This window comes from Cyclopterus lumpus, chromosome 18, assembly GCF_009769545.1.
Source record: "Cyclopterus lumpus isolate fCycLum1 chromosome 18, fCycLum1.pri, whole genome shotgun sequence".
NCBI lineage: Eukaryota > Metazoa > Chordata > Actinopteri > Perciformes > Cyclopteridae > Cyclopterus > Cyclopterus lumpus.
Window position 1 is genome coordinate 7086035 of NC_046983.1, and position 288358 is coordinate 7374392.

General features: G+C 43.1%; 10 protein-coding genes, 1 long non-coding RNA gene and 4 other non-coding genes across 24 annotated transcripts; 9 read left to right on the forward strand and 6 right to left on the reverse strand.

Annotated features, from left to right (window-relative positions):
* Window positions 1-17034: 17034 nt before the first annotated feature.
* Window positions 17035-24239, reverse strand: syt4 (synaptotagmin IV). The gene is made up of 5 exons (XM_034557351.1): window positions 23994-24239; window positions 21440-22035; window positions 21001-21324; window positions 17870-17990; window positions 17035-17435 (listed from the first exon to the last, which is right to left on the reverse strand). The coding sequence occupies exons 1-5, from the start codon at window positions 24025-24027 to the stop codon at window positions 17116-17118; spliced, it is 1395 nt and encodes a 464-aa protein (XP_034413242.1). The 5' UTR covers window positions 24028-24239; the 3' UTR covers window positions 17035-17115.
* Window positions 24240-27702: 3463 nt separating this feature from the next.
* On the forward strand, window positions 27703-28440 carry LOC117747819. Its single transcript, XR_004611479.1, has 3 exons — window positions 27703-27783; window positions 27981-28034; window positions 28223-28440. It is a non-coding gene; the product is annotated as an uncharacterized LOC117747819 (long non-coding RNA).
* Window positions 28441-35719: 7279 nt separating this feature from the next.
* Window positions 35720-48773, reverse strand: si:dkey-183c6.8 (protein O-GlcNAcase). The gene is made up of 17 exons (XM_034557252.1): window positions 48731-48773; window positions 46504-46555; window positions 43959-44056; window positions 43547-43677; window positions 43303-43474; window positions 43086-43184; window positions 41657-41926; window positions 40913-40999; window positions 40251-40699; window positions 39972-40146; window positions 38932-38988; window positions 38464-38549; window positions 38203-38307; window positions 37732-37823; window positions 37397-37586; window positions 36169-36328; window positions 35720-35856 (listed from the first exon to the last, which is right to left on the reverse strand). The coding sequence occupies exons 1-17, from the start codon at window positions 48771-48773 to the stop codon at window positions 35720-35722; spliced, it is 2403 nt and encodes an 800-aa protein (XP_034413143.1).
* A 5335-nt stretch (window positions 48774-54108) lies between these two features.
* Window positions 54109-58328, forward strand: si:dkey-183c6.9 (E3 ubiquitin-protein ligase TRIM39). The gene is made up of 8 exons (XM_034557253.1): window positions 54109-54167; window positions 54684-55277; window positions 55372-55467; window positions 56520-56753; window positions 56913-57060; window positions 57189-57215; window positions 57640-57785; window positions 57897-58328. The coding sequence occupies exons 2-8, from the start codon at window positions 54708-54710 to the stop codon at window positions 58326-58328; spliced, it is 1653 nt and encodes a 550-aa protein (XP_034413144.1). The 5' UTR covers window positions 54109-54167; window positions 54684-54707.
* A 1308-nt stretch (window positions 58329-59636) lies between these two features.
* Window positions 59637-69265, forward strand: rpgrip1 (RPGR interacting protein 1; the record flags this gene model as incomplete). Its single annotated transcript, XM_034557769.1, has 30 exons — window positions 59637-59712; window positions 60029-60082; window positions 60707-60824; window positions 60996-61201; window positions 61302-61404; window positions 61567-61707; window positions 61945-62050; window positions 62207-62230; window positions 62324-62470; window positions 62559-62632; window positions 62915-63129; window positions 63328-63434; window positions 63559-63609; window positions 63702-63881; window positions 64007-64124; window positions 64304-64467; window positions 64551-64881; window positions 65111-65271; window positions 65864-66096; window positions 66340-66455; window positions 66637-66833; window positions 67137-67193; window positions 67307-67491; window positions 67669-67723; window positions 67807-67864; window positions 68147-68241; window positions 68365-68554; window positions 68643-68727; window positions 68848-68975; window positions 69090-69265. Coding segments are annotated over exons 1-30 (3951 nt in total), but the record flags the coding sequence as incomplete, so codon positions are not given.
* Window positions 69266-70004: 739 nt separating this feature from the next.
* LOC117748137 (PC-esterase domain-containing protein 1A-like) lies at window positions 70005-74240 on the forward strand. The gene is made up of 9 exons (XM_034557770.1): window positions 70005-70050; window positions 70552-70630; window positions 70799-70878; window positions 71517-71749; window positions 72320-72470; window positions 72955-73195; window positions 73439-73492; window positions 73764-73889; window positions 74005-74240. The coding sequence occupies exons 2-9, from the start codon at window positions 70558-70560 to the stop codon at window positions 74238-74240; spliced, it is 1194 nt and encodes a 397-aa protein (XP_034413661.1). The 5' UTR covers window positions 70005-70050; window positions 70552-70557.
* Window positions 74241-75033: 793 nt separating this feature from the next.
* LOC117747638 (dynactin subunit 1-like) lies at window positions 75034-87966 on the reverse strand. 6 transcript variants are annotated; one of them, XM_034557027.1, is made up of 31 exons: window positions 87829-87960; window positions 85888-85953; window positions 85572-85766; window positions 85307-85388; window positions 85177-85208; window positions 84733-84753; window positions 83186-83266; window positions 82593-82745; window positions 82321-82344; window positions 81623-81820; window positions 81301-81505; window positions 81130-81208; window positions 80819-80978; window positions 80515-80619; window positions 80099-80290; window positions 79864-79977; window positions 79620-79772; window positions 79277-79437; window positions 78975-79143; window positions 78651-78719; window positions 78293-78505; window positions 77834-77995; window positions 77359-77490; window positions 77137-77262; window positions 76899-77041; window positions 76644-76810; window positions 76232-76350; window positions 75947-76142; window positions 75775-75848; window positions 75595-75684; window positions 75034-75513 (listed from the first exon to the last, which is right to left on the reverse strand). In XM_034557027.1, the coding sequence occupies exons 2-31, from the start codon at window positions 85927-85929 to the stop codon at window positions 75376-75378; spliced, it is 3795 nt and encodes a 1264-aa protein (XP_034412918.1). In that variant the 5' UTR covers window positions 85930-85953; window positions 87829-87960; the 3' UTR covers window positions 75034-75375. The 6 variants fall into 6 exon arrangements, with proteins under 6 accessions (XP_034412918.1, XP_034412917.1, XP_034412921.1 ...); XM_034557026.1 differs by having other exon boundaries at window positions 76232-76353; XM_034557030.1 differs by lacking the exon at window positions 83186-83266 and having other exon boundaries at window positions 76232-76353.
* Window positions 87967-94047: 6081 nt separating this feature from the next.
* Window positions 94048-105404, forward strand: tdrd7b (tudor domain containing 7 b). The gene is given in 16 exon segments (XM_034557272.1): window positions 94048-96669; window positions 97293-97501; window positions 98121-98471; window positions 98651-98961; window positions 99045-99237; window positions 99357-99468; window positions 99598-99800; window positions 99924-100058; window positions 101701-101784; window positions 102013-102147; window positions 102290-102400; window positions 102559-102707; window positions 102828-103051; window positions 103135-103318; window positions 103431-103591; window positions 104387-105404. Coding segments are annotated over 16 exon segments (2853 nt in total). The 5' UTR covers window positions 94048-96599; the 3' UTR covers window positions 104608-105404.
* A 1113-nt stretch (window positions 105405-106517) lies between these two features.
* On the reverse strand, window positions 106518-108831 carry si:cabz01076231.1 (calcium-binding protein 2). The gene is made up of 7 exons (XM_034557362.1): window positions 108773-108831; window positions 108392-108518; window positions 107574-107604; window positions 107262-107405; window positions 107069-107178; window positions 106719-106866; window positions 106518-106546 (listed from the first exon to the last, which is right to left on the reverse strand). Exons 1-7 carry the CDS (start codon window positions 108829-108831, stop codon window positions 106518-106520), a joined length of 648 nt encoding a protein of 215 aa, XP_034413253.1.
* A 2545-nt stretch (window positions 108832-111376) lies between these two features.
* On the forward strand, window positions 111377-111567 carry LOC117748238. The gene has a single exon (XR_004611563.1). It is a non-coding gene; the product is annotated as a U2 spliceosomal RNA (small nuclear RNA).
* A 1396-nt stretch (window positions 111568-112963) lies between these two features.
* On the forward strand, window positions 112964-113154 carry LOC117748203. The gene has a single exon (XR_004611530.1). It is a non-coding gene; the product is annotated as a U2 spliceosomal RNA (small nuclear RNA).
* A 1396-nt stretch (window positions 113155-114550) lies between these two features.
* On the forward strand, window positions 114551-114741 carry LOC117748215. Its single transcript, XR_004611541.1, has one exon. It is a non-coding gene; the product is annotated as a U2 spliceosomal RNA (small nuclear RNA).
* Window positions 114742-116137: 1396 nt separating this feature from the next.
* Window positions 116138-116328, forward strand: LOC117748226. Its single transcript, XR_004611552.1, has one exon. It is a non-coding gene; the product is annotated as a U2 spliceosomal RNA (small nuclear RNA).
* Window positions 116329-117033: 705 nt separating this feature from the next.
* tmem88b (transmembrane protein 88 b) lies at window positions 117034-123090 on the reverse strand. The gene is made up of 3 exons (XM_034557697.1): window positions 122579-123090; window positions 119897-120301; window positions 117034-117685 (listed from the first exon to the last, which is right to left on the reverse strand). Exons 2-3 carry the CDS (start codon window positions 120293-120295, stop codon window positions 117401-117403), a joined length of 684 nt encoding a protein of 227 aa, XP_034413588.1. The 5' UTR covers window positions 120296-120301; window positions 122579-123090; the 3' UTR covers window positions 117034-117400.
* Window positions 123091-126927: 3837 nt separating this feature from the next.
* kdm6ba (lysine (K)-specific demethylase 6B, a) lies at window positions 126928-212097 on the reverse strand. Of its 5 annotated transcripts, XM_034557592.1 has the most exons (27): window positions 211416-212097; window positions 208753-208910; window positions 208439-208479; window positions 182399-182459; window positions 157077-157138; window positions 141484-141570; window positions 139598-139718; window positions 138962-139085; window positions 138674-138769; window positions 138218-138503; window positions 138023-138100; window positions 137679-137849; window positions 137358-137540; window positions 136531-137091; window positions 132711-136399; window positions 132361-132487; window positions 131964-132069; window positions 131289-131494; window positions 130961-131088; window positions 130808-130876; window positions 130514-130662; window positions 130269-130383; window positions 129735-129922; window positions 129512-129653; window positions 129113-129239; window positions 128685-128855; window positions 126928-128549 (listed from the first exon to the last, which is right to left on the reverse strand). In XM_034557592.1, exons 8-27 carry the CDS (start codon window positions 139078-139080, stop codon window positions 128535-128537), a joined length of 6726 nt encoding a protein of 2241 aa, XP_034413483.1. In that variant the 5' UTR covers window positions 139081-139085; window positions 139598-139718; window positions 141484-141570; window positions 157077-157138; window positions 182399-182459; window positions 208439-208479; window positions 208753-208910; window positions 211416-212097; the 3' UTR covers window positions 126928-128534. The 5 variants fall into 5 exon arrangements, with proteins under 5 accessions (XP_034413483.1, XP_034413485.1, XP_034413482.1 ...); XM_034557594.1 differs by lacking the exons at window positions 182399-182459; window positions 208439-208479; window positions 208753-208910; window positions 211416-212097 and adding an exon at window positions 174299-174425; XM_034557591.1 differs by lacking the exons at window positions 157077-157138; window positions 182399-182459; window positions 208439-208479; window positions 208753-208910; window positions 211416-212097 and adding an exon at window positions 150200-150662.
* Between the last annotated feature and the right edge of the window lie 76261 nt (window positions 212098-288358).

Here is a 288358-nt window from a genome sequence, read left to right on the forward strand (position 1 = left end):
ATCAATTAATAAATCAGCCTTCTACCACCTAAAAAACATATCAAGAATTAAAGGGCTTATGTCTCAGCAATATTTAGAAAAACTTGTCCATGCATTTATCTTTAGTAGACTTGACTACTGTAACAGTGTCCTTGCTGGCCTTCCAAAAAAATCTATCAGACAGCTTCAGCTAATTCAGAACGCTGCTGCTCGAGTCCTCACTAGGACCAAAAAAGTAGATCACATTACCCCAGTTCTGAGATCTTTACACTGGCTTCCAGTCACTCAAAGAATTGATTTCAAAATACTGACGTTGGTTTATAAAGCACTAAATGGTTTAGGGCCAAAATACATTACTGATATGCTGATAAGTTATGAACCGTCCAGAGCCCTTAGGTCGTCTGGGACAGGTCTACTTACAGTCCCTAGAATTAGGACTAAACAAGGAGAAGCAGCTTTTAGTTATTATGCACCAACAATCTGGAACAAACTCCCAGAGAACTTGAGGTATGCTACAACTCTCAGTTCTTTTAAATCGAGTCTGAAGACTTTTTTGTTTCCATTTTAACCTGCAATTTGCATTTTATTTGCTTCTTTTATTTTCTTAAATCGAGTTTTCATTTTTTGTTATTCCTAGAACTGCTACAATGCTTCAACTTCACACAACACATCAACTTCCCCACTCACAGCCGAGGTCACATCCTGGATTTGGTCTGCTCCACTGGTCTCACAATACTTCAGCTCTCCAGCCTCAACCTCAATATCTCCGACCACCTGGCTATCACCATGGACATTGGCATCCCTATCCCCATCCCAAGAACCAAGCGCAACATATCCTTCAGAAATCTCAAAACTATTTCCCCCACAACTCTTTCAGCCACTCTTGCCAGTACCATGTCGGCCTCCCCTTTCCCACTGTCTGATAATCCCTCCGATCTCGTAAATTACTACAATAACACACTCTCCTCCTGTCTTGATCAGCTGGCTCCTATTAAAACCCAAACGGTCTCATTCACTCACTCAGCTCCTTGGTATACTCCTGATCTCCACCACATAAAATCCCGTAAGTGCCAGCTTGAAAGACTCTGCAGGAAAACTGATTTAACAGTCCATCTCCAAGCACAGTCTGACTACCTTCAACAATACAATGACGCTCTCATCTCAGCCCGGACCACCTACTACTCACACCTCATACACGCTGGCTCCTCCAACCCAAAGGCTCTCTTCTCAACAATAAACAAGCTTCTCAAACCCAGGGACAACACCTCCAAATCCTTTACAGTCGACAAGTGCAACTCTTTCCTTTCATTTTTCAATACAAAAATTGATATAATTTACAGCAACCTGAAGACCTCACCCGCACTTTCCATTTCGCCACCCCCTCTCCCCATATTCACCCCTCAGCCCCTTTCTCAGTTCTCCCCTGTGTCCCCTTTGGAGCTCTCTTCATTCACAACAGGAATGAGAAGCTCCACCTGTATTCTGGATCCCATACCATCTACTCTCACCAAGGAATGTCTCCCAGCCATTGCTCCACTCATCATAGCAATAATCAACTCCTCCCTCAACTCCGGCTCAGTCCCCGACACACTTAAACTGGCTGCTGTCACCCCCATCCTCAAGAAACCTGGACTCGACCCTGAGACCATGAGCAATTTCCGGCCCATCTCAAATCTTCCCTTCCTGTCAAAAATACTGGAACGTGTCGTCGCTGCACAACTCAAAACCCACCTCATTTCAAACGATCTGTTCGAGCCATTTCAATCTGGTTTCCGCTCACAGCACAGCACCGAAACAGCACTTCTCAAAGTCACCAATGACCTCCTCCTCTCCTCAGACTCTGGCCACCTCAACATTCTCCTTCTCCTGGATCTCACTGCAGCCTTTGACACCATCAACCACAACATCCTTCTCTCCCGCCTCGAATCGTCCCTCAACATCACCGGAACTGCTCTCTCCTGGCTCAAATCATATCTAACAAACAGACAACAATTTATCAGCATCAACAACTGCACCTCCTCCACTGCTCCTCTGTCTCAGGGCGTCCCCCAGGGTTCGGTGCTTGGTCCTCTTCTGTTCATCCTCTACCTGCTCCCTCTTGGAAACATCATACGTCATCACGGTCTCCTCTTCCACTGCTACGCTGATGATGTCCAGCTCTACATCTCCACAAAAGCCATTACCACTGCTACTCACTCCACTCTGACCAACTGCCTCACTGACATTAAATCATGGATGCAAACCAACTTTCTCAAACTCAACTGTGATAAATCGGATATGATCATCATCGGCCCCAAATCTCTCACCAAAACCAGTCACAACTTCTGCCTCACCATTGACAACTCCACTCTGTCTCCCTCCCCTCACATCCGCAACCTCGGAGTCATGTTTGACAGCAACCTCTCATTTGAACATCACATCAAACAAATCACCAGAACCTCCTTCTTCCACCTAAAAAACATTGCCCGTCTCCGCTCATCACTTTCCTCATCTGCTGCTGAAACGGATCCAATACAAAATCCTTCTCCTCACTCACAAAGCCCTCCATAATCAGGCCCCCTCCTACCTCACCGACCTACTCCACCACCACACTCCATCCTGTCAGCTCCGGTCCTCTGATGCCAATCTCCTGTCCATCCCACATAGGACCAAGCACCGGACGTGGGGTGACAGAGCCTTCTCCATATCTGCCCCCTCCCTCTGGAACTCTCTCCGAGACTGCACTGATCTTTCCTCATTCAAATCCCAAATCAAAAACCCACCTGTTCAGAACTGCTTTTAATGTGTGATTGTTTGTTTTTGTTTTTGTTTTCTTATCAGGGTCCGAGCGAATTAAAGTCCCTATTTATTTGTTTTACCTGTATTTTAGCTATTCTTATTTATTTATTTTTAGCTTTTAGGATGTTTTAATTATGTGAAGTGTCTTTGAGTACTATGAAAAGCGCTATATAAATTAAATGCATTATTATTATTATTATTATTCGCTTCTTTTATTCGCTTTTAAATGTTTTATAATGTGTTTTATGTATTCTAATCTTGCCCCTGTAAAGCACTTTGAGTGGCCTTGTGTCTGAATTGTGCTATATAAATAAACTTGCCTTGCCTTGCCTTGCATTTCTACAGTCTAATCTCTCTTTAGGGCCACAGCGATACACTAGGGGAACGCGGGGCATGCTACATTGTTCCAAATATAGCAATCTACCAAATAGCATTAGCGTCACTGTCACACTGACACAGAAGTACCAGCTGCTGCTCAGAACTACACAAAACGGACACAACGTTATTTGGAAGTATTATCTTGTTAACCTCAGGCATAGGTTAAATAAAACCTCTGAAGAATCTGGATCAGTTCATAGAAACTCAGCAAAAGCCACTATTATAATTACTGAACCGGCTGAAAGAATCCAATCTTAACAGCAAATGAGGCGTGAGGCCCCGACGATAACGTCACAAACAAAGTGCTGCATTTACAGCCCATCTGGAGTTCAAGATGCAATTTTCACTGTTCATCGTGGTACTAGCATGAGTGTTTTCACAGAAGTCCACACTAAAAGGCTACTCATCTACAAACATTTGACCATTTTCCTTAATGAGTAAACAATGAGTTACTAAAAGTCCACCGAGGACAGTCGGGATGCCAGAGCGAAGCAAACATGACACACTGGGATATAAGGGAGGACAAAGGTTTACTGTGTTATCTAGAAGACAGACAGAGATATATAAAAAAAATGCAGTGACTAAAGAGTTTCTGGCTCAGCTCAACAATATAGGTGCATTTAATGTGTCGACAAATGTGTTAATTATTGAGTTGCACGGGTAAATGCTACTAGATATATACCGGTATATATATATTCTGCGAGTCTCGTGCACCGCGGACACCGTGTGTTAGATTTGGGTCACTTAGCGCGCTGTCCAGGTGTGTGCAATCAATTAAGGTAGGTTAGAAGCAACTTTGTCTTTTAAAACTCTGCTAGGGAACAAAAAATGCCGTAGCCCATAATGAGGTGTTCTTTAATTAGCTTACTGCAACTGTTTGTGCCGCCCTCGCACCTGCTCCCTACACCTGGCACCGGGCCAGTGAACGTGACCCAGGTATTATTTCCGGGGTGTCGGCTGAGAGCGGAGCACACCTGCAGCTTCATCTCTGCTGCAGCTGCTGATTGATCACCTTTATTTAAATGTAGATTATTTTGATTATTATGCATAACATCTCGACTTTTCTTTTTTAATTAAAACTAAATATACATATTTTTTCTGTCACAATGGGCTAGAAAATGAAATGTTGGACATTTTGTATTTGCTCTGTTTCTGTGTTTTTCCTAATTAATTTGCCACTTTAGCTTTTGTTTGTATAGAAGATAAACAGCCTTAAAGGTTACAAAAAGAAATGATAAGAAACATGGCAATACATAAAGCCCAAAGTTGACTCTCAGAGAAATAATCAACCACTCTGTTTGATTTTATCTAGTGCTAAAATCTGATTTCTGCAGCAAAGTTCACATCAACTTAAGGATACAATTCATTCCCCAAAGTTAAAGTAACAGCAGCCCAATTAAACCATACCTTCTAAAATAATTTCCCCTAAAGTGCTCTTTACTATAGAAGGATAATTGCTTCTTGCAGCATTGTGGTGCCAGTGCTTAAACAGTATTTAATCATAAATGTAGACTATAATGTAAATTAATGTTGACAACATTGTTTTGTTAAGGGGATTTACTTTGACATTCAAAGAAAAGGTCAGCTACCCTGGTGGTCCTTCCTTTACTTATTGTCAATCCCAGAGCGGGTTCAGTTTCCATCTCTTTAAATGTGTCCTTGAACATGAAACATGAAATCAAATCCCTGATATCCCCAGTGAAACTCATAAATGTGTAATGCTCTGTAGAATTGACCACATAGTTAAATTTGTTTGTGCATCGCTCCGTGATACATACAGACTTTAAAACCTTTATTTTAGTGTATCACTTCAATTCTTTAGCTTTCTCTTATTTTGTTTCGCTTTTGGCTCTATCCAAGTGTTAATCCTTAAAATAACTCAATAAAACATGTGCTACACTGTCTGTGATGAGAGGAACTGTTTATGATGAATTAAAACATATCGAGCCATTTTCTGGGGCTTTTTAAGGCTCAAACCCTAAATATGAAGCCCTTGATCTTAAAAAATATGTATTTTTGTATCAAGTTTATGTCAGCTGTTTGATCTCAGGCTGTGAAAACAGACGTTTTCGGTGAAAACTTGACAGGGAGTTTAGGATGCTTTCCCCCAAAAGGCCGCGTGTTGGATCAGCATGTTATCTTCCTTCCTCTGAGCTGCTGCAGAAAAATAAAGCTGAAAGGAAATAAATAAATAATCTGTTGCCCAGCTGGAGAAAAACGAACATCTCTCATTTGGGGTTTTGCTTTATGTTTTCCCATATTTGACAACCTGTTTATTCATTTCAAGCAGTTTGAATCCTGAGAGGCCAGATGTGTACAATGTTCTTGGCAAAAAAAAAAAAAAAATCCATTTGGGAAGCAAACAATTTGAACTGCCAGGGGACGATGACACACTTGACATTTGCACTCAAATAGTAATTAAGGTGATGCTGTCATGCAAAACTATTAAAATACCAGTAAAAAAGATTTTTTTTCCTCCTTCGTTGATCAGAGATTACTTTGATTAACTCAAGTTTATCAGTATCTATCCTTGTATCGACTTTCAGCTGTAAGATCATAAACAGAAGCAACATGCACTCAAAATCCATCTAATTTTCTTGTGACCTGGTTTCATACACTACTGCTCATCGAACAATATGATCTGCTCACTTTGCAGATGTATAAACCCACAGCCACATCATAGCATTGCTGGAGACACACATAATAATTTCTACAGATCACCACGAAGAGATGTTTTAATCTTGCAGCGGCCCAACCTTTTTGCTTCCCGAGAGAGCGGTGTGATGGAGATGAGGGACACCGCTGTGTCAAGCCGGTCGATAACCTTCCGTCTCTCCCTCCGGCGGCTGAGCAATTAAGCGCCAGCAGCTGACGAAGACAAGGCATCATTACGGAGGCTAAGTCTGAACGATCGACTCTGCCTGTGTTTGTGTGTGTGAGCGTGTCAGTGTTTGTCTGCTTGCAGTCAGTGTATCTCTTCCTATGTCAGTAAATGTGTAGGTTGGTTCCGCTGCCACTGACACCAAAAAATCAATAGCCCCTGCTCAGCCTCTCTAATTCCAGATCTTAGATACTCTCCCACCCTGCACTCCCTCTTGTTGCAATGCTGGATGCAATGCAATGTCAAGTTGGAAATTAATTGATAAGTGTAGCAACTAAAAGTGTCATATTTAATGCCATAAGACTGCATCAGGTTGAGAAAATTAGGATATCCAAAGATTAATACAATTGCATTTCAATATAGAAGGAAAATGCAGATTTCTCTGTCAGACAAACACCAGCACTGACTTTCCTCTAAGCCTCCGAACCTTCGGTCTCCGGGGTTCCTCGAACAGACTTACCCCCTCAAATCCAGGTTGCCTCCGCTGACTCTGGAGAACAAGCCGTGGAGGAGGATGGATTACTGGTGTCAGAGTGAGAGTTACCGCGACCTCGAAAGAACCATCAATTTGTGAGGATTTTGGTTTGGGGAGAAATTTGACGGTAAAGTCTAAATTGGCTGATGTTTTTAGCGGCACAGAGAATCGCTGTGAGTTCAACCTCTGCCTTTTTTTGAAAGTCTGAAAGTGCACCATCGTGTTGACTTTGAATTTCATGCCAACCAAATCGTGGCACAAACAGTCTCTTCAACATCAACTTCAATAGCATGCTTGAGGTGCTAGTCAACCGAGCCCGGGACCCTGCGAGCTCCAAAGAGCCTTTTTTTAAATAACAGAAGTGATCTGATCTGACCTCCTTAATGTCTGACCTCCCGGCAACCACTTTGATGGCTTTGCATTGTGCTGCATGTGAAACACAGGAAGTCTTTTAAGAATTAAGTTAAAGCCACACATATAAAGAGACTTTTTTTCCATGAGTCTGTTGCCCCGGTGCATGCTGGGAGGCTTCCCTGGGATGCGATAATAGAAACACAGAGAGAAATGACTCCAGACTAGAGAAGAAGGAACTTAATACACATGGCTAATGAGATCCCATGGTCCAATCATGTTATGATATTTAGTTTCGTCTTTAAAACTAAATACTGTACTATGCTGTGAGAGGTAATGGGTACCCTCCTTTAGGCTATGCAAGGATAAGCTCAGATAACACACACACAGGGGTAACATTACTCCTCTATATCTTTACATTGATAATAATAATAGTTGTTAATTCAGACATGAGGTTAATAACTACCCAATATCTTATGTTGGGAGCCTTTAATCTGTTTCACTGTTGGTGGGAAGATTAATACTGCTTATAGTTTTACTGCCATATAGTATAACAAACAGGATTTATGGATTTAAAATACACAATTACACACTAACTGAAGACACACACACACATATGCACTCAAAGTGAGTGATAGGGAGTGAGCAAAAGGTTAAGCAGGTAATTAAACTGAGCTTAGTCTTAAACATGGGCAGAATGTGATATGTGTTGAGCAGTGTGTGTAGGTGTGTGTGTGTAGGTGTGTGTGTGTGCACGAGTGTGTGTGTGTGTGCGCGTGAGTGTGCTTAAGTGGTTATGCACTCTGTATCCCTCTTAAGGTCAATTTTAACATCAGAAATTGTGTGTGTGTGTGCGTGTGTGTGTGTGTGTGTGTGTGTGACTGATGGCTCTCCATGGCAGGCCCCTACTGACCACAGGGAATGTGGTGAGAGGGGCAAGGAGAGCAGAGTGGTAACAAGAGCTGCATCTGTCAGATGATGCAGTGAGCAACAGGCGAGGATGCTCTGAGAATTGCACGGGAAGAGAGTGGTGGTGCGAGAGCGATAAATACAAGTAAAGAATCACAGGGAGGGAGACACTGAGAGAGATGGAAACGGAGGGAACATTGGGGAGAGAGAGAGAGAGAGAGAGAGAGAGAGAGGGGGGGAGTGTGGCAGAGATCAGAAGGAAGTGTCTTTCTCTCCCATCATCTGTCAGCCTTGGGCTGTAAAGCGTTTGTTAACAACACATGAAATTCGCACCAATCTCAAAGCGCTCACACAATCCTTCGCGTTCAGATCTGGTGTCTCCTGGTTCTCCATCTTCCCCCGCTTTCCTCCCCGCCGACCAATCAGCCACGCCTTTCATCCACCTCTGCAAGCAGCTGTGGAAATACGCGGCGACGAAGATGACGAGGGACCGTCGAACCGTAGATTCAATCTGAGAAACAAATTTGTCTTTTCATTTTGCTTACAGATTAGTCCTCTACGGTTTAACAATTCTGAAGAATTTAATGACAGATGCTGAGCACATTCACACATTCTGAATGCTAATAATGATAACACTTGTTCTATTTGAGGTACATTATGTTTCTCACGCAAGCTGTTTCTACAGTTCTGAAGAGGAGCCATAACTCCACTGCGTTGTGAAATCTAAGCATAAAGAGTTTTACAGCACCTTGCTTTAATCCAAGTTAATAATGTAGCTTGAGGTTAACAGTGATTCTGGAGCCTGCAGGAAAACCTTGAGCTGTGGAGTGCAATATGAAAAGTATTTGCATTGAAGGATGTACATTCTGTCGTTCTTAGTGGCAGAAAATATGTGGTCCTTAGTTAAATTAGATGTGGGCGGAGGAAAGTAAATAACTGCAAGACAAGCAGGACTTGTTAAGTTGAGCCGTTTCTAACGTCCCTTTCATTTGCCTCAAGTAAACCTGAATGTAAGCAGGTAACAGTCGTTAACAACTACCGACAGACACATTCTGTAACTACCTGGACTTACAGGTAAACCTGAATGTAAGCAGGTAACAATATTTAACAACTAGCCACATTCTGTAACTACCTTGACTTACAGGTAAACCTGAATGTAAGCAGGTAACAATATTTAACAACTAGCCACATTCTGTAACTACCTTTACAGGTTCACTCCGTGCATCATTTACTTTGAGCTAAACTCCTGTCTGTATTTGAGAGAGACTTACTTGGCAGAGTGAGAGAGTCAGCGCAGCAGCCTCCCCAAGGTCCTAATGCCCGGGATTATAAGGTTAAGTGTGATAGGCTATTGGATTGTAATTTGAAAACTTTTAAAGCCAATAATCGGCGGGTACAGGTCAGTGGTCGTGAGTCAGATTTAGTTGCATACTTATAGTCATACTTGTAGACACTTCTTATATTTCAAGTCCTTGTATTTTCTTTGATTGTCCAGGTTGACTAATCTGGATTTAATATTAAATATCAATCGATTGTGATAGAATTTCATATTTTCATGCTTGATATGCCTCAAGAGTTGCGACTCCATGCAGACACCAGGAGGGAAATGAAGTGGACCCAAGAGACTGTTCAGTGTCATGCTTGTCTTGTTTAATGTCTACTGCCCCCTCCCATTCATTTCCCCTCCAGATTAAAATCACACCATTCTTTTCTATTTGACACATAATTCTTTTAAACCTTGACAACACTATTTTATTGTAAAAACTAGGGACAGACGGTTGGCTCTGGGAACTGTCAGTGAAAACAAAAACTCGTACGTGCAGGCATGCCAGCCTCTTCCTTTCAAGCCCACCATCTCAAGCTGCATCCTTTCTTTTTCTCCTGCCTCCTCGCCAGGCCGACAGAGCGAGACCGCTCAGTTATCTGCCTCCGCAGTCCCTTCCCACCTGTTTCCCTGCTCCATCAATCTCTTACCTCCTAGCCGACATTCCTCCAGCTTCTCCTCCCTTTGTTCGCCTGCACTCTCTCTCTGTCTGTCATCCTTTCCAATGCCCTCCTTAGAACAACAGTGCTCTGTTGCCATGACGGCAAAGGTACTGTCAAAGCAAGAGATTGGCGAACCTGTTTCTAACCTTTTGTTTGTGTGCACACACACACGCTCGAGGCACCAGGTGGCTGTAGATTTTCATAGGCTCTGTGTCTTAAACCCAACAGGAACTTGTTGTCTATCTCGTTTGCCGCCTTTCTCAAGGATAGGCACCCGTGGCCTTCATGCCGTTGCTATGGAAACGCTATGAAGAGCTTGCTAAGGGGCAGAGGAGACAGCTGGGAGATGACACCCTCCTGTCACTCAAAACACACTTAATTATGCATAACTTTAGGCCTTAATAAAAAGAGGTGCAGCAGCGGCTGTGGCACACAGCTCATGGATGTAAATGAGGCACTTTAAAGCATGTCCCAAGTTGTAGCCCACGGTTACCTCACTGACTTATGCTTCCTGTTTAAAACAGGGGGCGGAATTATCTCTCACTGAAAGCCAGCATCGTCCCTCCCCAATTGGCTGGCGACTGCCAGATTCAACGTTTATTCAAATGAAGCAGCTTCATTCACATTGACAAAAATAAAATGTTGCAACATATATTAATGTGCAGTGACATTCTGTCGGTCACATGATCTCGTCTCGTATGCAACTGTAACTCCCCAAAAGCGATTGTTTGCCTTCATTAACCAATGCAGCGTTTTCCCCTCTAATGCCTTCAACCCCAAATTAATCTATTTCTCTGATCTATCACAACCTGACTAATAGGCAGCTTTCAGTCCCCATTAAAATGAGGTAATTAATGTGTGTGTGTATGTTTTATATGTGCTGTGCTGTGCTGTAAGCGTCAGGACTGTGGCAGATGGTATGGTTAATGTTATAGTTACTTTCAAAGTCGCATTGCTTGGAACATGCACTTTTTTTTGTTATAGTGAATGTGTAGAGGTATACATGCAGTATGTTCTGGAAGTTTCCATGTGTGTGTGTGTGTGTGTGTGTGTGTGTGTGTGTGTGTGTGTGTTGTGCCAAACGTAAAGGTCTCATTAAAACTTGTTTAATTGTCTGTCTGAGTGAAGGTCATTTCCATGATGACTCATCCCCTCAATTCCACTGTGAATTGGGGACAGATTTCTCCAGACAGACACACAGACAGGTTTTAAAGTGGCCACACTGGCAGATTAGAATGGCTCTCAAGCATAAAGCAAAAATAATAGTACGACAGTGCGTCAGAGTTAGTTGAATCTTACAGTGGAGGTAGCTGAGGACAGGGCGAAGCATCATTACTATCATTACATCATTACATTAAATATACAGGTGGCATATACGAGTGGCCGGCCTGACAGAAAAGAAGGCCCTGGGTTTGGATTTTAATTCTCCAAGTTCTGTGGTTTCCTCCCACAGTCCAAAACCACGACGGCCGTGTGATGGACGAACACTGCGTCATGGGTATACCCTCACAATGCACAAGCCTTGGGTGCAAAAAAACCCCAAAAGATATGTGTTAATACACAATCTGGGGTTGGACGGCAATCAAAGTAAAGACACAACACTGACAACAGGTTGTATACAGTGTTTCTCTTCTCTAGCGTTCCCCGACCCTTTTGTTTCTCCTCGGCTGTCATCACTGATAAGGCAGCCTTGAGGGCAAGTGTTAGGTGAAATTAAATATTAGATATTTGAAGAAGGAAAAACTGGGCATACACAGACAAACCATGGCCTTCATTACATCTTGCGTAACCAAGATGCCTTAAAGATTGGCACTTCACTATTTGAGGCGCACATGGAAACAGATTGTTTGTTAGAAAACCATAAGGAAATGTGGTAGCACATTAGGATGATTATTGATATAAAATAAGTATTCGATTAATACAATACCAGCAAAAACATAGATGTAATGATAATTGATGTAATTACGTTACAATGAACAGCACTCTTTCTATCCTTCTCCTTTAAGCTCAATTACCAGGTTTAGGTCTCAGTCATTCCGCCTCTTTACTCCCTTTTCTTTGCCGTCGTTTCATTATCTGCAAATGACCCTCTGCACGACTGCCTTCAAACCCGCACACATCAGCTGTTCCCCGTGCCCTACTAACTCTTTCCCTGCTCATCGTTCTTATTTCGCTTCCCTACGCCATGTCTCCCTCCATCCCTGTCAGGCTGTCCGACTCTTATCTCCTCTCCTCCTCCCTCCGGCCATCTATCTACCCCCTCCTCGACTCTTGCGGTCGCACTCTGAAAACATCATTCCATCACTTTCCAATGCAGATTGTTATTTTTGGAGGTGTGCTCGAGAGGAATTTTGCACATACTTTATGCGCACGCGTACATCAAACACACCGTGCACTTCAAGCTTCGGCTGTGGCTTGTAATTTATCTTACGCCACATTTCAGAGACCAGGAGCCATAAAATGAGGTGCGACAGAGTTATGGTCGACCTTATTTCACCTGACACTTAATCAGAATGCTGTGAGATAATGATGCAAACTGGTTTCGACTTTAAATTGCAATGCACAAAAATACCACACAACGCTTTTAGAGAACGCCATGGCGTCAGGGTAAATGAGTAAAGAGCATTATTTAGGTTCGTAAAATTAAAACACACATTTGATCATATAATAGCTACATTGACAAGAGACTGAAAGTCAAATGCCATGGTTCATGATGGTGTCATCTGAATCCATTAGCTAGCCAGTGAGGCACATGTGTAAGGTCTCACGTGCACTAACTAGCAACCCAGTTCAGATGTAATATGTTCTCTCTCTTTGAATTCCCCTGTGGCAAGTCTCTAATTCACCAATAAATCTAGCCGACTACATCTTTTTTGGTCATTAACAGTAATGACACTTTTTTTTTTAGCACTAAAACACGAGACTGCCGCGGCATAAATAGAGCAGGATGATTTAGAGTAAGAGGAACGTTGGTCATGAGAAGCATTAATAAGAACATAGATATCTTATTTGGTGTACTTGCTCTCCCAGAATTTTACTAATTAGGATACATCATATGCACACACACACACACACACACGCACACACACACACACACACACACACACACACACACACACACACACACACACACACACACACACACACACACACACACACACTCACAGCCTTATCTGTATTCAAGGCAGACACACACTCTGTACCCATCTCTCTCACTGGGACAGATCAAGATCTAGACAGGTTACCTATTGATGCACATGTATTAAGGTGCACATGTGTGGGAGAGTTTGTGCGCATGTGTGTCTACAATACTGAAGATTGTATGGAGAGGATCAAGGGTCTGGTGCATCAAAGAAGGCGCTCCTTGATTAGATCGTTAGGGACTACCTGCTGTACTGGGACAACTGTCATTGCACACACACACACACACACACACACACACACACGCACACACACACACGCACACACACACACACACACACACACACACACACACACACACACACACATACACTCACACACTCACAGCCTTGTCTGTATTCGCACACACTCTGTACCCGTCTCTCTCCCACTGACTTGACATGTGCTTGTTATACTGAACACTGCAGCTGCATCAGTTTCTTGAGTAGCTATGGAATAACATAAAACCTGAGAGACGTGTGAACTTGTCCGTCTGGCTGAGTGGTTCAGGGAGGCTGACGAGACGGTTGCCTTTGCATTGTCTGATTGTCTGCCTTTTAAATCAATGCAAGAGCAAAAAGCAAGGGAAAATGAAACCTTGCTTCACGGAATGGTCTCAAAACAGTCAATGTAATTTGCCATCAATAGAATACGATGAGGCCTCCTGAAAAAGCTCTCCGCAAAACTATTATTATTTTCATCTTTTGTTTGGGGGAGATGGTTTTTTGTTGTTGTTGTAAATATGTTTTATTGATTTTCACAGTTTTTATCCTACCGGGGAAGAGGATTCACACATGTCTGAGGGAAATTACAGATTGAAATGTAAAACCACACCCTGCCCAGCAAATGTAGGGTTACAGGCTATGGAACTTATACATTCAGGTAAGTTCAGGTACATTCAGGGGACGGAGATGTAGACAAAGTCAAATAATTGCATTAATCAATGAAAGTCAAATAATCGATTAATCGATAAAGCAATTTGGAAAATAAAAATAATAGAGTGAGAAGTTGCATGTGAAAAAGAAAATGAGTAATGGCTAAAGAAAAAAAGAAAAAATGTTGGTAGGTTTGGGAGGACACTGAGAGTATATTGAAGTGCGGAAAAAAATGTTCCTTGGTAGATCATATATTTGCGATAATTGGGAAAATGTAGCAAACGTGTCTTCTTTGTATAAATTATGGATTGATTTATCAAACCATTGACTAAATGCATTATCTCTACAGGAGGGAGTAAACATATGATTACATTTGATGGAGGAGCGGGTGGAGCCCAAAATGTCTCCTAAACTGAGCCCATATTCTTATTGTGTGATTTACTATCGTTTTTGTATTATTGCTAAGAAGAGGCAGGGCTGCACAGACCTCTGAGCCGAGGTGGTGCCGGCCGGAGGAGAATTCTACCCAGTCCGCCTTTCCTACAATTGGCCTGTCTTCAAACCAGTGATAGCTTCTGGATATTGCATGCCAATAGTAAAGGAGAAAATTGGGTAAAGCTAAGCATCCTGCGCGCTTTGGTCTTTGGAGTTGAGTCTTGCTGATCCAACTAGGTTTGGTCCCCCATAAGAAAGAAATTATATTTTTATCAAGATTTTTAAAGAAAGATGTTTTAATCAGGATAGAATATTTTGAAAGAGATATACAAATGTGGGTAATACTATCATTTTAAATAGGTTAACATGACCCACTGATGATAATGGTAACGAGGCCCAGTGAGTCATATCCTGTTTGCATTTATTCAAAAGGTTAAAATAGTTATTTTTAAAAGTACAATGGAAGGACCGCGTGACCTCAATCCCCAAGTACCTAATGCCATCCCGGAGCACCTTAATGGGGAAAAGGCTGGAGGGGAATGCTTCAGAGTTTAGAGGGAAAAGTTTTTTGCAAATGTATTTACTTATATCCTGATATTTTCCCAAACTGATTCAGGATATCTAGAATATAGGGAAGAGATAGAGATGGGTCGGAGACATACAGCAGCAAATCATCCGCGTACCCTTAAAGTCCTTAGAGTCGCAGTGCCACTGCTAGCGGCTCAATGTCTAGTGCGAAAGGAGAAAGAGGACACCCTTGTCTTGTTCCCCGTCCAAGGGGGAAGTAGTCAGATTGAGTATTGTTAGAGATTACAGCTGCTAGGGGAGAGGAATAATCTAATCTAATCCAGGCAGTGAAGTCCTCAGAGAAGCCACATTTTTGGAGGGCAATAAATAGATATTTCCACTCGACCCGGTCAAAGGCCTTCTCTGCATAAAGGGAAACCACTACCTCTGGGTACGTTAAAGGGGATGAATGGATAACATCCAGTTTGATCAGGCGAGACAATATCTGGGATCACACTCTCCAGGCGTTTATCTAGGACCTTAAACAGCACTTTAAAATCCACATTAAGTAGGGCGATAGGGTGATAAGATGAGCAGAATACCGGGTCTTTATCCTTCTTATCTAGTAGGGATATAGAGGCCTGTCTCAAAGTTATAAGAAGAATGCCTGAGGAGAGTGCTTCTTTAAACATTGCTTTAAGAGTTGAGATGGGTTTTTTAATCTTTTTTTTCCTTCTTATAGAGTTGGCCATAACTTATTCTTCACTTACATTTTGTTACATGATTCTCTGAGCATGAAAAAGGAAGACGGGCATAAAAGTATAATTTTTTTCGTCTGTTTGGGAGAAATCGTTTCCAAGGCAGCTAAAGGGAGATGAGGATGAGGGGGACGTTGCACACATCTATTTTAATTGCTGCAAAGATGACAGCAGGGATTTAAAAATAGAAAGCAGTCTCAGAGCGCTCTGTGCCAGCCTGGGAGTCCCAGGTCTGAACCACTGAGGGCAAAGTGACAGAACAGCTTCTCGAGAGGCTTCACCAACAAACATATGATGCAACTGAGTGTAAGACGAGCGAGAAGGGGAGAAGATAGTGGTTAGCATGCTGAACCAGGTGTCCTACTTCACCAAACCACTTAGCTGATATTACATTCTGACATGATGACTTCATCCTGGAGCACTTAGCCACTCAGCAGTTATTACATCATCAGACTTGGAAGGGGGCCCAATGATGTCATCCCCAGGGTGCTGAAAGTGGGGACACACAGACATCAATGGACAGACTATGAAATATATAAACAAAGAAAAAAGGTCTTATGAGTGATTTTCTGTGAAATGAAGCTGTTGGATTTGAAGATATTTAAAAGGGCTTAACCGTAATTAATTCCATTAAACTAAAAGAAGCTAAATGCTTCTGGTGCTAATAGTGTTCTTCTGAATACACACACACTTAAATTCACAGACCCGTGAAATAAAAACGTCAAACTCAGGGTTTCTTTTTTCTCAGAACTTGCCATTTTTTATAGTAAGGTACATACATTTACATTTCAGCTGTCTTTGTGCTCACAGTAAGGGGAGACAAAACACCTACAGTAAACATGTGGCTCACGCACACACACTCTTCCAGCACTCACACATCGCACACACGCACATAAATGCATCCACAGTTAACTGTCCCCAGTGCACTCCGTCTGTTCCAGTCTATTCTCAAACCACCTAATTTAGGCTTTCTTGTACTTAATAAGTAATCATATATGAAATACCACTTATACTTACAAAACATGTTCAACAACTCAACCATAAGAGTACAAAACAAGAACATAAATAAAAACAATATACATCTTTTATGAAGGAAACATTGTCGTTATAAAATAAACTTTAATAATCCACATTTCTTTACAGCATTGTCAGATGTGGTTCATTCTGGTTTTCATACGATGGTCTGGGTTAGTATTTATAATAGGAAGAGTGGAGGAAAGAGAAGAAGAGGCAGCAGAGAACGAAAAGAAGAAGAGTATTAGTGACATTTAAGACATTCTGCACTGCACACGGTGACAGTGACAATTGGTTGTTGCTATGGAGATGACGTTGCATGTTACCAGGTGATTTTCGGTGACAGTCTTTAAAATCATAAAGCTACAGGGTTCTCTTTGTCATGCCACGCCCTTGCCTGCTGAACCCCAATAACTTAAAAGATAAGTGATTGAATGATTGATTGAAGGATGAAATCACTTCAAATGACCCCCCCTCCCCCCCTCGCCTTCACTGAAAGTCCAATGGGTACTGGCAGCAGGACGTTAAACCTCGCCCATCCTCATTCCATCCCTCTCGTGGTTGGACCAGATCAGACATGGAGGCAGCATCCACTAACACCGCGGCGTTCTAATCCTCTGACAAGCCGTGCCACTTGGCAATCTGGCGACGCGGGTGGTCACAGATCTCCCTCCAGTGGTCGCCGGGCGTGCCCGCCACCGACGTTCCTAGCACCAGGCGGCCAAGGACGGTGTTGGGGCAGCGCGAGTTGCCCGTGTCTGAGTCCAGCAGCAGCAGCTCCACGCTGGTGTCTCTGAGGCCCTCGTTGGAGGGCAGGTCAAAGACAAAGAGCTCGTTGAAGACGGGGTTGGGGGAGCACTTCTTCACGTGGGTCTTCTTCTTGCACACGCGCTTCTTTCCTTGGTACATGTTCACCTTGACGTACGGATCTAGAGTCGGAGAATAACAAGAGCAGATGAGCAAAGTGAGGACAAAAGCAAAAAAACAACGCATGCTCAATATCCCTGCAGCGGTTGCACAGAGGCATATTGTTCCTAGGACAGATCAATACGGTAATCGACAGAGCGGAAATGATGGAGGTTGGTGATGGGGACAAAAGAGGCTGGCTGTGTAAACACTTTGAGTGTGTGCGCGTGTGTGCTTGTCACTAAAGTGCTCTCTATCACATCCTGATCAGATTACTTCAGTGCGGTGGCGGTGTCATTACGGCAACTATCGCAGCATCCAAAGTGGTCTGGGCTGCTTGGCAGGAAGAGGAATATGACTTCCGTCTCATCCGTTTATGGTTGTGCGACAGGAAGTTTATGCACACATGCACAGATTGCATTTGGAAAGGTTCAGTGAAAAAGTGTACTGCATGTACCTGTAGGTCCATTGTTTTCAGTCTTGGGAAGGTGGCGAGCTTTGAGGACGACCACGGTCAGAGTGTTGGTGGTGGACTGGTAACACAGGGAGAGCAGCAGCTCGCCTCGGCCCGAGGACTTCTGTGGAGAGACGGGGGAGATGTTGGGGTTAGACATATTGTGGTTAGCATGTTGTTGAGTGAAGCCAAAACCATTGCCTCATTATGCATTTACATTCCCATTTCACGATTAAACAATTTAAAATGAAAAAAAAGATGCACACATGTATTCAGTAACACCTAAAAGGGTGTAACTATTGTCAAAACTACGTATTAATAAACTCAGCAGATAATTAGCGACTATCGACAACATTGTGGTGAAACCTGCAGCTGCTTGTGCTGCCAAAGGTGTCAATGCTGACGATTAAATGGCTGCCAATTAAATAATCATCACCCGCTTGTGTGTCGTGCTCTCGTATCTTAACTAGCACAAACGGCTGAGGGAGAAGCTCCCTCTTATGCGCTAAATTTGTGATACACATACACGTCTATGTCCATTGCCTAAGAGAGTTGACGCCTCGGATGCTGCGATCACACCTAATGGGACGCGACGTGTCGGCAAATTGGTTGCCATGGCAATAAGAAGTAGCACACAGAGCAAGACAACCTCTACCCCTGACCTGATGTAAAGGTCTCTGAAACTACCGCAGATGTGTTTCTATATTGTTCCTCTTGGGTAGATCTATTATAGATAAGAGAACAAGCAACTACACACACACACACACACACACATACACACACAAAAATACTACTCTATTCTAATGTTTTTGTCATCCTCCGGGGTGAAAACAGGGCGATGGCCACGCTGCTGTATCGATTCTCTGCTGCGTGCTCTCACGCACACGCGCACACACCCACATACACACACACACACACACACACACACACACACACACACACTCACACACACACACACACACACACACACAGACACACACACACACACACACACACACACACACACACACACACACACAGAGCCACCACCCTGTACGCCAAAGGGCTGCTTCTAATCAGATAGAACACTGTACACGGCTCATACTGACAATTGCACATCATGCATATGGAGATATTAAATACTTGATGTTATATGGATGAGCAAATCTTCTTCATCTTAAATTCTTTGCACTCTGTAAAGTCCTGTTGTTAATTCTTTTTCCAATGCAGAACATCTATGTTCTCTTTAAATAAACACTTCGAATATGTGCAGCTAAACTACAGTTAAAGTTGCCGAGCCATTTTCTCTTTTTATCTGCCGACATGAAATGACACAACAGAGATCAGAAGAAGAATCCCACTGATTCTAAATCTCGTTTTCTAATAAGCGCACTAAAAAACATTCAGACACAGCAGACTCCACCCTGCAACAGAGGTTTATGAGATTTATCTCTCCTGGGACCCGATTGAGAAATGGAAAAAAAACAATTTGGTAAGTCTAGAGCAGAACATAGTTTAAGAAATAGTATTCTTTTGATGATGAAACCCAGATAGCTCCCATTCCTCATGGGAAGGACACACATATCCTCTCCCACCCGGTAGCCACAGTGCTTCCATTACGATATCAGTCCACAAATCTATAATTACATTGATATTATCTCCCATTCCACCTTCAAATGGACAAATGCTCATGTACAGCCAAACCATCTCGTACCAATCTGTAGAGTGCTGCTGTATACTAGACCACAGACCTTTGATAAGGACAGAGCTATCATCTTACAATCCCTTGTTTAAATTCACCAGTACACTTAATGCAATGCAGCCAAATCTTCCATTGAGTGGATTTCGGGAGCTGGTTTCCCCCTCCCCGTCTGCAGTGTCGGACACCGCTGAGCACAGCACACATACCGCATGACCCTGTCTGTCGTGAAGGCACCCCCACACCCCCGCACCCCGCACCCTGCCACATTAACTTATTAAACGGTAAGGCCGGAGCTAACTGCAACTATGTTTTTTCAACATGTATCTAATTTCTACTGACAATATGGGATACTCGTGAACATAGCCATGCACACTCCTCATTTCACTCACAATGCTTCCCCCAATGCCCCGGGTCGAACCAGGCTATGGTGAATCCTAGACTGTATCCACCATTGCCGGATGTGTACCGCCCTGGATCCTTACGGGAATGCGGTATATTGCCCCTGGACCGGGGGAGGGTGTCGGAGAGCCGGCAACCCGAATTACCTGACCCACTTGCATAAACGAACACTCCCTCCGGAAGTGTCCGGGCTGCCCACACCTCCAACACTCCTGCCCTGATGTTTGAGGGGACCCCTGTCGGTTAGGAAGAGTTGCTGAGGCCGGTGGATCGGGGAAGTGAGGGAGGTTTGTCGAACAAGGAGCTGGTATGGCCCGCGCCAGGAGCTGCGGAGGGGCAGGCATCGGCCGGGCTGAAGCCAGTGTGCGACCACTGTCCCCGTGACTGCTGGGATGGTTGTCCTCTGCAGGGTGATGGCGGTCCCCAGTACCGTAGGGTAGTGGCAGCTGACCCATGCTGATGTTCGGGCCTGATGGAACCTCAGCCGGTGGTCCACCATGACTACTTTACGCACATCCGCGTAACTATGCCTGGCTTTCGGGGGCAGCCCCAGGGCCGCTGTCTGTGCCTCCCCAGTTAGAAGAGGCAAAAGCCGGACCACCCACTCCGCTGCAGGCCAGCCGCATGCCCTTGCCATTGCCTCGAATGCCACTCTGCAGCTGAGGCCAACCACGCCACCACAATGACATTCCTCTAAAAGGAAAAACGGCCCACTGGAAATGAGCTTACGTACGTTTGTGGTCCCCACGGTTGCCAGGAACAGCCAGACTGGAGCAGAAGTTTATTGACCACCAGCCCATAGATCCATAATGGAGCGGTGTGGATATCTGGGACATGTTAAAATGTCCATGTGTTTCCCTTTTAAATTGACCGTCCCTGTATTGGACCAGTTTTGCGATTTGTTATATAATTTAAACATTGTATGCTGTAAAATCATTTTGTGTCATAAATTGAAACCCCTAAAATGCGCTGATGAAAACGGATAACAATTCTTTTTTAAACTGATGTAAATCATGAATTCAAGTGGTTCGAACAGGATTGTTCCAGATTTTACCTTGACATTCTTCTTGATGATCTCTCGGCTCATCAGGAGACGCCCCTCTGATAAGTCGATCCCAGACAAGGGTACAAGGGTCTCTCCGATGACCTCATCACGGGAGAACCTATCAAAGCTTAGCACCATGAAGTGAAGGGCCAACTCCGACACTCGGGCCAGCGGGATCCCGTAGAAGCTGAAGGTCTCGTCAAAGGCGGGGTCAAGAGTCTTCCTCAGTACTCTGGTCTTCACCCGGTGCTTTTTCTCTGGCAGAAGGGTCAGCTTGATGTAAGGGTCGGAGGTCAGTGACTGCTCATCAGTTGGAGTCAGGCCATGGGCTTCCTGGATCAAAGTAAAATCAATCAATCAGACAAGAATGAGTGAAACAATTTCTTTCAAAAAACTATTGTCAAAACACACAAAGACTTCAAACCACCAGCCTAAACACATACTGTACCTTGATATGGACGATAAATGCCTTTTTCTCTGGCTGGTATTCCAGGGAGAAGTGGAGGGTCCCTAGTCCGCCGTCCCTCTCCTCTACCTGGGGCTTGTCCACAGCCGGGGTGGGCGCCTGTCTGGAGAGGGTGCTGGATGGCGAAGGGAGATCACGGTGGCCCATCACCCCAGGTTGGGTGAACCCTGCATGGGGAGAGGGCAACTCCAGGTCTGGGGAGCTGCGCACCTTCTGGTTGTGGTGATGAAATGGTTTGGTGGTAAAGTTGCCATTCAGATCCCGTTTCTCCAGATCCAGATGCAGAGCCTGTCGAGAACCGTCGCTGGTCGGACTCATTGGCGCCGCGGTGTCGCAGTTTCCGTTAACATCAGTTTTACCAGCGTTGTTAGTTGCCGTGGTGGCATGTGCAGCAAACTTCTTCTTGCTGCTCAGGCTCTCCGGATAGATGTCGACCCCTTTGAGCATGTGCACAAACTTATAGGGAGGTGTCTTCTGGGATTTGGCGTTTTTACGCTGGCAACAGATCCACGCAAAGGCTGACGCTGTGAAGACAAGGCCGAAGACACTTACCACAGCGACACCTACTGGCAACGCGACTATGGAGGAGGGCAGAGAGAGCAGAGGGAGAAAATAACTTTCATTAAACATGTCTGACCACACACCTCGACAAACACTGTGGAACGAGCGCCAGTAAACCTTTAAACACCTCAAACAATTGTTCAATGTTTTTTCTTCTTCTTCTTCTTCTTCTTATTATCTGGTATTATCACAATCATTATACATGCTGGTCAATGACATGCACACCTATAATGTAAACAAGTTAGGAAATAGATATTTTGACGGATGACTAGAAACATCAGGATCCTTCTGGTTGATACAGAGAAACACAAGCTTATGTATCGTAGCAAAACAGATTATTGCAAATTATGTTATGTTTTGTGCAAAGCATCATGGTTCACCTCGATATCCCAACTGCAGCAATAGCATATTAGCCAAGACGTCTGTGATAGGCCCTGTGTTATATTCATTTATATTCCTCCTACATTTCCTTCAACAGTAGCGACACTTTAGGGACCTAATTCCTGTTAAATGGCATGTTTGTCTTATATAGCACCGCTACAACGTTACAATGGAGACCCATTACTGGGATGTTTGCCACTCAGTGCTACGGTTCTTTGTTTTGTGGTCTTGAACTGTGACTCGACAGCAATCATGCTGCCTTCTCATGCAGTCAGTTAATAGTTGAATTTCAATGGACGAAATGCGCACCATTTCCAGCTAAGAGGGCGTCCCAGTGGAAAAGCACTCATGTTACCACGCATACAAAGAGGGAGTGAGAGGGGTGAGGTTGGGGAGGGGGGATAATATCTCTTATGTAGGCCACTTGTCATGTGAATCATTTTCATATGGTTAGATATGTGGAGTTCACTTCTATCAAACCATCATTATTGTGTATCATCTCATTCAGCCTCGTTGCCATGGTGATTCTGATGCCGAAATATATATTTTCCTACTTATTTTCCTGTTTCTGACTGACGGGAATTTACAGTTAAACAGCAATGTATCACAATAGTTTCATTTCTTAGCTGCCATTTCTAATCATAAATGCCAATATGATATTGTCTAGGATATTATTCCAGAGGTTATTATGCTTATATATTCATTTCAAGAGCATATAGGCGTACATTTTTCTGTACAAGCTGTCGGCTTAGAACGGATCTAAAATGTATTACTAACCTAAAGGGACTCCCTCTAAATAAGGAAAGACAGTAAGCTTATTTCAATTTCAGATCACAGCACTTGTACATACTGTGTTCTCTCTTTTCTTTTCAATAATATTTCAGCCTAACTTCCTGGGTGGAGGGGTTTTCAATGGATGTGGCAAAGGGAGCTGGTAAAATCGAGAAGAATATAAAGGAAACAAAAAGGGGCTTTAGTAAAAAATACTGTACTCAAGTCCAATAATGATAATAATAATAATAAATTAACTGATCTAATATTCTATCTATAAAACATGTCACCTGCTCCCCATTGGTTGGTTTTCCTGATGATTTCCTGTTACACTTAAGCTAGCTGTAAAATGGAGTCTGGAGTTTTTTCCAAAACACAAGGGGGAGAGGGGGGGGGGGGGGGGGGGGGGGGGGGGGGGGGGGGGGGGGGGGGGGGGGGGGGGGGGGGGGGGGGGGGGGGGGCAATCCTATGTTGGACCTCCTTAGACACACCCCTGGACAACACACTGGACAAAGCCATTCACTTTAATTAACTTAGTATTTTTTCACAGAATGGGCTACTCTAACATACCTATACCTATATATTTTTTTAAACAACAAAATAGTGCGTGAATCAAAATTAAACACATTGTTTTTTCCACTCATTCGATCTCTGAAAAAGATTAAGATACTAAAACTAATAACGCTAGCTAATGCTTTTGAGAGAAGTGACGCGTAATGATTAGCTCTGTACTTTTGGAAGATAAACAAGCCCAAGTCTACTACCAACAACATCGCACATTAACAACTGTATCAGTTTAACGGATCAAACTGGTCACACTCACCGAGCTGAGCTCCTTCCTCCACCATTGGAGCCATAGTCGCTGTCCAAGGTGCTGAAAATGGTCCCTCTGCTTTCACACCGAGCTCTCTTCTCTTCGGAGGTGAACTCTCTCTCCTGATGACGAGGTGCAGTAAATCTCCACAAAGTCTCGGCTTTGATTACGTTTAATAATGAAAAGGGTTTTCCTTCGGCTTCAATAATTAAAAGGCAGCATTGTTTTCCCAGAGAAGGATGGAGGGATGCTCGCTGCTGCTGTTACTCTCTGATGCGTGAGTGTCTCAGAGGCGACAACACCCAGTTCCCCCCCCCCCCCCCCCCCCCCCCCCTCTCTCTCTTTCTCTCCTTGTTTGCTCCATCTCTCTCTCTCAGCCTCTGTTCACCAACTCCTCCCCCTCCCTACCGGTAACGCTGAGCTCATCAGTGCTGACGCAGTAGTGACGGAGGCTGGCTGTGAAATCAAGACCCCCAGAGTAGCAGCACAACAGGGCTGCCAACTCCCCTGATTGATTGATTGGAAACAAACGGTCTTAGTCTGTATATACGCTCTACTTCTATGTGTGTGTTTAGTTGCATATGTCTGTGGCCTTCTTAGATTTTTTTGTTAAGACTGGTGAATGGGTGTGTGTTATACTGTGGCCCTAACATTAAAGTTAGTTGTAATTTGGCTGTTTTTTATGCAGTGATGTTTTCCTGTAATATATATATTTCTAGTAATTATAATAACAACTTTACTATAACCAATTTGTTTACAAATCTACAGCGTATTAAATATATGTTGTTTCTAGTATCATTCACTATAAACCTTCCAAAAATACTGCAGATGAACAGTAACTAGTTAGACTCACAGTTCAATACAACCCTGGTTGTATTCAAACTCCCAAAGATGTTATAGTACGTCTACATCATGCAGATCACTGTGTCCTAAATTGCACTGCTGTGTATTATTAATATAATTTTACAATTAAGAATATATATTTCTTTATACAGTTATAACAACATATTGTATGATGAGTGTGTGTAATTTACTGCACAGTCGTTGAATACAACTAAAAGACAATGAGCGGAAGGAATAGAGGAAGGAAATGAAAAGTTTCGTATGGGTTACAACACATATTGTATAGTTTTTAAGTTGTGTGATCATCAGCAGACTGAGGACTTTGTATATCTTGCGCAGACGAAGATGGTGTTTTGGCTTATTTAAAATAAATTATGTTACCATGGCACTTTGTAATGTTTAATGTAGATTAAATGTGTCTAACTGTAATCAATAAGTGGAAGATTGTATCTGTGCAGGTAATATAAGGCCCACAATCAGTTGCACTGGCCCTGACACATAATAATACATAAATGAATAGTGGAAATGGGACAGCAAACATTGGTCTTCGACATTGCCGACGTGTTTAACATTTGATATAATCCTATACTGACCCCTGGTGTTCATAGTGAAGAATGCATTTTGATTTAAGCAATAGTATTGGAACGTAAAAGCATGGGCACTAAAACAAGCCCACTGGACACCAACAATTGGAACTAATCACGATTTAAAACCCATATAAAAAGAAACTTTCTACTTTTAGAATACTTTCTCAAATCATAATTTCTAAAATCTGGAACAGTCTTCCAGAAGATGTGAGACAGGCCTCAACTCTGACAATGTTTAAATCCAGGCTGAAAACGATTCTATTTGACAACTGAAAGTGTTTTATCTGCACTCTTTTAATATAATCAATTAATGATTATTTTTATGTTTTTATGGAATGATTTTATTTGCCTTTTTGCAATGTTATGTATCTGTTAAGCACTTTGAAATGCCCTGTGTACGAATTGTGCTTTATAAAAAAACTGGCCTTGCCTTGCCTTGTCAATATAAAATAAACATACAGTATGTCCTAACCAACAATGCATTCCATGTCTATCGAGGGCATGTCGCAGCCTGAGCATACAACAGATTATCTAATTGCTTATAGCCGTGAAATAATAAGCACATACCAATATGATGTCTCATGCCTTTTCACTTTAAGTTTCACTTCGTCAAGAGTGACGCTCACCTGGAAAGCGAGTTCAGTGAGTGTGTCAGTGGTGTAAGTCAGTTTGTGAACCCTGTGCATCGCAAACTATTCCACAATCTGCTGTTGGTTCAACTTCAGTACATAATATAACCAGTCCACTCAGCCTCTCTGGTCCCACTATAGTTAGTTACAGTTTATTTCTCCATCTCCGCTTGTCCAAGTTTTCAAACATGTTGAGCAGAATGAGGCCTCACACACCCCAGTCAAGGTAAAAGTTCCTTGTATTTAGACACAACGTGCACCTGTTGGCGACGCAATGTTCGATTTGGTTCTGTTCTGACCTCATCACGCATTTACGTGCGTGGCTATGCAGCTAGTTTAACACTCCCCAAAAGAAAGTGACCAAGACAGGAGCTGGCCTGATGATGTCTCATGAAAGTGGTGTGAAACTGAAACTGTACGAAAGATGTGGAAATTCCACATAAAGTCAATATTTTGTATTACTGTATATATCATTGGATTATCATATCAACATGAACATGAAATGAATGCATCAAAATAAACCAATGACCGAATATTACATTCTGCTGAAATAATCCACCAAGGAAGACCAAAACCAGTGTGCAATATTTTTCAAATCTGCCTAACTTAACATTAAATACATATCTAAAATGTTACTAATAAAAATAAAATATATTGCTGAACAAATATACATGCAGAGCATACCTTCTCATGGGCGTTAACAAAGTAAAGGAATGTGTAGCCTTTTAAATCCGTGATTAAGGTAGATTGCAATATTGTATATAACCAGTTTTTAATAATTCAGTACACAACTAACATCTTTGTGACAGAAATGAGAGTAATTATTATTTGTTACTTCCACACCTGCTGGTAATAAGGTTTTTCAGCGCAGGCGACATACACAGGATACAGTATGTGGCAAGCGAGACACGCAAACACACACACACACACACACACACACACACACACACACACACACACACACACACACACACACACACACACACACACACACACACACACACCTCAATGAATCGAGCGCTTGATTCGGTTTCGTTTGTCCGAGAGCTTTGGGGCGGTGTTACACAGATGTAATTCGTTTACAAGAAAGGGAGTTTATCATGAACTGAAAGTAAAGTTGGAGGATGGGCAGGGATACTTTAATACTGAAATGCTATGCTAGTGAAGAATTCATTATGAATGCTTGTTTTTGTAGTATGGCAGCAAGTTATATGCAGACATAAACGTTCATGCTTTCTATTAGGCTCTGTGCTTAAAACACACACACACACACACACACACACACACACACACACACACACACACACACACACACACAGAGAAACACGCACACACACACATTTTATGTTTGACTCACCCGCACCTTTTTCCAGATACGTTAAGGAAACGGCCTAGTAGAAGAGAAACTTAAAAACTGTGCCGTGGGGAGGTGACACCAGGAGTATATAAAGCGTAGAGTGGTGTGTCATCTCATCATGTTTTCAACCTGGACTGCAGCTCATCCTCCATTATCATCACAGGTAAGATCAGAAACTACAACTCACTTTAAGATGGTTTATACTATACAATTTTAAATGTTTTCAAGTCTTGACCCTATATTCTCAATAATGCACTTTTAGAACAGGCATGGCAGCAGCATCCTTGTCAGGGAGCAGAGGGGTGGCCGGTGGCCTGTTCTTCCTCTTCACTCTGCTGTGTTTGGTTTGCCTCGCAAGCTCATCGTTCGACAACGACAAACTGGTAAATATATTGTTGGTTAACCTCCCATTACTGTGGAAAAAAATTCAACATTTATTTGCAGAAGCAAACTTCCTGTTGAAATGTTCTTAATTCTTCTATCTGCAGTCATAAGTGCATATTTGCCAGAGCTGCTGTCATGCTTTGGCTATCATGTCCCCAAATGTAACTGCATGTTTATTCTCATGCTGGGTTTGCAGAAGAATTTCAAAGAAGTCCTTCAGAAAGTGGAACAACAGCTGGACCATATGAAGGTGGGTCAGTCACTTAGTTTACGTATCGATTGCTCACAAAGAGTTTGGAGTAATGTTTGTGAGAGGATGAGAGAACTGTAGCTCGTTCACAAGTGACTTCATGCACTGCAGGGGACACAACATCATATAACAACAGAGCAAACTGAGATGGTGCCACGTCATTAATTGGTTTTAATGTTCCCCATTAGGCCCGAAGGGCCATTGTTCCAGATTACATGACTAGATATACTAGTTTCACTGAACAAATGATGGCATTCGTGGACGAAATCTCAGAAGAATTTTCTGCCGACTCCATGCCACTGAAGGGAATTCTGGAGAACTCCAAGAGCATCATGGAGCGGACCAAGACTTTCATAGATGGGGAGAATGAGAAGTTGGATGCAAGTTTAGCTGACTTGGAACTGAATGTGGTTTGTCGTTCGACAACGACAAACTGGTAAATATATTGTTGGTTAACCTCCCATTACTGTGGAAAAAAATTCAACATTTATTTGCAGAAGCAAACTTCCTGTTGAAATGTTCTTAATTCTTCTATCTGCAGTCATAAGTGCATATTTGCCAGAGCTGCTGTCATGCTTTGGCTATCATGTCCCCAAATGTAACTGCATGTTTATTCTCATGCTGGGTTTGCAGAAGAATTTCAAAGAAGTCCTTCAGAAAGTGGAACAACAGCTGGACCATATGAAGGTGGGTCAGTCACTTAGTTTACGTATCGATTGCTCACAAAGAGTTTGGAGTAATGTTTGTGAGAGGATGAGAGAACTGTAGCTCGTTCACAAGTGACTTCATGCACTGCAGGGGACACAACATCATATAACAACAGAGCAAACTGAGATGGTGCCACGTCATTAATTGGTTTTAATGTTCCCCATTAGGCCCGAAGGGCCATTGTTCTAGATTACATGACTAGATATACTAGTTTCACTGAACAAATGATGGCATTCGTGGACGAAATCTCAGAAGAATTTTCTGCCGACTCCATGCCACTGAAGGGAATTCTGGAGAACTCCAAGAGCATCATGGAGCGGACCAAGACTTTCATAGATGGGGAGAATGAGAAGTTGGATGCAAGTTTAGCTGACTTGGAACTGAATGTGGTAAAAGTTAAGAAATTGCTCAAAGCCTTTGAGGAGCAACACACTGAATTGTGATGTCCATGTCAGTCAATGTCTCTACTGTATCTCTGATATTGCATCTCTTGTGTCTCTTGGTTTTTCTTTCTTATTGTGTTTCTTTGCACTGGACTTTAAAACATGAATTAATTTTAACTTGTTTATTATGCAATTTTTGAAGGAACAATGTTTGAATACAAAATTAAAGAACATAAACACATCTAAATGATTTACTTATACTTACTTAAGTCAAATATTAGGGTGGGTAACCAAAGTGATTTTTTTGGTTTTCTTAAATCTGTATTCCTGAGCAATACTTTCTGACAATAAATGGTGTAATTGAACTATCGCATCAATGTGAAATTAAGTGTACAACCCAAATAAATCTAGATTGTAGTAATCTGATGCCTTCTTTTCTTCCAACTCTAAAATATCCGGTTTCAGAGTTCTGATACAGGTTTCTTCTGTGTAGAATTGGTGCCAGAGCTGATGAGGCTGGTAATATCGCAGCAAAGAGATAAGGATGGTTCAAAGAAACTCGCAGATCTGTTCAGTCCTATATTGTCTCTATTCTGGCCTAACTGAGTCCCATCATCAAAGTCTTTCTCAGTTGTTAATCTGAATTAATCGGCTATAGTGTCACACATGTGTTCAAACACATGCCAACCTCATGCTGGCATGAGAGGAAAAGTCAGCAACGTTACTATAAGTATCTGCACAAACTCTGTTGGTAATCAAATTGTAGCTATCGAGATATTTCAGTCCAGGCTAAAGTGGTGGTCCGACCGAATCTGTACAGCAATGCATTTTATAAAATAATTATGACAAAATAGTCTTCATTTCATGTGTATTTTCATGTAGGGAAGAGACCACACAGCTGAGAAATAATAACCACATACCAATATGATGTCTCATGCCTTTTCAATTTCAGTTTCACTTTGTGCAGAGATGAACACCCTTACACTAATGCGTTGTCATGCTTGCTTGGCGACAGGGTTATGAGTGCGGATCACTACCACCAACACAGAACAGGTTACAGATGCAAATGAACAAAGTTAGATCCAAAACACCATACAAAACAGAAGCATAAGGTAAATATATATGAAGGAGTGGCCTAAGCAGTGCCCATCTCCTGTTCAACACCATGCAGAGCTCGGTAAAGAGGAGGTTCACGGCCACGGCAAGCAACACACTCCCAATTAACCAATAAACGCAAGTCTATACAAGCTAGTACAAGTACAACTGAATGGACAGCAGAAGAAAATGTCACCAAGGCAGCAACCCAGAGATGTTTCAACAATATCAACAATGGCTGCAGCCCACAAGCACACATATTGAAATACAGAAGAAACTACAGTTCTGACACACCAAGTGGCCTGCACACACAAATACGTTGCCAGGTCTTTGAGACGCTCACCTGCAAAGCGAGTTCAGTGAGTGTGTCAGTGGTGTAAGTCAGTTTGTGAACCCTGTGCATCGCAAACTATTCCACAATCTGCTGTTGGTTCAACTTCAGTACATAATATAACCAGTCCACTCAGCCTCTCTGGTCCCACTATAGTTAGTTACAGTTTATTTCTCCATCTCCGCTTGTCCAAGTTTTCAAACATGTTGAGCAGAATGAGGCCTCACACACCCCAGTCAAGGTAAAAGTTCCTTGTATTTAGACACAACGTGCACCTGTTGGCGACGCAATGTTCGATTTGGTTCTGTTCTGACCTCATCACGCATTTACGTGCGTGGCTATGCAGCTAGTTTAACACTCCCCAAAAGAAAGTGACCAAGACAGGAGCTGGCCTGATGATGTCTCATGAAAGTGGTGTGAAACTGAAACTGTACGAAAGATGTGGAAATTCCACATAAAGTCAATATTTTGTATTACTGTATATATCATTGGATTATCATATCAACATGAACATGAAATGAATGCATCAAAATAAACCAATGACCGAATATTACATTCTGCTGAAATAATCCACCAAGGAAGACCAAAACCAGTGTGCAATATTTTTCAAATCTGCCTAACTTAACATTAAATACATATCTAAAATGTTACTAATAAAAATAAAATATATTGCTGAACAAATATACATGCAGAGCATACCTTCTCATGGGCGTTAACAAAGTAAAGGAATGTGTAGCCTTTTAAATCCGTGATTAAGGTAGATTGCAATATTGTATATAACCAGTTTTTAATAATTCAGTACACAACTAACATCTTTGTGACAGAAATGAGAGTAATTATTATTTGTTACTTCCACACCTGCTGGTAATAAGGTTTTTCAGCGCAGGCGACATACACAGTATACAGTATGTGGCAAGCGAGACACGCAAACACACACACACACACACACACACACACACACACACACACACACACACACACACACACACACACACACACACACACACCTCAATGAATCGAGCGCTTGATTCGGTTTCGTTTGTCCGAGAGCTTTGGGGCGGTGTTACACAGATGTAACTCGTTTACAAGAAAGGGAGTTTATCATGAACTGAAAGTAAAGTTGGAGGATGGGCAGGGATACTTTAATACTGAAATGCTATGCTAGTGAAGAATTCATTATGAATGCTTGTTTTTGTAGTATGGCAGCAAGTTATATGCAGACATAAACGTTCATGCTTTCTATTTGGCTCTGTTCTTAAAACACACACACACACACACACACACACACACACACACACACACACACACACACACACACACAGAGAAACACGCACACACACACATTTTATGTTTGACTCACCCGCACCTTTTTCCAGATACGTTAAGGAAACGGCCTAGTAGAAGAGAAACTTAAAAACTGTGCCGTGGGGAGGTGACACCAGGAGTATATAAAGCGTAGAGTGGTGTGTCATCTCATCATGTTTTCAACCTGGACTGCAGCTCATCCTCCATTATCATCACAGGTAAGATCAGAAACTACAACTCACTTTAAGATGGTTTATACTATACAATTTTAAATGTTTTCAAGTCTTGACCCTATATTCTCAATAATGCACTTTTAGAACAGGCATGGCAGCAGCATCCTTGTCAGGGAGCAGAGGAGTGGCCGGTGGCCTGTTCTTCCTCTTCACTCTGCTGTGTTTGGTTTGCCTCGCAAGCTCATCGTTCGACAACGACAAACTGGTAAATATATTGTTGGTTAACCTCCCATTACTGTGGAAAAAAATTCAACATTTATTTGCAGAAGCAAACTTCCTGTTGAAATGTTCTTAATTCTTCTATCTGCAGTCATAAGTGCATATTTGCCAGAGCTGCTGTCATGCTTTGGCTATCATGTCCCCAAATGTAACTGCATGTTTATTCTCATGCTGGGTTTGCAGAAGAATTTCAAAGAAGTCCTTCAGAAAGTGGAACAACAGCTGGACCATATGAAGGTGGGTCAGTCACTTAGTTTACGTATCGATTGCTCACAAAGAGCTTGGAGTAATGTTTGTGAGAGGATGAGAGAACTGTAGCTCGTTCACAAGTGACTTCATGCACTGCAGGGGACACAACATCATATAACAACAGAGCAAACTGAGATGGTGCCACGTCATTAAGTGGTTTAATGTTCCCCATTAGGCCCAAAGGGCCACTTTTCGAGATTACATGACTATATATAGTAGTTTCACTGAACCAATGACGGCATTACTGGAGGAATTCTCAGAAGAATCATCTGCCGACTCCATGCCACTGAAGGGAATTCTGGAGAACTCCAAGAGCATCATGGAGCGGACCAAGACTTTCATAGATGGGGAGAATGAGAAGTTGGATGCAAGTTTAGCTGACTTGGAACTGAATGTGGTAAAAGTTAAGAAATTGCTCAAAGCCTTTGAGGAGCAACACACTGAATTGTGATGTCCATGTCAGTCAATGTCTCTACTGTATCTCTGATATTGCATCTCGTGTCTCTTGGTTTTTCTTTCTTATTGTGTTTCTTTGCACTGGCCTTTAAAACATGAATTCCTTTTAAGTTATTTATTATACTATAAGTAGAAACAATGTTTGAATACAAAATTAAATAACATAAGCACATCTAAATGATTTACTTCTACTTACTTAAGTCAAATATTAGGGTGTGTAACCAAAGTGATTTATTTTGTTTTCTTAAATCTTGGCATCATACCGCATCCCTACTGGTCAAGTCATGGCCCCTGAACACAACCTATGCTCCCGCAGCCAATGGGAAGCCGGGAACACTGCAGACCGGGAGAGCACTGATGTGTAACACGTAGCACCGTACTGTAGCAGTACTTTGAACTTCTCAGGATGAGCATTGGAAACATTTTTATTGGATACATTTTAAAATAAAGTAGATTCATTTTTGTATGTTTAGTAACAAAATAATGAAAATATAAGAGTGTAAAATGTTTAACCCAGCTGAATAAACAGCCATTTAAGGGGAAAGAAAAAGTATTTTAATAGGCATGAAATCAACAAGTCAGTTCAGTTATTATCAATAAAAAAAAAAACATATACCGAATACAACAGTAATTGTTTTTTAACCCCTTCATTACCCTGCATAGACGCACAGGGACTTGTTGTAAGACATGAATATGTATCTCAATGCAGGCGGACCGTGAGTGCACACAGATGACATGCGACGGAGTGGTCAGCTGCTTAGGCCAGGAAGTTAAAAGCAACTGTTTAAATCTTGAGACTTTATTAGTATTATTATCATACATTCTCTTAAATGAAAAAGTGAAGGTGTTCCATGGTTCATTTATAGATTTTGTCTTTTTCTCACAATGCCTCATGTTGCCTGTGCAGATTATTTGTATGCATATTTCCCATCAACATCCTTCATCTCACACACACACACACACACACACACACACACACACACACACACACACACACACACTCACAGACATTCACACACAAACCACACACCCCAGTCTCATGTTAACAAAAGAGAACAAATATTAAACAATTAAATATTAAAACGTATTATTTATTTTTTTCATACAGGTGAAGTAATATTCTTTCACAAACAATAATGTCCTCTAAAATGTTGCTTTACGTCATGCATTTCTATCTCAGTGCTTTCAGGATTTCTTTGTCTACATGATTTTTAGTTCTGGGACTAAATACTTGTTTTTTTATCACAAACTACCTCACAGACAAGGGTGATGAGGTTGGAATCGAGATGAAACATACGAAAGTGACTCTCAGTCTGTGATTGATCAAGCATAACAATAAAAAAAGAAGTAGAAATATAAATACGTGCACTAACAGTACTTGTTTCTTTTAAGCTGCATTACAAAAACCATGAACATTCGTAGTTCTACGTACTTTCAGTTAAAGATTTGATTGTGAGTGCTTTTGTGCTTCTTTTAGCATGACTGTGTGTGCGTGTGTGTGTGTGTGTGTGTGTGTGTTTGTGTCATCTTGTATGCTTGTGTTCATAATGGTTCAGAATAAAGGCAGAATGACACAGCTGTCTTAATTGGTAAGTTTGCACACACATACACACCATGTACCCACGCATACACTATGCATACTCACTGGTGATGATGGCAGTATTTAACTATGAAGTTAGGGAGAAGTATCTATTCAATCCAGTTGAACCCTGTGTAAACAGATAAGTGTGTGTACGTGTCTCTGTGTGTGTAATGTACCTAATGTATCTGCATGATGGTTTTCATGCACAATCTTGATGAATATTTCATTTTTTGTTTGTTTTTCGGAGGAATTTTAGCAAGCATGCACTCACATGTTCTTGTGTTCTTTTTATATCTATAATGACCGAGAAATATCCAGTAAGAAAATCTTCAATAATGTCGCTATGCTCGAGTATCCCATTGAAATAATAAACGTATGTTTGTGTTGATGTCAGTATACATGTAATCCTACTATGTGAACGTTGCATTTTTCACAATGTTTTGTTCTTCATGCATGTAAACAATCATCTAAACTAATCAAGTGTAAACAGTGACGTCGTGCCTGCGTCCAGCCTGCTGTTGGGATGAGTCAGTTGACAAGCTCAATACCACTCATGTTTTTATGGTAAATATGAAACAAAGTGTGGGTCGGGAAACTGAAACAATGAGCTGAAAGATGTTAAAATGCAGCGGAGAGGAAATGCAGAGTTGGATGATGACTCCCAGCGACCACTTTCCCTTATTTGAAGTGTGATGCATTGTCGTTATGAAATGCAAAAGTACTGATTAAAGCCACTTCAACAAAACATAGCTGCCGCGATCTACTGCTCTGCTCCCATCTCAATCTATTCTGTTGTCGACTTCCTTGTAATGTCACTAACTCCTGTAATCCGTAGCCAGGGGTTTGAATCTGATAAAGTAAATCCTTTATAAAGAAAGCTCAGGGTGCATACCCGTTACTGCTGCCACACAGATTCAGAGGAATCCAGTAATGTCCCTTTAAAAAAAAAAAAAAAGGCTTTCCCTCTTTACAGAGAAAATGCAGATCCTGTGTCTCTATGCTGTACTGGACATATTCTATTTTGAACATCTTTCAGTGTGTGCAAGTGCATCTGTGTATCTACTGTTTGGGTGCAAGTGTCTGGTGGTGTGTGTGTGTGTGTGTGTGTGTGTGTGTGTGCATTTTTAGAGCAGCCTCCCCAGCACCACTCCCTCTCTGCTCCTGGCTTCTCCTCTGAGGATCTCCAGGAAGCCCAGTTTGGTTAAGAACTCCAGCCTCTGACGGTCTGTGGGCTGCACCTCGCAGAACACACCCTGAGATCCTATAAGAAATGGTCATGAAACATGTTATGGTAAAATGAAAATCTTTCCTCCCAGCATAAAAAACTAAATGCACAAACAAATACTCTTGGACGAGAAGGTAAAGGCCGAGGTTGCTAAAAAAGAAATGCATCGCAGAGAATCTGTTAGTCTGAGGAAGGAACATTTTAACATTCAGGACTAACATCAGCACAATTTGCTTGCCCGCTGGGGTTTTTGCAATTATGCAAATATGTTTCTCAACATTTCATGATGATTACTGCACTTTCATTTTGTCAGAAGTAGTGGTCAATGGCTCCACACCCTGTCCTTACCGTTGGCCTTGAGTGCAGTGAGGAGGGCGGTGAGCAGGGTGCGGCTGACGCTGACGTCCACCAGCTCCGGGAGGGCGTCCAGTCGCAGCTGAGAGGGGAAGTGATATAGGAGAGAGTCCGGGTACTCTCCCTGGTCCTCCTCCATCAGCTTGATCAAGTCCTACGCAGAGGAAAGCAGAGACGCAAGGACATTCTCACAATATGTGACTGATGATGGGTAAAGTCCTGGAAGTTAACTTTGTCCTACTCGGTTTATATGATTGGGCATTTTTCTTGCCGGTGCTCGTTCGACGGAGGGTTGTGGAGAAGCGTTGCATATTCCATTGTTGCTGTAGTTTTCAACAGCTGCCACTAGATGCTACTAATGAGCAATACTTGACTGCACCTTAAAGGACGTTACTCAGCAACCTGACAACAACATGACATACATACAGTATAGTGCATAGTAATCATTGCACATTTATTTATAGCTAACCTTCAATGCCTTATATCATCTACAGTCTTTTATTTTCATTTTTGCAGACAGACTTCCATGATTCGTCTGATGTACTTCCCGTCTGAGATGCTCACAAAATATATATTAAGGCAGAGTCAGTGACACGAAGAAGAAAGCTGTAAGGAACAACAATCTCATGGCAATAAGTATTGACATGAAATGCTGCCGTTTTGTCCCCATGGCTGATAAAGCAGGAACAGATGCCATGCAAACACTTCTACCTACATACACCTGTGGCTGCAGTGTGAATGATGTCACTATGCACCATGACGCACAGAGGAGACAAATCGGTCCTCCACAGATGTCCGGGGCGGACAAGGCGGGTGGTGTTGCTCACCACCGGATCTGTTTGGCTCTTTGCTTGTCACGATGAGCAACAGTGACACTGTAACAAAGTGTTGTTACCTCCCATTTTCAACAAATATACTGTACTAATGTAAGTGCCCTACATTCACATAAATAGAGCCTAATCTGTGTGTGTGTGTGTGTGTGTACATGCGCAATTTTCTTTTTCTTTACTTGTGCGTGTGCCATTCCCTTCCCAGTCCGTCACAGGTATGTCTAAGCATTTGTGTGCATACTTTCACCTATATGATTATAACTGTGTGTGTGTGTGTGTGTGTGTGTGTGTGTGTGTGTGTTTCTGCCCGTTACACTCTTGTGCCCTTCAGCATGACAGAAGAGTTATTGTAAAAACATCATAAAAAAAGAGTTGTTTAATGAAATATTCACCTGTGTGTTAGGGTGTGTATTGCCCCCTTTCAGTGGGTATTTGTCCCTCATAGCAGGCATCCAGCAGGCCTGGCACCGCTTGGCGAACGAGCGAACATCCACGATGCCCAACACACAGCCACACACACCCAGCTCATCCTCCAGGATGAAACAGTACTCGGGGCACAACGCCAGGCATGGCCCAAAACATCTGTGGAAATAAAAATATATATATAAAAGATATGTGAGTATAGTATTAAAATACGATAATTAAAATACGATGAATATCTATTAAGGATGTGTTTTGCAATGCAGACGATTACTTTATTATCTCTTTCTTTCTCTCAAACACACACCTGTCTCCTACAACATCTGGGTGAGCAACACTGGACTCTTGGCCACCCTGAGTCCTCAGGTGGAGTTGGCGCACCATCCGATACAACTCCAACTACACACACACACACACACACACACACGCACATGCACACAATAACAACATAGGGCACAACATTTAAAAACATGTACAATTTTTTTACAAATGTTGTCGTTCTGTGAGATGACACAATAGTTTGTAAATCTGCCGGTGATTTCTCCATATCAGGATCCTACTGTGTCCCTCACTGAGTCAGAGTGTATGCCTGAAGAAAAAATGTCCTTCCTGGTTTGATTCCTTTTTTTCTGAAGTTGTCAATAGTGTGGTTTACACAGCAGCTAAGCTAATGTTTTGCAGTGATTGTAACTGTACAAACTAAATATTCCCTGACTTTCCCTATCTTGAACACAAATTATCCTGCCGTGAAGTGTGCAACATAAATGTGCGGGTATACCTTGTCCTTGGTGTGGTAGGGCCTGACGTTATAAAGACGAGAGGTAGGGAAGAGAGGAGGAGGATGAGTGAAGAGTTCATTGCTGCTGCCTATTGGGAGAAGCATCTACACACACACACACACACACACACACACGCACACGCACACACACACACAGACGTCATAATCATTTAAGAATAAAAACAAGCACAATAAAAAAAACAAGAGGATTGATTCATAAAACCTATGGAAAATGACATGTGATACAAACACACACCCTACCTGCACCTCCCCAGACACGCCCCCTTTGAACGCCCACGGTTCTGACTCCACTCCCAGCAGGTCTGCCCCTGTGGTCTTCCCACACACTACCACAAACCAGAGCCTTATGTCAGTCGGGTGACATCACGTGGTTAGGGCCAATAAGAAGCCAGTGCAGATGGTAAATTATTGCACAGGTTGAAATATTTATGCCAGTGTAAAAAGTTCACTGTTCTGCCATCATCTTTTTTTTCTTCTTTTTTAATGTTTCAAATAAATATTTGAAGCATAAGTGGTGGTTCATCCATCACTGCACTATTATCTGCTGAGCTTCACTAAGCTAGTACTGAGAAATAATGATATGACGTTGGATTAACAGTGGAAACTTTTTCAACTGAAGTATATTGTAGATAAGAATGATTTGTGCAGTAGTTAGTTATTTCAGGTATACACAGGGAGACAACCAGTTAAAGGTTCACGCCTACTTACAGTGAAAACAGTTCCTCCAGGTGCCCATGGTGGAGCTGTCACTCAACACTCGTCCATCTGAGTGAGAGGGCTTAGGTTATATCATTGTATGATAGTGTAACAAAGAATAGAAGAGCCTAGTATATCGTATACTATACATGGACTGTACTTGTATAGAGGTTTTCTAGATGACACATGTCATCATTCACCCATTCATACACTGATGAAGAGCTCTGTCATGCAATGTGGCACCCGCCCATCAGGACATTCATACACCGCAGGCACAGCTTGGGGTTAAGTGTCTTGCCTAAGTCATGTGGAGCTGGGGCTCGAACCACCGGTCCATCTGATTGAAGGACGGCCCTGCTCTAACACTTAGCCACAGTCACCCTATAGTACAGAAGGTTGTAGTTAACTAAGCTATGATATGCTACACTTTACACTTCTAAGGCAAAGTATTATAAGTGGTATAGCATAACATATCATTGGTATACAATACAATAATATGCTATTCTATATTGTAGTATAACATTTTATAGGCAAAATATGAATATGAATATAGCTCTACTATAGTATATACTGTATAGCAGAGCAAACTACTGGTATAGTATAATCCCATTGTATGGTATAATGGTTCTCAAACCTTTTTCACAATTATTATTGAATGTAATATAGTATAATTTGAGCAATTATGCATGATATGTGTTTTAAAATATTTGTTAAAGATCTAACCTACCCCTTGCAGTGCTTCAAAGTACCCCTTAGGGTACTAGTACCCCCATTTGAGAAACACTGGTATACTATACTATTCTATACTATTCTATACTATACTTCTATAAGTATTATTGGGTAGAACAGAATAGCATTTACTGTTATACTATACCACACTATACTATACTGCACTAAATGGTAGCAGAGTATTGTAGAGAACAGATAGCATCTAAGATCAGAGGTTGATTACTATAGTCAGCAATTGTATGACAATCATAGCCACACAGTATGTAGTCAAGCACATTGTATTAATCTGTATTCCCATAGTTTACTTATTCTCTCATACTCACCCAGCCAGCATATGAACGCTTTTGCCACCAGAGCCGTGTTCCTCAGGTCCCACACATAAGGGTAAAGGTCATAGAGCACAGCCCTGTTGGCCCCTCCCACCACGCTGCAGTGGAGCTGTGCTATGTCTTCACACAGTGACAGGACCCTGGAGGAGCGGCCACGCCACTCGTCGATCTGAGGACACACATACAAGGACAAAATCTCTCACATTTATGAATCGTGCACAACATCATTCAAATGTTCCCCTCCACTAAAATCCACACAAAACACAGGCCGACCTTCTGAGCCGCTGTCTTCTTGCCGTTAGCGCTGACCAGGTAGCAGTTTGCTTTGAGCCAGGCCAGGTCCTGCAGGAGTTTCTGGGCAGACGGGCCATGCTCATGGGGCAGATAATAAAGACCAACCAGCAGCCGCACCTGGGACTCGCTTAGCAGGCCCTTCCCACCACAGAGACCCCAACCCTGGGCCTTCGGTCCCCTGCCTCCCACAGAGGGTGCGCCAGGCCTGGATCCTTGAGTTTGGGGATTGGGTTGACTTGGCTGGTTTGACCTCTTCCTTTCCCCCTCTCGTCCCTCCGTCTCCCCCTTGACTGGTGACGACGGAGGTGAGCTGGAGTTCAGGGGGAAAACAGGAAGCTTGGCCACTGCAGGGCAGTCAGATCTGTCAGGTGTTTTGCAGCGAGTTGTTGGAGCCGAGGAACGCTGCTCTGGTCGCGTGCTCTGCCGTCCTGTAATGTAAAAAAAAAAAAAAAACGTTATGTTATGTTATTAATTACAAATGTTACTTTTTAACCAAAATACATTTTAATATGTGGCAACCATCACAATTTCAGTTTGTGGTCAACAGTGCTGAGATAATGCAGTTAAGCTATAAAATGGGTCATGACAGCGAATGAGCACATAAATTATTTGAGACACAGCACCAAATCATAGAGTTTTACCTGCTTGTAGTGGTTGATTGAGTTCCTCCATCCAATCATGTAATGCAGCAGACAGAGCTCTATCAGGACAGTATTCACACTCCTCATCTAGAGCATAAATAGCATTGTGTTATCATATATAAGGGTTATTAAATTACTCATATTCACACGGTGGAGAAAACCACTTTTGAATTCCTTTACACATACCTCTCCTTTATCTGAAAATACATAACCTATCTTGTGTTTGCTGGTCTGTACTTCCTGTTTTGAGATTATTTGAGTCAACTTTGGACAGCACTAGAAATCAAGTTCCTCTCACACAAAAAGACTGAATCTAGTAATTACTTCACAAACTACCCCCCCCCCCCCCCCCCCCAAGCTATGATCTCTTCACAATTCTGTAAATAGATCCACTTAATGCGAGAGTAGATTGATACAATTGGAGAATTCTGTATGACTAAAACTGCTTATTGAGTAACTTTGTCCAGGACAACAGATGCAGCTTTAACTCCCACAAGTTAATTTATTTGTTATGTAATATCAGAATAAATTGTGTTAGTTGCCAAGCAACACTGGCTCGTTACACAATTTTCCAGGAAGCAATGGGACTATATGTGCATGGCTCTGATCTGGCAGAGCCAATATTAGTTTATTAACTTTGGACATCTCCCGTTTCATCACTGCTACTTCCTCCTCCCTTCCAACTGCTCATTAATCTTTTTGCCTTTTTGCCCCATTGTTCCGTCCACCGATCCATCCTCTCACCTTTCCTCTCCTCTTTTCCAGCTCTGTACCAGCTGCCCAGCGAATGGAGAGGGATGTAGTTGGCTTCAAACTCGCAGTTGGGGTTGAGTAAGAGGCCTCTCAGGTGGCTCCTCAGCTGAGGCTCTCTGCCCTTAAAAGGCCCCAAGAAGAGACGTCTGGAGTCATAGTCATTAGCGTGCAGGTTGTCCCAGATGAGCGGGGGGCGCTGGAGGACAGACTCCACCTCAGCCAGGCAGTCGACAGACAGCTTCCTGGAGATGACCTTACTGCCTGTGGGCCGAGGGTGGAGGGAACAGGTTCAAAAAAGGGAAGGGAAGGGAAAAGTGGAAGCCTAAAACGTTAAGAAACACACATCCGAATCTGAGGGAGACAACAGGGGGACTTAAATGAACAAGCTGGCGCAGTGGGACAGAGAAACTGGGACTGGTTATACTGGGACCAGAGAGGCTGAGTGGACAAGTGGTATTATGTAATGAGAATGAACTGAGTCGAGCAGTTGAGCCAGATTGACGAGGTCTTTCTGAATCTCAGGACTAACAGAATGACGTTCAGACATGTGAGTAAGACAAACTCACTGAACTCTCTCCCCAAATGAGAACATCAACGGCTTTGTTGCCAAGCAACATGCTGTTGTGTGTGTGTGTGTGTGTGTGTGTAAAAGCTGTGATGTCTCTTGTTTGCTGTAATATGAGGGTTTGTGGCTGCAGCCGGTGTGTCTACATCTCATGTTGTTGCCTTGGTAATTTATTATACTTTTATACTGCTGTTGATTCTATAACAACTGTCAGGTTATTTGAATAATGTGGCTTGATCATGTTTGTTGCAGCCACCATTGTTTGTTGTTCATTTCTGTTTTGTCTTTTGTTTGAATGTGGTTGTATCGGCTATTTATTATTCATAATCAGCTGTATGCACACGCTGCCAAGTGCCTTCTATGGAAATGGGAGTGTTGGTTTGGACATTAGGGCTCATGTTGCTGGCGTTGTAGTGCTCTTTCTAGCTTCACCTAGCTAACAAAGAGTTAGAAAAGTCAAAACAAGCAACAACATCCCATCACAACAACGAGAAGAGAGTAGATGACAAGTGTGTACATGTGTGTGTGTTTCTACTATAATTCCATGTGGTGTGGGGGCGGATGTGCATCAAAATGGTTTTCTGTTTTTTTTTCGAGGAGGTTGTGTGTGGATTTGAGCCTGCACCTAATTGCATTTACATGTTCACATGTGCACTTTTATTAGCCAAGAGGTTGCAGGTCAACTAATGAGAACCAAAAAACTGACTCTGGTTTATGTCTGCAGGAATATAGCCACATTAATCAGATTAAATAATTCAGTTTAAGTTATTGATTTCTGACAATGACAATTGTTTAAATCATGTAATTCATCAACAATAGGTTTCCTATTCATGCTAACGTGTGCATGTGTCTCACCCGTCCATATCACTGTTATGTTGGGTAGCAGGTCCTCTCCAATAGTCTGCAGGTAGGGAGACTTTGATACACTGGGAGAACACAGAGAACCACAGTACTCTACAGGGAGAGAGAAACAGAAGTATATGTCATTATCAGTAAATATCTGCCCATGTCAAATTTTCAAGGTTCGGTACACCACAAACATTCTAACTCAACCCGACTCAGTGCTCTTTACCTGTAGGGCAGAATAGGAAGACGGGTGGTTCCCCCAAGAACCGGTAGATGTCATTGGTTACAGTGACCTGAGCATGGGCGAATGAAGAGAAGGCCTCGCTGTCAGCCTGACACATGGAGTGGTCGATGTCATCAAACAGAATGGCAAATGCCTGGCAACCCAGGTCTGACACCTGGAGGGAGACGAGAGGTTGTGTGTGAGCCAACAAACTGCTTGAATCATTATCACATGTTGTGTCACATACCTGTCTCAGCTTGCGTTTGAGTAGCGTCAGGTCACAGGAAGATGAGAAGACAATGTCCTGACCCGGAGAGAGGGCATAAACAAACCTCTGGCCTTTCGACTGGGCCTCCTTGATAAGAGTACGCAACTGACCTAAGAGCAGGAGGGGAGGAGAGGAAATATCTTACATTTGAGATTTAAAGGGAGACAGGATGAGACTCAGTAGCCAGGGTTTTCCAAAAATTCAGAAACTGGGATTACGGATGTCTGAGAATGCCAAACATCAATCAATCAATATTTGGGCGAGTGAATATTGACCCTAGGTTTGAGGACAGAATTTCCGAGGGCAGTTCTGGTACAGATCTAGGCTCTAGTCTGCAGTCAGCCGGCAACTTATTTAACTTAAAATGACTTGGATGCACACATGTTCTTACCCTCCTCTTCATGAGAGTAGACTTCTCTCCACAGCAGTCTGTGTTTCAGGTCATCCTTGGGGCCGTACAAGTAGGTGTTCAACCCCCAACTTTGCATCCTGGCACAGACAGACATGAACAGGGGAGGTACGAGGAGGGAACCTATTACTGAAATGTAAGTAATTTAATTGCTAAATCTCTGAATCTGACACCATTTTTGACAGTAGCTTAATTTAAGAACTATTGTGTATATATGCTTAGCTTGGTTATGTACTGTAAGAGCCCCAGAGAGAGTGAGGAGGAGCGGAGAGAGTGGCAACGACAGAAGGAGGGCAAAAAAACAACAACAGAAAAAACAAGAAGCAGCAAGAAAATAGATTCACTGTATCGATCGTGGGGCTCCAGGAAATGACCTCCTGAATTATAAATAGAGCATAGTACTAGAAGTGAAACAATAGCTGCATCACACACACACACACACACACATGACTATTGCTCTTTCTGGATATAGACACGCTCTCATCTACTTTGTCATTAGTGGGTGGACTGTGTTCTCTCTCTCTCTCTCTCTCTCTCTCTCTCCCTCTCTCTCTCTCTCCCTCTGCTTCTCTTCCTGGACAGATGGTCGCAAGTCGCCTCCACAAGGCTGCAACCTACCTCCTTCAAACACACACAATCATACCCCCACACACAGATACTGTACACACATTCACACTCGCAACCCTAATCTGACAAATTTACGCAACACTCGTTGTGCCTCAATTTTGCCTGCACCCCACACTTGATTCTAAAAAAGAAGATCTATAAATAAGCCTCTAGCCCACACACTCAGCTGAATGAGTTCCTCATGGTAATGCGTGTATCACCTGAGAATCAATAGACATTTAGGGCCCCATTATAGTGACTTGGTTCTAATTACTGATTGTATGTTTTTATAATATATATATATATATCCTCGATGGACTGGCGGCCTGTCCAGGGTGTCCCCTGCCTTCGCCCTATGTCAGCTGGGATAGGCTCCAGCGCCCCCGCGACCCTAATGAGGATTAAGCGGTATTGAAAATGGATGGATGGATGGATATATATATATTATACAATGTATCATAACAAGATCATTATTTGGTCTGTATCTTTAAGAGCATATGAAAGCAGAGGGAACAACTTATCCCTGGGGATGCAGTCGGCTGTCACTATTGACTGTTGAACTACAAAACTGTGTCACAGTTCCCAACAGGGATTTAAGCCGCTTCCCTCGTTTGTCATCAACAATTAATTGGGCTACTAACTACAAGGTGTAAACATGGGGTAATTTCAATGTGCATGGAAATGGAAAGCCACATCCTTCATGAGTGCATCCAGTTCATATTCAACACACTGTTGTCCCATTATAAATATGTCCATGTTTTAATCAAACTAAACTCTATCTGTCTGTCAGGATGGATGGATGAGCGGCTCTAGAGAAGGCTACAAGCAGCAATACCGGAGGCCAAGCCCATTCCATACAGGCAAGTTTTAAACAGGCACTTTACTGCTGTAGTTTTCATGAATCGGTCATGAAAACTGGCACTTTGACTGAGATATATATTTATTTTTTTCACTTGGGAAATTATCTTTTAGTATTCCCCTGTAGTTCACTGTCATTGAAATCACAGAGAGCTGATTCAAGCTGGAAGGGCTTGTGTCTCATTAGCTATTGAAACTGTGGCAGTCTCAATAAGAAGCTGCCTTGGTTTTGTTTAGTCAAGACTCAAAGAGACTTGGCTCATGACCCTGCTGACTTGATGTGCGTTACTATGATGCAGATTTTATCCGGTTTAAATGTTTTTTGTTCACATTTGTTATGCTGCCATGATGCTTTGCAGAAGAGATCCTGGTCTGGCACTTTACTGGTATCCCTCCACACAAAGAGTGAAGGTCTCCGCATGGAAAAAAAAAGATGCTGTCGCTAAATAAAGAACCTCGGGCACAGCAAAGTCTTCCCTCTGACTACAAGGACACATGCATTCTGTGATAGGATGATATAAATATGCCTTTTCACTACTCTTCATTTATCTGCCTTTACAAGGCAGAGTATGCCAGAGTTTTAGTGACCCATGGTCATCTAATCTTTTAGAGGATTTTCAACCCGAAGCTTAGCATTCTGGGGGAAAACGGGGATTATTCGTCCTATTAAATGAACAGACTTTAAGTTTCTGAACATAAAAAAGTCTGGAGCTACAGCTGAGGCTGGACTTCGAAGAAATGTACCTAGGAGTTGTAAACTGATGATGGCATATGCAAAATGAAGTGATCACCAACCCGTTTACAGATAATCCTAAAGGGAACATGAATGACTAAGAATGTGCCCTTTGCTGTGGAGTCATTCTACATCAGTGAGTTCTCTCAGGTCTGCCTGGCACTGATATCGAGGGGTGCGACTGGATTCAGCCCACGGGCTTTGCATCAGTAGCTCCTGAGCTCTCACGCCACTCATGGGAGAAACAACCACACAACCAGGTTCACAAGACATATGCACACACACTTGTTCGCAGACGGCAGCCAGGTTCGTTACAGTTTCCGGGCTTACCATTGGAAGAGAATCTTCCTCTGATCCATAGTCCAAGGCCGCCCATAGAAACCTGTGAAAAAACAAACAAACATACATATTGCTTTATCTTTGCTGCAAATGCAGATTTCCCCACGCATTTTTATATCCAAACAGACATATGCACCATGGCATTCCATAGCAGATATCGTATCTTTTTTTTTTTTTTAAAGCTCTGCAGCAATAAATCAAAAACAGCGACAGTTCTGAATGTATGGACACATAAAACGATGCAAGCTCTTCCAGTGCTCCCTTGGTCACATCCCTTCTGTGTTTGGCAGAGGCATAATTCATCTCCAGCTACACTCTCCATCACATTTTCTATATTTAGAAATGGGAGCATCGCCAGTGTCCCTCTGCCTCCTTTGTGCTTTTGAATAAGTCTGCAATGTGTGTGTGTGTGTGTGTGTGTGTGTGTGTATGTGTGCGTGTGCACATGTGCGTACAGTAAGTGGGCCATAGAGAGACGTAAATTTGATCCATCGACAATCCAGACTGCTTTCTCCTGCATGCACGTGGGGAGTGTGCCATGTGCATGTGAATGACATCTGTACCTGAGTGCATGTGTGCGAGTCCTGCAGAGTTCTCCAAAGCCAGAACCAGTTACTAACTCTGTTTGATGCCACCACATTGGACTGAGAACACAGTAATTAGTGTGTGTGTGTGTGTGTGTGTGTGTGTGTGTGTGTGCGTGTTAGAGCCGCATGATCTGTGATACTTTTAATATCATTGCAATATGAATTATACTCAATGAACACATCTCACAGGGCTGTGAAACCAGATTATCTGAGAATTATAGAGCATTATTTTTATTATTTGGATTATTAGAGTGCTGAAACAATTTTAAGAATTAATATTTGTTGAAGTTTGCATTGCATTTTACCTCCTTAAACAATCAGATTTGCTGCTTTTCTCTGTTTTATAACACTGTATTAATTGGATATTTGGGAATGTGCGAGTTTTGTATTGGCTGATAAAGTTATACATTTAAAGTTGCCACCTTTGTCTCTATTAACTTGAAATGTGCATTGTTCACAATTGTCTGACACTTCATAGACTAAATTATTTGAATAATTATCCCAAAAAAAGATATTTCAACTTCATTTTCAGCAGTCTATAAGATCTGTTGTCACCAGTGCCAACAGTTTTGACGAAGCACCTTCCTTATAATTTGTGATCACATGAAATCCCATAATCATCTCCAAAATTACTCAACCCAGTTTAGCGCGGTATCATGACTGTAACAAGTAACAACTGTTAGCATTAAATATATATATATATATATATATATATATATATATAATATATATATATAAATATATTAATTGTGCACTCTTTTGATGATTTTGAGATTCATAGGTGACGAAGAACAGAAATGGTTTAACCCCTATTCTTGCTATTCAGGATTCAATATTCTGGATTGTTGTTGTTGTCTTCCTTCAGATTTGTTTACAAAAACAATATTTATTTTTTATTTTATTTGTATATTTGCACCATCATTTCTTCCTATTTTGTGTGTGTGTGTGTGTGTGTGTGTGTGATTGTGAGGTGAGAGGGTAGTAAAGGGTAAGCTATGTCACCTTTACCACCTTCCTTCTTTTGCAGTGATCATTATCCGTTCCTTCATCTTCTTCTTCTCCATTGTCTGTAATTGTAAACTGCTTTGTCATTGTCATTAATGTTATTACTACCAACAATGCTACTGTTGTTTGAGTAAGGCTCTCAAATAGTCTCATGATCCTTATCTTCAGCACGACTATCATGTCACAGCATCTCCATCACCATCCCTACTGTCATGTCATCGCAACAATATCATCCCAGTCTCCAGCCACCATTATCATAATTACCATCTAAATTTCAATCTTCCTCTTTACCTTCACCGTTATTGTCAATGTCGTCACACCTTCCTCATTTCCACCAATCACCCATAGTATTTCATGTCCTTCGCCTGCAGCCTTGGAGGCAGACATTACTGACTCCTTTTCGCCGCCTGCTCAAAGCCTGGCTGATCTTCACCACCTCGTCTCATGAAGACCTTATTACATCCTATCCACATCAGTGTTCATACACACATTACCACTCCGTCGCCTGCAGACGGTGAGAAAACAATGCTGAAATGTAGGTCAAACGGTGGTCTATTCATAAATCGTGTCCCCTAGGTAAGAAAAAAAAACACATGATAATTAATTATGAAGTCGGTCGTTCTTACCTTCCACCACCCCACAAATAAACTGCTTCTTCTGCTCCTCCATCCTGTCCTCAGCCCCGCTGCCTCCCTCCGCTTCCAGTCGGGCCCTAACGAGCGAGGGAGGACAAGATGCTCTCCCCGTCTGTGAGCTTAAACACCGGGGATATTCTTCATGCTTCTCCTCGGTCTGCCTCCACCTCCTGCTTTCCCCTCTCCTTCCCTCTTGCAATGCTGGGGCTATCGTGCTGCGTTCATGTGCTCAGCGGAAGGACCTGTTTTCTATCACCAAGCGCACATGAAACCTAATAACAAAAGTGACAAAAGTGAACATTATAATAGAGATAAACATATTCTACTTTCTGCTGTGGTGATAGTTAGGTTTATTGTTAAATATTACGTTATGGTATATATATATATATATATATATATATATATATATATATATATATATATATATATATATATAAAGTATATTCACAATACAACTGCAGAAATAAACAATAAAATAGGGATAAAGATGTTTTCAAAATGTAATATGTAGGCTAAGAGCAGAGACCGTAAATCAAAATGCAAGAGACTAACTATGATACTTTCTGATAAGTGATACTAATACTTAATAATAGTAGGTTTTTGTGCTATAGAAATACAGAAATCCCTCAAAAATAAGGTAATAGACGTGTTTCATGGCATTTTGACACGTAAATTACCGGAATAGGGAGTTGTAGTTTTATATGTAGGCCAGCAGGGGCAGACTAACTCAATAAAACTCAAACAGATGCCACAGCCCTGACCCCTGACGTAGTTTAGCGTTAGTGGCCAACGTAATCTAGTCCAAGCCAGTTTACAACATTATCATCCTGTTGCTTTTGAAGTAACGTTTCTGGCTACATGACACATGTAAGTACACTATCCAATGACCGAGGTGAGCGTTAGGTTAGTTCTCCTCTTTGGTTGTATTGTTGTATTGTATTGTATGTTTGACTTTTCCTCCATTTAACCTAAGCTAAACGTCAACGCTTGCTTAATTGCTAACTTTGTCTCCCTCCAGTTTAGTGGAAGGAAACGGCCAGTGTATAACAATTATCAGCTAATTTAATTAAATGATTTGCTTAAATGCAACATAAGCAAGTTCATAGTTACACGTCTATTATTACATTTTGTGATACAGCATTTTGTAATTATGGTATAGTTGAGCTGATTTGGTTAATAGAAAAACGGCAGGATGAAGCGAAAACATGCATTACTTAAGGACAGGCACTATAATACGTTTTTACCAATCGCATAATAAAATAATGTTCTAAATATATATATATATATATATATATATATATATATATATTTATAATACTAGTTCAACATTTATCCAATATTGTCCCATTTCTATCTGTCATTTCAATGTTTCACTTCATAATTCAGATTTTTCCGGTAGCCATAAAGGCAGCATCTGCCTCTGCTTCCAGTCCGCACAGGCGCACTGTCCTACTGTAAGCAAGATGAGCAAGGTGTGTGTGTGTGTGTGTGTGTGTGTGTGTGTGTGTGTGTGTGTGCGTGTGTGTGTGTGTGTGTGTGTGTGTGTGTGTGTGTGCGTGTGTATAAATGTGTGTGTGTGTGTGTGCGTGTGCGCACAAGTGAGTGAGTAGCTTCATAATCACAACCATCGTCACAGCCTCATTTTTCATATCGGAATAATTTGGCAGATATTAAAATGTAGAGAATGTGTGGGTTGGGTGGCTTAATTGATCTTTATCTGTGCTCTGAATGCTTGAAAAATACACACTTCTACCTGCAAAAGACCTTTACTGTGTCAAAACTAGCAGAATTATAGGCACAACATTTTTTACAAACTGGTGTACACTTACAAAAGTTCTGATTTGTAATATGCGTTTGTAACAAATACATGTACAGCTGAATATGTGAATAATATATGGTATTATTTTGAATTAAGCACCCATTGCTGGAATTAAATCATAGCAGATCATTGTACTAGGAGATATGGAGAAAATCAAATATCACAATATCTTTCTCAATATTGATATGGCGACAATATTGTAAGTTACATAGTAATTATCAGCAGACAACAAAGACATGGACTACTATAAACACATAATACATGTTGGATACTGTATATTAATGTTAAATAATTACATTTTCCTTTGTACATTTTTCATTATCTAATATATGGATGATAGATATGGTCTGTGGTGTACTGTTCCTGAAACATGCCAGAACAACAATGATTCTCCCCTTGAAAAGCACATGCATGCTCAATCATTTTCCAAGCATGACTTGTGAAATGCAAAACGTCTTGACTGAAACCAGAGCAACTTGATGGCGACAATATTGTAAATTTAAAATATTTACACAATAACATTTGTGATAAATATTGATCAGTAATGTGGATATAATGACTAAGTGGGTAAAGTAAATAATAAAACAGATAGAACAGTCTGGTAAGTTCATAGAATTACATTCCTTTACTGTAATGCAGCCTTGAAAACCAGGACATATATTGCCAGTGCTGACACATAGAAACAGACAACCTACTGGGAATTTACAGTCATCAATTAAACTGCATGTCCTTGGACTGTGGGAGGAAGCCAGAGAACCTGTAGGGAACCCACGCTGACATGGGAAGAACTGCAAAACGCAAACTCCACACAGAAGGGCCGTGCAGCCCGGGATCGACCCAGGTCCCTGTTTCTGTGAGGTGACTGTGCTAGCCACTACTACTACACCACGTGCAGCCTGAATATGCACATATACATGTTTATTTTTTACTTTTTTACATGAATATGGACACTTTTATTGAGACATGGATGTATTTTGTTCATAATTTTCATTTTGTAATGTTCTACTTAAGGTTATGTGTCTTATCAATATCTATGTGTGTGTGTGTGTGTCTGTGAGTGTATCAGGACCTAAATCAGAAGCTTCTCGCCACTACAGCGAAGTTAACATACATGAAGCATGAGTAGACCGCCCTGGCCGCCATAGGCCAGTTGGCTCTCTGAGGAGAAATGCTTCAGAAGCCTTGCCAAAAACAAAAAAACATGGTGAGTACGGAACATTCATGGTCGAAAAAACACATCCAGACAACATCAGGTTGCAAGATAGTTTGTTGTCCTCACAGACCGTTCTTCAGGCAGGTGGTTAATGTGATGACGCTCTCCGTATTCTTAAGCAAGACAGTGAATCCCATCGAGCTGTTGGAGAATCATGTGGCTGACCTTGACCTCTGGTCTGACACATTATGGGAGTACACAATGTAAAGGAGAAACTGCAGACCCACACCTAACCACAAGAGGCAGTACAGCATCAGACACAACAGATATGTTGGAAGCATATATTTAACTGCATCTATTTAATTAAATTAGTGTGTAATGTTAGAGTGAAAGAATGTATAATATTATTGTTTCATGATTTTTATTTACTTGTCAAAGTAAAGGGTATTGTTATTGAAGATGTGTTTTAAATGATTGATGCCTTTAGCAGACCATGTGTGGAGATTTAGAGGTTTATTGTGGCTTAGAAAGTCAGGATTGTTCCATATGGGGGTGAAATTTGAAGGTGCAAACGGGATGTTTGTGATTTTGTGGAATTTCCACCAGGCTGCCAGAGTTTCTGCTATTGTTAGTGTTTTGGAGTCCAGAATAAAACATTTGAAATTGTCGTACAGCATACCACACCCTCTATTAGACCGTTGATTCAGAAAAGGAAAGAATCCAAAAAGAAATGTTTAAGGAAAAAATGGAATAAACCTCAAGAAGAGTAACAAGGAAGGTATTCCTCTCCCAGGATGGACAGGCATGCAATAGATGTGTGTACAGAAAAACCAACACAAGGATATTATAGTATGGACAAACAGGATGACAAAAATAAAGAGATTGTAAATATGGATTTGGGAGGACATCTACAGGGCAACTTCAGGTGGTGCCAGGCAACACGGTCGTAATGAAGAGTGTGGTGCAGTTACAAAGAAAGTCAATTAATAGATTTTACAATAAAAAATCTATTTCTTTCACAATTTATTTAAATAGTGGATTTTCTTACTGGAGTCTAATGCCTTGACAGTTCAGTTTCCCCGGGTAGTTGAACAATGATTCACTGAGACAGACTGACATTTTTCCATGCTTGCACACAGTCATGATACAGAACAACCCAGTTAATAAATTGGTGGGGATGCAGTGTCATTGGTGAGCGATCTGTTTAAGTTCTGTATAAAATGTGACACACACACGTAATGCTTGCTAATTCAAATACCAGTTGCACATTTTTCAGTCCTTGTGAGCATTTGAATGAACACCTAGGTGTGACATGTAAAGTGTTTCATTGTATTTTCAGGACATATATGATGAAACTAAAGTTTAGTTAATATATTATTGTTATTATGTTAATAATTGTTTTGAACTTGCTTATATTAATGGAAAACTATCCATGTTATCATCATGTGTTTTATTTACTTTTGTGTCAACAGATTATGTTGTTGGATTGAACATCAGATTAAAGTCATTAATTCAGCTGTCAGACTTGGACATGAAGCGTTTGTTGACAGAGGTGAGACTAATGGCTGTTTTATGACTATGAACTTAATTCAAATATTGTACAAATTATTTTGCTCTATAGTAACATTGTTGTTCTTTATTTTCTTTATTCTAGTTGTTAAAACAAAACGGATCGTCACCACAGTTTACCCTGAAGATTCAATCTGCGAAGCCGTGACGTGGACGAGATTAAAGGGAGGTGAATGGGTCTGCTATGCAGTCTATTATTTATTTTCACATTTCTAATTTATTTTCTTGTACATGAAAACATTGTGTTATTGTCAGATTCTAGGGCGATGTAGTTTGACCTGTTTGGAGAATATTCACCTTTCTACCACAAGCTCATTGGTGATATTGAGATGCAGGTGATTAATGTGATGACGCTCTCTATCAGTCCTCTGTACTCCTGTGTATAAATAGTTAATAAGTGTAGATGGCATGTTTGTCACAAAATTATATACTGGAATCTTACATGTCAATATAGTGATTTCCCCAAAACTACACTGAGTACACCTTTTTAATAAAGTTGATCTTGTTACTGTATTGTGAAAATGTGTGTGAATATTTGTTGTATGTTTCTGTGCATTTGAAACAAAGAGCCTTGGAATGGTGAAGTGATGATTGTGACTGAGCTTTATTCAAGTACTTCCTTGTTGTTGCTCAGTCCAATACAAAACAATTCAGATAAAATGTACTATACAATACAATACAAAGGAATTCTATACAAAGCCAGTAAGGCACCTGATCTAGGCATTACTCCTCCCACCCTGGAACAACATGGTGGTTGGTAGCCCTAGAGGAAAGAACGACCCAGAGGGAGTGGTAACAGCGAAACCCGGGAGGACTTTGGATCACGACCGCAGTGCCAGTGTTTGCCTTTGCTACCTCAGAGGTCACGTTTCACATTCAGCGACAAGGTAAGACCAGGACAATAAAGCAGATGGGCATATGTTAAAATGTTGAAGAATGTTTCAGTAATGGTCATGTAATTAAATGTAATATAAGAGGGACTCCTATTTGAAGCCATCAGGGTTCATCCCTTGTGGGGTGTGCAGTGAATTATGGGAGTGTGGAACTTTGAAAACACTCGCAGAGCATGTTAGTCTTTGGATTTTACCGGGTCTGTTCAATCAATGTTTCAAGCTAAACTTACAGAGTTAGAGAGAGGCTGAGTCATGTGACCATGCAGCTGGACTTTTGGCCAGTGCGTTGAGTTGTTAAAGTTAATGATAAAGAAGGAAAGCTGTTTATGTTATTAAAGTCCAGCTGTTTATGTTATTAAAGACCATAAGGACAAAAGCTCTGAAATATTCTGTGGACTGCCCTGTATGTTTTGTAGATGTCTTTATTTTCTGAAAGGATTGTAAATCTCACCAAAACACATTTCCTCCTTGACTCAGAATGTAAATAATTAATTTCTTATTCATAATCAGTGAACAGACCATCTCTCTGAGGGCATGGCCTCCCCCAGCGTTCTCCTGTCAGAGGTGCAGTTCAAGTGTTGCATCTGTCTGGAGGTTTTCTTTGAGCCCGTCTCCATCCCCTGCGGTCACAGCTTCTGCTTCACCTGTATCACATCACACTGGGACAACCGGCAGGCCGTCAGCTGTCCCAAATGTCACACGGCCTTCGAGGACCGCCCAGAGCTTTGTGAAAACTCCTTCGCCAAGGAAATGTCAGAGCAGATCCGAGCAAGAAGGCAGAACGGCGTGATGCCGATGGCAGGAACATTCATATTTTGTGATGTGTGTGTGGGGAAGCAAACGCTGGCCCTGAAGTCCTGCCTTGTATGTCTGACCTCATATTGTGAGAGTCACCTGGAGCCCCATCTGAGAGTTGCCACCTTGAAGATACACAAGCTGATTGAACCTGTGGCGATGATGGAGAACCGGATGTGCAAAAGGCACCAGCGGCTTCTGGAGTTGTTCTGCAGGAGCGACCAGAGGTGCGTGTGCGTGCTGTGCACCGAGACCGACCACCGCTGTCATGACACCGTCCCAGTGGAGCGAGAGAGTAAGGAGAAGAAGGTGAGGTCCTAAAGTCCTCGTCATCATCATTGCGCCATCATCCCATCAAATACATTGATTTATTTTTGGTTTGAATTCCCGTTCTAATGTTCAGGCTCGGATGAAAAGGATTGAGGCCGATGTTCAGCAGATGATCCAGGACAGACTGCAGAAGGTGGAAGAGATCAGACACTCGATGGAACTCAGCAAGGTGAGTCGACATTAGAACAGCTTCGGTGAATGTTTCCTGTTGGATAATTTGCAGAACAGTAAAAACAACCTAAACATATGTTAATGTATAATTGTTCTGCTTGTAAACTATGTATACAGTCATATTTATGTAATGTGTTTATGTAACTTTGTAACGCTGTTCATTCTGTACACATGACATCTATTGCATCTGTCCATCCGGGGAGAGGGATCCTCCTCTGTTGCTCTCCTGAAGGTTTCTTCCCTTTTTTCCCTGTGAAAGGTTATTTTTGGGGAGTTTTTCCTGATCCGATGTGAGGTCCTGGGACAGGGATGTCTTATGTGTACAGATTGTAAAGCCCTCTAAGGCAAATTTGTCATTTGTGATATTGGGCTATACAAAATAAACTGAATTGAATTGAATGATATACTAGTACTACTGCTATGTATTCTGCCAGTGCTTCTACTTAAAGGAGCTGTATTTCACATTCTGAACATCAATATAGCAGCAAACAGCTACCATCTACATAAAGATATAGTGTAGAAATGTCTACCTGAGCAGAGAAGGAAGTCACTCTACCTCTGTGCGCCATGTTATCCGAGCTTCTCCGTGCTTTGTCAACAACTTGAGGAAACCGAACAGGCAGTTGAATGTGAGCGTGCCCCACTAGCTCGCTCGTGGCCGGTTGTGAAGCTTTCTTGACCGACAGTGTCGTCTTGGAGTAGTATACCCGTCCTCCTCTTTCCTCTCAGGTAAACCCTGTTAGCTACTGTAGCACCGTTAGTCTGCCACTTTGCAACATGCAACGTTTCTTCCATATATCTGTGAAGTTTGTTTTCAATGTATGTGCGCTGGAGGTTTCAAGTGTCCTCAAGAAACTGTAAGTTGCATACTGGGCCATGGATGGCTTCCATACTAGTTGTGATGTAACACAAATCCTCCTTCTACATACACGTTATAAACTGAGCACAGAGAAGCTTTCCTCCTTCAGCAGATGAATGTAAAAACAGTTTGCTGGTGTCAAAGTTCAACTTTACCAGTCAACCTTTTTTTTCATAATTCAATGACTTCAGGACAGCGCTAAGAGGGACATAGTGGAAAGCCTGGAGGTCCTCTCCACTCTGTTTCGCTCCTTGGAGAGTCGTCAGGCGAAGCTGGTGGAGATGATCCAGAGGAAGCAGACAGCAGCAGAGCAGAGGGCGGAGAGGCTCATCACAGAGCTCAAGCTGGAAATCACTGAGCTGGAGACGAAGAGAAGTGAAATGGAGCAACTTTCTCACACTGAGGACCACCTCAACCTCCTGCAGGTGAGAATTTGTCTCACAGCAAGATATTTCATAGTCGTACAAACAGAGATTTTAAAGAGCGTTCAAAAATAATGTACAGACTGGAGTGGAGTTATGTTTTATCTTTATTCTCTTCTGGTCTGGCCTCTTTTCTGCTTTTCTTTCTCCCTTATTTGTCAGAGGTTTCCAGCTCTAAGTTGTCCTTCATCTGCCAAAGCCTGCGATGACATCATCGTCCATACAGACGCATGCTTGGGGATTGTAAGGAGCGAGGTTGCCAACATTGAACAGCAGCTCCAGTCAGCTTTGAAAAAGCTTTCCATTCAAGGTCAACTTCTAAAAATATATATATATTATAACATTATCACTACATTCTGTGAGAAAACAGCTACTTACATGTAATCAATAAATGAGCATTTGCTTCATGTTTTATCATGTGTTCTTATTAACTTACAGAGCATGAGAAGATGCAGCAGTATGCAGGTACAGTACGACAGTAAAACAATAATAATCTCACATCGTTCAGCATGATAGTGTTCTCTCTCTCTCTCTTTCTCTCTCTCTCTCTCTCTCTCTCTCTCTCTCTCTCATATACACCTTTTTTTCTGTTTCTCAACTAAATTAAAACACAATGTACATTGAATAAAACCATGAAATACTGTATCAATGAGAAGTTAACATTGGAGAATAGTGGACTAGAAATCTGACATATTAGCTACAATAACATCTGAAAAGGTTTAGGGCTATCATGACAATGCATGCCACAGGATACTTAAAGATACTGCTAACTGGCATGCAACTGGATATTTCTGGACGTCTCAACTGATGGAAACCACAAACAAAAAGAATGATTCAATCTTTGGAGAAAGGAGATAATGAATTTTAAATTCCTATGTCTGTCTATCAGTTGATGTTCATCTGGACCCCAAGACAGCCAACCCTTGGCTGGTTATATCAGAGGATTGGAGACAGATCTGGGATGCAGATGTTGAACAGAACCTAGTGGACATACCAGAGCGTTTTGACACGGCACCATGTGTCCTCGCCACAAGAGTAAATAAAGATGTGGTTTGAATGTGTTTGTCCTTTTAGGGATGTTATGTCTTTCTGCTTCACTCTCAGAGATGAACAGTGTCAGTGACCTGAGCCTCTCTTGCTACGCAGGGTTTCACCACAGGGAGGCACTACTGGGAGGTGGACGTGGGAGATAAAACAGCGTGGGACTTGGGTGTGGCTCAACAGTCAATCAACAGGAAGGGTGTGGTCACACTGAGTCCAGAGGATGGTTTTTGGACTATTTGCTTGAGGAAGGGCAGTGAGTACCGGGCATGTGGGGGACAGGCAGAGCTTCTGTTTCTCTCTCAGAGGCCCCAGGTTGTCGGGGTGTTTTTGGATTGCGAGGACGGCACGGTCTCCTTTTATGATGCAGATGCCAAGTCACACATCTATTCCTTTACACAGTGTCAGTTCACTGAAGCCATGTTTCCCTTTTTTAACCCAGATATGTGTGACAGCGGCAGCAACACATCACCACTTATCGTCCGCCCGCTCAGTGGAGTCAATGGAGGCAGGGATTTAGATGGCATCACAATATGATGTGAAATGTATTTTCTATGTCATGGTATTTTATTTTAAACAGTATGAAACTGTTCTCTGTGTTGATTAAAACAAAAATAAAACAACATGGATGATACATATACTGTTTCTGACTTGCCACCCTCCCCCAATAAACTGTGATGTATCTGTTCTATATGCTTTTCCTCTCCTCCTCCTTCTCCCCTTCACTTGTGCTCAGTACAGATCTTAGACCTGCCTCACTCCAGTAATATCCATCCTCAGTCATCACAGGCTAACCACAAAACTGACTTCAGACCACCTCTTAGATTGTACAGTTTGACAACTGCTAATCAGATTAGCACAGGGACAGGATTAGCCTCCAGGCAGATGGAGCACTGAGACAGCTTCAGGATTTAGTCTTTGGTGGAGGCATTATGCACACACGGAGTACTGCACACTCACAGGTATGTCGCTGAACTAAATGATTGCACATAATCAATTACCACTTATGAGTTCCTTCAATAATTTAGGAATTCTGAAACATCTGTGAAGAGAGAGCTAAGATAGGTGTCGGGGAAGGAGTAAGGGATGAAGAGGGATTAAAACTGCTATCATTCAAGCACAGGGCAGAGCCGAGAGCCTACATGTTGCACTTTACTCCATACTAAAACAAGAATGCCCTTCAAACCTCTTTGGATGACTGACAGACGAGGGTGAGTCAAATGTTGTTAATAGTTTTTCTGTCGGTTACTGTACGAAGGAATATCAAAATGTAAACCAATGTCCTAATAGTAGGTTTCCTGTCATTTCTCACTAATTGTGCAGCAATGTAGACCTTAAAATGGCCAACACATTTGAAATTGCCTATTTTGCTAATAACTTAGTTGAAAAGTAACAGGGAAGCTTGTGGATGACAGCTTTACTCGGGCTTGAGCAGAGTGTTTTTCTGCAACTGAGAACATATACAGACCTTAATGTCCTGCCTTTTGTCATTAACTGGGTTTAAGTGTATCTGTATTTGTGTAATACAACGCACTGACTCCAAGGATCCTTGGATCTGGTTAACCCTTACATTGCTTGAAATACTAGGACAGAGTGATTCTTTTTAAAGCCCTATAATTACACAAATGTAAGCGTGACAAGTTATAGTCGCAATATTGAATTTAGATTTCTCTTTTTTTTTGGAGTCCTAAGAACCTTTCATGTACCCGTTGTTAGTCCATATTCCTGTCCGTAGCTTCAGCTGGATGGAGGCCAGCGAACCAGCAGTGGAGATCAATATGACAAGTTTACTACTGTGACGTTTCAAAGGCCGGAGCTGAGTGGAGAGGTGTGAAGGCGCCAGTGATGGACGAGACAGCCGGGGACCTCCCAGTCAGAGATGTGGGACTGATGAGGTCGGGACTGATGCTAACTGTACCAGGTTTGTGTGTAGTCTTTTGGCAATAAGATAAAACTATATATGAATTTGCTCTGTTGTGTTATTACTTGCCTTATCTTCAAGCCATGACATATATTTCCTGTGGAAACTGGAAGGGTTTAAGATCATAATGTGACAGTGGGGTTATGGCAGGAGGCCGGCCCACCAGGCAGGAGGTATCGCGAAAGTTGGGGTATTTAGTTGTAAAAGTGAAGGTTATGGGGTTTAGGGAATTCATTGACTCAAAAGACCTTGGGAATTCTGCAATAGAAGTGCATTCGTTGTTTATTGTTTGATTAAATCTGTATGTTTTCTCCAGATACTCTACGGGATGTGAAGACATGGAAGAAGCATCATGCCATGAAGAAAAAAGGTAATATATATACTGTAGTGTCACGGGCTGTCGCTAGGACAGGCTAGCCTGGGGCGGTGCCAAGAGAGAGATGAACACAGGCACGTCCGAGGGTATTTAACAAAAGTCCAGGTTTATTTCCCATCCCACCAGCAAGGTAACATTCAAAAACAACAAAGTATCAAAAAAAAGGTCCAGTTAGATAACGCAAAACATCCCGGAGGAGAAAGTGGTTAATTAACCAAACAAAAACTCAATCCTGGTGAATCCAGGCTACGAGGTCCTCTCCCTTGTTGTCCTCTTCCAGGTGCTCGTGGGTTCACCTTCCGCTCTCCCTTCTCCTTCCCAGGTGCTCTCCCTTAAGTCTCCCAGCCCTGCCTCAATCAGGTGCCTTAAGCAGCTGCAGCTGGGTGAGCGGTGAGGCAGGCTGGGAGATGTAGTTTTTGCACTGGTGGCCACTCTGTAGCGCCCATCCACTACCTGTCCCCTTGTGATGCCACAATACATATATATATAAATGTGCCCTTTCAGTGCATCCAGCCCAGATGTTTAGCCTTTCAATCAAAAGCATTCAAAAGTACCTTTTCATAAACATAAAGAATTAGTGTTTTTATTTGTTTGGCTTTTTCGCTCTCTCTTCAGCAGAGCCTCAGCGCCTGTTTCGGTTTCCCAGGGAGCACCTGGAGGACCTGTGTCTCAGACTGCAAGAGGAAAACAGTGTGCTAAGACAACACACTCGTACACAAGAGATGAGGTTACGCAGGTAATAGAAATATTGACACTGACTGTACCTAACATAAGTCAATGTGCCGTCTCACAGTAGCTGTTACAACCGTCTCTTTTGTAGCCTTGGGATGGGATTTAAAGATATAATTTATATGATAAAGACAAGTCTCATAATATTGCTTGTTTTACCTCCTCTTCCTTGACTCAGGATGTCTACCAGACTGATGCGTCTCCGTCACCTCCGTCCTGGATCCAATGGTGTGAAGGAGAGGGACATGGAGGACACCATACAGGAGCTGGAAGCCTGTGTAGCTACACTGGAGAGCCAGAAAGGGTTGCTGCAGAACAAACTCAGCCTGGCCAAGCAGCACATTATGGACCTCGGGGGATGCACGCCATACAAGTTCAATAAAGGTGTGTGTATTTTTGCATGATTGTGAGCCAGGGTAACTACTGCTTCCTCTTCCATCTCTGACCTTCCACTCTTGCTTCTTCTTCTTCTCTTACTTGTCAGGTAAATATATGGAAGTGGAGGGCAGAGTCAGGAGAGCAGCCCAGACTGCCCCGCCCCGCTACGGCCCCACATTGGAAGACACCAGGGAAGAGATGGAGATATTGTACGTGTGTGATGTTCAGAACACTGAGCAGATGGTTCCTAACCTCTAATCATATCACACCCCACCCACTCTTCATTCTGCTAACTGACTCTTTCTCCACTGTCACACCCTTAATTCCAAACCCCATCATGACTCCATGCTGACCGCCCTCAAACCTCCCAGCAGGTCCAGTGTAACCGAGCAGGTGAGGGCTGCAGAGCTGGAGCTGACTGCGCAGGCGCTCAGAGACACACTGCGAGAGAAAGAGAAAGAGATAGAGGGAACTGTGAGAGACATCAGGAAGCAACAGGCTGACAGACACAGGTGGCTACAGAAAACATGCAAATACTAAGATAATGGCTTTTTTTGTTTTCCTACAGGATAAGCCGTTAAAGATAATGGATGGATGAATACATTTCAGTGTACTTTGCTAAAGTTAAAACATTTTAAATGATACCATTCTCATTCAGGCAAGGGGAGAAGTGTGATCTGTTTTCACTGCCGCTTGTACAACACCCATGTCAATTAAAATAATAAATCCTGTTGTTGTCTCCATGTCAGAATAACTATTAGAGAGAATGTGGATCTGATCCGTCTTCAAAAGCAACTTTCAGACAAGAGCACCGCTCTGAGAGTCACCCAGGAGAGGTTCAACAGCCTGCAGGAGGTTAGATGACCTTATTTTTTTGATAAATCATTCATTTCTTTTATGTATTTACAGTATCTTAAGAATTTGGGTTCAGTACTTTAATCATTTATCACATATATCTCATTGATCCTCAAAAGACAAATATGTAAATGTGCCTTTCTTCTTTCTTTCCAGGCATATGAGAATCAGCTCGAGGAGGTAAATGCCTCGTTACACAAACAGCTTTATGAATACCTGGAGTAGTCTGATACTTAACTCATATTCATTTTGAGTAACATGTTTTCACCCCAGCGTCAGAGGTCACTGAGTGAAAGCCAGGGAGCTCTGCTGGAGAAAGTGGAGGAGCTGACTGAACAGCTGAAGCAGGAGAGACAGAGAGCACTGGAACTGGAGGGACAACTTACCACTAGTACCCTGTCGCTACAGACCCTGGACAAGGTACCGCATCTGGCATGTATAAATCCAGACTAAGAAAGATTTGAGATTATGTAACGTGTTGTACGTTTTTTATATAATTCACTTTCAGCTACAGGACCGTCTATCAGACCTGGAGGGAGAGAGGGATCTAATAAAAGAAAACTATGACGCTCTATTAGAAAGGTGAGAGTTAAAGTCCCCTAGGCCCTAAATCTTTAAGATGTTAGGGTGCACATTAACCAGGAGGTTTTAGAGATCATAACTTGGCTTCTCTGGAAATTGAGATGCACGGTCAATGCAAGTTGCCTTGCAGAAGCAGCAGAACATGACTTTAGATTAGGTTTATGTCCATATGAAAACGTCTTTAATTATTCAAGGACTACTACACATGTACAGAAGTCCTAACATATTAGAATGACTTTTTGATTTTGTGTTTCACCTTATATTCACCCTTTTCCTCCCTAGTACTTTATCTTTGCAAAGCAATCCCGATGGCATGGTGGAACGACATAGAGATGTGAACCAAAGGAGGGAGGAACAGGGAGAACATACCAGCAGGATGGACATCCAGAGACTTGAAGAAATGCTGCAAGAAGAGAGGGGGGAGAGAGGCAGGCTGGAGAAGGAGAAACTGAGACAAGAGAAGGAAATGTTGGAGGAGAAGAGGGAGCGAGAAAGAGGTAGGAGTCTCAGCATGGTGGCACTGCATCGGCTCCGGTTTGACAACAAAGGAATGGAGTGAAATAAATACTTTATTTTATTCTATTTAAATTAGACCCCAACACCTGAAGCCTCAACTCTTCCCGTGCCAAAAGCAAACAGTATATTAATTTACAATCCCATTTATTGACTCATTCGTCCTGTGTTGTTTCATTAAGAGTCTTCTGTGACTACGATTGACAAGCAGGAGCATCTGGAACAGGAGGCTTTCCAGTACAGAAGGCAGATTTCTACTCTACAGGACAGACTGGACTCTGTCACAAAGGTCAGAGATGAAGGACTGAATAATATACTGCTGAACAGCTGTTTCACACATCAGTCTCCTATTTGTTTTCTGGGTGCTATCCTGTTTTTAGCACACTTTTCATCATCTCTCGTCTCTCTTCCAGGAGTTTGACATGAGTATTGAGGATCTCAGTGAAACTCTGATACAGATCAAGGTTTGCACACACTTTTTAAATAAAAAAAAAAAAATCTCTTCTCGAACTTAATTGCATTTATACCTTACTGCATTCTTTCCCCCCAACTACAGGCATTTAGGATGCAGCAAGAGAGCAGAGCAGGGCTGGATTTTCTCTGGGCCAATGGGAAGGTGGAGGATTCGCCCCGTGAGCTGATAAACATCCAGGCATTGCATGCTGAGACTGTGCTGGAATTACAGAAAACCAGAAACCTTCTACTGCTGGAGCACCATATCAGTAAAGACCTCCAGGTACACACACACATACACAATAAACACATTTGTCAAATACATGTACACTGTGCAACATTGTAATAAGAATGGTTTCTCCTCCCATTTTAACTGAACTGGTCTTTGATCAAACTCTTGTTCCCAAGGAAGAGTTGAACACAGTCAACCAGAAGATGGAAAGAGAGAGGCAGGAGAGCTGGAGGAAGATCTCAGAGAAAGACAAACTTTTATCAAAAAAAGCTATTCAGAGCAATGCTTTACAAGGTATGAGCAACACTCATTTCTATACTACAAGATGCAAGAGAACCCAATATAATTCCTAATATGTTATGTGCCGTCTATGACTAAATCATTGACATGCAGGAGGTGTTTGCGGTTTATTCAGAAAGAAATCTGGCTAGTAGCATCAGAATCTCAACACTATTTATTTTTCTACTCTAAAGCTCAGTTGAAAGAGTTAGCATACAGCCCAAGGAACTGCAAGCGGACCATACCAATGCAGTACACCTGGCCAGCTGGAGACCAGGAGGTGGTAGAGCCCATTGAGGAGGACATGTCTTTATCTCAGCTGAGGGCTGGGGAGTCACTGTTGGAGATCCACCTTAAGGTCTAACAAAAACTACCTGAATTCGTTTTTTCATTTCAAGTTTCCTATGGGGCTGAAATCTGTTTGTTTTTTTGCACCTTCAGGCCGCCACCTTCACCCCAGCAGGGCTTCGTACCATGGGCAGCATCCACCTTGAAGACATTGTGACCTTCTGCACCTATAGTCTTTTGGACTTTGAAGTGCACTCCACCCCTCTGGTGTCAGGCAACCAACCAGACTATGGCTTCACGTCATGCTACGCTCTCACAGCCCGAGATCTGGGGAGGCTGGGAGCTCAAGGATCAAGGGTCAGAGTAGAGCTCCACCAGGCGTTAGGAGGGGTCAGGTTTGTGACACATGGAAGTGGGCAGATGTCCCTCATGGGTGCTATGGAGCAGAAAGGGGAGCGCGTCTGTGGAAATGTCAATATCACAGGTGAGTGTTATATAAATCGAGGTATGATGCTAATTATTCTGCCTACAGTTTGTTAATATGAAGTCATTGCCAGTATGACATTTATATACCTTAATTGATACATTTCCTTTTACATATTATGTTATAATTGCTCCTATTTGTGACATAATGCACTGTGTGTGGTCATCTTCATTCTTTTGATTATTACTTTTCTAAAACATATCTGCCTGCCTATCTGTCTCCGTCCAAGGCTCTGAGGGTGCACTTGTTGGTGTTGTGGATTTCTGGGTGCGCCTGTTTTATCCTGCAGAGCCCATTGACACTATGGCAGAGATAGGAGCTGACAGGAGAACAGCGCCACAGAGGAGTCCTGTGCACATCACTCTTGGCTGGCAGGATGCTGGTCATGAGGTAAAATAGGGTGATATGTTGTCACGACCTTAAGTGCTGTGTAGCCACGGAGGTTGTTTTGTCTTTATTTTCTTTAGACTGTGATTTTCTGTTACACCCGTTCCAGGGGACATCTGAGCACAGTATCACCACGGGTCTCCCTTTCTCCCCACCTCCCAAATAAGGACCAATGCTGCCGTGATACAGTCCACAATATGTATTTAATGTTATGGCTCACCCTGAAGATTATTGATACCACGTCACAATAAATACATATTGTGGACTGTAACACCGCAGCCTTGGTCCTTATTTGGGAGTGGGGGAGAAGGGTTTGCTGCCCATTGTTATGCTGCAGGCGCTCGGTTTTCCCTGAGACCGGGCGTAACATAAATGTGGAGGGTGGAAAGAGGCAGACTAGAGACTTTTTTAGAGACAGTCACAGTTACTCTACCTCACAGTGAACGTGTAAAAAAAAATGTCTTCCTACCAAAGAATAGTTCTGTAGAAAGCGGTTCACAGAGAGATCTGTGGTTTAGCCAGTGTAACAGAGTTATGTTATTTTGAAATCAGCACAATTCATATATTATACTTTTTTTTTTAATACTGTTTGCAGGCGTTACATGACTATGGTGGGGGGATCCCCAATGAGTTGGTGGTTGTGTTGGAACGCTGCGTGGGTCTTAATGCTCGTTGGCCTGGACTTCTTCCTGATGCCTACTTGACATACAGGTTCTACGACCTGCCGCCTCACGTCTCTCAAACGGTCCAGTCCACCGCTGACCCGGTGTTCAGTGATACTACCAGCTACCCGCTAGCTGTAACAGCTGATGTGTTGCACTACCTGAGGTATAATCAAATATGTACTATTTTGGAAATATGTTAGAAATTCTGATAATATTGAAGGCATTCACGTGTTGTAAAGCTTTCTTACATTTTCAAGTTTTTTTTGTGTGCATGTCGTTTTTTTTAACTACTGGGATAAATGAACTTGAGGACAATCTTAATATTTAACTTTTGTTAAAGTTAGTGCTTTAGATAATCCCTATTTTTGCTAAGATATTGGAAATATTCAACTCTACTTTTGTCCAGGTCCAGCAGTTTGTGGGTGTATGTGTTTGATGACAGCGAAGACCAGATGCCGCCATCCTATCTGGCCAAGACTCCCATCCCACTGCGAGCCATGGCCACTGGCAGGGAGATCAGAGGTGAGAGAGAGAGAGAACAGTAAACAAATTACACTATAATTCTTCATCTCCAACTAGAGGAAACATTATTTTATATGAAAGTGGAAGCAAAGATCATATATTCACATGATTACATCACATATCAAAACCTAAACGACGAATTTAGGAGTGTTTTTCTCAGTTTTTCTCTCTGTCCAACCAGGTGACTACGTTCTAAGGGATCCAGCTGGTGGACCTCGGGGCATGGTCAGGGTCTTGATCAAATGGAAGTATCCCTTTCAACCATCGGCGGACACTGTGCTGGTTAGACAGGGAAGACAGGATATGGAAAGATCTGAGAAGGAGGAGAGGAGGAAAGAGGAGGCTAAAGCATCACAGAGGCCTATAGCCAAGCCCAGAGTGAAGGTGATCTTATTTATTCTAGTGAGTCAAAAGGTATGACAGTTATTGATAATGCTCTGGAGAACTGCACGAGTATTTCATGAACATTGGTTTGTAAATGATGAAAAGCAATGTCATCCATAACCCTCTTCCAAAGTAAATGTACCTCTAAGGAGCGTTTAATTTGAGAACATCGTGCAGCTTGACTTTTGGGAAAAGGAATCATCAAAAATGAATGTGTAAATGCTAAAATGGATCACATGACATAAATACAAATTCCTGTGACCCCTTAATGCCTGTTCTACTGTGGCTTTACCGCAGATTCAGCTACTTGAGCCGAGAGAAACCAGAGCAGTGCAGAAAGGGACTAAAGCTTTGGTAAGGTTTTAGGCGCCAACAAAAGTAGCACATTTACAGCTGAACTGTGTGTTTCCATCATCATTTAAGCACAGCAACTATTTTATTCACATGTGGATTCGTCTGTTCTACAGCCACGGCCTCCAGCTGTAAAACAGAAAAGTTCACAGAACATACTACCAGACCAATCCACCTCGGTGAGACCGCTGGCCACAGGCAGGAAGAGATCCACCAAGAGGTCACCTGACCTTTACCACGACACACCCCATCTCACGCCTGAGCCTAGACTGACCACACCCTCTCATTTGCCAACAAGAAAGTAAGTTTGCATTTCATTAACTTGTTATTGTAGAACTTGATGAGCTTGATGGAGTTCTTGGAGATTTAGGATTTGTATAGAAGGACAACAAAGAGAAACTTTGTAGAAACAACCATCACAAATGTTTTAACAGATTGTAATTGTTTGAAATGGTTCTGGTTTGAATCTTTTTTTAAGATCTTCACCCACCACACTGTCGAGTACAAGCTCTGCCAGCGATGTCAGGATTCAGGTAGGAGGAATGAAAAACACAGGTAGTTAGAATTGGAAGAGATTGGCTGGTAAATGGGCTCATATAACATTTATTTTACTCAGGACCTCCTCTCTGTGGATCATGTGTCAATGGATGAAGAGGAGGAGAGGAGTGAGAGTGGTAACTATTCACGTAACCTACATGTAGGCTTTCACACCGGCTTTGAGTTCCTTGCATTAATTTGAATCCTCACTATGCCATTGTTTAAATATTCAAAAGACGTTTATCTAAGAACCCTTTTGACCTCAAAACCTTTAAAAAATATAGATATTTACTTTACAAAATATACCAGGAACATATGAAGCTGTTGTATATTGACAGGGCTTTTGTTTTGAGGCCAGCCAGTCAAGTTGAGAATATAATGAATCCAGTTCTTTCTCTTTTATTCTTTTTATTAAACAGCTGCTGCAGGAGTCAGTGAAGTCCCAGAGTCTTCAGAATCAAGTTCCTCACAAAGCGACATTGTCGTCATTCCACCAAAACGGAAAATGAGGAAGGTGAGAGAAAATGTATGAATGAAAAAGAAAAGAGATTGTGCTGTTATTGTCATCTGTATATCTTTGGATCTACTATAAGGTCATATCATATGATATAAAGAGGCGATTTGTTCTATGTTTCAGGGCAACAAGCTGAGAGTTGAGATTCTGTCCCTGTCGTTTGAACCGTCCTCACGCGTGGCGCTGGACAAGTCAGTGCAGCGTGTTTATGTGGAATACCGGCTGCTGGGCGTCCCGATGGAGACAACAGAAACGCCCATGTCCCTCCGCAAACCCACAAAGGGAGAGGAGATTCACTACAACTTCACACGAGGTGAGTGTGGGCGAGCTTTGGGTGTAGTTGTTTCTGGAAAGTTTTAATTGTTTTATAACTTCCGAATCCTCTTGTTTGTCTCTCTCAGTGATATATGTGGATGGTTCACAGTCAGCTCCACTCAGACAGCATCTCTACACCATGTTGGAGGGCACTGACCCCAACCAGGGCAGGTAGTGTCATCAGTGTCTTAAAATATGAGCAAATACATCAGTTTATTTCCCTGCAATTTACGGATGTGTCCGGACCCAAACCACAAAAATGAGGTGTCAATGTCTGTGTGTCATGGCAAGGTTAAAGTTCACCGTAGTCAGTGAGCCGATGGACGACGACGAGGAGTGTGTGGATGTCGGACATGCTTTTCTGGACCTGCAGGAACTGCTGCTCACTGGAAATGATGTCAGCGACCAAGAAATTGATGGTAGGTGTTGTATATGTGTCATACTTTTGATACCTTTTGATGAAGACTTAAAGCAAATCGATTGTGAGGACAATGTGTGAGTCGGCTTGTCCCTGTGTCTCTGTTTTCCTCCAGTAGTTAGTGTGGATGAGGACAAGGAGGTGATAGGAAATCTGAAAGTGTCTCTGGAAGCAGCGAAGGCTCTGACTGGGATATACCAGGAGTTTCACCAGAGAAGCGAGACGAAGAAAGAAGATGACACAGATGAAGAGGAGGAGGAGGAGGAAAAAGAATTAAAGGAGAAAGAGGAAGAGAAGAAAAAAGATCAAATACTGATAGATTATGATGATGATAGTGACTTCTGAAAGCAATTAGTTTGAGACATTATGTTCTGTACTGTTTGTAGCCTCTTTTTCAACATGTTCCAAAGCAATTAAATAAAGAGACATTTTTGAAAGGCATATGATGCTGTTTCTTTCTTAAAGTTTCTTTATGGATTTTTAGAAATTTAATTCTCCAAGTTTTTCCGGTACATCTTTATCATGAACTTGATTGACAGTGTCTTCTTAGTAAACCTTTTCCTGGCTAGGCTACATTTGTTTCTCAACTAAACTCAAAGCAAAGCACTCTGAAAAAGGAGTTACATGATTGTGTGTATTGTTATTCAAAAAGTCATTTTCCGTAAGCCTATATCCTAATACTGAGGGTAACTCAATAGATTACATTAGATTAGTGTTAAACAGATGATGATCTTGTGGTGGAACTGTGCCTCTTCTTGCAAGAATAAATGATTTCACTTATATTAAAATGTAAAATATTACATGGGCTAAGTAGAATTTGTAACGTAAAAGGAAGATGTGTCAAATGTAAAGTTTTTTTTATCACTTTGCAATTCCATTATTACTAAACACAGGGAAAAGTCCTCAAACCGCATCTCAAACCACATGTCAATTTCTCTCGTTGTATCTTGTTAACCTCGCGTGACTAATCACAGTCACGCGAGGTTATAAAAGGAGATAAACTTCGCAAACGTTTATATTCCCGATAGTCCTTAAAGACGTTGTCAAATTGGAGAGGCAGAGTGGGGTAACGTTAAGTAAGTAATGTATCACGTGAGGATAAAAATTGAATTAACAACCACAACTTCGGGTTGTCAAACAACTTTAAAACTAGAGCCGGGGACCAGTCGATGAAGCTGTTGCGGTTAAAAACGTTAACGTTGGTTAAGTTAGTTGTAAAACGGCTAGGTTAGCTCACGTTAGCTAGCTGACTAGCTTCAACAATGCTAGCTAGTTAAGTAACGTTATGTGTATGCTCATACTTTAAAAAAGACTGAGGCTTCTTTATTAGTATGCTATCTTAACTCTTAGCTTAGCTACCACTAACTAAATAATTAACTTGCGTTAGCATCATTTACTGTCTTAGCCACCATTAACGTTTCTAACGTTAGCTAAACTAACGCAAATTGTGGCCAAGAAGTCCTGTAATGTTAACTTGACATTAGTAGCACCACCTACGTTATGCCTTCGTGTCTCATGAGTAAATTGACCTGTCACTCACCATGTCTTAATAAAAACAAGCGTTTTTTAATTAACAGGAGATTATGAATTGTGTGAGCCATCGGCAGGCCAGCCAGCTGCTGCACAACAAGTTTATTGTGGTGCTGGGGGACTCCAGTGAGTAGTTTTCAAAATTATATTTTAAAGTAACAAGTATGTTTTAAAGCAGCCCATTTAATAATAACAAAAATGTATCATGGCTCTTTAAATTGCTGGCATGTTAATGAACCATTTAGCTACATGTGTAACGTTGTATGTTTGATGCTGCCTGTATTTCATCCACAGTTCAGAGGGCTGTATATAAGGACATTGTTCTGCTATTGCAGAAGGAAAAGTTTCTGTCCACAAGTCAACTGAAGCGCAAGGCAAGTGTTCATATTAATAAATGGATGACACATCAACAGTTTTGTTTAAAGTGGCAATACTTAAGATTTCAGTCCTGGTTGACTTATAATTTCTATTTTAGTTAAAACAAAGGAATTGTGCTCAGAGTTTAGCAGTCTTCAAACCAAGTATGAAATCCTATAGTTTGTTGGTGTGTCAACAGTGGAGACAAAACTGGAAGACATTTTCCCCTGGGAATATTGCCACAGACCCAGTTTGTAATACTGCAAATATGTAAATATTGCAATACTTTTATCAGTGGGCTAAAGGCTCGATCACCATTGTGTTGCCTCCTTTGGCAATAGACGGCAACACCTGACAATTATTTAAATTAACATCTTTGAGATCGTCACTTTAATGTTATCATTATTACAAGCTGTGATCTTAGAAAGTACAATACGTGGAACATCGCTAGACTTGTGTAATGTTTTCCCGTTGGCCCTGTGACTCCCCCCTGCACAATTATGCCAGCACACTTGATATTGCGGTTCTCAATGGTTTTATTTGGCATCAACTCTCCACGCCTGCCTAGTCCGAGCGCTTGTGGTCTTCACCCAACTGTGTCTCCGACTCACCTTGAGTATCCCTAATTTGTTCCTGTTCTCATATGTGTTTTTAGGGAGAGGAGTGTTTTGAACAGGACTGCCTGGTGGAAGGTGGTTCTTTGAATAGACTGCATAATGGAACTGGGTACAGGGAGGTTCGCCAGTTCCAGTCCGCCCACCATTTAGTCCGCTTCTATTTTGTGACGCGGGTTTACTCTCCCTACATGCGGAGCATCTTGGAAGACTTCCGCAATGGCTTGAAACCTGATGTTATCATCTTCAACTCCTGTGTTTGGGATATTTCCAGGTGGGTAGGTGAAAGAGTAACTAGTAATAGTACTAGTAGAACTATTACTTTGGTGATCTGTTCTGTACACATCTGGTCATTCAGGTGTGGCTCTACTGTAATTTTAGATAAATTAGATGTGTGGAAATTGAATGAACAGGTCTTGAGTGTTAGCTGACTTTTTTTAATGTATGGAATATACTAGTATATATATATTTTTTTATTACACTCTTCCATCCTGGACTTTTATAATTATCTCATCACAAAATAGTTCACCCAGCTAACTCCTCCCGTCACATACAACCACATTAAACCTTTTTAGTTCATGGGTGGTGAAATAGCTGAGCAGATTTATGGGGTAGAGATGTGTGTTTGGATAAGCAACAACTATTTAGATTTCCAAAAGGGTGATCAGATTTGGTACATAATGATGCAACTGTGAGACAGCAGTGTCGAAGGACAAAACATTGGTCAGCTCAATTTGTAAAAGGTTTGCCTGACCTGTTCCCTGGTTTAAGGTGTCACTTAATCTCTTTTTGAGTTTGTGTATAGGGATTCTGTCCTCTTGTTTTTCTGTGTCGTGTTTTGTAGATACAACTCCAGTTGGCTCGAAAACTATAGGGAGAACCTATGCACGTTTTTTGCTGAGCTAAGGAAGATTGTGCCTCAGGAAACGCTGGCCATATGGAACCTCACCATGCCCTTAGGAGAGACTATCAAAGGCGGTTTCCTGGTGCCAGAGGTAAATCATTGCCAAACACCTGCTTCATAAGTGGACATTTGATCTTGTTGGGTCAAAGTCTACAAAAATATAGTATTTCACGTTGCACTTTACTGGTAATTAAGATTACCAGACACTTATTCAATCCACACCGAACCAGCTGTCCTGTCAATATGATGGGCGGACAAACTGAACTCAAGAAAATTACATTTTTATCTATTATATTTGTCTCCATTCATAGCAGGATCATACTGTATGCCAAGTCAAACCTGTCATTTTATAGTGAAACTGTTAGATGAAGTTAATGGGTTCACAACAGACAGACAGCAGGAGAATTTTATGTTTTGGACAGGTGCCTGTGGAGTTCAAACTAGTCACTATAGTGAGTTGAATTTTTAAAACTGAAAGGTTGTGTAGAGAACATAGTAATGTGTAAATATCTTATAAGCTTATTTATTGACTGCTTTTCCAGGCTTACGTTGTCCTCTTGTCGTCCTCACCTCAGATTGAGCACAAGGTTTCTCACCTGCGTTATGATGTGATTGAGGCCAACTTCTTCAGCGGTACTCTGGCTAATGCCTATGGAATGGATGTGTTGGACCTCCACTTCCAGTTCCGCTTTTCCCTGCAACATCGTACTTGGGACGGAGTCCACTGGAACGCACTTGCCCACCGCAAGATAACATCTCTGCTGTTGGAGCACTCTGCACAGGCCTGGGGTGTTACTATGCAACTGGCTGTTGTGGGTAAGGAGGAAAACTGCCCACACTACACTCTCTCACATTGCAATAGGCCTATTGCAATAATGGGATGGTAGTGTTTAAAAAAAAAAAAACTATGTTCTCCAGAACACTTAAAAAATTCACTCCATTAGAATTTGGTGTGACAGGTCATTGACTTTATGGCAACATGACTGTTTGGCAAAGACATACAAATGCAACCCTGTTAGTTTATTTAATTTAATTAGGTTGACATGTTTTTTCTTTTAGAGCATAGCCAGGATTCTTCTCAGCTTCTAGCCAATGAAAATTCCAAACCTGCAGGTAAGAAAGCTAGTGTGATTTAGATTATTTATATTTTGTTTGATTTAACAAAGAGCTAGCAAATATGGGTAAAATATATTACTGGGGATCTTAATTGACTGGACATTAGGACGCGTTTGGGTCTGTCGGTTACTGTAATTGCAAAACATGTCTGTCATCTTAAGGCTTCCACAATTTAATGTCAGGTACTTGTGCAGTAGAAGTCATTTTAAAAAAACAGGGTCATAGCAAAGTGTCCCCCTCTAACGCCACCCCGACCTCCTATTCACAGAGCGACGCCCATCAAGGAGAAATTTCAGCTCTGGAGAGGAGTTTTCAAATGATTTCCAGCCTTTTAGTTTCTTGAACAACCCGCAGCCACGTGCATATCAACTACCGCCACCCGGCCTAAAAAATGGCAAGTGTTTTTTAAGACCAATGCATCTGTGGGTCTTCTGATCTAGTTATTGGAAATTTCTTTGAGCTGCCATGTCTGCTCTAGACCCTATTAACATATCCTTTATGTTCCGCAGGGTTCAGCTATGGGCCGCCTGACAAGCACCATCAACAGAACGTGATGAGGAGGCGACATGTCAGACACCACTATGCTCCATACACCCATCCGAATCATGGCCAAAACAGCCACCATGGTCATCATGGTCATGACGGCCATCATGGCTATCATGGCCATCACGGCTATCATAGCCACCATGGCCACGACAGCCACCATGGCCACTACAGCCATAATGGCCACCACTACTACTACTGAGGCAGGTAGTTTTTACAAGATTCAGATATGGTTCAGTTCCACTAATTGATATTACTGCAGTTTCTTTCCTCAGTATTAATCCTCAAATGACATCATTCGCACAGATTTTATTTCAGTGAATGACATGCATATTGATAATTTCTTATATTGTAAATTGGTAGTCTTCTGGTTTAATTAAATTTGTTTGTAGTTCTGGAACCAAACATTTATTTTAAATATATTTCTAAGTGTTTTTAATTCAGCACTTCAAATGTGTCAGGTGCTGTGTCCTATTAAAGTTGATATGATTTCAAGAGTGCTGTTTGACTCTTAATCACTTATTAGTGCTAAAAGAATGATCGAATGATGCATCTACCAGTCCCACAGAGCAAGTATGGTATAAATATTAGATTTCCTTTATGCCCGGTGTGTTCACAATTTAAACATTGTTGCGGAAAGTGAATTATGCTATCTGAGAGGTGGTAGAGAAACTGCTTTGGCTGTTTGCACAAGCCTGTACCGACTCAATCTTGCTGCATTTGATTTATTGTAGAGCGTTGGAACTATTCCAAACTTATGGAGGGAATATTTATTCTATCGATAAAATGGGAGTGCATAAGTGATTAGCGATTACCTTGGCATGACTATTATAGAGCTATGCACAGACATCAACTCCCACTGTATACTTGTGAACTGGCAGTTGACCTTCATATTAGACTACAGATGACATGCAGGTATATTCCATTGGTTGACATTACATGGACTGCTCTGAAGTGAATTGCTTGCTTTTATTGTCTGAATTATTACAAATACAAAAGATGCAACAGGACAAACTTTTAATGGGTGCAAGTACAGTAAAGTGACGTTGCTATCTTTCTTCTATTCCCAAATACAAACGTTGTTAAAACACCTTCAAAATGTGACATTCTGGAGTTAAATTCAGTTCAAGTTCCCTCAAAACACCAGTTTTACATCAATATAAAGTCACTGCTGTGCCTCAATTTTATTAGTGCTATAGGTGTTACTTTGAAACTATTGGATATGATTTCCTGAGAATAGTGAAAAGCAAAAAGATAAATAAAGAATGCTGGAAATCTGGAATGAAAACAAAGCATTTCTTAATGTTCTGTCAATCATGGCTGGGCTAATGGCATGCTTAGGTCATGAGGAGGCGGTGCACTTTCTGCAGCTGCTGCTGTGATAGGATGAGGCGGTGGACTTGTTCCTGTCCACGGGTGCATGGAATGGCAACACGTCCTACAAACACAGTCCCGCCCTGCTTCTCTTCCTTGGCCTAGGAAACCACACATATGTACAATTTGTAATGTGCCATTTCTTGACTAGTTGGAACTGATTGTATGTACTGTGATTTTACCTTAACAAAACAGGACAATGGGAAGGTGGCAAAGTCAGAGGAAGCCTTTGCCCCAGACTGACTTGAGACAACATGTTCAGCTACTTCTCCCTGAAACCAAAATGTAATGTTTTGCTGTCAGCTTAATGACATGGTGAGGAGAATAGAACAAATAATAGAATATGATTCAGAAGTTGTCACCTTGAGTTTGTCCAGAGCATCACTGAGGTACTGCAGTCGAGCTGTCTGCTCCAGCAGCTGTGCACCGGCACTAACTGGAAGAAACACAGGAGGAAAGACCAAATGAACCAGGACACTTGGCTAAAAAACACACACACACAAAGAAGGTCTAATAACAGCCACAAGCACACACCTGCTGTCTTTCCTGTGATGTCCACCACTTTAACTTCTGAACTCAGCTTGAGCAGGGTAGCCAGCAATTGGTCAGTCCTGCGATAGATGCCTGTGTTTAGTCCATCTGGTGGCATGGAAGTGTCCTTTGAAGCTTTTGGTAGTTTGGGAGGGCAGAGTGGCGGCAGGGAGGCCAGCTGGGCTCTCATCTTCTCCGCCTGTAAGTAAGACACTCTTAAGTCAATACCAAAACTTTAGAGACAGCTGGCATAATACCACAATATTACTAACGCCAACCCCGGTGTACCTTGAGTCTGTTGTTTTCATTCTTGAGGTGTTTAATGCCCATTCTCTGGGCTTCAACCTGCTGCCTCAGGAGAGGGGAGTCCACCACCTGCACCGGTCCAGCCAGGGATGGAGGAAGACCTGCTGGAGAGAGAAATGCAATCATTACGTGAGGCCGTGCGCCTAACAGTCGTGTGTCTTTCCCAAAACGGAGACTATTTTTGTGACTCAAAGTCAGATTGGTGTCAGGTAGGAATACTGTATTTAGTAATAGTACACTAGTACAATTACACGAACGACAGGCAAAACATATTTTTATCAGCGGTAGTTGTAGCTCAGTTAAAATGTATTTTTGGCCATCACATTTTATCAAACCTAATATGGCATCAGTTCAATTTGCATTCAAAAAGCGACCATAAGCATAAAATATTCACCTCCTGCAGATGCCTGAACAATGGAGGCAATTCCAGAGGCAGGCGTGGCTCTCAGGCCTTCGATGGTCATCTTCGATTGGTTATTGATGCGTTGTTTTAGCTCCGCCTTCTCCGCCTCCAGCTGGTCGATATCAGCTTGCAGGGCATCCATTGTCTCTTCAAACTCCCTGGAGATGAGGAGAAAAGAAGGTGAGCGAGTGGGAAAATGTGTTGGAATGCATTCATTTCTTCTGTTTCCTTCTTTATCGCTCTTACTTTTCTTTCTTCTTTAGCAGGGCGAGGTTCTCGTCCAGTTTGGTCTGAATCTTCTCCACCCGCTCATCTGCGTCTTTGGTGGAGGTGTCCAGCTTCTTCTCCAGCAGGCTCAGACGGACGTTAGCCTCACTCAGCTCCTCCCCCTGGGAAGAGGTGAGGTACCTCAGTTATGCCTTTTCTGTTACCGATTCTTTCGACTTCAAACTGGCAAGGTTGAGTGATTTTTGTTGAGTGTCACCTTGATCTTCAGGGACTTCTTGACCTCCTTGATGACAGTCTCTCTATCTTCAAGTTTAACTCCCAGACCCTCAGCGTCGGTCATCTCGGCCCTGACAGTGGATGCTCTCATCTCCACTGGATGAGTCTGAGGACGTCAAGGATCAAATAGTGGTAAGTGGCAGAAATATGTTTAGTTTTCTTTAAATTATGTTATTAATCAATCAGAAAACGCCCGGCATACCTTGGCCTGTGGTTTGTCAGCATCGTACTCTCCTTCCTGCATGGCTGTGGCCATCTTGTTCATGGTAGTGATGATGGAGCTGCAGGACTGACGCAGACATTCTGGGCCGTTTAGGCCTTGAGAACCATACACCTTGTGAGAGAGTGAAGATTTAGATAAATACAATAACAGCTTCAACCAAAAATCAACTACCTATGTCTACTTGCCCAAAAACAACAATACAATACTTAAATTCAGCAAGAATCAGTAGAAATCGTTATTTAAAAATGTGTTTGTTTACTTTATTTCTACTGTAGTGCTGGAAGTGCAATCAATTCAGTATACTTCTGACAACCTTAATGTATTTAAATTCTCGATAGAATAATCCCCAACCACTAGATGAATTACAACAAATGCCAAGAGACAAAAACTGTTGACGAATGGACGACGAAGTGCCGAGAGGCTTTGGCAAACGGTACGATTATAGTTTAACTACCTGCTCCACAGCCTTGTAGGCAATATCCTCCAGTTTGAGAGCGTTGAGCCCCTCCTGTTCCGCCAGCGGAGCGATCATCTGAGCTCCAGCTGCAGCCACTTCCTGCAGCACAGCCACCACACGGGTCTGCTGGCGCCTGCACTCCGTCAGCGACTCAGACACCTCCCATAAGAGACACGATAGTCAAATATATATATTGTAGAGCCATCATTTTTGTGTGTGCATTAGTGGGTAAAAGGTATTTAGACAGTGTTTTAATAAATCATGTCACATTTTCCAAAATGGGGCCGTGCCAACCGCCATCTACTATAGGTAGCCATCTAAGGACAAGTACTTCTTACAACCCCACTCCAAACTATCTCTTTACTGGTACAGTGACGCAAAAAGGAATCTTCCAAGTTTCTTTAGTCTCATGCAGCCATTTACCTTTGTTTATTTATTTGTTTCTGTATCCCATACCTGTGGTCCAAAATTGAGAGCAGCGGGTACTCCAGCTACATCTGTTCCAGGCATGCGGCGGCGGATCTTCTTACAGAACTGTTTGATATCGGAGCAGGAAGTGTCCAGGTCTTTGAGAAGGACAGCGAGGACAGAGCTCTCCTGACCTGCTGCCATGAAGGCCCGCAGACGAGCTACCTCCACTCCCATGCAGTCCAGGACATTTTGGGTGAACTGGAGGAGAGAGGATGGGATTAGTTAAGTTAGGAAACCTTATCGGTATACTCTCATTTCTGTTATACTTTGCTCATCAAAGGGATAAAACTGTCAACATCTTTATAACTGAAGGAAACTACAATGCCGAAGAAGCTTTACGTACCTTAATGTGGTCAGCCAGCTGCACGGTGCAGTCTTCAGTGTGATCTGCCAGATGAACGCTGTACAATTGCTGGAAGACAAAATAAAGTAAGAAACTTTGTTTGAGAAAATATTATATTTAATAAAAATTACTATGTTTCAATGTCTATTTAATTGAGTAGACGGGTTGCACATAGTGGTTTAGCATATCTTTTTATTCGATCTATTTTTAAAATTGAAATATTTGCACAAATCATGATGTTAGGAAATCTTATTTTAGTTTAGAAGATTGATACAACCCCCGTTAAGATCTTAACTATATTAAAAATCAAACAATGTTGGTTACCTGATAGTACTTGATGGCCTTAGTCAGAGGTTCCACCTGAACAGTCTCATCTAGCTGATCTTTATGCAGCAGGTCGATGAAATAATCCAGAGAGCGCTCATGGAAGTTCATTTCAGAGTAGAGTGTACCCATGCGCTTAAAAACCTCCACGCTGCAGGTATTCAGAGCCCTAGAAGGAAAAGAACAGACAAAACCAATTTTGGAACCGAATTAGGTTTACAGTATCACACAGATGATTGCTATTCTGGAGAAATTATATTGCAAAAAAAGGGACACATTTGTGATGTAGCAGCCGTGCTTACTGTTCATATTTGTGCAGAGTGGCCTGCAGCAGGTTGAGGGAGTAGACCAGTCCTGACGCAAAACTGCGCTGTTCTCCTGGAGGTCCTCGTAGCCCCGTTCCCTGGGCCAAGTTCCCATTCAAGTCAAACTTCTCCTGGGCCTGTTTACTGATCAGCTCAGACTACCAGGCAAAGGACAAACCCACACAGAATTCATTATAAAAACAAACTAGGCACAGAATACAAAATAGCAGTAATAACAGGAATCAGGATTCTACAAAAAAAAAAATGCTTGTACACCCATTTTCCACTTCTCATACACATACACATACACACACACACACACACACACACAGCTCCATACTTTGCAGATGAGCCTGGGGATGAGCAGAAGGACCAGAATACAGTCGTGATCTCCACCATGGCGGAGGAAGGAGTCCGGCATGAAGGAAGTGAGGAGGGACACCTGTCTGTTAGACTGGGCCACTTCCATTTTCCTCAGCTCCATCTCAATGGCCTATACACACAGATCATAAGCACATGCTGTTTAATATCCAACACTGGTAAACTCATCATTCCCGGCACAATAACATATGAATGTCTCCTACCTTGGCATATGCCTTGGTCTCTGCAAACTTAATCTTGAAGTCAAATAGTTCAGCAGGCGGTTGCTGAACTTCAGCATTCACATTCTGCTGGCTGATCAGCTCTATGTTGGCCTCCTGAAGCACAGAGAATAAGCACATACAGTCAGTGTCAGCGCACCGACTTGTAGGCCTCATCCAGTGTGTACATCCTCGGGTTATTCCCTTGAGCGTGCGTGTTTCCCTCTTCTCCACCCACCTGTAGGCTGGCAGTGAGATCTCTGTATTTGTTGATGGTCTGCTGGTAATCTGCTACAGTCTCCTGGGCAGCCTCCACCCTTTTTTCAGCCTCTCTGACCTTTGCTGCACTCAGATCCACCTGCTCCCTCAGCTCCATTTCCGTCTCCCGGGCGTTCTCCTGGAGCTCATCGTTCATCTCGTTGATGGCCTCCTATTGTTTCAGGAAAGGGTCGTCAGTAACAAAATCCTATCGTTTTATCCTTCCTTTTTTGACACAAACACATTTTCTGGTTAACGATACCATTATGTTGGTACAAATGTACCATCAAATGAGAATTGTAATTGTAGATACTTAGTGAGAACATAGTTTGTATTTGTTTGGAAATAGAAACGTCAGTGATGTTAATACTGAAGAATGAATGCTGTTGTACAGACCAAATCAGTGACGGTTTCTCTCAGCTCTCGGACTTTCTCCTCCAGGTCGAGGTTCCTCTCCGTCAGGGTCTCCACCATCTCCTCTGACCCCAGAGCAGCATCCACCTGGTACAGTTACACAAGCATATTTGTACAAGGACATTCTGAGATGGCAAACAAGCAAAAACAGTCATAGTTACTTTTAAATGTACCTGAGCCTTCCATTCTGTTAATAACAGAATTTGACTTTGTTTCTTTCATATGTACTGTAACCTCCAGCCCTGTAATCATATTCGTCCTCTTTCTTGCAGCTCACTGACTTTACCTGCTCCTTGAGTTCATCGATAGTAGCCTCGGCCTGCTTGACCTCCTCCTGTAGTTTCTCCTTCTGAGTCCTCAGAGTCTCCAGCTCAGTGTTCTTCTTCTCCATCTGCTTCTGCAGCTTCACGTGCTCCTGCTTCTCTGACGTAGACAGGTCACGCATCCTGAGGAGGAAAAGGAAAAATTTAAACAAAAAACGTCGATGGCCAAAACTACCAAATACCAATTCCAGGTCTTCATGGATCTGTTTCAGGAAGTGCAAGTGCTTTATACTGTAATACAAAACAAAAACAGCTTTTTAGACATGTGACTGACCGAACCAACGCCTCCTTCAGTCTGCCATTCTGCTCCTCCAGCTGTTTGACATGGTAACTTGAGGCAGCTCCATCTGAGCCTGCAGGAGACAAAGAAGAAAAAGCAACAGTGAGGGAAAGCAATGCATAAAAAAAGATAAAGATAAAGGAGCTTTTGTGGTAGAGTACACACCTTTCTCTGAAATGTCATGTCTAAGGATCTCCAAGTCCATGGAGAGCTCCTCCACTTTCTCCTTCAGCGTTTCCCCCTCCAATTGCAGGGACTCTGCTCGCTCTTCAGCCATCTCTTTGTCAAGTGTGGCCATTTCTATGGCGTCTGCCGTGTCTGACATCTCCTCCATGTAACGGTCCTTGGACTCCTGTGCCTCACGGGCGTCCTAGGGGGGAGGGGGTACAAAATAGAGCTCTAGAAAGTAATATATGAAGACAGTGGAGCTGCAGGCTTGGATTATATCAATCACTTTATATCCTTTAAATGTGTGTTCGTTTTAAACCTTCTTGGCCTCTTTGAGTTGTTTCTGCAGCTCAGCCTGCTGCTCCTGTATTTTAGTCTTCCACTCCTGAAGCTGCTCCAGCTGGATCTTGTATTTCTCGAGCTCTTTCAGCTTGACTTTGTCCTCTGTCCGCTTCATCTTCAGTGTTTCCAGCTTCTCCTCCAGGTCCTTGACCTGAGCTCGCATTGATTCCTCATCCTGAGAAGGATGTATGGGCGGAGGAGAGAAGCAGAGAGGACAGTGTGAATGTGCTGCGTTCAGAGGATTTAAATTGGAGGATTACCTGGATTTCATGTACGCTACAAGATTTATCTTAAGGCAGTAAAGAAACATTAATCAAGTCCCACCACCAAAAAGTCCAGATGATGATAAATGTAGTCTTAGTTACCCCAAATGAATTTGTCAATTATTTTCTCCATCAATTGACTTTAACCTGTGTCAATGCGAGCTCAGGTCAAGGACCTAACCCGGCATCGAGCAGATTAATCCATGGTCTCCAAACACAATGGTGCATTTCATTTAGTGACTCAGATAGTTAGGCCATGCATAATCACCACATATTTCACTGTGACAACATTACGAAACAGAAGTCAAGTATTGAAAAGGTGTGCCCGAGGGTCATCATGTCCTCCGATGAGTTTGTTAGTAAACCCGTGCCAGGTGTCACCAGCATGCATGTAGCCATTAGAAAACTATACCTGCTTGAAAATGGCAGGTTCCACCTGGTCAAACAGTGACAACATGGATGAAGTGGATAAAAATACAGAATATGATGGCAAAATAGAACCAAAATGATGGAGATGTGACATACTGGCTAAAAGATCACACATCTTTTGCGCGTTTGATATTGTAATGAATTCCACATAAAAATATGAAATGTGAGATGTAACACCATGTGATTATACAACTTCAAGGGCATAGCATTATTTTAGGTCACTAAAATTGGCTGTTCTTGTTGTCAGTGACCCACCTTGCTTGGAGTAGCCGGGACCGGGGCTGCCATTGCTGCAGACGACCCGCTGGGCTGAGGTATAACAGGAGCCGCCAGTGCACCTTGGTGGGGGGTCAGGCCTGCTTCACTGACATCACCAGACAGAGAGGATGTCAGGCTCTCACGAGATGCCTGTAGACCAAGGCAGGTATGTGGAGGAGAGTTGCAAGAGGGATAAGACGTGGGAGGAAACAGAGGAAGAAGGGGGAGACAGCGTGGTGTTAGGTATTTGAATGTCAATAAATAAAACAAGTGCTTTTCCCCCACACAACTTAAAAAACAAAACAAAAAAAGTAGTATAGTGAACATCCGTGTTACATGCTGTGCATTCAGATTCATCTTATAGCATATGTGCTTAAATAACATCGTCCTGACTCATGCATCTTCCAAGACTAAACAGTTCACCTCCCAGTGTCCCTCGCTAAAGATGTTGTTCAAGTTCACACAGACACCACTTTGACTTCATTTATCTGCACCTGTGCACCGAAGGACAACAAATCACCAGCTTTCAGTGACTAAACTAATCACCATTCATACAAGTGACAGTTGTACCCTGATATGACAGATCGTACCATGAGGCTGGAGCGACCGGAGTGACGTCCCGAGAGGGAGGGGAGGGAGGTGGCAGGTGTGAGACGACTTGGAGTGTTCCACTGACACAGTGCATAGAGACTGTTAGGACTCTCAAAGAGTGATTTTTAAAACTCTATATGCACTATACAGAATGAAACCTTGTAGTACCTCTTAATTATACACATTATTTACAACAATCCTGTTTTTATACTGTATTATGAATTTGTACAAGTTCAGAGAAGTCCTACCAGCTTTCGAAAATAAGGTAAAAAGAACATTGTGTTCATCAAAAGATTTTCTTTTTGTTTTACATTCTGATCATAGTTTCAAGGGTTATGGAAAGCTCTAAATAATTGCAGTAAATGATTTCCAATGCAAAATAGCATAGATAAAAATTATTGTTCTAACATCTTCAACAGAAGTTACAGCACTAATTACATTCTGTTCAATGAAAAAGTTGTATCTTTTATGACTGCAACTTTGTCTTCAGGAACCTACAACCTAATACTCTAATTGTGTAGCCATGATGAGTCTACTATATAATATACATACACAACATAAATGTCTATTAGTTGACAATCCAAATTACCAAAGGACTATTAAAACTATTCAAAATGATCTTCCTTAGAGGAACAATGTGAGGGATTGCTTTCTGAAGGTTACATTATTCTAAATCTCAATATTACATGAATCAGACTAATGTGACCCTGTTTGTCTTCTTTACTACAGTTTAAGAACAAGAATGGACTTCTTATCATAAACACAAAAATGCATGGCGTTTTTGGAAAGATTTAAAACATTTGAAGCTGTGCCCTTGATCCAACTCGCAAAGCAGAAGCACCCACGGAAAGTTGAAACAAATAACCAAACATTTTGCAGAATCAAGTGCGGTTTTAAATCATTCTGTTTTCCTCCCCTGTCTGCTGTAGACAAGCTCACCTTGGCAGAGCGGCGGGTAGAGGACTGGAGAGGAGGAGGAGGAGGAGGAGGAGGAGGAGAGTTGCAGAAAGGGATGGACACATGCGTACACACACACGGATATTCGCACACACATCCAATGGTGAAGCAAGATAAAGAGATTAGCAGCACATAAGAATCATACCCACTGTTAGTCCACACCCACTGATCATAGCTTTGACAGCTGCATGCACCATTTAACACCATTTTAAAGAAGTTATTCTTGATAACTCAAGCCATAAAAGCAGAATATAACTCATGCAACTGTGTTAAGACAGTGGCGAAATATCCCTGGCCACAAGCAAAGACAAAGACACCATCATTATGGCATTACAACTGTAATTTCACCTCTACATGTGGAGATGCCTTCACCAGAATGAAAAGTAAAATGATCAAACAAACAGCTGGTATACAAAATAAAGTGCGGCCACAGAAAACCAAGGGCAAGTATAGTGAAAATGACATCTATCAACAACAAGTGATGCCTTAATATCCCGTGCAAGCGTCAATACAAAAGATGAGTTGTCATGTTAGTGTGATTACAAACAACCAAGGCAAAAGCAAATTTGTTGAATTTAAATATTTCTACCTTCTTAACGCTCACAGGTGTCTGCAAATGGTATTCAGAAAAACAAAAATAAGAAGTCAACCCAAGGGCTGAAGGGCAAAAAACTGAAATCCATTTACATTTTACAGAAAAGAAAAGGAGAGGAACATTTGTAGCGAATGTTGAAACAAAGCACCTCTAGAAAACACTGCAGAGGACAAGTCAGAGAGAGGTCGATCGTCATATCACCACTCTTTGAATTAGCAGCTTAACTGGTCTGAGTCATCTTATTCAACACATAACTCCTCAGGAAAGGGCAGCGCAACTTCAAGTGCAAGTAAACTTAAAAGAGTGCATATATGGACAAGCTACATTTCTTCCAAAGGAATCCAGTAATCGCTGAAGCCAAGTCATGGAAACACCCAAACATTTCTAAACTGACAAAGGACGAAAAAAAGCATTATGGTGCAAGTAATGGTTGCCTACCTGCTTGGATGTCCGGGGAGTCTCAGGAATGTCTGGAGGAAACAAATTAAGACTTATTTTCTACTGTTATTATTATTAACTTTCAGTTTCAAAAGTATGAATTTCAAACCCAGCTGTGGTTCACGCTCACCTTTCTGTCTGGGTATCTTTGTAGTGCCTGATTCAGGAGTATCTGGTGAGGTTGCGCCGGAGCCATCTTCCACCACCTGGAGCTGTGTGTGTGCGTGCGTGCATATGTGCGTGTGTGTGTGTGTGTGAGAGATCAGGACAACACGGGGATGAGAGCAGGAACAAACAAATGTTCATTTGTAATCATAAATTCTGAAAAATAAGAAAGGACCTATGAAACTACTGGCATCAATCCTTCCATCACACATTACATTTATGCCACTTACCTGGGACTGTCTGACAAATATCCCGTGATTTTCCTCACAGGTGAAGTAGCGTTTCCCCTGCACAGTGCCATCGTTCTTGCCCTTGGCGTCATCCAGTATGACGCCCACCCATTTTCCAGAGGCAAAGAGGGTGGCACCGATATAGGCAACAGTACCACGCTGACCCTTCCCAGTCACCTCCACTATAGAGCCAATCTAGGAGAGGAAGAGCAGAGACAAGATGACAGACTGTGAGTCATCATGCACTAGTTGATAGTCATTTGTTTATTTCCAGCCATTTCTTTCTTTCTTGCATCTGTATTGATAAGTGACCTACCTTTGGAGGTCTGGCAGACTCCACTGTTCCTGCGCTGCTCATTTTGCTGATCAGTGGGCTGGTCAGCTGGAGGATTTGGGAAATACGGATAGGCAGAAGTATGAGGAAATGTGAGATAGAGAAAGTATAGGAAGGTTGGTTACCAATGAGAATGAGTGGCTAGGTACGGGAAGGAGCGAGACGGTGAAGAATGACGGTGAGGTCATTACATACCAGAGAATGTGTTTAAATTTCTGAATTCTTCAGGTATGGTATCTTTTTATATCTTCATCTTGGTCAAATAGACAGTTTAGTAGGAATATGTAAATAATGTTTAATACTGTACATTAGACCTGCAAAAGACCCAAACAAACCGTATTGTTTTATGTGTAACAAGTATGCCCCCTAATTCTCCCTGTTCCAGCATCTATTAAAAGCAATCTTAGGAATAAAAAAGCACACTCATGCAACCAGTCATGTGGCATGGACCACAATACACTTCCTGATAAACAAGTCATATCCCGGCCTTGCTCACACAAAGATGCTCATTCAGAGAAGAGTGTAATCCTTTTGTGAAGCTGCAGGGACATGTGAATTCACGCTGCTTCAGTTTTAAACCACAGGGCAGAAATCTGGGTAGGAACCTTTTTTATAGCCTTATGACAGAAGCAGAGAGACAGTTGCAGTCATCAAAATTGAATGCTATTACAGATTATTGGAAGAAAAAAGCTTGCCTATGGGTTAAACACAAGGACAGAGACTTTGCCTTCTCTACAGGATATCTGGAGTTATCCAAAATATATTCTTACTCATTCTATCTGATGAGGATAGAGGACTTCGATAAGCAACAAAGTGAATTCTGCATCCACTGTATGGTAAGTGACACAAACAGTACCTCTTTATAGGTTTAGCCATTATAATGTATTAAGTGCCGTTTGTCAAACAAAATTAACAATGAAGTTCTAAATGAGATAATACTCAATACCGAGTGTCCATGTTACTCACCCGTGGGGTATAAGAATGTCGCCTGTTCAAAGCCATAATATCAAGTTAAGATGGTTTCACCTCCAATACAAAGTCTCAAGTGCTAATTTTTCTCTGCTTTCACATTCCTTCCTCTTTTAAAAAGGGAGAGGAGAAAACAATACATGACTGACTTCAGGGAGGGATCCTGGATGCTGCATCACAACACGTCACAGCTGATTTGAACTGAAAAAGGGAGGGTAATATCCAGCTGTTGTGTCTCCCCACAAACAAATAACAAAATCACATGGATGCTAGATTTATTGATACTTTACATGGAGTCACTTCAATAGTGACGAGATGATCAATTCCCCGGCCTGCATTTATGAAGCTATAATTATATAAAAACAATTGAGAAGTAATGAAGTGTAGAGACATTGCTGCTTCGTTCCCCCTTTTGTACATGTTATCACACATTATGCCGCGTTTAGCGTCACGTCATCTTTAACTTAGTAACATGTTAACAAGAGCTTGTTCAATTAATTCACCCGATTGGTTACCAGCTGACAAACAGTGGCTAACTCTAGCTAACATGTATTCGCTTAGAAACGTGGCTGTTATTTAGAGGAGCGGATGTTCTTTCAAACAATATATCAGCCAAGTATATTACACTTTAATACACAACGCAATACAAATAACACGACAGCGTTACGACAGGAGGAGAAGGGAGTCAACTTGCGATCGGTAGAAAAGTCCTGACAGACATTCAAGCTATTTTTCACATTGCTGCATTATTAGTTATATCTACGTACGAAATAACCCTCACGCTGACAGCCATAAACAACACGACGTAGACAGCATAATTTAGTTAAAGCCAGAGTAGCTTTATAGCTAACGTTCAAAGTGCCCAACTCAGCTAAGCAAGCTAAAAGTCAGAAAGACAAGGAACGTTAGCGTTACTGTTAACATAATATACCTGTATTTTCTTACTTAGCTTACCTGGCATAGACAGAAATTCCCGTCTTTAAATGCAGCACCTTTAGGTGTTCATGCAGACAAAAGAGGATCCTATGTTGTTGTTTTTTTGGCTAGCAAGCTAGGAAATCCAGTCGTCTTTTCCGTTTTTTGACAGGTCACTTCCGGTGGCCGGCGTGCCAAAGATAAGAAGCACAATTTAAATTAGCGCCCCTAGTGGCTGCTCCATTTTTTATTAATACACTTTATTTTACGCCCCGTAGACCCCACTGCACATCTTGGATTACTTTTTTTCTTTACAGTCTTTATGGGAGTGTATCATCTTCTTCCTCTCGAGGACCTACATTTGGGAATGTCGTTTCTTTTTTGATCATACTGCCATTTCTGAAAATGTGGAAATGTGTAATAACTATTATAATAAATATAACAAATTAAAAACAATATTTTGCCAACCCAAAACAACGAGTTGACCAATAAAAAATAGAAAAATAAGCGTCTGTTATTGTTCATTATAATATATATTATGAAGAATAACATATTATATACATATATTAATTAGTGGATTGACAAAAAAAAGCTAAAGCGCTTCATGCTTTCTTGTCCCAGCTTCCCAAATTGTTCTTCCTACGGCTGGTTGGGGTTGGACAGAAGACGAGTTCTCTTGTGCTGTGGCCCCTGGATGAATATATTCACGCGTAATTAGCCAGAAGCCCATCCACAGCCGACCAATCAGGTGGCGGAGGAGAGGCTGTGCCTGGACCGGCTCGCAGACACCCCTGTGTGACAGTGCCTCGGCTGCAGCTCAGCTCGTGGCGGTGACAGCACTGACGGCGACTGAAACAGGTCCTCATTTCACCACCGCGTCTGGGTAGAGCAAGGTAGAGTGTTTTATTTTGCGGATTTCTGACTCACATGGACTTCTATAACACTCGCTCTTGGTAAAGTTGTTGTTGGGTGTTTATTTGACCCCTTTTGCACTTTCGGCTAGGATGTCTCGAAAGTGTTCAAGCTAGCTAGGACACGCACCTTGCTTCCGGTAAGGACTTTCAAAGTAATCACTTCTTTGACTAATATGCGTGGTAAATAATGTCCAGTGAGTCTCTGAAGTTTTATTATGAAGACAACATGTCCAGGCTTCCGGTCTTTTAACAGTACCTTAGCTAACTTTACGAGCCGCTCTTCCGGAGGTGGCACTGAAGGATTTAAGTCGATGTTAGGCGCACTATCGTTGCCTGAGCGGACTGTATACTGTCTCTTGTACATTCCGTCGGTGTCATTCAATGTGCCAGGACTATTTTATTACAGTTTTGTTATGAAAACGAAATAAGACAAGGAAACTTCACCCAACTAGTTTGGTCCCAATGGAGGGTGTGGAGACGAAGTGGGACGAGTTACGTCACTCATAGTTTGTTCCGTCTGCTGCCTGCGGTGCAAAATGTATCAACAAGTGGCCGAAACAAATCTAATGCTGAAGCATTTCTCTTAAAATCAGTAGGGTAAATCAGACATGTATATTTCACTTTTCAACACAACTGTATTCACATTTCCTTCATAGTAGCACCTCGGCCCAGTGTGGAATAGCATAGAGCCTATATATTTCTGAATTCTTCAATTCAAGGCATAGACTTTCTAGAGGAAAGTGGATACAATTTCAGAACAAACAAGGACGTTAATAATGTAATGTTAATAATAGTAACGCTTTATAACAAATTACTGACATAGCAACTAATTTAGAGGGCCACTTTCAGTTAACCACTTATTATTAAAAACGATGTGTTGCAGTGGGCAGACCTCTTTGTGTGGCCTGTTTTATACCAAACATTTTTGAATATATATATATATATATATACTTTATTATTCCATGGAGATGGACTGTAGCAGGATGTGCACCACGAAGGGGAAATTATCATCTTGAACCTAAATGTCTCTAAAGGGATACAGTAGAAGTTGGTGTCTTTGAAAAACAAGATCATTTCAGAGTGAGTAAAATTACCAATAAATACCTGCTCATGTTAATGGTAATTAATAATTAGCTCCCCTATCCCTTGAGAAAAAATAGATACATGCTTGTTTTGGTCATATAATATGACTATACTGTTTTAGTTTTTTTTAAACTACCGCTGTGGCAATCATTAAAAACAAACTATGTCCATTAAAAAAAAAATTCATTTCTTTTCAGATGGCTGATGTGGAGCTGGTAAAGAAGATGCTGCGGGCCGTCCTCCAGGCCCACAAAGGCGGAGTGTCACTGTCCCGTCTGCAGTTAGAGTACAAAGAGCTGACCGGGGAGCAGATACCACACAAACAGATGGGACACAACCACCTGGATGCACTGCTAGCCAGCATGCCCTCTGTAGTGTGCACAGAGCGCAGCCGCTCTGGAGAGGTGTGTGTGTGAGGCCTGTGCAGGATGGATGGTTTGAGGGATAGATGTGTACACATATTAAGCCATAATTCAATCATATTATTCTTTATATATAATCATATGTTTTAATACCACTATGTATCTGGGGTCTGTTTACTCTTCACTCTCGCTGCAGATGGTGTGTTTTGCCTCAGGTGCCCATGACGCAGCCCACACAGCTAAGGTGGTGGCTCGTCAGCGCAGCTCCAAGAAGACAGGCCGGCCCCACCTGGTCAACACCCAGATGAGGGTCAAACCGGCTGCCCCACTCGTCCTCAATGGTAAGATTTTAGACCGCCATTTTGGGGAGTTAGCAAGCATAAACACAGCCACATTGCCATTTGTCTTACTGATTTGAACAACAATAATACATTCTCTATGTATATATTATTTTTTTTATTGTACATTTCCTTGCATGTAAAGCTTTTGGCAAATCACTCAGCTATTTTGGTTTCACTTAAAGTCCAGGTTAAATTAATGTATGCAGGGTTTGAAAAACATTATAATTTGCGTTTGTGCATTTGGGATTTCCCATTTCCTGTCTGGGAGACAGGAAGCAAATATCTGACATATTTTAGGGAGAACCGAATTGGTAAGGCAATGGGTTCACTATTACAGTGTTCAATGGGAAACTATAATCCAGTTGCACAAGATGCACAACATATCAAGACACATTTAACTCTATCCAACTACATACATTATAACTGAGTCACAAGGTGGCCTGCAATCAATTAGGCATTGGATTAAATGTCATTGCAGTCACTGCTAAAATGTAAGGAGGATACATGCAACATGCTTGAGAGTGTGTATTTTAAAACTAAATTGAAATGATTTTAAATGCCTAATCTATAAAAACGTGTCATTGTACTTGTGATTCTCAAAGAGAGTGTGCTCCCGTAGCTGTGTCTACGGTGTGTCTCCGGTGTATGAATGTGTGTGAATGTTAGTTACTTCTGATGGGCAGGTGGCACCTTGCATGGTAGCCCCTCCCATCAGTGTATGAATGGGTGTGAATGATGTCATGTAGTGTGAAAGCGGCTTTAGTACAGGTCCATATACCATTACCATCAATAGCATGCTGAAAAATACTCGAAATCTATGATTTTCATTTAAAATGTGAAAATAAATATGTACACGGATTAAACAGAATAATGCTAATTAACAGTCTGGAAGGTGTGTGACAGAGGTTAGCACTGTAGCACTTAAACTGCACTGCAGGACAACCGGTGTTGGGTGTATTGTGTGTGTCCAACAGTGGAATTCAACAATACATGTTTACAAAGGACTTAAATATCTAATGTGAATGTAAGACTACTTCAAAACCGGTTTGACTACATAGCAAAGGGCACTCTGGATTAACATCAGTCCTGATATACAGTACACGTGGTGTGATGCAAAAAGCCTCATGACTTCTTATTCCAAAGTCCTGTTATGATTGTGAATATAGAAAAACAAGTGTATCATCTTAACCAGTAATATTTCAGTAATAGTATTACATACATTGTAAGGTTAATATTTTACAAAGATTAGTTTTTCCAACATGCTAAATGCTGTTTGAAATCCTTTTTCAACTCCCAGGAATAATATCATAAGAGTGTATATATACGTATAGGATATATACTATATAAACTGTATATATGTTATAAGAATAAAAACAAACCTATTCTTTTTAATAATTGCCTCAAAATTAACCAAAGGGCCGTTTGAAATGTCCATTTGACAAGGGGAGCACTGGCTGCACATCTTTGCTGTATAGAATTCCTCCTGTTTGCATATTAAGGGATGACCAAGCAGTTTTGTTTATACTCTAAACTAGACACGTTTACGCAACAAAATAAAAGATTGATTCAGGCTCAGAAAGCGGTGGCCTAGAAATATATTTTTAGTTCCAGCCAGCCTTTTTAATTGAATATTATCAAACCTTTTCTAGACTCCTGTTGGGACTGGTGCTACAGAGCAGCAGTAGGAGAGACATAGGAAGTGTCCAGTGTTTGTATCAGTACTGTGACAATGCAACTTTAGCAAGTGCTTTCTGTGTTTGGGCCCGTTTTTTGCATGACTGACTGGCCTGTTTTAACTGTTGCTCTGTGGAGACCTGCAGTTCCTTAGGCGCTGAGAATATCACACTTACACACTCAAGCAGACACACAATGTGAAGGGCTGCACAGGTGTATCAGATTTATATGTGAACAAAGATGTCAGCTCACATGCATTTTACTGTAGATACACACACAATTGTGAACATTCATTCATCTTTTTCTGACATTATTTGCTATTAACACACTCATGAACCATACCTGCACACATGCAAAAAAAAACATGCAATCTCACAGACTCATTAAAATATGCACACACACACACACACACACACGCACACACAAACACACACATACAGAACCGTGTACACAATTCTTTTTTTAGTGCATACACCTCCGCTAGACCGTGATGCTGCAGAGAGCCAGAGGAGGAAGTGGGAGGTGGTAGTGCAGTCAGGTGTTGGAGAAGACGAGAGGAGGAGTGGCGACATGAGTGTCGGAGGAAAAGAAAAGAAGAGGGATGGTGAAATGAGAAGAAGGGAGGGGTTGGACAGATGATAGGGATGAGGGGAGTCAGAGAGAGTAGGAGAGGGAGAGAGTGGGGTTGCGTGTTCAGATTCGAGGCTAATGCAGCCGATGGCCGCTGAGACTGCAAGCAAAAAGCAGCTGATTCACAAATCAACCTCTTCATCTATCATTGTCTCCTCCTCCTCCTCATCAGGATATTGATATTCAGGCAGAGGCAGACCAGGGAATTGCTGGTGAGATGACGCAGCGTCTGCTCATGTGTGATTGTCCTTGCCCGTATTTGCATGTGGATTCAAGCTTGCGTCCGCCTGCATTTGTGAATGCTGAGTTTATGTTTGTGGAAGTGTTATTGATTCATTAATGGGCCGATTGATTGATTAACTGCTTGTAGCTCATTGAGAAAAGAATACGATTTAGACATTGAAATGGCCTGTTGATGGTTTTTGAAGACGAAGGCTGATGAAGCTGCTTGTTGTGTTTTTTCCCTGTATAGAGTTAATGATATTCAGCAAGAACAGAAAAGATCAGAAAGCAGAGGAAAGTTCTAGAGCTCTCTGAGGAAAAGAGATGATTTGAGATAAAATAAGAGACAGCATGCGGAATAACTGAAGGGGAAGAGGGAGTGTGGGAGTGGGAATGACTAAGGGTTATGCTCAACAGGGTATATTGGTGATGTCACTTGGCAGACATGTGATGTCATACCAATCACAATGCACTTGAATGATGTAACGTGTCAGTGATGAGGGAGTATGTTTTCTGACTGTTGCTCTTCTTACTGAACATACAGGGACCATAACTGATGACAGTTACTGGCTTTTGTAACAATGTAAGAATAATCCTGCCACTTGGTGTTACATTTTTCATTACACTACGTCTTAAAAGAAGTTTTTTTTCAACTTCTAATTTGCGCTGTGCCATCCAGACAGACACACTGCCCTGTTTCAGCATCAAGTTTAGCTGAGTCAGGGTGTGTGTGTGTGTGTGTGTGTGTGTGTGTGTGTGTGTGTGCTCTTTAAGTCCATAGTTTTACTTTTCTTTTCTCTTTCTTTGTGCAGCCAAACCTCAAACCTCTCTGAGGCAACCGAACCACCGCAGGGGAGGCGGAGGTAGAGGAGGTGGAGGAGGCGGCGCCGGCCGGGGGGGGGGACATGGAGACTTCAGACAGACGAGGGACATGAGGGATGGCCAGTCAGAGGGCAAGACTGGGGCGCATCCAAACAAGATGTATCAGAACACACCCAACAGGAAAGGGAACCCACCTGCCGAGAAGTAAGCAGTTGGACACAGTTGCTTCACTTCAGTTTTAATGAATTGAGATCATTTTATGTGATACATTTTATGGTTCTTGGACCAAAAAAAAAATCTTTTATATAAATGTAGATTTTGCATTCAAGATCTGATTTGTTGCAGGCCTTTGGTATGAAAACACTACTTTTGCTCACATTCCAATGATGACTTTTTTTGCACGATAGCAATCATACTGTATGTGGAAGTCCAACTGGGCTGCTTAGGAAATCCAAGTAGAGAAATACAAATGACCAACGTGCCAGAAACCTTCCTGTAGATTCTCTCGCTGCAATGCAACCTGCTTTCAAAATTCTTTAAACTGTCTTAGACAATAAAAAATATCTTTTGGGGGATTTAATTACTTATTTTTAACCAGTTTCTTACATTGTCTCGTCACTCTATCATCCAATCCAAACTACAGGTACAGGTCAATGAAAACCAATTGTACATGTCCCCTATTCTTTATTTCTTTATACATTATCTCTCTCTCTCTCTCTGTCTCTCACTCTCTCTCTCTCTCTCTCTCTCTCTCTGTCCCCCTCCTCTCCTCCCACATGTGTGGTCTGAACTGAATCAGAATAGGTTGCTGGTGAATGGGAGCCAAGTTTAACTCTGCTTGGTTTCCGAGTGCAAACAGCCTCCATGCTGCTGTTTATTCAGCACTGGATTGATGATGTGCTCACCAGATTTTTCTGGTTCTCTCTCTGTCTGTATCTTTCCTCCCCTCACTTTCTCCTTTTTTCTGTTTCTCTTTGCCTTCTCGTCTACGTGTTTGGCATGTTGTCATTGTTCCTCTTACTACCCATCATTCTTCCTTCTCTTTCTTACACCCTCTGTGAGTTCATTTGTTAATTACTCATTATGCTTTGACCCTCGTTTCCCCGTAATTGGCCCAAATCAGTTTCTCCTATTCTAAAACCAATACCTATTCCAGTAGATAATGGCTTCAGACTTCTACTGTCATTCACTGTGACCTGGATTGAGCTTAAAAACCTGATTCTATGTTATTGAAGAAGCCATCTGGCAGCATTGCGAGATATTATCTATCTGCATTGCTTAAACAATGAATCATGATTATTCCAGCTCATTGGCTGGCTCTCTCACTTCCATCCATCCACGGCCCTGTTCGTCTGTCCACTGTGAAAACAACTGACATCAGTCCTCTGTAAATTGGGGTCCAGTGTACCACTGGCCCTCAGCAGCACAATGGGGCGGCAGGGTGGGAAGCCTGGTGTGTTGGCGGGGGACCTGAGCCCTTTTTAATCCCTGTTCTATTCTCTGGTAGATTAACACTTCTAAACCGACACAGAGTGAATCAGCAGATCTCTCTGTATCCCTCTGGATCTTCCATTGGACAGTACGCTGTCAGGTCGGCGTTATCATCGTTTGTGTGTGAGTGTGTGTGTGTGTGTGCCTGCAGGTGTACTTTGGGATGCATGGCAGTACAAGTGGTAAATTCCGCAAACAAAATGAAAGAGCCAACATAGAATTACATTAATTTTCTTTACATTTTTAATCTAATAAAAAGTGCAGGAGACTATTCTTTACCTTGATGGTAGAGTTTTGTGTGAGCTCAGGCATTAACTGTCGCCACTTAGGGAGAGAAAGTATGAGTGAGGTTGTGTGACAGTCTGGTAGTTCTTTTATCTAGAAATTATACAGAAATGGAAGCAAAATCAAAATCAAAGTGAGGTCTTCAGTCAAACAGGTTCTAGAAAACAGTTTTGACTAGAAAGAAACGTCAACACAAGATGCAGTCAGTGGCTGTTTTGGGGGTTTCAATTGTATCACACTATCTCCCCGGTAGATATTAAAATGTCCATTATTTTTGAGCACTTTAAGGACTTCTGCTTATTGGCTGAAGACCAAAGGATAATTATCCTCGTTATACAAGGACATAAATTACCAAACAAATTTATTTTAGAATAACTTGACAGGCACTGCTTGTGCCAACTTGAATCTTATTGCATTAAAATGCATTACTCGCAAAGTTGCAATGTTTTTCTGGAATAATTGGGTAACTAATAGAGGAATTCAACCCCATTGGTACCATTGCACACCTCAACATGTATTCTATTGGACAAAGATTACATTATAAAAAACAATGTTGGTCTTTGGCTTCCTTCAGAAAGTGACAAAGTTCTTTTGTAAATTATATAGCAGTGTTTGTGTTTTGCCCAGAGAATCATCAGTGATGGTGGATCCTGTTATCTGTTACAAGTAGAGTGACGTGTGACCTTGGATAAAATCGTAGCCACATCTGTAACTTTTGTTTTCTGGTTAGAATTTGAGATGTTACCAGAGTCTGACCTGTCCAGAGTGCTTTTCCTAATAAGAGATCAAGGATCGGACATGCAGCAGAAGTGATTTTTTTCAACTATGCACAAAACAAATGTTTGTAAAATGCTACAGCTTTTTAACGTTCAAAAAAGAGAAATAAAATGTTGTTTTGAGTCTGTTCTGCACCATTTTCTTCTCTTGCAAAAAGAAAGTATTGCTCCTCCTTGCTCTGCTCTCTTGTGTCCAGATCAGACCAGAGGATGACCCTCTCGTCACGGTTTCAGAAGGAGGTGCATGCTCACCTTTCTAGAAACTCCCAACAGACCGGCCGTAAGTAGAACATGCTGTTTTTCATAAAGCTAAAAATACATTTGTGTAGCTTTTGGTCGTCTAAACAAGCAGAAATGTTTCCCAGACCTCGATAACTTCAAACAACTGAAATGCTGGCTAGATGCTCTAAGCATCACCAGAGGATAGTAAAGACTCAACTAAGTAGAGGACAGTTTTCTAGTGTCAGGCTGTGCTTTGTTGTACTGAAGATCAAATCATGTGTCCTACAGACCTACCATTATTCTGTGATGTGTAATGTGTCAGGTTGTATCTGAGGATCCTGTAGACATGAGGTGTCTTGTGTCATCTGTCAACCTCTTTTAAGATTGTGTTTGTTGGGATTAGGGTCGGTTTCTGTTTATAACTCGTCGTCTTATTTAGATCTTTTGAACCAAAAGAAAAGTTCCAGTCAATAAGAAAAAGAAAATCTAGAGGCAAAAAGAGGCATTTCTTACTCTTCTTTTTGATTCAAATCATCCATCTCTTTCAGGATTAAAGAGCTTCTGTTTTGGACAAAAGTTTGCCGTGCAACCCGCAAGTTTCAGGGTCCAGAAGATCAAAGCAGTAATTGCATCCATGTGTATGTGTAATCTCTCTTCTACGTTTTTTCTTCAACCTTCCAGCATCCTTTAATCTAAACGAGAGTCTCAACTCGGGGAAAGGAAAACCTTACAATCCTCTGCAGGTCCAGGGGCGCATCAGGGAGATTCTGGGGAAGTACAGTAACGGGTTCTGGGTCTCAAAGCTGCCTCAGATCTACAGGGAGCTGTATAAACAGGACATGCCCACTGAGGCCATCAAAGACTTGGAGACCTGGACACACATATGCACTGTATGTACACCTTGTGTTATGTTGTGTTTGTAATTTATAATAAGAAGCTTAGTTGTTATCAAATGATTATATTTAACAATTACTTTTGTGATGAGAGGATAATCCAGAGGGGCTGCATGACATCTTAATGCATGTTTTCTTCTGGCAAATACTTTTTTTTGTCTTTTGCTATTTACTTTGTAGACCTTATGGTATCACATGTGGTACATGTTAAGCAGCTGTTATCTATCAGTTTATCTTTTTACAGAAAACTCTGTACTAGAGATATGCACAGATAGTCCCTATGCACAAAATCCTGAAAACAGAAGCTCTGCATAGAACACAACATGCTTACATCATCTCAGTATATATCAGTACATTTTATTTATATAGCACAAGCATATATAAGTCATAAATCAGAGAACATGAGAAAGAGGAATTTCTGAACCACTCACAATTCTCTAAGTTCACCAAAACTCGTTGTATGGCAGAGGTACATTTAAGAGCTCAAAACAAAAGATTAGCAATCCTGATGAAATATTGGAAGCAACAATGTCATGAATGTCTAGTCATGTTTGGTCTGTATTACCTACAAAATGGTTTTACAATAAATGTAAGTCCTTTCCATTTATTCTCCTAGGTAGAGAAAACCTGCAGTAGCAACCCATCAGAGTTGCTACTCTACCCTGCCAAGGAACAGATCACCACCTCCTCCCCTCCACCCATCCTTAACCCTGTGCCAAATTCAAACACCCCGACAGACAAACCTGTGCAGTCCCCCACCCAGAAGAGAACCCCCAGCACCCACTTGACTCGCTCTGGTTCCTGCTCTCCCCAGACTACAACATCGTCCTCCTCATCCCCCAGTCCTCCATCCTCCCCTGCCACCCTCAGCCCCGACCTGAAGCTGAAGCTGGAGGAGCTGCTGGTGAAGTACTCCAACGGCCTATGGGCCCACGCATTGCCCAAGATCTTCCGGGACACGTACAAGGTCAGTAACATTTCTAAACACTACTATCTATTAAGGTCATTACCAAATTCAGGAGCTAGGTGCTCTTGTGTATTTTTATATATATACATATATATGTACAGTATATATATATATATATATATATATATATATATATATATATATATATATATATATATTAAATTTTATTTATTTGCAAGTTCAAACTGCCCGGACATGTCCTGGAGAACCTTCACCTCCTCTCCGACATCTGCACCATCGACTTCCCGATGCCTGACAACCCAAAGAGGGCCATCTTGTACAAGGGAAGTACCAGTTGTGATGGTGGAGGAGTAGAGGATGAGAACTGTAATAGGAGGAACTCCTCAGCCAGTGAAGAGGAGCTGAGGGTAAGGCAGGAGCTGGGGAGGAGGCTCAGTAACCATGCGGTGCCCTCTCTGCAAATACCCAAAGAGGAGTACCCCTCTGTGCTAGTGGTGGAGGCCACCAACACCAATGGAGTTATAATCAGGTAGGTAGGAGAACTGTATGTGTGATCATACTGTAAGACTCAACAGTTCAGACTCTCCCTGTTTATCTCCCCTCCTCCACCAGGTACATTGGTGAGGGTTACTCCCAGGCCCAGGAGTCCATGGAAGATGAAATGAGGGCGTTTTACGGTGTGGACCAAAGAAGTCCAACTCCTTTGTCATCTCCATCCTCTGGCCAACTTGTTGCTGTCAGGGCCGAAGAGGAGGAGGAGATTCTTAGGGCGCAAGTCTGTGAGGTCATGACTGACAAGGTCAAGGTGAGAATTCTAGAAAAATAACCAGGGATACTAGTCATTGAATACCAAGTGATGGATCCAAGACAAAAAAATGTTTAAAAAAAATATATATATATTTTTGAAATCTTTCACCCCTGTAGGTGCACTATGTGGATCATGGCTTCTCAGAAGTGATCAGCAAAATCAAAGTGTTTGAGCTGCATGAGAAGTTTTTCCAACTGCCTTTCCAGGCGACCAAATGTAAACTAGCAGGTGAGTCTAAATTTGAATTTTTTTTTTTTTTTTTTTTTGCAGATTCTTCCTGCCAAAATTCTCCATCATTTATTGGCCTATTGATGTAACTGTGTGTGTGTGTGTGTGTGTGTGTGTGTGTGTGTCCAGGTCTGGAACCATTCTGTCAGGAGCCTGCTGTGCTGAAGAAGTTTGAGGCAATGGCAAGTGGAAAGATCCTATTGGCAGAAATCCTAGAGAGAGGGCAGACCCCTATTGTCGTCCTGTATGATACGTCGCAGGACGATGATGTCAACATCAACGCTGCCTGTATGAAAGCCCTGCAGGACAAGACGCTTGCCAGCCCGCTACAGGTACAGGAGGGCAGACAGTGTGTTTGTGAGTTGTTTGGTAACGGTGTGTGTGTGTGTGTGTGTGTGTGTGTGTGTGTGTGTGTGTGTATGGCACACTAAACTCTTATCCCCGGCTCTCCTCAGGTGAACAGCGCTTATATGAACGTGACTGTCAGAAGCGTCTGCTCAGATGGGACCATCTACTGCCAGCTGCCCTCCAGAGGCCTTGCCAAGCTGAATGAGATACTGGAGAACATAGAGACATACTTCCACTCACAGGTTAACACCATGCTACGCTTTATGTCTCAGTGGCTTTTAAAACTTTTTTTCAGCTAGTATATATTAATTGTTGTACTTGGTCCCACAGACACAGTGGGGAAGTTTGAAAGATGGAAATATTTATTCTCCTTTTACTGCAAGACAAATGACAGTACACGATGTGTTTGATCTTTTCATGGGATATTTTGACAATAAGAACAATATAGGATAACACAAGCCTTATATTTTAACATCACTAAAACATTATATTCATTATGCTGCAATTAACATAAACAATTAGAACCATATCTATGAGGACCAGACTGTCATTGTTGTCATTTTTAGTTTATTTACCAATACACAGAATACAAGAACCTCCCTTGTGGAGGAACCGTTTGAAGTATGATGATTGGTTAGGAATTAATGTGATTAAGACATTGACCGTAACTGTCATGGTTCTTGTAGGAGGAGGGTTGACGGGTGACAACTCTCCTTCGAAATGTTTACGTAACAAACACTGCATGTATCTAATTAACATTAAGATCCATTCTGGGTCTGGAACTACAACTCTTATTCCAGTATTAAAGCAGCCCATTGAATTTGCTTCTCTGTGTTCCGTTCATCTTAGTGGTTTCTTGCTTGTCGGCCTTTTGTTTGTGTAGCTTTACATGCTACCCTTCTTAAGTTTAGTAGATCCTGCAGTTACATTAGACAGCTGTGTTGCACACTCCTGACTGGGAATGAGAAGAGAAAAATATAAACCTTCCATGTCGTGTCCTTATCTGTCTGTCAAGATAGAGATCTATATGTATTCATTACAGACAGTTTAGTTAGAAATAAATGAGGGGAGACAAGGACTCACACAGCCACTTAAAAGCCTTTTGTGAATGTATCCGTGGTGTGTTGCTTCTTTCAGGCGGAGTTGTTGACAGATTGAGATTAGTTTGATAATCTTGCCAAACCACTTAATCTGTTAGCAGCATAGTGGAGCCGATGCTTTTTCCATGTGTGCCACTGCTGTCCTTTAAAGCTCAGTAATGCTTCACGTCGAGGTAAATACAGTGTGGAGTCTGGTATTGTATCTTACCGATGCAAGAGACTGTCTAGTCTAGGGAGTGTGTTCGAATTCATCAAGCACGCAGGGGAGTAATACGTTTATATAAGGATGAAGTATGCCATGTACATGACATTTCATACCAGTGATTTCCACAACAAGTAACAAAGTGGTTTTGTTTTTCTACTCAGAAAATTCACAATTGAATATTCAGTTTGGTAATCCATAGTTGAGTTCAGCAAAATGTATATAGTTTATCTGTTAGGGTGACTCCCTCTGCTAGTGTTGCTAACGTTTGTATCAACTGTTGTTGAGTAAATGTAGGATTAAATTTAACCATTCACAATTAAAATTTTAATTTCTTTCAACATCAACAGCCACTCCCCATTTCAAGTACCACAGATCTAAAGTCCCAATCTTTGATGCCATTGCAGTATACATCTGCGGCAGACTGGGTGGACCTGTGAAATATTTGTGTGAGCTTTTACTGTATAATTGTGTATTGCAGTCATAAAGCAGCAGTTGCACACACTCGGTAAACTCACCACTGTCAGATAGAACAATAATCTGATGATAAGAGTTTCTTGATGAAACAAGTTTCTGTTCCAGGTAACATCAGAGTTCTTGGTATCTCGACCCTTCTGTGGGAAAGGGTGTCTGGCTCGCTACAAAGGCAAATGATCCCGTGTTGAGGTAAGATGGCACTGCAGCACGGACAGGAATTTCTCATCAAATCAAAATAGTATTAATGTTGACAAAAGGGATAAAGTCACAGTTGCAGAGGCAGGCATTACCCTGAGAGTCGAGATTACAAAGAACACCATCCAAATCACTGCATTCCTCCCCGCACATTTTGTTGGCATTTTTATAACTGAACTGTAAAAAATATGAACATTTCCCTGTCTTTGTTTCAATCTTTAGATCTCCAACCTGCATGGCAGCAGAGTGCTCGACATCTTGTTCATTGATGTTGGCGTCCAGGCTTCTGTAGAGGTGTTTGAGCTGAGAGAGATCCCACCGCCATTCCTACGTGACCTCATGGCCATCCCGCCACAGGTCAGCTATGTCTTCAAAGCACAGCTCGTCAAGAGCAAATCTTATGCTCAAAGGAGATGTTGTTGTTCTGCACTGTTGCTGTGAGCCCTCATGCAATCCTACAGATTTTCTGAGAAAATGACTTTTAGCAACCTGTGTTTAGGCTGTGAAGTGCTGTCTTGCTGACCTGGCTGTCAGCGTTGGATCCTGGACTCCAGATGCTGTCCAATGGCTTCGAGAGAAAGTGCTCAACACCACTGACTGTAGCATGAAGGTAATTTGCAGCCCATTCTTCCTTAACATTTAACATTTTCTTGGGTTTTTTTTACAGGAAGGCAATGATAATTATTTGTTTTAGAAATCACTCAAATTATACCTGCATTGGATTCGCCCCTCATGTATCTCCACTCTAATCTTGACACTCCTCCCAAGGTGGCCAAGGTAGATGAAACCAAGCGCTGCATCTACGTCCACCTCTTCACCGACAAGAACTTCCACGACCCGGCCCGCAGCCTCAACCATACGATGGCCCAGTCTGACCTGTTCAAACAGCAACCAGATGTTTTCCTGACGAGTCACAGGTTACAGCTGCTTTGAGATTCACCTGTATTATCCCCTTAATATATAGCTAATGTTGAGTTTACAGTTATGGATTATGGATTCACTTAATTTCTTGTTTGTTTGTTAATTTAATTTTACAGTTCTGCCAAGATCTTCACAAACACTTCATCCTCCAAAACTCCCAGGATGGGTGACTACACCAATGGGAATCCAACGTCAACCTCTTCCCCAGCCAAGCCTCATCTCAGGAGGGCTCTATCGGGACCAGGAAGAGGCAACACGACTACCACCAGCCCACCACAGACACCATCACCCCCCTCATCCTCTCTCCAACTGCCACCATTACTAGAGCTTCCGCCAGCAGGTAATACATATAGGGGAGATCTTCTCTGGCCTTAATGTAGCCTAGAAAATCACGTGTTTACGTGTAATTATTTTTCTACTCAGGAAACAACATAGACGTCTATGTATCAGTGGCGTGCCATCCAGGCCACTTTGTGCTTCAGCCCTGGAGAGATATGTACAAACTGGTGGTGTTGATGGGAGAGATGATTCTCTACTACAATAAAACTGAGGCGAAACCACTGAACATAGAGAAGAATCAGATATATGTTGCTAAAGTGGAGAACAGGTGAGTTACTCTTACTGATTTGTGGTGCCTTATGCCTATGTTTCTGTCCGTAGTGGATATTCAATAACAGGCCAAATGGAGGCTTATAGATCCACTTCTTCTCTTCTCTCAGCTGGCATCGTGTGTTAGTGAAGGGAGTTCTGACCAACGGGCTTGTGTCTGTGTACGAGCTGGACTATGGTAAACATGAGCTGGTCAGCTGCACACAGCTCAGACCTCTGATCAAAGAGTTCAGACAGCTGCCGTTCCAGGGAATCACGGCTCAGCTGGCTGGTGAGTGCCATTTATTTACTCGAGTATTTATATTTGTTGTTAATTCATCTTGTACTTTACAATATCAGATGCAGGTATTATACTTCTTACTCAACTATATTTACAGATTAGTATTTGACATATTAAAAATATGGTGCATTTGTATTTATGCATTATGAGTACATTTACCTTTAATACTTTAAGTACATTTTGCTGATAAAACTTCTGGACTATTATTTTTTTCGCAAGAATATGTTTTATTACATTGAAAAGAAATCAACATAATATACACACAATATTTGTGAGAATAACAAATGTCCTATAGCATCTAGGATAGAGGATCACAACATGCAATCATCATTTGAAGTTGGTTTTGTATTTAGCAAAGAAAGAAAGAACAATTAGCTTATAGATAAAATAAGTGGGGTTTAGAAAACTATACAGATCATTTGACTTACAGAGAGCAACAGAAAGACAACAAGTGAGGAAACAAGTCTTTAGTTTGATTGAACGTTATGGAGGTTTTTCAGGAAAGGTCCACACACCTTTTGTAACTTTTTGTTAGAGTTTAAAACTGAGTAGCAGATCTTATCACGGTTTAGACAGGACATAATGCTCCTCAGCCACTGAATGTGGGTGGGCAGGGCAGCCTCTCTCCATATTACTAAGAATACACGTCCGTCCAAAAGACGGGCGAACGACAGTTGTGCCCATAAGGACATACGGAGGGAATGGTTCTTGATGTAGCATTAAATCTTAACATTGTACCGTTAACATAAAAGTGAGCTCAACCTTCATACTTGTGTCCCCGGGCAGGACTGAAGCCGAGGCAGTGGTCAGAGGAAGCTTCTATCGTTTTCAGAAACCACGTTGAGAAGAAACCCCTTGTGGCCCAGCTGGAGGCCGTACAGGAAGCCACTAACCAGTGGGACAGGAAGATGACGGTCTTCCTGGTCGACACTTCACAGGAGGAAAGGGACATCTGGGTGCATGACATCATGGCTGAATTTGCTGATGAGCTGACCAACGAGCTGTAGGCAACAGGAGATTATTGACACATCTTACTAGCCGAGCAGTTGTCCTGCTGCTCAATGGAGACACCGGGAGTTGTGGATAGACATCATGGAAGAAGCTTATCCATCATTATCTATCAACCATGAAGGCGGACAGAAAGAAGAAAGGAAGGAAAGATAAAGGAAAAGCTACAAGTAGAAGGGAAAAGGTTTGATAGCATGTAGAGACAGGCATTAACAGAAACACGAGAGGCGTAGGTGTTGTAGCCACTTGCTTGTTGTGTTTTGGGCTGTGCATGGAGGGACGCCGTGATGTGATTTTGAGTGACTGCAGTGTGACCACTGGACAATACATCCATGCCTGATGTTGGTCCAATCTTGCCACAAATACTCTAAACATACCTTCAGCACACAGTAACAAACTGCTAAATTTCTCCATAATATCCTCACAAAGCTGTGGATGTGACACAACATGCATTCTTATTCCATTCGCCATGGGTTTAAATCCAGAGCAGCATCTTGCGCAACAGTACCCGAGAGTGCATCCAGTTCTAGTGTGTGTCATCCAGGGCGTTGCCTGGACACTCTTAACCCTGCCAATGTGACCACCATGCAAAGTGCACAACACGTTAGGATTAGATCTTCTCACATTCTAGAGATTTAAATACATTTGTTTACAAAATCTGCTTTTTGGATAGTTTTTGTGAATGTCATGAAGTTTCCAAAAGTTAGAGCTAACATTCCCCTGAGAGGAGAAGAAACAGACGGTAGGTAGTTTACACTTTTTGTATATGCTTAAATAAACCGTTTTTGTTTTTGCAGTTGGTCTCTTTTTAGAAGATGCACGCTGACACAAAGTCTCCTGTACTGACCAAGCAGGAGCAGAAACAGAAGTGGATAGGGTTTGTTGAGGAAGTATATTCTTGGTGTGAGATATGTTTGTAACCTGACATTAGTTGTTTTCTTGTGGTGGTACATCCTGGTAGAAGGGCCTATGCTTTGGTATTTTACATTGAATTGAAAGAGTACGTTGACACAGAGACACAGACCGTTCCTCAGACTTTTTGACTGCATTGCTTAAAAGCACAGTGACTTCTGACTCCTGCGATGGCTTGAACATCTCTTCTCCTCATTTGAAACTCTCCTTTATTATTCTGTGTCTTGTCTTACAATCAGACATTAATTTCTCGACACCACCTGCTGCATGTTGCAGATCTTTCTTAATCGTGCACATATACTTTGATGATAGAATAAGCAGCTTAAGTTTCCAGTAGTGTTAAGCTTTTAGAGTTCCAAAAGGAGTTAAGTTGTGCTTATGATTGGTTCCAGTGCTACCATCAAATGTGGGATTTTATTCTGAAATGTGTGTTTTTCTTCCGGCACGCCAACACGATGGTTTTTAAAAGTGCAAATGCTTCTCCAATTCTGAAGACAGAAGACCTGCATTGTTGATAACAATTGACAAATATACAAATTTATATTTAACTTATGTTCTCTAGAGGATGATAACTGCTTCATTCATTTCCATGTTGTTGCTTGACAATGACCTGAAGGTAATAAATGACTTGTTATTGGAATAAAGTCTGTTTAAAAGGTTAAAATGTCATCAGTCCATTGATTACTTCTTACATAACAAATTACAAGTCATTTTGTGTTTTTAAAACTCCCATCATTTTGATTTCTTTATTAAAATAGTAAAACATCTCAGTCTTATTTACATATTACATCACTGCAAAACTTTCATCTTTCTCTCAAAATACCAGCATTCGCAGCATTTTTCCCACACTATACAAATTCACCATTCATAAAATACAGTTAGGAACAAATTATGTTGTATAGATGTCTATACCTACTTTACAAAAATTGCTGAATTATCAATATAATATGGATCGTAGTTGTGTTAACTATGGTATGATTCAGAAGCGGTGGAGCAGCTAGCGAATGGAGAGCATCATCACAAACTCTGAAGAGGAGGAGGGAGAAAACAAAGTGGAGTCAGTGCTGAGTGTTTAGTGCATAGTACACACAAGCACACAATGTGATACACAAGTAGGACCAACAATGTGAAACACACACACACACACTTCTGGTCAACAAGTCAAACGTGTAAATGTGCCTGAACTTCTTAAAGTTACCTTCAAAGTCAATGCTTCCATCTGCGTTGATGTCCAGCTCCTTTATGATCTCCTCCAGCTCCCCTTTCTTCAGCTTCTCCCCCAGCATCGACTTGATGGCCTCCTTCATCTCATCCTGGTTGATCTTTCCATCTCTATCGAGGTCAAACTTTTGAAAAGTAAAAAGGGTTGAAGAGCGGGTTGACAACTGTAAGAAAAGCTGGTTTTCCTTTTGGATTTGTCATTTTTTTTAATACAACCTGAAGCTCCCTGTAGGTCTGTTATGTCATAAACTCATTATAGTAAACTAACCCTGTCCTTCCCTTTTCTGTAATTGAGCGTGTTTAATAGTTTAACTTCAGTTGACTGACCTGTGCAAAGGCCGACTGGAGCTCTTTGAGTCCCAGCATGTCAGCGGTCTCTCCCATCATCCTGGGTCCCATCAGTTCAGTAAAGTCCTCAAAATCCATTAACCCGCCCACTGTGGAGAGGAGGGATGCATATTTTAGAGCCATGCTGTGCTTGATCTCTATATATTCTTGAGCGGGTCTCTTATCGGCTCACTTCTCATCTTGATCTGTTGAACTATCTCCAGCAGCTCCATTTCTGTGGGCATGTATCCCATTGTCCTCATGCACTCAGCCACGTCCTTGTAGTTCAGGTATCCATCTTGATCGTAGTCAAACTCTTTGAAGGCCTCTTGCAACTCTGTCAGAAAGGTTAGGGGTCATGAGGAGATTGGAACAGTTCCAGAAGTGGTTTATCAGATCAAATAATGACTATGGCTTTCTTATTTTATTAATCAAGCTGGAACTATTAACATGTTAATAATTGCAACGTGTGTAATCTACACTGAGTTGTGGCAATGACACTCACCGTCCAACTCAGCCTGAGCGAGTTCTCTCTCCTGCAGAAACAGATGCAATAAAACACATGTCGAACTGTTAATCCATTTTGATTATTATTTTGCGAAAGAAAAATGTGAACTGTGCAAATGCGACCAAAGTGCCTTGGCCCCAACTTCTAATTAAATCCACGCGTTGCTTTCAATGTCAAGGATTTGGGGGTTCTTCATTAGCGTGTGTATTATGCATGTTAATGTCAGAAGTGAACGTCATAAAATGACAGGCATAGAGGACAGTTCCCAGGTATGACCAGGTATCAGTGTCCAATGGAAAAGGTCAATATTTTCAGGTTGATTTTGGCAGTGCTCGTCATTTGGATAACCCCGATGAGGTGCAGCAGTAAGCTTCAACTAATGAGCCACTAATGCTGCGGACACACCAGGCTTAGTAACAGCTGCTTGAGAAAGATCAGGGCCAACACTGTGACCACACTGCCTGACTTCGGCTTCACTTCTGACGTTATAATGTCTGACATGCAGTGCCTTTAACTGGAAATACCTGGAAATGAACAGTCACTGTATTGTATAGAGATGTTAATCATTTAAATTATTGATTTATAAGTACCCTCGAGCTCTTCAAACACACATTTTATTGGATAAATGTGTCTAAATGTTGCAGGAATGGCGGAAACTGGTGTTGAAAGTAAAAAGCTGCAACGTAAACTGTTTCAAGAGTAGAGGTCAAAGGTCACAGGGACACAGCAGCGGTCCACAACAGCCACGAAGAAGGTGGTCACCTCCGGTTCAACTATATAGGTCAAATCACAAAATGTGGGTGTGAGCTACTTACCGCCCCAAAGACACTGTTGAGCACAGAGTTGTAGACTTTGTTCATGTCATCGGGGGTTTTCCTGGACTTCTTTGATGATTTCTTGGGTGTTTCTGACACTGAACCTGATGGGGATCCACCTTTGGTACTACATGGACCAATCAAACAATACATAGCAAAAGGGCAAATGCTTACATGTCATTTGAGATTTGAAGACACTTTGATTACAACTCCACTCAATACGGATCAGCCGAGTTGGCATTGCTTCAGACCAGGAAGACACACCTAACATGTTTTGCGTTATATATTTGGTGTTAGGTCGACTAAGTATTACATTGGGGCTATGCGACGCTCACAAAGTGCACATGTGGTCTCCTGTGAGAACCGTAGCTCTAAGCGTACCTGTCTGTTGCTGAGTCGACAGACGTGCAAGAGGGCGTCCTCTCTCCTGGGCTCGGCATGCTGAGGATAAACAGTCATGGGCCTACAGTTATAGCGCGTACGTAGATGATCAACATTATGCATGCTTTTTGGGATGCAAAAGGAAAAACTTTCAAAGAAGGTCAAAATCATGTTTTCCAAAGGGAATTTATTTGGTTTCACAGCAAATCTTTGATCTCCAACATCTTCTAAGTAAACCCAGTTACTTCACTGCAATTTGCTTACCTTAATTCCCTCTCCTAAACGGTGAGAAAAGAAAACAACAAGAAGTCGAACGCCTCTTGCCCTCCTTGCGTGGTGCTCCACACAATCCTGTCCGGTCTGTTTTTCCTTCTACTCTTGACCTCCTTCAATCCCAGAGGCTTAACAATTACCTGGATAAACTTGCAGCCAACGATTAGAGAGCAAAACCTAGCAGCACTTTGACTGATGTATCCTTCGGGAGGTCAATTTCCTCTGTTTAAAACCCCAGATTTAAAAGTCTTTATTCTGAGGTCTCTAATTTCTGTAAAGTTTTCACCTTGGCCCTTTAGCCTTTTAGAATTTTCCAGTGTTTCTGGGCTACTGACATTATGAGTCAGATTGTGTTTAAATAAGCATTGTGGTGGCAGAACACATAAGGGAACAATGGTATACTGGAAATGTTAAATACATCCAGATATTATTGGGTCCAGTGGGGACTAACAAATCGTCTTATGGGTAGCTTTATTGTTGGACTGGGAAAAAGTTGTATTATTGTTTATTGGCTCATCACCTCCACCAGCTCACAATGCAGTCTGCTGTACGTAAAGGCAGATCGTTGACTTTTATCATTTAATTTTATTGTTGTATTTATTTATTTTCTCTTTTGTCACACAACGTTTGTTTAACAACCATAGTGTTTGTTTTATAGTATGTCTAGGCCATTTATTATACAGTTTTTTTTTAAAATACTAGATCCGGTTAATCCAGCAGAGCTGCGCATGTGTAAATGTGTAAAAAATGTGTAAAAAAAACTCAATGAGTAACTTGACCTCTCTATTAGTAAAGAATGACCTTGACATGGCTTCGAGACATTGTTTTGGAGTTTAGGGGACGAGATGTTGAGTCATCAAAGGCGCAGGTCCACCCTCGACTGTCTTCATCCCAGGTGATATGATAATAAACTGTAGTTTTACATGTCGGGGACATCACATTGGGCCCCTGTAGTTGAGAAGTGAAGCCAAAGCAAAGAGTGGAACTAACACATGCTTACTTGGTACAAATAAGACTTAAAGAATAAACAAAAAACACAGTAGTTTATTGAGCGCCAATGTTTCTATTCATTTGCAAAAGTGAAAACAAAAAGGTTTCCGGAAGTAACTTGCCCCTTGGCGTTCAAACAGTGCGGCAAAGCATGACGGGAAAGTGCAACAACACGTTAACGCCTTTTTAACAATGATGTCATACGACTGATGCACAGGTCTAGTGTCTTTTCATCATTGTGCTTAATCTGATACGATATCGATGCTTTACTTCCAGTACACAGAAAGCTGACTCTTATGTAGATGAAGGACGAGCATCTGTCGTAAACGAATAACACATACTTGCCTATAGGAGACCCCATGATCATGAAGGTGGTGCACACGAGGAGAGGAGAGGCCATTGCACCCAGACGGAGATGATCGCTCTTTGGCGATATACATGTTCAATACAAAGTTAAGGTGCATAACTTCTACCTCTGACACAGAGAACTGGTATCAAGTGATTGATGACAGTACTCGAAACAACAAATAATTATAATAACATGTTATATGAAAAGAGACATTTTTACCACTAATCTTCATGCAGTTCATGGAGATCCTCGGTGTTGAATTAAATGAATAAAAACCGAGGTGTGTTAAAATGGTACAGAGCGAGAAAAAGTACAAACATACAAACATACAATAACACAGAGTAGTGCGGCAATATAAACATATAAATGTATACAAATACAACAGCAGTTTTGGGGGGCCCTATTAATTAATGGGTATGATAGTCCAACAAAACACATTTAAATTATTTGAGAATAACGACGTATTAGTGAGCTGTTAAGATGCACATATTTGCATCTCATGTCTCATCTCAGACATCTCCGGGTGGTGTTCCCTCTGTTCTCCACTAGAGGGCACTGGAGCGCAGTTCTTTGTCCGTCCCGACAGGTAAACATCAAATATTACTTTGCTCCTCATATCGTATCAGAGCGGACTGATTATATAATCTGAAAGGTTCGGGTCGCATTTATGAGTCAGTGGACACTAGATGTGTTTAAACTAAGAAGTTACGCCTCTCTCTCTGTTAGTCAAGAAACTGTGCGTCTTAAGTTCCTATTGGACGAGACTGTGCCACGTGACCAGGGAGCGCTCTGTTGCTGCACACGAGACAACATTACTTTGTTAAAAAACGACCGATTTGTCTGCAGTTTTGTGAACTTTTGAGTCAGCTTGTGTGTTTTATTGTTTCTGTTTCGGTCCCGTGGAGTTTAGTTGTCACTGAAACAGATCTCAGACCCGTGAGTGACGGACACTGTGCAGAGAATGTCTTCCTGCGCTCTGCCCTCATACAGGCATCGCTTCTCGGCCTTTTGGCTAAGATCAAGTGTAGTATCTGTTCTTATCAGTTTAATATCTGATACGTCCCCTACCCGGGGACCATATATTAAATTGATTTTTGGAATAGGGAGATGGAATAGGGGCTTGCTCCGTCCACTCCACGCATCGACCTGGTATTGCAGTACCTCCAGGAACGGTGCACCCCTCTAAAATGTCAACAATTAAATACACTTATGATATTTAAGAGTATAACTCACTGTGTTGCCACATTCATCCATAGCTCTAGTTACATCAATGTTTGAAAGGGCGTTTATTATTATAATTATTTAGTTGTCTGCACTTCGTGTTGCTGAAGAAATAGGAAGTGGTTTTAATACTAGAAACTAAAGGGTGACTTTATTCTTTCATCTGAATCTCAAATGTTGATCATACAACTATTTTCTTTATTGCTGTATGTGTTATTTTCTGCTTATTTAAACCAGCTGTTTGGCTGTTACTTATTTTATGTAAAAATAGATCCAACTGGTGAGTTTTTCACATGAAAACACAGCATTGCATGCTGGGAAATGCGCCGTCTTTTCTCAAGTAAAGTGTTACAAAAAAGTGTTAGCCTACGTTTTAAACTGGTTATTCTGTATTGCATTCATGTACATTATCTCCCCCTTATATTCTCTGATTCTGGTCATTTCTATATATTCAGCACCATCAGTCAGCATAGTGACGTTATGCCTCTGAAACGGGACCCCGATACATAATATAGTTATTCTAAGTTAAAGACACTAGACTCAGATTTATTTCACATCTGTCAATTTCTCTTATCGATTTCTTTTCGGGAGCGTGAGTGTCATTTGTTCTTTGTACTTCTTCATAATGTATTCACGCTCTCAGCTGTGTGCACGTGTAAGTGAAAGCAATACCCAAATGAGAGCATGCATACCTGTCACATTTCACTTCTCATTCTCTGAGTTTCTGACAAACCTATTCAGATCAATCAATTCTGGAAGGAAGAATTACTCTTTAGCTGATTTTATATTTATGTTTCCCAGTGCAGACATATGCAACCTGTGAATGAAAGACATTACTTTATTTGAACATGGTCACAAGCCAAAATGTTTGGCTAAGAGACATCTCCGGGTGGTGTTCCCTCCGTTCTCCACTAGAGGGCAATGGAGCGCAGTTCTTTGTCCGTCCCGACAGGTAAACATCAAATATTACTTTGCTCCTCATATCGTATCAGAGCGGACTGATTATATAATCTGAAAGGTTCGGGTTGCATTTATGAGTCAGTGGACACTAGATGTGTTTAAACTAAGAAGTTACGCCTCTCTCTCTGTTAGTCAAGAAACTGTGCGTCTTAAGTTCCTATTGGACGAGACTGTGCCACGTGACCAGGGAGCGCTCTGTTGCTGCACACGAGACAACATTACTTTGTTAAAAAACGACCGATTTGTCTGCAGTTTTGTGAACTTTTGAGTCAGCTTGTGTGTTTTATTGTTTCTGTTTCGGTCCCGTGGAGTTTAGTTGTCACTGAAACAGATCTCAGACCCGTGAGTGACGGACACTGTGCAGAGAATGTCTTCCTGCGCTCTGCCCTCATACAGGCATCGCTTCTCGGCCTTTTGGCTAAGATCAAGTGTAGTATCTGTTCTTATCAGTTTAATATCTGATACGTCCCCTACCCGGGGACCATATATTAAATTGATTTTTGGAATAGGGAGATGGAATAGGGGCTTGCTCCGTCCACTCCACGCATCGACCTGGTATTGCAGTACCTCCAGGAACGGTGCACCCCTTTAAAATGTCAACAATTAAATACACTTATGATATTTAAGAGTATAACTCACTGTGTTGCAACATTCATCCATATCTCTAGTTACATCAATGTTTGAAAGGGCGTTTATTAATATTAATATTTAGTTGTCTGCGTTTCGTGTTGCTGAAGAAATAGGAAGTGGTTTTAATACTAGAAACTAAAGGGTGACTTTATTCTTTCATCTGAATCTCAAATGTTGATCATACAACTATTTTCTTTATTGCTGTATGTGTTATTTTCTGCTTATTTAAACCAGCTGTTTGGCTGTTACTTATTTTATGTAAAAATAGATCCAACTGGTGAGTTTTTCACATGAAAACACAGCATTGCATGCTGGGAAATGCGCCGTCTTTTCTCAAGTAAAGTGTTACAAAAAAGTGTTAGCCTACGTTTTAAACTGGTTATTCTGTATTGCATTCATGTACATTATCTCCCCCTTATATTCTCTGATTCTGGTCATTTCTATATATTCAGCACCATCAGTCAGCATAGTGACGTTATGCCTCTGAAACGGGACCCCGATACATAATATAGTTATTCTAAGTTAAAGACACTAGACTCAGATTTATTTCACATCTGTCAATTTCTCTTATCGATTTCTTTTCGGGAGCGTGAGTGTCATTTGTTCTTTGTACTTCTTCATAATGTATTCACGCTCTCAGCTGTGTGCACGTGTAAGTGAAAGCAATACCCAAATGAGAGCATGCATACCTGTCACATTTCACTTCTCATTCTCTGAGTTTCTGACAAACCTATTCAGATCAATCAATTCTGGAAGGAAGAATTACTCTTTAGCTGATTTTATATTTATGTTTCCCAGTGCAGACATATGCAACCTGTGAATGAAAGACATTACTTTATTTGAACATGGTCACAAGCCAAAATGTTTGGCTAAGAGACATCTCCGGGTGGTGTTCCCTCCGTTCTCCACTAGAGGGCAATGGAGCGCAGTTCTTTGTCCGTCCCGACAGGTAAACATCAAATATTACTTTGCTCCTCATATCGTATCAGAGCGGACTGATTATATAATCTGAAAGGTTCGGGTTGCATTTATGAGTCAGTGGACACTAGATGTGTTTAAACTAAGAAGTTACGCCTCTCTCTCTGTTAGTCAAGAAACTGTGCGTCTTAAGTTCCTATTGGACGAGACTGTGCCACGTGACCAGGGAGCGCTCTGTTGCTGCACACGAGACAACATTACTTTGTTAAAAAACGACCGATTTGTCTGCAGTTTTGTGAACTTTTGAGTCAGCTTGTGTGTTTTATTGTTTCTGTTTCGGTCCCGTGGAGTTTAGTTGTCACTGAAACAGATCTCAGACCCGTGAGTGACGGACACTGTGCAGAGAATGTCTTCCTGCGCTCTGCCCTCATACAGGCATCGCTTCTCGGCCTTTTGGCTAAGATCAAGTGTAGTATCTGTTCTTATCAGTTTAATATCTGATACGTCCCCTACCCGGGGACCATATATTAAATTGATTTTTGGAATAGGGAGATGGAATAGGGGCTTGCTCCGTCCACTCCACGCATCGACCTGGTATTGCAGTACCTCCAGGAACGGTGCACCCCTTTAAAATGTCAACAATTAAATACACTTATGATATTTAAGAGTATAACTCACTGTGTTGCAACATTCATCCATATCTCTAGTTACATCAATGTTTGAAAGGGCGTTTATTAATATTAATATTTAGTTGTCTGCGTTTCGTGTTGCTGAAGAAATAGGAAGTGGTTTTAATACTAGAAACTAAAGGGTGACTTTATTCTTTCATCTGAATCTCAAATGTTGATCATACAACTATTTTCTTTATTGCTGTATGTGTTATTTTCTGCTTATTTAAACCAGCTGTTTGGCTGTTACTTATTTTATGTAAAAATAGATCCAACTGGTGAGTTTTTCACATGAAAACACAGCATTGCATGCTGGGAAATGCGCCGTCTTTTCTCAAGTAAAGTGTTACAAAAAAGTGTTAGCCTACGTTTTAAACTGGTTATTCTGTATTGCATTCATGTACATTATCTCCCCCTTATATTCTCTGATTCTGGTCATTTCTATATATTCAGCACCATCAGTCAGCATAGTGACGTTATGCCTCTGAAACGGGACCCCGATACATAATATAGTTATTCTAAGTTAAAGACACTAGACTCAGATTTATTTCACATCTGTCAATTTCTCTTATCGATTTCTTTTCGGGAGCGTGAGTGTCATTTGTTCTTTGTACTTCTTCATAATGTATTCACGCTCTCAGCTGTGTGCACGTGTAAGTGAAAGCAATACCCAAATGAGAGCATGCATACCTGTCACATTTCACTTCTCATTCTCTGAGTTTCTGACAAACCTATTCAGATCAATCAATTCTGGAAGGAAGAATTACTCTTTAGCTGATTTTATATTTATGTTTCCCAGTGCAGACATATGCAACCTGTGAATGAAAGACATTACTTTATTTGAACATGGTCACAAGCCAAAATGTTTGGCTAAGAGACATCTCCGGGTGGTGTTCCCTCCGTTCTCCACTAGAGGGCAATGGAGCGCAGTTCTTTGTCCGTCCCGACAGGTAAACATCAAATATTACTTTGCTCCTCATATCGTATCAGAGCGGACTGATTATATAATCTGAAAGGTTCGGGTTGCATTTATGAGTCAGTGGACACTAGATGTGTTTAAACTAAGAAGTTACGCCTCTCTCTCTGTTAGTCAAGAAACTGTGCGTCTTAAGTTCCTATTGGACGAGACTGTGCCACGTGACCAGGGAGCGCTCTGTTGCTGCACACGAGACAACATTACTTTGTTAAAAAACGACCGATTTGTCTGCAGTTTTGTGAACTTTTGAGTCAGCTTGTGTGTTTTATTGTTTCTGTTTCGGTCCCGTGGAGTTTAGTTGTCACTGAAACAGATCTCAGACCCGTGAGTGACGGACACTGTGCAGAGAATGTCTTCCTGCGCTCTGCCCTCATACAGGCATCGCTTCTCGGCCTTTTGGCTAAGATCAAGTGTAGTATCTGTTCTTATCAGTTTAATATCTGATACGTCCCCTACCCGGGGACCATATATTAAATTGATTTTTGGAATAGGGAGATGGAATAGGGGCTTGCTCCGTCCACTCCACGCATCGACCTGGTATTGCAGTACCTCCAGGAACGGTGCACCCCTTAAAAATGTGAGAAGTAAAAATGCTTATGATTTTTAAGATCAGAAAACACTATTCCTGTGGAGCTATACATATGCTTTGGGGTGACAGAGCCCTGTATACACTTTGGTGTTGGCTGGTACTGAAGCAGTGTGTTTCCCCCTAGTAGTGGACTCATCCCATCCCAACAAATGCAAATACAGGACAGACACAACTCCAACTGAATCCAACAACTTTATTTCTAAAAATTAAATGGCACAACAAATTGCAACTACTTAACAGAAAACTACATAAACACGTTTTTCATATAGTGTCAAGTAACCTGTGTTCTAGTTTCACTTTGACTATTTCCTGGGTTTCATTCAGGGAAGTTAAGGCTGACTGGAGGTCAGATTAGATGCTTTTGTCCTCGTGACAACTCATTTCTTTTTAACCCCGGCAGTCAGACGTGGTTAAGTTCTTTTGATTGTTTTAATTCATTGCTGATTTACATAAATACTGTAATGTATTGATTTGAATTATCCAGCGTCTTAGTATCATGCTGTCAACTTATTTCTACAATTACACATTTGACCTGATGTGTGTGTGTGTGCTTGCATGCGTGCGTGAGTGTGTGTGTGTATGCGTGTGTGTGAGTGTGTGTGTCTGTGTGTGTCCTCTGCTCAAAGACATCATGCTGTAACTAGTTAAAAAAACGGCCAATGTGTCCAGTGGAATAATACCAACAAATACCATCGTAATTATTATTTATTTTGTATTTATTTGTAATTATACCAACAAATACTGACAAATACCTGAGTACATCATGTATCCCCCCCCCAGAACAATCAGAAATGTTGCTCTGAAGTTAAGACATGGGGTGTAGGCCTTTAGTCAGTGTTGGTAACAATAGCTCGTCTTCCCGGATGTTCCGCTAGTTGTTACAGTCATTGCCGTGTACAACTTCCTCCCTCTTCTGGCTGTTTTCCTGTTCCTTGCATCCATTGCCAATCATCACACACAACCCCCACCCGGTTCTCTTCTTCAGTTCCCTTCATATTCTTCATCTGATGGTCTTCCTCACCCCCTCCCCTCTCCCCTTCCTTCCATCTTCATTTCACACCCAGACCTTTCCCTTTCCACTACCGTCGGCTCCATCTCGGCCGCCACAGCAGCCAGTGCCCGTGCCACGGTGTCGGGTGGCTGGCAGGTTCTTGTACACGGCCCGGCTGTACGGGATGAAGCACAGGCCCAGCTGGAGGTGTCGGGCCAGGCGGCAGTACGCGGCCAGCGCCAGCACCAGCAGAGGGGTGACCAAGAGAAAGCCCACCACCAGCAGAGCCACGCAGCCTCCGTCGGTCAGCAGGTCCGAGCAGTAGGGGGTCGTCCCGTGAGGGCGGACCTGGGGGGACGAGAGGAGAAAGACGAATAGTTTGGAATGATGTGGCGGCAGACCGGATGCTGTAGAGGCCAGTTGGTTATTCAACCGCGGAGCAAGTGTGGCACACATGTGGCACATATTCACACCCACACGTTGAAGGCCTTGCTCAAGGGCATCTTCGATAATAGGATACGAAAGGTACCACCCTTTTCCAATCAAACTTGGTTCTGGGCATCCAACGGTCTCCCATACAGTCATAATCATGTTGATTGTTATCTGAATATTTTATGATCCTTCAGATTGAGGTCAAAGGTCATCTGCAGAGCAACCTGGCTTGCAGATTTACAAATTAGGTGAGAGTTTTGGCCCTGTTATTATGTTTTATTTAGTATTTTTAAGTTATCTTTGCACACATAGAGCACCAGGGATGTAAATGCTTTTGTGAAGTGCAGGGAAGAACAGATAAGGACGACAGATGAGGTGCTCTCGGTTAGGAGACGCCAGGACGTAGTCTGAGGTCTCTCACACTCTCACATGCGCTAAATTGCTTGGTCACCAAATTTTGACAATAAATAAATAAATAAAACTTTTTGGGAACTGATGTGTGTATAAACACAGTGTGGTGACGCATGTACACGTGTTGCTGAGCAGAACACTGGGGGAGTGGGAGAGGAGATAAAAGGGTCATTTCAGTGTGGGAGAGGAAAGGAGAGACAGCGGGCCTGAATCATCCTTATCACACCACGAAGGATGAAGTGAACACTCAAGTGCATGAGGAAAGTGCAGAAACTATTTTTTTTTTAAACTGCGGGAGCTCAGGGGGTATTTATTATGGTAAAGGTTGTATTCGTAAACATTGTTGGAGAAAATGGAGCATGCACTTTTAATATATAATAAAAAAGTATCTCACACTGTTGCTAAAAGCCTGAAAATGTTAATTTCCAGATCTTGCATAGGTTTCACAGAAACATCGTGACGCCATCCGGATGGATGTAGAGTTACAGCTGGTCAGAAAGAAATTCCAGCTGGAGATGGAATGCAAAACAAGGAGGGAGGGAGTGTGGCGAAGAGTAAGCAAATGAGCCCTCTAAGAATGTGCTTATTTTTGCTTGTGTGAAATATTGTCCTTGGTGTGACTGTTATAACCAGAATTCCCTCGAATAACTGGAAAATGTTCTCATTGTTGCCTGTTCCATTCGAAGAACCCTAAATACTTATCTCACCTGTCTTCATCTACGTTTTTATTCACAACCCCATTCTCCTTTTGATTCCTCCCCCTCTCTCCATCCTCCCTGGTCCTGGTTAATCCCCCTCTAAGCTGCTGTCACATGAGGCCTAATTATGAGGGAGCAGGGGAACAGAGAATTCTGCTCTCTCCGGTCATTAAAGGGGGTCGTCGGCCTGCAGAAATGCCATCAGTTTGCATTAAAAGTCTCTGAACCGCGGTGACATTTTGGGCTAGCACAGGTTAATGCTTACTGACTAATTGGTCAAGAAGCTTGTTTTGTTTGAGTTCCACGTCGTCTTTTATGTTTTTAGCTGTCCACATCACATTCTGCACATTGTTATAGTTCGCCTGATCCCAAAAGCCATTAAATCCTCAGATGGATACCAAACAGCCTTTTAAAGTTTTTGGTTTTTGATGCCTTGCTCCCTAGACTCCTGACCCCTCACCCCCTCCAGTTCTTACATCTCCTCTACATCTGAAAGAACCTCCGACTTATCAGATTATAAAACTTCTCATCGCTGGTGGAGCCAAGCCCCACCCCTAAGCCCCAGGCACAACTGTTTGGAACTTTTGGATCAAAGTTATGAGATTAGGACTTTTAGATGTTATGTAAAAAGATGGATATAGCTATTTCTTTATTCCTCTCTACTTTTGTTTAGATGGAACAAATGTGTGTAAACATCCATCCTCGCCGACATGCAAACACATTTTTGCAATGGGTTTTTTTGGATGTTGAGGTCAAATGAAGGCTTGGAAATATTTCCGAGGACAAATATTAGAACAAGTCTGATGAATTACGGTATTTATGCAAAGAAGTTTGCACCAAATGTCTAATTGAGGTTTAAAAATCTCCAATCAAGCGAACAAACGAGTTGCAAAATGCTCATGAGTAAGCTCTCAGTGGGACTTGCAGAAAACAAGCCTCACAAAAACCAAAACCCTGGACTGAACACAGCGCTCCCTCTCACCTCCCCACCATCTCCCCTGTCTCCCCCTTTTCTTACTGTAGAGTGGCACAGGAAGCCAAACACGACCATGACGATGGCCGGCGTCAGGATGGTCCCGAACACCAGCCCAGCGAGGCAGGCGTTGATCGTGGCGATAATCAGGTTCTGGGCCGTCACCAGCACGGAGCAGGCCCAGCAGTCCAGGGACCCCCGCAGCTCCAGGGGCGCTTCACTGCCCCCGCCGCCGCTCTCGGCTGCGGAGTAAGGAGGGGGTACGACGACGCGTGAAGGCGTCTCTCTGCCTCCGCCCACAGCGGCGGTGGAGGCCAGTGAGTTGGAGTGGTGGAAATGCTGGTGGTGGTTGCCGTGGTGATGGTGGTGATGCGGCGGCAGTTCCTCGGAAAGGTCCAAGGCCTGGTGGTGGGCCCCCTTCTCTAGAGTACCAGTCATACTCATGGTGAACTATGGGCAGAAAAATATACAAATTAAAGGTCAGACCCAATTAACTATTTAAGGTCTGGAGGCTGTTTGTGGGACACGCCTCTTATGAGACTGGATGGGTGCAGTAGTCGGATGCCATAGCTACACAATACCGAATCAAATGCTTATTTGCTCTGGGTTCACTAAGAGGTCAGAGGTTTTATCCGTCAGGAAGCAAGCCTTGTGTGATGCCGTCTGTGAGGTGATGATTATCAGAGCGCTGATTGTCCAAAAGGAAAAGGAGCCATAATTGCTCGATGTAGTTTATGTTGTATAGAGATGAAGGCCAACTGGCATCAAAGCTTCTGTTTATACACACTTTGAACAAAACCTACAGTTTAATGCGGAAACTGCCGATGCTGAAATTTAAAATATTAGAAATTTGTAAGAACAATATTAAAGATGATTAACTGTAAAAATGTCCTCATCAGTGCTGTATGTCTTCTTCACAATAAACACATTTAAGGGAGCCTTATTAAGAGAAGAAAAAAAATAGTTATGTCCCATACAGTATTTCTTGTCAGATTTTCTTTCTCTAAAATATTGATATCAGCCTCAAAGATATCGTCTTGCTATAGCGTGAAGACGAGTCTGTCAGAATCAACATTACTGTATTATCCTTGTATGTATACATTTAGCAATACAAGATGTTCCAAACATTTTAAAATACATTTGCTACTGAAGTGACTAGCTTTCATTAGATTATTAATTTATTAGACTTTTCATTTCTTCAAAGGAGAGAGGAGGTTTGAGACGCTGCTATTTTCCGCTAAAGAACCGATAGCAGAACCACTAACTCCGCATCTTATCAATACTTTTTTTTTTTACTCATTTTGTCACAGATTCGGTTTCGGGGGCATCCCGAGTTAAAATTCATTCTGTTTGATGACAGATTCAATGTGGTGCGCAGCTGTCTCTGGCGAAGGATATCCGCACTTGTCAAAGGTCAGGAGACGGGGGACAGTAACCAGCGCAGCTGACAAAAAAACCAGTCATGGAAAAATCCAAGTAGCAATGACAGGGTGAACCTGTCTGTCCTCTTCGCCAACGCAACAGACAGATGATGGCCGCTTTCACATTTGCAATATGAAGATATTTCGCTCTCAATGGGTCGTAAATGTATTTGTTTAGTTTAATTGCGGTTGGTTGTACATCTCGTAGTAGTTTAATCGCTCAAGATGGAGTATTACTGCTAAAGTACCACATCGGCATGTACACCACCGCTCTGATGTTCACGAATCTAGAAGGACCAACAGTGGACTGTATTGGTGGTGGCGTGTGATGGGTCATATTTAATAAAAGAATATTATTGCATTATTTGTTGCCGCTTTTGTGTACAATGAGACGGCTGCTTCATCCCGCCTTACAACAGCTGTTCAGTGTCTTCCACGCCAGCGTGAGATATAACATCACTTCTCTGAGCAGAGGCATTACACTCATGTTGGGGCATTTGTTAGATACATATGCACTTGAAGCGGAAACAGAACGGACGTGTGTAATTCAAAAATAACAAACAAATTGTGCTTTCGTTTCCCATTGGCTGAATATCAGAATTGACAGTGGAAGGCGATATTTACAACGCCGTCCTGGGTGCTTGAGCGCTGTTTATTTTCCACGCCAGGTTCCCATTGTTGCTCCAAGTATTGTTTTAAGGTGGAAGGTCGTATAGGAAGGACTAGCAGGAAAGTGTGTATGCGCTCATGCATGCGTGTGTGTGTGAGGTGACTCATTGTGCCCCTTACTGAAAATACATTTAGGCTCTCCACCCATTTTACTCACTGTTCTTAATATGGTTTGAGGAGCATTTCTTTTGAATTATGCGTCAGGCCATTGTTTGACCCAAGGAATTCTAAATCGGGGGAATATTGTCCAACGAACTCAACACGTCTGCCACATCGTGGCATGTAGTCACCCAATACACCTCCTTGATTGACTGAACACTCTTCATGCATGTGCATGCCATCACATAGAATAGATTAGCAGCTAGTACGTGCAGTGATGTCATGCTTAAATGCTGAAGGGAGGTTTTCTATTGTTCCATCATTCTATTATTCTATTGTTTGGAAGAAAGCCACTGCGATAATTAATTCCATGTCCCTGCGACCTCTTAGACTTGTTGCTTAATGTCCAACTGTAGTAAGTAAGATCTGTTTGGGTCCTTTCAGGTCAGAGGGCTCAGTTGAAGGAAGACGTCTTGGTGGAATGATAACGACGTGATTTTTGAATATGTCTGAGTGATGCAGCGACACTTGTACTCACATTGCGCTGTGGGGCCCGGTACGCCTCTCGCTGTTCGCTCTCCAGATTGTTGCCGCTTTCCTCACGTCTCCTCAAGACCACTTCCGTCCAGTCAGTCCTCGACCCACATTCACCAACCTTACGCTTCAACTAAGTCCTTTTTAATGGTCTCTTTTTTCCCTTCAACTCGCCACTGGCCTCTTGAAACAGGGTTACTTTCCCCCCCTCCCTGCCTACCTTCTGTCAGGTTGAAAGAGCGCGTGTCTTTAAAGGTTTCCTCTTAAATAAAGCCTTATCTATTTAGTGGTGGTATGTTGGTATGTCGGGTTCCTGCTGCTGCTTCTTCTCTCCACTATCCAGAGTTGTCAGTGGAACTGATTATGCCCCATGCAACATCAAATGCCTATGCCGTTGGGATGGAGCAGTAACGCAGAAATGCTCACGTTGGCTGTGGTCTTTGTTTTAAGTATGAACTTTTTTTCTGTCCGCCCTCCTCTTTGTACCTCCCCATCTGATCGAGTCCACAGCGCTGTCTCTCCTTCCCTCCCTCCTCTTGCACTCCCTGCATCCATCCCACTTTCTCTCCACCCACAAGGCTTATCAGACCCCTGCCTTTCCCCAACGACTCCTCTCAGCACATGCATTCCCCCTCACATATCCAGGACATGTTACCCCCCCCCCCCCCCCACAGCCTGTCTATGTTGCAGTGGGGGCTGGGTGCTGCTTATTGGGGGTCAGAGCGAGGCAGTTTGCCTGATAAGTTGAGATTTAAGAGAGCAGAAAATGAGGGGGAAGGGGAGCAGAGACAGACTTTTGTCAAGAGAAGTAGGGAAGAGGTACCATGGTGCTGGGCTCATTATTCAAGTTGTGTACTTTGTTATGCTCGGTTGTAAAAGAGTCCAACGGTGGAGACAATTACAACATGTCTAACTAAATTACATTTCTCCATCAGTTAAAATGGTTCTGTTTATATGTTTCATCACACTTTTACTGCTTTACCTGCTTTCGAATTATCTTCCATGATTTGGATTTTGTCTTCACTAAAGGAGCGTTTCGTTTTTAATATTCATATGGGGTTTATTTTTTTCTCTACGCTGCATTTTACTATTAACTGATGTGAGACTTGTATTTAATGAATATATTGGGGTATATTAGAGTGATCCAAGCCAGGCTTACTTATCCCATTTGGGTGCGTGCGTGTGTTCCTGAGCTTGAGGGCCTCACTTAATGACATATAAAGAGTAGAAACAGTATTTTAGGCCCGTTTCCTCATCTTGAAGGACATTGTCTTTGATCGCCACGTCCCCACGCTGTTCTAAAACATCCTGTTGCTAGGACTTGACCAAGCTAAACCTTTGAAGCATAAATAACAACATCCATGGAGCGTTAGTTAAAGGTATGTGTCGTTGAGATGAATTAGTTTATTAATGAACTAATAACTCAAATGGACTGAAGTTGTCAGAAACTTCTTATGTCGTGGTTTGGAAGCAGTCCAAGAAGCAACAAGGGCTTTTTGAGGTTCAGATGGTCATTTATTATAGCAGAGGTCAAACCTCGGGTATGACAGTAGTTGAGAAAAAGATATGAGATGTTGTGTCTGCACTGTTTACAACGTATGATTACAAATATACAATCAGGAGATGTTTTCAGATAAAAGCTCGGATTATATGGCATACAGAATTAGAAAAGGAGGAGGATGAAGTAAAAACTACAAAGATGTCGAGGAAGGCGGTAATCAGCAACGATAAAAGATCAGAGCGTAAGCTAAATAATTAGTGTCGTCTGATCCTGATATTCCTTTCTTCCCGCTGCTGTGAGATTGCAATGTTTGTTTACTTCCAGTCCGCCGGTCCTCCTCCTTTTTCCCTCCATGTGGGAACTATGAAGACATTTATGTTTATTCATGCTTCTGCAACAAAACATCTGTCTGAAAGAACAGGATTTGTATATCTGCAGGAACATGAGCATGGGGATTTTTTTATTACAGATGAAACAGTGAATACACAATCTTTCCTATCGAGTTCAACAAGAGCAGCATTGTTGCGGTGTTGATTGGACACCACCGTATTTCGTCTTTAGCGGAGGGGAGAGCATTCATCCTCTCATCACCACCTGACTGCAGAGCGGTGGACAAGAAGACGGACGGAGGTGGTTTTCCTGTGTGGTTTGAAGCAGGATTTCCTTCAGTCTGTCCAGTAATGCTCGGCCCCTCCTCCGGCCCCGTGGCCCCCAACTTGACCTGAGGACACCGTGACCTGCTAATGCTTTGTCACACCGTCTGGGAATTGTCAGGTTATACACATTTTCCATCCCCACCCCCCCCCACCCTCTTTTTTTTTTTTTTTTTTACGTACATCCAGACACACATTTGTGTTTCATAATGTAAAGAGGACATCTAGTTTCTGACTTTTCTGCACTTTATTAACAGATTCTGCAACACGACACATTCCCTCACACAATTCACAGTGCAGTATGGAAGAGAGAAGGACATTGTGTGTGTCGTGCTCGGCAACATAGTTTACGATACTAGTTTACATTATGGCTCTGCTCTCTGTGTATGATGTTTAAAGGTGTTGTTTGACTCGTTCAATAATTATCAGTGAGGAAACCGAAGCCCGAGCCTTCTTGTTACGGCTGCCTGCTATTTCCTGCTCTATCTGTGAAGTTGTTCCGCCCCTACAAGCTCCTTCCTTAGTTTACCCTGGATACTGATGTCTAAATGGAAACTTTTATGTGGACCTCAGCCTTCTATTTCTTCACACGCATCGCTAACAATAGCCAGCTTCAAGTTTGGGACGCAAATGACCAAGCTGTGACAAATGTTTGGCACAGCTTGGGGATATGACTTGTTATTGTAGGAGTGGAGTAAAGGGGCTGAAGGTGGGAAGATGAACACATTATTACTCCTTTTGGAATATATGGAGAAAACGCAGAAATTGACACTTTGAAGTTCATGTTTTAAGCCTTTTAATGTCAAGCTAAAAGTTGGAAGTTATTCAGACTTTTTAATGAAGCAGTCAGAACAGTGAATGACAACGAAAATATGATATGAGTTATAGGGGCGGACAATATGGCAATACAGTGAGACGAATAAGTTCATCAACTTTCAAAGATTTTGCCATACTTTATACCGTAGTAAGCTGTCCTTGTAATGTCTCCTGGTTTAAGAGTTATGTTTTATGCCAATATTACATTTTTGCAGAATTCTTGTGTCCGATGGGGTACTTTGATGGTATTGACTGAAATTTAGTGGTTTAGCCAAAACCAGATATTCCTATTTGGTTAGTTTATCCATAAACAATTTAAAGTATTTTCAGAAAAACCTTTCTATTTTCTTTTATTGTGATAGACAATTGCATATTAAGATAGAGAATTGTATGCATATTGCACCCCCCTATGTCCTAACCTCTATCAGATGAGTTTGTTTTGCTCTGGATTTATAGTGTGATGAAAGCAAAGTAGAATTCAGTCTAATTTTGATGCTGTGTGGTGCTTTTCGAGTGTGATCAAATTATCTGTAGATAACCCTATAATTTAATCTAAGAAATTTAAATACCTGTTTGTGGACCCTTTCCATACATTATAAGACATCATGCCACTTCAATTTCTGACCAGTTAGATCAGTGACACACATAAACTTAAGTTCACTATACATTTATTATAAAACGGTCCAACATAGTTTGCCATAACTCCTCACTATATCAGGGAAACATAACTCATAGACTGGTGGAACCAAGTACAATACGATGCTGTTTATTACAAGTATGGATACATTCTTTGTTATTGTATTTTATATGGCACAAAGGAAGAGATTTGAGGTCTAGTAGTTGACCAATATGAGCTTAAGGGGGTGATCTCATGTAGAAGCTCCTGCTTCACAAACTGGGCTTTCTCCAATCCGTTTATATTATTTATATTTATAGACTTCTTTCATGACATACTATACAATAACTTTTGTTATATTCTTTGTCATAATATATGACATTTCTTAATGACTTACTATAATATGACTTTTTATATTGTTTTTAATGGTACACCAGGCTGACTTTTTGTATTATGTGTTTTATGGCACACGATACTACGAAGCAATTTATGACATTTTTTTATGGCATACCTTACTATGACTGAAGAATGTCATAAGAGTCATATTGTAGTATGTCATAAAATAGTCTGTCAAATTGGTAAAAGTGTCAAAGGAAGTAATAAAGAAGCCTTAATATAAAAAACTAATCTTATATTGAAAAGTCATAGGTTACAGTCGAATAGTCAGAAAATGACCTAACGTCTATTCCTGACCACTTTTCCAATGGTGTATCAAATGTCACCAAGCAAATCTATTGAAAAAAAAAAATCAGATGTTTACCAGTCTCTTTTGGATTTATCAAAAAGTTTTTATTATTAATAATGTCACACAAATTCACAAGTGTTTAAGACGTCTGGCTCAGTTTGGTGTGTGTGTGTGTGTGTGTCTGCAAGTATGTCTGTGTGAATTCTCTAAACAGTGCAGTTATAAATAAAAGGACCACAAAGAGAAGAAAAAGGATAAGGTAATATTGCAACAGGAAAAATAGAATTCTCATTTTAAGAAGATGAAGAGAAAAAGAAGTTGTTCAAAGAGAACATTTAGCACCATCTATCCCATTATCATATTCAACAGATAATATCATAAAATCATTAAAATCTCGTCTAAAAGCCCCTACATAATAAAAAAAATGACCATTTCTCAAAATACTTTGGAAACAGTTTTTTTCCTTAATGAGCATACAAACACAGCATTCCATTAGTCATCTTCTCTACGTGAGCAGTGTGCCTATTGTCTACAGGAAATGTGGTGTTATATTCGAGATAAAGATATCATTTAATATATATCAGAAGGAAAAAGGCAGGAGTCATGAGAGGCAAGCACCATAGAAACAGCAGCCTCCACTCCCGTGGACACACAACCCCAAATTTCAGTTCTTACAGAGCAATCGTTTACTATAAAAAATAAAGAGGGAAAAAAAAATAATAAAAAATCGAAAACTTGTACAACCCTTTTAAAAAAAGGGAGACCATTGATATCCAATAAATAGAAGAAACATTTTAAATTAAATGTACAATGCAAAAAAAAATAATCCAGGAAATACTAAGTCTGCATATTGGAACAAAACAATCAGAGGTACAACACACAAACACCAGATGGCAATGATTTTTTTCTTTCTTTTTTAAAGAGATACTCCATACAGAGATGGAAGAAATGAACAAAAAGACCTGATGCGTGACAACTTATTATTCTCCAGAGGAAATTAAAAGTATAATTCATACAAACACAAGATTTACAACACATACAAGAATTTGAAAGACAAAATGAAATCCCCCCCAAAACAACCAAAGTCGTTAAAACCCGTATGTTTTGAAGCATTCCAAACATTTGTATTTTTTTTTTTTAAATTCTTAATGCTCTAGAAAAATGTTCATATCTCTATTATTAGTATTTTTCATGTTCTCTCTTTTCTAAATACAAGGCCAATGTGGTATATATCTAGGTTGATCTAGTTTAGAAAAAACAAACCAATAAATTATTTCTTAAAAAAGACAGCACCCCACAAAAATTGCAAACAGCATGTACAAATCTCAGTATTCAAGACGACAACAACAGGAACAAGTTCTCTGGTATTGACACAAACGCACCATTGAAACCATCATGTACCCACTGCAGTCTGTTCAATGGCAGCACCAACTGCCCCCTTGTGGGTGTCTGGTTAAAAGCACCATCTGAGAGTAAACTGGTATTGTATTGGCGGCTTTGTATTTCTTTTTGTAAACAGTAATGATGAGTAAACGTATTCAACTGGCTGTTCGGCAAGTGTTAGCAGTAGTAGCAAAAATGATTTTAAATAATGAAACGTTAAGTTGAGAACCAAAGTGAAACTGTGTCTTTTGTCCTGGCTTGCAGGAGTTTTGGTTATGGCTGAGGAGACGCAGGAGGGGAGCTCTGTCACCGGGAGGAGGCCTGGTGAGACACACACACACACAGTCATTCATAAACATTTTAATGGAAAGAAGCCTCAACATTCATGGAGATGACGGGGAAAAAAACAGGAAACCGGAACAAAAGCCGCCCGGAGCATGGAACAGAGGGACTCACCAGATTGAAGGAGTCGTATATGTTCATGAGCTCCTCTGTGCGGTACTGCTCCAGCACCACCACGTTCGTCAGGTTAGGGCTACGCTGACGTGCGCAGTCCTCACAGTGAACCACATACGTCTTCCTGCTGTTGCTCTCACTCGTCACAAACAACAAATTGAACACCTCCACCTGTAGAGGAGAGAATAGGTTAGGAAACAGTCGAGGTAATAACACTGATCCAGATTCCTCACTTTCACCAGACTCAAACCGTGTGCCATTATCGCTAGAAAATGACTTTAATATGTAAGCCGAGCGTTCGGTTATGTAGTGGAGTGTTGGTGAGTTGTTGATATACTGTTCGCTGTTTACGAGTCACCAATAAACTGGCAAGTGACTCTGATAAAGAGAGACAGCGTTTCATGTGTGAGTGACTAATGGATACTCACGTCACACTCATTGCAGTAATAGGCAGGCTCGTCCTTGACCCGACTCTGATAAGATAACTTCTTCCCGTCAGCCACCAGTTGGTCCCGCAGGATCTGGATGTGCTTCATGGACTGCAGCAGGCAGTGTCTGGCAGAAAGGAAAGGATACAAACAAATGTTATCACATTTTTATATACAGCTTTGTGTACGTATTATTTCAAAAGAAATCCAATACTACAAACTCAGCAATACATACTACTTTGATCAAGGTTATAAAGTTGATTGTGAAGTAGTGCTGTTGACTTACTTTCTTCTTCCACATCTCTAACATGTACAACACATTAAAACCTTTATGATTACTAATACTATTATTGGTGGAACTAATAAACTGGCAACTAAGTAGAGTTAACGTGTACTCACTTGACCATCTTGAAGGTGTCCGGGTCAGTGATCTTGACAGTGCGGGCCGCGTTCCAGGACACATGAATCATGGGGACAATGGACTTCACCTTCTTCACTTCGTTCCACTCAAACCTCTCAAGGGCCAGCTGGTACTGGTAGGCTGCGTGAAACAACGTTGAACTCTGTTTTACTAAATATTCCAACTATTGTTGGCGTGATCTGTATTTAGTGCCCTCCTTACCATTGAGAGGACCCACATTCCACGCGATGTTGTTGCACCAGCCAACGGCCTGAACCCAGTGAACGGTTCCAGCGTTGATCCACACCAAATCTCCAGGCCGCTGAATGAAGCGGTACACTGGGATGTTTGCTTTGTAGAGGTCCTCCAACACTGGCCACCAGGACCCCGTCAGGTAGTCCACTCCATGCCTGAGCACATAAGAGAAAAACACATGTAGGACTCTGGAGAAAGGTGTTGTGCAGTGATCGCCAAAACTTCCCAGCATGACATTCTAGGGGGTGAATTTTACACACCAGTCGAGGTCTATGAGCTTGTAGTAGGCTTGGCTAAACTGACTACTATCTGTGGATGCATCACCCATCATATACATCATTTATTTGCCCCCACAGTGTCTTTTTGGAAAGATTCTGGCCCTAAGCTAAGCATCTTAAATAAACATTTGCACTCCTACTATTTTATATTGGTGTAAACGATCAATATTTCTAAAAATAATAAAGTCAGCCTGCCCTCTCAGATTTGTCCTTGTCTACTCACTTTTCACAGAAGTCACTGATGGCGTGCCAGTAGTTCTCTTGGACAGAGAACCACTCACAGTCTCCAGGGCCAATATTGATGTTCACAGAGCAAAAGTTATTGTTCTCCTGGTGACCTGTTGATTGAGGGAAGAATATTCTCACATATAAATGGTATTTCATGGTCTTTACTTTAAATTGAAAAACTGAATTAATTGAAACTGGCGTTTCATATTAATGGTTTCTTCCACATGTTGAAGACATTACCTGGCGTTCGGCTCCCTGGAACTTTCATGTAGAGCTGGACGGTGTTCATGCCGAGGATGGTGTGTCCAACGTGGCTCAGCATGTTTCCACTGGATGCCACGCGCATAAATGCCGGCAGCTTCTGCAACTCCTGAAGCTGGGACTTCCACCTAAGCAAAGACGTCAACTTTTATCTTTAGTAACGTATGAAAAGTAGCATTATTATGCATGTGTAAACATATGTAGTCGTGGTGACCACCGTATTTTGCCACATAAATCACTATTGTCGAAGAGTGGTCTGTCGAAGTTGCTCACCTCTTGGGATCTGAGAGGTCAATGTTGGTGCCAAACTTAATTATCTTCCCCACTTGTTTCTGCTCACCACTGAGGAAAAGGAAAACATTATTATGTTTAAGTATTACTACAAATTGCAAAACACTATTAGTAAACTTTGCACAATATCCTTACCTGCTACTTTCTTTAGAGCAGTCCTTGCTTGGAGTATCAGAGTTGTTTGATGGCTTCTTCTCCTTCTCCTTCTCTTTCTCCTTCTCCTTCTCATCTTCATCCTCCTCGTCATCGCTGCCTTTCTCCTCCTGGAGACACAAATCCCAACATGTTTATAAGCTTTATCACAGCATATAATAAAGAAACATGGAAGTCCTCACATATAAAAACCATTAAACAACATGTTCAGTGTACATGGATGCAGAAATTATGGAAGCTCAAGTTGTTAGAGAAGGAGAAGAACTAACAATATCGCCAATTGTGTCAGGTATAGTAGAACATATTTTACCTGTAGACTCTCTTGGAAGCTGGAGGCCTGGTATTGGGCATACTTGGCAATGGTGGTGTGTGAGCGACTGCTCTCACAGGGCCACGTCTGGGCTGTCCCACTGGGGTCCCAGTTCTCATCAGCAGGCTGCTGTACCTGAGTCCTCACCTCTACCGCCTGCTCGGCATTAGCTTCCACAAGTGACTTTGTAGAAAACAGCCCCAGGTCTAAAAACAATGACACATTTACATTACAACAGATTAATGCGGATACATAGTATATTGTTTGCATCTAAAAGGGTCAACAACTATTTTAAGTAGCAAGATGCTTAAAGGCAACAGTGTTTTTAAAAACACATTATTGTTTACATATTTTCTGTCTGAATACACCTGTATTCCCACCCTGTCTCTTTAAGCCCCTCCTCCCCCGACAAAAACTCCAATCTGCTATGATTTGCAAAGGTAGTTCTCAAGTTGAGGCTGGAGATACTCGGATGGGCGCGTATATTCTAATGAGACTGCATATCAAATCTGAAGGGCTTGTTGAATCACATGTTTTTCTGATCTAGGCAGCCTACATAATGCCTGAATTGTCTTGTTTCTTTTATCAGTTGGTAGACACTACAGGTGTATCAGCAGAGCCTACCATGAGTTTTGCATGTCAATAAATGTAACGCATCAACAAGTGTCAACGTACTGAGTCGCAGAGATCCAGCCAGGCCTCTGATGACAGTAACAGGATTCTTGGGGTCTGTACAAAACTGCAGCAGCACAGGGGAGAAGGCATCCCTCTTACTCTCCAACTACAGAGAAGAAAAATGACATCAATACACTGAAAGTCAATGTGTCTTCATGCGCAACACATTACCACAAGAGGGCAGCACATGCATATCGTATCTAAAATAACTTTATGGTCCGTTATGTGTTATATATTTGTGTGCTGTCTGATTAAACAGTAATGGGCCTTCCCCTATTTCCTCAGTTGGTGCTTTTGGCTATTTGTTGTGTTTATTGTGTGTTATAAAGGATAGTTTTATTCCAAGTGAAAGACTAAGAAAGCGTGTATACAGTAGGTATGAAATATAGGGACGTACATAGATGCTGGGTGTAGGAGGGTTGAGTTTCTCTCTGGGAATGGCTTCATCTGAGGTCATGGTGGGCTTGACAGAGAAAGCTGGGAGCAAGTAAGATTCTCTGAACTTCTCTTTCACTCTGGCCCCCCTACAACAGGAAAAAAACAGAACATGTTGACAGATGCAAACACAAAATAAACAAAACCCGTGTGTCTGTTACTAGTCCTGTGCGCATGACATCTGATGGGTTGTTTTCCTTTGCCCAACACAAATACACTACTCTAACCTGTTCATGAATGAGTCCCTGATATATACCTACAATAGGCAGACTGAAGTACATTTAGAAGAGCCTTCCTCCACAGTGCACTTACTTGCAGGACCTGATGATTTCACTGGCAGTGTTCTTAATGGTGATGTCCTCCAGCGGGATTCTCTTCTCCTCCACCTCGGAGGCAATGAATGTCTCCCTGTCCCCGCTCTCCACTTTGATCAGGCGAATCTTCAGCTCTTTGGGGGGCCCATCCGACAGCGCTTTCAGTTTCAAGAAGTCCGTTGAACCCAGCGAAGAGCCAGATTCTGAGTCTTTTTTGTCCTCGGAAGATCTTTCCTCCGAACTTCTCGAGGTCCATTCGGCATGCTCCCCATCGCTGGTGGAGCTGGCTCCGGATGCGTCCTTACGTTTCGTTTTTTCTGCGTCATAATGACCCCGATTCTTCTCGGACCCCTCCTTGCTCTGAAGGTTGAGGTCACCAAGAATTCTGCGATCTTTCTTTTCCTTGTGGCTCTTGCCATCCTTGTGCCGCTCGTGACTGGAGCTGGAATGAGTGGAAGAAGACGACGACGACAACGACGACGACGACAACGACGACGACGACAACGACGACGACGACGATGATAAAGAGCAGAAGGTCATCTCCTCTCTTTTTTCTCTATGCTTCTTCTTTTCTTTCCTGTCTTCGTGCTTCCTGCTGCTGTGACCATGCTTCCTCTTATCTTTCTCTCTGTGTTCCTTTACTTTCTCATGTTTGTGTCTGTCTTTCACTTTGACATGGCCATCAGGTTTATCAAGGGAGTTCGTGCTAAGTGACTGTCGACTAAGCATGACCTCGCAGCTTTTGCCCAGTTCTGCCAGAGAAGACTCAGAGATAGTCGTCAACAGCGGCTCCTCTTTGACCACCTTCATGGGCTTTAGGGCAGAAATACTCACCGTTTTGATAGAGCTTATTCTGTCTTCTGTTGTCTCTACATCATCTCTCCAGTCATCAGTGTCCTCTATTTTCAGTTTATTGTCTTCTAGCAGAAGAGGAGGGGAGGATTTTAGGGATGGGAAAGCTGGACTCAATGGTGGATTGGTTGAATCTGATGTTGGAGAACTGCCTTGCTGCTGGCGGCAGATATCTGGGCCCAGTGACAGTGACGAGGAATATTTGACCCCAAGCAGAGCTGATGGAGGGGGTCTCCCAAAAGGACCACCGCGGTAGGCATACTTCTGGCTCTCTAGGACTGTTGCTAGGGACTTGAACATGCTGTTTACACCGGTTTGGTGGAGGTGGGGTCTTTGGGGTGGTGGAGAACAAGATGGTGTCTCAGAGTCATCGTCATCTTCCTCCTCATCAACCTCACTTTTAGTCTGCTCGGGGAGGCCATAAAGTTTGGCCAAGTCGCTGTGGCGGTAATTGGTGTTCCCCACTCCCATGTCCATTGGCCGTTTGGGGTTCAGAGGGACATTTGGAGAAGGTTTAAAGTAGTCCTCATCCTCCTCATTGAGAGATGATGTTCGGCTGCAAGGGGATGCCAGAGAGCCTTGGCGACTGAGCACGGGAGGACTAGCGTGCGGATTGGATCCAAAGTCTTCCTGGTTGGGCTGATGCTTCATTGCTGGAATGAGGTCTGGGGCACTCAGGTAGCTCTTGATAGGCTGGACACAAGGAGTAAAGTTGTCAAGGAGACCTGTGGACCCAGCCTTTTCACTGTTATACAGCTCCTCTTCTTTTTTGATAGATTCATCCAACATAGCCATAATGTTAGCCAGACCATCGGGGAGCAGTGTGGACAACTCGGAGGGCTCTTCCTCAAATTGGGCAGAATCAGCAGCACAGCTACTGGCCTTTTCCAAACCACTTCCTGTCATCTGCTGGTTTAGGATTCCCCTCATAGAGCTGGAGGTGGAGACTAAAGGTGGTGTTGGGCTTTCTCTGGGAAAAGCCTGATACAGTTTGGGGGGCTCTCTAAGTGCCAAGGAAGGAAGAGAGTGTTTGCTGCTGTCTCTCTCACTGGAGTCTTTGGATAGGTTGGGTGCGGCTTGCATTGCCGGGGGCTTGTTAGGGTATACCGACTGGTTCATCCCTGAGGTATTGTGTGTTGATGAGGGGCTGAATGTCGTTCTGCCATTGTTGCTCCACATCTCCCTCTGCCTCTGCTTTTCTCTGGCATACTCAGTCTGAGGTGTAAGAGGGGGCGGCCGCAGCCTTTCTACAGGAGTTATGGTGGTGGTGGTCTGGCCTGGTGGACAGGGGAGTACGCCACCACGGCTTAGCCAGGGGTAAGGGGGCGAAGCCTGGGAGCTGGGGGGTAATGGACCTGAAGAAGGTGCAGTAACAGAAGAGAGGCGAGGAGGTGTGGGTGTTGGGGAAGTGTTGCACGAGAGCAGTCTCTCCAGATTTTCCATAGCGGTCTGCTCTTTGCCTTTTGCACTGCATAGTTCCATCTCCCTCATCTGCTCCATTCTCTTTTTCTCCTGCTCTTTCCTCTCCAACTCTTGTTTTTTCTTCTTTTCTTCCTGCCACTCCAGTTCCCTCTTCTTTATCTCCTGCCTCTCTGCTTCTCTCTTCTTCCTCTCCTCCTCTTGCCTCTCCCACTCTCTCCTCTTCCTTTCCCGCTCCTTCTTCTCCCATTCTCTCTTTTTCCTCTCCTCTTCCTGCCTCTCCCATTCTCTCCTTTGCCTCTCCTCTTCCAGCCGCTCTGCTTCTCTCCTCCTCCTTTCTTCTTCTTGCCTCCTCTTTCTCTCCTGCTCCTGCCTCTCCCATTCTCTCCTCCTCCTCTCCTCCTCCTGTCTATCCAGGTCTCTTTTCTTCCTCTCCTCATCCTTCTTCTCCAGCTCCTTCCTTTTCCTCTCCTCGTCCCGCTTTTGTCTCATCTCCCATTCTTTTTTCCGCCTCTCCTCTTCTCTAATTTTTCTCTCCTGCTCCTCTTTGTCCCTTTTTCTCCTTTCCTCAGCTTGCATGTGACCCTCTAGCTCTGCATCAAGCTTGTCTAGAGCCTCTTCAATGGACTGAGGGACAGAGGTCGGAGCTGGTGGACGAATCTGAGGCTGAGCGTACGGCTGTGTCGAGGCAAATTCTGACTGACCCAGTCTGGAGGAGAGGGCTGGATTTGACAGCTGAGGTGCCGTATTGGCAGTGGAGCATGGAGCTGATTGGTATTTAATAGAAGAACCATGAAGAGGATTTGAAACTCTACTTGTAATCACACTGTCCCCTACCCTCTGGTGCCGTGAGGAGAACAAAGAAGAAGATGAGGAAAATGCAGGGGGTTGCTCCATTTCAGCCTGAGCATAGCATGACGTCTTCCCCTTCATAGGGCGGGACTTGGTGGGTTCCTGTTGTGGTCTGGGCAGGCCCTGTTGGTGAAGCTGGTTGGTAGAGGCAGTTTGGCCTCTCTGACATCCTGGCTGCAGCAAAGCATCCAGCTGAGAGGTGGGACTAGTGATACCACGGGTGGAGGTTTGGGGTACAGGCTCTCTTCCTCTCTGCCAACTGCTATTACTGCTGCCATTGTTCACAGAGCAAGCAGCAGGGGGTGATGTGATCACCCTGGACACACCAGCCATAGGTACACCACTAGATATCCTGCTGTTGCTATAGCCACTGATGGGGCAAGAGACCTGGGATATGGGAAGATTGGCAGTGATAACAGGTGTTCGAGTGGAGTTGGTTGGGGGCAGAGGAGGGCTGACATGATGGTGATGCTGGGGAGGAACAGGAACACGACTATCCACAATGTGATTGTGGCTCTGCTGGCGCTGAGGTAGCAGTCCTGGAGGCCTGTAGATGCCCGACTCCTGAAGAGACACACATTTTTCAATTAATACATGTATTAATATTCCCTCTAATTGTAAGCCTGTTTATTTCAGAGTAAAACACCTGCTGCCTCATATCAAATAACCATAGCTCATAACTGACTTATACTCACTGCAGAATGACTGCTGGGCCTGCTCTGATATCTCCAAGCTTCATGGGGCCCACTTTGCAAATGTTGAGGTACTGAGGTGCTGCTGGCAGGAGGAGGTGGAGGAAGAGGGGGACCCTTGTGCCCCAGCCCTGGATGAGGCTGGAAGTGGCTGTAAGGCACACTGCTGCTGTTGATGTTGTTGCTGGTTGCAGGGGGGTTTGCTGGTGACGATTGGGCATGTAGGTGTTGGTCTCCCCTGGTTGGGGTTGATGCCGTGTGAGAGGTAGCTTGGCTGCCACCTTGGATCCTAAAAGGAGGGCCTCTCTGGTTGTGAGGACCACGAGGCTCCATGGCCTGGCAGGGTGGAGCTAGCCCTAGTTTGGAGCTCGGGCTGGGGTAGGACGAGGGAGGGGACTGCTGGTTTACAGCCTGAGGTTGGAATGCATCTTTCTGGAGCTGAGGAGCACATCCCTGGTTGTAGGTTCCCGGGGAGGGGTTTAGTGGTGGGGAGAGGTTTGAAGGGGCGGAGGAGGCAGGAGAGGACTTTTGGCCATAGCTACCCATTCCTTGTTTGTTGGATTCCTGTTAAATAATACAGAACGAGCAAGAAAGCAACAGCGGAAGATTAGAGTAATATAAAAGAAACAGGATGTGATAAATTTCGGGCATGGTGCTATTCACAGCCCAGCAAACAATACTCTTTGTCAGGTTCAGACAGCCAATAGAATCCATACATCTTTATGATACCACTCTATCCAATAAAAGTTCTCCCATTGATTAACGCCAACAGGAACATATTGACCCCTGGCTTCAAGAGCCATATACGTAATGAAGGAATATTTTCTTACCGTTCGTAGCTGGAACTCCTGCGATTGTGGGTTCTTGCGGTCAGAAGTCTGTGGCTGCCAAGGAGTGCTGTTTTTATGAAGGGGGTTCCAGAAGGCAGCTTTTGGAGGGAGGTGGTGTACTGATGACTGGTGCTGAGATAGCAAAGACTGGCCAGGGAAACGCTGCAGACCAGGATGGGATACCTGCACAGGGCGTGGGACATTACAATATTTAACACTCAAAGGCTTGACAAACAAATTGTATAATCAAGGTTATAAATTCCCATACAGTGTGGCGGTTTTAGTATAGCGGAACACATTTAGTTTGTTCCATTCCAATACCTGATCCGAACTCTTAGTCCTCTTGCTGGGGCTCGGGCAGTCCTCCACAGCTGGGCGGGAGGATGGGTGCATGGATGGTGGAGGGGTGTGCTGGATAACTGAGTGCTCTCCGAGTGGCGGACCTGGTCTCTTCAGCTGACCCCCAAGCATCTTCCCTGGGTAGCCCCTCTGCTATAAACACACAGATGAAAAGGGACAGTTAAAAAATATTCCATTGGTGAAATATTTAGCCAAAGCTCAGTAACAGAGGCTTTGTATGGTTGCAGCAGAAATGACAGCCAGAATAATGCTATATGACTATATGGATGATGAAACATGATCACAGCCAATTAGAGAGCTCCTACCTGATGCACCTGAGCCCACATCTCATCTCCCAGCAGTGGTGGACCCCGGGGAACAAGCTGCTCTTGGGGACCCCCAAACTAAAGCAGACAACACAGAAACTATGAACGGAGCCATCTTTATCTTCATTTTTTTTAAATCCAAGAAAAACTGGTGCATAAATCCACCATCTTATCACCGGTGGCATTGTCACTCACCTTCAGCAGTTGGTTTGGTCTGCTGGGGGGAAGGTGGGGGTTGGGAGGAGGGCCGCCACTTCCTGCATAGCCTCCATTATGGAGACGAAGTGAGTGCTCATTGGGCAGCGGCACAACAGGATGTCCTTGAGGAGGGAGATGGGATTCATACAGCTGACCAAGTTGCTCCCATGCTCTGTGGGGAGGTGGAGGGTGAAGATGATGAGGAGGAGGTCTCTGCTGCTCCCTCTGCAAACCTGGTAACATTGGCTGTGGGAGCTCAAGCTTCTCATTTCCTCTCATGGGTCTGAACAGTCAAAAAAGACAAAAGGAATGAACAATATTACAACAAAGAAATAAAAAACTGATCTAACCTACAACACAAGCTTGCTTCATCAGGGTCGGTTGCAGAAAACATAATGATGAATTTGTTTTCTAAATGTAGTTCATTCACTGATGATTCTGTGCACAATTTACCCATTACTGAAGAATTTACTGGGATGGTTCAGTCCACCCATGGGACCAGGAGGTAGATGGGGAAGGAGCTGGTGTTGGTTCATTCCAGGCGAACACCTGAAGAGTAACAGAGACAGCACACAGGACAATCAGATGACATTTTTTCGCAGTTTTTACACTATGTTTGTAAAGTACATTCAATGTTTTCCTTCAGTTTAGCTGTAAAAACGTAATTAACTGTTATAGCTGATGATTAAAGTTGAAGAGGTTCGTAAAAGTGTGTGTGTATGTGTTGTCATGGCCACGGACCTGGCAGATGGCTGCCAGGCGCGGCCGCCCACAGGAGCCCATGGTCCCCGGTTGAGTCCGTCCAGAGGGAAGGAATCCCGTGTGCCACGCCCGCCAAACTGCTCTACTGCGTGATGCATCCAGCCTGTGGACCAGAGCAATACAATCATATAGCTACTCACATGCTTTCACAGAGAAAAAAAGCACAATGAGTCACATGCTGAAATTCAATTTGTATTAATTTGAAAAATGTAAAAACGACCTGAAGCGTATTGAATAACTCTGTGTGTTGCTGTTGTAAAGCACCAATATCGTTTAAATATTGTGGCCTTTGTGTTGGATTTGTGCTCAAATGATAGACTTGTCATTATGCAACAAACACCAGGGTAGTTCGCTCATCAAAATTATAGGCTGTACACAAATTGAATGACTTGAATGAAATTTAACTTCACTAACCTAAATATAGAATTTTGAAGGATGTGTTTGAAATTGCATGCTTGATTTTTAAGAAGATTTCAACTTTAACTGCTACATATTTCTATGAATGTATGGTCTCTTTAAAAGATTATATAACAGCAGTATGCACTTTATATCATAAACGTACAACAGTGTCTGTCATTGAGTGTTAGTAAAGTAAATAAGAGAGCTCCTACTCACCAGACTAGCTGTGTCTGTGAAGCCCTCCACTGCAGCACAGAGAGGGCCTCACACCAACACTGAGAATATCTGTACTGTCCGACTCCTCTGTCCTAAGCACCAAGAACCCAAAGTCTGCTAGCTACAGAGAGAGAGAGAGAGAGAGAGAGAGAGAGAGAGAGACTGAGTGAGCGCGACGCATTGAAAAGTCAATAAATGCAAGTGGGCTCTCTTTTGAATAAGCTTGTTAGTGTACATATACATATACATGTGTGAGTTAGAGAGCGGAGAAGGGAGGGAGTAAGTAGGAGGCGAGGGGAATTAGAACTATAATTTCCTGATTCTGTTCTAGCTAGATCATTTCCCAAATTCTCTAGAAGTCTCACATCATGATTGATGTCTTTGTCTGTAGCTGGCTGCTAGGAGTCAGTCCGCCTGTAGGAGGCGCCAGTAAGCCAGTATGCACAGAACAGGATTATTACCGAGGCCCAGATGGCTCAGTGGGGAGCTCACCTACAAGGACCGACCTGGGGTTACTGTAATCCTTACCATGGGCCTCCTGATAACAAGAGACAGAGGGAAAGACTAAGACTGAGAGGCCTTGGTCACATGCCAAGTGTGTCTGTGTGAGTGTGTGCGCCGTCGGAGGCAATGCCAAGTGTGCAAGCTGCATGGTCGTGTCAGGCTTGTGCTGATTTAGTGCATGCGAGAGAGAATGGTGCGCTCTCTTAAGTGGATAATTGTGTGTATGTGTGTTGTGTGTGCCGCAGCACTCAGACGGGTGTGTGTATGAAGTGTGCGTGCATGTGCATGCCCAGTAGATACACTAAGGTTTAATCTCATTACAGCAGGCGTGATGGAGAGAGGGGGGCAGCAGCGACAGACGGTCGGAACAGGATGGAAGGATAGATTAAGGAGAAAAGATGGAGAGGAGGGAAGGGATGGAGGGAGGTGGAGTGGAGAGTAGGAACGGTGCCATGAAAACGCCCACACACCTTCCCACATGCACACACCGTCGCACACACACACCGTCGCGCACACACACACACACACACACACACACACACAAAGGAAAGCGGTTGAGGGGAAAACACATAAAAGAAGCTGAGATATAACTCCCTCCCCGCTTTTTGAAACACCGCACACACACACACACACACACACACGCACACACACACACACACACACACGCACACACACACACACACACACCCACCACAAAAGACAGAGGGTGTCAAGATACAAAGAAGTCCGTGTTTCAAAGTACCTTGATTAAAAAAAAGACAACAAAAGAGATCCCTGAAAAAACCTGAGAGGGATGGATTCGCATTCACCACTGCTGTTAAAAAAACGTCTAAACACTCAGAAGCTGTAACACATAAAAATATCCTAAATTGTAATGTTTTGTCATCTCTTTTAAATTGATTGTGAGATCAAAGTGAATCATCGGAAAACAGCAATAGCCTCGCGACTACTTCACTCTACACCAATTTAAAAATGTAAAAAAAGGTTACAAGACCACGATCCAAGAATATTTGATTTCCGTCACTGTGGGAGTGACACATAAAAGTACTATTCCACCAGTTTTCCTAAAATTAGCTGTGGTCATACACAGTCCCGCTTCCCACCAGTTCCTCTTCTCTGCTTTTCTTACTCCCACCAACTCTGGATCTCTCTGTCTCTATTTAAAGCCCAGTCGGGGATATTTCATTCACTGGACACTGAGCTTTCCAGGAGGGGTGCTATTCTATGACACATACACAAACACCGCCTCTCTAGCTCTCCCCTTCCGACTTGCTGGGATCCTCATTCCAGCAGGCTCTGCTGCTATGTGAAGATAGGCTGGCGTTAACAGTTAAGGCTGCACACGACATGCTTTAAGACAAACGGACTCATGCCGAGCATACCTTTTGGAGGTCCACCAAGTTATTGATTCACACTTGTGTTATGTCTCAGCTTCGGCTGCCAATCATCTCTCTTGGGTCTCCTCGACCCTGAAAGACAGAGAAGACAAAACATTCATGTCAAGCTGTCATGAAAACAACATGAAGCCACATCAAACACGATACTCAAGAGGCATGTTGATATATGAAGCCTTAATTTGATATAATTTAAGGCTGAGGGTGGTCTTTGCTTGCAAACTGGACCAAAAACCTCTTTGTGGTGCTTGTCTCCTCAGACTTTCCAGAGAGAATCGTCACCAAACCCGCCTGACTTCTGAAGTGACAACTGGTTTCAGAGCAGTGTGGAACACTTGAGGGTGGGCTGATAGGGGAAAGGAGTAAATCAGCAGGGAGGCTGACACAATGGGAGTGAACGGGGCTCTTGTTCGCTCACTCTCTTTCGCTTCCCACAGAAGACACGATGGGGAGACGAACTGTGCAGCCGACAAACAAACAAGGCTGATCTCGCTGCAGCAGGAAGAGCTGGGCCAGCAAAGTAAAATATCACATATGAAAAGAGTAGTGCCGGGGAAACAGTCAAAATAATTAAACACATGGCATACTGGAGAAAGGAAAGAGGAAAGGAAAGTGTGACTTTGAAAATATAAAGAAAATCGAGCAAGAGACCCAGCCGTGACTGGTGAGAGCAAACAGGGACACAGTGGCGAGGTTGTAATTACCACTTTTACACAGGGTGTGTTTATGTCTGTTGTGACCAAACGGACGTCTATTCCTGTTGCTATCCTGGCTATCGCATTGCTCACAGTCACTCTACCAGTACAGTGTGAGAAACTCAGTACTCTGAAACCAGAGCGTGTATACAGACGACAGACAGTGTTACATACCAGCTTGGGTTCTATCAGATGATAGCAAAGTGCTGAAATGTGGTTTTGCCAGCTATGAGAAGGTGTTTAGTACCACGTGTGGGAGTGAGCATTTAATTTTTTGGGAGACCCCCCCGATGACTCAGCGCCCCTGTAAGAGGACTTACCCCAACCTGCTAGCCTTAAACTCTGCCCTCCTGGGAGAGCACTTACAGTCAGATGACCCGGGGGGTAGGGGCGTGTTTCTGTACCACCACAACAGTGGGAACTTCTTGGACTTTGTGATGTCATTTCTGCTTCCTATTCAATGCGCCGCATGGGTTTAGTGAGTGTGTGTGTTTAGATAGACAAACAGGATGTGATGACGAGCTGCGGGGGATGGTGGTGGTTCACAGTCGAGAAAAGAATCAAACTTCCAGAGTCGTTGAAGAGAAATGATGGGGCGAATTCTTGGAACCTGTCCATCAATCTTTTGATTACATTCTTGTACGGGTGTTGTGAAATCGGAATTTAATTATTATAACTATTATTCAGCTTCAGTGGTACTGTGCACGCTGCAGTCTGATTTGCTTTCACTTTTACCACAACAAGCTGTTGGGATTCTCTGTACAGGAAAGTACAGTAAGTGAAGTCAAAGTAATTTAAGGACTTTTGTTCCTGCTTCGCTAGAGTCTCCTCAGGGAAAATGTATTACATTTAGATGTTAAAAATACCCCCATGGTACATCTTTAAGTAAAAGCTCCCATTAACACAAGACATCAAAGAGCTTCTCGTGTCAACACCCTCGTTGTTTAAATGTTGTCTGAGCAACACCAGCAAAGAGACAGAGCTGTGCCAACGGTTGTCAACCACACCAACCAGAAAGCTAGGACTAAAAGAAAGGAGCGCTCTTGAATGCCCGGTGGCATGGCATCCAACAAAGAAACACACACACTAAATAAATCCACCATGATCCCACGTGACACAAAACCCGGGGGCAGACACAACAAATGGCTGAAATTAAGATGTTCACATGGAGTCTGTCTCTGTGCAGTAGTCTTAATTTATTCACCCACACCCCTCCCTGTATTCTACTCTCCTGCTCTGGTACCCAGACAGACAACCACACGGAGGCCATTAGAAGACAATATAGAGGATGCAGTAACTGCAAAGTTAGAGGTGGTAATCAATATTGCCTCAGATAGACAGGTCAACATACAGCTTCTACTGAGGGTCTTGGGGTGACTGGGGAGTGGGTGGGTTGACGGCAGGCAGCTGGAGAGTGTTACTGTCCTGGTAAAGTCACTGAAGAGTCCGTCTTATAACAAATGACCAGATAAGGCTGGCAGATAACAGAAAACTAACCGAGGGAAACAGTCTGGCAGTGAAGAGTTTTTGGCAGAGGATGACGGAAAGGCCATGCAAGGCCGTCTTCGTCTCTGTCTCTCTCCCCAACGCGTTCTATAGTCACACACACACACACACACACACACACACACACACACGGGAACACCCAGCCCCTGTATCCGTCCTCCCTCAGCTTGTTGCCAGGGCCCTGTGTGTGGATGTTTGTGCATGTGCAAACATCAGTGCATGCCGTTCCGTGACGGCGATGCAGTCTAACTTTATCACATCCACAAACACACACACACACACACACAGAGTTGTTCCAGGCATCACTCACACACGCACACGCACACGGCTGTGTGGGTCGGACGAGGACATGGCAAGCAAACATTTCTGTGCACAAACACTGAGGCGTCCAACCTCCATGACGGACGATTATCTCCTGCTAGCATCCAACCAAAGAACACAGCCCTTCTTCTTCTTCTTCTTCAGGGTAAGAAGCTCTGACCGAACCTTTTATCCAGTTACACACAGAACCTCTACGCTCAGCAGCAGCAGCATGCCAGCACGGCATAATAGGCCAGATACAAGCTCTTATTGGTCTTACTTTGTGTCCTCTGGCTTATATGTGCCCTCGCTCACATCTGCTCCACATGCCGGCCAACGCACAAGGGGAGGAAGGGCAAAAATCGTCACATTTTGTCTCCACATTTGGTTGAGTTTGAAACTAGTGATAAGCTTTAGGTTAGCAGCAACTACCAACAAAATGCAGTCTCGTTTTTTGGCCGTTGGCTGTCACCTGTCAACCCAACCTCATTTCCGGACCCTAAGCGACACACTTATGTGAAACAGTTGCCCTACATTTTTATCTGTTAGTGATTACACAAATAAACAGGACATGGAGGAAGGGGCCTGGTAGAAAAACATGAAAACAAGAGGCCCCATTTGTCTCCTGCAGTCACCACCCTGACATCTGGGCCTGTGAATGACAACACACAACTGGGCACACACACACACACACACAGGGAACAGAGCTTGGAGGGGAGAGGAAGCTCTCGTCACAACCGCAGGAAGTAGGCCTCCCAAAGGTTGTGTGTGAGAGAGAGAGGGCTTGTGTGTTTGTGTGTGGGGGGGGGTTTGAAGGCTGAGGCTTCCTGTTGTAAAGATATGACCTGCATGTGTATTTTAGTGTGTCCGCTAAATCTTTTCTAACTGTAATAAAACTTCTGAGTCTCTGATGATGTGAAACAAGGAGTCAACTCAAAAAACCTGGTCAGTTTCACTCAGACATACAGTCATCTGTGTGAACGGCACGTGTGGCCAATTCATGACTAACACGAGACTCGTCAACACAAACAAGCCAGTTTCTTGTCTCGGACACTGAGTGTTAAGTGAGATGCCATGTCTGCTCTTTTTTTTAGCTTCTGGTAAAAAGTGAATGACAAACACATGATAACAGAGAGAGAGAGAGATTGTGTGTGTGTGTGCTGGATAACTCCTCCCAGTTAATTGTGCTCCCCGCTTCATTTTCACAGAAACTCTTTGTTACAGATGAAACATCAGTCTAGATTTCCTCGACCGACTTTGGGCACGTCGCTGTTTGAATTGAGGTTTTTGTGTGTGTAAGACTAAAAGAATGACTCAACACCTGGCGTGCAACTCTAAAGAAAGGAAAATGGCGTGTAAATCTCGACAAACTGGAAATATAAAGGGGATGTGGGTGATAACCAACGACTGACGATGACTTGATTGTCGTCACTCTCGATTTCCACACTTGAGCCGCCTCAAAAGCCCGCAAACATTTCTTTCTGCGTCTCTGATCATCATACTGCCTCTTTTCATAGAAAGAAACAAGTGCAAAATCCCCCTCCCTCCAGGTAGGGGCTTCTATTCCACATGCCACATGACACTCTCTCTCTTTGCCTCTCTCTCTCACTCACACAGGTTCCACACAGGTTCCGAAATGCACTAAACAAGACAAGAGACTCTGCTCCCTTGGTAACAGTTTTCAAGGGCACCGATCGCATCTTCACAAACAGTTATTAAACTAAGCTAGATAGGCAGAGATGGACGGAGAGGAATTCATATTTGGGTTAATGAGAGGTCTTTACCGATCAACATGTTTACTGAGGCAGGCTGACCTCATGCACCATCCTCTTCCTCCATGGTCCACGACAGAATGTCTCATCCACCGTCTTGTATATGTGTGCGAATAACAAAAAACAACAACATGGACATGTGTGTGTGTGTGTCCTATTTGCTTGTTAATGACAGCATGCGTACAGATGGCCGGTGCAGCGGTTTTCTTAAAGTGGGCTGATTGCACACCATTGTTGGCCGTTATCAGAATAACGGTGACGGAGGCTGACCGCGTTGTGTTATGACGCCGCTGTATGTTGATCTCGTCCGGAGAATCCAAGGCCTGTTTTACAGATTCCTTAGATACCAATGTTGTAAAACTTTCAGGCCATGATGCACTCTGGTATAGTCATCATTTATTTTCCCGACGTGTTTGAGGTGGGTAAAAGTAGTCACAGGAGGTGTGTGTGGGAGGGGGTGTACAAAAATAAATAAAAAGGAAGAACATTCTTTCCACGGTGTGTGTGTGTGTAACTTTGTGTATGAGTCTCTCACACACACACACACACACACACACACACACACACACACAGTGTGTAGATCTGCACCCTCCCCACCGTTGCCTCATCATCGGTGGCAAAGAGCCAGAGATAACAGAGAGGAACTGAACACTTTCCCTTTTTCTCTCACTCGGCTGGATCGGCAAACAGGACCTAAACACCCCGCTACTCTCCTACACAGCTCTATTCAACCACAAGATATATTTCTTTTTTCTTCTTCTTTCTAATATAATTTTTGGTTCTCTGTTCAAAATGCTGACCATGTTTTACATCAGTCTATTTGCTTGGCCTGAGGCTGCGATTGAATCAATGCCCGCTCTCAGGAAGTTCACTTTTCAGCTTCTGGTCTGAATTATGCCGATCTGTTTTTCCTCAATTCTCAGGTCTAAAACACAGCAAGTCCAGAAGTGCATATATATATATCAAATCAATCAATATTTATATTAAGTAATGGCCTCATGGTTGGCTTTGTATAGCTAGCGGCAGCTATAATTCCAAAAGATATCCATTTTGAGAAACCACAGCAGGCAGACTAACACTGGGGTGTAGAATTCCACACTTGGTTGAATGAAGTTGAGTTTCCCCCCCCCCCCCCCCCCCCCCCCCGACCAAGCTCTAGGGCCCAATCCCCACACTCACTGAGAGCCTTAAACCCTCATGGACTTTGCGGGAACGCGCATTAAAGTCTGCAAGGGTTTAGTTCTGTCCCAAGGTCAAACTGTTGACCGTTTGAGCTCTCTCACAGCCATTTTGAGCCCTTTATGAACCCCTTTCTGCAGACTTTTTTTCTGCAGGAATTACCCAAAATTCATAGCACGGGGACATTAAAAACACGAGGGTAACCAGTGGAAGCATGGAGACATAAAAAAAAAAAAAAAAGGTAAACAAAGGAGGAGGGCACGTGGGTGATCAGACTGGCATAGTACAGAAACATTAGGGATTAAAGATGGAACATAAAAACACAAACAAAATTATACAGATGGTTTATTCATTCACCATTTATTTTCGCTATTAGTACAATTTTGAGAAAAGCGAGTAAATAGATTAAATGACAATTAGCCTAGAAAGCCTGGAAGAGGTTCAAATTGGAGAGTAACAAGTATAAAATAGATACCAAGAATTGTACATAACATGATATGACGTCATCATGGTAATGTGATTGTTGCAGCAAAGTGATGTCCCATATTTACACCATTTTAAGCCTTTACAATCTTTCTTACGTCAGATACGTCCCTGAGGGTTTGGGGTTCAAGGCTTTGGGGGGAGAGGGCGTGGGCCTAACGCCTTCATCCCGCTATCCGGATAAGCTCGGTGTGTACATGTGAAAATGGGGGATTTCAAATAGTTCCCTTTTAAATGTTCCGTGTCTTGAACATAACCGCTGACGTTAAAGGTCGGGAAATTCCTCGACTGGTTTCCAGCCATTGTGCCAGCTAACACTTGGAGGAACTCGTGTTTTCGAGCTGGGGGTGGGGGGTGGGGGTGACACCCTTTACTGGAAAGGTTACGACACCCTGGTGTCACACAAAAAGACGCTTCATTATGACACCCAATCACTTCCCCCACTCACTTCTCTTTGAAAACACACACACACGCAAACACACTATTTGTTTTCTGTAGCAGCAGAACCCCCCAAAAGCTGATGGACTGTCACACGGCCAAGACAGGCACACAGCTCTTGTTTCATCACCATCAACTGTCAAAGTAGCGTTAGATGAGTAAGCACTGGTAAGCACAGTAAGCTAGCCTACTGACCCATTTCCCATGCCAGCCACACACATAAGGAACTATCTTAATTAGATCAAAGTAATCCTTAAATTTCCTTGGGACATCTGTAAAACCCCTATCCAAGCTTGAATGGGTAAAGAAGGTGTGGGTGGGGGAAACTGTCCTCAGACACAGGCTCCTCTTCTGCTTACTCAAGTTGTGTGACTCACACTTTTGTTGAGTTGGCAGCCTTATTTCCAACATCATCTCTCGCTTTCTCTCTCCTCCTCCTCCTCCTCCTCCTCCTCCTCCTCCTCCTCATGGCCCGTGTACCACTTTAATAATCTTCCATGTTCGTCATCACTCATAGTAAAATGGGCGGCGATTGTTCATTCACCGGCTCGTGCACACTCCCATTGAGATCACGGGACAAACGGGGGCGGGGTGGAGCGGAGGCAGCGCGCCGCCTGCCAAGAGTGTGCGCGCAGCGATTTGGAGCTTTAACTTTTTTACAACCTCCGACATCAGACGTGAAGACAAAACGCGCCGCTGGTTTCGAAGCCGATCAATCGGACTGATAGGAAGTAAACCTTCAAAGGCTTTCTTTTCTCTCTTCTCTTCGCGACCCCATGCCAGCAGACCCTGCTCTTCCTGATCTGGGCTTCTTTATTGGAGGGCAATAAAGGGACAAATAAGCTCCCAGCCACAAATTTTCATCAACTGCTTGTCCAAAGACCAGTGGGGGGAAAGGTGGATGTTAAAGGGGGTTTAACGCGTTGAGGTAATAACCACCAATATCAATAACGTCTATACAAGGGTATTACCACGCCCACCAAACTACTCGAGACCGTATAGTCGTTTAAATTACATCTTCGTTTTTTTACATTTCGTACACCGTGTACAATTTTGGTGCCAAGCGATCAAAAACAAAGACATGCGCGCAAGCTGCGCGTGTTTCGGTGCGACGAACTGCCATAAGTGAACCCAGCTGACTCCTGTGGGCTATTATCGGCGAGGAGTAGGATAAAGCTGTCAGGAATGTGTTTGAAAGTCAAAAAGTCCCTCAAGTTTGAACTAGTGTCCCATGTAAAAGTAAATAATTAGATAGCAGATCACGTTGACCCAACAATACCGGTCAGACTTGGCACACTGAAACACAGACCTAAAGGACAGTCCACAACACCGCCCCTCCCCCTCCCCAAAACGAGAGGTGATGCAAATCACTTCCTTTCAATCCGGCCCTTTGTGTGCGTAAGGATTGACTGGGGGTGGCAGCTATCCATTCACGTTATACGGCTGCCGACCTCAGTGATCCTGCCCACCCCCACTCCAACTCCAGCAGAGCCACACACACACACACACACACACACACACACACACACACACACACACACACACACACACACACACACACACACACACACACACACACACACACACACACACACACACACACACACACACACACACACACACACACACACACACACACACACACACACACACACACACACACACACACGCACACACACGCACGCACACGCACACACACAGGCGTGAGATCTCCTTACACAGGCAATTTTTTCTCCCTGTCCTCTAGCTCTCCTTTTCTAGCCATCAGGAGTTTTCAAGGTAACAATGACCAAACTAGGACCAGGGCTGTCCCACAGCAATATCCAGGTTTTATGAATAGATGCAGCTTTTTAGACAGACCCACCAATGTGCTAAATTATACACTGGAAAACATAAACAGTCTCAGAAGCCCATGGACCCCAAATTCACAACAAATCCAATTTACATAAATGACTCCGATCCACGTGCACTGAATGATTAAACATGTCCGGTAATGATGACCGCGCGTGTGTTTGAGAGGAAACAAACAGAATCCCCCCCACACACACGAACACCTCATCGATTATAGACGATCAATTGTTCTGCTTTAATCAATTACAATACTCCTTTCGTCGCTCCCCTGAATCACAACAGAGCCTATTTGAATCCACAGTATAATGTAATCGGCCATATGATGTCGGAACAGCTCGACACAGTGAACAATATAATGATTATAAACTTACTTTTGTATGACCACTAACTTGCCTACTTACAATCAAAACAAAGTCGTCTTGACTCTTAAATGTACCCCCCACCCCCAACCCCCGGTCCACAAAGCAGCAAATAACTCACCGCTCATTGAAGGAGAAGACAACAAATGGACGCTCCAGAAAACAAAACAATTTGCCGAATATAAATATAAATATATCCGGTTCTTTGAGGGTCCACGGTATCCCTTTGTGGTCGGCGTATCCGCAAGTTTGGAGCTCCGAGTCTGCAGAGAAATTCCCGACGAGCCGGTCTGAGCGGAGAGCAGCTACAGCACCGTAATCCTGGTAAGTCTCGATCGCTTTCCTCCCGAAACAACCGTGAAATATGAGCCAGAGAGCGACTCCGGTGTGTCCGTGGTGCGCTCGTCCTCGTCTCTTTAGTGGGGTTATTATTCCGTTCGATGGCCGCCTTGCCGTGCAGCGACAGCACCGCTCGCTCGGGTCTCTGTAGCTCTCCGCGTCGAGCTCCTTCTTTTTTCTCTTCACACTCACCAGCAGCCAGGCGGGGATCGTATTGCGCTGAGCTCTGTTTTAAAGGGACAGAGCCACGCACATTCAACCACAGGCACATCGAAACAGAGGCGCGCGCCCGCCCGCTTTGCGTGACGTCACCGCACGGCCCCCGGAATTCCCTGACAGCGCAAACTGGCACCGAGTCCAGCTCACGGTACCGGAGCTGCTGCTCCTCCGCTCCTCCTGAGAGCGTTACTCATTTGTACCTTTTTTTTGTTTATTTTGTATTTCACCGTTTGTTTTAGGCAAACTCGAAGAACAGCACGACGGCATATTTCCGCGTGACCATCTATTTTTGGACGAGAAAGAGTATGTTACCCCCTAAACCATATTACCACAGGAAGTCAGAAACAGTATCGCTGTTATCATTAGATTTAGTGGACTATAAATGGGTACACTGTAGAGTTGTAATGGTTTTTTATATATACTTGCACATGTAAATAGGAAAGTCCATGTTTTAAATTAATACATAAGAAAGATATGATAATCAATAAGGGATATTATGAAGAATATTCTGAAGGAATGTGTTTGGGAAACATGGGAGAAAAGTCACTGTCACTGTATAAGTATGTTACTGTAAAGGTGTAATCACTGAATAAGTATTATTGTAACTGTATGCTGATTGTTTTATGTTTTATAGTTATCATAACTATAAAGATGACTCAGGTATGAATGGAATGTAATGATCCAAGGAGGCGTAGTCAAAGTAGTGGTCTCCCTAAGAGACTGGAAGAGAGGCATTTATTTGGAAGGAGCCCATCTTACTGTTTAGGGCCGAAAGGGAAGAGATAAGGGAAGTAGCATTGTGGTTTATTGCTTAGAGAAGTCCGCCTCCTTGTACTGTTAGGCAAATAGCATGCTGTGTAGTTGAGGTATATGCATGCATACCTGATACTAACCAATGGAGAAGCTTTATGCTCAGTGTATGGATTGTACTTAACCTTTTGAAACTCTGTAAGGCGTGGCATTTGTCCTCTCACGTGAAGGCGGTAGACAGTTAACTATTTTAACTGATTTTTATTCCTATAAATCGTTATTATAGTCTGTGGACCCAACGACACGTGAGCGCGCCCGGCTGGGACAGAAATATATGCTTATGATCCTTATTCTTTTATTAAATACTTTATATTTTAAATTACTGGTCAGGACATCTTTCAAAGCGCGGGAAGCTCAGAATTTCGGTTGAACTTAACAGTTACCCCCTAAACCATATTACCACAGGAAGTCAGATACAGTATCGCTGTTATCATTAGATTTAGTGGACTATAAATGGGTACACCTATCGGCTATACAGGCTTAAAGTTCTCAAATAAACGTATGCAGGGGTTATAACATTCACTCTAGATTGTATCCTTGTGGGTTAATAAAGCAAACACTGAAAAAAATGGATTCTTAATCTAAGCCTCTCCCTATCTTAGCTTATTTTACATTGTACCTGATATATTGTATACTACATATTAGTTAACAATTTCTACGCAGGCACTTTTCATTAAGGATTCATGAGATGAATACACAATTTAACCATGATTTATGGATCAGTTAAGCCATCGTAAAAGAAACATTTGGGTTGCCAGGTTGGTGTTTATCATTCACTATTTGTTAATAAGTTGCTGTCATAAATATATTATAACTGATACAGTATACATAGATGATTCATTAACCACCAATAAAGCCATTAGTTGCAGCTTATAAACATTTATAAAAAGGTACAATGTTAAAAGATGGCCTGTTTTCCTATGCCATACTACTCCCCTGTTTTGTATAGTTCAGTGTTAAGTTGTTCACAAATAAAACATATCTATATAGATATGGATGTTTATGTAGTGATGTCGATTTTTATAGTGAGATATATAATCCACTGTGAGTATTGTGCATAGAGTATGTGTAAAGAGAGAGAGAGTAGGCTGAACAATATCTATGTAATGTTTTTTTATATTATCGGAATACAGTTCACATGGCTAGGACTATAAATAAAGCCTGAGTTATGAGGCTCATATATTTTCTGTTTGTGTCCAGTGGGGGACAATAACATCTTACATCTCATGACTGTGCACGCAGTAAGTACAAGACCTATATGCTGTGTGCTCATGGGTAGCCAGCTACGATCCTGTGTGGGATAAACAAAGCTTTGAAAAACACAAATGGGCCTCTCTAAGGCCGGAAACATTTATTCCAGCTCCTTCTCGCCAAAGTAACCATCCTGTACTCTGTAATAACGCCAAAAAGAGCCACACTGGTACAACCAGCAGTATGTGTCACTGACTAACACACAAACCCAGACACACACGTGTAGCGGTTATATCTAGAAAGCACAGCCTCAGCAGGACAACAGGAGGCTTTTAAATTAGCTGCAGCAGGGAGGTTGGGAATGTGTCATGGATGATGCGGAGACGATGACATACACAGTTTATTTATGGTCATGATAATTCCAATAAAAACAACATAAACAATACAATACAATCGGAACATAATGAAACCTATATGCCTCAGTACAAATCAGTGATGGCTCTCACTGTCTGTTTCTTCTTTCTCTTATCAAAACAGGTTACTCACAGTCCATTTTCAGATAACTGAAGGCATTTCTACTTCTTTTAGTATGCATTGAAGAGTGACAAGAGATGTGTGTGTGTGTGTGTGTGTGTGCCCGATTCACACCCCTAATGAAGTAAGTGGATGGCATGTGTGGTATGTGCCAGGGTGGATCTGGAGTCTATTGTCAAGTGACAATGAATGTTCAATAATGTGTTTTTGTGTTGCGAAAGAGGAGGGATGCAGCACAGTGGGGGTCTTTATGACACTGAAAGGCAGCGTGCTTGTATATGGATGTTTTGTTTTCACTGTGTGGAGAAACCAGTAGCCTCTTGGGACGGATCCAGTTCATACAGTAACAAGTATCCTCACTGCAACTCTTTAAAGTGTGTTGGCCAAAATGGAACTATTAGCAGCTGCTATTGTGCCTGCAAAAGTAAAAAAGCTTTAATTTCTCAGAGACTGAACAAAAGCGTGTAGCAGCTGAGAAAGTCCCAGCACGACGATACGTCGGACATTTCTGTAAGAAAACTGTTAAGGTCATTAAATCCCATATGATGTAATTACATACGCAGAAAACCTGCACCCTGAATTTAATAATCAGTATGTGCATTAGAATACATCAAGTCAGCTGGAAAGACTTTTCATAACATCATCTGGAAGCTATTATACCCTGAATGGCCGCAGTCCTTAATTACCCATCATGGAGTTTTAAACCAGTGCATTCTGTGTGTAGGCTATATATTATGTGCGTCTCATAACGTATTTTGTCCAGTCTATTTCTGCACTGGTCTATCCTGCACAAAAATAGCCCATCAGTACTATTTATGCAAATGTTATGCTGCTCATGCTGCTTGTTTCTTTGAGGGTGTATATGGAGTTATGTTTTTGGTTTTGTTTTCATCTTAAATTGTATTGCATTCTCCTATTGCCCTCAGTGCATGATAATATTACACCATATCTTCCATTAGGTGTGTGGATTGTCTCAACTGTGTGACTTTTCATGTTTTTATGTGTGAATGTGTGTGTGTCAAAGTGTGTGTGTGCGTGTGATAACACTTTGAAGAGTGTGGTGGAAGACCATTAGTTCTCAAAATTGAACAGGAAGAGGATTGCTGATTGATGTGGGCATTAGTATACCACACACACACACACACACACACACACACACACACACACACACACACACACACACACACACACACACACACACACACACACACACACACACACACACACACACACACACACACACACACATTATAATGTATATAATAAGAGTCTGAGAATATTAAATGTGTGTCTGAGCTCAATTCCCATCCTTCCTCTCCCAAAACAAGGGAAGCCGAAGCAGTACAGTCTGTCTCATGGTTCCCAAGTGTGTGTGTGATTGTGTGTGAGCAGCAGGAATGGACAATAAGGGAACATGATTTGTGAAGCACTGTGTTTAAGTTCCTGCGGCTCATATGCTATCCTGTATTCATGTGTTGAATGGAGGCAGACGTGTGTAATTAAAGAGATTGGGGACAAGGACGGCTCTGTTCTCACACTCGTGTATATATATATATATATATATATATATATATATATATATATATATACACATACATATATACATACATACATACATACATACATACATACACACATATATACATACACACATTTAGTTTAGCAGTTCTCCCATGGGTACAAGCCCCCAAATTCCTGTCATATCAACCACACAAACACATAACAAATAATAAACAGACAGTGCGTAATACTGATGAGGTTCATACACAGCAGCAGTAGAAAAGAGAAAGTAAGCATGAGTGAGTGTGTGTCGTGTGTGTGTGTGCTCTGTAGGAGACTTTGTCCCTGGTACAGATGGTGCTTCTCAGCCTCCGATATGTAGGACTGTGTGTGGGACTGTGTGTGTGTACGAATGTCGCATACTGTGAGTCAGCCTTTTGGGTACACGAGAGACCGACAGACACGATAATAATCACCTCCACGCACATACTCACACCACAAGGAGACAGAGCCACACAGGCAGTCAGACAGACTGCCTGGCTTAAGCACACCCACATATAGCCTCAATGTAGCCAGCTGAAACGGAGCGCTACAGCTCTAATAATTAGGGCCCGTATTCAAGGGGAGAGGGGCCGACAGGGAGCCCGGCTTTCCGTCTAGTTCCTCAAACAACTGGCTAATCCTGACTGTAGCTCTATGATAAGCTAAGCGCTCCAGTCCTGCTCAACATACTCACTATCCCAAAGTTAGACATCGTGAAAAGCAAACTCCACTTAGAGGAGCTTAACAAGCTCAGATGGCTCTTAAAGGAATACATCACGTTTTCAGGACATCGTCTAATTATGTCAATGTTTCTCTTAAAAGCCAAAAGCATGGACACCAAAAATCATTCATGTGTCCCTGGTTGGTAGAATCATCATTGGTAATAAAGAATAATAATTTTAACTCACACTATGTGGAGTTAAAACAAGCCGAAAACATTGACAAGCGTGGACATGAGCTTGAGATGTGACAATTGACATGGAATTGAATGTGATTTAGTAACTTTAGTACTTTTAACTACATAGTAATCAGTAGTAGTAGAACAACCATACCTATCACTACTCTACTTGTTGTGGAGGGTGTGAAAATCTTTCATGTACACTCATAATAAAAAATGCAAACACTGATTGAAATGAAAGGGCGGCTGTGGGTCCCAGTGGTTCAGAGGATCGGTGTTCGATCCCCACTCAAGGCCCGCCCTAGTCAATGTTTCCTTGAGCAAGACACTTAACTGAATTGCTCCCTGCAACTGTGTCTACGGTCTATGATTGTAAGTCGCTTTGGATAAAAGCGTCAGCTAAATGTAATGTCATATAAATGTGTTGCTTTGTTGTTGTTTAGAGCATTGTCTGGTATCTCAAGGACAGATGCTTTTGCTAAAATTAAATCTGGATGAATGAAGTATTACTTTAAGAATCCCCAGGCCAATTGTGATAAGTAGCAACTAATAATTATTTTCGATAATTATTAACCTGACGATTATTCTCTCAATTATCCACATAATCGTTTGATGTCTGGAACATTTGCAAGACACTTAAGAGCCGTGAACCAGGGAATATGTGGTCTTTTTGATAAAAAATATATTCATATATAGTTCACTAATATCTTCAAATCATTTCAGCTCTAATTATACCACAACAGTAACAGTTATGTATATTTCTAACATGCCAGTCTAGACTAATGTGACCATCTTTCTGGTATCCAAAATCTACTACACACTTACTACGACACGCGTTTTGCTCGAATGCTTGTTGCTGGCAGAAAGGGCAAATTATTGACCTTTTTCTTTCTTTTTAAGAGCAGAGAGTTTGATATCTGACTCGGAGGTCTAAAATAACACAACTCTGAGGACTTACAAAAGACCACACATGCGCACGCACACAATATTCAAAGGAATAGTTGATTTTGTGTGTGAGAGATTGTAAAAAGCAGCAGCGGTCCATTCACACCCATGATTTCACAACACACTCATTCCTTGAATGAATGCACTCTCTCTTTGTTTTACTACTACTCCTGTCTTACTCACTCTCTTTTGACACATCTCACCCTGTTCCCTACCTGTAGCCTATACTACACAATGGAGCATGTGTGTGAGTGTGTGTACATACTTGTATGTGCTGAATGTACTTCGGTTTTACCCGTTATTACTATCTAAATGCAGAGGGTGGACAAAACAATCGAAAAACCACACAACTTTAATAGTATTTTGAAGTCAGTAAATCCTTATTATAAAAGCATACAATGAGCACTGCAGTGTGTGTACATGTAGGCGGCGTTGTGTGTTTGGGGATGCAAGAAGTGACGGGAAGATGCAACCAGGGGAGAGGGAACTGTGTCAGCAGTAGGCTAAAAGAGATTCTTACCTGGTGATCATGGGTAATGTAGTCTGTCTTGTTTAGCAGGTCACCATGACACCTCCCACCTCCTGAAACCACAACATGGAGGAAGAAAGGTCAGCCTAGAGGTTGAACACTGTAAACCACAACAGCGGGCGGGAGCTGGACACAACTTCATTGAATACTGTTTCTTTATTGGTCAACAAAGTATATTCTGCCATATTTTGGGTCTTTTCCCAGAAATCTGTGTTTTATTATTATTATTTGTCTGCACTGATGTGTGTTGGGGACAATAGAGTGTTTCTATATTCCCCTTTTGTCTAGGTCAAACATGTCTGTGACATTCCAATGTGAGTTGAAGCAGCGGTCAGCAATTCATCAGCGCTTTAGTCAAGGGTTAAAAGATCAACACCTTCTTCTGCTCGCACAAGACAACCAGAACAGTTTTTTATTCCAGACGCTTGTTTTATCATGCTTATGCAATGTTTGCCCGCTGTTCTGTGGTCATGATGTTGTCGGTATGTAACTCAGTGTGGCTTATGAAATGTATGTGTCTGTGTGTGTGTCAGCCAAAATACACAGCAGGCCCTGGACCAGCGCTGTGGCCATCTGTGTGTGTGTGTGTGTGTGTTCCTTATGTGCTGCCTGTTCGGTGATTCACGGTGTCAGTACTGGGCCTCATGACTGAGAACAGGTGGCACTCTGTTGTTCCTCCACGCCCCCAAAACGCACACACTCACTCACCCCCCCTCCCACACACACACCTCCACTTGCACCCTGAGAACACACAGCACCTGTGATTGGTGCTCAAACACTAAACCGGACATGGTTACACACAAATGCACCACACAGACCGATAAACAGGGAAAGAGGGGAATAAGTTGACGCACACTTTACTCGCTCTCTTATAGACTAAGAATGGGCCCTTTTAACAAATGGTCATGGTTGACACTTGCTGCAACATAAATATCACCGCCTCACACTTCATGCCAACCCATCAGCCTGTCCCCTCTTCCCTCCTCTCTCCCTCTGTAACATCAAAGTGACCTTTGACCTAAAGTCTCAAAGACACTGTGTTATTTTTGCTTTGTCAGGAATATGATAAAAAACATTTTGTGTGTCTGTACTGTTGGTCAATGACCATGCTAAGGTGTCAGCATCGAACAGCACAGTAAATGATCTACTTATGAAACATGGATGAATTTGGTGTCAGATTCCACAAAACAAAGCTAAAACACGCTCTCTTTCTTTGCTCTCATCTTTCCCGACTCATTCTTCTATTTTCTTCCCCTGACTTTCTTTCTCTTGCGCTGATCTTCTACCTACAGGGTTGCAACATAAAACATACCCATTCTTGGCGGCTTCCATATGTTTCTCTATTGAGATTGTATACACAGAAACAACGCATTATACATAGCCTAAGGCAGCTTGTGTGTGTGTGTGAGACAGTTGTGTCAATACGAGTCAAATATAGCTGGCTCAGTCTTCCCTGATCTTGCAGCCTGGTGGTTAAGGCCCCAAACCTTTGAACTCCAGGTCAAAGGTCACACCCCCTAAAGGGCCACAGCTGGCCACACTGTGAAGGTGGACTGGCTGTATATGTGTGTGTGTAAGTAGGTGGGTGAGGAAGAATGTGGGTGAGCAGGTCCACCTTAAAAGAAGGCATGCCAGAGAAAGCAAGTGTTTGTGTTGGAGGCTGAATTGTTGCCGGGGTGTACAATATTCCTTCTGACACATCGAATAAACATCACTAGCTTTGACATCATTATTTGACCTTGATCGATATCAGGACTGTGGGCAGTGAAAGAGGGGGAGGGTTCGAAGATAAAGAGACAGTTAAAGAGAGAGAGAGACAGACAGAGAGAAAGAGAGAGAGATAACAAAATTGAGAGGGTGAATAGGGAGGTAGGGCAAGGCATAAAGGAAATACAAATTTAGAACAAAAGGTAATGAAATAAAATGTTTGTACTTGTAAAGAAAAAGAGAGCTAGATAAAGACGATGTGAGAGAGATCACGAGAGAGACAATGAATGGCTGAGCGATCAACAGATAGAAAGATACAGAAAGCAGTCTTTATCATTTTTTCTGTAAAGGTTAACCCGTGGGAGCACCTCCCTTTGACATTAACCAGCACAGGGACAGAGGCAGAGGGGTGGAGCAATGCAGACTCTGCTCAGAGGTGGAGGCTGAGAGGAATGGGGGGAGGAGGAGGAGGAGGAGGAGGAGGATGGAGTAAAGTCCTTGAGCTGGACAAAAGATGAAAAAGGAGGAAAAGCCGGCATAGGTTGAGAGAGATAAGGAGAGAGTGAAAACAGAATAGGGCTGGTTTGAAGGGGGAAAGGAGAGAATTTATTGTTAGAATTGTGCAAAGTCGTCGAACCTGGCATTCAGAACAAACGGCCCGGCATGTAAACGCAGGGGGATCCGAAAGTATGTGGCTAAAGGCACTGTTAGAAGACACAATTTGACAACAGAATGTTGACAGTAGACATATGCAGTTCATGTTACTAAGAAATGGCCAATGCAGTGAGTTGCTGACCCGATGCTTGCTGGAGTTACAGCAAGCATCGGGTCAGGTTCAACTGTTATGCTGTCTTACGCTTGATGGAATACAGATTTACCGCTTGTGTTTCAGTATTACTGTATCAGGATTTCAAAAATATATATCCGCACACCTGAATGTGTGCAAAGTTTCAGTTAAAACAGCCTTGTTAACCAAAAATCTATTATTTTTACGGTTTGTCATTTTTGGAATTTTCACTATTATTCGACAGTCACCAGTGAAAAGGCAGACAGGCGGGCGAGAGAGAAGTATGACATGCATCAAAGGTCTCTGGCTGGTACAATCTCAGGGACATGGAGATCATGTGGTACGCACTCGGACCATTGGCTTCCACTATATATATATATATATATATATATATATATATACATATATATATATATGGTATATAAATGATACACTCCGAGGACCTAGGTGCACTGATGGAAAAGAAACACCTTGAGAAAACACACAGTCCTCCAGGTCATTAGGCAAACACACACAGTCTCTCCTGAGAAAACATTTAACCGTCAAATGTGCTATTGTCTCAGAAACACCAGACAGTAAAGGCACACCCATGTATTCCAAACCCTAAACACACGCACACATTTGAACATGCGCGAAGAAATTGTACACATGCTGTACACGTGCAACGCAGTCCAATTGATGCAAATGCACAGACTTGCTGTGTGTTGTAAATACTGACCGTAAACAGTAAAAATCAGCTTTTGGCATTAACCCAATGCCAAAAACCCACACACACCTCAGCGTGTTTGTGCCTGCATGGCGTGAGTAGAGTAGCCATAATTGGGCTGCTCGAGCCTTTAGTCACTAGTGATTCACTAGGTCTGTTCAAGTTAGGGCAACAAGCTTCATACCTGCACACATACACACACACACACACACACACACACACACACACATACATGCACACGCACAGACACAGCTGGCTGCTGCAGGACTGGTGGTAAATGGCAGTTTTCTTCAGTGCCTTTAAGTCTACATTCACTGTTTTCCTGTGTGCCTCTGGGCCATGGCCATTTGTCAGCTGTTGTGTATTTAAAGGTGGTCCCTCAGAACACGTTAAATCCTTCAATAAAGCGTCAGCAGCCTGGGGGCGGATACTACAACACAAGCGCTATTCAGCATGCATCAAGGAGCTCATCGTGAGCGTGGACACTTTGTTTTGTGAACAACTTCAGATCTCCTTGGAATGCTGTTACACCGCATCCTGAACTTGTGTGTGAGATCAGGATGCGGGCAGATAAGGACATTTGTAGGAGGATTATATTGTTTAAGTTGTTTGAATGACAGGCGGTGGTTACTTCCCCTCTTTGGTGGTTAATTATACAGTAAAGCAATGACAAATAGGCATTCGTCTGTCTTTGCATTTTTTTTGTTGGATGTGTTGCTATTTAAAAAAAAACAACCTTTTGCTATTATATCAAATGTCACGCTACTCAGACCAATAAACTGGATTTTAAATGAGTGCAGAAAGCATTATTTTGTGTGTGTATGCATTGAAGAAGCAGCAGGTCTGTTTTCTGTCACATCTGCCACACGTGCATGCGTTCGCGAGGCCAGAGCTGGCAGGGCTACAGACAGCGAGAAGGAGTGTCATGTTGAGTGTGGTCGGGGCTGCTTGGCTTGGTGAACTTCTGCCACATGGCTTCAGTAAAAGGTCATGGTCAAAACCATGCCTGGCCCACAACCGTCACACCCACTCCGACTCCCACAAATGCACAAATGCTACAAACGAATGGATAGACGAGACAGACAGACAGACTTCCTCTTTGGGGTAACGCAGGAAAATGACACCCACTCAAAGAGGAGGAGGGTGATAGACAGAATCACCGACTAGAGCCACCACCCACGCGCACACACACTCACACAAAAGTGTCTTAAAAAAAAAACAGCAGCCGTGAGTCCAGAAGCAGCCAAATAGGAAGACAGACAGACAGAGCAGGAGACAAGAATGAAGAGTAATACATTGTGTCTAGACAGATGCTAATGAAAGCAGCCGACTTTGGCTACTGCCAAAATCAAGTGTGATTATGTGTGTGCAAGAGAGTTTGCGTGAAAGATGTTTGGCCAAGCGTGTGCAAATGAATATAATGAACATAACCCTTTTAACAATTGTCATGTGCTGTTTTTCCCTCACTGTCCTTTCTTTTTTGTCTTGTGAAGTCAATCCTCCATAATTAAACTTGGCTTTGCCGTCAAACCCTGAAGACTTGTCAACCCCATGCCTAATAAAACCTTTTAATGCAAGATAAACATGAAAGAAAGCAACCGGGCTGATCGCTGATGCTTATGACATCAGAATGAGCAGGCAGCCAACATGCCTAAACTCGCTTCGCACGCACACGCACACGCACACGCACACGCACACACACACAAATGTGGCCTGAGGCACCACCTTTATGGAAGCTTAACCAAAGTACAACACATTGGAAAAAGAAGAAAGTAAAGTGATTGTTTTGTTGAGGGTGATCAGTGGTGGGACCGATAATCAGTCATAACAACAGCACTTTCCTAACCCTCTGTGTGTGTGTGTGTGTGTGTGTGCAATATGAAGAGGGAATAAGTGGAGTTCATGAGCAAGGTGTGTTTAAGGCTGCAGGCATACTGTCTCTGGCACTATGTGCGTGTAACAAAGTTGGAGAGTGGTCAGACAAGCCCCGCCGAGCCCACATACCAAGGAAGAGGTGCTAAACTGTACTATCCAGTTGCACAATGCCATTTACCGTCACATAACAAAAAGACTGACTCAGGCCTTTAAAGTCACAACGCAGTGATGAGTTCATATCTCATAGAATATAAAACAATGACAATCTTTGGTTTGCAACCAGCCACACTGGTTGAGTTTAATAACGATCTATTGAGAGTGAAAGTGAGCTGAGAAACGGCATGTGAAAGAGCAGTAGAGTGTGTTTGTATAGGTGTGTGTGTAGTTTGAGCTGCATCTTCTGCATCTGTTCACAAAGACTTCTTTATCTGCTGTGGCACACGTTAGCCCCACATGGTGCAGTCTTTACAGGACCACACACACACACACACACACACACGCACACACACACGCACACGCACACGCGCACTTCTCCTCCGTGTCTGTATGGTGACTGCCTACCTAGGCCTAAAGGCAAAGTTTTTGAGCATTTAAAGGGGAGGGAGGGCTTCTGGCTGCCCTCCAGACACTGTGACCACACACTTCCTGCACTGGGTAGGCGCCAGAGCAGACAGGCAGACAGGCACAAGCACAAATGCGCATGTGCACGCACATACGCTCACACAACAGACGCATGTGTATAATTTGTGTGCACACACATATATATATATATATATATATATATATATATATATATATATATATATATATATATCCATAACAAGAATTTTTTTTTTTTAAGTAATTAAGTCAAGCGAAGAGACAGAAAGCAGAACAGATAAAAAACAGAGAAGCTCTATAGAAATCTATTTCATGGTGAGGAGGAGAAACGTTTCACATCCTCTGTCTCACCAGAACTAAGCTGAATAACATACGAGACAGATGAAAGTTAAATAATCTCACCGAGCTTCAAAATAATCTGGGGTTCCTTTCTATCCACATTGGAAAGAAATGTTACGTAATAATTTTCTACCACATTCTATTATATTGGAAATCTCAGTGGGGGAAGTTTTGTTTTATTTGAATTGAAAAGATTGTAATATTGTAAATGGATGGACGGACTTGTACTGCTCTAAAACTGAGCCTCAGTTGCCCCCGATTGCAGTATCACTCTATTGTTGCGTGTTAAACAAATCCGCTAAATGCCATAAAAAGAATAATGACAAATTAAAGTGGGGGGAAAAAACGTGGGCGAATTTTTTTGATGGCCAACGACCAGCTCTCCAGGGTCTTGTAAAATTGTGCCTTGACATCAGCACAAGAGCTGCTGATGTCAGCGGCAAGTGTTTGTGTGTGTGTGTGTGTGTGTTCACAAGTGTGTGCCATGATTATAATGTTTTTCTGGTGTTGATACATCTGATACCAGCATGAAAAATGAATGGCCAATAGAAGCGCTGTCATGTCAAATATAAATAACCACGCTGTGTGTAGGTATGTATGTGTGTGTGTTTTAGATACAGTATGAATATAACATGCAGTGGGAGGGATTTAAACAACTTCATACTGGGGACGGATACACTGGAAATACTCTGCCAATGGTGTTGTAATCATTCCTGTAACCCTCTCCCCTTGGAATTCACACACGTTTGTACTAATGTTGCATTGGATCCTTTTACATCTTGCATTGTGTCTGTATTTGAGGTGTGTGCAGTATGCATGTCCTTGTATTTGAAAAGTGGTGTGTGTGTGTGTGCATGACCATGTGTCCAAGACATGCCTGTGTGTGTGTGTCCTTGACCAGCTGCAAAGGGCAGAGGAAATGAGGCGGAACTCAATCTGGTCCACACCTGTCTGTCTCTCTCTGGAGGGAGGAGCCTCAGGCCTCAAATACACACACACACACACACACACACACACACACACACACACACACACACACACACACACACACACACACACACACACACACACACACACACACACACACACACACACACACACACACACACACACACACACACACACACACACACACACACACACACACACACACACACACACACACACACACACACACACACACACACACACACACACACACACACACACACACACACACACACACACACACTTCACGTTCTGTATGAGCAGATAGATTATGCATGCAGCAGCCAGCTTAGGAGCTTGGATCTATTAATGTATGCACCAAGACAGTTTTATGTTTGTGTATGCCTCATGGGAGAGGGGAAGGACAGTGAGGGAGCAATGAGCAATGATGTGTGTTTGTGTTGCACGATGAGGAGAGAGAGACGGAGGGAGATATTAAATGATTGACACACAATACGTATAGAGAAAGAGAGGATGACATGGACAGGCAAGAGAGGGAGACTCTTTAAGGAGAAAGCAGAATGGAGCGAGGCGGAGGGAAGGAAGATGAAGAGATCGGGAATGACAGTGAGCCACACAAGGACAGAGAGAGAGAGAGAGAGAAAGAGAGAGATTGCACTGGTATGGGAGGGTGGGGGGTGGTGGGTTACTTCGGGACGACAGAACTCAGTGACATGACACAGATGCACTGTGCTACTGTGCAGAGAGCAGGGGGGGAGGCGGGTTTAGAGAGCCAGAGGAGGAGAGGAAGCGGAGGGGGATGGGGTAGGAGTGTAAGAGCTCACTGCTCTGTTTCCACACTGTTCTTATGGCCGACTCAGTGTGGCGATGAAAAACGTGTCTTTTCATGTTAAAAGAGCTGCACGTAACGCCAATTCATCATTTTTAGAACATAATTATTATAACTGCTCTCAACCTGCTGCAAAATGCAGCTGCGAGTCTTTTAACAAATTCAAGGGGATGAGATCATATACAGGCAGATCCTGAAGAAGGTTCTTAATGCCAACTGCACATGTGTGGAACATGTATGAAGGGACTCAAGGAAGGGACTGGGCTCCTGGAGTCCCTCAGCTCTGAAAGCTTCCTAGCTGAACATCTTTGAGGCTCAGTAACATCTTCTAAACCACCCCAGTTCCCTCATGGGTTTTACTGGGATAACGGACTTGTTCAATTCCTGTTAGCTCACATTCTGCATGTAACGGGTTTCTACTGATTCGTCCACTGTAGGGAGAGACTGTTGGTCTGATTAATACTACGGTTGTTTGTAAGTATGATTATGCCATGTTGACTGCGTTACCGATATGGTATTCGGTCTGACCTATACGATTGCTGTCATGACTTTTAGGGGCACGTGACGAGGGTACTTATTCAGACATGAGCCTGTCATGTTGAGTTGTCGTCAGATTACTGTGAAGGGGTGCATGCCTGAAGAGGAACTCATTGCATTTTGACTGCAGGGACCTGGTTCTAAAATTGGTACAATACTGATTGGTCAAACGCACACACACACAGCGCTGATGCTTTAACATTGTACAACTTCATTGATAAAACAAGGAAGAACTTGAATATAGATTTAGGACCAATTTAGGCAAAAAGAGCAAAGAGAGAGATTGTGAGAGCAAACTGAAAAGGCGAACGGTAGAAGAGAGGGAAAACAAGTTATTTTCTGATTGTTTCACTGCTGATTTTTATTCAGATGCACACATTGTAGCTTATAGTAAGTGATGTATGTCATCCGCCTGCTTCATCACGCAAGCGCGCGCACAAGCACACACAACCTTACAGCAGAAGAATGTGCTTCCACCCACACACACAGTATCAGTTGTATTTCTTTTCACTACAGAATGTCAAACATTAGCATACATATATATGCAGACATCAGTCTGCCAACATATAACAGCAGAGCCCTCCATCCATCCTCCCATGTCTTCAGCCCCCCCCCCCCCCCACATTCATCTCATCCCCTGCTTCCTTCACACCTGCCAGGCCTACAGCAAGGTCACACACCTCAATTACCCTGCACATACATACACGCACACACACGCACACACACACACACACACACACACACACACACACACACACACACACACACACACACACACACACACACACACACACACACACACACACACACACACACACACACACACACACACACACACACACACACACACACACACACACACACACACACACACACACACACACACAAAGAGCAAGCGAGCGTGATAGGGAGGGAAGATAAGAAAGGAGGGGGTGGGGGAGCAGATTTCACGCCACCCTGAGCACTGGCTAGCATGCGCCAGTGTTTCTGACATTTTATTTATGATGTGCAATGTTCAGCGCCTGCCCTTTCCACTGTGCTTTATCTGCCACTTTGTGTCTTTGGTTCAGGCGACCATAAGGAACAATAAATAAGTATGGCACCTGCACACATTCTGTGTGTACAGTGACTGAACCATTTCAAAAGAGTATGCTTTGTCTTTTCATGACGGAATGCGTTTTTAAGTTTCACAAAAAAATGTCATCACAATAAAAAAAAAAAGAATCCCAACAGCCTGAAGCAAAGTAAGGCGCGCAGGCTCGGGGACTCTCAATAATCACCCGGCCAACATCTCTAATAGTCTGGCTATCAGGCCGCACTAATGTGCCTTACAAAGAACACATCTTGAATCCCAATGTGTCTAATGGCCATATTAATGTACTTGCGGTGAATGTGATCCTCCTATTAGGAGGATCACATCCTCACATCCTCCTTTCTGTATCTGCAGGCAGACTGCTGTTCACCCATGCAGCCAGCTGTGTTTACACTGTGTGGGCTAATACAGCCGCCATATGGCACGCAACGTAGTGCATGCTCAGTCCGGTGTTTGAAGCTCCCGCTGGATTGGAAGCTTTGGATAAAACTTGTCCAGTCGTTCTGTCTGTATGAGAAGAAACAAATAGTAAGAAAATCTTGCAGTACTGGGGGGGTAGAGGACTCCAGTTTGGGCTGTAACACTCATTAGAACCCCACTGCTGCTCTAATATATTAAAACCACTTACACATGTTGGCCTATGATCAACAGCTGAGTTCTTATTAAACTCCCAAAGCCACTGGAACCGCTTTTTTGATGCCTCAAGAATCTATTGAGGGTCATAGTCTTTTTGGTTCAGTCGAACGGAGGCAGAGGGAAGAAGATTACTTCTTGACCCACTGAGGAGACACAGTGAAACTTGGAATTTAAATATCAGTGCTAGGCCGACTCTCCCACTGGATTTCTGTCTCGTAACCTTCCGCATCACCCCGCCACACCCAACCCACATGCAAGCTACATATACCATAACCTCTGTTATCAGTGCAGTATAGACAGCTTCCAGAGGGACATCTGACACTGGTCAAACAAAGGACACAGAGAAAATCAATTACATCACCTACACTGATCCCCGCCCCCACAAACACACGCACCCATCTACTTCTCCCCTCTCTGATCTTTGCAATCAAAGCCATCTGATTACAGTGAGTGTTTGTGTGTGTGTGTGTGTGTGTGTGTGTGTGTGTGTGTGTGTGTGTCTGTGTGCTTGAGCGATAGAAATATGCAAAAAGAGTTGAGGTTTTGAACAGATGTATTTCTAGGTTTTGAGTGACATTTGAGATTTACAAGTTTATGGTTGGGAGGAAGAAAGAGGGACAGGAAAAGGGGGAGGCTGTGAACGGATAGGGGAAGATATAAGAGAGAGGAAAGGAGAGGCAGGGTGCCGACAGACAGCGGAGGGATGGAGGGCTCAACTCCTCGAGACAGATCATGTTACCAGTCTGGGGGAAAGAAAACACGCACGCACACGCACGCACACGCACACACGCACACACACACACACACAACCAGGACCCATAAAGGTTACAGTGCCCCCGCTGCCCTCCAGACTCATGCAGAGACACAGATATCCTCTTAAACGCTTCGAGGCCGATGCAGCTTTGATTTCTCACACACTATTTTATATACACACACCTACTGCACACCTGCTATTTCTACAAATGCCTGACTAACACAATTGCACAGATGACATTATGTCTCCGCGTACATGTAAAATATTCTGCTGGAACGCAATCAAAAGGAAAGCATGCAAATGGCATTAGACAGAAAATGAGGCTGGTGATAGTAGCAAATTAGAAAGTGTCAACTGGATCTTACCAAATAAATGAACTCCTGTGTGGCTCAGCTGTGACTTGGGACTTGTGTATTGAGAAGAAGTGGAGCGAGAGACATTGTGAGACACACATGCGCTCACACACAAAAAAAGCACAGTTATCATGGACATTACACAAGTGAGAGGGGTCAGGGTTCAGCGTGGAACGTAGTTAAAGAGACAGCCGATGTGACACGCAGGAGAGAAAGCAAGGACAGGAAAAGAAGAGGAAGACAGGTGAGAAAATACAAGGCAATAGGTTGGGTATAAAGAATAGAAGAGGGGAAAACATGCAGGAATAGAAGATAGGACAGAGGGGTCCAGAGGGTGTGATGGTATCGAACAGCGTTCGTGTACTAACCCGACCACTGGAGTCAGATGAGTTTAACTTGTGTGGCTTGCTGTTTTACCCATATTTATTATATTGCTTGGCTTCTGCAGAACGTGCAAAGCCGCCCATTTGTTAGGCAAAGCATTTGATAAGATTAAAAAAGTCATTACTTGTTGACTTATCACAACATAAAAATTGGAACACATGATTTCACTTCCTCATATGTGCAGCCCCGGAGTAAATCAACATTATCCCATTAAGCGAGCAAAACTCAACTTTTCATTCAAAAGGATCGCAGGCACACACACGCACACGCACACACACATGAAAAACCCAACCTGCATCTACTTTGGACTGTGGTCCCAGGCATGTACTCTCAGCTTCACGCACAAACTTCCAACAAAGAACTTGACATGCTGGAAACAATGACAAGCTGGGCAGGGCCACGTTACTTCATGAGAAACTTCTCAAATAAACAAATAAAGAGAAAAACAAAAAGGAGAGCAGAAACCTTCAAAGAGACTGCACGTTCTTCGCACAATTACAGAGTACAGTAAATACACAGGGCCTGGCCAAAGTCATGTGTGTGTGTTTATGGGAATCAGTATACGTTCTATTTTCTGTGGTTCACATTTTAAAGATTGGGGAGCTGCTCCTACCCAGAGTGCAACTGTAGGATAAGCGTCCATGCATTATGAGCTAATAATGAAGACGTGCTTGGTGCAGAAAGACGAGTGAAGAAGTCACGCGCAATAACTCAACAATCTTTCCAGTGTTTGACCCTCTCACCCCCTTCTGCTCATTCCCTCCCCTTAAACCACGAGCTATAAAGAACTTTGCATCCTGCATTACAGAGCGGGCACACTTTAACAATCCGGAAACCTTCACACACATTATGCAAGAGACGCTACCAACAAACATACAGCTCAACCGTTGACCTTTGCCCCGGTGTGTGTGTCCTGACTGAGACAACTGGAAGCCATTACCTTAAATCAACAAACCGGAGCTCGTCTCCATCACACAAAGACGCCATGTGCACACTCAGCATACTACCTCCGCCGATGGCCCTGTGTATGTGTGTGTGTATGTGTGTGCATTCAAAATGTCTCAGCATGGATATTTCTCTCTCAATCTCCCAAGCTATCTCTATATCTCTGCTCCTTTCCCTTTCTCTCGTGCATGTCTTCGACATAAACTCAAATCCAGACCAACTTTTAAAAAAATGGGGTCAGGTAAAGTCAAGTCTGCCTCACACTGATTTATGACTATTAAATTGTCTCCGCGGTCTGTCTTTACGGAGAGCTTGTTTGCATATTGCTAAAGTGCACAGTATATCAGTTGAGAAGCTATAGTTCCAGTGTTTCCTCTCCCGTCAGCAGTGCAGCACTGCTATTCCCCCAAAACGCATTAAACTTGTAATCTCTACATTAAGCAGCCAGATTATAGATCGAGCACCCCGAGACATTGCCACTGGCTCTCCACACACGGAGCAGAGGAGGAAGTGAGGCGACGTTGTCGTTAGCGGGCTTGAGCTGAGCTAGACCAGAGAATATTTGCTCAAAACAGATCTGTGATGCTACCTTTAAGTGAAATGAGCACTGCACCACTCTCTGTTTAAAAAATACATTTGGCATGCAGTGAATGGACCAGTCATCATTTAGTTTTATTCATTTATGTTTTGGATGAGGGGAAATAGCAGTTTAAATGTAACGTATGCTGTGTAGTAATACAATAAATAAATGATATTGTTGCCCTATAGCCCACCACGGGGATCTGACCGTCCACCAGACTGCACAGCCTCTCTGTCTCTGTCCTTCATCATGTCTCCATCGCTTCCTTTGTCTTGCTTTCTGCAAATTATATACAGCTACCTACACAGGCTAGTTTCCATGGAGGACATTCGCTCCAAGGCCAAAGCTAATCATCTCAAGTCCTTTGACCCCGCATAATAGAATTAACCACCTAAGCCGTATCCTTCTGTGCCTTAACAAACTTTTGAATACAAAACCAGTGTAGTCACAGTTAAAGCCTTTAGAGCAGAATATGTACAGTATTACTGTACTTTACTCTGTGTGTGTGTGTTGTGTGTGCAGAAAAACATGCTAAGCAACAGTCTGGATCTTAAAGGAACTGGCACAAATGATGGCAAGTCTGCTCTCAACAGCTGACTGTTGTGCATGGTGAATACTGTTAGCACTTGCACCAATGTATACACAGTATTTAATACACCACATTGCATCTTGGAAATTTATTCGAGGCAGCACAAGGCCAGCTGGTACCACCCGCTACCTATAAACAACCTCCAATATTTGCTTCAAACGCACTGTTGGAAGTAGTAACTTGCAAATCTGAATATACATACATGTCTGGATTTGTACTCCTGGATACTACATGATGCTGCAGAACAGTCCTTAACTTTCAACCACTTTATTATATCTTTAACACATCTGGATCAAGTCCTACTTGCATGAAGCCATGAAGCTACTGATAACGTGTTAAACAACAGAACGAGTATGTAGTGGGCTTTGTCTAAAGTCGTGGGACGTCAGCATTACCGTCAAAAGATGCAAAACACCTCTTAGATGAAAAAACTCGAAAAACACGCAAACGATCTATTAGCAGATATTCCTAAAAGTTGTGAGCAAAGTCAATAAGTGTATGTATATATATATATATATATATATATATATATATATATATATATATATATATATATATATATATATATATATATATATATATATATGTATGTATATATAAATAAGAGTAACAAACAGGCATGTTATTTACATGAATGTGTCTCAAGCTAATCCTCGAACACAAGCTGTTATTAGCTCAGCTCAAGCCCGCCTACCCACAGACACAACCCAGCCACGGCGCCAGCCAGCCAGCCAGCCAGCCTCCCCTGACCTCTACCCCTGAACCTCCTCTCCTGCCTGTCTGCTCCTCTCCTCTCCTCCTCCCCCTTTCCCTCTTGTTTTAAACACAAGGCAGCCCACCCCTCCCCCTCTCCTCTTCTTTCTGTTTCCCTTTTTTCTTCTGCAGGCAGCATACTCAATCACCCCCCCCCCCCCCCCCCCTGCCATCTCAGCCTCCATTCCAATGAATGCACATTCTCCCCCCTCGGAGTGGGGTGGGGGGACTGCCCCGGGGTTGAGGAGGGGTAGAAAGGAGAGCAGCACACATGCTCACCCCCCGCCCCCCCCCTCCCCCTCTCCACTCTATGTGCGGCATATACGTGCACATCTGCAGAGGAACACAGGAGCATGGTGGGTGACAGACGGGGGTGGGATGTTTGGGTGGCGTCCTAATGGCTCTCTGTGCAGGAAATGGCTTGTTGCTACACAGACAGCTCCAGAATCAACTGTTATCACGGGCCAAATCCCCATATTCTATCAGCAAAACACACATGTTCACTCACAGCTGGGCCAGGTCACTCCTCCCCCAATTAATGACTACGCAAAATAATGGAAAGTAATGGAATCTGTCTCACCACATTATAGATGCTATTATCGTATGTGACTTTTTGTCTTACTAAAAGCATTTTTTTTTTTATGTTTACTGTTTTGTTTTCTACTGTCCGTTTTTACTAAGAAGTAAAGAACATTTACTTTAGTAAGTTAGGCTGTTACTGGGAGAAACCCTTTGAGATGAGAGAAAAAACTATTTATATTATAGTTAGTTTAGTTTCTTCAAATTACAATACAACTGCTCATTATAGAATATAAGTATCCCTCCTTTAATATAATACTACCCTACTAAATCGTTTATGTTCAACCAATTAATATCTTCATTTATCAGATTATGTGTTTTTTTCTGTGTATTTAACTGTACAGCACATTGTATACAATAAGTTACTTAATTTATCAAAAAGCAACCCATCCAAGCATTCTACCATACCATAATGAGATTCATCATTGCATATCATATTCCCCTGTAACGCACCCTTCTCTGTATCGAGAATGGGAACCAGCTGCACAGTATAAACAGATTAGTGCAGCATTAGCGCTGGCTGTGTCCTGTATACAGTATATCCTCATCGGGCAAGGTTATGTCAGGTAGTGAGAGCAGCTATGATGTATTCCAGCCCACAGCAGGGGACCATGGCTGAACCACGTCATTGGATAATCCTAGTTGGGCTGGAAGTGGTGGAAGGAAAAAAAGGAAAGAGAAATGTCAGAGAGTATAGGGTGTTCTACTTATGCTGGTAGCTAATGAAAGGAGAGAAAGGAGGAAATTCCCTGAGGGGCTGGGGGGTGGTGGTGGAACATCAAGGGCGGCGAATGGAATAGTAACAGTGATTTTTGCCTTGTGTGTGGAAGTGTGCATGTGCGCATGTGCGTGCCGGGCGCTCACGTGTGTGTGTGGCGGAGATCAGTTTACAGTAGCACGCGTGAGGTGTCTTTCTAGTGAGGCCTTTATTCTAGGAATATTTGTATTGGTTTAAACACTGGATAGGGGGGGCAGAGGGGTGGGGGTGGGGTTAATTAAGGGACCGACAAACACATACACACACACACACACACAACAATATAAGCTTCAGGCAGACGCCGGCACAAGTGTTGTGTTTCTCACACTCTTGCACAGGGAGGAGCACACACAAGCACACACACAACGCCGGCTCCTATCACACACACATGCTGGTGCTGACCGCAGACCAGACAACTGACATGAACAAGGTGAAAAGCCCCAAGACCACAACGCACATGACAGGACGGCACACACTTTGTAGTACAGAACTGTGTGTGTTTATATGTGTAAGAAGCTAATGGGAGACGGCATCTGTGTGTGTGTGTGTTCAGAAGTGACAGGCATTCACTGATTAATGCTTAGGTAGCAAAGTCACAAGACCCATTTTCAATACAGTCACCTCTCTATTTCCCAATGGAGAGATAAAAAGGAGAGATAATGAAAATGTAGAGGAAAAAGAGGAGACGAGGAGAGGAAAGAAAGAAAGAGACCTTTTGTGCAAACTAGCATTGACATCAGCAAAGACCGAGGAGTAAAGATGGAATATGGTACATTACTGCATGGTAGTGTAGGGTGAATGAGTGAAAAAGGGGTGACAATAAAAGGAAGACAAAGAGATAGAGGAGTAAAAATGAACTACTTTTGTATTTTGCTTTCCGCACCGGTGAGCCAGCTGGCTGCGGAGCCGTCAGGGGTATTTAAATGGCCCGGCTCTGACATGAACTGTTTTTTAAACCAACACATTGGGACCTTCAAGGCTCCCTTTCCTTTTGTTTCCCAGTGAATGACAACCACTTTAATTTCATTGAACATTTGCTTTCACGTAAAGCACCAGCAGACACCATATAATGAATAACGTGATCTGGAGCTCTCACTCTCTCCACCTTCAGCCTTCTTGTCAAATCTTTTTTAGCAAAAAAAAGAGACTGTGGTCTGTGCTCGTCTATTTTGGGGCACCCTTCACATGCAAAAGTTTGGGAAGCCCCGTGACATAAACATTTAAGCCCGTCCACAAAGACACACACACACACAGCCCCAGCTGGAGCACACAAGCTCCCTTTGTGCTGCATTCCTCACGCCTTTTAGCCTTAGCTTTAGCCCTTAGCTTAGCTCCTCTCCATCTGCACACACACACACACACACACGCACACACACACACAGCAACTTTCTCCTGCTTTTGTCTGCAGAGCCGTATAACTGTGAAAACAGCTGGGAGCTCGTGGATAGGAACCATGTCTTACCGTGGCCGGGCTCAGGTTGGGCTGAGAAGGAGACTCAGGGTCGGCTCGGTGGAGTAAAATCCCAAAGAGGTTTGTTGGTTAAAGCGGCAGCCAGCTCAGCAGATTCCCACTACCTTCCTTTTTCCTTTTCCTTTTTCCTGCTGCCTTGCCTGCCTGCGCTCCCAGCTTTGTGTGTGTGCCTTGTATTTTCCCTTTAAATTGCACGGGCTGCCTCCCCCCACCTCCTCAACACACACACATACACACACGCACACACACACACACCGAGCCAGCACAGAAAACACACACTGCTCTTGAATATGACACTGTTGTCAAAAGCATGCAGCGCTGTTGTTGTTTTTGTTGCTATACATTTGTTTTCTTATTCTACAGCCTGGAAGGGGGAAAAATAGAAAGGAAAAAACAGACCAAAATAGAAATCCTTTGTCTATCTTCTTCTTCTCTCCCTCTCTAAAAAAAATAAATAAATAAAAGTGACTCGTTTTAGATCCTCTTCTTTTCCTCCTCTGTCTGTGTTTTTCTTCCTCACCCTCTCTCTATCCCTCTATATTCTGTCTAGCTTTTTTTTCTTCTCCCCACTCAGTAGTCAAACAAAGAAAGGAACAGAGCGAGCGCACACACGCGTGCACAAACACACATAGACATACACGACACACATTCGTTGCTGCTTTCTCTCTCCCTCTCTCACATACACATGCAGAGGCTCGGAGCCCAACCCCCCAGCCTGCCTCCCTCAGATTTTTTTTTTTCACTGCCTGCCTTTCTCTAAACAGCACCTCCCCCCTCTCCACCCAGCCCCCCCACCCATCCCTCCCTCAGCTTGATCTGGCCTCGTTCTCATTCGTCTACCACCCCTCTCTCTCTCTCTCTCTCTCTTACTCTCTCTCTCCATCCTTCCCCTCCCTACCTCTGTGTGTAAAACAGATGGGATTGGGGAGCAGAAGGAGCCTCTGTGTTCGCTCTGTACCTCGATTTCTCTTCTTCATCAGAGTGATGTAAGCCTGACGGGGACGTGGTGTGACCTACAGTACAAACGCTGATAAATAAATAAATAAAAAACAAACAAACATACAAATCGATACAGATGCAGACAACCTTCGATCGGGGTTGTACAACTCCTAGTGTTTGTTGCTTCCCAGATGTGAATTTATTGCACACAACATCTCCTTACCAGCAGATGTGTGAAGCCATGCAGCGATAAGGGTTTAGCATAACAAACGGCTAACATGTGGCTCGACCGAACACTGGCTTCCAAGTACTGACTCCAGTATTGGAACAACATGACTACTGGAAGACTTGGGAACTCTTTTCCTGCATTTACTGACTTCTGTCAGCATGCATGTAGTGTAAACATCTACTGTTTCTAATGAACTTGATTAGATTAGATGACCATTTCCTCACTGTAAACTAAGTTTTGTGAAATTGTTGTGTACATTCCAGCTTATTACTCATTTGCAAAGTTAAGTCGACTACCATACATCAATTACGACGGACTGGGCGAGAAGCAAGAGCATTCTGTCAATCAGACAGGTTGTAGTCACACATCATTTTACCATTTGCCATCGTTGTTCTTGAAGAAAATGAAAGTCAGTCCTTTTTGCATTGCATTATGGACTTCTTGTCCATAATGCAGTTATCAGTGTCTCGTCTGTTTGTTGAACAAAGGAAGGGCATTCCAGATCACTTCATATTACTTAATGTATGGACCAAAACTATTCAAAAGTATTTTGTACATGTTGATACAAAATGTACTGCATCCACAGCTGTTATGTGCAGCTCGACAGGAACACTGGACCCAAACGCCGTCAACGATGGAAAAGCAACTTTATTGCTAAACAGGATTCCAAAAACAGGCTTCAAAAACCAGGATACAAAACACGCACACAAGATCTTCAATGATCTAGACAAGACGAACCGACCAAAGGGGAATGACATGAACAGGACTTAAATACAGAGGGCTGGTGCAGGTGATTGGACACAGGAGGAAACAATCAGGAACAGGGCAGACAATCACAGGGACAGGAAGTGAAGAGAAACAGAGGACACGAGAGACAAGGACTTTAAAATAAAACAGGAAACACGACAACACTACAGATCCTGACAACAGCTAGCACAGAAACCATGTTTGAGCTCTACAGAGCTTTCAGGCTGGGGCAGTGGAACAAGTAGTGCCCGTATGTTGTCGCACACATAACATGCATGCCTCATGTTCCCTTTCCTTAGGAGATATGTTCTATATCTCTCTCTCTCTCACACACACACACACACACACACACACACACACACACACACACACACACACACACACACACACACACACACACACACACACACACACACACACACACACACACACACACACACACACACACACACACACACACAGCCCTCTTGCTTGCCGGTGGAATTCCAGGACGGAGAGAAAAAGTACAGTAAAGCAGAGAGAGAGGGCGGGAGACGGAGAGAGGGAGAGAGGGAGAGAGAGGTAGGGGGTGGCGGTATGGAAAATACAGCATGGAAACGCTGCACTCTTTGACCAGGGCATAGGCTGGAGGAAATATAGGAACTATAACTGCACTCACTGACTCCTATAGACTGCCCCCCCCCCCCATCCTTGCATAAAGAAGCCAGGGCACCAGGAGCCACAGCTCTAGGCTGCATTGATAGAATGAAAAAGGTAACTTTGAGCCTGAGTATGTGCCAGTTATTGCAACAGAGGTTAATTTCATTTTAGCTCCTGCTGTTTAGCATGCATTTCGTTTCTAAAACACTTTTAAGAGAAACCCCTTCAACAGGGACAAGCTACAATGGAAAGTTATCACAGCTGATTCTCCTGACCACTTCTCATTTGTTTGATCTCATACTGGTTGAGTCACAAGATCCTTAAACTCTGCACAAAGCTTGAATCAACCTGTTGTTGAAGCTGTTGGTATATCGAATGCTGTGAGTCATTAGTTTCCAGCTGGTGTGTACCTATTCAATGATAAAACATATTCTCCACTTCATACTGGTTGCTTTTTTTGGTCCAAAACGTGAAAACGCCCAGAGAAATAAACATTATCATCCTCTATAGAGGTAAACCAGATGGTGGTGTAATAAATGGCACAGACATTCCATTAACTACTACATAAGTGTTGCAAATTCATAGTAGGAGAGGTGGCATTACATTACATCATTTAGCTGACGCTTTTATCCAAAGCGACTTACAATACCAAAGCGACTTACAATGGCAGAAGAATGTTGTGTGAATAAAGAGAACAACTGGAGTTCAAATGTTAAATTTAAGTATTAATTTCAGGCTTCTGCCAAGATACATGCAACCGTTATTCTGCATCGGGATGCAAATGAGGGCTTGTGGGTAACAATGTGTTTACACATTTGCACTATGGCACATCAAACAAACACAGCATTGAACACAGCATTTGTCCTTCGATCTAAAGCCGTGTTTATACATGAATGAGACACCGTGGTGCGGCCTTGGCCGATGAGCTACGATCAGGAGTCAAATACAACTAAAGTATTGTAAAACAATGTTTCAGCAGCAGTTTTAAAAATCAGGAATTGTCTGCGTTTCTTAAGAACTGACATATTAATAGTAAACATGTATTTGTTATTTTACTTTCTAATTTAAGTTGCGTTAAGTCTGAAAAATGGCATACGTTCAGTGGGTAAATTCGGAGGTGCCCGGATGAAGCGCCGCGAACACTTGCGAAGCCTTCCCGCTTTAGACATATCCTCGATGGCGTCCTTTTTCCTCGTGTCAATAAGCTTTTAAAGATGTATCTGGTGAAATGAGAGCAAGTAAAACAAGGTGAGCTGATGACGGAGAGCAAAGGGGCGGAGGAGGAAACCACCCAGGGATGGGGGAGGAAGAGAGGAGGCCAGTCAATATGGTGGCAAGTTACATAATTCTCTCGCTGTATTGATTTATCGCCTTTCAGATTTGGCCTGTGGCCAGTATGCAATAGCATTCGTAATATTTGAGCTGGAGCCCAGACGGAGAGAGAGGGGGGAGAGAAAGAAAGACAGACTTAGATGATGAGGGCAGATAGATGGCGACTGATAGCGAGGACGAGTGAAAAAAAGGGTAAGGAAAGAAGCAGAAGCAGAGAGCAATAGCTGGGGGATCTTTTGGGGATGGAGCCAAAGTGACACAACGATAAAGAGTGCGAAGAGAGCTGACACAGCAATTGATAATGAAAAGAGACAAAGCGTTTAAGGGAGCGCTTAATTGAGCGAAATGGAAGAAGCTGAGATTTGGGGAGAGGAAGCGGGGATGAAGAGATCGTGACAGATCGAGGGAAGGCGGAAGACAAAGAATGTGTGTCAGTGGGTGCACTGCAGGTCACTCTTTATGCTGTAATCAGCACTGTTATATAAGAGCCAGCAGCACTGGCAGAACGGGCCAGCACACCGGATCTGTAGGACAGACTGGGTTTACTGCACGCACACACACACGCGCGCGCACACACACGCACACACTTCAAACACCCCAAACACTAGGAGAGAAAGTGCGTATGGCCACGTATGCTGGATATAAACTTCAGCAGCATTCACAGGCTGCTCTGAAAATACATTCACACTCGCTGGCTGCATTTGAAAATACGCTCTTTCTGAAATAGACAACCTGACCAATCGTTGCCCATTTTGAGCAGGTCAGGTGGTAGAGCAAAAGAAATATTGTCCCGTCTTTATACAACTATTTCAGTCACTTTTCATGGGTCGTCATGCCGTTCTACCCAGATCTTTCTAAAACCCTTGAATGGATGCATCCATCACACTATTCCCTGATGTTATTCTTGAGTCCCTTCATGGAGGAGCACCAGGGCCTCTCCTTCCACCTCTATACCTCTTTACCCACTGGCACTTCCTCCTTGTTGTGACATCTCTCTTTAACTCTCTCGCTGTGGATGAGCTACCCGATGGATGAGGGGAAGGAAGCGGAGATAAAGGCAGAAAACTAGATTAATGAGCTGAATGGCGCACAGAGAGGGAGAAAAGAGTGAGAAGATGGAGGAGAGAAAAAGTGAGGGAGGCTGAGCGAGAACAGGCTTTCCTTGTGCTACTGTGAATAATTTACTTTATTCCACACTCTCTCTCTCTTTTTCTTTTAAAAGATATATTCAAGATGTATTCATGGTGGGGGGAGGGAGCTGATTAATTGCCAATTAATGTTTAACGAGGTACAGCTGTGTTCAATTAACACTGGTTTAGCCTCCCCCCATCCCTCTTTCTCTCCCATCATCAAGTATCATACTCTCTTCTATTTCTCTTCTGATGTTGATTCCACACCACAAGTGTTACTCGAGAGAGTTGAGAGAAAAAGAGAGAAAAAGAGAGATTAATCCATTGGAATTAAGCACTGACTGGAGCTTATTTGATCAATTCCTTAAAGTTTGACTTCCAGCACTTTTTGGTCTGTGATAAATCGACCCGTGCATGTGTGTGGATGCAACTGTGTCAGACCGAGTCTGGAACAGTCAGCGTTGCGTCGCTCAAAGAAGTCTACGCAGTTATCTTTTGGGGGATTTTACACAACTATAGAAAATGTAATGTAATGTAGTGTAATGCCATTTTTTTTCCCCCAAGACAAAATTGTCTCAGCCAATGGGGTTGTTTCACGCACAGTGCCATGCAACACATTGCAAAGACTTGAGAACGCGTTTGGTCACCCATAACATTCTTCTTAACAAGGAATAGTTTACCATTTTTGGAAACAGGCTTATTTGCTTCCTCGCCAAAAGTTAGATGAGATGATTTGTAAAAAGGACAGGCTGTGGTTTGTATGGGGTTATATGTGCCACACACTTGACCTCCTAAAGCCTCCACTGGTTGCTTTCCAAAGTCAAGGTGACCACAGGCCTCTCATCGCGGTCTTCATGCTGAGCTAAGGCAACCAGCTGCTGGTTGTATAGCCTTATATTTTCTGTACATGTATGAGATCTTCTGATCTAACTCTCAGAAAGAAAGCATATACGTGTGTTTCCCCAAGCAATATATTGCTTTAATAGGACGTGTTAATAGTTCAGTTCTATTGAGGTCAAATTAAAAGAGGTTGGAGGTTCTGACAGACTGTAAGATCTCACATCCAAGAAAACCCATTACCAAAAGACTCCTTTTAAGTCCAGTTTTGACGTTCATGAAGCTTATTTTTATTCACTTCAGACTGATGATGGAAAACACCTCATTTGCATCATTTAAAAAGTTTCCATGAAATTCACTTGACAGCTGGAAGTACATACAGCGAGATTCTAGAGAGGGGATAGTCGGGCCACAAAACCACCATCACCGGCAAGAGAGCTGACACGATATACTTCTAAAGGGAGATGTGAGCACATATTTAGACAAAGATGATATAATTATTCTCTCAAAACTGCAACAGTCTTCTAAATGCAACATTTAAATATGAAAAAGGTTTTTATGCCACATTACAAGTGCATTAGAAACCATACAGAATACAGCCAACGTCATATGTTTTCCTATTTGTCTGCAGCCACATTTAAGGAATCACCATTAAACAAAAGATTTAATTAGATTAAAAGCTGAATTTAGAGCTTGGCGTTTTCCCATGACGTAGCTAACTAAAATCTTCCTCCCCGATTAATTTCCTACATTTTTATTCTGAGGAAAATGTACACAACTGTACATTCCGTGATTTACATTCACATACATATGTTCATTTATATTCATAAACCTTTTTTTCCTTTTGTCCAACAAACATCCATGTTATGCCTTCGTTATCCACTGGCATAGCTCAGGTCAGGTGTAGTGAGTGTACTGTGTGCAGTTTACAAGTTCACAATATGTCACGGTGGTGAAGTTCGTAAGGCCAAACTGTTCCCTTTTCTGTGTCCCTTGAAGTTGCCAACACCACATGACAGAAATGCTATTAGTTCCAAGCACAAGGCGGAGTGGATGTGACCCACTGACACCGAGACATTTGGATTCTACATCATGCCTCCATTTGCCCTCCTTCCCTGCACGCAAAGACCCACAGGACTCGCAAGTTTGATGCGCTCTTTCTCCCTTTTTCTTCATCTTACCTTATCTCTTTCTTCTCACTGTTCATCTGACTTGGAGTCACTCCCTCCTTCCCTCCTTCCACAGGACATCACTGGGTGTCAATTTGGATTTTGTGCGCTGTGTGTGTAGATTGTGGAACCAGCCTGACGAGTTCATCATGACACAAAACACACACATGCACAACGTGATCACGGCATATGTAAATATGCTAGTGTGGGACAAGGGACAAACAACAAGGGATGCAAAATATTGCGTCTGTCTGGTGGAGTGAAAGTGTGTGTGTGGTCATGTGTGTGTACATGTATGTATGTGTCTGTCGGACCCCTTTTCCCCAATTTTGTCTTTCATCACAATCTGATACCTCCACCCATCTGTTCACAAAGGAGAGGGAGAAGAGGTGGGAGCATGCAGAGTTGGCTATCACTCTTCATATCTGCTCCTCCTCTTCCTCATTATCTGCTCTATTTCTTTGTCTTCTGCCTCTCTCCCTATCTTTCCTCCTCCTCTTCCTCCTCTAATTCCTCCTCCTCTCCCCCTGCCTGTCTCTGCACTCCTCTTCTCCTTTCATCTTTAGATACAGGCAGAATGACGCTCAGCTTCCTCTAAAGACCCAGCAGGTGTGTCTAATTGCACGTAAGTGTGTGTGTGTGAGTGTGCAAAATGCGCTTTAAAGTCTTTTTTATTCCTATGAAGTCACATCGGGCCTGTATTTGTATCTACTGTATATGTGTTAGCTGTGTGTGTTTGTCTGTGTGTATATTGGAGATATCTTGTTTCCTCAGGGGAGTCCAGGCCCATTTCCAATGTCTGCTGTAGCCAACCAACCCAACAGTGCATCGATAATCTATTAGGGTAGAAATATGCGCGCTCGCGCACGCACACACACACACACACACACACACACACACACACACACACACACACACACACACACACACACACACACACACACACACACACACACACACACACACACACACACACACACACACACACACACACACACACACACACACACACACACACACACACACACACACACACACACACACACACACACACACACGTTCCTCTTACCTGCCACTGCTGAGCACACTCTGGGTGTGTACTGACTGTAACTGGGTGGGCCAGATAGTGCCTGAAAAGCAAGCACACAACAGATATAAGAATGAATACATTGGCTAATATACATTGAAGGGAGTGGTGCATTGCTTAAGTAGTAGTCAAACAACCGGCCACTTCTATTGTATTACATTCCTGCTGTACAGACGTGCATGTCCAACGCCCGCACATTAAAGCCTATTAGAGATTGTTGAAAATCTAATTACAAACTCATGGCCATGGATTCTGTTGCAAATACAGCCTTCACTCTTTAGTGAAAGCTTTTTGGTGCACCGGCTGCTGGGATTCACTCCCATTCTACCACAAGAGCATCAGTGAGCTCCGGCAACTACATTAGCCGACCGTTCCTTTGCGATCTTCTCTTTGAAAACAGGGTCATAAAAACTTCCCTCGACACAGGGATGTCCACAAGCACTTGGCCATGTAGTGCTACGGCAATTCCTTCAATGTACGTCGATGCATTATCTGATGTAATCCACCTTATATGAAAACAGACACACTCTCATAGACAGACACCAAGGTGACCAGGACCCAATGTACTCAGTACTTTACAGCTACCAGACAAGACATACACTCACATTACATCCTCAGACACAAACACACAGGAAAATTGTGACAGCCGCGCACAAATGCGCACACAAATGCGCACACAAACAACACACGGCCAGGACAAAACACATAAACAAGATACCAGCATGATGTAAGAAGGCGCAATATCAAACATCTACATAATTAAGGCTAAAGCCTGTTTATCGACCAGTTAAGTAGGACAGAGGGAGCTAAGCCCTAAAGATGCAGGTTGTTTGCAATAACACAGCCATACATAGATAGTGTAAACATATTTTAAATACCCTGCAGCTGCCAAACTACATCTATTTGTAGCCACATAGAACACCAGCAGGTTTTTCTGTGGGGGGGGGGGGGGGGGGGGGGGGGGTGGGGGTGGGGGGGTGGGGGGGGGGGGGGGGGGGGGTCAAGTCAAGTCCAGAGGGATTGTGGGAATAACAGATAGAACATATAAACAAATGAATAAGTTTAAATATAATGTATAAAGTGGGTGATTCCTTTTGTATTAGTTTGATTTAATGAGGGCTGCAAATAAGGGTTATTTGTGATACAGCTGTTGATTATTATTTCTGTCAACTGTCAAAAATATTCAGAAATATTTGAAAAGAATGCCATATCACAATTGCCCTTTGTCAAATTGCTTGTTTTGAAAGTCCAAACCCCAAAGATTTAAAAATGACAGTGAAATAAAACAGAGATCGGCTGATAATACGTTAGCATTTAATCCCCTCTGATTGGTGCAAAATACCACATTACTTATCCCGACTGAATACCTAAAGTGATTAATGGGAGTTGACTAAAGGCAAATAAAACTTAATTCTGAGTGGACATGACTCGTATTACTCAACTTCAAACTAGATAAGAGTGAAAGACTGGAGATGTATTCTAACCTTAACAGGGTTATGCCTGTGGGACCACACATTCCCGAAATATTAAATACACCTTTCATTATTTTATTTGTTGCAAAGACACTTTGAAATAAACCTGGTTATTTAGTGTATTTAAAGAACCCTCTTCTGTCTGATATTATGACAGTTCATTGCAGCAGGACAGCCGGCATTTTATAGTGTAGATGTGTGGATGCAGAGTGTGTGTGGTGTGTTTAGGATGCGCGGCTCCTAAGGACATCTTGTTCAGTTCATTTTATCACCATATATACTCACTGAAATTGGTCACGCTGTCACAAATTCAAACCTCAAAACCTGAAACCCAAGCAATCATTTCAGGTAAACCCTTAAGTATTCCATCATCTACCATTTTCCTCTTTGTATAATCCCTGGATTCCTGCCTTTTGGAATTCCTCCACAGATTACCGCCTAAACCACTCCAGGGCCAAGGAGAGGAGGAGGAGGAGGAGGAGGAGGAGCAGGAGCAGGAGGAGGAGGGTAGTAGAGGGAGGATAGGGGGAGTCTCGTTTTAAGAAGTTGGAAGTCTGTGAATCTTGCTGGGCTTGCAGTTCCCCCTGCGGAAACGTTTTGTGCATGTCAAGGAATGCGTTCGCTCCATCTCTCTGTTGTAGCCTCCTCTTCCTATCCCCTATCTCCCTCCTTCCCTTCTTTCTCCTTCTTTAGGGAACAGAGGCATGAAGGTAGACACAGACAGCCGGTCTAACTCACAACAGCTCCCGTGATCTGCCTGACAACAGCCTGAGGGCCCACACATAGGCACACACACATGCACACAATCGGAACAGAGAAAATCTGAAAAAAGAGAGACCAAAGAGGGGCCCCGGGACGGAGCCTTGGGGCACTCCAACCTGGTGACACAGCAGAAGCAGCTTCCATCCAGGCCCCCAGCTGCTAAGCCTAACCACCAGTTGGAAACGGCTCCACTCCTGTTTGCTAACTGCCTTTGTTTGGCAGAAAACAATAACCAGGCCCCCGCTCTCTAATTTACAGGGGAGTTGGCTCATTCCTCGCAGTGGAATGTACAGTGGGAGCAGCTTGCATTTCATGACGGGGCGGAGAGATCCGTAATGAGGGGGGTGGTTATCCGGCCCGAGTGGGGCTCATTGAGGGCAGGGTGAGTAAGTTTAGCCGCTATTTTTAGATGACAATGTCATTTTAAACTTGTGGTCTGTTCCTGTTCTGTCATCAACGAATGAAATCATGATAAATAGATTTAAAGTGGACTGATATCTGTAGGACAAATGACTGAACCTGCAGGAGAACTTTAATCAAACCTTTTGCAACCAAACCTGCTGTCGAGGCTATGGCCTTACCCAACGCACATAGAGAAACCCACTCTCAAACAATACGTAATGTAAACACAGCGCAAGCTAAATGATGTCAAGAGAAATACTGGAATCCATACCTAAGGAGAGAACAGCAAATATGAATCCGCCATTAACAGAGGACAAAGCATGGAAGCCATTGAGCCTTTCTGAAATGCAAACAAAAAGCACATGCAAACAGTCACACAATCATTCCGTCTCCAAAACCACGGCCACTCCTCAATGCCACCTTACTTAACCTGCAGTGGACTGCAATAGCCGACACACCAGTGAGAAAGATGCACAAGGAGAAAGAAAGTGATTCGAGTTCAGCTCGTCTCAGGGAGCGAGTGCAACGCCTGAAATGAAAGAGGGGAGCGATAGAGAACATATGGTGTTCGGGGGGGCCTAGTTTCCTTCCCCTTCCCTCATCTCCTCCGTTTCCCCTCATCTCACACACCTGGGACCATTACCCCTCATGGAATCAGCACCCGACTAAAACTCAACTTTCTTTAATTAGTTCTCGCTCTTCCTCCCCCATCCATATGCTCTCATCTCTCTGTCACCTTTCCTCCCTCTGTCTCTTCTTCAATCTGCTCCGTCTCTTTAGTTGTTGTAACGTCTTCCAAATTTGGATTGGTTTTCCTCTCCGACTTCATCCTTTACACCCTTCCCCACTCAATTTCACATTTTGAATGACTGTATCGGGCATCCTATGAAAAGTGAATGTGGAGCTCTCTCACAATTCCCATATCTATTGCCTCTGCATGTGTGCCATAAAGGCCTGTTTGTATGGGTGTGGTATGGAGTCTGTGTGGGAAATAAGATTGAGGAAGTGTGACTATTCCCACATTCTACTGCTCAATTACTCAAAGACGAATGGTGGGAGAGACAATGTACCGCTGGTAAATTGATCGTCGTGTGTGAGGGAGACAGAGTGCTAGACATGAGTCTAGCTGCAAGTAAATCCTAATCGTGAGATAAAATTACACTGTGTGTTATTTCAACAATCTGCTCACAAACATCGAACACATCACTTGAAGCCCTTTTCTAAGCCTCTCCCTCCTGCACAGCAAGAGGAGAACATCTCTACAACTTAAAACTGGCTCATTCGTGATATGTTGTTGTTGTTGTTGCTTTTTAACACATTTGATCTTGCAATGAAAAGTGGAACAACATGTGCATGCGATATCAATCTCTATCACATGACTTGAGCCCCGTAGCACTGTTGACTGGAACCAGGTTTGTCGTACTGCAAGGTTGCCTGGGAGAGGTTTGCATTCAAAGAAATGACTCAAACATGACGATTGCCACCGCATCCACGGAGAGAAGTGCACGTCTGAAAGTAGTTACTGACTCGGCTGTCTGCTTGGCTTTGATGTCTGCAACCCTGACCTCAAAAGGGAAAAGTCCTTGTGTGTGTGTGTGTGTGTGTGTGTGTGTGTGTGTGTGTGTGACATAAACAGGGCAGGAATTAAATCACAGTGACCTCAAACCTGTAAGCCCACATCAAAGTTGTCCACTTGCTATGTACTACATGTCGTAACTTTCTCTTTAAATTACAATAAAAACACATACTTTTAGGAATACCATGGGTAAGTTCCTTCATAACAAAAACCTATGTCAGAGAAATTTTACATTTAAATTGGAAAAAGATTAACAACTTTTTTGTAATTACAAGACCCTGTGGGACGAAAGTCTGTACAACTTTTTGTATACTAAAACAAGTACATTTCTTTGTTAGGATGTATGTCATTTAAATATGGGATATTAATAGGTTGTAAATATAGACAAGAGTAGCCTAGTACCTTGGGATTTATGTGCCCTAATACGGCCTCAGCTCACTTGGGTTCATGACAGCCATTATTATGAGTTATAGTGGTCTTAATGAGAGGTGTGGCAGCTGTCTTTATTCATGGCCTATGTCTTGAGAGTGAACACATGCACACATCAATGCATAGACACAAAGGCAAAGAAATTGACATGGCCTGTCAGTGAACAAGCTTTCCATCACACAAATTACAGGTACGCAGATGTCGAGTACCGGTAAGTCTCGGTGGAAGCAAAGAAACTCCAAAGACAATGGAGGAGCAACTCTTCAGCAATTAGACAAATGCAAAACTAGGTTCTAAAAAAAAATATAATAATTGTGCATCGTGACGCTGAATGAAAGTATTACATTTAAAAAATGTTATCCAAAGGGACGGAATTCGGGGTTAAGTGTCTTGCTCAAGGACACATCGACTAGGGCTAGCCGGGGATCGAACCACCGATCCTCTGATTGAAAGATGGACCTGCTAACCACTGACCCGCAGTCGCCACAGTTGAAAGTACAGCGGGTGATGTTTTTGTTGAGCTAATTAGAGGATGGAATGCAATGAAATCAGTGGGTGGGAACGACCAAATGACACAAAAACACTAAATCAGACTGAGGGAAAATCCCACAACTGTCTTCAATATGCTGGAGCATTTTGTGTGTGAGAGTATATATGTGTGTGTGTGTATGTGTGTGTGTGTGTGTGTTTGACTGATTTCTTGATATCTTCCATTGTGCATTTGTATACTTAACCTCGCTCTGCCTGGCCTGGTTGCTAGGAAACCTGCTTATGGCACGTGCCTGACTGTCTCTGGCCTGACCTTTGACCCCACAGAGTTCTAACTCTCATGACCTTAGCAGTGGTCTGGCACTTCATCTTACTGACCACTCCCACCACACTACTCTGTGTGTGTGTGTGTGTGTGTGTATGTGTGTGTGTGTGTGTGTGTGTGTGTAAGCACTTATAGGCTTCATCAGACTGCAGACAAATCCAATGTGTTTCTCAAATCAAAGTGGGAGTGGAATAACAATTTCAGGGTCCATCACGTGATGACATGGGGCCCAAATAGACTGTGTCCCATAGACTTTTCTAAAAATCTATTTTTGACACAATCCAAATATGCCAAAATAGAATTTGGGCTGGCAGCCTGAACAAGACTGTAGTACAGTGTATACGAGTGTGTTTCAGCTGTGTGTGAGAGGGAAAATGTGTGTATGTGTGGAATACCATTTTTTTCTGGTGTTGTTTCTATACCAGTGTGGGAAATGCCTCCGATACAGCCTGAGAGCTGCATCGGGTATCGGCGAGTGTGAGAGTCTATGCACTGATCTGATCTGACACCTTATCATATCAGCTCATTTACGCTACACAGGAACAACAACACGTGTCCAACCCATCCTGCCCGATCGGTATTTCACATGTGCAAACTTGTACGACACTCTCTTGCGCCCTTTTTTCCTAAATAATTTGACATTGTGAACAACAAATCCGTGAGAAAGGGGCAGAGGAAACCTAGTTAACGTTAGCCGTTAGTGGTCGACGGGCAGCACAGGTGTCATTCTGTCTTGCTAGCAGCAGACACCGGCTCGCTGGGGAAGCGTCACGCTATTATTTATTCATCAACCTTCTGGGAACTGGCAATGAGAGTCAAGGTCAATACATTATTGCAGATACACACACACACTCCAGTCCACCTATAGAATGAGAACATATACAGTAAATATTTGTTTAGGATTCCTCTGCCAACACGTATCATTGTGTTACACTATATGTAACACATTAGTTCGGAGACTTGGCTACGAATCTGAGGCCCAGAAAGCACACAGAACCTAATAAACTCTGCCGGACACGACTCGTATTACTCATCTTTAAACTAGGTAAGAGTGAAAGACTGGAGATGTATTCCAACCTTAACAGGGTTATGCCTGTGGGACCACACATTCCCTAAATATGAAATGATTGAACACATTCCATGGTCAATCAAGATGCACCTTTCATTATTTTATTTGTTGCAAAGAAACTTTGAAATAAACCTGGTTATTTAGTGTATTTAAAGAACCCTCTTCTGTCTGATATTATGACAGTTCATTGCAGCAGGACAGCCGGCATTTTATAGTGTAGATGCAGAGATGTGTGTGTGGTGTGTTTAGGATGCGCGGCTCCTAAGGACATCTTGTTCAGTTCATTTTATCACCATATACACTCACTGAAATTGGTCAAGACACACAGCCTATTAAAAACTCTACTTTAGCTGAGTCAGCACGCCAAAAGAGAAAAGACCTGAGGTTTGGACAGAACACAGAGCCTCGTAACCTGGATACACATGGTAAAGCACACGCACGTAAACACACACACACACACACACACACACACACACACACACACACACACACACACACACACACACACACACACACACACACACACACACACACACACACACACACACACACACACACACACACACACACACACACACACACAATTACATGCAGAAAGTTTACAGAAACACCCAGCAACAAAGACAACTCACCAACACAATAGAACAGACACACTCATACAAAAGACACAGGAACAACACCCACAACAGTTTGGGGAACACAAGCATGTGCATGTGGTACCTCACATCTGGCTCCTCTTAGACCAAGACACAAAAGAAGGAGTATGTGTAGAGATACTAGAGAATGTGGCATCGTGCGTGTTCATGTGTGTATGTGTGTGTGTGTGTGTGTGTGTATGTGTGTTCGTCATTTGGTCAGTGCTTTGATAGCTGGCGAATGAGGAGAGGGGCTCACCATGAGTCGAGGAGAGAGGGAGGGAGGAAGGGAGAGAGAGAGAGGCCAGCCGCTGTCAGATACACAAACACAAACCACATGCAGCTGTTCAGTGTCTGCCTGAGAGGCACACACATAAGCACACACACATGCAAATCCTCACACGCAGACAGACACCGTAGCAAGAGGCAAGCGCAAGTTACTCGGCCAGTGAACAAAGTATGAGTTCGCCACCATGTGCATCTACCTCGGTGGAAATCCTTGGGTAGTGTGTTTGTGTGTGTGCGCGCAAGTGTGTTTGTGTATTTGACTAGTAGTGACTTAGTGAGTCATGTAGCGCGTTGCGGGTAACTGTTGGGTAAAAATAGCTCTGTGTGTCAGAGTTACAGAGTGATGATGAAACAACTGTCTCTACCAGCTGCTCACACACACACATGCACACGCACGTGCACACAGTTTTGGAATCATCCGGCTCCGTTAAGCCATTGTCTCAACTCATTGCACAAACACTGTTACTTGGCCGGGCCCTCTCTCGTCTCTGTGGTGTGTAGGGGCGTCAGTATGTCTAATCTCACTTGCCCCCACTTTATCTGCAGGACAGTCCTGTGCTAGTCTTTCCAGATCAGAGAGAGAGAGAGAGAGAGAGAGAGAGAAAGAGAGTGAGGAGGATGGGGGTGGGGGGGACAGAGATGAAGGGAGGGTGGCTGACCTGAACGTTTGATGTTAAAGTTTAGAGCCGACCAAGGCAAAAACTTCAAACACTGCATAGAATTAAAAAGATTACCTCCCCTGTACACGCACACACACACTTCTTTCTCCAGTGATGCACACGCACGCACACACTTACACGCACACACACACAGTGTCAGTCCTCAGCAGGTCAGCATGCCCCTTTCAATGGAAAAAGAAAAGAAATACAGAGATAGCAAGGGAACATCTGCCCTGCATACGCTCTGTTTTTTTTTTACTGTCAAGTAACTTGAAAACTGATCCAGCGCCAGAGCGGTCTCAGTAAAGAAAAGACAGAATGGAACTGAAGCCTTTAATACACAACCATATCATTCAATACATTTCAATGTAATTTGACAGAAATACACCGTGACGCTGTGTGTCTACGTGTTAATGTGTTGAGTACTGATCAGCAGGCATCTCGTGAAATGTATGGTTGGTGTTAAGAGTGCTACACTGTGCGACCACTACAGGGAAACATATTAGAGAATAACACATAATCTGAGCTCGTCAGTGTAATGTAGAGAATAACTTCCTGATACATAGATCCCCTGTGAAAATAGGTATCATTACTGTTATTACCCACCAAAATGATTGATATAGTGTTAACTAGTTTACACTTTAGTGAGGAGAATAACTATACCAGATACACGTGAAGGCTGATACTACGAAAACAGGACATGAGGTGCACTGAAACGTTTTAACGGAAGGCTGTTAAAACCCTGTTTCAGGGTTAATTGGGACCTCTGGGGTGAAGGTTAGAAAGGGTGCACGAGGTTGAGAGGTGAGGTTAAGAGGTGAGGGCGATGGGCAGTGGGAGGTGGAGGGGGGTCGCGGGGGGGTCTACATTCTGAAGGACCAATCAGTTCACAATGAGGATTGCTGGCTTTGCAACGGTTGTGATGCTCCAATGTGCGCTTTGTGACTGAAGGAGAGTGCATGTGACCAGAAGTGACCCAGCATTATTCTTACTTCTGGTAGGACACACTGCTGTGATGCACACTGAAAAGGGGTTAAGGTGCACATATTTGGACAGTCCTTCGTGCTAAAAGTGATGAAGGTACTTGTAACCTTGACAGAGGCATTAAGTGGGGCTGTCCCAGACCAAAGAAATTCTTAGATGACTAACACTTATACGATTTTATGATATTGTGAGATAACTGTGGGTGTGTGTACGCTCGTATATAGGATAAGTTTTGCACCCCGGATTGCGTGTGGGCTTCTTTTATGTGAGGTGTGAAGTTTGTGGTTTAGTCATTACGAGACATGACAGACTGCTCATTTGAAAGATATGGGAGAGAAGAAAAATAGAAACTAAGTAAAGACTAAAAAAGTTGTGGTGTTGCAGAGAGCGAGTGAGAGAAAGTCGAAGAGTGCAAATAAATTAAAGTTGTATGTGATGTGAAGGGAGAGTTAAAGAGAGAGATAAACACTTATCTCCCCATGAAGTATCCCAAACAACCAGAGTAGTTAGCAGCAGCACTGTGGGTGGTTGTGGAGGATGGAGCGCACACCACACACCCAGAGTGAGTGATGCATGCTAGCCGGTCTGAGCCTGGTGGCTACAGCTAGCCTTTATTGGTTATGCAGCTGGTTTGATGTGGAGCCCACACACAGCGGCAGGATGACAGACACACTGTAACGCACACGCACACACACACGGAGAGAGGGGCTGGATGTGTGGGTGTGGGAAGGGGATGTGTTGAGTCGTTGCTATATGTGTGTTTGTTTTGGAAAACTGCAATAGTACATCTGTGTGTGGAGGCTTGAAGAGAGACTGGATGTATGTGAATGTAAAGTGGGCTGCAAGTTGTGTGGGAGAGTGTGTGTGTGTGTGGCTGATACCTGTAAACCATTGTATGTAACGTTTGTCTATGAGTCTATATGTAAGAAACAATGACTGTGTGTGTGTGTGTGTGTGTGTGTGAGAGAGAGAGAAACCCTGGACACTGGTGAGAGATTAGAAAGCAGTTAAAAACCAGTTCAGACAGAGCGAGATGATAAGAAAAACAAGACCAAGAGATGAAAGACATCACGTGGCTTTGTAGAAACAAAAGAAAATAAAGAAAGTGTATACAGAGAAAAGAGATGTGTTAGTGTTAAAAAAAAGAAAGAAATTAATTATTGACCCCTAATGATTGAGAAGAAAAAGAAAGAGAACGTCTGGAGAACGAAGGCGGGGAGCGACGGGGAGAGTCACAGAGAGCGTGGAGTGTCTGGCCGTGTCCCAGCTTTGTCTTTGGTCTCAGGGGAGGGAGGCTGGCAGAGGCAGGCAGGCTGGCTGCTCTGGCTCAGAGCCAGGCCACACACTGTGCCACGCTGCCCAGGAAGAGCCTCAGTCTGAGAGGGACAGGGAGTTTAGGGGGGTTGGGGAGAGACCCAAAGTCCAAGCCCCCCCCTCCCTCCCCCCAAGGCACTTCAACTGGCCCCGGGGGACCCATTGTGCCCGCTGCTCAAACACTTGACACATCTGGTCCCATCCGCCTGGTGAGGACTCGTTCACCTTGGCACTGGGCTCTGGCTGTGGGCTAACAAACCTGTCTGCGGTCGAAACGGAGCCGGAGCAGCCCGGATGTGACTATGCAGACACAGGAGTAAATACTGGGACTAAAACACACTTTGCTTTTGCTGTTGGCTCTTCAGCACGATATGTTCATAGCATCTTCTTATAAACAAACACAGTTACGTCCATGTTTGTGTTGCATGTCACACCTTTTGCTGTTGCCATGCGGGTGATACAATACATGAACAAACCAGGCACCTGCTCATGAACACATGCATGCTTCACGGTGCCACGAGTGTGGTAAATCTCCAGTGTACGACGGCTGCAACAAGGACTTATTTTCATTATCAATTTACCTTCATATTCTTTTTCCAGTTCACGGTTTAGTCTATAAAATGTCAGAAAGGAGTAAAACAAAGCAAAAAAGAGCTCCAGGTGACGTATAATTGGATATTTTACTGCTACCAACTCTGCAATGGAGATCCGATCAACTGAGTTCTGAACACCTCCTGTGTCTAAGAATGATGCCGTTCAACCGGTCACCAAGCAGAAACCACCTCAAGGCAAGGCAGGAAACTGGGCCAAGTCTTCCAAAACTACACTTAAATGAAAAAGTGAATAGCAAAATCCTCTGAAACAAAGCCAGGAAATATTCGCTCTGGTATCAGTTCAGCAGCTGCAGTAGGGGCCTCGAAAGATCAGACTACAGTTGAAAGTGACTTTGAGGGAAGAAAGCAACTGCAGCATTCAGCCCAGACCGGCTCACTAATGAACACTGTTTCACCATCACTTGCTATGACTGATTACAACCCAATGGAACCTCCCTGATACCAGTCGCTCTCTCTCCTTTCAGATTTCTCAAAGCTATACCACCCTTTATGTTGTCTTTCTTGTTTTTTTTTCTATTATTTTTGTGCTTCTGTGTCTCTCTTCCTTTATAGAGAAATAATTCACTTTAAGGGTATGACTGTTTCTAGCCTACAGGACATGTCCAATCCCACGGATGCGTACAACCCTTCAATTCAATTCTGTATATTTTGTATCACAAATTACTAATTAGCCTCAGAGGGCTTTACAATCCGTACACATACAACATCCCTGTCCCGGGACGAAAAAACTTTTCACGGGGAAAAACAGACCAACAATAGTTTCCTCCACTCAAATCACCAAATGTCCACCTTTTCTCCATTTTAACTTGGTTTGTTTCCACCCCTAATCGTGAATCTCTCTATTTCCGTTGTCTCGCCTTCCTTCAGCTCACGCATCCATGTTGAGTACATGTACTGTATGGCCATGTGTGTCAGAGCAGATCAGCCCGAGGGGAAGAGCTCACTAAACTCCATTTTCCAGCTGCCCGGACGAGCCAATCAGCCTCGAAACTTCAGAGCCGGTTTCTGACGGATGAGGAGAGGCGTTGCATTGGGATTACATCGCTGATAAAAGGAAGAAAATATGCTTTTAAAATGTATGTTTGTGAGGTATATACACATATATTTTGGCACAGAGTGGAGACTGTGTGTGTGTGTGTGTGTATTCACACATATCCAGTGTCTACAAAAATGACCTCTGTGTTGAATGTACAATTACTAAAGCTCAGGTTACTACCGACCCCTTCTTCTCTCTGCCTTTCGCTGTTGAGATATAAGGTTACCACTGGCTCCAGACAATGAGGCTAATACTCGTCCACCGCCTTCTCTTCCTCCCTCTCACCTAACCGGAGGGAAAGAAGGGAAGCCGGGAGAGTGGGACGGAATAAAAAGACGAGGGAGCAGCAGAGACAGGAAGGAGGAAGAGACAGAGGAGGAGTATTAATTGGGAGGGAGGGGTGGTGTTAGTAGACGCACACACACACACACACACACAGAGGCAGAGATGTATACAGAGGAAGAAAGAGACATGAGGATCAGTGATGGGTTTGTCCACCTGCGAGAATGGACAGGAGATACAGACACTGCGCACGCACACACACGAGATGTGGGGCAGAAACCTAAGATGGCGGAAGATCAGGGGCCCATACGGGCCCCTCCTTGCTTGTCCCCCCCCCCCCTCACCCCCCCCCCCTAATCAAACTATGCTAGAGGCCCCATCAGGGTCATTCACACACAAACACAGAAAGACACACACACACCCCTGACCCTGCCCTTCCCCCAAATGAGCCCCTTATTGATGAGGTCACTGGCTGAGAGGTCAAATCGCAGTGAGTGAGTGAGTGAGTGAGTGAGTGAGTGAGTGAGTGAGTGAGAGAGAGAGAGAGAGAGAGAGAGAGAGAGAGAGAGAAAAAAAAGTGGCGTATTGGCAGAACAAAGAAGAGAAGATACTGCAAAAGCTGGTTCTGTTGAACCATCGAGTACATTTTACACAAAACATGTGTAATCACAAAATAAAGCAAAACACAGGTGCTTTCTACATGTAAAATGCATTTCACCATAAAAATTCCTCCCAAACTACAGATTTAATACATTCCCCGTCTTTGATAACCTCGAGACTGATGGATTTTTTGTCTCTTTCGAAAGTCCAACTGAGTTTTCTTCCGTTTGCATCGCCACAGTGTTTTGATCAAATGTGGTCGCCTGCGGCAATAAGGTGCATCGTTGACCTTAGTACTTACGGCCACAGGTATCCCGCTCGAACAACTCAGATGTATTGACTTCTTTTGTTGTGTCCTTCATTGTGTTTCCAAAATAGAAGACATAGAAAGAGTGCAGGTGATGGATAGAAAATGTATCTTTGTTGCCTTCTTCTTCCTTTATCTCCCTCTAGCTCCCTCTCGTCTCTCTTCAAAGCCAGCATTATATTAAACTGCATAATCATCTCCTCTCTCTCTCTCTCTCTCCTTTGCTTTCATCTTTCTCCTCCCCCTTTGCCATCCCGCCGTCTTTCTCTCAGCGCCTCTGACATCAAATTTCGACATCACTCCTCTCTCCGCAAAGGGGCAGTCAGGCAGCGATCAGAGGGACAATAAACTGTCACTGAGCAGCATGGAAAAGACACACAAACGGTGGAGGTGGAAAGAAGTGGTGAAGGGAACACATTGGTAGAGTGTGTTCTGTTATTCAACCACGACACCTGCTCTACAGTCTATTAATGCATCCGAATCCCACTGAAGTTACACCATCCAAAGTCTCACTGTCACTAACTACCACAGACATTTCAATATATGCAGACCTTAAATGCACCCAGCACTGCACCGAAGAGCAACAAGCGTGCGCACGTGGCGATGCAAGCTCGGTATGTCTGATTCCCACGGACACTCGCTTTCATTTAACACCTTTCTCTCTTGCTTGCTCACACTCTTACCACCTCCTTGCTCTTTAATCTCACTTTGTTTTCGAGTGTACGGCGAGCAAAGAGAGAGAGAGAAGGATAAAGAAGTCTGACTGCTTGATTCCCTTCCAATAAGTATCCAAAGTGTAATGTTTTCCATTGTTACAGAGGTGGAAAGAAAGCGCACACGTGTGCGAGCGTGTTCTTGAAAAACACACCTACGTTTCCTGAAGCGTAACCAAATGCTTTCATACCAGGTGCTTTTTTGGTTTGTGTTTCCATTTTAAAAGTGCAACCTGTTATGTTAGTGACATTTAAATACTTTGTGCACACAGGAAACACACACATTAGCAATAAGAGGACCATAGCGATAACCCAAATGAAACCAGTGGGAGGGCTATACGAGCCAGCTGAGGCTCTCGCGTTTGATCTCATCTGTACACACGCACACACACGACTGATAATGCTTTTAATTGCTTTGTTTTCACATATGAGTGCCACCCTCTCCCTCCCTCTTTCACAGTCCCTTTTCTCCCTCCATCTCGCATTCTGAATAACTGATTGTGGGGATTATTATGAATGAATGTTTGGGGGGCTATGGGATGGCCATGGTATGTTATGTCATCTGAAAGGCAGTCTTGCTCCATTAGCAGAGTTTGATTCATAAGTAAAAAGCCTCACTTCAGTGACTCCCCTGGCTACCTCCAGTAAAATAGATCCATTACACACACACACACGCACACACACACACACACACGCACACTAACACACACACACACACAAGGAATGACAGTAGAAGGAGAAAAAAAAATGTACCCGTGAGAGAAAGCTTAACAAAGAGAGGATGAGAGCCAGGAAACAGGAAGTGTGGAAGGAGGAAATGAGAGGAGGAAGGAAACAGGAGGGGGAGAGACAGAAAAATGTCTAGAAAGAGCAGATGCTTTGTTTCTACTTCTGTCCAATTGTGGGCTGAACATTCCTGCCGATCCCAAAATGAACAAAAGGGTAATTCTTTGTCTCACTGCTGCTTCTTGGCAAAGTGTGATCCTTGACTGTCACTGAAAGTAACACAAGTCAGATCTCATATTCATCTAGCTTGACCAAGATATTAAACTCCACTTGCACAGCCTGAAGACCAACATGCACAGATCAAACGCTACACAACTAAAGTCAGAAAGTCAATAACTCATCCAGCAGCTCTGTCATGAATGAATAATTGATGATGACTCTTTGTGACTGACGCTAACCCGCAATCTTATGAGTGGATGCAAATGCAATACCTCCGCGTACTGCTCCGCCGATGAGTGTCTAATGCACATAATGGCACTGCAGGCAAACACAGTGACTTTAATGAATAAACTCAGACAGATCCGACCCGGGCTGCAGTAGTTTGATTTTATGTAGGTGGGGGGATTAAACAGCAGAGGCCTCACGATCAGTCATTTTTGAAAACATCATAAAATTGACTCAAAGCTTTACCATCTGAATCAAATATACGCCACTGTTATCCTGAAACCCTTAATTCATGAAAGGAAAATCATCATCGAAAACAACAAAACCAAATTATAGTCTTTAGTACACCGCTAACTTCTCCTCCCGTACTGTACATGTATATCAGTCCAGCTGTTGACCCGGTTGCCTGAAAATTCACAGAAGAAACCTGAGAAAGCAACAAAGACCATTATCTTCAGCTTGGTTGTACAAGAGTCGGCATGGCAACCACTAAAGCACACAAAGCCATGCATTGTGGGAAATCATCAGCAACGAGCGGAAACATTGACATCTCGTCACATTACTTGAGGCGAGCCATCCTGTTCCTTATGCGCATACACATCCTGGGGACTCACAATTTAACAAATGTGGACTATTCTACATGATATATTATTTAGAATATTTCACATTGTGTTTTGTATGTATATATTCTTACTCTATGTGATTAGTTTATCTTATTGTAATAAAATGTACCTTGTTCTTTTTATATTTCTTTACTGCATCTATTTATTAATTGCTGCTGCTGCAGGCTATTTGTTTACGACCTCAACAAAACGTTTTAGTCGAGGTGTCAGCAGGGTGCAGATATATGGTGTCAAGTGAATAGTGGTAATGACCCAGAAGCTGGAGGAGCCCTACGTGGTGCCAGGCGAGTACCCAATGCTACCTGGCTCGCATTCAACCCCCCCCCACTTCAGCTAGAGAGCCCCGAGTCCCCGGAGAGCTCCCCGACATGGACCCAAAGGCACCAAACACGCACAAAAAAATACTCCCCCTTCACGCTCTTCGAAGACCAGAAAGACACAAACACAGAGAGGTAAAGACAGGGTGAGTGCACATGAGAGCATGAGCACACCAATAACTAAGCATGAACAAAAACACACAAAGGCAACGATACTCTCACACAAACAATGCGCAGACCGACGCACAAACGCACACAATGAAAAACAAACAGACACAAACATACAAACTTCCATGCATGCAAACACACACCCCACTTTGTGTGCGTCTTTAGATATGGCCCCGGTCCCACACAACAAGATGCATGAAATATTCAGTGAATTTTTCAACATGTGCTCTTTCCCCATTCGCACGTGTAGAAGTGAAAAAAATATGTTTTGGGGGGGGGGGGGGGCGCAATGGGGAGACAGGAAGGAGGGGGGCGCGGTGGGGGGGAGTCAATGAGGGCAAAGGCAGAGTGAGCAGCAGGAGAGAGCGGCCGAGCAAGCCAGAGACTGACTGGGAGATGCAGAGAGAGAGAGCAAGCGAGAAGAGGGAGAAAAAACCCAGCTGACTCTGTTCCAAGCTACTCCCCTTAGCAACAGCCCTGGCTCAGACTGCGTCCCATTGGCCGACTGACAGCATGCATCACAATCCCATGCATGGCTCCACAGCCAATCAGGGGTTTCCTTGCAACTCTGCATTTTGGATTTCATTTTCACCGTGGCAACACAACCCTGCTCATGGCCCTGGGATGTGGCCTGTGTAGTGTGTGCACGTACACACACACACACCATACTGTATATACAGTACAAAGTTGATCAACCCTCCATGAGCTCAGGCCAAAGCATTTACTCTGTCAGCACATGAGCAAACTGGCTAACCCGTCTCAACACCTGTGAATGTGTAATTGCTTTTGCCAAAGTGATACGGAGTGAGGAACACCAGCGAGCAGTTAAGAGTTCATCTGACACAGACGATCCAGGGAGTGCTTTGATCAGTGCCCAGCGACACTCTCATGATGAGGAGACGAAACACACTGTCACACTCTAGACTTCTCCATCTGTCAGTCTGCATGCCAATATTAAAGTAAAACATCTCCTTAGCCCTGCCTCACTTTCTCAAGGTTGGAAGTCAATCTGAGTTTCCTTTCACAAATCTACAGTTGCACTGTAAATGTTCTGGCAATCATTATGTTGGTGTCGTGTTTGAAAAGGAATTCAAGTAGGTTGTTTTTGTTAAAAGCTATTCTGGCAGTTTCTTTTTTTTTTTATCACTACCATTATTTTACAGTATAACAGGTTGCAGATTGTTAAATAAAGCTACCCATTAACCCACATTCCTATACGGCCCACCCCTCTCTCCCCATCACCAACCAACAGGAGAGTCAGACCGACACAGACAGATCATCCTTAGTTCGGTTACATCCACACGTTTTACACCTTCATCTTGTTGCCCTATTTTGATATTCCCATAATTAAACGTAGGTATGACTGGGTTGTGATCAGATACATGTCTAGGAAATAATTATATTGAGTGTACAAAAGGCAACAAACCAGAGGGGATCAGAATGTAATCTATTCGAGACAGTTTATGTCTTGTAGAGAGGACGGTATAGTCTTTAGCAGATGGATTATGCACCCTTCAAACACAGCTACGTTGTAGTCTATTATTAAGAGATTTAAGGCTTTGGACACAGATTCGTGAGAGCTTGATAGAGCTGAATGAGATTTATTGAGGTTATTGTTTCATACCCGAACCAACATATAGTTGGTCGTCATTTAACTATTGTGAGGTAATTGAGGGAGCAATTCTGCCTTGAATGGAGTTGGGTCATAGTGTGCCACTTTTCAACCCCTTGCCTTGTAACATCTGTGAGTGCCACTAAGCAACGTTAAACACTGGACACTAACAGCCCCCCTCCAGCACCAAAACATTAGAAAGGCAAAGCGGTTTAGACAATCATATCAAAAGGAACAAAACCATTAGGTCAAACCAGCGCTCCTCTAACACTGCAGCCACTAATACTGATACAACTTGATGTGCAAAACAGGTTAATTGCAGCCACGATAAGCTATTTTTTTTGCCAAATATTAATAATCTTTTGCACAAATAGAACTTTGTTTGCATTGCTCTAACAAAGTGAATGCACATTTTATTTGTTTTGTCTGATGGAGCAATCTGCTTTACTTGAAAGTGATTGCAATTTCTTTTTTTAATTCTATCATTTGAAAAAGTACAGACGGAGGAGTCACAAAAAGTTGTTATTTCAATAAAAATTCTGCATGGGCCATTTTGTTACAATTTTGTTGGGCAGTGGGGCATGAAAATTTGTCTTCCTCTGGAGTGGGGTGTGACAGAAAAGGTTTGAGAACCACTGGGTCAAACCAATTTATCTATATTTACACGGCCATTCACATCTCAAAAATACACACACACACACACACACACAGTTCGTTAGCGGGAGAGTTGCCCTCGCTTATCGACTACGGCGATGATGTCATATCTTGCATCCAAGAACTGTAAGTGTGTAAGTGACACAGAGGTATACGATGAAATGAACGTGTCCCACTTGGCAACATCTCTAAAGCTCTTTCCCCACACACACGCACCATCATCATTTTGTATTGTGCTGAACTTTAGTGGATCATAACATATCAGATCTTTTTAGTATTATTTTTTAGCTTTGCTGATTGCCGTTGCCTTTTGCTACTGATGAAATGGTTCATCACTTGCTACCCTTACCGGCTGGTTAAAAGAAGTATGGAGTCAGCAGTCAATTACGGTATACAACAGTACATACAATATGTTTTATAAGACATTGTATGTTGAATACACATTTTCTGTTCAAATATTCAGTACAACTGGTAGTCTTAATACATTTGCATGTATATATAATCTTCCTTTTGCTGTATGTCCCCATTCCTATGAATATGAGCTGTCATAATAGAAGCTCATCATTAACTGAAGGGCTATAGCAGTCTACATAGGAGAGGTGTCTGTTCGGGCTTCTTAGCCCACCATAATCCATAAAGCACTAATAACTGAACAAGTGATTTCTGTGTCACTGGAGGAACTAGATTTGTGGGATGAATCCTTAACATCGCACTTCAAATATTTCAGACGCGCGTGCAGGCAGACTGACACAGGCGAGGTAACTAGCTATGTCCTCTTTGTTCTCTCAGTGAGATTCATAAAGGGTGTGAGAGAAGGAGGAAGAGTATCACCAGTATAAAGACAAGAAGAGAGAGATAGAGGGGCGGCGGAAAGACAAAGACAAGATAAAAGTACTGAGGGATGTAGAGAGACGGCTCCTTGAGAATAAGCAGGAGGAGAGACAATGAATGGCTGCACCTCTAAACACAGACACAAGATGAATAGGTCCGCTGCATAAAAAGCCAGCATGGCTGTTCACCCAACAGTGTGTGTGTATTTTTTTGAGAGTATGTGTGTGTAACTACAGAAGCGAACCATCTGGGCCATTGTGGCAGTGACCAAACCAGAGGTTGATATCCAGAATCCCCTTCCACAAAACCAAATATAGCTATAAGCTCCAAAAAGCATTTGGCGCCAGCTGTCAAACTGACAGCAGGTAATTAAAAGTAATAGCAGAGCTTCCCCTTTGGTTTGACGATAGGCGATGTATGTATCCCACCAACAGCAATTAGTCAACCAATTACCTCAGGGCCTAATTATATCTGCCGTCCATAGGAAGGCTTTGGGAGGGACAATAATGGGCTCTTATGGTTGCCTGTGTTTATCTAAGTGATCAATGATTAGCATGATCACTGGGAAAGGTCAGCGCCTCACATAAAAGGCTGGCTGCGTAATTGACATTTCTTCTTTGCTGAGGTTAATGAGGTTGGTACAACAGTAGCAAAGTGCTGTTTTTCTATTAGCGATTTGTAAAAGTACATATTAGGATGTGGCATGGGGTGTAAGGAATTTAAAAGACAGACATGCTATGCATTCCTGAAGACTGAAGTCACATTTGTCATGGTTTAATGTTTCTGAAATCTGAACAATGGACCTGTGTATTTTTATTGCCTTTTTTTCTTCATTTTCTGGGCATGCAGCCTTTATATTATCAGTATAATATATACAGTACATGTGATCGAGGGTTTGTTGCCACAAGCTTTAAGTGTGATGGCTGTTCTTTATTTTGGCGGATTCAGTGTAGAGAAGGGGTCGTCCTCTAATGGCTGTGCCAATGGCTGTGCGTGAGCCCGCTGCAGCTCTCAGGGCAGCGGGCTCGGCGGCAGAAGCTCCCCTAATCGAGTTAGCTGTGATAACAGGATGGCAGCTGGCTTTCCAGGGATATACTCTTCTACTGAGCATGCACTCCCTGCAAGTGGATTTCACACACACACACACACACACACACACACACACACACACACACACACACACACACACACACACACACACACACACACACACACACACACACACACACACACACACACACACACACACACACATACACATGTACATATAAGCATGCGCATACACACGCAAGTGCACCAGTGTGACCTATCTTTCCGTTTCCTGGGTTTTAAAAATGCATGCGTGGTGCTGTGGGTCCTTAGACAGTAAATGAAAAATGCATGTAGACATACCGAGACAAGAGTATCAACGCGTTCATCTGTAGGTTCACACACCACCTTCTAGTTCCTTCTTGTTCTGTTCCACTCTAACTCACACAGATACACAACACAACACACACTTGTTTACAAGCCACTTTTTCTGTATATAGATGTGTGTGTTGTTTATCTTCTGGCAGCTCTGGGAGACATCTAGGTAGGTCAGTAGGTAAAGGAGTCCGATGCCTTCCGCGCTTGGCCAACTCGTCTGGTTAACTATGTATACACTAACATTTAAAGCCCTCTTAGCCACATAATGGCTTAGTCTGAACTCCATGACCTGTGCCAAAGGAAGGTATTGTGCTCATCAGTTCTGAATATGTTTGTATTGGTGCCACATCTTTTTTTAAATACAACACTCAGAACTGTTTTTTTTTTTTTTGGAACAGCTAACTTTTAGATTTTAGTAGATTTAGATCTTAGTAGATCTGTAGATTTTTACAGCCCAGCAAAAATCTACAGAGGGATTGGAGATCACATTAACAGGAGTTGCTCCGGCAGAATGAACCCACTTTTAAAATAGTGTTGAGTCAGTTCTACTAACACAGTCAGGTCATGTACACAACTTTACAGCATCTGTATTGCTCTATATCGCCCCCTATTTGCCCTCCTTGGACAATTTGAGACGAAAATCATGATAGTACATCACTATTGCTAGTCTATTTCTGTTTAAATGTATATGAAAGGGGAAAGAAAGCACCTTGACAACACTTCAGCAAAGTGAATGCACAGCCTTCACCTGATGTAAAAATCCTCAAGTCAAGTAGGAGCATGTCAGAATAAAAGGCTTCAAGATTCACATCTGATCGTTCTCCTGTCTCTCACTTTTCCCTCCTCGGCAGCCTTCCTCTCCTCTCTCCCTTTGCTGGCCTCTTATACACAAAGGCAGGGGGAGGCAGAGGTGGAGGAGGAGGGTGGGGGTGGAAGGCACAAAGGGCTGGGAGCTTTGGGCTTGCCCTGGGGAGAGGGAGGGTGAGGGGGTGAATGAGGGAGGGGGTGTAACAAGGGGTCAAAGGGGGGCCAGGGGGGGTGTAGAGGGCTCAGGGCGTTGGGGAGAAACCTGAGAGTCAGAAAGCCAGAACAGGAGCTGGGGTAGAAAGAGGGGAGCAATGGTGGAAAGGGGGGGTGCAAGGGTGAGAGAGCACAACATAAGACAGCCTATAGCTGCAGATTTTGTTTTGTCTCCACTTTAAGGAGGGGGGGGGGGGGGGGGGGGGGGGGGGGGATTTGTTCAAGAAAGGGATTTAGTTTGGGAAATGCACATCCACTATCTACCAAAGCCTGTGTAAGCGTTTTAGCCACATCTCTTTTGTTATACAGACAGTGTTCACGTCTGGTGCTCCGTTTCTTACACAGAGCAGCAGCAACAACTCCACCGACATTTGTCTTCATAACAAAACACATCGGTTTAAAGTGACAATTTAGTTTACAGGGGAGGGAAACATGCCAACAAATGTACACAAGGCAAACCTTCCGAAAAGCTAGTGGGGATACTGGTTTCCCTCCTACACAAAACAACTGATCCAAGTGATATTTAGACCAATTAAAGATGATCACTTTGTAAATTACTCTGCTGGATTAGCATCATGTTTTTGTGGGATCTTTAAGCTGCAGTCTTGGTTTTCTCTCTGCAATGTTCTTTGGGAGTACAAAACATGCCAAATATTTCTACACAACTATAATTAACAGCGTCCTCATATGTCAGAATACAAAATAGAATATGTCTCAAAAACTTAAGGAGCTGGCATTTAAAAATGAACATGAAAAAGCAGCATCACTGCCTACATTCTACAGATTGTTTTTATACCGATGCGCCCCATAGACATCCCCCTCACACACCACTCCCTCCACTTAAACTACCACATACTCACACTAATCTTGCACCATCTGACCTTCCCTAACTGCCTCCAAACCACTGTGGGGCCCTGAGACACAGGTGCATACGTCAACACTGGATCCCTTCAGTAAGAGACGCCCAAGTATAAACAAGCTACGCTATTAAAACACCGTTACGCACACACAGGTGGATGTGCCAAAACACACACACACACACACCTTACAAAAACATACACACAAATACTCAACATACCAACAGAGGTCTGTGACAGTTGGATAACGTAGGCCAAACAACAAGAACAGCAGAGTACAGGAGGCATGTAAGGCAGCATCCTCTTGCAAACTATGTGAGTTCTAGACACACACAGATAATAATATAATTTTTTTTTATTTCTGTCAGCCAGCTGTTGTTTGAATGCATCACAAGCACTTTGATGGCCTATATTGGACTGTTAAAAGCTTTATTGGTGAATGTGCAGATAACGACGCCTTCAGACCTCCAGGAGGTGGATGATGTCAGCTCCACCTCTTCTCCTTCCCTCCCTCCGCCACTCCTCCCTCGATGACATCGCCGATGATGACAGAAGAGGAGGAGGACGACGAAGAGGAGGAGTCTCTCCCCCTCCCTCTGCTTCCTGTCCTCTTCCTCACCCACTGCTTCCTGCCGTCCTCCCCCGGGCATCCTGAGTCAGCTCTCGCCACCTCTCTTCCTGACTCTCTCTCTCTCTCTATATATATATATCCTCCTTCAGATCTGTTCTCATTCGAACCAAAAGCAGTTTTCATTCTTTTTATCTCGTGCCCTTCATTCTCAGGGTCTCAAACGATTTCATGCTTGATTGTATTCAACAATCAGGGAACAGAAGCAGATGATAACTGAAATAGCCACACTGTCTTATCACTGCTGTGACAAATTGAAAATGAACATGAAATAGATAATTAAATGAAAAATATTCTTAGAACTGGTAAAAAAAGAAAGAAAAGTAAAACACTGGCTGTTCTGAAAGCATGAAGTCTTCTCTATGCTGCCTCCACGGGGTGTGTGGCACATGTGGATGGCACATGGATTTGAGCATTCAGAAGAAAGAAAAGGAGGAGGAGGAGGAGGATGTATTGTAGACAAAGCAGATGGGATAAACAGATGCCAAATCCTAATGTCCTGTGTGCCCTAAACATTCGCAAACTGTCACCAGCATCTATAAAAGATGGCATAATGCAAACTGGACAATGGGCGATATTTAATGTCACCTGTGGTTTTGACATTTCTGGGCTCAGGTGTGAGTCATGTGTCAAAACTTGCCAACTGCAAATTTAATGTAGCATTAAAAACAGGTTGTTTGGCATATGAAGGCTTGCTGCGTCATCCCCCATTTTTTAAAATAAAATGTGAGGGTTGCTCCCCATTTCAACATCTGTAGGATCGTGCACTTATTGTAGTCTCGGGACAAAGTTTTCCAGCTGAACATGTGTCACTCATCTACTGCGTCTTAAACGAGATCCATATCCAAACAAACCGTATGACAAAACTAGTCCCAGGTGCAGCATGTGGAATTATTTTGCTCAAAACCCTGGAGTAAAGGGTGCTGCCAAGCCCTGCAATTCAAGTCCAGTGACATCATCATGGCTTTAGATTTATTAGTAGTATTAAAATCAATTTTATGGAATCGTAACAACACTTGAGACTGTCACACAAAAAGGCCGTTCATTTGACTCGTGTTTCAGGTGCATAATAAGCAACCCACATATCTCACACACATTTCCACCAGGACAGTCATGGCGAGCGTGTGCACACCTGTGTGTCTCGGTGACAGATGCGAGGTGATCGACGGCGCTGTCCCACTGATTAATGCTGACGCTCACCGTCACAGTCTTACAAGATGGAGTCATTCAACACTCACTCATTCAACATGACAGTCAGCGTAACAAGATGATGTGTGACATCCGTGAAACAAATATCCACATACTGTTTGTTTAAGAGACGGGGACCAAGGATAAGTACGACGCTGCAGTGAAAAAAAGATCCTTTCCTACAGACCAGCTTGCAGACAAACTGTGCTTTAAATGTGTGTGTGTGTGTGTGTGTGTGTGTGTGTGTGTGTGTGTGTGTCCGTCCACAGGCATAGCGGAAGGAGTCTACTCGGCCTTAAGCCGGATTGTGTGTATTATGTGCATGCGCATGTATGTGTGTAATGGATCTGATTAATGGCCAGCTGTAAATGTCTGTAATAAAGCTGAGCGGGCTAAGTGATGGAAAACCCCAGGTGTGTGAGGCTTGGCGGGGTCCTGGGAGACGGCAGCATTAGAGTGTGTGTCTTTGTCCCTAAGAGAGAGATCAAACAGTGAGTGAGAAAAGTGTGGGGGGTGTTTGAGATGTGTGTCAGAGAGTGTTCGAGGACTGTGTGTGTGTGTGAAAATTAAACGGAGCTGGTTTGAGGTTACGTGTGTTTGTGTGTGTGTGTGTGTGTGTGTGTGTGTATACACCTAAATAAGGGTGTTGAATGGGTAGAAATGAAGGGTGTGTGTTTGTGTGTTTGTTTGTGTGTGTGTGTGTGTGTGTGTGTGTGTGTGTGTGCACTTGTCTCTGGTCCCAGTCTCATTCAATTTAGTAGCAGTGGTGAAAATGGCAACTCCTCTGCGGATACAGACAGAAGAACTGCAATGAGCTACACATAAAACATTTAAAGCTTCAATAGTCAACCAGTCCTAATGGAATCCAATAGGAGCGGAGGATACTAAAACAACAGGTTGCACAAAAGAAAAAGAAAAAGAGTATAGCTGGACCCCCATCTCATCACAAATAGAAGAAATACAACAAATTAAAGTGGTTTGTGGCACATAATGTTCGAGCAAGTGACAGCGGGCCAGCACCAATAGAAAATTGAAGAAAGCTTTTATTGTGGCTGTCGGTAAGAAATCATAGGTCTCAATGACAAAAACAGATGGAGCCGCTAAATCCCTGAATAAAACACACCTTTGGACTCAAACCTACCAGCCCAAATTACAGAGAGGTAAAAACAATAACCTCAAATAGTGCAAAATCATTGGAATTTCCTTTCTCATGGTTGTAATTGAAGTGGATGTGTGTCATTTCAGAGGAAAAGTAAACAAAATACCCCAAATGTTTTCTTAACTGAAGCACTAAGGGAGGCTGAGATGGAAGTAGTAGAGAAGAGAAGCTTCTGCTGTGTCCGTCAGTGAAATGCCTCTGAACTGGAGCTTGAACTACACAGAATGTAATGTACCCATTTGCTGGATACAATAATACATTTGAGCTTGTCAAACATTTTATTGTTCTGAAAGAAGCTCAGACAAACATATCTGCTGGACAGACAAAACAGGAATGACAGACATCCCAATGTTAATAAACCGGTAAAGTCATGCACATCCCCAGCTTCACTGCAGGCAGGTCTAAGTCTGGATAAAAGGTCAAACGTCTTACCTGGGCAGGTGGGTGCTTGAAGCGAAATGCAGATGGCTCTTCTACAGAAAAACACAGTATGTAAACAATGGGTCTGATAAGGATAAGTCCAATTAGTCTGCTGCTATTTACTATCAGTTATCAGTTCAGCTGAAAGTTATTGTTATGTTGACTCAGTAATAGAATATATTGCAATGTCATTAAAAACATCCATTATATTATTAAGTAAAACCCTATGAATTCAATACTTGGTCTATGTGGCGGGGAGTGTACATTGTGTCGATAATTAACTTGGAGAAATCTAAATAAAATATTGTAAAACAATTCCACCATACCGTCACTAAGGAATGGCATCAGCGCTTTCCCATTCCCAGACTGTGCAGTCCATCTCGACAGGCCGTACGAGACGTTTCACTCGTGGCTTCAGTCCGGTGCTGGGGGTTGCTCGAACCAAGCACAACAACAATGCTTAGCCATGGCCCTCACTCCTTCTCTGTGAATGATTTTTGAACAGGGGATCAAATAAAAAGAAACATCTGATAACGCTCATCAAAATGGAAAAGCACTCTGTCAGTCAGCTCGGAGATGTAATATATATTCATAAATAAGGGAAAGATAGAGAGAAAACACAATCTGCTTTTCCATCCCTGCACTGTGAGAAATTAGCAGCTGTTCACCAAGGTCACGCTCAGATTGGAGTTGGACTGCAAAGACTGTCGCCATCTAGCGTCGGATTGACGCTCTTGCAGTTTGTAAAGCTGACCGGCGCTTTTGATGCATGTATGTAGCACGTGGTACTTGATACGCTTTAATGCTTCAGCGTTGGCATGCATATACTCCCATCATGAAACATGTCTGCTCAGCTATGTAAAAAGCCCAAATACCAGTTTTTTATTTCCCATCTCAATTAAATGCCTATCATACAGGCAAGAAACAAATGGCTTTTTAAAGGGGGAGCGACTGGGCATGTATTTGGGAATATACTCAGTTCACATGCAATGTTTAAAGGTCTATACAAATTAAATGGCTCTATTTTTAACAGTGAAGTGGGATTTACTTTATTGGATTTATAGTTCACACGATACTGTAGCTAACTGTGCTTGCTACATTTCAGTGGTGGTGACAAGAAAACAATGTTGTGTATGAAAACGCTACAATTACTGTGGTTAACAGACCATTTGAGTAAATGGTTTATATGCGTAAAAAAAACAAAAAACGAGTCCAACTGTGCAGCGTTAGCTACGACCGGAAACACGAGGGCTCCATGTTTTCAAATATGCCCAAACGTGAATTAAACCGCTTTAGCTAACGCTAGGTGTAGCGCAGACCAGACGTACACACGTAGGTTACCTGGGCGGCGACGTTGCTTTGTAGCCTACAGGCAAATGGTTGCTGTTCCATTAGCTTCACTGCATTTAGTGCAATAGCCCTTTTTTAAAACATTTTATTCTGTTATTTTGTTTCGTGTTCCCGGAGCTGTCCACAATTAGTGTGACTTGTTTGTAGGTGTGCGCGTTGCTCCTCGAGTTGCACTGCATTGTGGGACGTCAACAGCGCGCTTAAAAATCAAAAATATTGTACTTATTTATTTATTCAGACACTCAAGCTTCTTCATTTTGTCAACTTTTTGATGTGAACGTACATAACCTACTCAAAACCCTCGTTAAGAAGAATGCAAACTCAGTCGGGAGTTTAAATTCACAAAAAAAACCACCATAATCTGTAACTACTCAAGAACCACATGCAGGCTCGTGTACCCCGGAACTGAGCAGACCGCCCCGTTGACAGGTCATCACGAAGATGTAATAAATAATAAATAATAATTTTAAAAAGAAAAAACTGCAGGAAAAAAGGCTGGCTCATAAATGTGTCAATGTGTGTTAGTCTAACACACTAAATAACTTTGATAACACCTACTTCTTTAGTTATTTTTTCATAATATCTAGTGGGCTACATCAAACTGTACTTAATTTTTAATTATCTCCCTTCTTCCTAACTCGTATTTCTTTGGCGGAAAAACGGATTCCATAAGAGGTCTAGAAGTGGTCTAAAACCAATTCCCTGACATGGATCGCCCTCCAGTGGCATCACGTCTGCAGTGCTCCAGGACCAGCAAATAGAGGGGTGGAGACCACACAAGGAAAAAAAGAGAAGAAGGAAAAAAAAAAAAAAGAGAAAATTCAAACGCTCTTTCCTGGAAACAGCGGAGAACCCGCCACAACTTCACCACATGACATTTCGGAAAGAAAATGCGACACTCCTTCCTCCGACAGCGGCGAAGCCCGTGTTTCATTCAGCAAGCTGCTATTCAAGCCGCGTTGAACATCACACCCACGACCCATCGCCTGTTTGTGCATTAAAAAAACAACAACAAACACACACGCGCACACACGCACGCACATACATAACCGAGATCGACGCCAGACGATTGCGACACCGCCAACTCCTGACCCACCTTCCCGAAAACTATTCCTTCCTTTTACTGTAAAGACGTGACATCACCGACACATACGCTTCAATGTGATTTAGGGGCAAAACAGCTGTCAGTCACGCAGCGATAACTGCTGCAGTATCGAAACTTATCGGCACCGTTGTGTTTAAAGTTAATAGTGCACTCATTACGTTATATTATGGATTGTATAATACTATAAAATCACCCTGGGAAAAAAAATAAAAAATGTAAAAATCCCCACATTAGACGTGAACCCTTTCTGTTTCCACATGGACGCATGGTGTTTCTGTTATGCAGAATCGTGACTTTATTAGACTTATAATAATAATCATACTAATCGTCTGCGCGGTGATACAAATGGTCTTGTATACGGTGACGTTGATCGCGTGCTTTAGGATGTATTACAGGGTGAGGACACTGTAGTTCAGGTTGTTTTCAATGGAGTCTCATTGGTTCCTCCAGTTGCAATTAGGTAACACCGCCTGTAACAGCCTCACATGCCAGCGTGCGTGCCCGATAGGAGTCGTATGCGTTAATTATGCTCACCTTATATGTGCGATCCAGAATGCGGCGTCACGTTACGCCGCGTTGACTCTCGCTGTTAAAACAGTGTAATAGTGGAAAATCTGCAAAGCAGACCATCTTTTCTTCTTCTTCCCCAAGCCTCGGATGACGCAGCCCCCTAAAAAAGCCCTCTCCCAAAAAAAAGAAAAACCCACAGACACACGAAAACCCCATTCAACATCCATAACGCGTTTAAGGTGCAAATGTCGGCACGGGGAGCACCGTCCACGCAGATAGATCCCAGCCCGGGGGGCTGAGAAAAGGGTTGTGTTCGCCCGTGGGCAAAGGGACATTGACGGATGGACTCGTCACTGATCTTGCATCTCTGCACAGTCACCTCGCCTTCCCAAAATGATTGCACAGCTCGTTTCCTTCTCAGAAGATCCGTCTGGTGGAAACAAGAAAATAAATACAACATCGCCAGCTCCGGTAACCTCCGAGGCAGCAGCGGGGGTAAGCAATGGGCACGGATTCCCTAATCATCCAACAAAAAAAAAAGAAGAAGAAAAAAAGACACAACTGATATCCGTTTCCTAGAAAGGACCGATCCACCGCGATCAGAGCAGGCAGTCCTTTGAGGAAAATTGCGCAGTTTTTATTCCATTTGTAACGGAGACTCTTTCCCTTCTGTCCCCACTGAAAGGCTCGTTCCCTTCCTCCTCCCTCCCTCCCCTCCTTCACTCTCTCCTTCTCTCTCTTCCCTCACGCAGGTTTATTTTCGGTGGAAGAGTTTTGGACATTAACTGCCCCGCCTCCATAGTCACTGGCAAACACACTGTACAACTAACCCGAATTCCATTATTAAGTGCAATTCAATGGGAAACGACGGGAGCCCCCGGTTCTCCCCACTGTCTGGTTCGGGAGTCGAGTTCTCGGTTGGAGGTATAGTTACCAAAAAGGGTCCGAGAGCCACTTGAGGAATCGAGAGGTGTGCTCTGGAGAAGTCTGGTTATCTTTTTTAGGTTCCTGTCAATTTCCGAGAAACTGAAAACCCAAGAGCATGTCGGGAAATCAAATTACAGCGCAAGGGAAACCCATCAGGCCAGAAGCTCCCACGCAGAGGCCCCTCAAGGTGCTGCCAAGGGGTCCCCCCAACTATACTGCAGATTGATTTAATTCCACCGGCGATGCATTCAAGAGCAGACACGATAATCTGATTTGACACTACCCTCTGATGTGACTGACACCATTGTCAAACGGGTGTTCTACGGGTCCGTAGAGATCAGTTTTCAAAGGTTTCTGCGACATGAAAAAGTTTGGATTCCCCAATAAATGTCCACAAAGCGTAGGAGTTTTAGAAGCTGCTGTTTCACGGGTTCTGAGTGGATCAGCAGATGGAAGAAGAAATTGATATTTTCTACAGACTCAGAGCGTTTGAAACATCCACTTTAAGATGAGATACCACATCTCTCACAAAATGATAAATGATGCAAATGTCCACGTTTTTGAAAGCATATAGCAGCCACACAACTTTGAATATTGTATTCCTTTCCTGGAATATACGCAAATCCAATTCAGATGTTAGTCGGGAAGCTTAATTATAAGCGCATTTACAATATAGTTAATTGCAGATGCTTCATTAAGTTTTTTTCCTCTTTTTTTTTAATAAAAGCAACCCACCTCCCAAGTCTGATATTTTTGTTTCAACCAGGCCTGAGGACAAGCCGATTTGAATTTGAATTCAACATGTTTCTGTGAGTACCTTGCCTCCCCCTTTCTTTCCCCACCCAACCAGAGACCACCAGTGTACACACACACACAACACACAACACACACACACACACACACACACACACACGTACACACACACAGAGAGAGGGTATGATAAAGAGGCTCTTAAACCCTGAGGAAGTTCGTGTTCGGTCTTTCAGGGGGACAATTCTTACATCTGAATACAACCTTGTCCCCCCCCCCCCCCTCCCTCTCTGGTTCCCTTCTCTCATTACTGGACCATTCTCCTTCCCGGCTCACTTTCTCCAGGGTCCTTCTCTTGTTTTTCTCTCCCTCCCTCTCGGGAGTTTGGGCTGAGTCTTCTCCAGCGGGGAAGTCCGGGCCTACTCTCTCACAACGGACCGACTCCAGACGTCTTGTGTGTGAAGCTTCATTAGAATTCATTTGTTTGAATAGGTTCATTTCTCCTTCAGTCGCTGCTTCCCTCTGTCCTCTTTTTCGGGTGGAATGTACATTAGCATAAAAGTATCCTTTTCCTCACCTTGATTAACTACATTGTGTGTGTGTGTGTGTGTGTGTGTGTGTGTGTGTGTGTGTGTGTGTGTGTGTGTGAAAGCTTCTGTGCATCCGATTGTGGCAAACCAAGGACAAATCTAATTTTCACAAATTGAAAGTAATATTCTTTTGGTGTAAAGATGTAAAACCACCAATGAGACTTTTTGTACGAATACAGATTGTAACTGATGTGTATTTCAATAACTGTACAAGCGATATATTATGGGCTCCATCAAAACATTGGGAATTCAGTGTCATCCAAAACTGAAGCGCTCGTTTCCAAAATATATATATATATATATATACTTATATATACTTTTTTACATCCCATCACTGTCTTCACACAATGTGTAACAGCTCATTAGATTACCAAGGAATTCAATGAGCACAACAGACACTTGATCCAAATGTGGCAAAGAAGCACATTTCCAGAAGAACAAGACAGTATAGACCATTCCCTGTGTGTGTGTGTGTCTGTGTGTGTGTGTGTGTGAGCAGGGTTAAAAAGGGGTCAGCATGGAAAGACTGATGCAGGTCTGCAAAGAGGAGCACAGCTGAGAAATGAGACAAAGAAAAGAGGAGGGAGAGCGAGAAAGAGAGAGAGAAAACTCTTACTCAGTCTATTTATTGTTCAAGGCCAGGTGTGAGAAACCTGCGTCCCATAATGCAACACATATGAGAAGTAAGTTCAGTGTTAAATTGAAATTTGAGAGGTGAGACAGCAAAACCACAGGGTGTGACATCACAAACTATATGCGAACGGATGGGGAAAAACAAAAAAACAATGATGATTTATTCAAAATAAAATTAAACAAAGAGAGGAAGATGGAAAGACATCAAAAGTCACATGACAACTCAGTCCTGTGCTGCCGTCTCGCGGCTTTCCACAGGTTTGAAGTGAACTGGATGGACCATCATGGGTTCAGCTTCCACCAGACAGCGGTTCCTCTTGTCCCAACCAGCCCCCTCCAGGTAAGAAACCTCCAGGACAAATGTTCCATCTTACAGGGGAGGGCTGCAGGAGAGGGATGGGGCAAAGAGGACGATATAGATAGAAGATAGGGTCGAAGGAAGGAAAGACGAGAGGGAAATTAGGAGTGGCACACACAAGAGAGAATGGGAAGCAGTAGGTCTACAATGGAGAGCGAGCGAGGGAAGAGAAGGGGCAGAAACAGCCAAGGGGGGAAGATGTTGGGGAGGAGCAGGATGAGAGGATGGAGGGGAGACAGGACTCAAGAAGAAGGAAGGAGTGATGGAGGAGGAGGAGGAGGAGGAGAGGACCGTTTGGACAGAAGGAAACAGAGTCAGAGAGCTAAAGAGAAGCAAGAGGGAAGCAGCACAAAAGGCAGGAAGGGCTGGAAGTGGGCATTGGTTCTGGAGGAGGATAGAGAGGTGAAGGTGAGAGAGACGTGGGGGGGGGGGGGGGGGGCGGGGGGGGGAAGCGAGTGAGAAGTAAAGAGCTACATTGACAGGCGCTCTGAAGCGGAAGCAACACGACAAATGAAAACACTTTTCACATGTCAAAATTGGAATTGTAAAAGTTCGTGGTAAAAAAAAGTATTAAAATGCATGAGCAGATTTTCAGGAATGGGAAGGGAGCGTCGCGCAGCTTTGAATGAAAATATGTACTGAGTCAACGTTTCAGTAGAAATGAAAAATGTGATGGAAAGTGCAGATGACAGCTGAAAGCTAATGGCTCAGGAAAAAAAAAGTGGGCTGATGGTAAGTTTATGGAAATCGTTATGGTAATAGAAATGTATGTATGGAGTCACCTTGGGCGGGTAAAAGGAGGCTGTAGGTAATCCACAGTGGATTACTCCCCAAATACAACAGTTTCACACCACGTTAACTGTTGAAGGAACACAAGTTTGTGAGTCACACAAGGATATTTACATTCATTGCGAGTAGAGCCATAATATTCTTTTATGAATAAGATATGAATGCACAACTGTTAAATACATTGCTTAAGAGCGGTGGTTGCTGCTGGCATGCTGAGGGGGCTGAGATTAATGTATGGACTCAACAGAGCGAGAGAAAAGAGTGTTCAGCAGGTTGGCTCGGCCCAACCGGCACAGAGGGAGGGGATGACTGCAGTGTGTAATCAGAGTGCTTCCCAGGGTGTTTCTGATGTGTATATTATGAGTGCTGCTAAAATTAAAAAGAACATAATCGACAGTAAAAGCAAAAAAAAACTGATCCAAAACGCTTTGTTGTCGTGATTCTTTCTGCTGTTGTCCAATCCAACAGTCGACTGGGTCTGGTTTCATGAAACCCTTTCACTTGTTGTGGCCATCCATCACGAACCAGGACCCAGTGATCGTTGGCCGTGCAAGCGGTGTTTTCCTGACGTGGTGCGACCGCCTCGGATGCGGTTTGAGTGTGAACTCTCTCGCGCTTGTGCTGACGAACAGAGGACTGCGGCGAGGAACCCGGAGAGACTGAACAAGTTGAGGCCCGGCGTGCAGACTGATGGACTCTTTGGCAAAGATCCCTGGTCCACGCTGCCAGGGTTTCTGTGAAGGGTGCGGCCTGTTGGACACAGACAGAGAGAGAGAGCGAGAGGGAGAGAGAGAGAGAGAGAGAGAGAGAAAGAGAGACAGAGCGTGACGCACAGAGACTGAGTAAGAAATCTACAGTCATTTCATGCTTCCAGCTGTTGTCAGCCATTCTTAATGCAGCAGTGGTGTGGGAGAATTGTGCGAACGTAGTTATGTCTCAAATTAAATATGGCAACTTTTGCTTCCTTCGGACCATATCTAATTTATTATGTAGTACATAAAAGTCAAAGAAAAATTAATACTTATTTTATACTCCCATAATCCATTCGTTTCATTAACTGATTACCCATTTAGTCTAGAAACTATTTTGAAATGTTCTCAATATATAGTTTAAGTCTAAATTGGCATAGAAGCAATGCATCATCTTTTTTTTTAAAGCACATATTAACATGACTCGGGATGTAAACAGAGAGTCTTCATACTGCGTTTGCATGTTTTGTCAGATTGAGGCATCGACCTTCATTGCGATACCTCGTGAAACAAGTCACCCGTCTTCCATCTTGAAGTGCAACAAATAGTCACAACAAATAGAGCAAACTATAAAAAAAAGTCCTTTTGATTCCTGGAGTGGCGGTGGTGGCTGTCATGTCAGTGTTGATCAGGTTGATCTCTTTATTCCACTTTGGGGGAAAATCAATAAAAGTAGTCCAATGCTGCGCCTTGATTTCCTCACATCTGTCTCACCTAGAAGTGACATTAATGAAGAACCTGTCGGACAGCTGACTCTATGTCTGAACCTTTCCCCCCCTGCAGCTGGTCCACAGCAGATCATCTCCTGTGCTGACGGATACAAGTGCGTGGACCTTTGCTGCTGTGCCTCAGGGGTCCCTGGAATGCTTTCCTGTGCAAATCTATCTGGCAGGCAGACTGTCTTGTTTTCCAAATGCTTTTCAAATCTTGATTTTGTTGGACAGCTGCTGTAGCTTCTTTTTTTTCAAGCAAATATGTTTTACGACCACAACATATTAAGAGACGCTTTTATTGACACGTAATGTATTTCCTTTCACTTATTTTTGTTCTGAATCGCCACCTTAACGTGGTGGAGGAGTTTGAGTGGCTCAGTGATCCTGGGAGCTATGTTGTCCGGGGCGTCAGCCCCTAGTAGGGTCTCCCAAGGCAAACAGGTCTCGGGGGAGAGCCCAGACTAAGAGCGGTTCAACAAACCCTGATGATAAGCAGCCCACGGATTGTAGCCACCTTGCCCGGACAAGGGAACCGGGGCACCCTCCCGGAGCCAGACCCAGGAGGGGAGCTCGTCGGCGAGCGTCTGGTGGCCGGGCTTTCGCCCATGGGGCCCGGTCGGGCTCAGCCCGAAAGAACAACATGGAGCAGCAGTCACCCTGTGGACCCACCACCCGCAGGGAGAATTATCGGGGTCGGGTGCTATGTAGACCGGGCGGCGGGCCAGGCGGGAGACCTGGGCGGGCCGATCGCCGGCAGCATAGACTAGCTCTAGGGACGTGGAACGTCACCTCACTAGCGGGGAAAGAGCCGGAGCTGGTGCAGGAGGTGGAGCGGTACCAGCTAGATATAGTTGGGCTCACCTCCACGCACAGCATGGGCTCTGGAACCAAGCTCCTGGAGAAGGGTTGGACTTTGTCCTTTTCTGGAGTTGCCCAGGGTGAGAGGCGCCGGGCGGGAGTGGGGATACTCACGAGCCCCCGGCTGAGCGCCGCTGTGTTGGAGTTTTCCCCGGGGAACGAGAGGGTCGCCTCCCTGCGCCTACGGGTTGCGGGGAGTAAGGCTCTGACTGTTGTTTGTGCTTATGCACCGAACAGCATCTCGGAGTATCCGGCCTTCTTGGAGTCGGTGGGAGGGGTCCTGGAAAGGGCGCCGCCTGCCGACTCCATAGTTCTCCTGGGAGACTTCAACGCTCACGTGGGCAATGACAGAGAAACCTGGCGGGGCGTGATTGGGAGGAACGGCTTGCCCGATCTGAACCCGAATGGTGTTTTGTTGTTGGACTTCTGTGCTAGCCACAGTTTGTCCATAACGAACACCATGTTCGAACATAAGGTGGCTCATAAGTGTACCTGGTACCAGAACACCTTAGGCCGGAGATCAATGATCGACTTTGTAATCGTATCATCTGATCTGCGGCCGTATGTCTTGGACACTCGGGTGAAGAGAGGAACAGAGCTGTCAACTGATCACCACCTGGTGGTGAGTTGGATCAGATGGCGGGGGACTCGGCTAGAGAGACCTGGCAAGCCCAAACGTGTAGTGAGGGTGAACTGGGAACGTCTGGCAGAGGATCCTGTCCGGGAGGTCTTCAACTCCCACCTCCGGAAGAACTTCTCACAAATCCCGAGGGAGGCTGGGGACATGGAATCCGAGTGGACCTTGTTCAAAGCCTCTATTGTGGACGCGGCTGCTCGGGGCTGTGGCCGGAAGGTCATCGGTGCCTGTCGTGGCGGCAACCCTAGAACCCGGTGGTGGACACCCGGGGTGAGGGTAGCCGTCAAACTGAAGAAGGAGGCCTTTCGGGCCTGGCTGGCCCAGGGGTCTCCTGAAGCAGCTGACGGGTACCGGCGGGCCAAAAGGGCTGCAGCGACGATGGTCGCGGAGGCTAAAACTCGGGCATGGGAGGAGTTCGGGGAGGCCATGGAGAAGGACTTTCGGTTGGCCTCAAGGAAGTTCTGGCAAACCATCCGACGGCTCAGGAAGGGAAAGCAGGGTCTACCCCAGGCTGTTCTCAGCAGGGGGGGGGGGAACTGCTGACCCGGACTGGGGACATCGTCGGGCGGTGGAAAGAGCACTTTGAGGAACTCCTAAACCCGGCCAACATGTCCCCCGGAGAGGGGGCAGCGCCGGAAGACTTTGGGGTGGATTCACCCATATCCCTGGCAGAGGTCGCTAAGGTAGTCAAAAAGCTCCTTGGTGGCAAGGCGCCAGGGGTGGATGAGATCCGCCCTGAGATGCTGAAAGTGCTGGACATTGTTGGGCTGTCTTGGTTGACACGCCTTTTCAGTGTCGCATGGGGGTCGGGAACAGTGCCCATGGACTGGCAGACCGGGGTGGTGGTTCCCATCTTCAAGAAAGGGGACCGGAGAGTGTGCTCGAACTATCGTGGTATCACACTGCTCAGCCTCCCGGGAAAAGCTTATGCCAGGGTGCTGGAGAGGAGGCTCCGACCGCTTGTCGAACCTCAGATTCAGGACGAACAGTGCGGATTCCGTCCCGGTCGTGGAACAGTGGACCAGCTCTTTACCCTCGCAAGATTACTGGAGGGGTCCTGGGAGTTTGCCCAACCAGTTTACATGTGCTTTGTAGACCTGGAGAAGGCTTTCGACCGGGTCCCTCGGGGGTTTTTGTGGGGGGTGCTGCGGGAGTATGGGGTGCCGGACCCGTTGGCACGGGCCATCCGGTCTCTGTATGCCTGCAGTAGGAGCTGTGTTCGTCTCCTCGGTAGTAAGTCAGACACGTTCCCGGTGGGTGTTGGCCTCCGCCAGGGCTGCCCTTTATCACCGGTCCTGTTCGTGACCTTCATGGACAGGATATCTAGGCGCAGCCAGGGGGCGGAGAGGATCCGGTTCGGGAGTCTCGGGATCGCCTCTCTGCTGTTTGCGGATGATGTGGTCCTGTTTGCCTCCTCGGACCGTGACCTCCAGCATTCACTGGGGCGTTTTGCAGCCGAGTGCGAAGCGGCAGGGATGAGAGTTAGCACCTCCAAATCTGAGGCCATGGTGCTCTGCCGGAAACCGGCGGATTGCTCCCTCCAGGTGGGGGCAAACTGCCTACCCCAAGCGAAGGAGTTCAAGTATCTCGGGGTCTTGTTCACGAGTGAGGGTAAGGTGGAGCGGGAGATCGATAGGCGGATCGGTGCGGCTGCAGCAGTAAAACAGGCGCTGTACCGGTCCGTCTTAGTGAAGAGGGAGCTGAGCCGGACGGCAAAGCTCTCCATTTACTGGTCGGTCTACGTTCCAACCCTCACCTATGGTCACGAACTCTGGGTCGTGACCGAAAGAACGAGATCTCGGATACAAGCGGCCGAAATGAGCTTCCTCCGTAGGGTGGCCGGGCTCAGCCTTAGAGATAGGGTAAGGAGCTCGGACATCAGGGGGGAGCTTGGAGTCGAGTCGCTGCTCCTTCGTGTCGAAAGGAGTCAGCTGAGGTGGTTCGGGCATCTAGTTAGGATGCCTCCTGGACGCCTCCCATTAGAGGTTTTCCGGGCACGTCCAACTGGTAGGAGGCCCCGGGGAAGACCGAGGACACGCTGGAGGGATTATATCTCCCGGCTGGCCTTGGAACGCCTCGGGATCCCCCAGAATGAGCTGGAAAGTGCTGCGGGTGAGAGGGAAGCCTGGGTCGGCCTGCTGAACCTGCTGCCACCGCGACCCGACCCCGGATAAGCGGGTGATAATGGATGGATGGATGGATTATTTTGTTCTACTAATGTACACAACAACCCTTCGTGGAATGTTCACACCAATATTCCCAGACATTTATATATATATATATATATATATATATATATATATATATATATATATATATATATTTTAGAAGATGAGACCATGTGACTATGGCTTCAGTGAGGTGTCATTAAGCTACACAATGGCATGAAGGTTATGCACATCTCCTTTAAATTCTTTACATGCATATATGCTGTACAGTGCCTACACACTCATATAAACACACCCACACATAGATGCACACACACAAACACGTATGTACACACACACACACACACACACACACACACACACACACACACACACACACACACACAAAACAAAATGACTGTAGACAGAGAGGCAGGCAGGCCAAAATTAAAGCCATGAATCTGTGAGCTCAGAGCTAATGACATGCCATGCCGAGGAGGGGCGGAGAAGAGAGGGAAGAAGGGATGAAGGGATGGAGGGATGCATAAGGACAGAGAGTCTGTCAGGGTCTGCTGCTGAGACCAGACGAGGTACGAGGAGCTCGAGAGAAAGAAGAGCGCAGAATGGAGGGAACACAATGAGTCCCAACCAAAGTATGCAAAAAAAAGAGTAGACCAAGTGGTCAGTAGAACCGAATAGAGATGCTCAGCTGGAGGCAGCAGCCAATATTTCTATAAAAGGAAATAACATATACACACACACACACACACACACACACACACACACACAGTACATCCAGCAGTAATAAGCCGCTGGCTCGAGCACAATGAGCTCAGGGTCTTTTTAGGGAAGTGGAGCAGGCCTTGGAAGGTTTACTTTGCTTATTACACTCCGATTAGTCCACAGACGGTGGCTTTGTTCAGCCATTGAGGGCCAAGGTACGCTCCACCTGATGAACAGCGACTCCCAAATATGTGCAAAAACACACACTTGACACACACATACACATGCATCTGCATCTGCATACATGCGTTCATGCACAGCGGCCCATAATGATGACCGAATCAGACACTTGAAGAAAAACACAAAATGCCCTGAATGACCCCTGCTCGGTGGACACACACACACATTCACTACACACACATTCACACACTACACACACACACATGAAGCCAGCATCTTGTCTAGCCCCTTGACCCAGGCTGACAGCACCCTGTGTTCTCTCACTGTAAAGAGAGGTCCAGTGATAATGAAGCCAGAATGGAGAGTTCAGAAAGAATTACAGCTGGAATGCTGCCAGAGACCCATCACTGTGTGTGTGTGAGTGTGTGTGTGTGTGTGTCTGTGTGTGTGTTGGACACAGGAGAACAATGAGTGTGTGTCCGCTCAGCCAGGCAGAGTGATGGATAAATACACCTTTAATAACGGACTGTCTGTTTGACTGAAGGGAGCAGAACAGATGGTATTGAACACAATCCCAAAGATCAATACACAGAGAGGCGTAACGGAACATCTGATGGGTCTCTATTAAATGGAAGAACATAGAAATATGTCACATTTGTTGTCGAGAGTACAGCCAAACCAACAATGGCTACATTCGTTTCATTGTTTGCCTTCATGCTTTACTACCTTTTTTCAAAAGCATCCTTTCCATAATTTGGATCCTCACTGTAATGTGTTATTCCATAGTCAACTCTAAGAGCATGCTGTCTTCATATGATTGATTGTTGCAGCAGCACTTCTGCGTTGTGGTCAGTCTGAGAAGTCTTGCGAAGCGAGATAAAAGGAAGGCAGCAGGTGCAGTCTCACCTCTCGCTGCAGGAGGTGTGACCTCTCCTGCTGCTTGTGCATCGCTCATGCAGTATGTGTGCGTGCGTCATCTCTACATCGTAAGAGGGGAAACGTTGAGCGTTACACACCGAGTAGCAGAGGAAACAGCACAGAATGCAGAGAGTAAAGCATGTCTGTGTTTCTCTATTTTTCCAAGACCTCAAAAGAACATTTTAGGAGGGCTGAAGAAGATTGTGTGGGTTAATGGGGTGCTCTGTGTGTACGCTGGTGTGTGTGTCTGGTACCTTCTCCCGCAGTGGTGGTACACAGGCGTCATAGATGGAGCAGAAGGTGTCCTTCCAAGCTGAATGACATCACCACTAAGCCTTTGATCCTTTTCTCCAGCTTAGCCAGGGAAGAGCTAACACACACACACACACACACACACACACACACGTGCAGTTACAGCAACAAATCAGTCATTTTTGCCTCCTTTTATTGCCTCATAATCTGCTTCCTTCTCTAGATTTATTAAGAGTACCGCACACTCGGACATAGAGGTACAAATAATAAGGCCAGGTGATTGGCTGATTGATGCTAATGCCTCATTTGGGTTTTTGCATCGCAATTAGATACACTTGTGTGATTGGTTTAACCACCCCTATATGACCACCGCGTTATAGCAGGAAACAATGGCGGTAAATCATGTTCAAGGGTTAGACCTCATGAATTGCTCAACCTAAGTCTGTAGGAATTGACAATTGCAATTCATTTCAGCTGGAAAACAGGCTAATGTCTCGCCATGTCACAATACTTTAATCTCGCTTTAGGTCGCCCCGACCCAGTGCTGACACACTGGAATGAACACTTTACATAAAGTACATAAAGGGGGCAAGTCTGGCTAACAACCACGCCCATTTGGTCTGCTGCCACTCTGCTGAATGTTAGCCTACCCCAATGTGCCTTCCTTTCCGCCATCCCACATTATTTCCCATTTACTTTGTTTGCATCTGTCGTCAACCACCCGGTCATCAATGAATGTGCAGCACCTTTTCTACTTGATAGCACATGACACACACACACATCCATATCCCATTTAAAACTGTTTGTTTCAAATGACAACTATGCACACTGAGGTTCAGTGTCTACGACACGCAGCCAGCTGAGATTCTGACCCAAAGTGTTCATCCATGATGGTTTCCCGCAGAGAGTTGTATTTCTGGATCTCTTGCAGCAGGACCACTGCATACAATTTGAGGACTTATAATAGTTCAGGCTTCGCATCTTGGAAATCATTTCCAAAACACACAGCATTCTCCAACATACTCCAACGACCACAAGAATCTCTGCAAAAGGAGCTGGGAGATGAGATTACATCGCTGAAAGTCGAAGGATCATTTGCGCGTATTTGTCTGCGCTAATAAACTACCACAACGTTGAAATCATCGTTTAACGCACATAGAGGAACTCCTGTTACATTGTTACGCAACACCCAGATATCTTTTTTAAAGGGAGAACACATCCGAAGAGATAACTTTCAAACAGTAATTTCTGGCTTGACCTCAGCGGCTATAAGCTCAGAGATACAAGCCGAGCGAGTTCTAAAGGAAACTATTTCAGTTTGAGTCCTTTTTCTGGGACTCACAGAATATTTGTTATTTCAATATCAGACTCAAGAGCAAACATAAAGATTTGAGTTTGAAGCACCTCATGGTGTCCTTTGAGACCTGTCCTCAAACTCACAGATTGTAAGATCTCTATCTTATTACACTGACGACGGTCTGCCAGTGTTGTGTAACAATATTGATGTCTCAGAAAATATTAATTGTTCTGGATACTCGCCTGCTTCAGAAACAGCCACGCCAAACACATCTCACTCACATTATATGCAGCGGGTGACAATTAGGTGTTTATCTGAGTTTGGGTGATATGTGTCACACCATTCATACAAATGTAGTTATTGCTTTAATAACTCTGGATATATTAGGCCATTGGGTTGGATGACTATAAACCTATATCCCTTTCCGAGGTGATCGAGAGTATTAGGCTTTTATTAGATCCAGGCTTCTCATCAAATCAAGCATAAAAAAATATTAGAGGATTACCTAAAGACATGCATAGTGCACTGGTATTTCTATCAGACTATGCAGACAGATGAGGCTGAGCTTCTGGGTGAGACATCACAGGATATCCTGTTCAAATTGCATGCAATATATGTCTCAGTTAACGATTGTAAGACAGGTATGCAGATGATTATTATATTTTCTCCATGCAGCACTGATCTGCAACAATTATTGAGCATATGCTCCCAATAATGCACTGACTGTGACCTCAAACTTAATTACGCTAAGAGTAATTACATAATTTGACATGGGGATGCTTGAATGAATCTCTCCACTCTGCATACGCTGTAGTAGAGAAGGTACTTACACAGTATAAGTGCTCAACAATGGTGTAGATATTACATTTGTGGTCTCGTCTTATCCAAATCTATGAAGTCATGTATTTCCAGTCAACTAGAGTCATTGCTTCCCTCCCCTTCCTCCCACCTTGCTCCTCCCTCCCCTTATTTTTTCGACTGGGCCTGGCCCCCGCAGCAGTGGGACTGGAGACCGGGTCCTGCAGGGGGAGCAGGGTGTCGAACAGCGTCCTGGTCCCACCGATCTGCCTATGGCAATGGTGGCATTCGAGTGACGGCAAAGTGAATACAAAGTCAGTGATACTTAACGATGTTCAGAAACACAGGCGCTCAAATCCCAATTACCCTTATCCGAAGTAAAGGATGTGAAAACACTCTCGAGCGGTTCAAGTGTTCAACAATGTGTCTACCGGTCTTAAACCTGTAATAATCACAGTGTGCACTTGGTGGTGCTGGCACTCTGCAGCCCGGGAGGAACTTCAGCAGGCAGTTGTCACCTTGACTTCTTCAGGATGACTGTATGCCGTTAAAGATGAACATATTTTAAAAAGTCTAAGCACGTGTACATCTGCAACACATATTGTGTGTCTATTGAATCTCAATAAACTATTAGCAGGGTGCACATTAATTTATGCTGCTTGAACTCGGTGCTCGTACGCCAAGACAAATGTTACGGTGCCTCTGCTCACAGAAGGAGTCTTTAATGTGTGTGGCTAGAAAGCATCTGTCCCGGTAATCGGGTACATGACCTCCATAGTTCAGCGGCTTCCAGAGAATCTCCTCATGTTCATCCAGGTACACACTGAGCAGACGCTCACGTCGCTAGAGGGGGCATCAAGACGATGATCTTAACGGACTGACTTTGAATGCAAGGTACAGACCAAGGGCACGTAAAAAAACTCTCCGCTGGAGGAAGACGTTTGCACAAAGTAGTCACGAGCAGGACTTAGTCTCATAAATTTGAACTAGATTGTCATGATCCATTAGTCTAACAGGCATCTCATCCGGGGCAGGGTATGAAATGACCTTTCTGCCTTCAGCTGTGACTGCTTCTTTCAGTTTCATATCAAGCTCTGACCTCAAAGTCAGAATCGTTGAATTCGCAGACAAATGTTCCAGCGCGGCTGAAACGGCGTCTTTCTCTCCTGCAGGGTGGCGTGTAAGAAAGCCGAGGGAGAAGAGCATCGTCCTGTCGAACGGAGCCACTGTCACCATGCTGGAGACGCTGCATGTTGGCTTTCACGTTGTGAGAACAGGGGCAGTGCTAACACAATGGTTTAACTAGGGCTTCGACACATGATGCTGCTCCAGCAGCTTGTCCAGCTCAGACGTCCATGAGAGGGAGGGAGAGAGGTAGGCTGATATAACCGGCTCAGACTTGTGTGGTTGTTCTGTGCCTGGGGAAACCTTGTTGTGACTATGAGAGAAAGAAAATGCATAATCCAATGTATCAGTACTTCAAACACAAATGAAAAGAAAGAAATGAATCTGAGGCAGTGGGGCAGGGAAAAAGACAAAGCAACTGGCGTTGTACCGCTCTTGACACCCTCCTCTATCATACTATTTCAGGCGATGGGGGCCTGGCCCTGGCCCAGAGAGAGTGCATCGAAGTACTTGCTCATACCAGAGCCCTAAGTCGGCTGCAGCAGGGCTCCTGTGGGGTCCACCCCGAGGACAAAGAAAGTGAGAACGGATGAGCCAACACGGGGTAAATTCTCAAGTGAGCCACAATCAAGTAGAATTACTGAAATGAGATATTTGAAACGTTTTTGAAATAAAAATTTGACTTTTATTATTCAAAAACGGAAGAAGCAGCAGGGATTAAATGTGTAACAGCAGAGACTCTCACAGCCTTCATGCCAAAAACACGAAGCGAGAGACGAGGTTGTTAACGATGAAGGAGGGAACGCACAAGGACTCAGAGAGCAAACTATCAGCATCTTCTGGAGCTCATTACAGTTGTTTCTCCCCATCACCTAGGAGGAAACGAGAGGAAAGGTGAAACAAGGGAATTCAGGGGCTAGAGAGGGCAGTTTAAGATGAGAAGGGAAGATGATTAACATGAAACGTGAAAAGAGTAACGAACAAAGCATATGATGAGGGGAGAGGCTGAAAGAAATGTGTGATGGTAACATGCTTCAGCAGCTCTGAGCGGGGGCTTATTCATACTAAGTTGAATTTTGTCAAATCTAATTCCTGCTAATGACATCAAGAAAATGGAGACACAAACAAACAACCCACACATGCAAACCCACGTACACCCCGACTCCCCTCTATCTCCGCAGTGTATCAACCATTAGTAGAAGTAGCAGAGAAGAAGACACATATTTACCATCCCCTGGGTTGAACATACTCTATACACAAACACACACACACACACACACACACACACACACACACACACACACAGACACACACACACACAAATCAAATACATTCTTCGTTGTCAACGCACAGCAGCATGAACAAGCTGTGCTTTTCACACACATCAATGTCGGTCGAGTACCAAAGAAGCAGTAGCAAAAAAAAAAGTGTCCCACAACATAGACAGACCTGGTAGTGTGGCATTCTCTGGCTCAGTACTGGTGAACCAAAGCTCCCAGTCCCGGGGGTGCTGTTCAAAGGAGGCCCCGCTGCCATGGAAGTTGGGCAGCTTATCCAGCTCTGTGATGTTGTTCCAGCTGGAGTCTACCAGCCAACTGGCACAGGGGTTTGCCATTTTATCCGCCTTATCAAGTGCCTATAAGCACACACATCAATTCTTCAGTGTATCAATAAATGGACCAAACAACTCCCCAGCACGTCAATCATAAAGCACCAGGCCTGTCCAAAGGATATAAAGAACTTCCCTGGTGAAGAGAGGCAAATGAAGCCCTTAAGATATTTCAATAATGATAAGTCATATTAAGTGAAAATGAAAACCTCGAGACTTTAAAAAGATGTGGGTTTCAAACATGGACTAAAAGAAAAGCAACCTCAGAACATTACATCTGCTTTAAAAGACACAACACGGACTGGTGTAATATGTTGTAGTATCATCAATCGCAGGTAGATCTCGCTGCTACTGCTGCTGCTCAAAATGTGCTCAACATCACCAGGACGGCAACACATGGATCTACAATGACTGTTACCAGCTGAACAACCAGAGGATCTCACCCTCCACCTCCTGCAGGGTTCTCTTGCAAGAAGCAATGCTGTTCACCAAAGAGTCTGTTATTCTAGCTATGGAGGCTCATTACGCACCACAACTCCCAGTAGTTGGGCTTCCAGATTCCTGCACACACACACACACACACACACACACACACACACACACACACACACACACACACACACACACACACACACACACAAACTTTCCCATTCACAAATAGACAATTTGAAGTAGCAGTTCATACTCTCAAGCTGTGTCTGTACACAACTGAGGATACTCATACATATAGAGAGGTACACAATAGGGAACTATACCAAACATACACACACACACACACACACACACACACACACACACACACACACACACATTCCCAGAGTTGGACTCACCTGCCATAAACGAGGTTACATAAGGTCAGAAAACCATGAGACAAAAAAAGTTTTACCCAATTCCTCCTGTACATGTGTCTGTTACTGTAATTATAGTTTGTGTTATCTGTGTTCATGACATGGCGTGATCGGCCAGAGGGAAATACAGTGCAGTTTCTAAACCGGAAATACACAAATAGCCTTCGGGTCAACCCTTTTGTAAGAAGAATGATTTAAAAAAGGTAATCTGTTTGATAAATTCTTCCTGAGGCATGTTATTACAGTTTGAGTGTTTATTTTTATTTTTATTTTGACGTTAGCTGGCTTCCTCAGTTTTCCCAACTACACTGGGAGAATTGCACATCATGAACTGAGAGCTCTGGGAAACCAGGAACATTTAAAAAGCAGTCATCACGAAGAAAGCAGTGAATTTCACCAATGGCGTTCTCTCTCTCTCTCTCTCTCTCTCTCTCAATCTGTGATCCCCTTCTCTCTAGTTGCATCTTTTCTTTCTCCGGTGTTATTCTGCACATTCTGTACTCCGGTTTCACCCCATTCTTTTTTGGGAGCACTTCAGTTTTCTAATCACTTTGTTTCTTCGCCAACAACTCTCATTTCATCCATTCCCCTGCAGTCTGCAGTGTTGCCGTCTCTCACCCAGCTGTCTGTTGGCCTCGGCCCGGGTACAGGCGCTTTGCCCAGCGGGTTCATGACAGCCTGCATCCCCGTCTGGACCAGTGTCTCACGAACATAACCCGATGGGTCGTTGCCTGTTTTATGTACATTTCCTGTTGGCCAACCACCACACAATGTGGATGCCTTAATCCAGTTATTACGTTCATCTATTGAGTAGTTGTTCCTTCTGTTTTTTGGCCTCTTGTCTTCTGCAGTACAATGACGGACAGGTACCCGCCTGCTTGCTTCTGGGCCTCCTCCAGCTCTACAGACATGGCCTCCACCTCCTCCCGTGTGCCACTGATCTTGAAGAGGCCACCGCTTGCTCACTTGAAACTCAATCAGATGATGGACAAGGTGATTGTTCTGGTTTACCATCTACATCTACGAGTCAGCTTTTCTTGGCCACGTATGAGTACACATACCAGGAGTTTGAATGTATATTTTGCTCTCGTTGTATATACACAGAAAAAGAAATACAGCTCAAACAAGAATACTTTAAGGAGTAATGACATGCATTGTTTTTAAGTCAGACTGTTGAAAATCTTAATACAGCTGCAAAACGGTGTCACGTGCAAGTATGCTAGAATAAATGCAATTCAATATTATAGACTGATAAAACTTAAGGAGTCAAACAATGTACTATCTATTCATTTATGTGGGGATTGCTATGAGTGTCACATCAGGGTTAAGATCTTTTTTTTCTAAAGACGTAATCTTTTTCATCAGAGTTTTTATACAGTACAACTTAACCTTTTGGAAAGACTTGCTCAATAGTAATATGGAACCTGCGGTTTCAATTCAACATTTTGAAGGACACTGTAATAATATCTATAAAGTGACTAGAAAAACGCTGGTTGAACGAGGTCTGGTTTCAGTGCTTGTACTGTAAATGCAAGTTCAGCTAGACAATGTTTAGTAGGCATTAAGAATGAGGGCTGTTAATGTGGAAAATAAAGCTCAGAGTCTGCCTTCATGTCAAACAGACCTTTCCCACTTTAGCAGATAAAATAGTACAATATTGGTAAAACCTCCCTTGAAAATGAAGGCTAAAGAAAAGGCAACAAGAAAAAGAGCCCTGTTGACAGAGGAGGCAAAACCAGTGTTTTATTCTGCCTTTATCATAGCACTCAGTTGTCGTTGTCGTAGCGACAGCGGCGGCAACGACAGTGCCGAGCCATGCTTTAGGAAGAATAGAAGCCTTTTAGAAAGAAAACATCCTACATTAAGGTACGGCAGAGAGGGCCCGTGAGTTTTCTCTCGGGTCAGTTGGTGTAGCGGGACCCGCTGAGCTCTGGCAATGTGATATGGATGCTGGTCGCAGCTCGTGGTCAGAGGGCCAGAGAATGGTGATTAGCTCTGGTAATGGTGCCTGCCAGCCCAATTAGCAGCATTATGTGTGACCAGTACCCTACACCGCTAATTACAACCGGATGAGCACTGCTTGAGGGGGAAGAGGTGTTGAATGAATGACAGTAAACTTGTGTCCATCTGTGCGCCTGTGTGTCTCTGTCACAGCATCCACACTGTAAATACAGGGAGCCTCACTGTCCCCCAGTGAGGAGCTGCCGAGGGGAACTGCAGGAAGCCGTTACCTTGTATTTAAAAAAAACAGAAAGAAAACTTTTTTTGATCTACAGACGCCATAGTTTGCGAGTTCAACCCATATTGGAGGCTGTATGTTATTCCGAGAGAAGACCGTAGGTCAGCCGCTACAGTCAGAGATGGTGTTTAAAGAGCCTTCACTTTTTATAGCGGGGATCAGTTGTAAAAGGCAGTAATATTCTCTTGAAAACATGATTCTTATATTGAGAAATTGATCGTTTGATTCAGAATTTTGATATTTCAAGTAGCAAAAACTGCGTTGCAATGATCAAATCAATCTTAACTTCACAAACAATTCATACTTAGGGCTTGAATACAAATTTTCAAAACATGTCAAATGTGCTGGTTTGATAAAAACAACTATACTACTACGACAGCTATTATAAAATCTTTGTTGGTATATCTTAAACCAAACCTCTATAATTAGTGCGTAAATATTCAGTCTTGATAATTTTCCTCACTACCTTTGGTTTTGAAATTGAGTTCATTTAAATGATAAATGAAATGTTATTACAATTATGCACATAGTAATTAGGATTAGACAGATGCACAGACAGGAGTCCAAAATAAAAAAGTAATTGAACAGGAAGACTGTCGGCTTTTAGCCCACACCAGCCAACCGGTACAGCCTCTTGATGTCTGAAAGAAAGAACAGAAAAATCACCTATATATAGAACAATCACCTATATATATATATAATGTAGCTGACTGAAGATGGAATGAGAGGAACTGACTATACAGAGTAATTCATTCAAAAATCTAATTCAGCTGGATCCGCCGGAAGCTAAAATTTGCCATGCTTTACATATTATAGGATACTGTATATCTGCTCCATGGTTCTCCTAATGTTGTTGGATTTTCTTTTCTTTTTTAGGTTCCAGCTACCTTTCAATTGTGTCTAATCTGTACTCACACTTGCCACCAGGGGAGCGTTGATCCATGGTGTTTCTATAGTAATGTCGAGCTATTGACTTGCAGTGGCGTGTGGTAAAGTGGCAGATTGACAGCCGTGTGCAGAGAGCAGAGCCCGGTGCTGAGAGGCCTCCTCTCTCTCTCAGCTACTGGGTGGCTTTTAGCTGGGCCTCATGCTGGGTGTCACAAAGGAGCTTCAGACGGGCTCTGAATCACAGAACTGGCCGACAGTCAACACGTCAAAGACACATCAGAGTGCAGCAGATGAGGACCTCTTACATCGATCGTGGTAATGTGTTGGATTGACTGGAGAGAACTGTCGCTCTGAGTTGATGCATCAGGGGAATTGTCTGCACAGTGTGCCCATTGTGTATGAGTCTGTGTGTGTGTGTGTGTTGTGTGTGTTGTGTTCTCAGGCTTCTCAGATGAGCACCAGGCTCATGGGCACTACAAACAGACAATAAAGTAGAAAGCCATTCACAGATGACATAGGAGACTTCAACTATAGTACATAAACAATATGATTGTTAAAAGGTCTGAGAATTGGTGATAACATGTACGTGGTACACCTGAAACACATGGATCCAGACTAGAATGGGTAGAATAGAGAACAAAAGAAGTTACGGAGAACCATTGTGACCTAAGTCACATAGCTAAACAGGTTAAGTTAAATAAGCTCTGAGTAACTTTAAAAAAAAGTACGTGAGCATAGCCAATGTGAGGCTTGGTATGAAGTGCTTTTCTACATTGAACTTCTTCTGTGAAACAGGCTCCTGTTGTACTGCTCCTGTATGTGTGAGTGTGCCGTGGGTCTACTTGTCTACTTATTTCTGTGAACAGTGCATGGATACACTTCTAATGTGGCCCGAGTCAAAATGTCTCCTTAAGCCGCAGAAGCATTCAGTTGAGGATGGGACTGCGGATCTGAGAAAAGACAAGTCTGTTCAAGTTTGCTACATCTTGTCAATGATATTGTCACGGCAACCATATATGCATGGATTTCAAAGTGGTACTTATGAGAGGTGTCTTATAATTCTATATCCTGTCGTCCACTTCATACATTGAAGAGAAAATTGCAGTGCGAGTGTTCACAGGTGTCTCACTCCTGAGTGCAATATGGCTCCAGTCATTTTCAGAAGCAAATATATTTTGTTCTCTGGTGGAAAATACGAAACAGCAGGGTTTGAAGAGTGGCGCGGAGAGAGGCGGCGAGGAGTAGAATGAAAAGAAAGACGGGTTAAAAGGAGCACAACAGCAGAGGTGAAAGAATGAGGAGAGCTGAGAGGCAGTGAGCAATGAGTGGAGGTAGCATGGGCGCCATATGACAAATACATATAAAACACAAAGGAAAACCAGATGAGATAAATTAGCAAAGAACATTTGCAGGCACTCTTTCAGACAATCACACTCTCTGAAGTGTTTATCATTGTCATTATAGCTACAACCATATCAGGGTAATTCTTGTATGGCGAGATGAAACAATTGTTGACAAATAGGGATGAGAGATTATAAAATGACACACAAGTGGAATATTACCAGGATCAACTGAGCTGAAATGAAAAGGTCAAAGATAAATAAAAAGCATTGCAATAGAAAAAAAAGTCAAAATGATATAATTTATAATTCCTGGGTATTTGTTATTTTATTGCTTATTTAATATATTTGAATGTTCTTTTAAATCTATTATTCACAATCAAATTGTAATCTTAAGTCATCAGTGGTAAAGGAGAGGAGAGGAGAAGGAAGAGGAGGAGGAGGAGAGGTCAGCTATAGGTAAGGTCATATTGGATCGATTCTGGAAGCAGGCAGAGATGTGAGTCCTCCCGCCACTAGGGGGCCCCATGAACACCAACATGAAAGAGTCCCAACAAAGCAGACACACACATTAACCATCAGTAAACAGCTGTAATGGCCTCAGTAACACACACACAAAATTAAATAAAAACATTAAACCCGTAAACCTCAAGAAGGCAGAACAATTATAATATATAAATCTCACGCACACCCCCCCCCCCCCCCCCCCCAAATCAAAATGCTGTTTCTTACCTTGATAATGTTTCCAGGCTTCTTTTTTTTCCGCGATGGCCTGGATGTTTTTAGAGTGAGAGACACAGACACATTCAAAACAGATGAAATGGTTTGTTGCATTGTGCACCTTTAGTTATGAAAGAACAAAGCATGTGACAATGACAATCATCAATGAAAGCAACACTGAGATAATATATGTCACACATGTAATCATTCAATTGGTGAACATGTGTGCTCAGCTGATCAACCAAATTAGAAGCAATGCAGGGAGGAACATCTGTATAATTACCCATTGATATCAACATTATAAATATGTTATATGTATTGGTGCATTGTGGGTTACACTATGGAATTTGACTTTTATAATAAGACACACTCTGTTATGGACTGTTGTTTTAAGTCTAATGCACTTTCTGAGTGCATGAATGCCATCGGAGAACATAAGGGAAGAAAAAGAAAAGCTGCAGAGGCAAAAACACAGATTGAGGAAGAAAAACAAGGATGTGGAGCAGTCGTAGGCTAGTGTTGCACATTGTTGTTGTGCAGATGAACTAAAGTAAGCAGAGTGTGTGAAGGGAAGAGAGTGGGGAAAAGGCCGAAAAAAGGAAACACTTACCAAAATACTTACAAGTGAATCAATTAGAAATGGCAGAAAATGACACAGAAGCCGACTGCACATTGCACTTTTACTCTAATTGTAGTGAAGCCGAGATGGAGGCTATTCAAACCAGGAAGTGTTGGCAGTAGCAATCACACTTAATATACAAGAGCACATGCGCAACCACCCAACAGCTGTGCTCAATCCCCTCACTGCGATTACATCTCGCGGTGCGGGTGAGAGCGGTTTATCCAGAGGTATATTTAGCTGACAGATAAGATGTGTGTGCCAGCATGAGCAAACCTATTTGTGGCATCTACAGGACACACTCTATGACAGCATGTGCATTGCAGCCTCGTGGACATATACAGGACATTGAATCCAGATCGTGGTCGTCTATCTTTCTATTTAATGAGACCCAGCCAAGAGTGGCCAAACCTGAACTACTCCGATTATATCATGGAAAGACAAGGGGGGCAAAGACCTAATTACACTATTCGTTCCTGTTGAAATATAAGTCACTCACTTAAATGTAAGTCTGATTCTCACGGTATTGCCATAACTACGTGCTGATAATAAACAGGAACCTTTAAAGGAGCATCAGCCAAAGGAAACAGTAATTGGGGTTCCAGAAGGTCCGAGTTCAATTCCGAAATAACAGAATCCTGAATGTCTGGGTTGCATTCTGGAATAACCGAATTCCATTCTAGAATGTCAGATTTCCGAGAGAGAGAGCACCTTTTAACTGACTTTGTCTTTCATATGCGTGCAAACAGATATGTGCCTTGAGGACCTCGATGGGGAAGGATGACCTCCAACTCCCGGAAGGTTAGGCTACCTGGTGATGAGTCAGAGGTAACTCAGCTTCAGCTCTCACATGGGAATCATGTGACTGTGGCATCACTAACACACACACACACACACACACACACACACACACACACACACACACACACACACACACACACACACACACACACACACACACACACCTTGGGGCTGCGCCAAAAACCCCATTGTTGCACTGAACCCAGACCAGCGCTTACTGCCTAATGAAGCTTGACATCAATGGGGAAACAGATGTATCAACAGCCACCACTGATGAGTTCAGCTAGTGGTCCAGTTGCTCACAGTTTCCAAAAAGATTCATGCAGGTTCAATGTCTGTTAAAACATCTTCAACAACATAACATTTTTTTTTAAATTGTAGGAAGACTGTAACGTTGATGAAAAGGCAAGCAGCCCGTTTCTAATTGAATCCATTAGTTTGATTTGATGCTATTGCATCTCTATCAGTGTAGAAGAACTCAATCTCATCTGCTGATTGCCTGAGCTCTCCAAATAAAAGAAGCAGGAACGCTTCATTAAGGCGGTGATAATTCAACACAATATACTTTAGAAATCAGTGCGTATTCAGAGCTGTGTACAGGGTAAAAATAGCATCCAGACAGAATTCACCAAACAGATACATCCACTATTGCTACGACTGCAACATAACATACTGTCTATCCTTACCAGCACACTGTCAGAATAAAACTTTCTTGTGTTGTGGAAACCCTCTCCAAACCATGTGATGGCACCACCATGGAGAGATAGGTCTGAACATGGACCCTTGATGTTGCCTCGAAGCTGCTATGCTAATGAAGAGAACTTTGTTACTTTACCTTCATAATACTAGTTAGTTTATCATTACACACACACACACACACGCGCACACACACTTGTGTGTCTAGACATGATGATCAGCATATTCAGTCACAATTCATCACTCAGAGGTATTTTAGGTTGCCATCATCATCATTATGATTTTAGCTACATTCGTCAGCGTCATAATCACCACCGTCGTCATCATCTTCTAGCTCTTTGCTTCCTGTGCCAGGCCAGAGTAATATGCGTCCCACAGATGTGCATCCTTCTCCTGCAGAGCAGTTGACTACGATGATGTAATGCCTCGAGCTTCGGCGGAGTCCTTCACTGTTTCCGTCTTCCCAGTACCAGCTGGGCCTTTAGGGGAGCCCCCAAAATGGAGATAGGGTGCTGTGGTCAGGGTCATGTAACACCTGGACGGACTCAAAATGGACACCGACTGTACAGAGAATCAAACATATGCATTAAAAACAAATACGATTTGAATATCTTGGGTATTGAAGCAATAGTAATCAAATTAAATATATACTGAAACTGCATGACTTGGATATAATACCAAGGTCTAAACTAGAAATATAGCGAGCACCTCAAAAACAAGTGTGTGAGATGGTCACCAATGTGAGCTAAAACCCCCGATGCTCTAGTTTTTAATCCCTACACTGTAACAACCATTAACACTAATCCTTTTATCTGTGACTGCACACAGAGCCAAGGTGTAATCTAGAGATTATGCTACAGTAACAATGCTAACGGTAGCTTTCACGTGCTCTTATCTAACTCACTCGACATTTAATTACACACGATACCGATCGGGGTGCAAATCTTGTCCTCAGTCTCCAGAATGAGGCATTCAGTTGTCCGACACTCAAAAATAATGTTAAACTACGAAATCATTTGATCAATTTCTAACGCATTAATGAACGGGTGCGTGACAGACTGAGCGATGTTTTGATGCGTTTGTTGTTCAACTGCACCGATTGCCTGACTGAATGATTGAGTGTCATATGTGAGTAAGTGGAGTGATGACGAGCCGTCTGGAGTTGCCCAGGCAACGTGCGTCGGTCTGGAGGATGATGCAGCCGTCCACATCCTACAGGGAGAACTAACAAGCAAGGAAATGATCAAGTTCAGTGGAGGTTTTTCTCGGTTCTCTTGCTGCCACTAGACAGGTCAACACAGTGATGGGTGGAGAGCGAGAAATGCTGATAATACAGAAAAGTGAAACAGAGAGAGGGTTTATGTATTTGTACTTGGGACAAACTACCAAATCATTAATAGCTATTCATCTTACCCCACTAACTGTGAACTGTGAATATTTGAGTAGTTGTAGTCTTTTTTAGTCATCAGATCATTAATTCTGTCTGCATGACATCGAGAGGTATTTCTAATATTCACCCTTTGTGAGCATCAGGAGTGAATCCTGTGCGCCAACGTAAAGGAAACCCCTGTTAGTGTGCGGGATCATTATTCGATCGTGTATGTTAAAGTCAAATAATCAATCGAAGAAACACAGATAATTGTATCTTGTGAAATGCCAATTTCTTTTCCGCTTAATTGTCTTGACGAGGGGACACATATGCTTTGTTGGCTCTTTTTCTTAACCCGCTTTTCTTTGGTTCCCTCTTGTTTTTTGTTCTGTGTTTTGTTCAACGCTTGGCCGACATCCTATTTGGTGCACGTTAGCCGCATCCACGCCAGCAGTCATTTGTAATTACTTTCATGACATTTCTGTTTAGTGTTCAGCTCTTTTTCTTTTGTGGTTGTTTTCTCAGAATAATGTGTTTCATTTTCTATTCCTTTCACTCGTCCTTACTCTCCTCTTTCATTAGGGCCTCCTTTTCTTTATCTTTGCTTTGGGCCAGTGGCTGACTGGGGCTTTCCCCCTCAGTGGCACTGGTTTGGGCTGCTAATTAGACCGTGTCTGAGGTCCGACTCTTCCTTTTTATATATACTCACTCGGGTCTGTTGACTCTTTTTCCCCTCGGCGTCTCCAACGGGGCCGTTGACAGACGGATCGGCACACATTTGCTCTCCGCTACACAGCCGCGCTATAAACAGGCATCACATGCATCTGTACACAAACAAAGCTGTATTGAGACATCACTGGGCGGCAGTATTCCATAATGAAGACACAAGTCTATGACCAGAAGTTTGAGTGAGTTTCAACCGGGGTCAAAAGATTTGCTTCCTCACCTCAGCCGACAGTTTCCTCCCATATCCTGCAATGTCTTATCAAACATAAAGAGTAATGTTAGAGGGGTAATATTTACATTGTTTTACTTTAACACATGCTTAAAAAACATTTTCATGATCATTTCATCAATGACAGCAAACCATGAATAGCTCACATACTGTATAACTGAGCTAAAGAAACTTTGAGTGGAATGACCTCATATCGTTTGATATAGCAATATTTTGTACACTTGGGCTTCTCTTCATGTTTTTTTTTGCTATATTTCCTCAGAAGTATTTATATAAGGACTGACATGGCAATACAGTGTTAACAACCATGTCTTAAAAAGTAAAAAGATGGTTTTATCAGGGATATCAAAAGTTAAAGAGAGATATGATCTTCTCACTAAAAGAGGGGTCATTTCTTAGTTGTCTGTCTTTATTATGGGCTGTCTCATTTTCAAGTGACCCAGTAGGTCAGAAGGCGAACACAAGGCAACCGACCGTCTGGCGGACATCAATGTCACAGTCATCAGTGAAGAACTAAAGTGATGTCTAGCGTGTGCCTCTCCTGCCTACAAACGTATATAAAAGTAGGCCATTTGTGAACTGCTGACATGTGAATAGAGAGATATCTGGGCACGCCAGACGCATCACTCCGCTCTGAGCTCTCTACGGGAGCGTCATTAGCACACCGACTGACATGACCGACAACCGGCACTGAGAGGAGAAGGATGGAGGGTGATAGAGAGAGATGGAGGATACGGAGCAGAATCTGTGCCAACGATCACCCTCTTGTTGTCTTCCTCTTCCATCACAGCGACAGCGCTGTCATTCAACGTAGGTACCTCGATTATACTTCATATTACTGATGGATCTGCCACCCATCAGTCTCATATATTTGATGTTTTGACGCATCAAAATTACCCACATGATGTTTTTTTACGTTGTTGCACACAGTGGCAGCTGCGGCGCACAGGACCGCCACACACAGTGGAAGTGGAAGTTCTTCAGTGGGAGTGAAGAAGACATTGAGCGTGCAACTACAACCACCAATAAGTCCAAAATAAGCCTTAAAACAAGCCCAAAACAAGCGTAAACACATTTTGAAACAGCAGAAGGTCCTTTAACTTGGTGCAGTTACATGACAACATTTTTTTGTGTTGGCTGTCAATTATTGCAACTGAAAATTGAAGGCATCCTTTTTTTCCAACCTCACCGTGATTCTTTTTCATTCACCCACTAACGTGCTGAACACAGGATGTGTTTTGCTTCTTGCTCTTTTTTGTCCTCTTCTTTCTTTCATGGTCCGGGGCACAAAGTGCATGACGGGATGCTGCTTCTGAAAAAGAGAGCTTTTCTTCGCGGTCACCGTGCACGTATTCAAATGTGGCACCACTTAACCAGACGGAGGGCAGAATGCAGCAACGGTCTCTGACTGAGAGGAGGACCTTGGATAGAAGGCAGCAGGGAGTTCATGGAGAGCAGACTCAACGAGCTCATATATCATTGAGCAATATGTTTAATGTCCACCCATCCAAGTCAAAGTAGTAAAACACTCCCCCATATAACAAACTATGCATGCAGATCATTTATCCCATCTGGTCGTCTCCTGAATGAGGGCTTTGAAGAATTAACTACTGTTTAACCGTTTGACTGCTATCTTTAATTCTGGCTCCATGCCAGGGCTTGTGCATTGTAGCTAATGCAAGACAACAGTTCCAAGATGCACTGAAATGATGTCATATGATAAACACAGTACATATGTGTAGATTATTGTCTTTCGTGGCTGGGTTCCTCAGATCAGCAACGAGAGGGATGATCCACTTGATGATCCGCTTGAACCGGTCCATCTTGTTCCGCTCCTGCAGAGAGACACGGATCTGGTCCTCACTACTGTGGGATGTAGATGTGAGAGCAGCGGCGGGGTGTATTTTAGGGGAGCTGTGCCTTTTGTGATGTTAGCACATTATTTTGTGCTGCATGAGGGGGAGGCCATAGATTTAGCTGTCAGTAAAATGCATTGGAAGCAGACTGTGGGTCTGAAGCTAAGAATACCTAATGATGTGCACGGAGTCTTCTAAGTCTGTATCCATGGTAAACACAATGTATCATTCTGTGCTCGTTCTGCTGAGACAATGGATAAGCTCCAGCTTTTATATTGTTCAGCACTGATTCAATGTGTTGTTTTGACATTTATGTACAATCTAAACTCACACAGGTAATATATCACAGCTCGACCGTGACTGTCATACTGTAGCACCACCGCAAAACCTGCAGCTATTCGATAAACTCTGTGCCGCAGAACTAACCTTCAGCGGTCTCTGGAGTTTGTGGAGTGTTTTCATTTTTAATATTTTGTATATGTCCTGTGCTCTGAATGCTCTCCGTCCGCAGCCCAGCAAACTGACGGACCATCCAGATGTTGGCATTCCAGTTCTGCGCGATCTCCCAGACCTGCTGCAGGTGGTCTATGTCCTGCACACGACATACACACAAACAAACATGTGATCATTAGACGTGTTTGCATTACTGCTACAAGACTAACATTCGCAACAAAAAACAATCCTTTTAAAATGTATCCTATGTCCTGTTAATTCCCCGATATTATAGACCATCAAGTACTTGTAATGCTTTCAAAATGCTTGCTTCATGTAGGACCAGCCATCCCACAGCCTCTGGATGCTTTTGGTGGGGAGCTATTCTGTTTGGAAGAAGCCCAGACTGAAGTCAGAGTTTTGACAATTCTGTTTATGAACTCTACTCAAGTCTCAAGTCTCTATATATCAAGTGCTCACAACTTTTATCTGTCATCCATAAACTTTTATAATTGCTGTTCTGAGTCGCCATCCAGTGGCACAATGACTAAAGTGCTGCAAGGACACAAGGCGAAAAAGACATTTCATAAAGGCAATGCGATGCAATGCTCTTCTCGCACCACTGGACCGTTATTTTATTCACTTCTGCCTCGATTCAAAATGAATATTTAGCTGATTTATACGTATAAATACAGGGAACGTTTGGACGCCGCCATAAGAAAACTTCCACTCCCTTCAAGGCTATGAGTTTATCACACCTTTAATGGTGGTGGGGAGGTACTGTGCTAAATCCTGCCGTTCAAAGAGAGGAGCAGAAAGCAGTCCGCCTCCTTTCGCAGCCCAAAGAAGACATGAAACACCATTCCCTGCACATGCAGGTAGCCAATGGGCAAGGCATTACAGATAGACTCATCACTGATCTTGCATCTCGGCTCATCAATCGCTTCTCTAATTGATTGCACCGCTCTTCATCCTCCTCTCATCCTCACATCTAATAGTAGCTCATACCGGCGTCTGTAACAAAACAGACGATCCAGTTGCTCGAGTAAATATTGTTGGTAATAAACATTTCCAAGAGAGGAACGGTCCAACGCAACCAGAACCGACAGTGCATGTAAACTACGCACTCCTTATTCTGTTGAAGACTCGGTACATGTGACCGTATTGAATGATTCATGACCTTTCCTCTCCCGCCCTCCCTTGCAGCTTCTTTATTTTCAGACGTGTAATGCCTCCATAGTCACCGGCAAACATTCTGTACGACTTAATTCAATATTCCATTATTAACTACTATTCAGCGGAGATGAACTGGACCCCGGGTTCGACCCATTATATCCAAGAGTAAATAAAGTAGTCACTGAGAGCCGTTTAAGGAATCAAAAGGCGTTCTTTGAAGATGTCTGGTAATCCTGTCACTCCCCTGGAAACTGGAGCATGTTGGGTAATTCTGAGTGAGTTCACTGAACGTGCCTGAGGGTGATGTCAGCGGGATGGCCAGCGGTTTCAATCGGGCGATCATTCTATATGCCATTAAAATGACAGACATTTGCAAACAGGGCGCTAGTTTCAAGAAGTCTGTAATATAAGAATGATCTGTTCCCACATTCCCTTAAATCCTTGGAACTTTGAGATGAACCCGCACAGTCTCTAAGCGGATGAACAGATGGGAGGAGTTGGCTTCAACTGACCTAAAGAGTGAGAGACATGAATGAATCCATGGATGGGAAAGGGAACACCAACGAGACATCCCCTCTAACTAAGTGCTAGAAGAAACGCAGATTTGCATCGTTATGGCATTTCGTCTGAAGCGTATTAGCCACAACACATACGGCATTATTGTACTAAGTATTGTTCACTTCCAGCATTAGACATGAAAGTTAATTATCGCTTCATTTAAATAACTCTAAGATGTTTCAACGCCGCATTAAGAATCCAGTTTATTTCAGCAGAAGCTTTTATCCATTAAAGAAAAAAACATTTTAATTTGAATTCACATTCAACATGTTGCTGTCAGTGCCCCCCCCCCCCCCCCCCCCCCCCCCCCCACACCCTACCCCACCCCTCCCCCTCTGTGATAAAGAGGCTCTTAAACCCTGAGGAAGTTTGTGTTCAGTCTTTCAGGGGGACAATTCTTACGTCTGAATACAACCTTGAAATATTTGAAATGACCAGTAAATAATTTTTTTGGGCTGACACCAAACGGTGCAGTCTATGGTTTAAAAGTGGAACAGAGGTATTCAGTAGGACCGCATAGCAATCACCAATGAACACACAGTACGGACACACACACACACACACACACACACACACATACACCTAAACATACACACATACACACACACACACACATACAGCAGAGCCTTGTGAAGAAATCCGATACAAAATGTCTGTAGACAGAGAGGCATGCAGGCCAAAATTAAAGCCATGAGTCTGTGAGCTCAGAGCTAATGACAGGCTGCCATGCCGAGGAGGGGCGGAGAAGAGAGGGAAGAAGGGATGAAGGGATGGAGAGTCTATGAGGGACTGTTGTTGCTGCTGAGGCCAGATGAGTCGAGTCCAAAGATTTACAGCATCACTTAGTAAAATGAGAAAAGTTGGGGGTGTCGATGAGAGCCACAAATAGAACGACATTTTAAAAAGGAGAAACAGAAGCAGAGAGTTGTCTCGTATAGAAGTCTTCAGTAGAACCGAATAGAGAAGCTCAGCTGGAGGCAGCAGCCCTAATGGCTGTCCAATATTGCTATAAAAGGAAATAGACACACACACACACACGCACACACACGCACACACACGCACGCACGCACGCACGCACGCACACACACACACACACACACACACACACACACACACACACACACACACACACACACACACACACACACACACACAGTACATCCAGCAGTAATAAGCCGCTGGCTCGAGCACAATGAGCTCAGGGTCTTTTTAGGGAAGTGGAGCAGGCCTTGGAAGGTTTACTTTGCTTATTACACTCCGATTAGTCCACAGACGGTGGCTTTGTTCAGCCATTGAGGGCCAAGGTACGCTCCACCTGATGAACAGCGACTCCCAAATACATACATGTGCAAAAACACACACTGACAAACACACACACACACATACACATGCATCTGCATCTGCATACATGCGTTCATGCACAGCGGCCCATAATGATGACCGAATCAGACACTTGAAGAAAAACACAAAATGCCCCGAATGACCCCTGCTCGGTGGACACACACACACATTCACTACACACACATTCACACACTACACACACTACACACACACACATGAAGCCAGCATCTTGTCTAGCCCCTTGACCCAGGCTGACAGCACCCTGTGTTCTCTCCTCACTGTAAAGAGAGGTCCAGTGATAATGAAGCCAGAATGGAGAGTTCAGAAAGAATTACAGCTGGAATGCTGCCAGAGACCCATCACTGTGTGTGTGTGTGTGTGTGTGTGTGTGTGTGTATGTGTGTGTTGGACACAGGAGAACAATAAGTGTGTGTCCGCTCAGCCAGGCAGAGTGATGGATAAATACACCTTTAATAACAGACCAGTGAGTCAGTACAGGCCTGCAGCTGTTGGACTGGCTGAAGGGAGCAGAATGGATCAGTGTTGATCACAAAGATCAGTCCTGAATATCCAGGAATACCATCCAGTAAAAGTTCATCTCAAATGGTGGCATATTACGGAAAACTTGTGTATTTAAATGATGAAGTGGGTGGCGTGTTGAAAAATATATATATATATATAGAGTAAACGTAAGTGAAGCTGTTTTTATACCAATTTAAACATCTATATGTTGCTCCTTACTCAGTATTTGCTTTTTGTATTGTTTTATTAGAGACTACTCTTTCTCCAAAGAGCAGCTGTCTTGACATTATTGATCCAAGCACCTCTTCATTCTAGTCTGTGTCTGCCCACTTTACCAAGAGGAAGAAAAAGAAAGAAAGGAAGACAGCAAGTAAAGAACTAGCATCAGTCTGAGAAGTATAACACATCGTGAGGAAAATAACACAGCGTGATTTGGAAATGAATGAATTAAAAAACACTAACGCAGTAGAAGCCTTGACATAACTTGATTCGGAATATGTTCATCAGAGACTTATTTTTCGGAGGCGTCCATGTTCTGTGTGAGTGTGTGTTTGTGGTTTACGGTGTCCATACACAGGCTTCATAGGATGCAGTGAAAGGCCTCCTCCAAACCGGAGTCTTTGATCACTTTTCGCATCGCCAGCGGGGACCAACTAACACACACACACACACACACACACACACACACACACACACACACACACACACACACACACACACACACACACACACACACACACACACACACACACACACACACACATTAAGCTTTCAATCTGTCGTTTTAATCCCCCGTCTATAGTGGGAATTTGGTGGCCACCCTGTCTAATCTGGATATACTGTAATTGCGCAATGATTCATAATTGCTTTTTGGAATAAAGGGAAAGGTTCAAGCAGAAACAGGCCATGTGGTCTAGGACACATTCACATCTCCAACATTATTCCACATTTCCTGGATTATTAATGCGGATTACTTGTATTTATGTGAACAGTCCTCGATCAATCTTTACACTTATTACCTTACCTGACATAATGTGGCACAGATAAGGACAACTTTCAAGTTCTAATTTGACATTTGCCACTGCTTCATAAAACACAAAAGCCCCGGCTTTAACACACATAGGTAAGAGATAGTAATCCCTAACGGACCACAGACACCAATGGACATCCTAATTCAGTCATACGCAGACACACATTTGTTGCGGTTTAGTCTGAACCTGTGCAGGTGCAACGCGGTCCAGGGAAAAAAAACCTTCACGGTTGTCTACATCCTCCTCGGAGAAAGAAGAATTTGTGGATGACACTAATGATGACAGAGAGTTTTAATATCGGATATTATTTATTTAGAATGAGAGAATGAAAAGATACAATTAATAACTCGTTGCCGTAGTTCCGTCTATATATTATGTGGCCCATTATGAGGCAGTCAAGTTATTCATATGGCTTCACAACTTAATAATGTCATGATAGCATCAATACATTTTTGTAAATAAGAAATAGCTTTTTTTATCTGCTTTACCACCAGCAAGCTTCATCCTTAAATATGTTTTGAATGGCTGCCTGTGTGTATTAATGTGCTTAAATGTGAAAAAGTGTTAGATAAAAAAGTGATTAAATAAAAAAATTAAAAAAAGTGACTTAGTGTTCCTGTCAGGGTTCATCAGGGCGCCACTGTGTCTATATTTCCCAGGATGTAATAACCTGATTGTCCACTTGGTGGTGCTCGTGCTTTGTGACCACGAGGTGCTTTGGCAGAGAGTTGAAGTAAGTGGCTTCTGTCAGCTGTTGTGCAGCCGCACTGCGCTTCCGCAAATGTGTTTTTTACATTAGTGGACTGTATGCATTTGGACATGAATACATGTATGTATTTAAATCAAAGCAGTGTACATTATAAATGCAGTATACTGGGTATTGTTGCATAGTTTGAGTCAAGACGATGATCATAACAGACTGACTTGAAAATGAAATATACAGACCAAGGGCACATACAAACTCTCTGCCGGAGGAAGTAGACAGAAACAGTACAGATGAAATGGAGAGGAGGACATTTTAACAAGTTAGCCATAAGATTTAGTCTCATACATTTGAACTTGATTGTCATTATCCATTAGTCAAACTCACTCTGGCAGAGTATAAAATAGCTTGAGCTGAGTCTGCAGCGTTTTAGAGCAGATTACTGACAAAGAAATCATCGCCAGCCATACATTCCAATCAATCATCACTGCCACAACCGCATCATAGTCATCGGCACTCAGTCATTAAGCAGTCCATCCAACATCTCCACCGTGCCGATGGGAGTCCATCTGGCGGCAGATACGCCAATAACTGCCACTGTTAAACGCTCGCCTTCAGAATCGTGAAGCCACAGACAATGTTCCACACCAGCTGTGGCGATGTCTTCCTCTTTTCACCGAGACACATGTCAGATTAAAGATACAGACGGGGAATCGTCGGACCTCAGCTCCAAGGAGAGCAACATGTGAATTCCGTCCCGGCGATGGAACAGTAGACCAGCTCTTTACCCTTGCAGGTCAGATTGAGGGGTCATGGGAGTTTGCCCAGCCAGTGTTTTGTTCACATTTGGCAGATTGGTGTGGTGTGAACATTGGTGGAGCAGTTGGTGCGAAGAGGGTGTTGAAGGCAAATAAAAACCTTGAATCCTTGAGCTCTCGAGTTACCCGTCCATCTATGTTCACACCCTGACCTGTGGTCATGAGCTTTGGTTAGTGACCGAAAGGTGCTGGCTGAGGTGGTTCGTGCATCTGATCCCGATGCCTCCTGGACACCTCCCTTAAGAGGTTTTTTCCGGGCAAGACCAACTGTTAAGACGCCCCAGAGTAGACCCAGAAAACATTGGAGGGATTACATTTCTCTTCAGGCCTAGGAACGCCTTGGGGCGCCACAGGAAGAACTGGAAAGCGTTGCTGAAGAGAGGGACGTCTGGATTACCCTCTTAAGCCTGCAGCCCCCTGTGATTTGGCCCTAGATAAGTGGATAGTAAATGGATGGATGAACAGGGAACATGGGGAGCAAGAGAGATGTACAACAACAAAGTTCCCTATAAGCAGGGTCAAACCAGGGCTGTTGCCTTGATAAGGCATGTGTCTGAACGAATGTGGCACCAGGACGCCTGCCTATTTTATTGTACATTTCTGAGTAACCTGACATTCGTAGTAAGTGCTGGCTTCCAAGCTTAATGAGAGCCTAATGAATCAATCAAGTGCATAATGAACAGTATATTAGTGTGAGTGTAAAAGGTCTAAGCAGGCCTACGTGCATGCCATGACTTGTTTGACGAATCTAGCTATTTTCTTTCAAGCTTAACAATTGAAAGAATTTAAAAAAAACAAGAACCAGTTCTTGGCTGGATCTGTCCTTGCCTTACAGACATTTGTGTGGTGCATGGTTTCCGTATAATGACAGATTAAGTCCTTATAAAACATTGTATTTGTGAATACATCTTATCTTCTGTTACAAAACTGTATATAAGAAGTGGACGTAGTCAATGTGATGCCCACTGTTGGCTCGTGGACTAGGTTTCAGAAGTAACATGAGAGGGTGGAGCTAAGCAATTCTTAAGCAAAATATTAGTTCATCTTCGTGAACTGACAACACACTGTGAAAGGGATTAAGTTGTAAAACGAAAACACAAACAACTCCCAGACTGGACAATGTTGTGGTAGTGACCTGTCAATCACAAGGTAGACCCGCCCTAAAGCATACCCTGCTTTATGGTCCACCATTTGCTGAATTAACATCATGTTGTATTGAAGAAGACTTGAAACTAGAGATTAAGACGATTAACTCATATTTACAATGTTTACTTAATAAATCATGAGAAGTAGGTCCTTTTCTAAAGGACTTTGATATAAACAGTGTAGTCTCCCCCTTATGGTCATAAGAAAGAATGCAAGTTTAAGGAACTTTTCACAACTGGAGGTTGCTGCCTGTACAAATGACCATTCAGGGTAAGGGATGATTGATGATATTTTGGATTTGATTGATTATTATCATACAAGGTAATAGCTAAGTTGGCAGTTGATTGTTTGCCATTTGAACACAGGCCCTTATGACTGTTATGCATCTAAGGCAAAGAAGGGACAGGACACGGAAGGGTGAAAATGAATCAAAGGAAAGACAATAAAAATTGACTTCCCGAAAACAAACAAATTGCTTGATGTATAACAGTGACATTTGCCTTGCTGCAGAGAGGCGTGTCTGAAAGGCAACAAACCTTAGAAGCTGACAGTCGGGCCTCCACTAGTATAATAAATAGCTGCAAATCACGCAGATGAGCATGAGGGAGCAGGGAAAACAGTGGGTCGATACGGTGAATGAAAGATTCATCTGAATAAACCAAATCAATCAAATATTCATAAAGTATTCCGTGCACTTTGTCAAACGCAAATGACACTGGAGCCTGAAAGAAACACTTGTGGGAGAAGAAACATTCCTCAGCAACAAAACAAATCAGAGACAGAAGAGCAGGCCGGACCAGAAAAAGCAAAGATTTGGTTGAAGCGATCTTGACGGCCTCCTCTCTCATGCTCCGGGTCTCGGCCATGTGGGCCTGTCGCCGGCCCAGAGAGAGAGAGCATGCGTAGACAGCAGCGTAGACACAGAACAGAGATCAGAGGAGTCTTGCTGGTGGGTTCCGCCACAACCTGGGGATAACAGAGGGAGGAGAAAAAGAAAGAGAGAACAGATGAGCCAACAAGGTGTAACTCACTTGACACCTAATGGTAACCCTGGGATGGGGTTGAGTTTTCCAGTAAATTACAATCTACCAGAATTAGACAAGCGATGCATGACACGTGTAATTATTTCAAAGTGGACACAGTTCTCAACTTCAACAGCTGAGAATTACAGCACCGTTGGGGCTTCGCTTCAGTCCCTTGTGGCCTCTTTAGCCATCAAATAGGGGCTAATGGTGGGATGTGGGTGGGCTCAGTCAGACAGTCGGAAACACAGAGAAACATGGCAAAAGAATTGTCCTCGTAGAGCGCTTTTCTATGCTTCTGACCACTCAAAGCACTTCAACACGACATGACATCATTCACCCATTCATGCACTGATGACAGTGGCTACCATGCAAGGTGCCACCTGCCCATCAAGACTCCATCCAATCATTCATACACTGCAGGAACAGCCTGCGGGAGCTGGGGTTAAGTGTCTTACCCGGGGACACTTTGACCTAGACTAGCGGAGCCGCCTATTGAACCCCCTGTCCTCTGATTGAAGGACGACGCTGCTCTACGCAGTCGCCCCGTGGCGACCAAGAGACCCCGACATGGACGGAGAAGAAGGAGACAGAATTAGCCACAGGAATAGATGGGATAACAGCTGACACTCGCAGCTTGTGCGCAGTAGGGAGTGGCCGGCTCCACAGCATGATTACAATATGCAGCTCTGACGCAGAGAGCTCTCAATAGCTTCTGCAGCTCATTACAGAGATTCTCACAATCACCGACAAGGAGGAGCCGACTGGAGGAAGCCACATGTCATGGAGGGCAGTTGGTAAATATGAGGGGGAAATGGATGGATTAGGTATTATAGAACGAGAGAATTGGAAAAGGCAGATTATATAAAATAAAAGGAGGGTATGGTGAAAGAGAAATGTGACTTATTGTGTTAAGAATATGTTCAGTGAAACTTTCATCAAACTCGCTGACTTATCATAGGAATCATTAATCATGACCCCACATCATTAACTGAGCTTGATAAACACTAGACTCTAGAGTAAGCTGAGGGGAGAAGATATATTGGCAGCAGCAAAATCCTCCTGTGATCACATTAATATTGAGCTCAACTTTGTCAAATCTAATTCCCACTGATGGAATAAAGCAACGGGAGTGAGTGACAGATATCCACAAACCCACACACTCTCTTGCTCTCTTCTCCCTTCAGTCAAGCAGCCATGAATAGATCATCAGTTGTCAGGAAAAGCTTAAGAGAATACAACATCACCGGGGTATAAAACACACACACACACACACACACACACACACACACACACACACACACACACTCACACACACACACACACACACACACGCACACACACACACACACACACACACACACACACACACACACACACACACACACACACACACACACACACAGAGGCAAGGGGTTGTTTTTTAAATCAAATACAGAAAGTATACAGCTGTTCTCAATTGTCAAGCAAAACCTTGAAACATTTTAGTAGACAGCCGGAAACGCATGTTGAAGACACCAACACACACACACACACACACACACACACACACGCACGCATGCACGCAGGTGGGAAGAACATTCTGGCTGCAGCAGTAAAACAATAAAACCCTCCAACAACACACACACACACACACACACCTGGTGGTAAAACAAAGTTTCTCAGGAGTACTGTTCATGGGATGTGAAAGTGTTGTGCAGCTCATCCATCTCTATCGTGTCCCACCTCGTTGTTCATCTGAACTGCTTCATTAAGCAATCACAACAATAGCTAACTAACTAAGTAACTAAGTAACTAACTAACTAACTAACTAACTAACCCAAACCAAGGCAAATCCAAACTAGGGTATTGTCAAATATCTCAATATTACGGAGTTTTAAGGCTGATTAAGATTGTAATGGCCTCCAGATGTGTAGCATGTAGTGCTTCAGCACACGCCCATGCAGTCTGGTTATTAGTACTGCCTAAGGTCTAAACATGGTGCCCTTTGTGGGTGTAAGTTCATACTAGCAGTGCAAAAGCTTTTGCCGTAGTTATAAGAACACGCTGACTTCGAACAAAGTCGGAGCTAAACATTGGATCCCAGCAGAGAGCGTAGGAGAGTGAGGGGAACAAAGGGGAAGCAGCTAATAGTTTGGAGGATCTAGGAATAAAACATTTATGGGGTAAAATAAGGTTCCATAGTCCATCTGTCATCATTGCTGCAGTGTAAATTAGTCTTTGCTGGAGTCTGTTCTCCACCTTCACAGTTCTGCAATACCCAGTTGTGTGAAACAGTTCTTCTCTTCTTTGGTCTTTATTCTTGGGTTGCTGACTTTGCACGTGTTCTTCATTCTCTGTCAATATTTCTGACTGTTGTTTTTTTTGTTTTTTAAAGCTGTCTGTGTAACACTTCACACGTGAATTACTGTTTTACATTGTATTTTTAATAGTGTGAGTTTTGGGAAATGTGTCTGTGTGTTGATCAGTCTATAAACAAAACACGACAATGTACCACTGTGTTACAGAGTGCCCTGTGAGTCTTCACTTGTCAAATGCTCGCTCCCTCCACTAGTCTCCGTCCTTTGCTTTTTATACAACCTTTCTACTGACCTCAGCAATCCTTTTCATCTTCAATCAGTCCTCCTTTGCCCACCTTTTCTTTTCTCTCATCCCTCTTCCTTCCCCTTACGTCCTCCTGCTATGGCTCCTTGCCATCCATCGTGCGTTTGTCCTCTTTCTCCCTCGTCCCTCACATTATTTGTCTTCTTTCCTCCTCCTCGCATACCAAATCTCTGTCCTTCCTTCATATGTCCCTGTCCTCCTACCGTCTCTTAATAAGCTCCTCATCTCCCTATATTCCCACTCATAGTCACATCTTCCTCTTTGTCTGCAAGCATCAATCCAATGCAATTTAGACTCATAGAAGAAAAGAATATACCATATAGACAGGTAATTATAAACGTTACGAACAATGATAACCTATTTCACATGGATCATCAGCATCACTATCAATTATCCATCCTCAGAATCAACACACATATCCTAGGTATGACGTACAGCTTTTAGGGAGGAGTTATGAATGCCATCAATAGTGCTGCTCTATCTAATTCAGACTGCACATACATGTTATGTATACATAATGTGCCTTATCATTCCTTGTACTACGAGTGACCCCGTTCATATTACACAAAGTGATGATATAAATCTAGTATAAGAAATAATAATATAAAATCCTGAAGTCACAGGTTGTAGTTCAGCACTGCATAACAAAATAATATATAATTATGAGATTACTAAAAATATACTTATACTAAATTTGTCTTGCTGTTACTGCATTACTGTTGTGGTTACTGCATTAATGTATCACTACATTACTATTGCAGTTACTGCGTTAGTATTGTAGTTAATGCATTACGGATTGCTAATACTGCATTAGTATGTCAGATACTGCATTAGTATTGTAGTTACTGCATTAGTATTGTAGTCACTGTATTATTGTTGTCGTTACTGCATTAGTATTGTTGTTACTGCATTAGTATTGTAGTTACTGCATTAGTATTGTTGTTACTGCATTAGTATTGTAGTTACTGCATTAGTATTGTTGTTACTGCATTAGTATTGTAGTTACTGCATTAGTATTGTAGTATTATAGTTACTGCATTAGTATTGTAGTATTATAGTTACTGCATTAGTATTGTAGTTATGCATTACTATTGCAGTTACTGCATTATTATTGTAGTTACTGCATTAGTATTGTCGATACTGCATTAGTAGTGTAGTTACTGCATTAGTATTGTAGTATTGTAGTTACTGCATTAGTATTGTAGTTATGCATTACTATTGCAGTTACTGCATTATTATTGTAGTTACTGCATTAGTATTGTCGATACTGCATTAGTATTATAGTTACTGCATTAGTATTGTAGTTATGCATTACTATTGCAGTTACTGCATTATTATTGTAGTTACTGCATTAGTAGTGTAGTTACTGCATTAGTAGTGTAGTTATGCATTTGTAATGTAGTTACTGCATTAGTATTGCAGTTATACTGCATTAGTATTGTGGATTGCGCCGTGGATTGCCCTGACGTGAGGGTCAGGGAGACCCTAACCCCACTGCATTATTATTGTAATGATTGCATTAGTATTGTAATTATTGCATTAGTATTGTAGTTTCTGCATTAGTATTGTAATGATTGCATTAGTATTGTAATTATTGCATTAGTATTGTAATTATTGCATTAATATTGTAGTTACTGCATTAATATTGTCGTTACTCCATTAATATTGTAGTTACTGCATTAGTCTTGCGGATACTGCATTAGCTGCATTAATATTGTGGATTGTGAATACTGCATTAGTATATCAGATAATGGAATAATATTGCTGTTACTACATTAGTATTGTAGTTACTGCTTTAATATTGCAGATTGTGTATACTGTATTAGTATTGCAGAGACTTCTCAGACAAGTTGTTCACACTTTTTTTGTTTAAGGATTGGATAATATCCTGCCGAGTCTCTTTAATTCCATCAAACTTTTCCCTCAGGTCATCCAATAACGTCTTTCTGACACATTTGTTAATAACTCCTCTACCTTCTCTGATCCTCTCTGTAACTTTTTTCAAACTCCTCCTTCCATTCCCCATCCCCTCCTTGCCATCCTCCCTCAGGTCCTTCTTCCTTACAACTCCCGTCTCTGGGAGCACGTTGATCTTGACTCCATGGGTGTTTTCCAGCTGCTTTGACACCTGAGTTTGAGCCAGTGGCCTCTTTCAGCATGGTTATCGTAAAATCTGAAAAGGGATGTCAAAATGTCAAACTGCAAGCGTTGTACCACGTGATTAAAATATATGTACAGTGGTGACAAAGAATTATAATTTCAACTAGAAAGGTGCAGTCAATAGATGGGACTGCAACGCCCGCTGCTGTAATGTGTTATTGAATAAATACAACCCACAATTGGCTAACTGCCTGTCTTGACACCAATGGCCTGCAAGGCGTCAAAAACACACATGATTGTCCTGGCGGAGATAATAATAAAATTGATATTATTAACTGTGCTTGCTTTAGTTTAAGTACCGAAACCAATCAAGTGTATTGAATTTACGAGAAAGAGCTGCAATAAGGGATAATCCACAATGATGATCCCCTCTGTGGAGGGAGTTCCTTTTCATAATTACATTGGTTTGGACTTTTCCCATTGGTAAATAATCAAGCATTTATTTATATGTTGGGTGAACATGTATGTAAAATGAACTTTGTTGTATTGTATAATGGTTCAAATCATACTTCTACGACTATTTAAACCCAGACTTAAAAACCTGCCTCTGTGTGTGAAGCGTGCTTTATAAATGAAACAACCTCACATTACTACTCTTAGCACAATGGAGGGGTGTACTGGATGGACGGACAAAGAGACAAAAAGAGCTATTGATTATTGTCAGGTCAGAAGGAACAGACGACACGGCTTATAGACAAATACGCCACTCTCACACGCTGCAGTCGCAATCCATAACCGCCACGACTCAATTGTCCCTAAATGTCACGCTGTGGCGACGTTGCGAGTTGGCGGCTGAATGAAGTGGGAGCGAATGAAGCGGAGCGAAGACCTAGCGAGAGAATGAAAGGTCAGCGGGACCAAAGAGGACCAAACTGTCCGAATGGCACACACTGGGAAGGAATTGGCCAGAGGAAACAAAAAAGCCGAGGGAGCAGCGGTTCTGTGGAGATGGAGGACGCTTTGAAAAGCAGGGCGGACGACGAGAACAACGATGACCTAAAGATCGGGATGGAAAAATAGTGAGGTGACATGCCCACTCCCTCTCCTTTGCCCTCGCTCTCGCTCTCTTTGATAGAGCACACATCTCTGCAGCGAGCTCTCTGTCAGATGACGCATTCAGGATCTAAAAGAAAACACAATACGTCAGATATGTCACTTTGTTGGCACAATGTAACACAGCCATTTCATTCTCCAATTTATTTATTTTTGTATTATTATAAAGGGGCCAGGGTGGTTTTGTGTTTGCAACCTGATCAGCAACACCATCAGAGAAAAATGAGTTTTCGTTTCCAGTGTTAAGAGGTCTGTAAATCAATTTGAGAGCGACAGCGTAGAATATTTCGATATTTAATTCCGGTCCTCTGATTAGCTTCCTCTGTACATTTGGATCATAGTATGTGTCCTATTCTTTTTTCAGTGATCATAAAAAAAGGATCTGTCACACATAAGCATTCTACCTCAAGCACAGTACCGATGTACAGCGGCGGTGTTGAGTGCGTGAAGCATTGTTTTACCGCTTTGGTATTATGGAGATGTTAAATTAGCCAAACATTATTGGGACATCTTTTGGAAATTGGATTCTGGACAATGGACACACATTTCAAAATGATCTTATTTTTCAAATTATTACTGAAATAAAGTGTTCCATGAATATGCTTGACAAGAAATGCCATATACACACATGAAAAGAGTTAAGAGTGAGGGGGGAAAACAGAAGAGCCAGTAGTTTTGGAAAACAGGAAGGACATATTAGCTCCTGTAAACCTTCTTCGAGGCGTTCTCTAGCGTTCCACTACTAATGGCTTATCTGATACCCAGTCAAAGCAAATCCCTTCAAATCCCAAAAGCCGTCCTTCAATATGACCAGAACGCCTCAGCTGATAGCAGCCCGAGACAATCTGGCTTCCATTATGAATGAATGCCTGTACATGGGCTCATGTTCTCGCGTCCAACCTGTTTTCAATAGCTTGATTATCTTCCTCGACTTGTTAATGTTTGAGAGAGTAAGTGCAGTGAGAGAAAATGGGCAGCAACCAGGGGAAGAGGCAACAAAGGTCATTGCCCAGAGAGGCAAAGGCCCCCCTGGCGATGTCAACGGATTGAAGCAGTAGAAGTTTCCGCTCCCTGCACAAAGTACTCTGCAAAAACCCTCAACTGCTCCAAGTTTTCTATAAAAAAAATGTGCTCTGGGTTGCTGAATAACAAATGGAGAAAATGCCCTTCAGTTGCGTCATACAACGCAAAGCAACATCTCAAGCTGGCAAGAGATGCATATAGGAAGTCGATGGAAATGTGCAGCCAGACAGAGATTCGCCCTCAGGGACACAAACATTGAGTTTGAAAAAATGTTTTTGGAATCTATTCCCTTTAATGTTTTAATACAAAATGTCCCTTCATTTCCTTTGTGGACACTTAGATGCCCATGATTTGTTCTCCGTAAATGTACATTTGCATTAGTATAGACAATACAATAAAGTCCTTATTCTAATTACCAGACTGGCTGAGTCAAGGCTTACTGTTTTATCTCCATGTAGATGATCCACTTGAGAGCCTGGCCTCAGGGCATACCATCCTGAAAGAGGAGAACACCACATACATCCATCAAAGCAACTTCTGTTAGTGCATAACACACAGAATATTGTAATGAAGAAACAAAGCCAAATCCATCACAACCATTCCACAAAGCCAGAGAAACTCTTTTGAGCTATATAATCGCAAAAGCTTAATATGGTGTGTTCACGTCTCCAATAATATAACAGAATATCAGAGCATATTTCAGGGACCCGTTTCCCTGTTTGCCGCGTTGATGACTGTGCAACATCACTTCGGTCACGTTGTTCACAACAAACGCAGGAAGGCCAAAGTCACCCAGAATGCAACAGTGTGTCTTTGCTTTAGTGTCCTCACTGGACTACAGCTAATCTCAGTCAATAGCCCTTTTAAGACAAATGTAACTAATATGACTCAGCTGGGAAACGCTCCGGTTACCTTCTTTTATAACTATCAGTTTGATAAAGTGTTTCCTTGCTTTGTGACCTTCCTTGTGATCTCCCCAAATCATCGTCCTGCTTTGTATTTGATGTGTTTTTATCTTCTCTCCGGCGGCTCTACCGTTACAGGACTGTGATCATCAAGATGAACATCAGCTCAGTGAGTCAGAGGGGAGACGTTCCACCTGTACGCCAGCGAACTTCATCATACTTCATCATACTTCACAGCACTTGAGAAAATCACATCTCATCTTTTGTAAACAGCATCTAATTACCAATCAAACTTAAGGTGATATCACTGTGAATGTGTGACTTTGAATCTCCACTTCTTGATAGGGGATTTTCACCTTCTGTAATCCTCTTTGAAAAGCACAACAATAAATATATATCGCCAAATGAAATTCGGTGTGCCTCCAATTCACAGGCTAGGGTAGGGAAAGAAGCATGTTAAAGATTCAAAATCTAAATACACACATATCTGAGGGGGTACAGAGAATGTTATGGCATAAGGGTGGTGTAACTGGCGGGCTGCCCATAAAATTGCATGGCAGCCAAATGTTTTTTTTAAAGTCTCTTTTATTTGTTTTGGGTCTTTCATAAAAGTTTATTTTTATTTTTTATGAAAATTGCTGCTTGCTGTTACACTATTTATCTTTGCAGCTTCTACAATGGCGCACATATTCCAAAGCTCAACTCATATTCTCACCTGCTGTACTCTTTCAGGTATCAACGAATTGCTCAAGTGACCCTAAACTCAGCCAATCATCCAGCTGTCATTACTCCTTCAGAGGTAATTTTAGCCTCGATTAAACAATGTGGTCATTCCATGGAAATGGAGATGGACAAAAATAAACCCCAGGTTGAAAATACTACAAATGATCCTTTAGGTACCCAGATAAAGAAGGAGTAGTTCTGCCTTTGCGTTGGGTGATCTATAAACTATTTTTAGGCCACTTGACCACTCCCATTTCCTCACTGTTGCTTTCCTCCCACTCTCCTCTTTGCCAAGGCCAAATGGCTCTGTCTCCGTCTCGTCGCTCTCTCCTTTAATTCCCTTCTCCAATTCATCCCTTCATCCTGCTGCCGTCTGTCTCCCAGCTGTCTCTTGGCCTCCGCCCAGGTGGGCTCTTTGCCCTGGAGGATCATGATGGCCCGCATCACAGTCTCCACCGATGCTGGGGGACAGCCATGGGACGTGATCTGTGTCGTGTTCTTTGTATTCATAGACTGCATAGTAAATGAGAAAGGACATAGCAAATAGGTGAATGGAACACCGCGGGCTATACTTCTCGTTGAGTCACATTCTCATTTATGAAGGCCAGATGCTTAGATTGATTAACACATTCATAATCTAGCTTCTTTGACCACCTCTGCAGACGGCATTTAATTATCAGTTGCAGGGAACACCTTTTGGCTTTCATGATTGTATGTGTCAGTCTTGTGTTCCTCCTCACAGACGAGACAAAGGCTCACAGATTTGGCCCGATGAAAAGTTAAAGTTAGGGTGGCAACATCAGCAAGAGTACGCTGGATTTGACAAATCCCGCCCACTGTTGGAAACCTCTGTTCCAATGAAAGAAGCGAGCAGCACTTGCTCAAGAGTCGACAACACTGACAGCCTCCCTCCAGAGCCACTCCCCCATGATTATCAACATGAACCTAAACAACCAACATGGCCATTGTTGGTATCTACAGCTGTCAAGCTGGCAGCTTGTGGAAGACTCTGGTGACATGAAGAATGCACTGACAGAGTGTGCGCAGGTAGACAGGTAGACAGGTAGGCAGGCAATGCAATTATTTCATTCAAATGAGAAGGTCTGAGGGCTACAGGCCTATGACACCAACAGATACCAGATTTTGATTTATTTTTTATTGTCAGGATTTAAAGAAAATGTCAACAAATATTTTAAAAAAAAGTTTTTAAAAACACATCACCCTACCCTATCTTTAAGGGAACACCAATGTTATTACACTTTATCCTGTGGGGACCAAGAATGCCCAGGAATCCATCAAGTATAGCTATAGAGACATTTCACTTAAAACCGCAAATGCCAACCTCATATTTCAGTTCGGAACAAAGCGGTGGCACATCATAACTTCTTCATAGTTACTAATGCAATGCTATATTTCTGTATCGCCTTGCCATATTGTGTAAAAACCATAGTCGTGTTTCTGTAAGATTGCCACAAAGGTCATGGGATGAATTGATTGTCCAACAGCGTGTTTCATAACAAAGTAGCACAGCCGAAAGGTGGCGGGGATAAAAAAAGGTTTCGGTGTCAGAGGTACATGGTTAAAGCGACTATACAAGACTTCCCTTCTGCGGCTCGTCAAGCTGCCTTCTGCTGTGCAATGACGGACAGGTATACTCGTCACCCTGTCTCTGGAAGTCTGCCACCTGCTTCTTGCTCCCCAGCTCTACAGACATGGCCTCCACCTCGGCTCATGTGTCACTGATCTTAAAAAGGCTCGCTCACCTGCTCCCCTGCCACACACACACACACACACACACACACACACACACACACACACACACACACACACACACACACACACACACACACACATCAGATGAGTGACATGTGGTTGTTATAGAGACAGGTGTTTAGCGAAGGGAAAAGTCAGACAGAGCCATTCATTTACAGAGGACGATTAAAATAAAGACAGACAGGTGGCAACTGTAAAGTGAGAAAATAGAAAAGACATTTTCTGTCTGTCTTCATATAATCTTGCCCATCAGTAGGCTGATGGAGTCGTTGGTTGCTGTAATCATTCCTCCTCATGTCCATAAACTGGCTACGCGGTGATCCAATCCTAACACAACACGGAGGAGAAGCAGAGCAGTGTAAACGTGCTCTTCTTTTAAAAAATGAAATAGTAATTCAATCATTGAAGTAGGCTAATATTACAGCTCTTTTCCTTCAAATTGTAAACAAGCATTGGTCAATAATGAAGACACTTCTTCAGAAGACTTTGTATACAGTTTGCATCTTGGTCAAACAGTTACTCTCATCTCCAAAAAAGCTTGACAATTCTTTGAAGTTCTAATGACTTTTCAGAAGAGGACCCTTTTTCACTTTATTGACTTTACTAACGGTTTTCCATATCCTTGCATCTATTCATAGAGACAACGGTGTACAGCATGGTCAATAATTGTGGCCCTTATCTCAGACCACCGCTCCTGGTCCTCCCTCTCGTCCTCCCTCTTCTTTCCCCAGCCGGTCTTCCTTGATCCACATCTTGTGAAGCCGTCCCCCTTTTGTCCGTTTGGTAGCGAGAATATAAACGGGACATCTGGGTAGGCTTTATACTGAAATTGCAATCAGCTGTGGATTATTATTTCATTTCATTGTAAATATTCTGCTCATATTTTTTTATATATATTTCGATGCAGTTACTGCAGTTTAAAAAAAAATGTGTTGCTAATATATCGTGTTTTCCAGGTGGTGGAGTATGAATGAGAAAAGAGTGTGAAAGCAATGAAAAATGACAACAAGTTTGCTCCACTTCCACTTCTGTGTGAAGAGTTTTGACTAATGTACGTGAGTAATCAAAAAAAAAACTGTTATGCATTTGACATTGAGCTCAGTCCAGCTGGTCCATATCCAACTTCAAACAAATAGCTTAACATTTTGGGGAAAACACTTATTCACTTTTTTTTCCCTCTGAGAGTTACAAGATTGATACTACTCTCATATCTGTGAGATAAATGTAATGCATGTTTGTAGAAATATATACTTTTTCGAAAAGAGCTTATTCAGTTATGACAAACCATTATGAGAACAATCAAAATAAAAGGCTCCTGCTCTCTGACATTCTAAGTCAGGCCAAGCTAAATCCAGCATTGTGGAAAAGGGTTACGAAACCCTAATTTGAAATGAGGTCTGGTCGAGGGGCTTCGCGAATGCAATTAAAGTCAGGTCATGTTTAATGGGCACGAAAATGAAAGCCTCCTGATGTGGAAAGCTGGGAAAAAAACTTCTCTGTTCCTGTTCAGCCATGTTCAGGATTCCAGGCAGCAATCCTCTCTCTCTCTCTCTCCCTCTCTCTCTCCCTCTCTCCCTCTCTCCCTCTCTCCCATTCAAAGGCTGCTACACTCACAGGTTGGCTCGCCTCGAGGCTCTGATGGGTCAGATGCATTTCACGGGGCTCTAAAAGGCCTCATGATGTCAGAGGAAGGACGATGAGACATAAGTCATCCTGAGGTAAGAAACACCGGCAGCCACAAAGCAGCCTGAGAACAGGCTCGCACACCACAGACGACTGGATTCATCATAGCCCATTATAGCCCTGCGAGCCTAGAGGGTGTCTAGAGGTATCCAGGTAGGGACGAGGTGAACGTTTTACTCAAGCATTCTTTCAGAAGAGTGACAACATTGGCGAGCCTTAAGCAGCATGACCCAATTTAAAGGCTTTACCTACAAATGGGGTAAGGCCCAGTATGGGAGCCTGTGAGTTTTCTCCGTTTAGTTGGTGTAGCTCTGGCAATGTGATATAAATCGTGGTCGCAGCTCGTGGATGCCTCGTCGCCCAGAGAATGGTGATTAGCTCCGGTAATGGTGCCTGCCAGCCCAATTAGCAGCATAATGTGTGACCAGTACCCTATACCGCTAATTACAACCGGGGCCGTCAGTTTGTGCGTGTGAGTGAATCTAAAAAAAAACGATGGAGGGATGCTGTGAGGAAGAGTGACTGTGTGTGTGTGTGTGTGACAGCAGAAAGAGAGAGAATGACAGCTGACCCTCTCGGCCACGGCAACCACCCTCTCGTTTCCAATTACAGCGAGCCTCGGGTATTTGCTCTAGCCCTCATTTGCTCAAAACCAAGGGCCAATCAGGCATTAAGACGCGGTCTCACGGTGAGGGCCGCCGTCCTCAAGGTAATACTGAGGAGCTGCATGGAGGGTCATGTAATTAAATCCTTTTTTTCCAAATCATTAAAAGGGCATTATTATAAACAGTGACCTAATGAACAAATTACCCAGGAGAGCAACATCCTGAACATTAAAGTTACTTTGAGGAACTTTTGACCGCTTATGAAATGGTCTGATTTTAATTCTGATGCCTCTATATAGGTACACCTATATTGCCTTCAGCGAGAAGTAGTATAGTTATTCTTAATGCTTGCCAACACTGAGACCGAGGCCGTGTTGCTGGTCCCGCTGAAAGGGAAGGGAGGCACAGGAGAACCAGATCCAGGACTGAGGGCTGACTGTCAGACCCTGCTGCAGTAAAATGAGGTTTTCTCAAGGGAGGCTAGGGTTCGGAAACACCATTGTTTACCCTCAGAGATTGACAAAATCCATACATAATGAAAGTTCCTTGCAGTTGCTTTAAGGAACAGTGCTCAGAATACAGAAACTATACAAATACCACAACACACACATACACACAACAGGTAACATGTACGAAATATAGCACACAGCAGGGGGTCCAATGAACCCGTTTCCACTTCAACATTTACCAAATTCTACAGAAAGCCCTCAATTCCCCTCAATTTAGCATGTTTATCAGAATAAAGAATTTTGGTTAATGTGATTAAATTCAGTTCTTTTATTTAATAGTCCTCTCATGGCTCAGTGGTAGTTCTTCAATCAGAGGATCGGCGGTTCAATCCCCGGCTCCGCTCGTCCATGTCAATGAGTCCTGATGGGCAGGTGGCACCTTGCATGGTAGCTCCTCCCATCAGAGCATGAGTGTGTGTGAATGGGTGAATGATGAAAGTGTTCAAGCACTTTGAGTGGTCGGAAGACTAGAAAAGTACAGTACATTTAATTTTTGCATTTCCTCCACAGAATATGTAGAGATTAACTTTAGAACATGCACTGGACAACCTGTAACATTTATTGAACATTTTATTCGTATACACAGTATATGCTTTTGAGTGTCTGGTGATCACAATTGATCCTACTTCCCCCCAACAATGAGACTTGAGGTCCTCCTTGTAGCCAAACAGAGATAAAGGTGCTGAGAGGCTTTTGAGTGCGCGCTTCTGTGTGTTGTGTTTTAGTTTTTATTTTATTCGTAACCCTTTTGAACTGGTGAGGCAGAGTTGTTTATTTGTGAGTTTTACTCGATTATAAACCCCCTGGCAATGCATCAGGAATATAGAACAATCCCTTGTTGCGAAGGCAACAATCCACACACAGCCGCTACAGGGAAGCTGATGTGCCATTAAGTGCAGCGGCTCTTCAGCCGAGAAGCCCGGAAATGTGATTCACACATGCGCTCCTTTTCACAAACCTGCGTGTCGACGGCTTGGAAGCTAGTGTAGGTGCACGGTGAGTGCCTGGCCAAACACATTAGCAGATGAAATGTTCTGCTCTAATTATGGCTGTACAGGCAGGGCTATTCATCTGTGCTAATGTACTCATTGAGGACTACAGGTCAGAACAGTGCGAAACAAGAGAGAACGGGACACTCAAAGAGGAGAGAAGAGGAAAAAGGGGAGGCAGGGAAATATATTGTGTACGAGCCAGTTCCGGTTTTATCCGATTTTATTTTATTTACATAATGGGAGGAGGTAATGTCGTCTGTAGTTTGCATTCATTCATGTATATTGTTTGACGGAGTTCAGGGAGTAATTGTTCAAGTATATTTAATTTTGTGAGAGGCTGTTGCATCGTGAGCCTTATGCAGGATTCACAACATCTTTTTCTGTGATTTATGCACGCAATGCATTTGTGATTTACCCAATAAAACCACAGCGTTTATTACACTCCTGTGCAAAAGACTTTCATAATGCCCTTTCAATAATGTAAATCACATCTTTACGGCACCATATGACGTTTGGGCAGCGAACAATATGATATATGGGCTACTTTAGTCATCAGTATGACCACGCTGAGAGCACAGAGTCGTCATTCATGACAAAAACACATTTTTTTAAGTGCTGCTGTTGGTTGAAAAGAGGCTCTCTGAATCCAGTCCAAATCTATGCTTCAATAGATGAGGAGGCTTGCAGACACATTAGGACACCGGACACAATAAATAAACAAAAACAAAAAGATATAGGACACGGTGTGCTGCAACAAACAATGTCAGACTCCACCTGAAGCCCCCCCCACCACTGGGCCCACACACAGCCCCGCGTGCAGCTTGTTCCCGACTCGCTCCATCAGGGAGCTGACCGGGGAGTCAGGAGGCTCCACTCCATGGGGTCTCCCGGCAGACACTCTGGCACAGCATTGTTCACCGAGATGGAGAAAGACAACAGAATCATGCGACACATTACATCACTTCTACTTTTCTAAAAGATCTTTCTCAAATCTCTGCTGGTGAAACTGAGGAATCAGATGCGTATAAAACTAAGCGGTAAAACCTTTTGGCCCCGTGATATAGCTCACCGTGTGGAGATGAGTCACAGCTTCTTTTTAGCACTTAAACTGTTGACTGCTATAATTTAATGCCTTTTGGAAACACTGTTTTAGTCAGAAGTCCCACATAAATCCTACAAATGTGCACCTAATGCTTTAATTGTATTGAGCATAATTTGCTAAGTGATTTTGAATTCGGTCCACCTTCATGATGTTTTATTAAATGAACTCTTTCTCGCACAGAATTCAGTTCATAATTCACAGCACAGTCGACAAGTGCAGTGTGGCAGATGCTGTAGGATAAGTGATGTGTTTTTATTGTTATTTTTAGTTGACCTGTTTTGACTGAGTAATAACTTCCACATACATCCACATTCATTCAGCTTTAGGGTGAAAAGGGCTAAATGCAAATTGTGACAAAAACTGACAATTTGAGAAAATCCAAATGCTTAGGTTAAAGGTGTGTCCAACACACCGTTCAAATATCCAAAAATGACTACCTTGGTGTTCCGACAACATTTGAAATAAAGTATTGTGTGCCCAGCAGTTCCAGACAACTTGAAACAAATTGCTGTCGCCAGTGGAGACAATCTGGAGCTGAAATCACCTCTGTGTTGGATTTGAGTGGCTTTACACAAATCCAACTGTGTGTAACGTTTTGAAACCATGGAAAAATCAAACCTTTTGAATAATGTTAGTACGTAAATATAAGAACAAAAGACAGAACTGCTTCTGTCCGTCTGTCGGCAAGGACGGAAAAGTCTCCTTCTGTATGGCTGACTGAAGAGGATGACAGGGACTGCACAAAGGCACGATGTAATTCATCAACATGGTAATTAAGATCATTAAGTCAGTAGTCAAACTTCTTTATCCTGTTTTTGTTGGAATAATTGTGGAAGTCATTAACTACAAATTGAGTCCATTGTCAATTAAGCAGCTCTTTCACGGATCTTTCAGATAGGATCATTTTGTTTGTAATATTTGTCTGCACCTTGAAGCAGGAGTATTTTCCCTGCTGCTTCTACACTACTTCAGTGTCTTTGAGAAAGGTACTCAGTCACCCTCGGCTGTAGTGGAGCTTGTCACCTCCATTTGTCGAAAGGTTTTATGAGGTACAGCAGTTCTCCCTCGTGAATACGAACGAGAGTCGGAGAGTGTAGCTACGAGTATGCTCCATCGACCCTTCCAGAATAAATACAATTTGAAGGAATACAGAAAGCCTGATTATCTCGAAGAGATGAATAAATACAAATTACCTCTGCTTTCACATCCAAAATGTCACTTTGTTGATACTGAAGTATTAGAAGGGAGTTTCTTTTAGCAGGGGACCAGTTGTGAGATGACAGCAAATAACTGTGACAAATGGCGCCTGTGTAAAGTGTTCCATTTAGTGGAGATCAGCAACATAAGGGCTGCAGTTTGAGACAATTAATATTTAATGTTCAGACAGTCACAGCATTATAAGTTACTGCAATTACGCGCCAATGAGCTCCTCTTTCTCCATCTGAGGCACAACAATCTCCATACCACTGCAATGTAGGGATTTTGATTTTTCTCTCTCTATCTTTCCCGAAAACCTTTGCGGTTCAATACGTAGCGAAGAAGCAGCGGCATGAGGCATGTGGAGGTGGAGCCTTGGTCTGGAACAGAGGACTGATGGAAGATATTGAAGGCCATGGTTTCGATCTAATCTGGTTTCATTTCCGTCTTTTGGATCCAGTTTTCCTTGTTTTAATTTCTTAGTGGTTAAGGTGATTTCCTGAGTAGAAGTTATCAGATATAGTCATGTTCTTTCTCAAATATCAAGTCATGTGCAACACCGATGCAGTGCCAGCATGTGAGTGTGTGTGTGTGTGTATTGGAGATCTCACCTTGTTTGAACTGCTGCTTGTCCTACTGCTTGGTGACTTCCTCCCGGAATACCTGGTATACAGATAGAGGTGGCATTCTCAGACACACACACACACACACACGCAAACACACACACACACACACACACACACACACGCAAACACACACACACACACATACACACACACACACACACACACACAGATAAATACACACTAACACACAGACACAGCAATGCCGTTGACTAAATGGAAAGGCGACACTTGCAAACTGATTGAGGCTCAGGGATGGTTTCCAAAATTCATGTCAGAAAGTGTCTTTCATGCTGTGACTGGAGACTTTCAGAGCAGAAAATACTATTGAATACTTATTCGCAGCCCTTGGCATTGACAACATGATAAACAGAATGGCTATTCTAGAGAGACAGATCGTACAACTGACAAAAGGGCATCTAACATTATAAGCACTGGATTAATTTGCGTTTGATGAAATCTGATAGACTACAATCAAATAGTTTCGATTAACTGCCAAACTTGTTAATTTATCCTCAATTTGTGCCTCTGATTAGCACTGCCAACAACCTTGCTTTTCTTGTTTATTTTTCACTTTTAAAAGTGTCGTCAATGTTAATAGATTTCCATTCACACCTACACAAACCCACAACACCCACAGCCATGTACACACGACATGCGGCAACTCAAAAGCCAACAGGGGAGCGTTGATCCATGGTGTTTCTATAGTAATGTCGAGCTATTGACTTGCAGTGGCGTGTGGTAAAGTGGCAGATTGACAGCCGTGTGCAGAGAGCAGAGCCCGGTGCTGAGAGGCCTCCTCTCTCTCTCAGCTACTGGGTGGCTTTTAGCTGGGCCTCATGCTGGGTGTCACAAAGGAGCTTCAGACGGGCTCTGAATCACAGAACTGGCCGACAGTCAACACGTCAAAGACACATCAGAGTGCAGCAGATGAGGACCTCTTACATCGATCGTGGTAATGTGTTGGATTGACTGGAGAGAACTGTCGCTCTGAGTTGATGCATCAGGGGAATTGTCTGCACAGTGTGCCCATTTAAATGTGTGTATGAGTCTGTGTGTGTGTGTGTGTGTTGTGTTCTCAGACGCATTGTGTTCAATGGCGTCCGGTTGCAGTCCTCCAGCTGGGTCTCCATGCACTACTCGAGATGCTTCATGTCCATCTGGTCCTCATACACACACACGCCACTCATTGAAATCACCTGACAGAAATAGACACATGTAAACACATTGGTATCTCCGGCTTATCGACCCCCCACACCAGCACAAACCACAAGGTCCCAACTCTCCTGCTTTTCACACATGACAACATGTGGAAACAAAATAAGGAAACCTACAGTCGTGTTATTTCTTTTACTTTACTCCTGTGATACTGTCCCTCTTTGGGCCCCCCTTCTGGCGGGCTACCTGCGATTGGTGCTGCGTGCCCACTAAAATCATGAAGCCATTTCCTCTCCATGAGAAACGTAGTCCCCTCAGAGCTTATGACAAACTGCCAAAAACAAGATGCGATGCAGCAGCGAAATGTGAGTGTTCCTCGGGCTACCTTGTGTCGTCAACTCAAACAACGCATGTATGCATAATATAATAATATACAAATGTCAATTAGATTGCAATCTGCATGAGAAAAAAAGAAAAAAACAACAACAGACAGATGTAGTCACTATAAGGTTTCCATTGTGCATCAGGATAAACCCCCTTCATAGGTCTTTAGGAAACTTGATATGGTTCTTATTGCAAATGGCAGCAAGAGGTACATACATATATATTACTTTATAAAACAATTTCATTTGGGCAATCTGGGTGAAAACAGTGCATTTGAATTAGAGAATGGGAGGTTATTCTCCCTGTTTCTGAGTTGGGCTGGTAAAGTGGATTTTGTTTTGCATTAAGATCTTGCCTAATGCAACAAGTGGGTTTGCATAAAACTTAATTGGAATGATAAAAAAAGGAGAGAGAAAGCAGATGCAATCAATAACATGCCACAGAGATAAAAAGAAAATGCCAAAGAGGTTTAATTCCACTTCTCACTTCAAAACAAACAACAACACATCTAAATCAAATGCTATATCATCACTATAATAATAATTACTTGTATATCATCAAAAAAAGGGGGGGGGGGAATGACGATACAAGTCTGGTTTCAGAACAGCGAGGGAACTGTTTTTATAAATTAAACTATTCGAAAATTTGAGATCTCAATAAACCAGAATAACACTTGAACAGGGAAAACATATAATTATATTCCCGCTTGATAAAACAATCTGACATTTACAACAAACAGAAAAAGGATAATTATCTCTCCAGTTGATAACAAGTTATTCTCAGACACATTATTGTCTCTGTGAGAATAACATTCAATGCTGTATCTTGTCGCACGCAGCATAAACAATAACGCTGTATCCTGTTATGACCCCAGAGCTCTCCAACTGGGCAGGGAAGTACAGCAAGAGGGAAACATCCATCGAATATGACACTGGACTTCTTTGTCTCACACATATTTATGTATTGTGTTACAGTGTGACGCAAATCTAAGAGGTAGGCGGTGAAATACATTTTTTAAAAAGCTGCTGAAAATGAGTCCATAACATTTTCTGTCTCTTTACTACCATTGATTTTGCCATGACAATGCACGCTGTAACGATGAGAAAAATGAAACAACTTTGCAATGGATTCCAATTGAGCCATCAGATTTAGTCAACAGATTTCCTATAAAAATGTCAACCCAGTACTGGTGTATTCTCTGCACAGTGATTAATGTAATGAGTGTAAACCCTCCCATGAATATCATGCTCATATTAAGATTTAGCTATGCGCTATTGTGGTGGCAGAACATATTGTGTAATCTATGCTTATAGTGTAGGCTGGATAATACCTAGGAGATTACGCACACAAAGATAGATGGGACTGCGGTGCTCACACAGTATTGATATTCAAATATCCAGCTGATAATATCACAAGTCTGGAGGGACATGCAAGCTGAAGGCGCTGTAAGATAACTTGATTGAGTGAGAGAGCGAAATACACACACGAGAGAGAGAGAGATGCTGGTTATCCAGACTGTGGATGGTGGTTTTGTTTTTTGGTATGACGGTGGTCTATGTGAGCTCTCAGCAGACCCTGAAACACCCGGAAGGAGATGGAGAGGTTGACAGGGAATAAAAACAGATTCATAGTTAAGTGTGTCCTCCTAGAAATGTAAATAATGTTAAACTATATTGAAATGGATGAGTTTATAATCTTAACACGAACATTCGTTTGTGCCCCGATGTAATAATTAGACCAAATAAAACCACGTGATGAATAGGAACACACAATCATGGACCTTAAAGGGCTGGAATATGTATTGTCAGTTGTAGTTTACTGAAGCCAGATTTAAAAGTATCAATATTTCTTTTTTTTGTGCAAATTAAAAATGTGCAAAGAAAACATGGGATGGAAAGTGCCAAATGCTTCCTCAGTCTATGGCAACAGTGACCACTTGGAGAAGTTTAAACTAGGGCAGGGCAAAATATCTAAATTAGATCGATGTTGTGAAATGAGACAAGATTTCGGATATTGTAATATCTTAATATGGCAAAAGTGTTTTCTGAACTTAAACAATTGTTCTAGCTGTTCTATTATTTGCAATTCACACATTATATCAGCATTAGTAATGACCATTTCTCAAACAACATGTAAATATTCTGTTAAAGTACTAATGGTCAGTCATACAATACCATCACCATATCAATACTGAGAAATTCGATCAATATATTGCAGTATTGGATTTTCCGCATATCGGCCGTCGCTAGTTCAATTCTGAAAAAGGTTTTGTTCATCTTGTAAATGACATGGATTTCAATGTAACGCTGGTAAAGAAACAGAGAGGCTGAGCAGGAAACGCATAATGAAGGGCATACATCAATGAAAGATGAGGGAGAGTAACAAAAAACATTTCATGTTGTCCACTTCACATATTCAAGAGGCAACTCTATAATTATTTCCTGGATGCAATATGGCTAAAAAGCAAATGTGTCTGGTTTCTTTGTGGCGGTAGAATAGGCCGGCACAAGATGAGAAGAGTGGAGAGAAGGAGAAGAGAACCAATAAGAGGGTGAACCAGGAGGGAGAGAGGAGAGGGCCGAGGACAAGTGGCGGAGCTACGATGGACCAGGAAACGTTGAAAGGAGCACAACAACACAGATGAAAGACTGCCATAAAATTGAAAAAGACAGAAAAGAGACAAGAGGTGAGCTGGAGAGGGCTTCGGAAATGAGTGGAGAGAGCAAGGAAAGTATCAAAAAGCCAACTGAAACAAAGAAAAGAAGAAGGAGAAAAAAATAAAATGAGACGGGGGGGGGGGGGGGGGGGGACATTTGTAGGCAGCCTTTCAGTCAATCATATGCTCCTGGGTGTTGGATATGAGAGAGAGAGAGAGAGAGAGAGAGAGAGAGAGAGAGAGAGAGAGAGAGAGAGGGAGAGAGAGAGAGAGAGAAAGAGAGCAATTTTGCAGTGGTTATCATTATCATCACAGCTATAATCATAATCAGGGTAATTCCAGTGTGGGGAGATGGAAAGGCGTGCGGCAAAGGGTGATGGAGGAGGATAACATGTCAGATAGGAGGAACAAGGACATTACCTAGTGTTACCATGGCGAAATGCACGGGGGTACAGTCGGTGGATGGGAGTGAAAGAAGGACAAAGGGTGTTGAAAATAGAAAGAAAATGAGTGGGAGTTTCATTTAATTAAATCAATCGGTCAAAGCCTATGTTGAACACCATAATGTTAGTTTTCAGGTCACCGCAATGGCAATGTGGTGAAAGAATAACATAATAAGGATGTTTGGTGGGCCGCAGCAAAGACAGAGGTCTGATGGGGTGACCCTGATGAAACAACCCTTGTCGGCGGTTTCCATACTTCTTCTTCAAAATATCTGACTGGTTCACGACAAACAAAAAACAGAGCAAAGAAAATATGTTTCTTTATCAAACGGTTCTGGACTTGCAATGTAATTAATCATACAGACACACATGATGGCAATTATGTAAAACAGGGCGCACGGCTAAATAGGAAAAGTGTAAATGTAAGCAGTAAAGTGAAGGAGAGGCTTGAGTTACACTGAAAGGAGAGGACTTAAAGAACACCAGGGAAGGTCATGTCCAGGTGTGAGTCCTCCCTCCACTAGGGGGTCACGTGGAGACCAGCAAGAACACGTCCCAATAGGTCTGACACACACACACACACACACACACACACACACACACACACACACACACACACACACACACACACACACACACACATAATAATAATAATGATGTTCTCTTTTAGCCTTCAGGCTCTGTTCTTTGGACAGTGGTGAACACACAGAGATTCAGAGAGAAACAGATAGGAGGAGGAGTCTTCATTTCAGCTGGTTTTGTCGCATCAGCTGTTTAAACTTGGCATTTGATAATAAGTGCTAATTGGGACGAGATTTACACATCACTGAAATAACTACAGAACCTAGTCCCTCCAGTCCTTACTAAATATTTACACAAAGACTGGTGAGAAACGAGAAATGTACCTCACTTTGAAAATAACACAGTATTTTTGGCCTGCATAGAGTGAATAGAAGTGGCAGATTGGACGGCGTTCATAGTGTCTCCAACGCTGAACTGCACAAATGCTCAAATTGATTTGGAACATTATTTAATTGCTTTCCCTATTGACACTGTTAATTCTTTATTAATTTTCATGCTGCAGTGATTTTGTGAAAATGATTGTAGGAAGTTAAAATGTAATGTGCGCTAAAAGTGTTTTACTGACTCCTGGTGCACCCTGTTTTTTAAACTAATTGGTAGTTAATAAGTAAGTAATATTTTTACAAACCGCCAGTGGTAATACATTGTGATTATGGTTAGTAGCTTGAACACATATCAGGTGTGTGGCACATTTCACAGTTTAAAATTATATTCTGGTTGTGTAAAGTCCTCAAGGAGGTGTGTGCCTGATCTGAATATTGACAAACCATGATTATGATGTCTCCTCTATTTGTGGACCTATACCCCAAAAAAACATACGTCAATATATTTAACAGACGTTAAATAAACCAAGACCAAACAATACAGTCTCATAACTCTCTCTTTTTAACATCATACCTTTAGGAGCCAGAGTTCTGAGAAGCCACACAAATGATTAATTTTCAGAAACAAATAGATTTTTGGAGTATAAGGTATTAAAATGGGTGTGAGAGTTAAAGTGTGAGGTAGGAAAAGATGGATTAATACGGTCAAAATTATTCAAACCAGGGGAAATGCATCAAATTGGAGAAGATAGGGGGAGAATAAGAGAAATTGAGCTATTAAAAGAGGTGCATGACTGTGAGAGAGAGAGAGAGAGAGAGAGGGAGAGAGAGACAGAGAAGGTGCAGGTGTAAGATTCATGGAGAGCACTTATACCGAAATATATATGAATCCGTGGCAGGAAATGAGACAGATGCAGAAAAGAGAGGAGGGACAAATGGCCGGGAGAGCGCTGCCAGGTTAAAATGACTCTTGCTCAGAGTAGTTGCCTGGGAAAGTTTGGTGGTAATGGTGATGGATGTGGAGGAGAAGTGTGGCGGGGAGGGGAGGGGCATGCGGTGGGGGTTGTGGTGACGAATGGTGATGATGGTGATGGTGGTAAAGGTGGTGGTGGGGGGGGGTTGGTTGATGAGTGCCTCCATCATCCCTGGCTCTCTAATAGCCCTTCATCAGAGCCGTCCGGCGCTGACATGACTCAGCCTAATTGCGGCGCCTTGGAGCCACGCGTCACTTTTACTCTAATGTGGCGGAGCAGAGATGGAGGCTATTCAAAGTCGCCACGCGGTCGGATGGAAAGCAGAGGCTCTCTCTCTCTCTCTCTCTCTCTCTCTCACACACACAAACACACACACACGCACACACAAACACAAAGAGAAGTGTAGCACATTCACACCAGACACATGTACTGACTCACCTCTACATGGCTTCTGCTCTTGCTGTGCGTGAGGGCGTCTTGTTTAAAGTTATATTCGGCTGACGGATGAGACATGACTTCTAGCCTGCGCGTATATATAATATATTATATGAATTCATGTGCATCTGTGTGCAACTAATAATGTCTCCATGACTGTGTGTGAAGCCTATTTACTGGACATTGAATGTTGTCCATGTGGTGGTACTCCATAAAAGGACAAGGACATACCAACAACATTTTTAAAGAGCGATCAAATATTGTATTTCCTTAAAGTTGGGGGACTCAAAGGATACAAAGAAAAAAAGTCAAAGACATCGTCGCACCGCGGTGAAGTTGTTGGGTTTGTTTTATTTTGTTGGGTCTTTTTGTCTTGTCATTTCCTGTTTTATTTTGAAATAGTAACTCTCCTCTCGTTTCAGGTTCCTTGTCCTTCCTCATGTGTCACCTGTCTGATTGTCTTCCCTGATTCCTGATTGTGTCCACTTCCCTCATGTGTCTTCCCTTGTCCTGTGTCAGTGTGTTCGTTTATGTCCTTGCGTCCGTGCGGTCCCTCTAGCCCTGCCATTGTACCAAGTCTTGAAATACCAAGCCATCGTTTTCCGTTTTCATTGGATTCTCCCAGAGAGTGATTTTGATTTTGTAAGTTTTTGTGTCTTAGATTTAGGTTGTTTGTTAAAGTTTTCATAGTCTTTTGTTTCCTCCGTAAGGAGTGATTTTGGTTTAGATAATCTTTCGTAGTGCCTCCAGTGTTTTTGTTTTCCTCCAAGAGTGGAGTGATCTTTGTTTTTTGATAATCTTTTATAGCCATGCTTTTTCCTTTTTCCTTTTTGGAGAGTCAGTCTTACAAATAAAGACAACTTTACCTCGAAGACCCTGCATTTGTGTCCTGTGTTCTGCCCGGACGTGACAGACATCAAGTATTTGTGAAGTTACAAAGACAACAGATCCTTTGTTTCCAATAATGGATGCCCATCCCCCAAATGTTCAACCATCTCAGTATCCAACTAAACCCTGGTGACATCATCACTCGTTTTTTAACTGCACGGTTTACATCCATATTTGCATCCCATAGTAGTCTTCTTGTGCACCGCCTTTGTTGGTAATGCAGGAAAGAGCGGAGGATGCAGAGAAATAAATGTGTTGTAGGCTTGAGCTCTAAGATTTAATCACATCATATGTACGCCTTGCATTTACATCCAGAAACTCAATGTGGTTTGACTGGCGGATCTGTTGCTTGTTGTTTTTATACAAAATGACATTATGTACACTGTAGAAGGCAAAACGGTCTCTGATAAGCAGTCAGTCAAGTAAGCAGACTGACAAACAGGGAAAACGGATGAAACGGATGAGCGCAGAGTGGGATGAGATGAGACGGGGAGGATGAGAGGGGAGGGATGAAAGCATGACAGGAGAGAGAAAGGTGGGAGAGATATGGGATGAAGGGTAGAGGCAGATGAAAGAGTGAGGGGGTAACGGGGACGACAAGATGAGGTGAGATAGGCACGGCGGAGGGAGAAAAGAGGAAGAGATCGCGGGAGAAGAGACAGGAGGGCGAGGAGAGACATGGGGGAAAGAGAGGAGGGATGAGAGAGAAATGGATGAACTGGGGTGAAGAGGGTAAGAAGACAAGAGGAGGATTAGAACGAAACCATCCTGAGAGACAGAAGATTCTTAACGTGAACGTAAAGACAGTCAAACCGATGCGACATCATTGATATATTCTAGAGGGAAAACTGAACCAAAAGAACTTAGTTTGACACAATCTCTTATTTGCTATTTTTCATGGGCCCTACATTTATATGGAAGCATTTCAAAAATGCGGTCCAGTGTTTGCCACATGATCTGATTCTATTTGTAGTCGGTACCGATACCGGTGAAATTCCACGATTCTCGATACCAATTCGATGCCACTGTAACAAAGCTGACGTGAACCAATGAATCCCATGTGCTTCAACACGCTTAATGTTTGCATACCGTTTCTTGTAAGGAAGTCGAAGCGGTCATAGATGTTTTAGGAGTTGGTAGGGGCTCCAGATACCAAAAGAACTGTTAAGTTTTACATGATATGTCCCTTTAAAAGGCTTTTGTCATGATATAAGAAACACAACCTGACACTGCTGCCGTTGCCCTGCTTTCACTACGGACTAGTATTTCTTAACTTACTTTTTTTCAGACTCTTCGTCTACATTTGCATAATAACAATATTCCTTGTTAATGTCCAAAGCCCTGAAGCACATTAAAAGATAACCTGATGGTTGACACTGCTAATCATACCTCATGCAACAGACTGTATTCAATTTACCACAAAGTCAGTGCTATATAATGCATTACTATCACAGCACATATAAAGAGCTTTTAGATACATTGCACAAACACACGCACAAACACACAGACACACACACACACACACACACACACACACTGGAAGTGATTCTATTTATGGAGGTGAGGCTGGTAACTACAGGCCTGGCAGCAGGTGTCTTTCAGCTTTTGTCGGGTGCACACACACACGCACACACACGCACACACACACACACACACACACACACACACACACACACACACACACACACACATAAACGCGGAGGCCAGCTTTTGTGTACCTGGGGTCAGTACACAAGACCAAACAGTTACTCACTTGGCAGCATGGCAGCAGCCCCTTGGCAGCTTATCTCAAAAAAGAAGACCAGGTTTCTATTCTTTGTTGTCCACATAGTGCAAGTAAAAAGTGCGAAAGAATCCAGAATCAAAGAGTTCGACGTCTGGACAATGTTGGTGACTGGCCCGAACTGGATTTCAATTTGTTGGACAAATAGAGTAGAAGCAAGCTGTGTTTCATTCTGAGCCTGTGGTGTGTTTACAGTTACTTTCGGTGAGATGTTGCTCTTCTCTCTGAGAACTTAACTGTGTCCCAATTAAAGGTGAAAACCCACAAACGTTCGTGGAGATGTAGCCACCAAACGCCAGTATGAACCAGACTAAGACTATTCTCCATCTCCATCTCATCGTCTTTATGCAGGATCTGTTGTAAAGGTGCAATATAAAGAATCAAGAGTATTGATATAGCGGTTAATCAGTTTGCTATATGTAAAGATATAAAAGGAGTAATGTCTACCTGGGCGGAGAAAGAAGTGGCTCTCCCTCTGTGAGTGTTGTAGTTAAACTTCTCCTTGCTTTGTTGACGTAGCAAGTCTGGCCGTGCGTGCTTTTAGTGCCTGTGAGTGTGCCCCACTGGCTAGCTCATTGCCAGCTGGAAGCTACATCGATCAGATAAGTTGTGGGCCAGAGAACAAGAAAACAATGAGCTGAGAGATGGTGAAAAGCTCTCTAGAGCTGAGGGCGATAGTTATTTGTCGGTCGATACTCCAAGGGTGTTCACATCGTCATTATATATTGTTGATTAGAAGTAAGTAAGTAGTAGTAAGGAGGGCTTTCAGTACTGCATCACTGTGAACCACATTGCCACAGCCATGCAAATATAGCAGCCTTAATGTAGAGAGAAAAGTTCAAAAGTTCTGAGAAGTTCAAGAGCTTGAACATAGCTTTGTTAAACTGCCAACGTATGCAGACCTCCCTTTGAAGGGATCACAGACAGACACACAACACATGGAACCAAATAAATGCATGTACATGTGGAAAAGAAGAAGAAGAAGAAGAAGAAGAAGAAGAAGAAGAAGAAGACGAAGACGAAGATGGCGTCTCTCCTTCTATACTCTGTTTAACTTAACCAGAAAACAAGTTGAACATCTCTCCAAGTTTTCAGCTGAACAAAGCAGACTGTGATATGAGTGATAACAATAGAATAAAAGGTGGACTACAAACATTTTGATGTTCATGTTATTTGCACTTCAAAGACATTAGAAGGGAACGCTCTTGCAGCATGACGGAGAGGATAAAGGGTGGAGTAGGAGAGAGTCTCAACATTTTATGTTCCACATTCGGCTGTGAGAAATGTCATCGAGGAAAGAGACAGAGATGATTCCATCGAACAAATTAAGGTTCAAAGTCATCAAAGTATGTATGTTCAATGAGAACAAGATAAATCAGAAGCCATTTTTTAAAGAAACTGGAAGCTTAGCATCACATTGCGTTCAACAGGGCTACAACTAACAATATCAAGCGTACCAGAACTGACTTGTAGAGTATCTACTGTGGTCATTTCACATGGACAGAAACAAGTGCACTTAAGGCTGGGGTCAACATTTGAGGCAACAGGTAGAATGATATGACTGGACGGGCTTGATTTGGACGCAGCAACGCGCTGCCTTGGCGCATGCCCCCATACCTGACCTGTCAGATTGTAAAGAGAATTTCAACAAATGAAACAAAAAAGGTTTCCAAAATACATTATCTACCGCAAATGCACCAGTTTTACCTGCAGTCCTTTTGGCAGGTGACAATCAACATAAACCAAATCAATACAAAACATAACTAACTGAGTATGATGTGCGTATTATGGCTTTAATATAAAAACTACTGGCTGTGCTGCTGACACGAACCAGCACCAACAGTAGTTCAATATGACGTGTGGTCTAAAAACAATGGATGCTCATTCATGTGGAGGAATTGTTATCCTATTGAGAAAGGAGTGTCTTTGAGCCAATGCATTTGTAAGGCAGGTTAAGTTTGGTTCAATCCTCCCTCCATCACTTAATCATGAAAAACACACAAACATGGCAGTGATTTGTTGGCTGTCACTTTGTTGCATTTCTAATGTGAGCCAGACTGCCAGCTAAATGAATCAAGCCACTTGGATGCTGCGGCTTCTTTCCCTGATGTAAGCTATTAATCCTGGCCCGTCTTTGTGCTTCTGCCTCGACAGATTTACAAGACAGAAACCAAAAGCAGATTCAGTTTGTTTCCTTTGTGGAACTTTTAGTGAATCCCCAGTAGAAAAAACACCCCTCGTTAGTGTATAAAATGACATAACGCGGTATATACGGGTCATGTTTCCATTCTCACCTTTTTTCAGGCGAGGAGATTTTCCCCTCTGATGATGAGTTTTGGAACCATCCAATGCAGAGGTGTCGAATCTACAGTCACTCTACAGTTCCGTCAATCCACTCCTCATCCTCATCTAAAGAATGCAGAGGCGAAGCAGTGTGTGTGTGTGTATGTGTGTGTGTGTGTGTGTGTGTGCGGCAGTAGAAGTAAGTTAAGGTACAAGTACCGGTAAAGATTACACCTCAACACACTCAACTGATTTGCCTCATACTTCTCTTTTTTATAGGTCTTTTACTTTTTTATGTACCTCATCATTCCATGTCGCCGAAAAATATTTAAGTGATATATTGATCAAGTGATCAAAATAACAATAAACATTAAAGTCTTCCTCGACTTTCAGCGTGGCCCAAAAAACATGACCGCAGTGTTACAACAAGTACCCCTTTTGTGATGCATTTTTGTCTCCATGCTTTCCGGGTTTTTTTAACCTCTTGCTCACTTATCAGTCCGCTCACATTTCCAGTTTGCTCCACTCAAACAAACCTGAGGACTAGGACGAGTCGAAATAACTTCAAGTGTGAGTGAGACCGAACCAACAGCGGGGAGACAGACAGACACGCAGCGGAGGAAATGCAAACGCACGTTTGACAAGTAAGACAAGCCTTGTGGGATTGAGCCTTTTGGCAAATAGAGGGGTGGGGGGGGTTGATGGGGGGGGGGATAAACAAGTCGAGCTGAGAGGAGGAGCAGCCAAGCGCTCGAGCAGGCACACGCGATCACTCGCACACACACACACACACACGCATGCACGCACACTCACGGGGAGACTCGTGCGTACGCTGATGCACCTGCACGCATGTACACGGAGAAAGTGTAAGAACTCAGATGTTACACTGAGGAGTCCAAACTACTCCACAAACCCTAAAGGCATTGGGAAGAAATGGAGGCAAATGACAGGCGTGCCCATGAATGCAGCTGCACACTCAGACCGACACACACACACACACACACACACACACACACACACACACACACACACACACACACACACACACACACACACACACACACAGAGATGGGAGAGAGAGGTGCCAGCAGGTGATAGCATGATTGATTTATAGATAGATTGGTGGTTGTGTCTCAGCTGTTAAAGCCATCTCAAGTGCACGGACTGCAATGCACAAACACAGCTGGGAGCAGGCGGAGGGGAACAGGTGATCAGAGCGAGAACAGTGCAGAGATAAATATCCAGTCACTGTGATAAGAGGCGGAACGCATGAAAGGCAATGAATTTGAAGGAAGAGGAATCGGCGGAGCAATTAGAGGTGGGGAAATGGAACAGAGGAGAGGAGGGAGGAAATAAGGGGCGTTCAGGGGGATGAATGCGATGAATGGATGCATTGAAAAATGGATGGCTGTGCCTGTGTGTGTGTGTGTGTGTGTGTGTGTGTGTGTGTGTGTGTGTGTGCGTGCGTGTGTGCGTGTACAAAAGCTACAAAGTGTGTTTTCATTTGCTCTAGTGCAACAGTTCGTCTCCTTAGTGTGTGCTGCGTATACCCATTGACGTTGAAGTTCTACGTGAATTTAGATACAATAGATGGACTGTTATGTGTATACATAATGTCGCATGGGGGCAATAGGGCCTCAATGGTGAATGGTAACGTCACGCATGTTCACACTCTGATGGCGGATGGCGGCCATGCGCGGTGCCACCTGCCCATCAGGACCCTCGACTAATTGACATTCATTCATTCATACGGGATTCAGTGTCTTGCCCTAGAACACGTCGAGGAACGCAGGCGGCCATGCACACATTAAGGAAACCGCTACCATCACCACCACTGCACAGTATCTTGGTTGAGTGTCAAAGGGACACAGACAGCTACAGCTGATGGCAGTGGATTACACTGGAGATGATCAAATGGTATTAAATACAAATGAAAAGTGTGTAAAGTGAGTTAAGTTAGTTATTAGTAGACCGGAGCGGGGATGAATGCTGACCCACAGTATAGAAAGAGACACAGAGGTAGGACTTGACACAGATCCAGATCCATACGGGGACAGAACCCTGTTTACACAGCGATTGTGTTCATACTGACATATTTATGTGTGTGTGTGTGTGTGTGTGTGTGTGGCTGGGCATCAAGGGGAGTTTAAAACACGGTGAGAACGCATGCATCAGAAAAGTCCCTAAACACCCCGACGAAAGCCGGCCAGGTAGGAAACGTGGGCGAGCGAACCGATCTGATAGCGGCTCAAAGAATGCCGACCAAACAAAGTGCAACAAGAAGGGAACAGAGAGATTAGAGCTGCTTTCCCAAAGGAGAAGACATGAATGAATTATCATCAAAATAGGAATAAAACAAAAAACAAACACACAATACATGAGAGCATGGCGCAAACAAAAACAAAAAACCTCCCCCGCCACCCCCCCCACCACCCCCAGTGGGCTTGGATTGGTCGGCACTTTTGAGTCCATATGCATCTGTATATGGAGGCCTGAGGGTGTGAGTGGATATTTGGCCATGGTTAAATATGTGTTTGTGAGTGGTGTCCCAGCAGGAGAGGGCTCGCTGGGTGAGAGCCGTGGACAAAGTCCCTGCTGGGGGGGGGGGTTAGACTAGACTAAATGAAAGAGAAATGGGAAAGGAGAGAGAACTGATGTTCAGAAAATGACAGAAAATGTTCGGGTGATGGAGAGAATGAGAGCAGATGAAGGACGAAGAGAGAGCGAGTGCAAGAATGATTGGACGAGCAGAAGTGGAAGACAGACGGGAGGGTGGGGGGGGTTTGGGATGTTGGCCATTCTCAGTGGGCCTTGGTATCACTGACCACAGAGAGAGAGAGAGAGAGAGAGATGGATGGGAAGGAAACACAGGAGCTAGTGAAATGTCTCCCGCTGGCCGGCTGACACCTGCCTGTGACTCGCCCACCTCCTGCTCCTCTCCACCTCTGTGGCCAGTAGGGAGGACTGAGAGTGGGCAGGAGGAGGGACTGTTGAGAAAGAAAGGACTCAGGAGAAAGCAGCGGGGGGGAGGGGGGGGGGGGGGGGTTCCAGGTAATGATGTGTGAGGGCTGAAGACAGAGAAGAGGAGGGTGAGGGGGCAACAGGACACAGCTGTGCGAGAGAGGCCTCCCGTCCGCATGTCGGGAGGTGGCGTTGTGGATGTGCGTGTCCAAAGTGCCGCGGATACTTCACTTCCAATTTCAGACACCACGCCACTTCTATCTCAGTCTATCTCACTGTCTGCCGCTTTTCACCTTTTTGAAATCTCCTAATCTTTTCAGAAGGGCTCCTATAGCTCTCTCTCTCTCTCTCTCTCTCTCTCTCTCTCTCTCTCAGATGTCCCTGTATTAATGGTTCACAATAAACCAGTCTGAACACATCTCTATTTGAACTACTCTCCAACAGCATTGGGTGAAGACTTGCCTCAATTTGTTTTTGTGTTTTTCTTGTTGTTTTTTTTACGGTCTTTGTCCAGATATGAAGAACATTGTGTCCACTTTCCGGTGCAGTGTGAATCCATATCTCAAGTGCTGTGATCAGGGACCAGACACGTGCTAGTTGTACATATAGAGAAGTGTAAGCATTGTTTTTCTTCCACTGGAGCACGTTGGCACTAGAAACGGAACGAGTGGGAAATAACTTTAGTTTTGTGTTTTTACAGCAACTTTAAATGAATGCATCTTTAAAGCAGTATCAACTTGTTTTGGCCACTTGGGGGCAGTGCAACAAGCTGTAAACATAACACTGACATATTATCCCCTAATAAAGTTGTTATGGCAAACTTGTTAGGGAGCAGTTGCCTGTTAAATGAACTTTGGTATTCTTCAACCTGGACCCTATTTTACAATGTTTTTTGAGTGTAAGTGACTTAGTGGAGCATACATAACTATTGCTGCGCGAGACAACCTCTCATTGACACACGCAAGCAGACCGGATCAAGCGGAAAGGAAAGAAAAATCCATAATCTTGTCAGACCTATATCAACAATCTGTTACATTGATGCTACAAAACTGCTGTAGCAGCTTGTGTTGCGGCTGCCGGTTACATACTTCTCCCTTATTACTGCACTAACATAAAATATTGCTGTCCCCATAAGCAGGGTTGTCACAGTGAAGGAGTTTCTTCTGTGGTGATAATGGCTCAACAGCGCAATATGTGACATTATTGCCATCATTATTCATATTTTTTATTTCAAATGACTTCATTTATCTTATCCTAAATGTATTGCTATATAAATAAGCTTCATTTTATTATTATATATATATATATCATATTATTGTGGCAATAATGCAACAGTTTTACCCACATGAATACAAAATAATAATAATAAATAAACATTTATTACGCTACTATCATCGGTGAAGACCGTTATTAAAATGCCATTGACGTGACGTCACGGTACGGACTGCTGGAGTTGTTTTTCATTGAATAAATAACCAAAAGTAAGTCAATGTGTTTATGAGAATTGTAAATAAATATGTCACCAATGGCCATCTCGAAGGATTTGTTTTTTCATGTATTTTTATTCAGGCTTCTGCCCAGCTGTGTTTGCTACAACATGTCAGTTTCAAGCTGTGCACAATCGTGTATCGACGGTTCAAAATGCAGATTCAGTCCCTGTTTATTTTCATAGCTGTGAATGCATTTCCTTTTGAGACTGGAGAATCCTAGAAAACAAAATATAGGCAAGACGGGAGGTAGAGCTGAGAAGTCCTGCCGGACTTGATTGTCTCTATATTGCTTTGAAAGCGCTGAGCGTTTCTGTTGAGAAAAGCTTAGGAAATGACAGCGCAGTGGGCCGCTCTCTGCTGCTAAAAGTCAATCTAGCTCACACAGCAGTCGACCTCTCTCTCTCTCTCTCTCTCCTGCAGTCAACTTAAACAAATGATAATCCATCCAGATCATCCAAACGAGATGGCATTCCCTTGAATAGAATTAAAATGTTCTCATTGAATGGATGTGTTTTCTTTTTGTACACAGTCTAGAGCAAAGAAAACTGTGTTTTTTTTTTGTATCACGATTTGTGCAATTCAACCCTGTGCGTCCCGCTCGTCTTCAATACAAACTGTGGCGTGTTAATACTTAGACACGATAGAACAGAATTAAGATGTGTCATAGTCGCCTTTCCCCCGGCAGGATTTCAGTCGTTTGTTTGAACAAGACTAGCAGTTGGCATCCGCCAGAGGAAGACCCACAGCATTAACTTCTGTAATTAAAAGGCCAAAATGACCAACTTTGTCTTTCTGCTCCGACGGGCAGACGGTGCACGGTGAGATTATCAGAGATAACCAGGGAGCAGACGGCTGCAGATTTAACTCCTTTTCTGTGCGTTACTTGTCACTGAGTGGGTTCTCAACTGGCCAATACTGGATCTCCTACAGGTATTTCACACGTGCACAATTCAGCATGGACCTGTTGAAAATCCCATCATATCCAAGGAAAATGAACCATTTCTTCTTCTTTTCTTCAGGGGTTATGTGTAGCAGTGTGTGGATTGAATGGTAAACTTACACAGTGTAAAAGAAACATATTGGTAGCTTCAATATTGTGTGCTGGATCAAACAAATCCATTTTCACAGCAGCTTTACTAGCACAGCCGACGAGCATGAAGGAAATGCTACTCAACCGGTAGCCCACTTTTCTGCTTGGACCTTTTTTATTTATTTATTTCTCAGATTCTGAATGGGGGATAATAGTCCTGACAACAAAAGCCCTCTGGATCTAGTGCCGAAAAACAAGCTGCCATCCCTGTGTGTGCTCAGCGAAACAATGAAAAGGAAGTTGTGGAGACAATGACTTTAGTTGCACTGATTACACAGCGGAAGGCTGTGGCTAATGCGTGCAAATAAAGCTGGATAAATGTGTGTGAACATAAGGCGACTGCCACAGATTTAATTGTGTTTCCTGATGTAAATTGCCCACTCATTTCCTAGTTTTTTTCTTCTTTTTTTTTTTTTTTTACGACTCCTAATAATTCATAATTTATGAAAGGAGAGAGACATTTTAAAATGTGAATGGGGTGCTGCCACAACTAGACGTGTTTGCTCATGTACTGTGACGTGAACAGCCCTGTGTGTTTCTATTATCTGTAGCGGTGCAGGCGGATCTCAGGAGGGAAGGAGGCACTCAGTCAGTTCACTTGCTGGTTGGAGAGGTCGTTTTCTCCACAAAGCTGTCCAAGAATCATTGTAATGGAGGTCAGGGGATACTTCCATTGTCCCACCGGGGGATCGAGGACAAGATGAGATGGGAAACAACAACAGTGTGTGGGGAAAGAGTGTCAACAAGAGGGAGAGCGCAGGAGATAAAATACAAATAATGGTCTCGAAAATCTGTATCTGCGGACATGATGATGCAAAGGCTCATTAGTGGCAGAACACATCAAAAATGTCTTTCTTTTTTTGTCAGCTGTGAACATTTGAGTAGACCATAAAAAAATTAAAACAAAACATATTATGATTATAATTACACAGTAGCTGCTCCATTTCCCCAGAAGGTAGCAGGGAGTTTGCATTTTACACTAAGAAACGGTAACAATGTGCGAAACATCAGCGATGCAAACGGAGAGAGAAAAAGAGTCAAAGGTGTCGACACATGTCAACGAATGCTTCTTGCAGTCAGATCATATCCCTGATGGCTTGTTTGTTTGCTACGATTTGAATGACACACAATGTAATGTGCTGTAATAAGGAACAGCTCCGCTTTGTCTCCATGTCGCACTGAGTGGGGATCGTTAGTGACAAAAACATGAGTTCATGGTAAAGAAATTTAAACAAGTCAACAAAGGGTAGAGAGACAAATATTAAAGGCGTAGTTAGATCGTTGATTTGTCACTTCAATTGGAAATAAAAAGAAATTTCAGGAACAGATGTTTTACTTCATTTAGGTTGCCGTCTGTTCATGTAAGATTTATTATTATTTTTAATATCTGTAGTTGCTGGAGTAGATCATATTTCAAGCAAGGACATAATGTAAAACCTACAGTATACAGATGATTGTATGGAACTAAGATTGGAAATAGAAGCTTAATTTCTTTAATCGTGTAATATGTGAGATTCAAAAATGTTTTAGTGCTCAGTATCTCATGATCATGTGACCACACTGCTTCCAGCACTGTGTTTATTTGTCTTATTGTCTTATTGTGCAATGTTACCACCACCCGCCAGGACAACATCCTTGTATGTCTAAAACACTTGGCAATAAATGGTTCTGATTCTGGTTCTGATTCTGGTTCTGGTTCTGATTCTGATTCTGATTCTGGTTCTGATTCTGGTTCTGATTCTAGTTCTGATTCTGGTTCTGATTCTGGTTCTGATTCTGATTCTGGTTCTGATTCTGGTTCTGGTTCTGATTCTGATTCTGGTTCGGATTCTGATTCTGAAATGCGGTGGAAGGAAGCCGATCTTTCACGAAGCTTGTCTTGATGTTGCAGTTTTTACTTAAAAAAATAAGTTTAGCATGTTTCTCACGTTCCCTGAGGCAAAAAAATAAATGAATACAGAATAAAATGACTGGTCTTAAGGATGCAGTGCCTTTTAAAATGTGCATCTGTGTGCGTGCAGTTGTGTGTCTGCGTGGGCGCACACATGCACATGTGGGTGGGACAGGTTCGGGAATAGAAGGTATCTAAGCAGAGACAGGAGAGAGGAAGAGAGGGAGACGGATAATGAACACCAGGGGGAGGTGATGCTGGCATGGGGAGAGGAAGATAGAGACCAGAAATAGACATGCAAAGAGCAAGGTGTTGAGTCAGAAAATGAAAGAAGAGATGGCAGGCATGGAAGGAGAGAGAGCGAGAGAGAGAGAGAGAGAGAGAGAGAGTGAGAGTGAAGAAGGGGGGAAGTGGGAGGAGGAGTGAACATGCGTACAGAAGATGCAAGGACAAAGAGAGAAGGAAGAGGAGAACACTTGAAATTAAATGGAAAAAAAAGGATTTGGAGTGGGAAACAAAGCAGAGAGAGAGAGAGAGGAAATAAAAGGAAAAAATAGTTAGAGAATGAAATCAAGGAAGAGTTACGAAGAGCAAGATGTAGAGAGTAAGAAAACAGAGAGAGGGAGGGAGGGAGAAGGAGACACAAATAGACATGTGAGGTTGAGTCACACTGGGAACCTAGAACAAGCTGAAAGCATACAGAATTACAGCAGGAACCACAGGGAGCATCACACACACACACACACACGCACACACACACACACACGCACACTTCCCTTTGCATATGTGATGTAGCAATGCTCTTCTCAAGTGTGGAATGAGCAAGCAAGGGCAAAGAGTACTTGTAAAATAAAAAGATAAAAAGGAAAGAATAAGACGATGGAGGTCAAGCAGGTGAAACACGCAACATGCTTAGAGTGATGAGCACTTAGCTTGCATATTAGATGTAAACAAAGGCGAACAAAGACGCCCCCTCCTGCTTCCCTTTCCTATTTATTACTATTGGAGTTGCTAAATGAGTGGCACGGCTGAGGTTGAGATGAAGAAGAGGACCCAGTGATGATGGCCATGGAGGGATAAGGAGAGTTAGACCACAGTGTATGTGTGTGTGTGTGTGTGTGTGTGTGTGTGTGTTTATGCCCTAAAGAGGTATCAGCCAGTACCAGCATCCAGCTGGGTCGACAGCAAACGGCATATATAGTTCTGACTGACGCGCCGTCACACACATATTGTCACTCCAAAGCACCGGTAAGCAGCAGCAATTAGCGCCGCCTTCCCCACCCGAGTGTGAGGGCTTCTGTGCGTGAGTGACAGCTGCCAGTCAATACAGTAATGAGTCTGTTTGTGTCTATAGATTCACAAAGGCAGAAGCATATATGAATACATTTACGCCCTAATGCGTCTATTTGTGTGTGTGACGATTGGCTAAGTGTGCCCGCCTGTACAGCGTCTCTCTGGGGTCCATTTAAAACACTACAAGGCGTCGCTGTCATCTCGTCGAGTGTATCTGTGTGTGACGTGATTGTCTCAGGGCCCAACGAGACACAGACAGACAAAGCCTGATCAACAGCGCCAGCAAAGGAAGACACGGGAGGGAAGTGAAAGAAGCCATGAAACGAGGGACGTTCTGCGGGTGAGGAAAGAGAGACGCAGTATTAGACAATCCCTATGCGGTTTGTGCGGCGGCGACGTTAACATCGTTAAATGGAAGTCAGCATGGTCAGAGTTTCGTTTAAATCCAGAGTGCTGAACACCAGAGCCAACAACAACTGTCCGAATGCTTTGGCTGCATTGATCAGTCCCAGGTGCACCACTCCACTTCCTTACAGAAACAAAAGACACCGTAGTGCGAACACTCCTCTCACAGGAAGTGAGATGTTACCAGTTACCAGTGCAAAACAACAAGGCTATGTGTACATGGAGGCTTTAACCAGTACAGATGCTGAAAAATTAAGAAGTGTGGAAACCCTTCCTTATCGAGTGGAACATGGAATAGGATACTTTGAGGCGCTCGCTCACTGCGTGTCAGCGTGGGCCACTTCCTCAGCCGCCTCTCTCACTTAGACTTTCCGAGACTCCATGTCAACAAGATGATTCGCATTGGTGCTTTAATCCTCCTCACTTGGCCCGTCCGATCCATTCAAAACACTCACAAATACTCACACACACACACACACACACAGTACGAGACTCCCTCGAAGCGTTAAGGAAAGGAGCTCTTAAAACTCATTAGAGGGGGGAAGGCCCACTGCAGATGATGAGATACACTCAATTAAACAGGATAGGGTTCTGCTGAGCCCGAGGGAGCCATGCTAAACCAGTAGGAAGATGAGAGAGAAGGTTTGTATTATCTGTGGTGTATGTGAAGAAGCCTGTGCGTGTGAGATGAGTGTCGTGGGGTTGACAAATACATCTGAATGTTTGGCAGTCTGTGCATGATGTGCGTGTGTGTGTGTGTGTGTGTGTGTGCGGGTGGATGAGCTACAGGCCCCCCCCCCCGGGGACAGCGGATGTGATCATATGTTGACGACGCATCCTGATAGGTGTTATAAATGCTCCAACACGCCTGTGTCAAAGTGAAGGGTGTGTAATTTCTTGGAAGGGCCCCTCGGGGACGGATGTTGTGATATTCATAGTAAATGAGAAATGGATGGACGGAGAAGAGGAGGCAGAGGATCATGGGAGAAATGGGAATACAGGCAGATGAAAACAATGAGAGACCATTAGTCAAACTGACATTCTGGAATAATGACAGAGGTGTAACATACAGATGCTGAATCAATACTGAATGTGAATGTATATTGTATTATGACATGCATTGTCTGGTATTGTGTTCCACTATGTGACCAATGTGTCATCTTTCGTTTGAAAACCCTGAAATTGTGTTTACCCCGAGTTTTGGATTACTGAAAAGAATCATTTTTTCGAAAATATGTACTTCTGGCAGAAAACTGTTCCCATCAAACTTTTAAAAAATATGCTGCCTTCAAAGTTTCTATGAATGGCTGTGAAATTGTATCCACTTTCGTCTCTGGGAGCCAATAAAGACACGCGCCTACATCAGAATTCAAAGTGGAAAAAGGGGCATTAGTGTAATTGGAGAAATTGGTATTACTTGAGACACAAGTGGGTTTTTTAGCACACTTTTCAATGAGTTGGAGCTTTAAAGCATGTTACCACACATGTCCTAACAAATGTGTATATTGTTTTCTCTTATGTTTATTGTCTCCACCAGTCGTAGGCCTGTGGGAGAGATCATGCGTTCAGTGGTGTGCGTGTGCGCATCTGTCTGTCTGTCCACATCTAATTTTGTATACTACTCAACCTTTCAACATTTTATTGTTTTATGTAATTATGTCGGTGAGTTTAAGGACCTCTCTTGGTTGTGGCCACAATATTTGAACCCCCCCACCCCCCACCCATTTGATTGACTTCCATAGACAAGTTTTGTCTCATTGGATTATCAACTGGATCATCGGCAGATACATTCCATATCTGATATGTTAAGATCCACGACAAGAGATGAATAAATTACTGTATT

Coding starts and splice junctions, on each gene's coding strand:
- syt4 (XM_034557351.1), bottom strand. CDS start 24,027: ATGGCTCCAATGGTGGAGGAAGGAGCTCAGCTCG. Junction 17,991..21,000: donor TCATCAAGAAGAATGTCAAG/GTAAAATCTGGA, acceptor GTCTCTCCACAG/AAGTCCTCGGGCCGAGGCGA. Junction 17,436..17,869: donor TGAAAACAATGGACCTACAG/GTACATGCAGTA, acceptor CTCCGACTCTAG/ATCCGTACGTCAAGGTGAAC.
- si:dkey-183c6.8 (XM_034557252.1), bottom strand. CDS start 48,773: ATGGAGGAGCAGAAGAAGCAGTTTATTTGTGGGGTGGTGGAAG. Junction 44,057..46,503: donor AGGAAGATTCTCTTCCAATG/GTAAGCCCGGAA, acceptor TGTCTGTGCCAG/GATGCAAAGTTGGGGGTTGA. Junction 37,824..38,202: donor CCTACCACACCAAGGACAAG/GTATACCCGCAC, acceptor GTGTGTGTGTAG/TTGGAGTTGTATCGGATGGT.
- si:dkey-183c6.9 (XM_034557253.1), top strand. CDS start 54,708: ATGGCCTCCCCCAGCGTTCTCCTGTCAGAGGTGCAGTTCAAGTGTTGC. Junction 55,278..55,371: donor GAGAGAGTAAGGAGAAGAAG/GTGAGGTCCTAA, acceptor TCTAATGTTCAG/GCTCGGATGAAAAGGATTGA. Junction 55,468..56,519: donor ACTCGATGGAACTCAGCAAG/GTGAGTCGACAT, acceptor CAATGACTTCAG/GACAGCGCTAAGAGGGACAT.
- LOC117748137 (XM_034557770.1), top strand. CDS start 70,558: ATGAATTGTGTGAGCCATCGGCAGGCCAGCCAGCTGCTGCACAACAAG. Junction 73,196..73,438: donor TATGCAACTGGCTGTTGTGG/GTAAGGAGGAAA, acceptor TTTTTCTTTTAG/AGCATAGCCAGGATTCTTCT. Junction 73,890..74,004: donor GCCACCCGGCCTAAAAAATG/GCAAGTGTTTTT, acceptor TATGTTCCGCAG/GGTTCAGCTATGGGCCGCCT.
- LOC117747638 (XM_034557026.1), bottom strand. CDS start 85,929: ATGAGCAGCGCAGGAACAGTGGAGTCTGCCAGACCTCCAAAG. Junction 82,345..82,592: donor TCCCGGCTACTCCAAGCAAG/GTGGGTCACTGA, acceptor CTGTTTGACCAG/GTGGAACCTGCCATTTTCAA. Junction 75,685..75,774: donor ATGCTCTGGACAAACTCAAG/GTGACAACTTCT, acceptor TTTTGGTTTCAG/GGAGAAGTAGCTGAACATGT.
- si:cabz01076231.1 (XM_034557362.1), bottom strand. CDS start 108,831: ATGCCGAGCCCAGGAGAGAGGACGCCCTCTTGCACGTCTGTCGACTCA. Junction 107,605..108,391: donor TCAACAGTGTCTTTGGGGCG/GTAAGTAGCTCA, acceptor CTGTTTCTGCAG/GAGAGAGAACTCGCTCAGGC. Junction 107,406..107,573: donor CGCTCAGGCTGAGTTGGACG/GTGAGTGTCATT, acceptor CCTTTCTGACAG/AGTTGCAAGAGGCCTTCAAA.
- tmem88b (XM_034557697.1), bottom strand. CDS start 120,295: ATGAGTATGACTGGTACTCTAGAGAAGGGGGCCCACCACCAGGCCTTG. Junction 117,686..119,896: donor GCTTCCTGTGCCACTCTACA/GTAAGAAAAGGG, acceptor TCGTCCCCCCAG/GTCCGCCCTCACGGGACGAC.
- kdm6ba (XM_034557592.1), bottom strand. CDS start 139,080: ATGCATCACGCAGTAGAGCAGTTTGGCGGGCGTGGCACACGGGATTCC. Junction 131,495..131,963: donor GGCTGGATCTCTGCGACTCA/GTACGTTGACAC, acceptor CATTGTTTTTAG/ACCTGGGGCTGTTTTCTACA. Junction 130,877..130,960: donor TGCTCTAAAGAAAGTAGCAG/GTAAGGATATTG, acceptor CCTTTTCCTCAG/TGGTGAGCAGAAACAAGTGG.